Genomic DNA, 238,001 nt, shown 5'->3' with positions numbered 1-238,001 from the left:
TCCCAGAACCACTAAGCCAGAAAAGCTGAGATTTATATGAAAGCTTTCTGATATAGTACAGATTCAGGTTTGTTGAAATCATGCCCCCCTGGGGTAGGATGGGGCCACAATAGGGGATCAAAGTTTTGCATACAAATATATAGGAAAAATCTTCTCAAGAACCATTGGGCCAAAGAAGTTCATATTTACATGAAAGCTTTCTGACATAGTTTAGATTCAAGTTTGCAAAAACCATGGCCTCCAGGGGTAGGTTTGGGGCCATAATAGGGACTACGGTTTTACATGCAAATAGATATGGAAAATCTTCTGATATGGACCAAGGTGACTCAGGTGAGCGATGTGGCCCATGGGCCTCTTGTTTGTTTGTTTTTTTTTTTTTAATTTTTGCCGCGGAACAAAAATTTAATTTAACGAACTTTGAGTCTAAATGATATGAAAGGTGGATACTTGCAAGCTCCGGTCAGCTCAGTATATTCCGTTACGCTACAACTCGCTGCCACAGGTTTTCAGATATGAACCCAATGATAACTACTCGGCTATTTCCGTAACTGGTGATCCGATTGATATGAACCGTGTTGACGGCATTACGTCACAGTTACAAAAGCGCGGTAAATTATAAAGCTGATGTTTAGGGGGGAAAATTATGACATTCACAGCAAAACGTTTGTAAACGGAATCATTCAATTTCATTGTGCACGTAGTGGTTCCTTAATGTCGATATCGTTTTCCTTACATCTTATTAATAGATTATCAAGTCTTAGATTATCATTTTCTGTCAAATTTCTTCAAATAAATATTCATCTCTAACGGTATTAATAACGTACTATATAAATCAATGAAAGAGAAGGTAAGTAAAGCAAGTAGAATTGTAGAGTCAAATTATTTGATTCAGATAAATGTAATTTCGCTAGAATCAGATAAGAAAACGTCCATTCGTATTCATTTTAAAAGAATTTGATGCAGACCTATTCCTTGTCGCTGTGTACACGATGTGGATTTTTAAAATCATAGTTTACGTTTTCATCTTTTGACGTAGCTGGTGCATATTTATGAAGATGGGCGTATAGGACAGTGGCAGATCCAGGAATTTCATAACGGGGGGGGGGGGGGGATGCGCAGTGGAAGGCTGGGGTTGCCTTGAAGCTTTGCACTGATGGGGTGCAGGGGGCGAAGCCCCCGGAAGCTAACGAAATTGTGCCAATAAGAGAGTGGGTTCTTTTTCATTTAGATAATGAACATATAACTAATTGCGTGTTGTAGACAAAAGAATTTAATCAACAACAAAAAAATCAAACGGGGGGGGGGGGGGGGGCTAGCGCTGGATCCGCCTTTGTAGGAGGAGGAGGGGGGGGGGGGTAAAAAAAAACACTCAACATCCCAGATCGAAACAAACTAACATATGGAATTGAGGTGTATCACAACTCACCATGCACCCAATTTAAACGAACAAAAATTGCAGTCACCATTATCTATATTTTAAGACACATCAGCGTTTGTTCGCAGGTTGCAATTGAGACATATAATTAAGTACAGTTCATACATGTAGCTTTGCTTTAACAAAAAGGGGGAAGGGGGGTCGACAAGCAAAAACTGAAGAAGAAAGAAAAAAATCCACACACACTGTTACTCTTCTTGGCATGAAACGACTTAGTTTATTGATTTCATGATATTTTTAAATTACATTGTTCATTATATTATTTTACATGGAAGGCATATTTGTCACAAAAAGTGGAAAAGATGGGCACCCCTCTCCCAAGTTCTATTTGCCGGAAGTATAATTCTCTGTAGTATACGCCATGCTCTGGTGATGTTTGTAATTATATGACTCTGGTCCCCATATAATTTTTTAGATGTATTTTCTTACAGAATTGAACAAATTTAATGATTTCCAGAAAACATCTTTTTTTTAACATATAGAATCTTTCTGAAATTAAGGCCAATTGGAAAAGCAAGTTAACTTCAAGCAACAATTCATTTCTTATTTTATGAAGACCGTTTCTAATTAGACGGTAGGCGACGTTGATAATTAACTTACATTTAGAAATTTGTGCACAGCGATATAAAGAAATTTACGTATATATTTGGTGCATATTTATGAAGATGGGCATATAGGAGGGGGGAGGGGGGTAAAACTTTACTCAACATCCCAGATCGAAACAAACTAACATATGAAATTGAGATGTATTACAACTCACCATGCACCCAGTATTGCAAAATCAATAAACTAAGTTGCCAACAATTCTTGCAGAAATACATTGAATCTTTCAGCACCACACTTTTTCAGTCTACTTGTACTTAATTGACTTCATTACATTTGTATATGGGACAGTTTCACTTCAATGTTTATATAAAAAAATAAAAAGTATCTTATGAATTATATTAATTTGATATGGAATTATTTTTAAGTCCCCTGTAAACTGGCATCCAACACCAAAATACCCCACTGTTTGAACAAATCAAAATTCACACCCTTACAGAGTATGCATAATTTGATATTATATTGTAATCAATTTGTTCTTGGTATTTTCAATGATTCAGCAGGAAATAATTCTGAATCATAACTCTTTTGTAGATAAACACTTGTCTTAGAAAATTTTAAATGAATATACAGTGTATATTACATATGTGTATTGCATATGTATTTTGTGTCCCTCAGTAAAATTCATAAAATTTAATAAAATGAACCTATATATGGCCCCATTATGTCCTCAAAACCATGTTTTAAAACCCTATACAACAATATTCACAGAGTTTTGTCATTTCTGTTCCTGTTGATTTACAGCAGATTTGAATGACCCATTCTATTTTGCATTTATTTCTCCTTGAAAGGGGTCCGAGATCCCCCTTTAAAAATAAAAAATTTGGTGAAAAGCTTACTTTGACCATTTGTCCCTACTACAGGTATAACCAAGAAAGTCAATATTCTATATGTACGGTATGTCATATATATCTATGCATATCCTCTTCATTAAATTTGCCTCCCATGAGGCTTTTTTTCACTTATGTACTGTATGAGAACTACAGGTATCTATCAAACACATCTAAATGACACTTTCAGAAAATTTATCATGTTTTATTAGCAAACACTTCACATGTTTATCATTATTACACTATTGATAGCCTCCCTGTCATACACACATATATATATATAATATGTAACATTGGAAAGGATTTTTTGTCTCTTTCTCAGCTTTCAATCCCTGTATACTTCTTGCACATATTTGAAAACTGGCGAAAAACGACAATTTTTTTTTCATATATCAGGAACTGAAATGAAGAAAATTATTTGTTACATTCAAATGTTGTTTCAGAAATTCAGACAACTCAAAATTCAATAAACATGTATGTTAGATCTGCTATAAAGGCAAATCTAATTTATACATATTTGTAATTATGTGTTTGTAAATTCTTTATATAATTTACTTGTGTTTATTCGACGTCACACGTCTTTACGCGACGTCGAACGTGCATGTCTATTGTGACGTAAAATAACAACTCAGAAAAACAACAATTTGATTTACTAGTTACATAGTTTACACTTGTAGTCGGCAGTGTAATAAGTTAGAGACACTATATTTTGAGAATCGTTTCATTACTACAGAAAATAAAGACATGTAAATATGGAACGCATATCTCTACATTTTAACATCGGACGAGCCGACGGCAACAATTCTCAAAATGTGTCATGAATTCTCAGATGCGTGCAAGTTAAAGGTCAGGCTCCGGGGCCATAAAACTTAGCTAGCTCACTTTTGAGATTTAAAAAAAAATCTCACTTTCTAAACTCAACTTAGACCGTCTCACTTTTGGTGTGCCATAAAGCTAGTTTTAGCTCATTTAGCAATTTCTAACTTGAGACAGAAACCGAGATCATTACCATGGAAACTGAGCAGGAAATTGGTTGAATTATGGGATGTGTTGTTTACATTTTATATTTTGCAATGCCACGCCCACTAAATATTGCGCAATGCATGGAAAATTAAAGAAATATACTGCTGTTGTGTTGTTTTTTTTTTACAACTTTTCTATTGTTACGTCAAATTTGACGTTGTTGACGTCAATTACGTCGTTTCATCTATAAGTCAGCTGCTATTTTATAAAAAACGCTATGGCCGAAAAGGATATCGCTAATCTAATTAGTAAAAGTTCAGAAAGCAGCAACCACGAGCCCTACTGGAGTCAGCTGGAGAAGGAAATTCTTCACGAAGAAGTAACTTCAAGAATTGAAATAATTGAAGGGAAATTCAAAGGCTCCCAGAGTGGGAAATACGAAAAGGAAAACGCGTGGCAAGCGGTGACTGCCACAGTGAATGCGTAAGTACAAGTCTGAATAATTGAAGTACCCCCCCCCCCCCCCCCATTAAAGACAGAAGAAAGAGTTATTAATTTATAATTTAGACCATCAAACACGAACTTGGTTGTCAGTTTTGCATCATTTGTTCCCGACTAATAAATTGAAGTTAGATATTTATTCATATCCAAATGATGAACAATCTAATTAAAATTGCGATAGTAGATGAGCGGATCAAAGGATCTAATTCTAATTAGATTGCATGATGAATTATATAATTTTTTTATGTAGATCTTTATCATACACTTTTTTTTAAACGCTCGTTATCACCGTGAAAAGATTCAGTAATGGAATGAATATATTTTTCTTTTCGTAGCGCATAATACGCAAGTTTTCCTTCCATTTTTTTTTTATGATACCTCTGTCCATGTATGAGTCTCTCGTCAATGAAACGATTAACAAAAACGCAGTCAATCAGAATCGTTGGTATAACCACAGGAGTTTGTACGAATATCTCATGCATGGCTTGGTCAATCAAGTACATTTTATTAACTTTATCGATAAAATTTCAAACTTCTGTGGTACAACGAAAATGAAATGATATGGAAACCATATATAGTTAGATCTACTTGTAATTACAGGTATATTTGCCTGTACCTATGTATTCTTGTGACAGATTATCATGGTTCTTTCTCAAATTATTTCAAACCTTGAATTCAGCTCATGAAACAAACATCCATGTGAATTTTCGTAGGTACTCGATATTAAGTGTTTGAGAAAAGTAACTAGATCTCCTTTCATTCAAAATCAAAGTATGGGGCATATTCTGTTTCTTAATACTTCTGCGCATTCCGTGCGATATGTGTTAGACAAAGAATACTCTCATTTATGTTGTTTTTGAGAAAAATAAATTGACCGATCGCTTAAAAAATCTAGTAGATCTACTCCTGCGTTACTGCAATCTAATTAAAATTAGATTTTTGATCCGCTCATGCAATCGATTGCATGAGCGGATCAAAGATCTAATTTTAATTAGATTGGCGTTACTGAATCTTTTGTCGATGTGCAGAGCGAGTATCAAATACTATTTATAGAATTGTTTCTAGAGGCGGATTCGGTAATATGAAAAGGGGATCCGGGTTTTGGACTCAAGGGGCGCATTGATTTCCAAAACTATGATTCTTAAACAATGTTATCACTTATCCTACCATATTTTTAAAAGAAACCTCAGTACATTCATAGAACTACGTATGGAACTATCAAAACGGGTGTCATGTAATTCCGACTCCCCTTGCATTCAGACCAGGCTATTTGATTACAACAAACATACACAAGAGTCAGAGTGCAAGACCATCATTGTATAACTTCATCTTTGTTTCAAGTTCTGTAATATTTCTATTTTACTTTATATAATCATTAGGAAACACACTCTTGTACTAGCCTTATAGTTATCTGGATATCAGAACTACCCACCCACCCCAACTTATTTTCATTTTCAAATTCACTACTAATTCAAATGCAAATATGGTGAAGTTGGATACTTCCCCTTTCCAATTTCATATTAGTATTACATGGCAACAATTTAAGCCTGAACTTACCAATTGTACACAGTACCCCCCCCCCCTTTTAAAGGGATTTTATTCTCAAGATATCATGTATATAAAGATATTTTATCAAACACTTCTAATTCATATCTATGATCTAAATCTATTCTAAAAGTTTAAGTAAATGTGTCAGTGGAACATTTAATTAGCTTCAAGTTTGATTTATGTAATAAGACTTATGTATACAATATTCACAGGAAAGGGGCATGCAAGAAGAGGACCATTAAACAGGCCAAGAAGCAATGGTCAAATATGAAGCAGCGAGGTAAACATGGATTTATGGCAAATATAAATATTTAATTGTGCATCAGTTCAATTAAGATTTATATAATTACACATGTTTAAATCTCATTTAAGGTGGCTCAAAAATTTATTTCAACACATATGAACAAAACATTTAAATCGCCATCTTGTGACGTACATGTAGTGTCATAAAGAGTATAAGCTTTAGTGTAGTGAGCTACCTTAAATTAAAATATGCCATTTTATTACAGCAAAGAAAATCAACAGTAGCGGAAAATATCCCTCGACAGGTGGAGGTCCAAAGCCCCCATCTCCTTCCCCCATTGATGAGGCCATGCTGGCATTTCTATCTGGAAAGCCATCTTTAGAAGGAGTGGAAGGGGGGATGGAGACAAGTGTAAGCTTGCACATAGGTAAGCAATAATAGTATACAGATTTTGAAATTTACTTGAGAAAGTGTATTTTAGTAAAAAAATAAAAATACAAACAATGTCATATATGAGAGCCTCAAATTTAATTGTCGAAAAGTTTACGAGCAGACAGACAACAAAGCTCACTGGAACTTTCAGGTCAAGTGGGCTAAAAAAATAATATGTCTCCAAACTTGGTTTTAGAGAATTAATGGTAGAATGTCTGCAATAATTGTAGAGGAAACGGGAACTGTAGAGAAGGAAGGACCGTCAATGAATGTAGAGCAGTCAGGACCATCCACTTCCAATGCCTCAGTGTGTTGTCCCCGACCTGTAGAGATGAACACACCCTCTGTAAAAAAAAAAAACAACGCCATTCAAGAGAAATTGACACCATACATCGCGATGTACTTGTAACAGAGAAAAAGAAATTAGAATTTGAGATGGAATTAATGAAATTAAAAATGCAGAAAGTTAGATCAGAAATAGAGCTTCTAGAAATGCGAAAAAATTCCTTTCAATCTTCTTCTTACCTGTCTCTGTCTCATTTTTCAGAAATTTAAATACATGTAGGTAATGTACTAGAACAGGCTTTATTATATTTATCTGGAATCGACGATATGGTGGCATCTAGTTTTGGCCTGTCTGTCTGTCTGTGTTTGGTAAAAAAAACTTCCACCTTGGTCATACATGTACTTAAAGATGTTCCTTATATATTTGCATGTAAAACATTGATCCTAGATTGTGACCCCACCCTATCCCCAGGGGTCATGATTTAAACAAACTTGAATCTGCACTATGTCAGGAAACTGTAATGTAAATTTGAACAGGTGAGCTGAAATGGGAGGGGTGGTATGCACAACATGACAGTTAAATTCCAATTAAAAAAACAACTTGACTGATTAAAAGTATTGTATTCTATATGATATACCTGAATTACTGAACAAAACCATTTCCAAATATATTCTTATCCTCAATATTATTATTACATGTATCATTATAATTATATTTGATTTGATGTAATTCATGATTAGATTTGTGTGTTATTTTGAATATCCTGTCTTGTCTTGTCTTCTGTGTATGTCACACTGCAGATAATTTGTGAGCAATTCTGTGTAGACACATTGAACCTAGGCACTGGATGGTTCATGGTAATAAACGATTACAAAGCAATCAGACAATGGCTTTTAGTTATTATTACTTGTGTAAAAGGCTCTATAAACTGCTTGATCAGTCCTTATTTTAATTAGAATAACTACACATGCACAGTGTAAATAAATAGATGTAAACAATACTATATCTTACAAAATAGTATTCTTTACAGTTTACCTGTGGTAAATACTGAGCTAGTTAAGTGCATAGAGACTACCATTGTGGGACATAATCAACAGTGAACATGGTATTGTTTGATAATGATTAAAATTACCATTGTATGTCATATTCAACAGTGAAAATGACGTTGTTTAACAATGATTAAAATTATTAGTGGTTTGAATAAAATTTAAAATAACTTTGACTAAATGTTATTTTACCTAGAAGTAATTTCTTGCAATGTGGTCCCGTACTGTTTTACCATCAAGAACTCTAACATTTCTCTCAGCGTAGTCTGTGGGATTCTGGGGACAATCATTCCCTCTAAACTGTAGGATATCAACCCTGACAATTCCAATGTTGTGCAACACACAGCAAGCTACAATGGCATTACAGACCCTTTCTGGGGAAAGTCGCAGCTCTGTATGCAAACCAGCAAACCTTCTTTTCAATATGCCAAAGGTTTGCTCAATGAGAACCCTAGTTCTGCAATGTGCACCATTATATCTCTCCTGGTGGACATCTGAGGGATTCAAATATGGCGTCATGAGGTACTTCTTGAGAGCATATCCTGAATCCCCCAACAGTATGCCTTGTATATGCCCTATATCAATAAACAATGCATATTGTCAGAAACACAGCAATAAGACTCCCGCATCTCAGAAGAAGAGTTGCTATTATTATATATACTATAATGCCAAAGTTAAATCTTTAAATGATATGCAGAATGTAAATCGGGCCAAAAAAATATATATATTGGTTTTCACTTTTCCGACCGACCCTACAAATTTCTGCTGACCCTTAGGCCTAACACATTTTTTCCCCATTCTCATAGATTTTGCAAATGCCATCACTACAACAAGAGTATATTTATTGACTTATGAAGTTGTTTATAATGCACTAACAGATTATAAAACACATAAACAGTTTTTGTTTACCATATTATAATTTTTTATTTGATTACTAGGCAATTACTATGTTTTAGGCATAGTAGAATACTAATTAAAATCATTAAAAAATGATTCAACATATAAAAAAAAAATACTTCCCGATCATCAAAAATGTTGAGGTGAAAGTGGAGTGGAAACCAACATTTTTTTTTTGGCCTCGTTAAATATGACCAAGATGACAAAGCATATCAGGTTGTAACTTTCACATTATTCTAACGGGGTCAGATTCCTTGTCATTTGAAATTAAGTACAGAAAAAAATTATTATGATAGATTTCTTTTATAAGAGGTTTTGTTCCTTAGAACAAAATATCAAAGTTTCAAAGGTATTGAACTTCAGGAAACCTTTTACGCATCTGTTTGGTACTACCTTGTTGCAGTAAAAATATCAACATACCATTTTCAAATTCTCTGCATAATAGAGACTCCTTAAACATCCTAGAGTCATGAACTGACCCTGGCCACTTGGCCACAACATTGGTGATATTGAAATTGGGTCCACATACCATCTACAATAATGATTAATTGTGAATGTCAACAATTGTTTTTTATTAAGCAATATATGGCAATTACTTAACATTATACCTGCCTTTTACAACTGCAAATTTACAAGATATGTTTGTGAAACACAAATGCCCCCGATAAGACAGAATTACAGTATGACTGACTGGACAAAAACAATACCCCCCCCCCCCCGATCTTCGATCTCGGGAACATAAAAATATTTGGATTCATGGGAATATCTAGCTGCAGAACTGTAGCTCTCTGTTATGTCAAAATATTTTTTCAGAGAGCTACAGTTCTGCAGCTAGGGAATATCCAGGTCAGTACACAGCGTGAATGATATATACACCAAAAATGAAATTAAAAATTCTGAAACAACACACTCAAAAAAATTCTTGAGTTTGGGTTTGTAAGGGCATGATGTTAAAACCCTGACTGTCATAATGTGAATAAATGTTGTATGAACCTAAAAAAAAAAAAAAAAAAAAAATTCTCGTGTTTCAAATCTTAAAAATATACTGTAAAGACAATTATCTGCACGAAATTAAGTTTTACAGGGATGATCCCTGGTCAAGATACCTGGAGCAGATGAGTAATTGGGTACAAAACAATGTCTAATTTGACTGCATGAAAAAACAAATAACATGGAAATGCGCCTTACGGTTTTAATAAATTAAAACCTTGATCTAATGGTTTGTATAAGCTATTGAATAGAGTATAACTGCATATCAACTGCGACCCCATTGCTTTACATTTTACTACTTTTCAAGTTTATATCCAAAAACATTCTTGTGTGGGGTATGAGTACCTGAATATTAAGTGAATGGAATCCTTTCCTGTTGATGAAATCTCCCTCGTTTTCACTTGGTGCTTTGATCTTGATCTGAGTGCCATCCACGCAGCCAACAACGTTCGGAAACCCTATCAAATACGAAGACTTAAAGGCACATTGTTCATTTCCGATAGTGATATACTTGTACAATATACCTCACCAATTTATTTTCTACTTATTGCTTCGGGAAAAGAGGATGTAAGCAGCCAATACAACGAAGTTTGAATGTAGAAATAGGACTTTGACAAGAAGAATAGCCACAAAAGTGAAGCTTCATAAGCAACACATCCGTCAAGGCTGTTGTATACATGTGCAATGCAAAACAGAGGAAAATCGGATTAAAACTCTTTTTTTTTTAAATTAATCAAATATACTTATCCTCGAGGACATCTACAGCTGTATAGGAACACTGAATTTTCAGGTGCGTGAACTAGATAAACATAGGATAGAAGCTGAATGCATTGTCACGTTGAATCCTCCGTGTACATAGCACACAAACAAAAAGGGAAATAACTCGACCAGGGTAATTCACTCACCCGAGAGAAAAATATCTTGGTCATATTTATTTATTTCCTTATTTACATGTTTATCCACTACAAACTGATATCGTGAAATATTTGTAATACCTTACAATTAGCTTTAAAAACGAAATACAATAACATATATATATATATATATATATATATATATATATCAAACCTTAACATAGCAGTGCAGTAATTAGTCTAACCCTGAAATAGACTGGTTCCCCTACGGAATACTACCCTACTCAAATAATGCAATGCTTACCTGCAATCTCAAAAAAAGTACGTTTGTACGAATCCAAGTTGGCTGGGAAATTGATAAAGCGCGCAGCCATGGATGATAACAAACGGCATATCATCCGAGCAGCTCTCCCTGTCGCTGACTTTGAAATCCCAAGAGACTCTCCGACAATGTTGTAAAACGAGCCAGTGGCGAGAAATCTCAGGGCGGCGAGGACTTGTAGCAAAGGGGGTAGGGAACAATTTCGATGGGTCTGTCTCTGGAAATCATCAAATACTAAGCCAACAATCCACAGAATTGTATCTGGACGAAACCGGAACCGAATGAAAACTTCATCACCTTCCAAACCCTCTAGGGGATTGGATCTATCTTGAAAAATCCGGGGCCGGGGCGCTCTTCTTCTCCTACGGATGATGTTATACCGATTCAATCGGGCAGCTGCGGAAGCCATATTGAAAGTGAGAAAAAAACACGGAGTTGAGACACCTTTCCAGCGATCTAACTTTCTGAGCTCATAAGTGAGATCAAACTAGAAATATGAGATTGAGACTGAGACGAGAATTTTTTATGGCACACCAAACTTGAGACTGAGACCGAAATCTGAGACGGTCTCAGATTTTGGTCTCAAAAGTGAGCTAGCTAAGTTTTATGGCCCCGGAGCCAGATCATAGCATTGGCTAGGGAACTGGAACGTGCACGCAGAGAAATCGAAGACAAGGAGAAGATTATTGAACAACAAGCTGAACTTGAGATTGCGAGATTAGAGGAATCAGTCTGGCAGGAGGCGGTGATAGAAGACGAAGGTGAGACGCAAGAAGTGAGCGAATCAATGACGCACCAAAGAACCGAGGATCGCAGAGATGTGAGGTTTAGGCCGCCGTACGCAACGGAACCGGAAGTCGGAAACTCGATGCGTATGATGAACACGGTGACACAAACGGGTACTCAAGGGAGTTCTCATGACATCCAAGACCAAGGTAACCAAATGAAGGGGCCAGGCGTCAGCTCAACTACTATCGATGTCGCATTCAGTAGATTAGCGTCCGTTCTTCAAGAAGGATTCAACCTTCCGAAACCAGAAATACTTAGCTTCGATGGATCACCCATGAACTACACTAAGTTCATTAAGAACTTTGAAACGAACATTGAAAACAAGATAAATGACAATAGTACTAGGTTAAGTTATTTAATTCAGTACTGCAAAGGTGAGGCTAAATCTTCTATTGAAGATTGCGTTTTATTAGAACCTACAGAAGGTTACAAAAGGGCACGAGAAATATTGTACTCTCGTTATGGTCGATCGCATGTTATTGTTAGATCTTACATAGACAAATTAGTATACGGAGACCAAATTAAGGCATCAGATGTAGAGGAGCTATCTAGGTTAGCTCTTGAAATGCAGAAGTGTGAAATAACTCTTTCTCAGTTAGGATTTAAGTCAGATATAGGCAACTCTGATAATTTGAGACGGATTGTTAAGAGAATACCAATGCATTTGAGAACAAAATGGGTAGATATTGCACACTCGATCACTGAATCTGGTAGAGAGCCACGTTTCTCTGACTTAGTTAAGTTTGTAGATGACAAATCTAGGGTAGCAAATTCAATGTATGGTCTTGATCTCACGCGAGAAATTAAGTCACATGTAAAACCCAATCAATGTTTACAAAAACTTATGTTCATTATTTCATGCATTGTGGTCATCATTCCATGGATTTTCAGAATAGCAATTTTCTATCGGTATGAAGACAGTGAACACGATGATAAGGACGATGCTGCACGTGACCGGAAGTTAACATTGCACTTTGCTTACTTTCCCGGCAGCATGCTGAGTTTCTTAACTCCTGTGCATGGCGTCTTCGTATTCTGCTACGCTATACTGGTAGCAGACAGTGTTTTATTTGGACTTCTAGAATTGATAAGTTCAGAACTGAAACGAAACATTGAAATTGTTCTTCGAAAGTGCTTCCGAGACATGCATGAATCTTCGTATTCGAGATCATTCGGATGGGCTATAAGAACTTTGCTTTATCCATTCAAGGAATATGGCGTTTTCGCCTTTTTCATCGTCGGAATATACTGGCTGTTCGTTTTACCAGTTATCATCATAGGTCTAGCATTTTATTGCGTACCAACACTTAACATCGTGTTGCGATTACTGTGTCATCTGATCATTGTGGTCTTCCCAAATTTCAAATGTGTATCCAGATTGAAAGAGAAAATCAGCGTAGTTGGCCTTCTCAGAAGAGAAACTATTGCTCGCCTGTCTACAAAATCAAGTAGTGGCTTTCGTACTGTACAGTTAGTAACCATTTTATTGAGCATATTGGCTTTGATGTCCTGTGTAATTTTAGTTGTCGAAGTCATTGTTTTCTTCGTTGAGATGATAGTCTATACCTTGATTGGTGTCATTCTCAATGCTTCTCAAACTCTGAAATACATTTCCTTACTTTTCATGTTGTCGTTGTATGCTCGAGACTGTTTTGGTAGCGTTACTCAGAAATATCAAACTTTTAATCAAGCCATTCACAAGGCGCTTCTCGGAAGAGCGAAAGAACAGGTAGACAAGGTGGCATGGCAGACGGAAGATAGACAGCCAAACACTGCCTTCCAGATCAGCGTTGATGACCATAACGACCAGGTTATATTGATGGATTCCTTTCCTCATATGTGTAGTGGCGTCCTGAAATGGAGTGTTCCACGCGTTCTGTTATTTTTAGATAATCGCGACAAACCGTACATTACTCGAACATTCTTTTTCAAATCCGCCTACATTGATCACGTGGGTTGTCCTGGAAGTCTATACAAAAACTTAGTGAGTGCCCTGCGTCAGTTTTTGACAATTATTCTATTTCTTTTGTTTGTTATAATTGTTGTAATGGCCTTTGGAAACGAATACTCAGTTTCTGGTGTTAATCAAATGCTGGCCACACTCGCTGGAGGTTTTCTACCATGGGTTTTCCGCAATGTTCTCTTCAAGCCTCCCGCGTACGTGGAGGTAGACACCTTTAGTCTGAGCTTCCAAAATCTCTTTGATAACGTGATCAAGAATTACAGACAGAACTGGCCGGTAGCTGACATTATTGCAGATTCAAAGCAACCTGAAAGTCAAGATGTAGAAACAATGGTAAATTCTTCTGCTGAAGGATCTTCTCCTTGTGAGGAAACTGGAAGTGTCACCAAGTTAAACGAGGTGCGTGAGAGGAGAAACAACATATTGATTGTGAACATGTCAACCAGGGTAAAATCTGAACGTGACATAACAGACGTTTGATGGCTAAATCTCTCCATTTCAATTGACATTACAAGTATATTATGTTTGATATTGAGGGTCTTTTTATGAAACATCTCAAATGCCCTCATTGAGATATTTTCCGTGTCCTATGGCGATATCGATGAGTTCATAGTTGCTGTATATATGTTGACGTACATAAATTGTCATCCATTATCCCCTTTTCCTTGTCTTCTATATATACTTGTTTATATTCATGTTGTACACATATACACTTGTTTATATTCATGTTGTACACATATACACTTGTTTATATTCATGTTGTACACATATACACTTGTTTATATTCATGTTGTACACATATACACTTGTTTATATTCATGTACACATATACACTTGTTTATATTCATGTTGTACATACACACTTGTTTATATTCATGTTATACACATATACACTTGTTTATATTCATGTTATACACATACATACTTGTTTATATTCATGTTGTACACATATACACTTGTTTATATTCATGTTGTACACATATACACTTGTTTATATTCATGTTGTACACATATACACTTGTTTATATTCATGTTGTACACATATACACTTGTTTATATTCATGTTGTACATACACACTTGTTTATATTCATGTTGTACACATATACACTTGTTTAAATTCATGTTGTACACATATACACTTGTTTATATTCATGTTGTACACATATACACTTGTTTATATTCATGTTGTACACATATACACTTGTTTATATTCATGTTGTACACATATACACTTGTTTATATTCATGTTGTACACATATACACTTGTTTATATTCATGTTGTACACATATACACTTGTTTATATTCATGTTGTACACATATACACTTGTTTATATTCATGTTGTACACATACATACTTGTTTATATTCATGTTGTACACATACACACTTGTTTATATTCATGTTGTACACATATACAATTGTTTATATTCATGTTGTACACATATACACTTGTTTATATTCATGTTGTACACATACACTTGTTTATATTCATGTTGTACATATACACTTGTTTATATTCATGTTGTACACATATACACTTGTTTATATTCATGTTGTACATATACACTTGTTTATATTCATGTTGTACACATATACACTTGTTTATATTCATGTTGTACACATACACTTGTTTATATTCATGTTGTACATATACACTTGTTTATATTCATGTTGTACACATATACACTTGTTTATATTCATGTTGTACATATACACTTGTTTATATTCATGTTGTACACATATACACTTGTTTATATTCATGTTGTACACATATACACTTGTTTATATTCATGTTGTACACATATACACTTGTTTATATTCATGTTGTACACATATACACTTGTTTATATTCATGTTGTACACATATACACTTGTTTATATTCATGTTGTACACATATACACTTGTTTATATTCATGTTGTACACATATACACTTGTTTATATTCATGTTGTACACATACACACTTGTTTATATTCATGTTGTACATACACACTTGTTTATATTCATGTTGTACACATATACACTTGTTTATATTCATGTACACATATACACTTGTTTATATTCATGTTGTACACATATACACTTGTTTATATTCATGTTGTACACATATACACTTGTTTATATTCATGTTGTACACATATACACTTGTTTATATTCATGTTGTACACATACATACTTGTTTATATTCATGTTGTACACATATACACTTGTTTATATTCATGTTGTACATACACACTTGTTTATATTCATGTTGTACACATACATACTTGTTTATATTCATGTTGTACACATATACACTTGTTTATATTCATGTTGTACACATACATACTTGTTTATATTCATGTGGTACACATACACACTTGTTTATATTCATGTTGTACATACACACTTGTTTATATTCATGTTGTACACATATACACTTGTTTATATTCATGTTGTACACATATACACTTGTTTATATTCATGTTGTACACATACACACTTGTTTATATTCATGTTGTACACATATACACTTGTTTATATTCATGTTGTACACATATACACTTGTTTATATTCATGTTGTACACATATACACTTGTTTATATTCATGTTGTACACATATACACTTGTTTATATTCATGTTGTACACATATACACTTGTTTATATTCATGTTGTACACATACACACTTGTTTATATTCATGTTGTACACATATACACTTGTTTATATTCATGTTGTACACATACACACTTGTTTATATTCATGTTGTACACATATACACTTGTTTATATTCATGTTGTACACATACACACTTGTTTATATTCATGTTGTACACATATACACTTGTTTATATTCATGTTGTACACATATACACTTGTTTATATTCATGTTGTACACATATACAATTGTTTATATTCATGTTGTACATACACACTTGTTTATATTCATGTTGTACACATACACACTTGTTTATATTCATGTTGTACACATATACACTTGTTTATATTCATGTTGTACACATACACACTTGTTTATATTCATGTTGTACACATACACACTTGTTTATATTCATGTTGTACACATATACACTTGTTTATATTCATGTTGTACACATATACACTTGTTTATATTGATGTTGTACACATATACACTTGTTTATATTCATGTTGTACACATATACAATTGTTTATATTCATGTTGTACACATATACACTTGTTTATATTCATGTACACATATACACTTGTTTATATTCATGTTGTACACATATACAATTGTTTATATTCATGTTGTACACATATACACTTGTTTATATTCATGTTGTACACATATACACTTGTTTATATTCATGTACACATATACACTTGTTTATATTCATGTTGTACACATACACACTTGTTTATATTCATGTTGTACACATATACACTTGTTTATATTCATGTTGTACACATACACACTTGTTTATATTCATGTACACATATACACTTGTTTATATTCATGTTGTACACATATATACTTGTTTATATTCATGTTGTACACATATATACTTGTTTATATTCATGTTGTACACATATACACTTGTTTATATTCATGTTGTACACATATACACTTGTTTATATTCATGTTGTACACATATACACTTGTTTATATTCATGTTGTACACATACATACTTGTTTATATTCATGTTGTACACATACACACTTGTTTATATTCATGTTGTACACATATACACTTGTTTATATTCATGTTGTACACATATACACTTGTTTATATTCATGTTGTACATACACACTTGTTTATATTCATGTTGTACACATATACACTTGTTTATATTCATGTTGCACACATATACACTTGTTTATATTCATGTTGTACACATACACACTTGTTTATATTCATGTTGTACACATATACACTTGTTTATATTCATGTTGTACATATATACAATTGTTTATATTCATGTTGCACACATATACACTTGTTTATATTCATGTTGTACACATATACACTTGTTTATATTCATGTTGTACACATATACACTTGTTTATATTCATGTTGTACATACACACTTGTTTATATTCATGTTGTACACATATACACTTGTTTATATTCATGTTGTACATATATACAATTGTTTATATTCATGTTGCACACATATACACTTGTTTATATTCATGTTGTACACATATACACTTGTTTATATTCATGTACACATATACACTTGTTTATATTCATGTTGTACACATATACAATTGTTTATATTCATGTTGTACACATACACACTTGTTTATATTCATGTTGTACACATACATACTTGTTTATATTCATGTTGTACACATATACACTTGTTTATATTCATGTTGTACACATATACACTTGTTTATATTCATGTTGTACACATATACACTTGTTTATATTCATGTTGTACACATATACACTTGTTTATATTCTTGTTGTACTAAAAAAGAACTTTAGATTATCTAGTTGGAAATATGGATGAATACGTGTACATATTGGGTGTACAATTGACATGTTTATATCTTGCGGTGTTTGTGTAGTAGCATCTGTATTTGACGCACAAATCCAATGCATTTTATTTGCTCTTCGTGTTGTGTGAGATAGTTGTCGAAATAATGAAACTTTGTCATATACAGTTAATTTATCTCAAGGGGTTAAACTCTGAAAAATTATATTTAATCTGAAATTTTATAAATGTATTCAACAGTTTTATATGAAATAAACACATGTCGAAGTTTCATTGGCGAATGAATATTTAAATATTATATATTAAATGTCACAAAGGTCAACTCCATTGAAATATGAAAGAATGTGAAAGTCTTGCAAATACAAATGTGCATTCAGAGAGAGAGAGAGAGAGAGAGAGAGAGAGAGAGACAGAGACAGAGAAACAGACAGACAGACAGACAGATAGACAGATGCAGGACGTGTGTATTTTGAATTCTTCGTGTTTCTGTTTAGGTGGTAGTTTTCATATACTGGTAACTGCGGTAAAGCAAACAACATGATAATTGTACATATTCGAACAGTGCGTGGCCGGGAAATCTAGCAGAGAGGGAAAAGTATACTAGTGTTTGTGCATGAGATAAATACTAAATTAAGGCAATACCAACCACTTAACTCCATGATTCGGGGCAAACTACTGCATGGGAGGGGGTATTATACAATGTTTGCTTCATATGGTGTTAAATTGCTACATGAATAAAGGATTCATTTGAGCATATAGCATGAATGGAAAAATTGACAATTCTCACATTCTGTTCATTCAGTAATAGTAATAACGAACTGTACCTGTCATACTTTTGACTTTTGGTTGTTGTATTTTTTTTTTTATTTTTTTTTTTAGAAATATCAGTATTTCGTACACGCTTCACGAATGCCATTTCGGAAGATTTTCGTTTCACTAACTTTCATTCTGAAATTGTAACATAATTAAACTAAGAATTGCTACGATAGTAAATGTTCATAATGCTTTATAATTAAAAGTATTCGTACCAAACACAGAGCGAGCGATTCGTGCTGAAAACGTGAGCAGTGTTTGTCTCTCAGAATGTACGCGTTCGATGCAGTGACATGGTGTTCATTGTCTAAAGTATAAATGTGACGTGTCATTTATGTCTGTTTAAAATCGAAATCTTTAGAAATGTTGGTGATTGAAATAGAAGAGAAAAACAAAAGCAGTTCAAAAGATATAAGTCTCCAGTTTTAAAATCTCGGAAGAAATCATGACTCACTTTAAGCAAAGAGGGATAACTTTCGTTCCAATTCTAATAATTTCGTTCCAGTTTGTACGATGTTAATTAGAATCTCAGGTGTCAATCAAGCACAGCAATACCTTATTCTGTAATCAGTTTACCAATGGTTTCATTGATTGAGAGTGTGTGTAATTTCCCTACTACATGTATATACATCAGATGTTTGTTAAACATTTCTGTCTCAAACCATGTATGACATTACCTACATTATATATAATTGGAGCGTCCCAAGAAAACTATGTACTACCTGTATTTAGTTTTAAAATCTATAAAGAATTGCATTCCTATACATTTATTACTATTTACATAGATATTCGTTGTAATGTAAAACTTAAAAATCCGAAATAACAATGACGTTTTCGAGCTACTGTAGGCAAAAACAGTGTGCCAAAAGAGTGGAGTCAAATTCGTCTAAGGATAAGAGCTATGCGTGAGGGAGATAATCCTTAATTTTGAAATGAATTTCTAAATGTTATAACAGCAATTAAATATACATCCGTATGTTCAAGCTAGTAACGAAGTACTTAGCTACTGGGCTGTAGAGACCCTCGGGGACTAACAGTCCACCATCAGAGGCCTCGACCCAGGAGTCATAATGTAAAACTTATACGGTACCAATTTAATGTAATGTAATGACAATAGCCTCACACCACCCAATCTGTGAGAGGAAGCTTGTATGCCTGAGATCAGTGGAAGCCTTTCTCCTACTTAATGAGACACTCCTCCGTATACATGTCCATAACCATCCTGTTCTTTCTACCGGTGTATAACCATGATGAACAAACACCTGTCATTTATCTCTCGTTATATGTAAACATACGACTTTTGGAGGAATGACAATTTTCCTGATCCTTATCATTTCTTATTATCTATACATGTGTACATTTTTATAAACGTACCGAAGTAAGAAATGGCTGGACATTTTCTGTCAGTAAGTGGATTTCTATCATACTTTTCGATATTAGCACGCCTCCATATAGCCAAGTCTTTTGACATCAAATTTGAAAAACTACTTCCTACTTTCAGGTGGTAACCACAACACTGCTCGTATTAGTAAGCTCTGGAGATAGAGAGGTTTCTGCCGATTGTCCTTTGCCGTTACCCTGTGAGTGTAATGGAAATCAACAGATAGTATATTGTAGCAACAAAAACCTATCCTCACTCCCACCCATTCAAAAGTGTGAAGGACAATGGACGTTTTTTCTAGATGGTAATGGGATTGAGACAATATCTGATCATTATTTTTATGGTGTCGCGGTCAATTTTCTTAGTTTAGAAAACAATGCGATTCACTTAATCGGTGAAAATGCTTTCAATGGGAGCGAGGACACATTAAATTATTTTCATCTTGAAAACAACAAACTGTCAGAGTTACCAGTCGCGATTGGAAAGCTTCGGCAATTAACTGCCATTTCTATTCAGGGGAATCCCCTGACTGATTTGTCAGAGAGTGTGGTGAAAAATTTATCCTCTTCCCTTCAGTTGATTAGTTTGGGGTCCAAGTCCATGACAAGATGGCCAAAGAACATGGACCTTCTCCCAAATTTATTTTCAATTGATTTATATGACGTACAATTTCCAGAGCTCCCCGACGATGCATTTTCCTTGTACCACAAGAATCTGACATTTCTTAACTTTTACAATACTGGGTTAACAAAACTACCAACCTCCATCAATGACTGCAGGAAAATTTCTACGATGACATTTCAAAGAAATAAGAAATTGTCAGCTAATGCCATTACGGAATCTGTTACCCATGGTTTCCCCTACCTAACATCGATAACATTCCAGGACAACGGGTTAACAACTCTTCCATCCATCTTTTCAAAATCAAATCACATAGGAAGAATTTCTGTTGATAATGAGCCAATAGAATATCTTCGCGGTGACACCTTTCCGCCCCACTTGAGCAATTATTTGCACTATCTGCCAATCAATGGCACACAACTTACCCACGTGCCTCCAGTTTTGTCAAACTTAGACTCCCTAACAAGCCTAGTCATCACCAGCAGCCAGATTTCTGAGATTCAATACGAGGATTGCAATAAACTGTTTAACATAGGAACACTTTTCCTGAGTTATAACCCGTTGTCTCAGATCTCTGAAAATGCGTTTCTTAACAATAAACAACTTGGTTTCATAGTTTTGGATCACACCAATCTAACGTCAGTTCCAAAAGCACTTCTGAAAGCAGAGTCGCTACAAACTGTGGATATGACGTCATGTCCGGTGGAATGCTCCTGCGCGAATCTTGGCTGGATGAAGTCGTGGAAGTCCATCCCTACATTTTATGGAACATGCATTAATCTGAATGGGACAAGTTTAATGAGCTACATACAGAAAGAAATTCCGCATTGCCCAGATAGCATTTAAATCTCTTTTATCATTTTCTACATAATTCGCAGGGAACTTTGTAATTTCCAATGAATCTATAAAGAATGCGAGACAGAGAATTCTGGTACATGTTTTGAATGCATCCTCATCTACAAACTGTTCTTTTCATTTCATGTACACTTATCAGATTTAGTATGTTATGCATTGTTTAAAATCTTTATCATGATATCGTATATATATATGAAGAAGAGGCAATACTTAGAACTAGATAGCATACCTAAGTGTCTAGTAAGAGGACAGACGAACCTATTTATATATGATTCATTATATATTACCCGATACAAAGTAGATTTAGAGTAGAGCATGCCTAGGTGTCTAGTAAGAGGACAGATGAACCTATTTATATATGAATCATTATATATTACCCGATACAAAGTAGATTTAGAGTAGAGCATGCCTAGGTGTCTAGTAAGAGGACAGACGAACCTATTTATATATGATTCATTATATATTACCCGATACAAAGTAGATTTAGAGTAGAGCATGCCTAGGTGTCTAGTAAGAGGACAGATGAACCTATTTATATATGATTCATTATATATTACCCGATACAAAGTAGATTTAGAGTAGAGCATGCCTAGGTGTCTAGTAAGAGGACAGATGAACCTATTTATATATGAATCATTATATATTACCCGATACAAAGTAGATTTAGAGTAGAGCATGCCTAGGTGTCTAGTAAGAGGACAGATGAACCTATTTATATATGAATCATTATATATTACCCGATACAAAGTAGATTTAGAGTAGAGCATGCCTAGGTGTCTAGTCAGAGGACAGATAAACCTATTTATATATGAATCATTATATATTACCCGATACAAAGTAGATCTAGAGTAGATCATGCCTAGGTGTCTAGTAAGAGGACAGATGAACCTATTTATATATGATTCATTATATATTACCCGATACAGAGTAGATTTAGAGTAGAGCATGCCTAGGTGTCTAGTAAGAGGACAGATGAACCTATTTATATATGATTCATTATATATTACCCGATACAGAGTAGATTTAGAGTAGAGCATGCCTAGGTGTCTAGTAAGAGGACAGATGCATTAATAAATCAGGTTTGAAATTATTTATCTGACAATTCTTTGACTTCTATCGATATTCTGGAGTTTAATCACCTACTTCCAGTCGTACTGAGTTTAGCCTTGTCTGATACACTATGTTTTATATGTAAAACTTATTCGGTACCAATTTTGATGCACCAGATGCGCATTTCGACAAATAATGTCTCTTCAGTGATGCTCAACCGAAATGTTTGAAATCCGAAATAACTATGAAGCTTTAGAGCTAAATATAGCCAAAAACAGCGTGCCAAAAAAGTGGAGACAAATTCGTCCAATATCATGTTTTGAAATAAATATAATATTAAGTAATTACTATAATGATGATATATTTTATTTTAGTTTTTATTATTTTCCTTCTTCTATTTTAGCGAAGTCAAACTATTCATTATAACGACCATATACTTCGTGAGACGTCACTTTAAACAAGACTGTCAAGACTCCTGTAACATCAACGAATTTTTCAATACCTGCGCCGGTATAGAAGTTGATCATACGCCACACATGTTCTTGCATACCAAATCAATTAAGAAACATAAGTACCATATATAAATTTGATAAAGATGGCTGACAGTGTACCTAGCACATTCACATCTGGATTTGAAAGTACATATTTTTAAATATAGATAATTGGTTTATTGGTAAGATGATAATTGCGATAGCTGTATTTTTCAAACCGTACCGACATTTTTGATCAGCTTATGGTTTTTATGCTTTTTACCCCGTATTGGAAAGAGAGAAAACAAACAAGAGAAAACGAAAAATTTAAACATCCCCCCTGTCTCCATTTCTTTTATGAATGGATAAAGGATCTGTAAGTCAGATGTCCCTTTTAATAGGCCTCGGGTCGCTGTTTTCTATCAACATGCATGTTTAAATTTACATCCTTGGTTACTGCTATAGAAGGTTTTCAAGAAGAGGTTACTTCTGTGGTTCAGTAAAGAATTAGAACAAAAAGAAATATTTCTACTCATATTTTTATTCATTATCTCATTTGTGTTTATGTATTTTTGTTTTGGGTTCAGAGAGCCTCTTAAATTTTCTTCTTTATTGGAACAATTGTTTGAAAATGAAATGTTTCACAAATTGTTAATTAGTGGCCCCAGTTTGAAATTATGGTTATGAATTGCTGAAATAAATCAAATGTCATGAGAATAAAAAAAAACCCAGGTTTCTATTGATGACATAAACGTATGTTTTCACCCATCTGATAAACTTTTGCTAATATCACGCATTGCTTTTAAAATATTAGATTTCTGTATTATCTAATATATACATCCATGTTTTTATTTACACATTGAATGTGTTTTATGTTTTATGTTGTATATCCAACGTTATGTCTGTTTTTGCCTTTTTCTAAAATCAATATTTGTTCTGAATGAAAATGATATCCGCCTTTCCTTACCTGAAGTTTATCGGCCCTGATAACATTTCAAAGAATCGACGTGATAGAAAGTAAGCGAAGACGAACATTATACCGAGGTTTAGATAAATTATCAATAATACGTGAAACAATTAGAATCATTTCCTTCTCTGATCCGCGCCCGGTTTTTTTTTTTCTTTTCTTTTTTTTTTTTTTTTCTTTACATGGAAATTATTAGACACTGTGTAATATATAGAAATGCGTTTTAATTACAAATATGACTGTATGATCTAACATTTGTACCATCTAAAATATACAACAGCCGGGTAAAATATACTGTCACATTCACCACCGTGTTAGCCTTTACTTTGACGAGTTACTGTATATATTTCAATATTACAAGCATTGTTTGCTTTTTTATTTCACGATTATGTATTGCTGTTGTGTAATTAAACTTCACGTCATCAGTTATTTTGTAAATAAAGGAAAAATTAAAACTGAGACTGACTCTAGAAATTCGGACCGGAAGCATTTACTGTTAAGTTTTGATTCGCATAAATACCAAAGGTTGGGCCCATATGTTTACTATGGAAACCTCACATTATTATTATTTTTCCTTATATAAAATACCAAAATTATAATCTCTTCCAAAAATAAAAATTTCCACCTATTTGCTGACATTTTTATTATATCGCAGCGATAATAATAATCTGTCCCGATTCTCAGACACCACTGATAGTTTCTAATGTCTAACTTTATTGATAATTTCCGGCATTAATATATAATGTGTTTGTATAATGGGGGCATGAAGACCTATCCTCATTAACAAAAACTCTATATTTTCCCGTATTTGTAATTTTCACATTTTCTATATGTAAAGTTGAAAAGATCACTCTCGAGTTACTGCTTGATATTAACAGTTATAAATGTCAAGGGTTTCATTATGTCAAAATAACACCCATTGACATCACTTCCATTCACAGACCAGCTGATCGACATGTCAATTCAACGAAAGACAACTCGTATACTACCCGTATTTTACTACAAACTTCATTAAAAAAAATTATGAAGATTTCATTTTGTGATTTTATTGTCCCTGAAATAGACACATGTTATATGTTGTTCTATTTCAAAGAGTAAAAGAAAAATTTACATTGAAAGATTATTTGTACATATGTAATTACATGCATGATTAAAAATAGACTGGTCTAAATGAAGTTTTGGACTTGAGGTGTATTAATAATGCAGATTGACATTACAAAAAATGCACCGAATCCTGTTGATATTGAAGTGATTTATTTTAAAAAGTCATATACATAATCTAAAAAAAATTTTAAAATATTAATATTTATAAATAGTTGCTGGAGTATCGTATCATGATACTTACAGTTTTTAAAACCTTCACTTAAAACCCACACTGAAATACTTATATGAGATCGCTACTCCGCAGTCAGTAACCTCAAAAAAATAAAACATCTCGCTGGACAGAAAATAACTCATACTAATGTCAATCTTTTTGATAAAGAAATATCGTTCAATAAATGGAAGGCATTGTAAATATCATGTAAAACGTATTGATTTTTTTTTTCAGATGAAGGATAACTATTTGTGTCCTTATTACGATGAATGTCTACAAGTTATTGATACTTTGTCGGTTTCTATAAAATGTTGTGTCGAACTGTTGATTAGAAGGTTTGTCGATAAACAGTGTCGGTGAATTGTTTGTCTATGAGTTACTAGTATCTGGAACCGCGAAGTATGTCGACAGGGGATGTGTACTCCTCCTAGGCGCCTCATCCCACCTCTGGGGGTCCGTGCTTGTCATACTCTTAATACTGTACATGCATTCTGTATAGGATTTATGAGACTGATGTACGTTATTTTCATTTTTCATAGGTCACAACCGCCACTACACCGCAGCAAACGAGAAGCATCCACTGAACACTAAATCAAAGCGAAGATTATATGGCACATGATGCAGCGTAAAAGTTTACGAAATCATCAATCAGGAGAGAAAACTCTTGTATCGATTTGATACAATCATCACGAATAGAGACGGTTCATATTCAAATAGGCCTAGTATAAATCTTATTGGAAAGTACATGTGCCGTCCTAAACTAAAACAAAATGAACAATAATTGTTTTTACTGAAACATGCAGCCATTCCAAAACAACTATCAAGGTTTCCTGATTTATTTTTTTATAAAACGTCGACTGACCACGATGTTCTGAAAGAAACCCGTGTCCCGTTTCCATTCAACTGATCTGACACAATGGAAGAGTAGATAAAGCTGTCATCATCTGCAGAAAGACCGACCCATCCCCAGGGGTTTTTCAGATGACTCGCCGTCGGACGGTCATTTGTTTCTAGGGAATAGAAGGGTCGATCTGAACTGATCAACGCCCTCACTGCAGCGATCCGCCACGTCTTACAATTCGGCCCCTTGACAGGCTAGTCAACACTCATCATTACCAATGTTTTCTCAATACGCATTATACAATGCACAATGTTTTCAGAATTGGTGAATTTGTTAACTTCTTATACTAGTATTTAATAGGAAGAACATCTAATTCATTTCATCCATCAAATACGTTTATCATCTCGTGCCGATTTATCTCCTTATTAACAAACTTGTTCGACAATAAGGTACATGGAAATTCATGCTAATTTTATCATAGTTATACTTCCTTAAACATTCTGAATGTGTACATGCATTATCAATTGAGTTTAAATGTCTGCTTGACTGATTCGACCGTGAAGGTAAACGGATATGGTGCACAGTGAAGAAAATTTTTAAAAGTCTCAATATTAACGAGTCAAGGATTATATGTAGAACGTTTAAGTGTTCAAACTAAGTGTCGAAATGGAGTTGTTTGTGTTTGTATTTTTAGTCTGTGTAATTTGCCAGCAAACATTGAGTCTTTCCGGGAATTATTCTGAGGATCAGAATATATTCATAACTTCTAATTCTTCATCTTTGAATAAAGAATTCCTGGTGACTTTCTCCAGAAACTGCAGTGTGACGCCAGTGTCTGAAATGCTGAGACACGACATCAAAGAACTTCTAGACGCCGGAACCAAGCTTATCATCTATGAACTGAAGTTTCGAAACCATTCCGGAAAGATTCCAGGACAATCGAAATCTGACATTTACAAACCTTTTCTTTGGGAAAGAAGTACCGGTCGGCATGGCCAAGGACTTTTATTTTTGAAGACGGGTTTCGAAATACTTTCACTTTCGACTCTGAGTTACGGCACTGAAAATATGAAAGTAGAATTACAGGAAGAACCAATAGGATGTTTATTACAAAGGGATATAAAGGAAGTAGAAAAAGGCCTTCGACATATTTTACTAAATGATTTCAAAGAAATCTCACCAGACGGAGCTGGTGGTAGTCTTAGTGACAATGAACATGTCTGCAACATGCACATCAAAAATGTAAACAACAGGGCTGTTTTCTACCACGTGTGTTGTTCTAAAACTCCTAAAGGTAGTATCGTATGTAGAGAACTTGTTAAAGACATGTGGGTCCGTATTTTATTTTACTGCATATATCTTATGAACTTGCTTGTCATCATGTTTTGTCCTTATCTCATACCCAAGGCTTGGTATCAAGACAAGTACAAAACTTTGAAGTACGAATTCAACTGTGATAATCCAATCCAAGTCAAAGTAATGAAGACTTACCTAAATAACCCACCACCCACGACCGAAAATATTGTGAATATTGACGATCTGCCGCTAATGAATGCTTTTATGGAACAGTTGGATGAAATGGATGAAGATACTGTTTATGCACTGACCCTTTCAAAGATATACTTGAACGTTAAGCATGAGCGTTTAATTCCACCAAATGATGTTCCCGTCGGAATTATCAGATCCATTTACGATTCGTTTTTTCGTTGTCAAATCCGCGAAAGGGATTCTTTGAAACCATGTTGCAACCGTAGTGTATTTGAACCTTTCAGAGGAACTTCGTTGGTCATCAAACATTTAAAGTGGTATCATTGTTTACAAAAACTTATGTTAATTGTTTCATGCATTTTGGTCATCATTCCATGGATTTTCAGAATAGCCATTTTCTATCGGTATGAAGACAGTGAACACGATGATAAGGACGATGCTGCACGTGACCGGAAATTGGAAGTGCACTTTGCATATTTTCCCGGAAGTATGACGAGTTTTTTAACACCTGTTCACGGTATGTTCGTATTCTGCTACGCTGTACTGGTTGTAGACGGTGTTTTGTTTGGAGTTCTAGAATTCATTACTTCTGAAATAAAAAGAAATATGGATATAGTTCTTCGAAAGTGCTTCCGAGACATGCATGAATCTTCGTATTCGAGATCGTTCGGATGGGCTATAAGAACTTTGCTTTATCCATTCAAGGAATATGGAGTTTTCGCTTTTTTCATCGTAGGAATATACTGGATGTTCGTTTTACCAGTTATCATCATGGTTCTAGCATTTTATTGTATACCAACACTCAACATCGCGTTGCGACTACTGTGTCATCTGATCATTGTGGTCTTCCCAAATTTTAAATTTGTAACCAGATTGAAAGAGAAAATCGGCGTAGTTGGCCTTCTCAGAAGAGAGACTGTTGCTCGCCTGTCTACAAAATCCAGTGTTGGCTTTCGTGCTGTACAATTTATTGCCATTCTATTGAGCATATTAGCGTTGGTCTCCTGTGTAATTTTAGTTGTCGAAGTCATTGTTTTCTTCGTTGAGATGATAGTCTATACCTTGATTGGTGTCATTCTCAATGCTTCTCAAACTCTGAAATACATTTCTTTACTTTTCATGTTGTCGTTGTATGCTCGAGACTGTTTTGGTAGCGTTACTCAGAAATATCAAACTTTTAATCAAGCCATTCACAAGGCACTTCTCGGAAGAGCGAAAGAACAGGTAGACAAGGTGGCATGGCAGACGGCAGATATACAGCCGAACACTGCCTTCCAGATCAGCGTTGATGACCATGAGGACGAGACTGTGCCGATGGACCCCTTCCCTCACATGTCTAATGGCGTCCTCAAATGGTGTGTCCCACGTGTTCTGTTATTTTTAGATAATCACGACAAACCGTACATTACTCGAACATTCTTTTTCAAATCCGCTTACATTGATCACGTGGGTTGTCCTGGAAGTCTATACAAAAACTTGGTGAGTGCCCTTCGTCAGTTTTTGACAATTATTCTATTTCTTTTGTTTGTTATAATTGTTGTAATGGCCTTTGGAAACGAATACTCAGTTTCTGGTGTTAATCAAATGCTGGCCACACTCGCTGGAGGTTTTCTACCATGGGTTTTCCGCAATGTTCTCTTCAAGCCTCCCGCTGACGTGGAGGTAGACACCTCTAGTCTGAGCTTCCAAAATCTCTTTGATGACGTAATAAAGAATTACAAACAGAACTGGCCGGTAGCTGACATCATTGCAGATTCAAAGCAACCTGAAAGAGATGGTTTAGAAATGAAGGTGATTTCTCATTCCAAGAAGTATTCGCCGTACATGGACCCTGGAAGTGTCACTATGTTAAACGGGGATGTAGTCTGTGAGAGGAGAAACAACATATTGATTGTGAACATGTCAACCAGGGTAAAACGTGAACATGAGATAACAGATGTATGATATCTAGGTCTCAACATGAGATAATAGATGTGTGATAGCTAGATTTCAACATGAGATAATAGAAGTGTGATAGCTAGATTTCAACATGAGATAATAGAGGTGTGATAGCTAGATTTCATCATGAGATAATAGATGTGTGATAGCTAGATTTCATCATGAGATAATAGATGTGTCATAGCTAGTTCTCAACATGAGATAATAGATGTGTGGTAGCTAGATTTCAACATGAGATAATAGATGTGTGATAGCTAGATTTCAACATGAGATAATAGATGTGTGATAGCTAGATTTCAACATGAGATAATAGATGTGTGATAGCTAGATTTCAACATGATATAATAGAGGTGTCATAGCTAGTTCTCAACATGAGATAATAGATGTGTGATAGCTAGATCTCAACTTCTAATTATTTTAAATTTTATTGTTTTTAACATTGCTTAAGGATCTCTACCTGCGATATGTCAAATGCTTTTATGGAACTATTTCAGACAGTTCAATATTATATAAATATTGAATGTAGTTGAGGGTAACATTGGAAATTTTCACCCCAAGAAACGACTGTCAACTGAGGTGAAAATTTCAATGTTACCCTCAACTACACGAGGTGAAAATTTCAATGTTACCCTCAACTACACGCACCATTTGTTTTGTTATGCTGAATGTCATACATTTATGAGATATTCATAACAAATTGAAAGCACAAATATTCAACTGATTTTTTAAAGTCTAGATTGTCGTCAATGTGCAAAAAGAAAAAAACTTCACATGGAATTGAGAAGTTCAAAGTAAACGTGTCTATGATCGTTATAAAGTAAAGGTATGTACCAATATACCTGCAGGGCTGCCGAGTAAAGGTATGTACCAATATACCTGCAAGGCTGCCGAGTATTGTTTGTTTCAAACATCTGCGGCGAACCGTACGTGTAGGTGATACTAGAAACCATTGTCAAGTAATATTTCCCGTCTCTAATCCTATCACCCCAGAGGTATGTTTTTACACTCACGGGAAAACATTGTGTGTGGTTTTTGGTTTTTTTAAAGGTTTTTTTCAAACGTTTCTCGGCCAATCAGATTGGAGTATTTTACATGACGTATGGTATATATATATATATATGTATTCTGTCTCTTACAGCGATCTCAATCAGTTCTTTATTGTTTTCCATGTGTTCCCGTGTCTCACACTTATGTAGATTGTTTTATTTGTAAAATTATATGTAAACTTTATTTCATACATTAAATGTATAAAAATTTATCATATTGTGTGTTGTTCAAATATGAAATATTGGTGAAAATAGATGTTGGGTCATCTATACGAGCCCTCTCATCTGAGAGTAAGCAAATCGGACACTTGGCTTGCGTAATGAATACCTATATTGCAACTAATCAAAACAATGCTATATCTGTAAATGAAATATTAAGACAGGGTGTATATACATAATATTATATCCCTAGTACCATTTGTTTACGGGGGGGGGGGGGTGAAAAAAATTATGTTATCAAAAACAAATTGTTCAATGTTGATCCTAAGTGACTTCGGGGGTCTTGTTTAAGCTTCTGCACAAGTGTTATGCATTTTATTGCAATACGTATTCTTTCCTCAGCCATAAAGCCTCTGGGGATGTTTAAAGCAGACACTTATCACAGCTCTTTGTAGTTTGTTCCAGATGTTTATCGAAAAAGTGAAACGATGTCATACCCAGTTAATCAAAGGGGTATTAGCTGTTCATTTTGTCACCAAAACTTTAATTCAGTGAAAATGCTCCATCTGATACGTTTCAGTAATCACACCAGTATTCAAAATAATTTCAAACACTTTTTACCCTCAAAACAAGCACATACATGTGATTTTGGTGTTTAAATAATTATTGTCTTGTAAGACAATAATTCGTCCTTATATATTCCTTTTCACTTCAAAAGTGGTTATATATAACGTGATTTTATTAGGTTTCTCTTTTTGCCCTACAATATAAATGTTTTTATTTGTTAGTGATATATATTCCTATGCCATTGAGAAATTGGTTGCCATCACTTTCACAGTTAATGCCCCTTTAAGGTTTTGATCTCTCTGCGTTCAGCGTTACAAGAGAAACCACAGTCGTATTATTCAGATCCATTAGTTTTATACGCGAGTAAAATACGTGTACATCATGTAGGTGTCTCACTGGAATTCAGATCCATTAGTTTTATACGTGAGTAAAATACGTGTACATCATGTAGGTGTCTCACTGGAATTCAGATCCATTAGTTTTATACGTGAGTAAAATACGTGTACATCATGTAGGTGTCTCACTGGAATTCAGATCCATTAGTTTTATACGTGAGTAAAATACGTGTACATCATGTAGGTGTCTCACTGGAATTCAAATCCATTAGTTTTAAACATCAGTAAAATACGTGTACATCATTTAGGTGTCTCACTGGAATTCAGATCCATTAGTTTTAAACGTTAGTAAAATACGTGTACATCATGTAAGTGTCTCACTGGGATTCAGATTTATGGTACCTATAGAAATACACAATGTTAAGGTCTTACGAATAGGTAGGTACCTGCAGAGAGATAAAAGTGGAAAGGGGTGAGAAAGAGAAATACATTCAGACTGAGAGGGGGCGGGAGGGGGGAGAAACTGAAAGAAACTACAGTGTAGGAGATGCACTATTTCTGTATATACCTGTCACTCCGGCCTGTTTTAGTTTTGGCGGCTGTATCTATAAGCTGATGATCGTGGTAAGCCACACAATTCCCGTCAGTGTTGTATTGGGTCAGCTTTATAATCTCTTATAGCCAACCATTGCTAGTATGTATTACTAACTTAATTACTAGGCATTAAATCTCATTAGTTTGTTAATGAACTTATAGACCTCTGTAATAAACTGGTTCTCCTCGCACTTATAGGCGTCTTTAGTCTTCGCGCCGTGAAGAAAATATCGTTATTCTCTGGCGATAGAAAACCTTCTTCGTTTACAAAACATATCTATAATTCATGTGAAATGTTATTTTGTTTCTCGAGATGTTTTAAAACTGTCGTACATTTCGTCAGGAAGTGGTGCTTTTTCCATTAGCGAGGAATCCTGTTTTACGCGTTCCCGTCAAAGTTACGACTGTGTGGAACGAAATTCTGCAAGAGAAATCCTAATGTAAAAGACAAAATCATGTTACCGCTTAATAGTCCGCTAAACAAATATTGTGTAACGAGGATTTTATACCTAGGGGGGTTCAACTCAATGAATGCGTTATGAAACTATTCTTGCTGGGGATCTCAGATTGCTTTTAATCCGTTAATAAGTGAAAATTTAAGAGAAGATCGGGGAAACAGCAGCGGACCTTTTCCGTGGTACTAACCAACACTGTTGTTCATTTTCACAATCATCAGTGATTTATGAAATCACATCACATTGGATTGTTTTGTAAACAGGACAATATTTGTTTGTGTCCAGACAGTTTAAGGAGATACCGGATACACTAAGATGGACAGTTACAAACGCCGGCCCCTGGGGCACGACCTGCCCTACATGGCGGCGGTGGAGAGATACTTGACCAGTTTAAACGATGTACTAAGACCAGTACAGGTATTTTTTACGTATAGATCGGGTATATATGATAAAAACTGTATCCTTGTCATGTGTATTTTTTTTTAATTTAAGATTTCATTTCAATATTTACGTCAGTTTAAAAAAAAAAAACTTTTTGCGACAATGAAAAATTCAATCACTTATGCCATATTTTCATTAAATGTGCATAATAATTTTTGACCAAAAACAAAACAACAAACCCAAGCAAGATGAACTAATAATATATTTATAACATTACACCCCCCTCCCATAAGATTAATCTGACATTATACATGTACATATAAACAAATGCATAGAGTTAAACAAATCAATTATTTTTTGTTATTTATTGATATGTATAAAGTAATGCCTTAAAACCCTTGATCCCCTAGCCAATTGCTGCCCTTTAAAAAATCCTGGATCCGCCACTGAAGGAATAATCTTTATAAATCTTATTATCATTTCGTAATGTTGCAAAACTACAGTATCAAGATATAAGATAATCCCGTTACTATGAAGTGATTATCTTCGTTTTATTTTATTTTATTATTATTATTCTTTTTTATTTTTTTAGTTTTGTAATGCTATATACAAAATATGTACGTATGGATGTCACACAAGTCGGGGACAATTGACTTATGTTGTCACTAATGATGATTTGCCACACTATATATATTGCAAATGTACCAAATGTCCCAAACTTTTTGTTAATTTCTTGAACATTTAAACAAAAAAATTAAAATAAATAAATAAAGCTCTTGGCGATGGAAAATCGATACACAGAGTACAACTAGCCTGAGGTCACATTTCGCAAACTAGAAAGACAATTTAATTGTTTCCAAGGGAAAGATTGAAGACGTTTTTTTTTTTCCCATGCTGTTTCAAACACAAAGAAAATTCGAATCTTAGAGTGTAAACAATATGCACTCCCTTTAATGTGTATTTCGTTTTTGTCCTCTTGATAACAGTAAATGGACATATTCGTCACTTCAACAACAAAGTAATTGCTATAAATTGAATTGATAAGTTCTGTGTAACTTCGAAACGGTAGATATTAAACTTGCTATAATATTCTATTTATTCAAAAGTGTTTTAACACTTTTCCTCGGTGTTAAAATATGCATGTACGTAAAGCTTACTTGAAAATAAAATTAGCTTTGAACATCAAAATTTTATAGACCAGAAATTAAAGGATTTAAAAAAAAACCACAACAACACTTTATTTACAGTAAATAAAAGAAACTGTTTATATTTCTTGTCAAAATATGATAATTGTTGTCGAATCATCTTCAATGGAAATAGGGGGCCTATAATAACAAAAACTATATGAAATTACGAATACCTTTGCCCACCCACATTAGACCTACCTTCTCGCCGTCAAACAGTGAGATGGTTTCATAAAAGTTGTCTCTCTTTTCTCAGTTTATTTACCCCCCCCCCCCCCCCCCCCCCCCCCCCCCCCCCCTCTTACAGTGTAAATTTTACCCCTCCCCTTTTTTAGAATTAATTCTAAAATGTATCAACAGATCTACTGTGTTACTTTTTTTTTTAGATGAACTCTTTCTCAATGACTGAGAAAAACAACAGCTATATGTAAGGTGTCAGATCGCGTCGCTGCCTTAGTAGTAAGCATCCTATGTAAGCGCCCAGAGGTTCCGAGTGCCTTCTATGGTTTGTGGGCGGAGCTAAGATGATTTGAACCCGCATTGAAAACAAATCGTGATTTTTACCTGGGAAGGCAAGACGTGTGATCATAAGGGTTATTTATTTTAAAACACCACATGAACAAAACAAGATGTTATTGTAATAGAGACAGCGAGATTTTTATAACAATTTAACGGGACGGATTTTGAAACGAGTAAATTGGATTTTTATTATGATATAATCCCGCCTTCTAAAAGCGAAACTATCAAATCGCATTGATCCCAGGGACGAGTTCGGAGGATTATTTTATTTGCACGTGTAAGATCGGTGAGGGAGCGCTATGGGAGAGGTGCACGGTGGCTGAGAAGTGTACAGGATTTTTAGGAAGGATTTTAAATGTATCAAGATTGATTTATGTGCTTTGTGTATGTTGTGTGGTGATTTTTTGGGGGTGAAAAATGGCTAATGTTGGAGATACTTTGATGACTGATGATGAACGAGCCATTTTGGACCCAGGGGTTATTCCCAAAACTTACAACACGGTAGGACGAGAGAGAGGGTGTAGCAGAAGTATTTACAATGCTTTCAATTAGAAATATCTAGAAATGTCACTAGACTAGAACTACTGACTACTAATGTTACTTTATATGCTCCCTCTGTCATGATTCTGAAATTGGTTTTCGTAACGTTATTACAAACTTTACCAAAAGAAATCAAAATTCTATCTGTATTTCAGAGTCCACCCCTTGCACACCAAGTTTCAGCCGGTAGACCATGTTCCAACTGTCGAGAACTCTGCCCTGGTTTTGAACTTCACTTCTGGAGGTGAGTTGATGAATTTCTTGTTCCACAGGTGCACGAGATGAAATCCCCCCAAATTGTTGCAAGAGTGTCACGGACAGTTAAATTTTATGTGGATTTTTTCTCATTTTGTCAAGATCACAGGTTTCCAGAATGTGTTGAAATTTTCTTTTGAGTTTTGAAGAAAAAAAGGTTTGAGTGTTATCAGTGTGGTTGTTGCTGTTACATTTTTTACACTTGCTTGCCCAGCTTCTGTGAATTAGGTCTAGTATTTTGCCTGCTGCTGGTTGCATTAGCTTTAAGATATGAAGGTAGCATATCCCTAAGTTCTAAGTCTTACCTATCTTCAACCATAATTTGAACATCCGTTAAGCGAAGCAAAAAGGTGGAGCATTTTAAAGCATTTTAGATTACCGCAATTGAAAATTCTGTACAGTGTAATTCACACAAGGGGTTGTGTATAACTCACACAAAAAGGTACCTGTTTAGCAGACCAGTGCCATTCCATTTATATCGTTTTAATTTTTATTGACACAGAAAAAAAAAGTCTGCATTTTGGCAAACATTTCTTGACAAATCATTTAAGACTAACATGATGAAACTGATAAAAAAAAAATATAAGCTGGCCGTTTTCCAAAAGGCACCCGTTAAAATAAATAAAACACAAATTATACCTGTCCCATAACCCCCTGCTGGATGGTAAACCAAGGAACTCTGGTGCAAAGCACACAGAATTTGTCGTTTTTTATAGTAATTCGATATACCGTTGTGGAAACTGAATGTTCTGAAAAATATTAAATTTGAATATTGATTATCTGTTGCACTTTTAAGCATGCACTGACAACTTGTTGTGTGTTTATAAATATGTGTGGATGAGATATTTACCAATATAAGGCCTGATCATTTAAAAGTGTGTAATGTTATTACAGTGATTGTGATGTATCTCCCACAGATAAAATCTAAAACTCGTTAATAAATTATGATTGATCCATCAAACTGGGTAGAATGATGAAAGTGAGGCGGTTAAATTTTATCTGGAGGCCGTGATTAGAGATCATGTACTAATTCTGTAACTCGTTCTACATGTACCCCGTCTGGCAGAGAAAGAGTTGTACAAAATCCCGGTGTAGTATAGGCTTTAGAGAGATGTTATGCAGGTGGGGGGGCGGGGAGGGGTGGGGTACATATAAACAACATTTTGCTCTCACGCAGAGAGGGTGATCGATCACCAAGAAATTATCTTCCAGAATTGATGTGTATTTAATGCAATGATTTTAATTGGATTTTTTTTTCTCTGGTTATGGTTGTTGGTGTTGTATGAAAACGAGAAGTTCTAAATAACATCTGTCACTCTTGGTAATGGATTTTTCTGTAAGATACACAGTAAAAAGTTGACATAGTGATTCATGTCTTAACAGTAACTATTTGGACAAATTTTATATCTACCAAATCATTGACTGTTAGTCAAAGAGAGTCTGATATGAATGAAATATTGGGTTAAATACTTGATAAAATATTGAAATAAAAGGTGACAAAAACCTTTAAATACCCTGCAAATATAGGCAAATTATTTAAGCATATATAAATGTCATATATATGTACATATGCACTCAAAAATGGATATAAATTTCAAATAAATTTATCAATATACATATATTTATAAACTTTTTTTAAATGAATGTATCTCACGAGAAAATTGTCTCTATTTAAAAATAAACCAGTGGGTATTTACTTTCACTTTAACCTGTTAACAAAAATAGAATGTTTGGAGAAAAAAGTTTCGAAGTTCATGCAGTATACTAATGAACAAATGAATGCTGTTTATTTCACAGCATATTGACTGATCATAAGTGTGAGGCAGTGAGTGTGATTTTCCAGTGGGCCTAGTAGCACCCACAAAAAGATTACAGTTTTATCTGTAAGATAATCTGCTAATGTTAAAATAGAGGGATAATTATACACCTTATCCCCCCCACAATCTGTTAGTCCCTCACTTTCTGTTCACAACCCCTGACCTGTGGGTGACAGTCAGTTAGGACACCCACAGGGTACCCTATTGTGTGTCCCTGACTGTAGCAGGTACATTTATCAGGTGGCCATCATAATTCATCAATTGTCCAGATTTAATGTTTTTATTGGTGCTTGATTATGTGAATTGACAGACCTGCTTATGACAGTGTTTAGCTGTTTATATGGGGGCCAATCATGGCTTTATGGTCCTTTGCCTGTGATTTGTCTAAAAGCAAGGTGCAAAGATATTGACAACTGGCATCAGAGGTGACTGTTAAAAGTGTGGCTGTGGAAATGTGGCAACCATAACTGAAGTTGATAAAGGTTTCAGACAGTGTTTTTAGATCGTTATATTATTCAGAAGATTAGCAATAGATTATCTCTTAATTATTATTGATTCCTTTTCTTGAGGCACAAACTTGGATGGGAAGAATGTTCAAGAACAATAGCAACAGTCTCTGCCGGAATGTACCCGGTGAAATGCAGCACAAAGAACAACACATGTCACATTTTCTTCTAAGTGAAAGCTTGTAAAGTGATTGATTCTAAATAAGCATGCATTGCAATCTCTAACTACACTATTAACTAAAGTAAGCAACTTTCACATAAATTCAAGTCAGTCGTTAATTTTTGGAATATTTTTACACATTTGTCAAATGCCGAAAGGGTCTGGATTGCAAGACCCTTTTATCACTTTTCTGTTTACACATCTACAGAGTGGATACAAATTATCTCCCTTTACAATGGAAGTTTATCTAAGTTACACACAAGACAATAAACTGTTGTTCCTTAGTAACATTGTGTGTGTGGGCATTGTAATAGATGTACAGGTGTGCTAAATTTCACAGAATTTCATTCAATAATAAACACAAGAAAAACAGAATTTAAAAAAACCCAGACAGGTATATGGTGCCACTCGCAAACAGAGAAAAATTGTGCAAACACATGGGGGGAAAAAGAGAGAAAATAAGTCAGTGTTTACACATAGGGCTACTGGTGAAACCCACGGACACAAAGGAAGTGGATGCAAATGTACGCGTTTGTTATTTCGATGAGGGAATCTGTTTGCCATTAAAATTCTCTTTCAAACGAGCATTCTCGTTTCAAAAGATTTTGCTCATCTTTGAATTTTGTTTAAAGGAAAAAAAATACCTGTTATGTTCCATACTCTGTTGTCAATTGATGAAAGTTTAAAATGACACCTTGTTACTGGACAAAAATGCAGTTTCGTGTTTGTCTTTCTTAAGTAACGGTTAGGTATTTTATTCGCGTGTGTTATGCAATATTTGTCTCTGGTAATTTAATTCTTTTTTTAAATCAATATTTTGAAACCTTAGAAATAAAATGATTTTCTTACACATCCGTAAGTGTTTTTGGAACTTCCATGTAATGTATTTGACACCAAATTTCGTTTTAGACGTACTTGCTCAAATTTAAAATTACTGCTTCCTCATGGTATTTCACTGCTTTTGTGGCTAAATGACCAACAAATATGCATTCATTATTTGATTTATCAAATATTTTAAGAATTGAATGAGTTGTGAATGCTTTAGAAAACGTACTGTACATTGCAGACAATCCCATTGAGACTAATTCTGTAATCTCGCGGAGATTAACATTTTTTCTCATGAATGATGTAAGAGGCCAGATTTATAAAGTTTTATATCTTAAGAATTTCACACTGAAAGACTCTCATTTCAAGCCTCGGTGGTCAATTTTAAGTCAAGTTACAACATAATTTAGTCTCATTAGGAGATAAAAAGGGTTTCCGATACCAGACCTTTTAAAATCGGAATATCCAATTAAGTTTGCGTGTTGCGATTTTTGCTACATTAGAGATGTATCAGTGGACGACTTTTGAGGCCCGTTTCAGCCCATTGAAAACCTCAAGCCAGCAACACAATGGGAAGAAATAACTGTCTAGAGGTTTTTAACATTATTTCTGAAATTGATTCTGAAATGGCAAACATTTTAAGAATTGAAATGGAGACAGTATTGCTATGAGTTTGTGCCACTCTGCATTACAGTCTCAATGTAATTTGAGATTTTGCTAGATGTAAATTTCAGAAGGAAATTAAATACGCATTATATTTTTCAAGAGGCAGGCCAATTTTTAAAATTTCAATTAAGACTACAATTTCAACAATTAATTTACGTAACTCTGCATAGTATATGCAAGTTGGAGGATAGCTCATTTACAGAGAAAATCTGTGTACCTATAGGCAGACCCCCCAGTGTCCATGATATATACTGTCACATTATGATGTGTATTGCATTTTTACCTGTGATTAACGAGCTTTGCTTGACACCTGTAAAAGTGTTAAAATGACAGGTGTCGTAGACGAGTGATTTGTACAATACATTACATGTGACAACCCAAAGCATGTTTCAGCAAAATATACAGACTAAATGCAATGCTGCCACACAAGTTGATTTTCCTCCAAAATGAAAGTGTCAATGTCTCGTTTGTTTCTTCCCAAGCCAGAAATGTTGAATGTGCACATAGCTTTGTGCCAAACATGTCTTGCAGTGTATCTTTCCTGCCAATCAATTCATTTTCCTACATTACAGAAAAAAATTCATTAAAAAATGCATGGTATAATCGCATCATTTTGGGGGTTACCTGTTCATATTGCAAATCTGGAAGGTTTTTGCATTTGTTTCCCGAATACATGTGCTGGAATAAAAATACGTTTTCTAAAATTTTGAATATATAATTTACTAAATGGTTGGTTGTAGTTGTATAGTTTCAGTCTGATATGCTCAATGATGTGCTCAATGGGGAGGTCACTTAAAAGCCATTCATCACCATCATCATCATCATCACCGGCCACTATTAAATAGACATCTATATTTGATACTAATAAGGATAAGTCTCAGACTGGTAGAACATGATACTAACCCCCCATTATCATATCTCTGTCAATCTGCATGGATGTCTGACTGCTGATGGACTTCAGGAGATAAGGTTAATTTGTACACTTTATTGCTTGCACTTGTTTCTGTTGCGAATATATATCTGCTTCCAGTGGGCACCGGAATTTATTACTACGGAATTTTTACTTCTACAATGATCCAGACAGCTTGAATATGGTATTCATCTTTTGTGGAATTTGAAATTAAACCCATAAAGCATAGTAATAGCCAGGGATATGTTAAAAAATGCCTCATTATGAAATTGTTCAGATTAAAGATTTTGAAATAGAATGTGGTATTTGTATACTTAGAAAAGAATTACGGGAGTTTGTTTGACAGAAATGATGTTCCTGCATGGCTTGAATAACCTTCATACTTCAAAGGATTTTTTTTGGGGGGGTGGGGTGGGGGGTCTTTGTGTGTGTATCACATGGATAATGAAAAAAGTCCAGAGAAAACAAAATTTGTACCACATAATTTTTATATTCTTAAATTTTTGTGTTGAGTAGTTCCCCTTAGTTTTCACTCTCCAAAGGGCCGTAACTTGATCCTCCTCTGGGGATTGTAATTGGCATTATCACCATTCTGCGTCAATTTGCAAGAACGTAAAATCTGTGATTGCTGTTTGGACTGAACAAGTTTAATCTATACGTATAGAGAGCAGTAATGGATGTATAAATTTTTATTTTTTAAATGTAGAATTTTTTAAGAGAGAGAGAGAAGGAAGAGGTTTCTTGCAAATCAACATAAATAATAATTACTGGCATTTAATACAGAATTTGCACTTGTGTTGTGTGTTGTCTTAGTGGAAGATTGTGTCCGCCATTATCTCCTTAGATCTAAGTCATCTGGAGTATGATGGGGGAGCCTTGTGATCACCAGAAGATAGCCTTTAGATCTTTGTGTGCTGGAGAGGATCCATTGTAACTCCATTTATTTCCTCTCAGCTACAGAAGCCATGTGATTTCCCCCCCACCCCTCTCTGTTGTATGACCCAGCAAGGTCAATGCTTCCTTAATGAATTCTCAATAGCATAGTAATAGCCATGGGTATGTTAAAAAATGTCTCTCCTTATGAAATTGTGGAATGAGTTATGAGTTAACAAGTGACCAGCTTGTCTTCTGAGGACAGAGAAATTAGCACATGGGGCAGGACCTGCTGGGTATGAAAACAATTAAGATTTAATGGGGAGCAGCTAGAACTCCTATGGGAGAGTTTTCCCCCCAAAACTTTTTGCACTTGTTGAAGGATTGCATTTGATTTCTGCTTGAATTGTTGCCTGTATGAGATAATCTTGGTGATAACAACAAGATTCTCACACAAACAGAACAATGTTTAAAAATCTTTCAAAATGTTGTAGAATTTTGTCTCCCACATGATGAATCCTGCAGAAGAGATCGAACATATTTCTGAGAGTTTTTTTTTTCTCTCTTGTTATGCCAACAAAGCATGATTTCAGTTCTACAAGCATTAAATTCAGCTGTTGGTAATGGCAGAAACAGAGCATCAAGAGAGGCCTTCTTTGATATGAAATGTTGATCTGAGGAGTTGGGGCTCCTTGTTAGTTTCCTATCCAATGTTGTACGCACCCCTCCCCCCCCCCCCCCCCCCCCCCCCCCCCCACAAATATGATCCATTTTTATAGAAATATGTCTGAAAATACTAAAGTATATATATTTTGTTGGCTCTCAGTAATTTCAGAGGGCTGGGCCACCTCTGGGCTTTGCACTGGACCCACAGGGGGCCTCAAGACCGGCCCTAGACTGTCAGTTGTTTACCCCCCCCCCCCCCCCCCCCCCCCAGGTCAGAAATTTCTGGATTTGCCATTATCCATCACATGAGGATGACAATGGGCGATAATTTGTTAATAAGGATTTTCAATGGAGATGTCCTTATCATTTTATATGAAGTAGGAAGCATTCACTCGTTCACGAAACATTTTGAGGACAAAGAAAATCATTACTGAATAATTCAACATATCAAAACAATTAGGGATTTCTTGAAACACTATCGATTCTAAATTTAATCACATTCATTAAAAAATAAAATCAATGGGTGGTTTTTTTTCAGCTGAGAACGGCTGGCATACATTAAATTTTTGAAACACATTATAGCCTTCTATGAAAGGAATTAGAATGAAGGAATTCTTTAGACAAGTCAACAGGAGCGGTCTATCAGAGACAATGGAAGGAGGGGCAGATAAGCCATGCTCCTTGTTGTCCTCAGAGAATACTTCTTTGTGCCGGTCTTCATGGTCAGTGAACTAAGCACAGCAGTCACTATACTCAGGTGGCTCAAATTGCTGCTCAGAGGCAATGGTTAGCTGCACCCCTCTTCTTTGTGCATAAGATATCAACAATTTAACATGTCAGGCATTTAAGATAAATGGGTTTTTTTTTCTTACCTATCATTGTATCAGAAAAAGTCTGCAAATCAGAATTTCTATATGTATGTACTGCAATATTTTGATTAGGATCATTACAATTCATTCTCATTTCAAGACCAAATCGAAATTTGAGTATATTAATTAAATGCATGGGTAACAGTTTTAAGAATCTCATTTGAACTGAATCTATGCTGATTCAACAGGTATATTTGAGAGAATTCTTTCTGTCTCCCAAGCTTTGTGTGGGTGCCGCAGACAGCGATGAGGTCTGTGGATGAGGTCTGTGGTCGTTGTATGAGAATTCTGTTTGACCTCAGGGTGTGTCCCTGAGTAAAAACTGAAACTTGATAAACTACCAACAAGTTCATTAAGATCTTATCAGACAGGCTACCCTTTTATTTCACCCTGGACAAAGTGTCACTCTGGGTAGATTTCTCTTCAATGTCTTGATGTATTACAGAGAGCATGTTGACACAAGAATGTGTGCTGTATGGCGACCATCAACTCCCAGATGTTTTCGTATCATCCATGCAGTTTGTGGTTCCGATTTATGAGCAATTTTAAAGCTTTATTTTGAGAGAATAACAGATGATCTGAAATGAAGAGTGCTTGTAAATTGCTTTCTGAATCTTTTATCTTTTAATGAACTTGGAGGAATTTTAAATTTGAAATAAATCTGCCTAGAGAAAATTCCCTGAAAAGCAGTTGACTTCGAAATGAAAGTATAAGTATCGAGATTCACAAGTGGTTGTCTATCAACCTGATCAAAGCCGGGGGTTTATCTGGAATGGTGAGATAGATGTGTAAAATTATCCATAATTCCCATGAAAAATTAATTTTTTTTAATGAAAGTGATATTTATTAAACAGGGTATTGATTGCAAGTCGATGGTGGCGTCAGTGAAATTTTCACAGTGATCTTTCTGCATGCAACATTTACTGGAAATGTTATTCTAGTTAATTGCATGGAAAATGGATGCATTCCATCACAACAAAGCAAGTATGCGCTTGGTGCATTAAGCTATTACACTTTTGGGGGTTTTTTTTTACGAGATTTTGCTTAATAAATAATAGATTAAGTACGGGATTCATTAACCAATCAATACACTTTATCACCTTGGGCTTATTATCATACCTGAGTATGTAATATTGAATATTTCTTCATGAATTGTCTGTAAACTCTGAGAATCCATTTGCATGTGTACATGTAGAGAACCTTATAGTGTGAAAATTCTCCACAATGGACATCCTTTTTGTTTGGTCTTGTACCAATCGAACAGGATGAGGTATTATGATTCTTAGTTTTGTCCAGAATTTCCTCTGACACTAAAACATTATAGTATGTACTTGTAATTAGGTTAATTGTCAACATGGATGTGGCATAAATTCGTACCGGAACTTAAAGGGAAAATAGCGTCTATTTTTCTGAACTTTGTGAACTAAGAAAAATCAATTTATTTTCATAATTTGTGAGAACCAGAGGAAGGAAAGCGTTAATGGATTATAAGGGGTAGTGTAGTTTCGGGATATTTACTCTGAGAATTAACAGATATAGTTCTGATATAAGCAGTCACGTCAACATGCATGTAGGGATGAGTAGAACTGATTAACGAAAGGGCTTCTAATGATTCAAGGAATCAAAAATCCCGACCCATAATCCCGACTTTTAACAGGTTTAGGGTGTTCAGACTCTCCTTCACTCAAAATCTCTGTCATTTAGTGAATAGCCCGGCCATATGGCTTATTTGTCCAGTGGATTGATAGAATTAAAAAATGTTCTTCACTTGAATGTAGTTTTTAAAGTTCAAAGAAAATTTATACTAAGGCCATTAAAGTCTATTTTGACTGAATTAGTTTGAATTTGGTTTTTTTAAATGAGCAGCAGTTTAGCAGTTGACTTCAGTGTACCTGGTTTAAAGATTAAGTGTGAGCAGCTCGGTGCCAATAAAGGGATACCCTTGAGGAATTGATAATGTTGTAAATCATCAGCATCCCTGGTGAATTTTCACCTTCCCTTGATCCCAGAATCCCATGTTTCTCACTAATTCTCCCCCCCCCCCCAAAAAAAAAACTTACAGCCTTTTATAACACAGCAACAGGCATCGTATAATTGTCTACCATCCTATGCAATATTCATGTTGGAGATTTCCCCGATACTGTCGGTGTAACATTTGACGATACAGCAAGCATGTCGAGGTGTAAGCTGAAGTGATAGAAAACAGAATCAGATACAAAAATTAATTTAATTTCCTATGACTGATTGCAGCTATCATGAAGTCATTGAATTTGATAAGGCCTGTCCCGGGCCATGTTTTTGGTCTTGCTTATTTTTACATGTGCATGGTGACTGTGGTAATGTTGTACAGAATCAAATACAATCTACAATGTTCCACGGGGTTATCTGCAATATTGCATGGCAGACTGATTCACTGTTAAGAGATCTCCACATTCTGGAGGACCTTTTCCGATTTGATTGAGTGCACTCCTCATGAGAGAAACAAGCTCTTCTGTCAGAGACCGAATTACGGAAAGACATCAGAAATGATTATTCTGACATTGGATGATGGAGGGCTTCATTTCTGATATTTTAAAAAATACTTTTATGCAGAGCTTTTCAAAATCTGACAGCTGCATAAATGCCCTTTGATTCATATGTTACCATGGTAATATATAATATTGTAAAAAAAAAAATTACATTGAATGATATTTCCAGATTTAGCGGGTTGCAGAAGGGATGGCTCTTAAGAGCTTGAGGTCTTTGAAGTTGAGTGCAATCTGTTTATTAGATGAATTTGTTTAACTATCCAATATTCCGAGCTCAATAAACAACTGCTTCTCCTTGTTCATCCATTTTGGCATGTCAGTGCTCTTCAGGCGATTGTGACTGGTGGGAGAACAGACACCTATACAGTACTACCCCCTCCCTATACAGTACTACCCCCCCCCCCTCCCCCCACCCCCCCAATCAGACACCTATACAGTACTACTACCCCCCCCCCTATACAGTACTACCCCGCCCCCCCCCCTATACAGTACTAGCCCCCCACCCCCCCTATACAGTACTACCCACCAACCCCCTATACAGTACTCCCCCCCCCCCCCCCCCCCCCCCCCCCGTCAGCTTTAACTCGTAATAAGGGTGTCCGTTGGCTTTAGCTTCTATGTAGTACAGTCATTGTGTACCGGTAGATGTTGGTTTTCTCTATGTAGTACATTCATTGTGTACCGGTGGATGTTGGTTTTCTCTATGTAGTACATTCATTGTGTACCGGTAGATGTTGGTTTTCTCTGACTTCTGTATGTAGTACATTCATTGTGTACCGGTAGATGTTGGTTTTCTCTGGCTTCTGTATGTAGTACACTCATTGTGTACCGGTGGATGTTGGTTTTCTCTGGCTTCTGTATGTAGTGCACTCATTGTGTACCGGTAGATGTTGGTTTTCTCTGGCTTCTGTATGTAGTACATTCATTGTGTACCGGTAGATGTTGGTTTTCTCTGGCTTCTGTATGTAGTACACTTATTGTGTACAGGTGAGTGTTGGTTTGCTCAGGCTTCAATGTAAAAAGTTTATTATATAGGCAATATATACCAGTATATATAAGTTATGCCTCCATGCACCTCATATTCCTCCATCATAATAAAACAGTTAGATTATGTAAATAGTCTTATTTCTGTATGTATTTGTAAAATAAACAATTGTACACAAAAAGCCTTCCTGTCTCTCTACACTAGGCAAAGGTCACACCCGGAGATCAGTGACACATCTCATTTTCAAACGGGGCAGATGACTGACGATAAACAAACTTCTGTATTTCATCCATCAACCCATTCTTCCACCCTCGTAATGAAATTATCTGTCTTTTTCACTAGGTGTTAGAAAATAACAGCAGTCCTTTTAAAATGTCAATGACACAGAAGTTTTCTCGATTTACAATCCTGATGCCAGATAAGTGCATTTTCATGTTTAGTTGATTTTTAAAGAGCTGCAATGAGAGGGAGTCTGTGTTTACACCGTGTAACAGGAGAAGTCTGTGGTGTCCTGTCCCTGCAACACGGTTCACCCTGGTATCACAATATTACAAATACGTGATTGACTATCAATTGTTGACAGTCTGATGCATGTGGTGTGTTGACATTTTCAGTAAACCATCTGTTGAAATTCCCCTTCCTGATTCTGTTCATCTCGTTCTATACTCTCTTGAAAAACTTCCCATCCCCCCAGAGTACGGGAGTTCATAAAGCTAATTGCCTTTAGTTACCTTCAATATATTATTTTGGGATGACTGTATATTTGTTTTACTGGTCTCTGGCCATCTCATCAAAGGGTTAATATGCCTTGTAACCCGGAAATTTCATTTGATCAACTGAGGTAATGGATTAGGCATGGAGATGGCCAATAGTGTACCAGGAGCTGATGCAGTATTTGTGAATGGATATCTGCTCGTACCTTTACTCAATTTTGCAGTTCAGAACTGTTAATATTAACCCAATATATAGGAATTTTATTCAGTTCTTGTTGATGTAAGTGTTGGACTGATGTATTTCACATAAAAAATAAATCTTACGATTTGATCTCTTTATAGCCTTAAGTTTCATGGAAAGTTAATTTGCAATCTTTGATTGAGATGAGGTAAGAAATCCTATCTGCTAAGATTCCATTAAGTACAAGGCGAGGGGAAGCTGTTTTATAAAAATAAACATAGAATATCATTTTCGGAATATTACGCATTTTATTTACAATCTTGAGAAATAAATCAATTGAACAAAAGACACCAGTGTAAAAAACAAATCCTGAACTAGCGAGCATCTGTCGGATTTTAGTTGCGTAATCTGAGACAAGGGATCATGTGTTTGTGTAAATATAAATCTTCTAATTGGTATCCAGATGCCCTTTGTTCAGGGTTTTTTGTGTAAGCAAAGGGGGCTGTCGGTCTGCTTACAGAATCCGTTGGCGAGTATAACAGGGGGAAAAAATTCAAACAGATATGAAGTCATTACAGGTACAAGATTGAAAATACTCACAGATTTCATATTTTTGGTGGTATCTAGGAAATTATTGTTTTGACATATAACATAGAGAAGAGTTTTGACGTGAATCATGATTTTTCCTACCTTTCAGAGCTGTCAAAGATTGATGATGGATTGCAAATCATTGTGGTCTTGGAATATTTTCCGTTTCAATTAGATTCCAGCGGTTATGATTATTCTCATTTTAAAATAGATAGATACTGGAATAAGATTATGCAGTATAATATTTTTTAGGAACCAGAGATTGGTGTACAAATTAGATATTTTTGTAAGTTATGTCTGGGCCACATAGCTGCAAAGGGAGGGGGTGGGGTGTTGATTGGACAAGGTCAAAGACAATGGAAGGTGGTATTGTCAAGGACACTAACACATTCGTTCAATTTTTTTTTTTTTTTTTTTTTTTTTGGTTTTTTTGTTGTTTTTTTTTTTTGGTTTAAATTTTTACTGATATAAGGGGGAAGGAAACATGTGCAAGCTGGCAGGCTATCATGACCTTTGCATTCCAAGTCCATGTAATATCACCTACTCCACGGGACCGTGATAACTTAGTCTTCTGCAGGTGTGAGAGGTGCAGTAATGGACAGATCTGCAGGGTGTTGAATTTTACCGTGCCAAAATTTATCCCTTGATTTCTCATTACTTCAAGATAAATTGACTTTCCATGTTCCAAAAATTTGTCAGACACACAAAGTAATTGATTTTAATGTAAATATTTCCTGCAAGTGTAATGGCAGTGAATTTTTGTTTAAATTTTTTTGGCTGCAATTTTCTGAAGTTTGCAGATAATTTAATGGGGATAAGAAATAAAATCGTCAGCTCTCTTTATAAAAAGTGTAAAATATTTCAGAGCTTCGTTAGATGTATCTACATGAATAGCAGTTTTATGAAGAAATGAAAAATTTGCCAATGGTTAAAGCTGACAGGTTGTTATCTGAATTTGGATAGGGCTGTCAACACCAGAAGAAGCTAAGTGTTTACTCGACACATTAGTCCTGATAATCCAAAGAAGACACCTTATTCCCCACTTGTAGAAGGAAAGGGGGCAAAAACAATGCCTGTAACTTATGAATATACCACTCCAAATTCTGACTTGTCGAAGCTCAGCCGTTAAATGTACATCAAGTGTTCTTATAGGAGCTTATCCTCCATTCTCTGCATGTAATATGTCCTTGTCTTGTGGTCAATTTGATCAACAAGTTCCTCCTCATTACTTCCTGCTTTATTATATTCCCACTTTATTTGTATCATTAATGTAAACTACACATAAGTTGACACTTTCACATATCAAATTATGTTCATGGTGTGTGTATTTCAGATTTTAACACATATATACCTACAATATTCATTACGGTATACAAACACCATGTTTTTTTCTTTTCTTGCCAGTCTTTATGTTCTGAAAGTGTGTGTATTTCAGATTTTAACACATATATACCTAACAATATTCATTACGGTATACAAACACCGTGTTTTTTTCTTTTCTGACCAGTCTTTATGTTCTGAAATCAGTAGGGGTAGAATCGATTTAAGGACGTGTCCATGTCTTTATGTTCTGAAATCAGTAGGAGTAGAATCGATGTATGTGTCCCTGTCTTGTTCTCCTGGGGTCATATTGTCGTAATAATGTTAGAAAATTGTTTTGTTTATTTTACGTCCCTTTGAGAATTTTTTCCTCGTATTGAAATGTCACTAACTGTAGGTGAAGTACCACAAATTTAGACCTAGCTATGCTTATCACTCGGGACTTCTTTTTTTTTAAAGACCTCTGCGACACTGACTTCTAAATGCCAAGCTTTGGCGAGGAAGCAATCACTTAACCTATGTGTAAGTCTCGGGTTTGACCCGGACATGACATGAGCTAGGCTCGTACTCACGACTTTCCGGTTACGAAGTGAACGCTCTATCACTGAGCTACCGCGACCAATTGAAAGACTTGAAGACATTGGGTGAGGGACGTTGCTATAGAAATTTGTACAGAACTGATTATATTATTGCTAAAATGTATAGAATTTTTTTTTTTTTTAATCCATCCTTTTTTTCTTGCATTTCATATATAAAGTTGGATCTTCATCATTTCTATTGAAATTCGATCTATTCAGACGTACAACAAATTTCAAGAAAAATAAAAACTCCAAAAACTTCCTTATAGATTTTTTGAAAATTAATACTAGTACATATGTGATTGATTTATTGTGAAAACACTCTATGGTAGAGATATTTTTTCATCTAAAATTTTTGTACAATATGCAACTGACTTTTAAGGCACATGGAGGCCGAATTGAAATATTCATTATATTACATAGACAATCATAGAATCATAGCTGACCCACATAAAAATTTATAATTTTTCAATAGAACTGATAAATGTTAATGCTGCATGATTATATATCTGGCAAATACTACACGACACAATGAAACAGAGCATCATTGAAGCTAACATTTCTTACAAAATTATACCACCCCTTCAATTACCACACATACATGAAAGTCAGTAATCAGATACATACAAAAATATTTAGGATTTTTAGAGTCGTTTGCTCAATTACATTAAAAGAAAGAGAAAATTGGGGCATGTCAGAGTTTGGACAATAAAATCGCAGATTGATTTCATTTTGCTACTTGAAACTGACAATGAGTTGGCAAGGATGGAGCTTTTCAGAAGCAGGTCATTGGAACAACATGGTACAATATTTATTATAATATATATATCTCTCACGGAAACTGACAGGAATATATAGCAGGAAACATGAACAAGCAAATTCCGCTATTTCGAGTAAATTTTTAGCTGTGTGAATAAGATCACGTAGTTTTTGTTTCAATTAACATCTTTGGTGTTCTTGAAAGTGTCAAAGTTTTAGAGGTGTATGATAAAATTATGTTGAACTATATCTTATCTTTTTCTAGGGCAATCTTATGAGACTTTATGTATTACGTGTGTTGGCTTTTAGTGCATAAGAAATCTTAATTCCCTTTTAGTTCTGTGGTGTGATATCAATTCAGGAAACCCTGAAGCGGTTACTCACCCGAATGAAACAGAATTGCTTTTTGATGTTTTTTGATACATTGAAGAATGACATATCTCTCTCAGTAGAAATTTCTGAATTTTCAAAATTTTGTTGATTTTCCAAGGATTGATGAGTCACTTTTATTGCCTTGGTAGACAAGAAAAGAACCGTCTCGTGAAAGTGTTTCTAAACTCAGACAGGAAAACGATTCTTCTGCAAGTGCATTAGTTACCCAATAAGTGCTGAAGTTGCAGATGATGATGGCATTTGCATAAATCCTGAACTCAGTAGAAGCTTATTTATTGAATACTTATGACTGAATGTCTGAAATATACAGTAAAAATGGTAATTGAGCCAATTAACAATTAATCTCCACAAAATCATAGAGTTCTTGGTCTTCACTTCTTCAGGACACGAGGGGGGAGCTAATTGACTGAAACCACGGGCGTATATTCACCACTACATTGATAGAGAACTGTGACAGTATGAGAGGTTAAAGGCTGGGTGTTCTCGGTGTTAAGATGTCTATTGCAAAGTAAATGTGCTGGTTGAGAATCTTCAAACACTCGGTACAAAAGTGTACCTATTGAAGACTTGTTGACATACATGTATATCGGTGTACGGATAATCGCCGGATCATGTTGTCTGTTAGTGTACATATTCTATCCACATGTGTGTCATCTATCTAACTTGGGAAATGGCCAGATTTGTAATCCACCTTCTCGTAGAAGTCGGGGTATGATCAGCAGATTTAGTTCTGTATCTTACTAACTATCTAATGAGATATGAGTCGCTATTGCAGGCTTTGTCCTCTTGTGTCACATATAGTCCTTAACTTGGACAGTGTCCAGAGTTTGTCCCCCATTGATGGGTCCAGGTGTTTTACGGTTTTGACAACAAATTCTCGGTGGTCCTTTGTGACAGTGCCACAGTGGTACATATTTTGTGTCAGATGGTACTAAGATACTCTGATTCTGTCTGAGCGATGCAATCCTAAAGTTCGAGATCAACCCTTTAGATATAACTGTGGGTAGCGGTGCTTGGTCATGCATGGTGTACATAACCAGTGACTGTGTGTATTGTCTAGCGTAATAATCAATGTAAGTGTCACACATTAATGGAATGCTTTCACTTTTCATGAGCCACATTTTTTGAAATTAGAACTCATTAGGGGTCATTACACTTGATGTGAGTTGCCTTTCCCTACTAGTGATCTTCCATGGAAATCATCAAGAAACTCCTCGAGCATTGGAGCAGGAGTATTTGGGTATTTATTTTTTTAAAGGGTGGCATTGTTAGGGTAGACAAGATTTGGTGGTATGGAATAATCGTTGATAGATGTATTGATTTTTATCTCATGTCAGAAAAAGGTCACGGCATATTGATCTGGGAAGCGACCAAATAGATATCGTAGATTGATTTTCAAGTGCATAATGACGGGATGTCTTGTATTGTGGCGGAGTGGACAGAATTAGACTTTTAAATCTTGACAGTTCTGTCTGAGCGAAGTTCCCAAAGTCCCTATCTTGTTAAGGATATATACCTAACATTTCTCAATGATGTATAATTTTTCGTGGCATTTCAATGTGTAATTCACTTGCATCCTATAATCTCGTTTCTACAGAAAATCTTGGGGTGTATTAAATTACCATTCTGTTTTAAACCTTAATTGTTCTTGGTCTGCAAATCTGACATATCTTCAATTTCTCTACAGCTTAATTTTGAACTATAGCAAACTAGATTCTTTAACCTTGTATAAAATCGGGTATATGACTGATATATTTCTATCATTAAGGTGAAACTGGTCACAGTTAAACATGGCCACACATTGGGGCATTATCAGTGCTTAATTCTCAAATACTTATAATGTTGTTTAATGCAAAAGATTTTGGGGGAAAGGGTGTGGGCTTCAAATGGAGTGTTAACAAAGGTATGATATCCTATCCACACAAATGTGCATGACAAATTTAATTGCATTATGTTTTTGTTATCATCTGACTCTGTAATAATACCAGAAGCAGCTGAAATATAAGTATATAAATGATTAATACCGTAACTTTTATTTCTACCAGATTATGCAGAAAAAAATGGACAAAGACATTGTATCAAATGAACATAGGGTTATGAGAGATAGACCTTGAGCAGTTCATTCATATTAAAATCTCTATACATCATTTGCATACTGTCAAAATTTTATAGGAGGAATGGCAGTTCTGCCTCAAACTATCTGTGCATCTTTTAATTATAAACCCACCAAGAACAATTTATTAGCTTTCATATTTCCAGCAGAGAAAAGTGAACCTCAGCAATTTTCTATCCCATCCCATTAAACCGCAGAACACCTCCTCTGCCTTTCCTTTTCTTCCACCACTGATTTTCTGAACATTTAAGAAAATCTGTGAATGATTACTGGTGTGTTAAATGAGAGCTTACTGGGCCTCTCCAATGCTCTCACTCTGCATCAGTCGCGCTTCCGTGCATCAGACGTGCTAGAACGACTGCGAGTGAGCAGTGAGAGAGATAGCTTTAGATGCTCCTTCTTCAGTAGGGAGAGAGCTATTTTATGGTGCAGATGTCAGGTGGCAATGGATGGAAGAATGCTTCATCTGAATGTTTACACATATACCTGTCTCTGTCCTTATTCTCAGTCTCATGTCTGCCTCATCACTGACTACAGTCTCCACATTCCACGAGTAATATGTCTACATCATTTCTGTACCCGGACTCCCAACATTCCGGGCCTCAACATTTTGTTTTTGGCTGTGAGTGTCTGTGTGTCTGTCTGAATCATTGTAATTTTCAACTATGGTGAACTGAAAGGTCACGGGCGTATAATGCCACTTGCGTGGGTAAAAATAGAGCGTTGCTCATCATAATTTTACATGAATTTATTTGATCAAATGATTTTGTGAAATTTTGTATTGGCATGTGATTTTCTGACTAACAGTAAATGACTTATGATAATTTCAGTACCGGGACTCTTGCTGTAAACATGGAATGTCCAAATAGTGGATCAGACACAACCCTATAAACAACATGATCATGTAGTTAGCTAAATTTGTATATACTGTCTTTCGATTAATTCAGATGAAATCAACTTGTCTTGTAAACACTGTAATTGAAGCACAATGTTAGGAACAACCTCAGATAAAGTAAAGTCGATAGGGAAAATTGACTTATCTAGGTAGCATGGCTGAAAAAAGACTAGCAATTTAAACCTGTAAAACATTATCTTGTAATGCATTAAGAAATGTGGTCACACGGTGCGGGGCTCAAATGCGACGGCTGTGTTTACTTGTTTACAATTTTCGATATTTTTTATGGGTAGATGAGAGATGTCGATAGTTATCGGCCAGTGAACATTGCCATAAAATGAGGATAGGTCTAAACAATAGGCTGTTTATTCAGTGATTTCACTCCAACTAGGGGGTAGACTGATTAGGGTATGGAAGCAAGGAGTTGTGGTGGATAATTGGCTATAAAATTTTAAACCCAGTGTCAAAAGGTCCCTAAGTGCCCAATCGACTATGTGATATGAAAGGGCTAGAAAGGTATGAGAGGGAAGGCCCAATACACACAATTGTACTTTTTTGATGGGGGGGCCTTGGAGCCGGCTTAAGTTGAGAGTCATTCTGATTTTAGGGATTTAACGGAATGTGAATTTGGAGTGATTTGTACTTTATAGCTGATTCAGCGTAAATTCAAATGAGGAAGACTACCAGGCCATTCATTCTGCTGTGTAGTAGATCACATTACAATGTAGCTGCACAAAAATCAGGGTACACGTGCAGATGAGTGCTGACTGCTCGAATTTCTGTCTCCAAATGCCTTTATTATAATCAACATTGATTTCACTGTGCTTGGTAGTTTTCTTTTAAACTTGGTATAATGGAAGACATTGGAACTTCAGCTGTTGCAGAGATTTCTTTTGTAGTGATTTAATCACATTTCGTGGTTTTTTTTTCATTGATTGAGTCATTAGATGTACAAATCTATCCATCTAAAAACAAGTTTAGCATAATTATTAATAACGTTAGTCAAAGAGTGTGATCTGTGTGTTTCTTTCAGAGTATGGTAATGTGCAGTAATCGAGTTAGCAGTCAATTTTGATGTGTCATGATCGTAACATAGAGAGTGATTTGTGGAATATACCCCACGTTGTCTGTCATTTAAACTTGTTTATGAAATTTTGTTTTTTCTAAATGGGAGGGTGATTTGATTTGATTGAGTACTCCGGCAGATGGACTGTCATCATTAGATTTTATGCTTTAATGGTTTGTAACTGAAAAGATTGAAGAGTAATTAAGTTCAAAAGCATATATTTAAAGATACATATATATAATTATATATATTTAATACATGTAAAAAGTAATAAAACGCTGTGGGTAAATATAGAACAGTTGACACTTCTGAAGATTCAGTAATAGTACCTCACACTATGATGATTCCGGTATTATCAAATGACGTACCTTGTGATGGTATTAATCCTAGTAGGACAGTTCTAGTCGCCATTCATCTGTCAGAATAATTCTGTCCAAACTATGTCCTTATGCTTTGTACCTTTGTAGTGGGTTACTGAAAGGAAGTGCATTAAATCTGAGAATATTCATAATTTGTTCAGAGTAAAAAGATAAAGCAAACAGAAAAATACATTGAAACTTTGCATGTTGCAAACCAGTATCATCAACCAGCTCCAACCCCAAGATTAAATTTGGCTAAAACTGTGTATCATTAGGACTTTGGCTAAAACTGTGTATCATTAGGACGTAGAATATGAAATATTCCTGAGTGAGGTTGAGCCAGTTTTTAATTTTAAGGCTCGTGAATGTGATTAAGAGTGACAGTTGCTCAAGTGGGAGTACATGAAACGAACGCCATGGGCTGAGGGCATTTTTCACATCCACGGCACCTGGAACCCTGTAAACCAAGGCAGGCAGAAGGAATAATATTTATCACACGTGTCTGAGGTGCTTGAAGATTGCTGGAAGATGAGAGACAATTTTGTTTTTATTTTAAAAAAGCAATTTTCTCCAGACTAGCTTAGAAAATACAAAACATATGCTTGTTATATAAATCTGGTTGTTCCTGACAGTGCATTGAATGGACCACCAAGTGTATGGAGGACATTGTTGTTTTATCAGATTTTTAGGGGGGTGTATTTTTAATCTAAACATTGAAATGAGCACATTGAATTGATTAGGCCATGCTATCTAGTTGTATTGTGGGAGAGATGTATGAAGCTGACAGTAAATGCTGAATCCCAGTCTTTCTATGAGAGAGAGCAAACGATATTCATCTTCATTGCTAAATTTCATTAGTAACGAAATGGTTTCCCTGAAACATGCCAATGACATAACATCAGACTGAAAAATGATACCGTGGATTGAATGGGGATGCAGGTATATTAATGGCCAGTCAGGGACTTGTTTGCTGGTTCTCGGTTAAATTGCCACATTGTGATACACCGTAATTTCCTACCAAATTTACTCAGTGCAGGCAAATCAGAAACGAATTAGGGATATTTTATGTACACATGAAATTTTGGGATGCTGATCAAGGGAGGAAAAAAAGCTGCAGCCGGAAATGAGAAAACGGCTCATCCTTAGTTTGCCATCCGAGGCAAGTGGAACCGCGGAAAAAAAGTCAACAGTCGTGGTTTTCAATCCTCGAGATAATGACATACCATCAGCCTATGATGTAAAAACATGCTCAAAATTAAAACCAATTATCTGGTTGCTATGCAACATCTTTCTCTAAAGACTTGCAGATTTAATATGAGATCAAATTTTACAGGAAGTTGTCCTGCTTGGTTTGGAAAGACTATGGGATATTTTTGAGATGATTCGGGTTGTTTAAGCTATCATTAAATTGCATTCTTGTGACTTTTAAGCTTGGATATTCCATATGTTGTTAGGTAATAAATGGAATAATGAATAGAATTAGGATAAATCAGAAATAGTTTGCATTTGCTTAGTGACAGAACTGAAATCTTGACAGTAAAAAGTACAAATTTCCCAAACTTAATTTAAAGCTTAAATTCTGCACTGCATGCTGAACATTCCATTAGTTTAGCTCTGGGAACAGTGCCACATTAAACAATAATTTCCATTATTGCATTACTTCTGAAAATTGCTCACTTAATCAAAATTAATTCCAATGGAACCGTATTTCCGATTCTGAATTTCAGATTTCAGAATCGCTGAAAATGTCCCATTATTTTAACATGAAGCTCATATTAAAGTGTTTAGTGTTTTATGGCTTGATGTTACACAAATGAAGAATGGAATTTTACTATTAGTTTATGAGATCTGAATTATGATGTTTTTATTGATGCGGATGTATTTTCCAGTAGATGAATTACTAAACATATCAGCAGTATATAATCTTAAAATGTAGGATTGTCAAGTTGGCTGATATTTCAAATAAATTCCATTTTATGTGGGGGTGGGGTGGAGATTCTGAAAGTTGAAACATACAGAAGTGTGGATAATTCTGAGGTCCACTATTGCCTGATTTTAATATTGAAACACAGAAGTATGGATAATTCTGAGGTCCACTATTGCCTGATTTTAATTTTTGAAACATACAAAAGTATATGTATAATTCTGAGGTCCACTATTGCCTGATTTTAATATTGAAACACAGAAGTATGGATAATTCTGAGGTCCACTATTGCCTGATTTTAATATTGAAACACAGAGGTCCACTTATAATTGCCTGATTTTAATATTGAAACATACAGATATATGTATAATTCTGAGGTCCACTATTGCCTGATTTTGATAGTGTGTTTGTTTGTGGCTCCTGTTTAATATTCCTCCATCGATCTCGCCCAAGAGCTGTGTTTCACTGAGACCGATTCTTATTTAAATATGATATAAACTAGTCTTTAGGAGTCTTCAGGATACATACAGATTATACCATCTCTGGTGTGACGTACGAGATTCTGATGTTATGTGGTCGTGCAATTATGGTAATGTTTTGCCAGCGTTTGGGCTGTATAATCAAATGATGGGGAGACCATCTCCTGCTAGAAAGAACCTGCTCAATATTCAAAATATGCGATATTAAAACTTGGCAAGACGGATGCTCTGTGGTCATTAAATATATTTTCAGGATGTAATTGGCTGTCTTTTATTCAGAGCTGTATAAAATGAATGTATTTAGCTTAAAGAAAGTATGCCTCGACAGAAAACGGTGAAAATTACAGAATTTAGTTATTAATTTATACGCACCTATTCGTGTTTTTGGCCGCTATTATCAAATATTGAAGTCAGAATTTAGTCCTGATTTTTGTATCATGGATGATTTTTCCATGAGCGAGACTGAAAATCAACTGTTTTGATTAAAAACGAATATTTGAATTTGATAAGAATACCCTAAATAACAGGAAGTTTTATAGATATGGTATGTATAGAGATGGCAGAATGGCCTTAAAGAGGTTCCCACCGTTACTAAATCTGTAATCTGTAGAAAGAGGGTTATACCGCGGTTACTAAATCTGTAATCTGTAGAAAGAGGGTTACCGCGGTTACTAAAATCTGTAATCTGTAGAAAGAGGGTTACCGCGGTTACTAAATCTGTAGAAAGAGGGTTCCCGCCGTTACTAAATCTGTAATCTGTAGAAAAATATGGTAGTAAACATAAAAACATGAGATCATGCATAACAGTCGTTTTCTGCAGAAAATAAACAATTTCTCTGGGGACATCATTCAGACAACAATCATATATTAGTAATCAGAGAGAATAGGCCTAGCATTTGACATTTTGGAACATTATGCTTCCTCAAGGGGACTTCCAACTCAATATTTCCCTCATATGGATGCAACAGATCACGAGAGCTCGTGACTGCATCGAAAAATACCATACTGGCAAGAAATCTCCTGAACTGTGTTACTGAAGTTATACACTACCACATGAAAGGTGATAAAAGCTTTTGCACGAGTGAGAGAAAGGATTTCAGTAGATGTAGATTTTATTCAGTTGTAAAAGATGATATTTCGTGCAAGTGTCAAGATTTGTTGAATTCTGAACTACGAGACGAGAGAGCAGGCAGGCTGTGATTCTTCTGCTCTTAAGTACTCTTCTCTGAATTGCAATGTAATATTCCATCCATTATCAGTGAGATTTGGATAAAAATGTAAGAAAATAAACTTAATGCTATAAAATTGCTTTCTAAAGTTTGCTTTCTCAATTTCCCAAATTACGCTACATACGATAAATTTTCTCGTAAAAATGTCTTTGCATTGCCTTATTTAAGTTTCGATAGGCGGATGAATCACAACTTATATAACGAGAACTTTGCCAAGAAGTCAAGGATGCACCAGGGCAGTCAATGTTGAGGTGTAATGTCATAATTAGGATAAGTTCCCCTGTCTGCCTGCACTATTCCCTCGACTCATTAACACCTGGTCAAGAACAACAGAACCCCATAACATCACTGATTGTTTCGTCTTAAAACATACTTCATTTTTCTACACTACAAGTAGTTACATCTGGTTGTCTGTTAATGTCCGAGTTATTGGTCAGAATGTGTGTTTTTTCACACCTGCCTCTACTTTGGGTTGGTATGAATGAGATGATGGATGTTAATGGGTCACAGGTCAGTGGCTTTGTGGACTGTCTCGTAGTTCTGTTGACATAGTTGGATGTGTATTAGGTGGAGATTCTATTGACATAGTTGGATGTGTATTAGGTGGAGATTGGAGATTTGTATCCGGCTGAGTTAATGTAAGGTTGCCATCAGAGGTTGCTTAGGATTATGTTGTGGAAGTTTGCAATGGACATTTCAGAAGTCTTTATAAGTTTTTTTTACTTTGATGTCAATAAGTGTCCATGAATATCTCATCCTTGGCACAGCAGTAGAAAATGCCAGTGAGAGGCACCAAAAGACCATTGTTGCATTAATAATGATGAAAAACAACTCCTGCATTTTATTTAATTGAACTATTTTTTATATTTTCAGGAAAATCTGTAAGCACTGTAAATGCCCTCCAGAATCCCATGACATGACTAGTCATGGCGACCATGACCGGAGCCTGACACGACTTAATCATGACCCCAAGCGGAATTCAACATCCGATGATGACAGCGGCTGCCCACTGGAGGAGTACGCTTGGGTCCCGCCTGGACTTAAACCAGAGCAGGTAGGTGGACAGAAATCACAAAGTGGCCCATGAGGATTTTCATTGTGACCTTGACCCTTGTACTGGTTTCACTCACACTTTGACCTTGGTTCATTGTGAAGTAGTACAGTCTAAATGTGAAGGAATGGAAGAAATAAGAGCAAAAAATCTACAATTTTCTGCTTGCAATGAATTGCAGGAGCAAATTTTTTATTTATTTATATCTTTTTTATTCACCAAAAGTCATAAATGAATTTCGGTTTCCAACAAAACAGGTTGGTTAGAGTATAAAGAATGAGAGAGGATTACACAAGTAAAAATTTAGGTTAGCTGTGTATGAGACAAGATGCAACAATGACATGCACAGAATGGGAAATACTCTGAGCCTTTGAAATGTTATAAGTAATTAATGGTGTTCCAATTATACCATTCGTTTTGGAATGACAGTTAAGTTCTTTCATTGACCATGGAAAACTGCATTTGCAATCTGTTCTTTTTTGATTGGATTGTATTCAAAGGAATTCAGTGGAGCCGTTTCTGTTGGCAAAGATCGTTAAACAAACTCATTAAAAATTACACGATGTGGTGGGAATTATTGCAACGCAACATGTTTATATGCTGAGAAAGATGAAAAATGCATCATATTTTCAAAATATTGCTGTTGTTGAAATCCTTGCACCTGTTGGTTTATGATGTTGAATGTTTAGTATGTTATCACGGTCTGATCCCTCTTCTGAGACCTCGGGGAGTTATGAAATTTAGAGGGCAGGATTATGATCCATCTTTTGAGGTTCTGTGGTACAGAATTTGTTTTTATATGCAGGTACATGTTCGACGTCTTGTGATGGAGGAGATAGTGTAAATACTAGAACCTATAAGCAATCAAAGATTTCTAGGCTCTCACAAATATGCATGTATCAGTTTTAAAAGCTTGTTTTGATAAATGATTACTGTACAATTTAATGGAAAAATTGGTTTTTGTTTAAAATTTCATTACTGAACGTCTGTATAATATGACTCCACAATATTATGAAGACACCACATCCTGTGCTTGCACCACCACAAAAACATGCTTACACATAATTTGTGGAACAATTGATCCATCATTGGACTGAAATTCTTCATCCGTCCAGGAGTTCATGAACATTAGGCTGGAATGAGAAAAATATACAAGATGAATATAAAGAGTCAAAAAGGAAAACAAACATTGGCTTGTCACCCCATAAAGACCGACAAATGATGCTGATTTATGTTGGAGTATAATGAACTAGGGAGAGTTTGGTGGTGGTTTTATAGGGCAGTAACCCCCATTCATTGTGTTTTATGACTGTGTCAGGCAAGCTTGACCATTTATTTTCCTCTGACATCTGGTAAACTTGTTGCTTATCTGTAGGGCTGCTGTCCCTGAACACTGATTTACATCTTTTTTCTCCTCTTCCACAAAAGTTTGGTTCAATAATTTCACCTCATGTTCAAAATGTTCAAGGGATTCTTATGGTGTGTTTGTTAGTTATTTTATGTTTCCTTAGAGAATTTTTCACTCATATATAGACATCACCACCTGTAGGTGATGTGTCACAAGTTTTGACCTATGCCTGGTCCTCAGGGCCGAAGCAGTGAGCATTTCTTTGGCTGACTTCGGTTCTTACCCGAGTTTGTAGGGTAAATATTCTTACTCCCATGTATAATACTCCAGTCAATCGCAGCCATTGTTCAAAAACTGACCGACATCCAGTATCATTGCCAGACCAACATGTTGCTAACACACAAATAACCCTCATGTTGCTACCACACAAATAACCCTCATGTTGCTACCACACAAATAACCCTCATGTTGCTACCACACAAATAACTCTCATGTTGCTAACACACAAATAACCCTCATGTTGCTAACACAAAAATAACCCTCATGTTGCTACCACACAAATAACCCTCATGTTGCTACCACACAAATAACTCTCATGAAAGGCAGGGTTACTTTGGATATAGAATTCAAATGTCACAATACGTCATATAAGAGTTAAAACTCTCTCTGTTCGATTGCAACTCAGGTAACCCGAGTTCGTACTCTGGTTATTGCCCTTTATCATTCCAACACTCTGACAGTTTCCTGTGACTTTTACTTCTAATGCAGGCAAAACAACTCTCACTTCTTAGATGTGACATAATCTCTGAGGATGAACAAAATTATAACACCTGCCACTATGTTGCAATTTAATGTACAGCAAGACTTTCAGAATATGCCCGGGGGATTAAAACTGATTTATCCCTGAAAATCATACAAGTTTCTCTTTTTTTTCTGCTGATGATTTCCGTAAACAAAAAGGGCATTAAAGACCCCATGGGAGGATCGCAGACTCGATGTTGACTTGGTGAAATACATATTACCAAAGAGAGGCAGAATATAATGATGTGTCGTAAAATATGCTGAAGTGAAAAAGTTTGTCCTTCAAGAGTCAAGGGCATTCATTTTTTTTTTTTTACAAAGAGTGAAGCAGTGCAAGATACTGTATGCATAATATTGTCTAAGTATATTCAATATTTAGTGCAGTCTATATGTCAAAATTGTGCTATAGCAATAAATTTTTTTGTGCTGGATAATGGATGAAAAGAGATTGTCATAATGTAGCACTACTTTAAATTCGCGCTCTTGTTTCACTGTTGAATTTGCTAAAATATAAATTCTACAATAGTAAGAACATGTTAAGTATATTTGTATTTCTCTTGTCGGAACACTCCGGATTCAGTATCAACAGCAATGCATTTCTTTCACATGAAGTTTTTACTTTGCTTTATGAATGTCAATGTTCTGCGTGCAGTTTAATGAGATTTTGAAAATACATGAAATGATAAAATATTTTTCAAAAAGTTTGCTCTGGTTACAACAATTTAAAACATGCTTATTCTTCAAAATTGTTCCACGCTCTCAGCAGCTACATAAACAAAGCCAACAATAGATATTTGGAGTGTGATAATTCTCCATACAGACTATGGAAAGATCAGAGAGAGTGTTCAGATAGAAATCTTGAGAGCTCTGACATAAAACATGGTTAAAACCTTACATGATGATGCCTTCAGATTTAATCATGTGACTTTTTTGTCAAATCGTCAGCTGATATTGCAAACCATGTATAATATGTCTTCAAGCTAACATTTATCAAGCATTATATGCTTTAGATAACAATTTTTATTTTAGTTGGAGAAGTAATCTTGTCAGAATCTGTCTAAATATGTTGTGAAGAAAGGAAGTCTGCAGTTGTACGTTTTCTGGTTCAGTGAGCTCCATTGTAATAAATTTCACTCATTATAGATTAAAGAAGCATTGCGTAATCTTTTCATCACCTTAAACCACAAATTTTGAAATCTACATGAACGTTCAATTTTTCAAGATGTGTAATGTCACTCATTCCCACTTTGAAGGGTAATTTAATTTTAGTTTTTTTTTTTTTTTAAGAATCGGAAATCATCTTTCTTTAGATTCAGCAATCAAAGCTGCGTGAGCTTGTTAAATCCTTTATTCTTTTACAATATCTCAACCAAACGTCTGAAATCTTTGATAAAATAAGTTTTATTGATCAGGTAATTTTGCAAAAGTCAGACGATTAAAGGAAATAAAAAAAATATCTATCAATGAATATCGGACATTTCTCAAAGCGATTGCGATACAAGAATGTTGAACTGTAAAGCATTGAACTTCTAAATTTATACCTGCATTATATATTTCACTTAATTTCTTTTTCAATGCATTAATCTATATAGCTTAGTACTACAACTGGGAGATTGTATTTTGAGAAGAACATTAAGGAGATATATACATTTATTCTCCATTCAGAAACAGGCCAGCAAGCAGTAGCTAAAGTGTTCTTGTCAGGTAAGCTGAAGTTCAGATCCCCTCTGTTTGGCACATAATGGCATATTGTGAATTTATGTATCATCCAGCTGGTTTGATGGTGCTTTATGAGGGACATTTTTTTATGTAACATCTAGGCATGGCCAAAGAATTGCTTACTGCTGCATACTGTGCTCACCTAACAAAGGTCCTGTGTGTTTATAGGAGCCGAGTGGTTGAAATGAAGAAGGTTTTGTTTTCTTTTTGTGATAAAAATAAGATGTTAAATACTGTTTGCATGTAGCGATATATGCTAGAAAAGACTTTGTTGTCTTTGCTTGAAATAGGTAATGCCTCAAAAAGTCCAAACATCGATTGTGATGATGGTGTAGATTTGTAGCGCAGACTGCCCAGTAGGGGCCTTGCTACACTAGATATCGATTGTATAAAGCAGTACTAGTATATATATGTGTATTTGTGTTAATTCTCATAAATGAAGGGGGGGGGGGGGTAGGAGTACATAGGAGTCTTAGTTGGATGAATTAAAAATAATGACGTAAAATACGCTATAATGAACATGCCTCTTATGAGTAATATTGGATATATTCTCACTTCATCTCGGTGTCGATCTGCCCCGTGGTATAATACTGACATTCCCAAACAGTACGGAAAAAACGATTTCAAAGACAGTAAGTAAGTATGTGCTTCTGGAAATTGGAGCGAATATTAGTTTTGTCTCTTTGGCATCTAAGTTTGGATTATTCCTCCCCCATTTCTCAGTATTCAGAGGAATTCTTCCTGACTATCTCCCCTACACTCATTTGTCCCACTGTGTATGGCAGGGTGCTGTGATGTAGTGGGGAGGTGCCTGTACTGTTGGATTGAAGCAAATATCTTATTTTAAAATATCAAATTTACAGGAATGTACTATCCTACAGACCTGAGGGCACCTGTTTTTCCTGCAGTATTGTTTTTATCTTTCTCTGTTATCAGTTTAATGGAGATGATGATCAAACACATTCTTTTTCTATGAGAGAATGCAGTGGTTTCCTTTCTACAGACCTTCTGAGAGAAAACAGGAAGTGAATTGGTCTGTTTTCTTTGATTACATAAAAATGACACCTACTTGACCATTCATAAACAGAGACATGTTAAACTACAGCTCTTGAAGGGGAGCTTATGGACAGAGCTAACCTTAATTTTAACTATATTTTTTTCCTCCAAAGACAGAGTTGGTGAGATTTCTTGATCATTATTTATTGGAATTTTACGTTTTGTATAAAGTGACCTAGACTTGTTCTTGCATAATACAGGGAATGATTTCAAAGTAGAAATCATAGGGCTAATACTTTTAAGATGTTCTCATTAATAAGATTTTTATGATACCCCCCCCCCCCCCTGGGAAAGATTATGAGGCATTATAGTTTTATGTATGACTACAGCAAAAACCTTTAATAAGACCTTACCATTGGCCTTGACTTACTTTTTGTAAGCTTTAACATGCATAGACTTATAGAACTATCAATTGAAGTAAGATTGAACTCTTTGATATGTTCTTTCTATGTATAATTATAGGGCTATGCAATTGAGACACACTATCCGTAACCATAGAGATGTACTATCATGCAATAACCATAGAAACATACTATCAGTATAACTATAGAGACACACTATCAATAACCATAGAGACATACTATCAGTAACTATAGAGATGCACTATCAGTAACCATAGAGACATACTATCAGTAACTATAGAGATGCACTATCAGTAACCATAGAGACACACTATCAGTAACCATAGTGATGTACTCTCAGTAACCATAGAGACACACTATCAATAACCATAGAAATGTACTATCAGTAACCATAGAAATGTACTATCAATAACCAATGGACTGTGCCATCATCAAGTACATTCATATTGTTTTATAACTAGATTTATAGCAAACTTCAGATAAACAGAACACAATGCTGGCACATTTTCCTCATAGTGAAAAAAAAGCACTCAAATTTTCAATGGCAGCCACGAAGTAGTAACATTTTCCAAAGTGTCAATTTTAAAGTACTGAATTGTGATTTTTGATTTGTTTAAGAGTATCATGTTCCTTCAATTTAATTTAACAAAGAGAGCCACATTTCCTTTGATGTCTACAGGGTATTGTGATTTGGGGGATCATTGGATCTCAAGTAGAAAGCTTTGAAATCGGAGATGGATTATCCAAATTGAATTAGTTACAAGTAATTGTATTAATAGAACTGTTTGACTTGCACTGTTACAGTGTAAATAAACCTCTATTCAAGACTGCCCAGGTACCCTAAGGTTGAGATACAATTTAAAAAAAACAAATAGAATTAAATACCCAGGAGATTGCTTTGGTTGTATGTATAGAGAGAGAGAACACCTACGTGTTTGCCATTGGTTATCTCCCTAACTTTATGTTTCTCCCTCCCTTCTCATCAAAAATGTATATTAATCAACTTTTCAAACAAAATGTCTTAACAGCTGATTCCAACATGCTGACACACCTACAAGCGGCCCCCTTAATAACACAAAATTCCTGACACAATGCTTTCAAGACTCTTCACATGATCCACACAGACCAATGTAAAATGAGAATGTTAACACAAGCGAGGAACAATCGAGACTGGGTTGTTCGCCTGCTAAGTTTACATAAGTTTCATGTTCAATATTTATACATCTAGACAGCAATATACGTATTACACATGGTTTTGGACATATGCTTTGTAACTAACCGAAAAACTTGAAATTGACCGAAAACAAGGGCACGTTTTTTGAAAAAGTGCACAGCTTAATACAGAGTTACACAGCTTAGTACAGAGTTACACAGCTTAGTACAGAGTTACATAGCTTAGTATAGAGTTACACAGCTTAGTACAGAGTTACACAGTGCAGTAGAGTTACACATCTTAGTACAGAGTTACACAGTGCAGTACAGAGTTACACAGTGCAGTACAGAGTGACACAGTGCCTCTGAATCAGAATAGATGTGAGATTATAAACATATAGGATGCATGAGAATGGTCTCCTGGGTTAGGTGACTGAGTTTTCAGATGTACAGGTATCTAACTAGAGAGGCATCCACTAAACTGAAATGTAACTTCTCCCTCTGTACGAGATTTGAACGTGTAACTTCTCCCTCTGTACGAGATTTGAACGTGTAACTTCTCCCTCTGCAGGCTCTTGAAGCTTTGCTAACATCAACTAAAAGCTCAAATGAAATTAAAAATGTTGTGAAGTGCTAATTGATAATGGGCTTTTACCATAATCATTTCACAGCTTTTGATATTAAGTGGTCATATTTAATTAAAAACGTAAATAGCAGTCTAAGATTGAGTTGACATTTCTTTCTCATAGCGAGCGTAATTTTAAAATCAATGCTTTTTCTTTACACAAGATTAATAGTATTACTTGCATTGAATCAGACACTTGTAAATAATTATTTTATTGAAATCAATTAAAGTTTTTGCCTGGGAACCAAAAGTTCCACAAATATTTTGAATGCAATATTTCACGACAATCATTTCTCATCTTGTCAGTTACTCGATAAGAATTATTGGCCAAGCGTCAGTTGCTAATTGGAGAAATCAAAGTCCAATATAGAGATAATCTTTCTTTCCTTGGTTTAAAAATAATTTTTCAGGCCCGAAAAAAAAATCAATAAATTGATTAAACTTTATAAAATTATTTGAGAGACTACTCATAATTTCTGTATTAAAGAAAATATATTGAAAATCTCTATTCCTATAATTTCCCTAGAGTAGAATATTACTAAAAATATTCTGATGAAAAGGTTCACTTTTTATCCTTTAATAATGAACAGGGGATTAATTACTGGGGGGAAAAATGAAATATTGGAGTAATTTCCCCTATATAATATTGCATGTCTAACTACAACCATATTCATAAGATATGTCCATGTTTTGTTCATGGTGTGTGTCTCACGTAAACTCAACATTATGTAAGAGCCAGTTCATGTATGAAAAGCATGCAATATCCGAACAAACCATGAATCATTTTTAGTCCTCTCCTTTCCTCCACTTCAGGGATCAAATTAAGATTTTAATCCATTATAGAGATTTAAGATATTTGGTTAATTAAAATTCAGGAATTGTGATAAAAGCAATTGTCTGTTCAAGTTCACGAAGTGATCAGATATTACAGGCCTTGTTTAAAATGCCAATCGTCATTGATAGAGCTAAATTTACGACTTTAAAGAGAAGTATACGCAGCCTTCTAAAAGGCGAAATAAATCACGTGGTGCAAAAACATTAAACGGGGTAATAAAATTCCATAGTAGAGCATGGAGCAATTTTTATTACACTCTGAAGCAAAAGTTCAATGTGGTAGAAAAATCACAGAGATGATTTATATAAGCAGGGCCTGAAAATGGTATGAGCAATATGGAATGCTGTCAGATATTGTAATCTCAAAGTATCGGAAAGTTTTGTTTTTTTTTGTCCATTGGGAAGCAGGAGGGGTGATTTCATTTAATGTTCGCTCAGAATGCTGCTGCTTGCTGATGCCGATATTTTGATGGTTGTGTCCGATACAGGGCTTTCTAAATCGTAGATTGCTTGTTAAACATGGTAGATCCTGGTTTTCGTATTTCAATGTTTTCTTTGTGGTTTCAGGAGATAACACTTAATGTTGCTCTTCTGAATTAATGAGTTGATGAACTGCGAGATTACAAATTTGAATACTTTGAATCAGATTCTGTACATCATTTTATCTATTCATCATTATTACTTATGAACACATATATCACCATCTACAATCCGATTTAATCAATCCTGACAGATATTCTTAAATGATCATAAATAAATGATGTAGGATCTTGTGCCTTCTTTAATTGTCATTTTATCAGATTAATTTAAGAGTATAATTATCATGAGGATGATCTGATAAGGGAAATTTTACCAGGATAACCTGGGAAGAATCTGGGGTTTACAACAAAATGATTGTTAAATTCAACACAAATGAAAGTTCTTTTCTTCAAATGAAAGTTGATCTTTTTGAAGGAGAGAAAGTTTGCGGAACTGACTGATAGAGATGTGAATGATTTTTCACACAATGACTGTCATCTGCGGAATGTAAATTACAACTGCAGACAAACAATTCGACAAACATTACCGCATGTCGTAACTTTTTTGTGGAAGGAAATTTCGCAGAAGCTGTACTACTGTCAGAGAGGAACAAACATTTGGTTTGTGTATTAGGAGTGAGCATCTTGTGTGCTCTTTCCAGCATCCACTAATTACCCTTTGATTAAAGCTCTACTGAAACATTGACTAGGGGGTGTAAATTGCCAGAAATTTTGCATCAAAGCTACCAATTGTGTCTGTCAATCAATCATGGAGGCATTTTTTTTTTATTTGGTGAAATTTGTTTTCAAGTTTTTTCTCTACAGTTAAAACAACTAGGCTTTAATGGTAGAATATATAGGGTAGCATCTTTATGGGAATAAAAAACCCTGACTGAGATGACTATCACTATAGCCTTCCACAGATACTAAAGCTATGAACGCACGACTGTGAATACAAACCTCAATGAATCACAGTGCCATTTCTTCCTGATGTTGTGAATTTGTAAATGTTTCTACCATTAATTCTTATCTTCAAGGAAAGTTGAAAGAATTTTTTATTTTTTGCAAGACTCATAAAAGGTTTCTGGAATTCACCTACAAATGGTGACCTGAACTTGCTGGTGAAGTTTTTAGGTTTCATTATTTGCCTGTAGATATTCTCTATAGTCTCGCAGTCTGTAAACTATAGTATATATTCTCTATAGTCTCGCAGTCTGTAAACTATAGTATATATTCTCTATAGTCTCGCAGTCTGTAAACTATAGTATATATTCTCTATAGTCTCGCAGTCTGTAAACTATAGTATATATTCTCTATAGTCTCGCAGTCTGTAAACTATAGTATATATTCTCAATTGCTCTTTGTGGTTACAAATGAATTAGAAAGCATTGGATTCTTATTACTCAAGTTCCCCCTTTTGTGTCTTAACAGTCTCGTGCCTAACTGATAATTATTAATTTTTCCGCTGCGAATGTTTGTCGCGAATTATCGGCTGTTAGATAGTAGGTTTAGGTCCAGAAAGAAAAGGTTACATTGTTGTCTTTTGGGGGGATTGAGAGGAAATTGGCTGCAAAATATTTAGATTTTAAACGGCTTCTTATTATAAGCTCATATTTCATCTCCACTGCACAATTACAAAGTGTTGACACACGAGCAACAGATTGTACTGTGTACTTAATCATGTTAATAGTGGAGAGTTCATAGTCAAAGAAGTCTCTTAATAAAGACACCACCTCAATGAAAATGAATTGACCATGAAAACAAAGCTGTTTCTTGGTGTTTGGGAGTAATTTAAAACCACAAGGGACATTTTTGAAAAGATGAATGTGGGAGTGGATTAGTCATGTGTCAGGCCCCTTCTGCTTCTGTGCAGGGGTTTTCTTTTGATATTACACATGCCTTATTTTAGATATCAGTTTACATATTCTTTAAATTTGTCTATTTCCCCACTCTGTCTGTATTCACTATGAGTATAATACTAGTACAATACCAGATCAATGGTGTGGGCTTTTTGTTAAATTAATGGTAGAATTTTTATTTGATTATTCATAAACTATCAGTATTTTTACTTTGTTGTGATTCTAAAAGGTAAAAAATCTACCACAGGTACACAAGTATATAGATATTAAAACCTTCCACCACAGACTGTGTACACAAGTATATAGATATTAAAACCTTCCAACACAAGTCCTTGAGTCCTCGTGTAATACCTCGTTTTGAATACAAAACTCTCCTCCACAGGTCCACCAATACTTCTCCTGCCTTCCTGAGGACAAGGTTCCCTTCCTGAATAGTGTTGGTGAAAAATACAGAGTCCGCCAGCTTCTGCAGCAGTTACCTCCCCATGACAATGAGGTCCGTTACTGTAACACCCTCTCCGAGGACGAGAAGCGGGAACTACGGATGTTCAGTGTCCAGAGGAAACGTGAAGCCCTGGGGAGGGGCAGCGTCAGACCACTCCCCCTTACCATGCAGGGGGTCATCTGCTGCAAGGTAAGGCACTTTTCAGTGGGCTTGTTGTTCAGCTGCATAACAAGAGGAATAACTCTTGCAAGTTCAACACTGTACTGCAAAATGAAGTCAGTATGGAAAAATTAATAAAATTAATGCTGTGTAATTATAAATGTTCAAACAAAAATGAGTTTTAAGCAAAATTATTTGTTCAGTATATTCATGAATTTTTTGGACACAACATACTTTTTCTTTGACAGTGTCAACAGATGATATCGGGCGGTTCCATGGCGGTGTTTGCCTCCAGGGCTGGACACGACAAAATCTGGCACCCGGCGTGTTTCACCTGCACCACCTGCGACGAACTCCTGGTCGACCTCATATACTTCTTCAAAGACGAGTTCTTGTACTGTGGGAGGCACCATGCTGAACTTATAAAGCCTCGCTGTGGGGCCTGTGATGAGGTGTGTTTGAATGTACTTAACTAGTATAATTCCCTGTAAGGAGGTCCCAGAATTTCTTGGGACTAGTGAATGAATTTTTTGTGTCAGTGTAATTGGTGATGTGTATTGGGACTTGTACCACGGGGTACCTTATATTCAATTCAATTATACTACAATTCAGATTAAATGAAATATCTGATGGATTTATGTGAAATCACAATAAGGGAATTTAAAGGGTATTGATAAGGGTGAACAAATGATTTGTGTCAGGATTGAAACCTTCATGAATTAAAATCAAATTTTGCTTTTTAAATGGCAGATTTTTTAATTTGACAAACATGTCCTAGATTGAAGTAAAATATCATTCTATAATAATGCAATAAATGAAGTTTGGATTTGAAGGTTATGTAAAGTGGGTGGTTTTTTTTTCTTTGGTAGATAATTTTTGCTGATGAGTGCACTGAGGCTGAGGGGAGGAGCTGGCACATGAAACATTTCTGTTGTTTTGAGTGTGATCGACAGCTTGGAGGCCAGCGGTACATAATGAAGGAAGGTCGACCGTACTGCTGTGTGTGTTTCGAGAGAATGTACGCAGAGTATTGCGACACTTGTGGTGAACACATCGGTGTGGATCAAGGGCAAATGACCCACGAAGGTCAACACTGGCATGCGACTGAACGCTGCTTTAAGTGTCACACGTGTCAAAAATCGTTACTAGGACAACCATTTCTACCCAAGCACGGAGTGATTTACTGTTCTGCAGCCTGTAGTCGGGCTGCTTCCATGCAGACGCAAACTCCCAGGCGACCTGAGGATTATGTGCATGATATAAATAGCATGCGATTGGGATCCCCAGTCAGCCATGCATTACAGGAGCAAGGAACCATGGGAATGCAGGAAGCTTTACGACAGCAATATTCTCTGTCCGACAGTCTGCCGTCGTCGGACCGTGACCAAGGATATGCCACCAGTAGCAACAGTGAAGTGTACGCACCCGGAATGTACGACACTGTTAGGTCCCAGAAGTCTCAAGGTCAGAGCAGTGGAAATTACGAACTGAATGTAGATGGTCTTATTGATGCTCTGCCTGTTCCACACGAAGCCAAACTCAAAAAGAGGCTGTCACAATTCTCCATGCCGGATCTCTCGACGGATCCTCCGTCTAGTCCCACGGAAGAAAGTGTCAAAATGAACTCTCAAAGCAAGAGTCGGTCTGGATCGGAAAAAAATCTGAACACTCGTTATCATGAATATGAGGAGTTACCATGTATGTATGATGTGCCAAACAGAGGTATGAAACAAACAAACAGCTCGCAGCAATCCAACGAGTATCGTTCTATCAGACCTATAGATCGCATGATAGGAAGTGGAAATCCGGAGTCTGCCAGATCTTTCCCAGAACTACGATACAATTCTATAAATACTTCTCCGCAAAATGTGCCACCGCCACAACAAAATGGACAGTTAAATGCTTTACCCCAAAATGTGAACAGTGGTTTACCTCCATTACCAGACAGTGCGAGGATGAACCCCGTAACTAGACCTCCGACGGGAAGAGTGCCTCTTCAAGTATCCGACTATCCCAGGAGCCAAAGTTTCGAAGGTCGACCTTCAGAAAGGGCACACAATCGACGTCACGGAAGACGGAGAAGTGACCGGATATCCAGGCGTGACCCAGGTCAAGGTCATTGGTCCGATTCGAACAATTATCGTGATGACGATTATTGTAGCACTTGTTCTAGCTCTAGTGATTCCGATGATAGTTATTACTATGACGATAGAAATCAGGGCCTTGGAGCAAGGATATCGTACGTGGATGATATGAGTCTCTCGCTCGGAGCTAATAGTGCAATGCGTCAGCGAATGACAGGGCGACATAGAGTGAAACAGAAGCAGTGCGTTATATCCTGATTATAATGGTGTGTGTCACTGACCAATCAATGCCATTCATTTGTTGTGTCGCAAATGCCTGACAAAACTTATAATCGCCTCAGTGTGAATTAATGGAAAACTAGAGACAATCATTGTTAACTTTCATTAAATCGTTTAAAATCAGTGTTCAAGTAATACATGTGCACTCTATATATATATATATGCTGGGTACCAGTTGTTTTATCATTGTTGAGAACCAGTCTAGTGCTGTGCTGTTATATTCCATGTTGTGTTACATACCTAACTTCAGTGTTGATCATACTGTGTAGTTTGTACGTGCGAGCATCAAGCCAGCAAAGAATGGTTCATACTCAATATTTATTTCAATCTACAAGAGGTCAAAGGTTGTGATTGGTCATGTGGTTTAATGACCTGTGGTTATTTATTTATTCTCCTTGTGACTTACTCAGTTTCGCAGGACTAATATTTAAAAGTGATTTTTAGTTTACGGGTGTAAATGGCTGGCACCTTAAATACACTGATAATTATACCACAATATTTTTGAGATTTTATTTGACGAGATCTGTTTGGAAAATAAAGACTTGCATTGCAAAAGGTCGAGATCTGCCACATATTTAGCATTTAAATTGTACGAAGATGTTCTCAGAGTGAAACAGACCACTTTTTATGATTTTTCCATTTTATATTACTCTAACAGCATTTATGATTTTATTTTAATTTCCGAGAAGCAACACACCATTTTGTCTTATTGATATGTGATATTCAGTTGAAATATGGCAGCCATTTTAAATCTGTGTTCTGTTTTAATTTGACCTGGTGACACATTTTAAAAGTTATTTCAAACTGGAAATATGTTAAGTGAAAGTTGAAAAAAAAAACCTGTATGCCTGAAAAATCATATTTTGGTAAAACATCAGAATTTTCGGTTTTTTGTTGATCGTATGACAAACTGTGCTAGCAGCAACAAGAGACTGTTTTGATTGTACACTCTTTAATATAGAGTTGATTGTTGGAACAGTTTATGTAATAAACAGGTTTACTTGTATTCTTACCAATCTGTGTCACCACGTGTCAACTCATGCAATGCTTTGTGCCTTTTATATGTTTGTTCAAGTTTATTTACTATCGTTTTGTACATACATCAGGACAGAGATCGCAAATAAACACCTAGTAAACATCGCGTTCATTTGGAGTGTTTATTTCCTCGAGTTCTGTTGGTAAATTTGTTATTAAGGGGTGTGTATTTTCCGATACGATACGATACGATACTTTCTGATGCGATATCCGATATATTGGATTTTCTGAAGTAAAATATTAAAATAAAAAATAAAAATGAAGTGGTTTAATATCTTTTATTTCATAACAAAACAAACAATGACAATTATAGTCTAAGGAAACTCCAATGTAAAAGCGGGGAATAAAGTATGAAGAATCTCCGATGTGTTACAATGTAAAAGCGGGTATTAAAGTCTGAGGGAATCTCTGATGTCACAATGTAAAAGCGGGTATTAAAGTCTGAGGAATCTCTAATGTCACAATGTAAAAGCGGGTATTAAAGTCTGAGGGAATCTCTGATGTCACAATGTAAAAGCGGGTATTAAAGTCTGAGGAATCTCTGATGTCACAATGTAAAAGCGGGTATTAAAGTCTGAGGAATCTCTGATGTCACAATGTAAAAGCGGGTATTAAAGTCTGAGGAATCTCTGATGTCACAATGTAAAAGCGGGTATTAAAGTCTGAGGAATCTCTGATGTCACAATGTAAAAGCGGGTATTAAAGTCTGAGGAATCTCTGATGTCACAATGTAAAAGCGGGTGTTAAAGTCTGAGGAATCTCTGATGTCACAATGTAAAAGCGGGGGTTAAAGTCTGAGGAATCTCTGATGTCACAATGTAAAAGCGGGGGTTAAAGTCTGAGGAATCGCGTTCCTGTTAGAAGCCATTTTTAAATTATGAACTTCAATCCCGACTATTAAAAGGGCCATTTTTAAACCCGACATTATATCGTATCGTATCGTCGAAACACCGTATCGTATATTGCTGGACAGACGTATACCGATACGTTTCGATATATTGATTCACCCCTAGATTAAAGTACAAATGTAAAACGAAGTCTGACGAAACAAAAACTTGTATATATGGTGTGTAAAGAAAAGAAGAAAACGGAAAAGAATTTCATTTTCAAAAAATTAGACGCTTGTTGATGATATCACAGAACAGCCCATTGTTTTTCTTTGATCAGGTAACCCTTTATCAAAGTTCCTTCTCAAGTAAGGACACTCCGTGATTATTGTCTCCGAGAGGCTATTCGAACACTTCTCTGAAAGTGAGGAACTGTTACCGGAACTGTCACGGTCGATCAATTGGGAGTCACGTGGCATACTGAGTAATCTCTCCAATCTAGAAATGGGGCGTGGATTCACGTTTTCTAGTGTGTAGTAAAATTGTTCCTCTTCTTTGGGTTTATACGCATCCACTCTCTCGTTGGCGATGGATGTTTCAGAATTCTGCAATAGAAATTGTCCCTACCATTATTATACCGGAAAAGGAACTTACAGTGAAAAGATTGCTAAACGTCTAGCAAGTTTTATCTCAGTGCAACATTTTAATAGTTACACGTAAATACGAACTTGTGAGGGGCCAATGTTCTGTGACCATACTTCCCTGTGGTCAAGACGAAGGTCAGGGAGTTCTGGACACGTTGAACGTCGGTGACTTCTGAATGCTGACCATCTAGGATCCTGACCTGTGTCCTGGTGTCTCGTATAATCACTTCCACGTGAGTCTAGTCTTGATTCTGAATGTGGAGTATACTCGTGTCTTGGTGAATATAAAACCTGACTGGGATATCCTCCCACAGGATACCGAATTAAACTGTAGGGAGACTCATCATCGTACGAGTCATATCTGTATTTTGTTGGTGGCTTCCTTGAAATTTGTTCAGTCGATACGGGACTCTGAGGAGAACAATCGGTTTCATCTGGTTTTAACATGTAATCTGCCAAACCAAGTTGCCCGAGGCAGCTACTCCGAGATGTAGCAGGAATTAGGTCACGAGGTGCAGAGTACATGGATTGAAGCTTCACGTGATCTCCTACATCAGCGTCTCCAACGTTACAGGGATTCGAGTTCAGGGGTCGGAAGGTCATGTGACTGCTTGTAATGGCTGTTTGTCTTCTTCTCATGAGGACAGGAGAATCGGAGGGAATAGGTTCCTGTTCTCGTAAAGAATAAGTTTTTCTCTGAAATATAAAGGAATGAATTAGAGAATGTCAGTGGTTCTTTGAATGGAATTATATAATACCGGCACCTATCTACCCGTAAATTTGTTTCAACGATATTTACACAAGGAAATTACTCAAATTAATAGTAATTTCTCGTGATTTTAAATTGCTGTTGAACAAAGGATTGTTTCCTTTTACAATTGAAGTAAAGATATTTCTACCTTATCATTGTTCTTGGTTTCGTTGTTGTCTTGGTAACCGAGGCGGAGTTGCTTTGCAGCCTTCTTGACCCACCTTGCTCTAGATTATAAAGAATTTAAAAAAAGATCCAAATCTAAGGCTACACATGATCATATGGAAAACAGCATTTTGTGTCAGAGAATCGATTCCATACGGTAGGCGGGGGTTTATTTGGACCACTGACAAGACAGATACCTCACGCGACAAATGAGAATAAACAACCCCACCCACCCCACCCCGCCCACCTTTTCCGTGTCACATTTACCCACTTCATGATTTCAACGCCAAGACCTCGGTATCAGTCCTAGGGTGGATAGGGGGGAAAAGAGCCATGTTTGTGGCAAATATATGCACCATGTAGACCAGCCGGTAATTTTGTTTTGATAGTAATGGTCAATACATTGTACCCACAGGCACTCGACGTTTTAAATATCTATAATAAAAAAAATTGTCTTCCTGTAAACATTATGTTTACAGGAAGACAATTTTTTTTTTATTATAGATATTTAAAACGTCGAGTGCCTGTGATTGTACCATACCACCCCTGATAACAATTATTAGGGTGGTGTAGTACAGACCCTTGCTATTATCATCACAGGCAAAATTATCAGTTCCTGTGTATATATGTTTGTTTGATACATGGAAATTACATATTAGAAAAAAAAAAAACAACATGAAACTGGAGAGGTTCAAGTTTGAGGCGGAAATTGCAATGATGGAATGGTGAGGTTTTTGTGACGTCACTCGTGTCGCGCATGTCTGTACATAAATTGGCTTGCAAGGTATTTACTGTAACATGGGCATCTCATTTAAATTTAGAATGTGAAGGATCATTGTAGGTACCTTAACATGCATGTATGTGATATAAGTAAACTTAACAATCAACTACATATATAATCTACTATACAATGTAGGTAGTTAGTGTTGCAGTTGTACTTAATACTTGCCTGAATCTCCAAAGGAGGACACACACCAAGAACAACAGCAAAAACCCGACAAATAGCCCAGCAAAGAACAGAGAGACCATGCGATCACCTACAAACAGCAAAATTAATCTTTTGACACTGCTGTCGTTTGATATATTTTCAAACTTATTAAGTCAACTTTGATCGGTGTTTCAGATAAAATACATTTGTATACTGAGAGCAATGCCTCCGCACGAGAACTAAAACTCCACGACTTAAAAACCAGTTTGATGAAACAATACACGATATTGTGAAGTTTGAGAAAACAAGACAAACGAATCGCGAAAGTTTTTTCAATATTTCAAAATACGTCAACTATATTCTGCATGGCGAAAAAAAAAAAGGATTATAGTCGCCGTTCTCTGTAGTTTTTCAACGTGAGTCTATCAACACTTTCATTTAAAGCAGGATGGATTCGGGCAAACACCTGCTTTAATGTGCCATTATAAAACCAGTATATTCTATTCACGTATGCTTTCCCAGAATTCGTTAACTGTAGATCACTGCCTCTGTACCCGCTGTGTGTACTTAAATACCAAAACTGTTAAATCTTATATGGTAGCTGCAAATCAGTAGCTTTCTGGGGAAGCATTTGGACAGACCAGATATCTCAATATTTCCCCCAGAGAGCTACAGGTCTGCCGCTATTTATATGGAGGTCGTCAAATGCCATTATAACATCAGGTCTTTGCCTACACTGTACAATAGAATAGATATTAGATTTATTTGCCAATCGTGGTCCCACTGGGGGCATAGCATAGATACAAAAAATGAGCGTGATTTGTAAACACACATGAGGACGAGAAAAGTCACATCAATAAAATCAATATTCAAAACATTTTTTTTTAAAAACCAACAAACTACCACATAGTCTATATTGTAAGTGAGGCAAAGTACATCGAAGGAAAACGGTGAAATTCAGACTTACCGCAGGACGTGTCCATTCTAATTACTAACTGTGTATGTTTCCTTGTGTTAAGGAAAAGAAGGGAAGGGCAAATTCCCTCACGTGGGCGGAATTCAAACTTTAAAACAAAAAGCATTCAAGGAAGCTGGTGTACACGCCTGTAATGTTCATGTTTCGTAATCAAAGTGCGATATATTTGTCAGTATATTTTTCCGTAATGAAGACGATATGTCCTCAATCAAGAAAGGTATAAAAGATTATAATACCCATGATTTTCAATGTACACTATCAAACTTCCGTGAAGAAGCATGTGGGACACAAAATCCACACGATGGTCAATATTGGCAGCCACACCTCTCTTTCTTTCTATTGTTTGCATTAAAGAATTTAATCGTAGATCGCAGTGGACTATTTCGCTATAGTAGAGTAGGAATGTTTTAATTACACTTTCTTGTTAATGATATCTCTAATTGTATACTTAAGTGTCCTCTAAGTCTACTTACATAGTATTTAAAGATATCTTTAATGAATTGGATATGTTCTCCCTAAGGCTGTTATAGAACACAAACAGAGAGAGAGAGAGAGAGAGGGGGGGGGGGGTAAAACGTGTAAAGTGAGGACAAATGTCAACCACTGGACAAAAGTTGTGACGACAGAATTGCACTATATGGACCAAAACAAAAACAAACAGTCCTCACAATTACGCCCCTCATAAATATGACCTACAGAATGTGAAAGATGTACAGTAGATACAAAATATTAGCTTCGTGAGGAGAAGTGGTGTGAGGACATGTCCTTACCAATATTCTCTCTCATTTGTCAAACTCAAACTTTTTTCATAATTCGAAAGAGAGTATTAGATCAACTTTTATAAGTAACCCTATAGCTATACCTAACATAGTACTTTTTTGCCTTTAGAATAATATATGTGTGAATTGTCTTCTACACATTGTGAGGACGTCCTCATTTAGTAGGTTTGGTCGGCTAGAGAGAGAGAGAGAGAGAGAGAGAGAGAGAGAGAGAGAGAGAGAGAGAGAGAGAGAGAGAGAGAGAGAGATTTTCACCATTTAGCATTGTGGGCACCATGCACGATAACAAAATTCTGCCCTTGCAGTATACAGTTACGTCCCCTTTGACGTGACCCACAGAATGGGAAAAGGTTATACATAAGTAATGTGGAGACGTGCTCCTACTGATGTTCTCTCTCAAAATATATTTTCCAAAATTCGAAAAAGAGGATTCGATAGACTTTAATAGGTGTTCCCATGAATACTTTTATAATATCACGTATGATGCATTTTTACATTCTTTGTTAGATAGTTCGAGGACGGTTTCACTGGTTAGTGAAGGAGAGATATATAGAGACCAATGATTCTGATCGCCGGTTAGTGAGCGAGAGATATATAGAGACCAATGATTCTGCTCTCCCCAGTTGATTTATTGCGAAATAATGATTTCCTGGCATTACAAAGTTCTCCCTTTTCTTCTTTTTTCAATGAAGACTTGTACCACGTGATTATGATATCATATTCATCGTTGGCGGTTATTCCTTAATATGTCCACAATGTTATCGGGACCTCTTCATTTGATAAAGACAACAAGATAAATTAATGCATTATATTGTATATCTAACAGTGGCGGCTTTAATAGGAAATTTCTGAACGGAGAGAGAGAGAGAGAGAGAGAGAGAGAGAGGTGGGAAATAGCTGGGTGTCTTGGAACTGTGTTGAGACTCCCAGTGGGTCCAGAGTGAAACTCTGGTAAGAGCCCAAGGGGCAAAACCCCCTGAAAATACTGATGACGAGCAAATTTAAGTATTTTTGAACCTATTTCTATATTTTTTAAAAAAGGGACCATGTTTGTGAGGGGCGGCCCGGCGCTGGATCTACATTGTCCAAAAAAGGACCCGTTAGCTTCCGTGTGTTACGATCATCAACAGCTTTAATCAAACACTTTAAACGATTCAACATTTTGGGGTACTTTTCAACTTTTTTTCATTCAGAGAAGAATCATAAGATATATTAATACTGCTGCTACACAGAGCATGGTTGTGGTATACAATAAAAAAAGAAATCTGCTGCTTTAATTACATACTGTATTATACGGAACTTCCGCTTTGGACAAATACGCGACTTCCGCTTTATTCATGGAATTTCTTTAGACTTGTGGAGTGTAAATCACTGAATTTGCCCTCGTCCTAAACGCTTTCAACAATGTTTGCAAAACACCGTCTAAATAAATTTTGCAATGATTTCATCTGAGTGTTGTAATGTTGGCATTTTTTTATTTAAACTTCAAAGTATACATCGATCTTACTGTGTAAGTAAATTTTCCCAATAGTATTGTTAACTATACTTGATATTGCTTACATATAATTGTCCTCTTCTTGAGAAGTCACTTTTCAGATTGCGAGACAACACCAGTGAACATGATACATTGCGGTGCCATATTGCTGTGGATCTTACGGGGTGAGTACGATTGTGCAAACAGCCGCAGTGGCGGATCTAAACGGGGATTGCGGAGGTTGTAACCCTCCACCCCACCCCCATCCCTTTAGTTGAATATTTTCTTAAAATGGTCAATTTAGCCATTTGTGTGGGTTTCTTTTTCTTATTCACCACTCTCCCTCTTTCTTTAGTGATAAAGGTACAAACTTGCATGGTCGCAAACCCCCTTTTGAAAATTTTCTGGATCCGCCACTGAGCCGCTTATTTACATATCATACTAATACTAGCACTCTTCATTTCTCTAGGACTCCAGGAAGTTCCCAAGCACATTTGTTTGTCACTTTGAACCATTAGAATATATTTATGTATACATGTAGGCCTATATGCACATCCCGTAACTGTAGTGTTTATTAAGTTAGAGTGGGTGTAAGTACTCTTAACACTCATTTCAAGTTTATCTAAAATAGACAAGTAACAGAAAGAATTTAATCGTCTCTCTATCTAGAAGTGGCTTATTTCTCCATTTAGATGTCAAGGAATTTAGATAAACAGCGATACAAATTCAGTAAATGGTATTGATTTTAACCATTTTCTCGGGATATATATAAGCACTTTGATTTACTAACAATTCAAACAGAAACACAGTGTATAAGAATGATCTCTTTCGTTTAAAAAAAAAGGGGGGGGGGTGCTAGTCCTCTGAAGGAGAAAGATTGCCTAATAGTGTGAGGAAGGATATTGAAATTGATATTTCTCGAAATACTAATCGAACGTATTTACATTTTCATATGATTTTCTGAAAATATACAATGGATACAAAATTATATACTTGTAATCACTTAAGTAGGGACTGTTGTACGCTGATTAGAAAAGTCACACGTATAATATTTTTCTTCCCAGGGTATCTTTCTTCCTTAATTTGAGTTTCATAGAATATCCCTTTATCAAGTTTTGATAGAATGAACATAATCTAGAAAATACACGAGTAGGCGAGATTAATTTTAACGCTGATTAAAAGAAATCATTAATATTAATAGTTAATGACTTGTTTTCTAGAATAAACTGCATAGCACGATCCAAGGGCGTGTCGTTATGGGCGGATCCCACTATGGGTGGATCCCTCTATGGGTGGATACCTCTATGGGCGGATCCCTCTATGGGTGGATCCCTCTATGGGCGGATCCCTCTATGGGCGGTTCACTCCATGGGCGGATCCCCCTATGAGCAGAACCCTTTATGGGCGGATCCCTCTATGGGCGGATCCTTCTATGGGCAGATCACTCTATGGGCGGATCCCTCTAAACACACTTCGTATGGTCTCATTCCATTCTCAGCCTGTTTCCGTTCTCGGACAATTCCTCTCACATAAATCTGGATCATAACGTGGTTAATTGGAGATTAGAAAACACAAAGGTCATTTCGTCAGGACTTTGTTAGAAATGACTGTCAAGGTCACAGAATTGAGAGGAAGAGTCATCACAAGGTCATGCTTCAAAGAAAGGTTGAGTGCTTTGCACAAAAACTGCATACATGTAACCATACAGTATGTCATAATCCTGGATCAAGGTTATTTGACCAAGGTCGAGGTCAATGGTAAAGGAAATGAGTAACATTTCAAAGGGTTATAATTTTGTAATAAAAATAACTTTAAAATTTTATATACTTTACACAAAGCTTACAATTGGTCAGATCTTATGTCATGACCCTGAACTAAGTAAAAATCATTCTGATTCTGCGCACAAGTACTCCGATGTATATAAATGTTGGAGTTCCTCATTAACAATATTTACGTAGCCATTAGAGATCAGGTCTTATCTTTAGAGATCATGTCTTCCAACAATCTGCTGAAATTCCAATGGGCACAAATTGTAAACCTTTACTAACTGACCTGTTTGTTTGTTTTTTATCTATAAAAATATTTCATTCATATGTCGATTCGATATATCAAGTGAACTCGAAATAAAGGACACAAGATCTTTCCAAATCCACTTCATGTATTTAGACATCTTACTGAACATGGACATTAGCGACAAACTATCTACTCAACTTTACGACAAACGTGATGACGTCAGCTTCTCCATCATTAACCTTCCAAACTTAATTAGCAATATTCCATTATCAACTGCGTGTGGTATTTATGTCTCTCAGCTGATTCGATACGCGAGAGCTCCTTCGTCAAACGCTCGGCATTTAGATGCAAGAATCACGCATATCATAGGTCTGTCGGATATGACCTAGTTGGGGCAGGCATTGGCACATTAAAGAACCCTTACTGCTACAGCCCCGAGCACTTATCATAGGTCTAAATACAGCCCCGAGCACTTATCATAGGTCTAAATACAGCCCGAGCACTTACCATAGGTCTAAATACAGCCCCGAGCACTTATCATAGGTCTAAATATAGCCCCGAGCACTTATCATAGGTCTAAATACAGCCCCGAGCACTTATCATAGGTCTAAATACAGCCCCGAGCACTTATCATAGGTCTAAATGGTTTGTCCCCGTCTTGCACACATTTACATATATACCCGTTTACTTCGTTAGGTGCAATGAAAGGTGAACAGTGATCAGTCTCATAACTCCTATAAAGGTGAAGATAACGAACAGTGATCAATCTTGTAACTCCTATAAAGGTGAATATAACGAACAGTGATCAATCTCATAACTCCTATAAAGGTGATGATAACGAACAGTGACCAATCTCATAACTCCTATAAAGGTGAAGATAACGAACAGTGATCAATCTAATAACTCCTATAAAGGTGAAGATAACGAACAGTGATCAATCTCATAGCTCCTATAAAGGTGATGATAACGAACAGTGACCAATCTCATAACTCCTATAAAGGTGAAGATAACGAACAGTGATCAATCTCATAACTCCTATAAAGGTGAAGATAACGAACAGTGATCAATCTCATAACTCCTATAAGCAATACAAAATAGAGAGTTGGACAAACACGGACCCCTGGACACACCAGAGGTGGGATCAGGTGCCTAGGAGGAGTAAGCACCCCCTGTCGACCGGTCACATGAGCCCTATATCTTGATCAGGTAAACGGAGTTATACGTAGTCAAAATCAGTGTGCCATGAACGGTCTAACAATCGGTATGAAACACACCAGACAGCATTTTCATGACCCTCTGATAGGTTGTAATGGCAGACCAGATCGAAAAATTTCAAACAGCAAACGTTTAAATTGCGGAAGCAATAATTAATGCTCTATTCATTATAGCTGATTGTAGTGTGGCAAATACCATGACAACATGTAAACTTAATATTTACTGCCAACCGGTCAATTCACGATCTATAACCTAACAACAGCACGTGCAAACACATACAACTGTCTGTAACATGACAAAAGCACATGTATACACATGTAACGGTTTGTTTTTGCAATTTTCCAGCAACAGCAGCGACAAAATGGCGAAACTGTGAAGAATGGCGATTGCACGGATATACGAAGAGCGCTTCTTTCAACGTGGACCCGAGCAGAGACGGGAACGTGTTATCCGTGTACTGTGACATGACGTCCATTCCCGCGCAGACGGTATTCAATCATGACGTCATTGCGAGGACTCACTTGGGACACTCCATCAACGGCTGTAAGACTAAAGTTTTGAATATGATGTATAGACGGCTGTAAGATTAAAGTTTTCAATATGATGTATAGACGGCTGTAAGACTAAAGTTTTCAATATGATGTATAGACGGCTGTAAGACTAAAGTTTTCAATATGATGTATAGACGGCTGTAAGACTAAAGTTTTCAATATGATGTATAGACGGCTGTAAGACTAAAGTTTTCAATATGATGTATAGACGGCTGTAAGACTAAAGTTTTCAATATGATGTATAGACGGCTGTAAGACTAAAGTTTTCAATATGATGTATAGACGGCTGTAAGATTAAAGTTTTCAATATGATGTATAGACGGCTGTAAGACTAAAGTTTTCAATATGATGTATAGACGGCTGTAAGACTAAAGTTTTCAATATGATGTATAGACGGTATAACTCAAATATCAAATGGCCACGTAATACATATCATACTTTTACATATCATACTTTTACATATTATACTTTCACATATTATACTTTTACATATTATACTTTTACATATTATACTTTTACATATCATACTTTTACATATCATACTTTTACATATCATACTTTTACATATTATACTTTTACATATCATACTTTTACATATCATACTTTTACATATCATACTTTTACATATCATACTTTTACATATTATACTTTTACATATCATACTTTTACATATCATACTTTTACATATTATACTTTTACATATTATACTTTTACATATCATACTTTTACATATTATACTTTTACATATTATACTTTTACATATCATACTTTTACATATCATACTTTTACATATTATACTTTTACATATTATACTTTTACTTATCATACTTTTACTTATTATACTTTTACATAATTGGCGTCGGGGTTGGATTCTTAACAATTATCGTTACGTCACCAGTAGACCACGATTTTGATTGGATAACTTCAAGTTGGTTCTAAATATTTCATTAAATTTCATTATGCACCTTTATTTATTTATTTTTTTTAATTTTATTCCTTTGCCTTCTATTGCAGGGTACGGTATAGTGATTCCGACGTATGGCGTCACAATGAATGACGTAGAACGGGTAATGACCTTGACATCAAGCTGTCAACAGTACATAAAATATGAATGCAATACTTCCAAACTGATTCTACAACGTAAGTGTATTTGTGACGGAAAAAATCAGAGGGCAATATTTTATGAAGTAACTTTTTCATTCCTATCCTAGTTTTTTTCTTGCGCAAAATGAGTCAAAAAGTAACAAATTCTGTAGATCGTGCTCATAATAATGAATTTTATTTGGTTTAAAATTTCATAGCAACGTATTCAAAATGGGAATCACGTGACTCCGTAATGCAATACTACTGGGGAGATGCTGATATGCAATCTAGCTATTGTGCGTGTGGCCTGTCAAGTACGTGTGCAAATCCCTCTAAAAACTGCAACTGTATGGCAGAAGACGCGACCCTACGAGAAGATAGCGGGTACCTGACGGACTCCAGCGCCCTCCCAGTGACGAGGGTGGTCATTAGAATGTCCAAGAAAGCATCGGAGGGATATTTAACAATAGGACCGCTGATTTGTGCAGACGGTAATTTTTCTAAAAGACAAGAAAGTGTTATAGATGTGTATAATACATGTAATTTTTAATGGAAATCTTGGTGAAAAATCACAGAGGGGGGGGGGGGGGGGATCACTATACACATTTATAATGAACACGCCCGCGGGACTCCAACTCATGATCGACAGATCTGCAGCTTTAATTCACTACATAACCAAACCAGGTAGACCCCCCCCCCCCAAAAAAAATCTAGAAGATTTATAGAGGAATTTGTCTTACTAAGAGATGTATAGTTACTATGATTCTATACATATTACATACAGGTCTGCTCGCGAGTAAAACGAAAGCGGCTCTACAGCACCACAAAGTGTGAACAATTTTACACTGGAGCACTCGTCCGTGAAACACGCTTCTCGACAGTTCCTTCAGCGACAACGAGAAAGAATATATAATGTAAGAATGTCAGGTTTTATGGTAGTACAGAAGTACCATACATGTACGTCACGATAAGCGGCAACGAATTATTCTACCGTGGGTAACCGTGTCCAAACATTCGAAAAATCTTCATATCTAGATTGACACAGACCATTAGAAAGAATGAATTAGCTCAGTTAAAACATAGTTTGCATTGGTATTGTCGGTAAACGTGACCACACTGGAGCATTGCCGCGCAGTAAATAGTATAAGGAATAGACCAACCGGTGTGACCACGATACGTTTACTACAGCGAATACATGGAGTATAGACGCCATATCGTTTACATTTTGTTTTAAATTACACGATGTCCGTCTGTATGCGACTTAAACTTTCATCTTTGCTTGTCGGTGACGTCTACGTTCCAAAGTACTAAGAATTTAGTATAATTATACAGAGTGGTCTTGAAATACCTTTTGTTGTATTCTGAAGCAATCATATAATGAAATTAATGCGATGATATCAACAGTTTCAAATGAGTTCATACAGTCACAAAACCTAGCACAGATTGTCCTGATATCGTTCAATATTAATCTCGGCTGAGTATTTGGACTGACACCTTCACCGAATCTAAGAGCAGTCCTTCATAATTCATGTCTGGAAATTTACTTTCAGCTTCGGCCGGTTCTAGCATTTATGTGCACTTGGGTGACACTGCTGTTCGCTTCAAATAAATGATTTGACTGTTAAACTAACTCTATCACTATTATTTTGCATTGCTTACCCTGTAGGTATGAAAATCCCTTAATGATAACAATCACTAAATTGTCCGTTCAAATGAAGACTTCCATGGCATATTTTATCTCCTGAAATTGAAGAGTTCCTATAGTCTGTTTAATAAAATTACTGATTCATAGCATCTCCAAATACCTACTTGTACATCACTAATTTAAAAAACAAACAAACTATAGAAACTCTTCAATTTCGGGAGATAAAATATTGGGCCATGGAAGGCTTCATTTGAACGGAAAATTTTGTGATAGTTAATTTTATTCAATTTATACATTCAGACGGTAATACATACAGAGTTGGTTTAATAGTCAACTAATTTATTTGAAACGAACAGCAGTGTCACGTAAGTACACATCAATTGCTACCACCCGAAGCTGAAAGTGAATCTCCAGACGTGAATCGGTGGCGTAGCTTCCTATGAAGCACGGAAGCATGTGCTCCCACATTGTTACGGTAAAAAAATTAAATAATCACTTAATTTGACTATAGTTCAATTACTACAAAATATAATAATAAGAAAATATGGCATAAAAGTTAGTGTTGTATTATGTTTATCAATCTACTTAAAAGCAAAGGCACATGGGGTAAGGCCGGACATCGTATCCCACCCCCTTCATTTAAAAAAAATTATTTATCAATTAGATTAACTGCAATTTTTTTGGAGACGTTATTTACTCTAGTTATAACAACTAATGTGTTTTTGAACTCTGTCAAAGCTTTATTTAAAACTACTAAAATTCGATTGTATCTTCTTTCATTTTAGATACATCGAATTTTAGTCGTTTTAATTAAGCTTTCACGGAATTCAAAAACACAATTATTTAGTTGTTATAAAAAGAGTACAAAACGTCTCAAAATCAAAAACAAATTGCAGTAAAACTAATGGACAATCGGTTATTGTTTTTTTTAAATTGATGGAAGTTACGATGTCCATACCCCATGTGTTTTGGAGACTTTGAAAATACATGTACCTTTCTCAATTGTCTAAAATGCACCAACTTCCGGGGGCTTCGCCCACTGGGTCCCCATTGGGGACCTTAGGGCGGCCCCCAAACCCCCTGCCCTTTCTGCTTCCATATTTATCTTCCCCAAGCTACGCCGCTGGGAATTTATGAAGGACTGCTCAGAGATTCGGTGAAGGCGTCAGCCAAACCGAATCTCAACCGAGATTAGTTCAATATATACTTATTTACTTGGTTGATGATTAATGAAGACAAACCAGTAATTGTCAAATTGAGTGAATATTTAGTGCAAACTTTCAGAAAAAGAATTGATGCTTTAAAACTGCAAAAATCATTATAGTTTATTATTCATATATTGGTATAATACTGATACTGTCCATTTACTTGTATATATACATGATTAGCAATTCATATATGTATGTACTTGTTTCCCCAACATGCTGCATCCACATGCAGTTTGCAGTCTATGTAACCTGTAGTTAATGTAAACTTTCTTTCTTTTTTGAATTTCCTTCTTTATAAAATGTCTTACTGTTATGCCCTCTGGGCCCAAAATTGGAATAAACTTATCTTATCTCTACTGATGCAGCTTCTGATCGGCTAATATCATAGACACGTTACATATATCTGTTAATATTTATTTGAATTTTGCTCCGGTACGGTCCACCCCCTTATATTTCCCACTTAGAGATCCTTTTCATTGTTTTAAACCATCAAGATTTAAAACCCTGTGCAGTTATTGCTATAGAGACTAAGATAGTCCGAAATATCTGACGTTTTCCTGGCTTTTTTAATGATTTTGATATTTACTGTGCCAGGATATCCTGACACAGTGGATATCAAAATCATTTAAAAAGCCAGGAAAACGTCGGATATTTCGGACTAATATTGCTACAGTGAGGAACTAATCTATATATTGTGTGTAATTACAGTTGATCCCAGAAGTTTCATAGAAAAACCTGGCGGAATTACAACTGCCATCATCTGTTCAATTCTCTTCCTCCTATTTGTTTTCATGATCACGTATGCCTGTTACAAACGCCGTCCCTGTAGAAAATGCGGGAAGTGTTACAGACAGCGCTCCAAGACGTACGTACCAAAGTCTGTTTCAGAATTAGTTCCTGAATTATTTTAATGTACATGTATACGTTACGTAATAATGCTTTATCAAATTGTCTTTTAAGCATACTTGAAAAACTTCCTCCACAAGAAAGTCCAGCGGTATCAACAAACATTACCGAGACGGAGCAGACGTCCTCATCAATGGCGGAGATACCGCGAGGCCCGCTTCATGCAATAATGCCGCCGAGCTGGAACGTACACAATTTCCCAATTCAGGATTATAAACCTGGGGAATTGGCCACACTTCTTGGAGCTCAGAACGAGGCTGAGTTAGAACGCCTACGAATGCAGCTGAACACAAGACCTCATCACCCGTCACCAATGTACGACAACCACGGAAGCGACAAGAAAGAAATCGTGGAACCCCTGAAAGTGACGTCAGAAGATACGTCACAGACCAATATAAGTTCTGACCACAACGTAAACTTTGACGGTGTGTTGTTGGTCAGATCACTTATAAAGCGAGAACAAGCGGAGAGACTGAGAAATGCCAATCATCCGCAACCACAGCTGCAGCCCGACGCAGTGGTCCATGACAGCAACACAACCAGCACCAGGAAGAACCAGCTGCAACCCGACGCAGTGGTCCATGACAGCAGCACAACCAGCACCAGGAAGAAACAGAGCGCAGTAAGCATTAGCAACCTTGAAGAATCCAGCATCAAAGAAAATACAATCAAACCAGACAAACAAACGGAGAGTACCGAGGACAGACACGATGTTGATCTCTCTCATTTCTCACAATCACACCACTTAAACCATACAAATATTCAGATGGTCAAAGATATTATTGAACAAGAAAAAATTGAAAGGGGGAGTTTTTTAAGCACATATGATCAGAACCAATCAAAAATGGATATCAGTTCTACAGTTGACCCAAGGTCAAAAGCAGTTGACCAATCAAACATTACTCAGCGGTCACTTGATGCTCAAGAAACTGAATATAATGCCGACTGGGACTAATAGTCGTGAAAAGTCCAAATAATCCGAAACTATGCATGCACATATAAACCACGACATGGTTTTCCTCAGAGGTACATATTCATATCTAGTGACCAGTCATTCAAAAACTTACTTTGTTAAACACCACTCTGATTCCATGCACAAGTACTCTGAAGTTGAAATAAAAAATATGCTAAAGTTCCTCATTGACAATATCTTCGTGGTCTTTGGTGATCAGGTCTTCCAACAGTCTGATGGAATTCCCATGGGGAAGAATTGTGCTCCTTTGTTAGCTGACCTGTTTCTATATTCATATGAAGCAGAATTTATTCAAAAACTTCTACGTGAGAAGAAAAAATTTCTCGCTGTGGCCTTCAATTTGACATTTCGATGACGTTTTGTTTATTAACAATAATACAGGGGTTTCAACAGTCTCGATTGAAGTCAGCATTTCGCAAATTCTATGGTCGTTATAACGATCTAGTTCGTCAATACAACCTATCGTAGGGTCAAATGCTGTCTGACGTGTTTTATATACCGATTGTTAAGCCGTTCTTGGCACACTGATTTTGACTGCGGATAACTCCATTTACCTGAACAGAATATAAGGCTCAAGGCGGGTGTGACCGGTCGACACTCGACAGGGGATGCTTACTCCTTCTAGGCACCCGATCCCACCTTTGATGTGTCCAGGGGTCCGTGATTGCCCAACTATCTATTTTGTATTGCTTGTAGGAGTTCTGAGATTGATCACTATTCGTTATCTTCACCTTCCACACATGTATTTTCTTAATGTCCACAAGGTTTATTTTCGAAAGCTAAAACTTATAACCATACACTGGGGGGGGGGGGGGGGGGGGCAATGTCTTATATGTAGTCGTCCATTACCTCCAGTTGATTTCGAGAACTGACGGTACCTGACAATGGTGGGGGCACGGGGGGCGAAACCCCCAAAAGGTCCTGGGTTTTCCAATGAAATCACTTATTTTTGCGCATAAAAACAGAGTTTCTTGTCAATTTCCAAAGTAAGAAGAATTCACAAAATTATTTTCTGAAGTGTTTATTATGCCAACCTTGTGTACGGTGACTGACTTTACATTCGATCTACGAATTGTTTAATTGTTTTCGACTGGTATACTAGTATATGGTAAATGTTACTGATAACAAAGAATATCCCAATCCGTCTACTACAAGTACATATACAATGTACATTAAATCGATATTCAACATGATATGTTTTGAAATTAAAAAAGGACTTTAAATTTCATTGAATGGGCATCATGATACTGTAACCCGGCACTATATAATAAAGTTATTTTAGGCACAGATATTTTAACGACATTTCTGTCTCGCAAATGATGTGCACGCAGTTGCGTATAGGCAGCTACGCGCCTGGTTACAACAGGTGAGTTAAGGTTAATGTAGGGTTTATTTTTAAAAGCCAAGAAATACACACCCTACATGTACATCCACACCCCACATGTACATCCACACCCCACATGTACACCCACACCCCACATGTACACCCACACCCCACATGTACACCCACACCCCACATGTACACCCACACCCCACATGTACACCCACACCCCACATGTACACCCACACCCCACATGTACATCCACACCCCACATGTACATCCACACCCCTACATGTACACACACACCCTACATGTACATCCACACCCCACATGTACACCCACACCCCACATGTACACCCACACCCCTACATGTACACCCACACCCCACATGTACATCCACACCCCACATGTACATCCACACCCCTACATGTACACCCACACCCTACATGTACACCCACACCCCACATGTACACCCACACCCTACATGTACACACACACCCTACATGTACACCCACACCCTACATGTACACCCACACCCTACATGTACACCCACACCCCACATGTACATCCACACCCTACATGTACACACACACCCTACATGTACACCCACACCCTACATGTACACCCACACCCCTACATGTACACCCACACCCTACATGTACACCCACACCCCACATGTACATCCACACCCTACATGTACACACACACCCTACATGTACACACACACCCTACATGTACACCCACACCCTACATGTACACCCACACCCTACATGTACACCCACACCCTACATGTACACCCACACCCTACATGTACACCCACACCCTACATGTACACACACACCCTACATGTACACACACACCCTACATGTACACCCACACCCCTACATGTACACCCACACCCTACATGTACACCCACACCCTACATGTACACCCACACCCTACATGTACACCCACACCCTACATGTACACCCACACCCCTACATGTACACCCACACCCTACATGTACACCCACACCCTACATGTACACCCACACCCTACATGTACATCCACACCCTACATGTACACACACACCCTACATGTACACCCACACCCTACATGTACACCCACACCCTACATGTACACCCACACCCCACATGTACATCCACACCCTACATGTACACCCACACCCTACATGTACACACACACCCTACATGTACACCCACACCCTACATGTACACCCACACCCTACATGTACACACACACCCTACATGTACACCCACACCCTACATGTACACCCACACCCTACATGTACACCCACACCCTACATGTACACCCACACCCTACATGTACACCCACACCCTACATGTACACCCACACCCTACATGTACACCCACACCCTACATGTACACCCACACCCTACATGTACACCCACACCCCACATGTACACCCACACTCCACATGTACACCCACACTCCACATGTACATCCACACCCTACATGTACACCCGCGTGGATGTCATCGTCGGAAACCCACAGTGTGTCGCGCTTCTTTTACCGATTGATTGATTGATTGATGTTTTCCGCCACACTCAACAACTTTGCAGTTATCTGGTGGCGCCTAGTTTTTATTGGTGGAAGAGAAAACCCAGATACAATGTACCTGGGAAGAGACCACCAACCTTCCGAAAGTAAACTGGGAAACTTTCACACTTACCGGCGCAAGCGGGATTCGAATCCGCGCCGACAGAGGTGAGAGACCGTGTGATTTTGAACGTAATGCTCTAACCACTCGACCACGGAGGCGAGGGTTTCACCGAAGTGCGACCGACCGTGGCTTTCCAACGATGCGTGGATGTAGATTATAACTGTCCACTTCTCTACAGAGAATATGATAAGCCAGTGACTCGCTGTATCCAACAGCGTATACCAGTCTTTACTGTATCTAACAGCGTATACCAGTCTTTATCTGCGTAATCCATTATTTTCGCTTTGATCGCGAACATTTTCGATTCGTGAAAAATAAAGTAGCGTAAATTTCATATCAATGTTGGTTTTTAAAATCGATAAATCTGTCTTTAATACCTTATAAGAAGTTAATTATGAGATGGCGGCAATAACTAAAATTTGAAATTAGCAATTTTCATTTTTAATCAAGATCCATTTTCATTTCAATAAACCTTATATCCCTTCCCGTATAAAAAAAGAATTCTACATCGATGTTTAATGTAAAGACTCAAATACCATACAATGTAGCCCATCTTGAAAAATCGCTAAATTTCTTGGAAATTAGGGCATTATTTTGATACAATTATTACAGCATTGGAGCCAGTCTACATTGTTTGTTTGATATTCGTAGGATTGGTTAACTATATATCGTTAACCGATTGGTGACTGTATTATCTGCCATAATACTATCCATCTCATTGCGATCCAGCCTCACCCTCCAACACCTCCCAAATGCACCAACATAGTGAAGTTGAAGTGTGTTGTAGTAACATACATATGCTCCGTATGGGTTGTCCCATGGTTTAAAAATAAATAAATATAAATAAATAAGGACCATCGTGTACCAACACGTCTGATGACTGCGGTACTGTCTTTTGATGGCCGGACACATACATGTGGTCGTATGTCATAAATCATAATGAAATAAAGAAGTAACTTATATTTATCAAAACTAAATAAAAAATAAAAAATTAATAAAATGAATTATATTTTTTATTTATATAATAATTTTAATAATAATTTCTATTTAATTTATTCAATAAATTAAAATTTAAAAAAATATAATAAGTAAATTAAAATTAAATAATTATAAATTATATTTTTTATTTATATAATAATTTTTATTTAATTTATTCAATAAGTAAATTAAAATTAAAAAAAATATAATAAGTAACTATAAAATTAAATATTTAAAATATTTTTTTATTTATTTGGATTCTAATAGAAGGTAATAATTAGTAATCGCACTTCGTCTTTCATCCAAATAAATCAATGAATGAGCCAGTCTACATTGACCTGTGTTCCCTGAATGAGCCAGTCTACATTGTTAACTGTTGTCCTGTGTCCCCCGAATGAAGAAAACCATAACTTTCCATGCATAACTCAAGATACCGACTTATCATTTAGTTTCAAGAACCATAACTCTAATATAATCATACATGCTTTAGTTTTGTCCCCCCATGGAATTTTTTAGCGTGATGCATTGAAAAGACAACATATTCAAGTGCCATTTTTCTTCTCTGTCTTCTCAAAACATTTATTTTCACTGAAAACCTGTGCATTGTAATATTTTTATCAGATTACGTTGGTTTCTGTTGAGAAAATAAGGCAATGAACACTCCATTTACCTTGTAGTTATGTACTGACACTCCACTGTATTCTCACCATTAAACTACAGTAAAAGCACCGTGTTTTATTTAGTTGCAAGCACTGTGTTTTATTTATTCTGCATTAAATGAGAGCTTTTGTCCCTCATCCCTGTGGTCTTTCTGTTACAGAACCGGTCAAAACCAGTTTTGAGCAGGTTAAGCCAGCTGCTGCTGCAATTTTACAGATAAAGTGGTGATTTTCAAAATATCAAAGCATTCTATTTCTACATGTAAATTAAATCAACATTTTTGCCATCTATTGTGTTTATAACACAAAAAGGTGTTCAGACCAATTAAATACTGCAAGTAAATTAAAAATTATCCATTCAACTCTTCATATGAATGTACATAGAAACTATATGCTATTTGACACTTTATAAACGAATAAAATAATACATTAAAAATTATCCAGTCACCCCTTCCTGTGATGTACAGATGTAAAGTAAGACAACAATGAAGTATCAGGCACTGGTTTTATTATTCATTCATAACAAGCCACAGCATGTGACTCTCAGTAACGTGTATTCTGTTACACTTCACATACAACATACAACCACACAATCATTTCAGATCTATAAAGTTTATAAATACAGGCACCGTAAGATCACCTTCCTCTTAGTATCACAGTAAATGAAAAAGAAATCACACATCTGGATATGCACCAAAATAAATGTACTGCCTTTTACACACTTTGAATCTGCATATAACAAAAGTATACCATACTAATAATAGGTCCAGTAAAATGTAACATCTAGCACTACATTATATCTACAGCACTCTTGTATTCTGACAAAAAGGTCTGGATGAACAAGTTTCAGATTACAAACAACATTCATTGACCACAGGGAGAGGATGCAATCACAAAGTTTTTGTTTTACGTTGTTTGGAAGATTTCCATGAATTATCTCCCTTACTTTTATGCACACCAGAGTTACTCCTCGTAAATGTGTGACTAGTATCATTTGGCCAGAATGTCATTATAAAAAAAGAATTTGACTGTTACATTAAGAAAGAAAGTTTCTAATTATACTGAACCACAATGGAAATTAAAATTAACTAATTGTATTTTCAACAATGTTAAATATGTCACAGTTTAGTTGATTGTAATCAGTGGGCTCTGCGAAATTTAAAGTTCTAAATCATAGACTGGTTAACACATGTACTGCTTCCATGTAAGAAATGAAAATGCACCAACACCTACAAGACATTCGTTCAGCATAGAGTTCTAACTCAGTTTGAGATCCTTGGCCAGCATGGTTGCCGTGGTGTTGTGCATCTCACTTCGGTGTTTTGTGAAGTTCTCTATGGCAATCGGTCTGGATTCCTCCCAGCTGTACAGGTCCCTATGGAAACAAGAATTGTTTTCAAATAAAATGACCCTACACTGTTTGTGTGTACAACTAGAGAGTTCCACCCAAGTTATGGAGATAGGTAGAAGTTTCGCGGTAAGAGTGAATCAACCAGCACAGACAAACAAACAGATATCATTCAGAGAGAGCCTCATGAAGCTTCGAAGCCATTTTGCAGAGACTACTCAAATAGTACTTGGAATCTTTAGATAACTGGCACTAAAACTTATAAATTCAGATGCCTTTATCCACTTTTGTGATCTTATTAATCACTACATCATCTCTCAACATCATAACAAAATCCCAGGTCCGAGATCAACATTAGAGTGTGATATTGTTTATATCATATACCTAAAACACAACAAGTTGATAAACATCTTTTAAAAAATTGGGAGTGGGGGGTGGGGGTGGGGGGGGGGGGGGGTGGGGTGGGGGGGTGGGGGTTGTTGACCCAAACATAAATACATGTACATGGTATACTGTACTTGTAAATGGCAACGATATTAGACCATTTCATTCTTTCAGTGAATTTACTTTAATGGTTATGTTTCCAGTACTATTGACATTGTGAAACACGCTAAAGTCTGGGTTTTGTAGCTTTATTCCATTGCTGGTCACGATAATTGGATGATTAATTATGGACATCCCCTCCTGTGGTCTAGAATCTGGACGTCTCAATTAACTGAACTGCTTGGCTGAGAAACTCGTCACATCTATCGCTGTGTTGTTCATGTACATGTATAGCTCCTGGGGGTTTGCTAATTAATACTAAGATTGGAAATAAGTGAATTATTTTTATTTATTTTTTCGGATTTACCAAACTCGTCCGTTTTCATTATTTCATATAATTTGTAAGAGTTGTGGAACTTTGTTTATGTGGCGTCATCGTATGAACTGGAATGTTTACAGATAGGATGCTGCTATTTCTTTGCTCTATAGGGAATGTTACTTTATACTGAGGTAATTTTTTTAATACCGTTTCCCATCTGTTTAGGATCTATAAGTCGTTGAAAAACGTCGGAAGATATTGGTTCTGCTTTTCTTGTTTTATTGCCAACTTCTCGGGATTTTAGATTTCAGAAATTGTTTTAAGGCAGTTTTCAACATCAAAATTGCCGTAAATTAACATTTTGATCTCCATTAAGACCGGGAATTTCTAATAATGCTTCGGTATCACCCTCCATAATCCTCCTACTGTTTTCTGTCGCCTAGAACGTTGATCGTTTTTAAATGAAGTTAAATGTGTTATTGTTCTAAATAAACAATTGTTACTTGGGTTACCCCCCTTTGCTTAGATACTCGCTACAATTTAGCGCTATTTTTGAAAACGTTTTTATTTAATTTTTCTGCTTAAATTAAATTTTGTCGTGGAAGAAAGTATTTTATTTGAAAACAAGATGTGTTTGTGAAACACAAATGCCCCCGATAATGGCCAATTCCGAAGATCGCCAAGGTCACAAGGGCAAATATCTTGGTACCAGTAGAAAGATCTTGTCAAAAGAAATGCTCATGTACAATATGAAAGCCCTAATATTTACCATTTACAAGTTATGACCAATGTAAAAAAAAAATTAAAAGTAGGTCAAATGTCAAGGTCAAAAGGTTTAATGCCAATGGAAAGGTCTTGTCACAAGGAATACTTATGTGAAATATCAAAGCTCTATCTCTTACTGTTCAAAAGTTATTAGCAAGGTTAAAGTTTCAGACAGAATGACAGATTTACAGAATGACAGACAGGACAAAAACAATATGCCCCCTGATCTTCGATCTTGGGGGCATAAAAATTGTGTCTAACATCATTTTTTCATGTAGTTATGTTAGATTTCAAAAGATTAAAGAAGAAATAGCCATTTGAAATTTGAGGGCGAGACAGCCCCTTGACAACGGGCCGAGACAGGGATATCTCGGACCTTAGGGCGAGACAGCCCTACCTACTTGCAGCTGTCTCACCCTAGCCAAGATAGGTGTATCAGGGCTGATATACTACTAGGTATATGATATTAATCATTACAACATCTCTCTCTCCACTTACCGATACAGAGGTCTGACAAATTTCATTCTTCCCTGCTCGTTGACAAACGCCAACACCCGAGGAATGGCGTCCTTCCACTGAGCTTTAATGCTCAGTCTCAGCCACCTGCAGAAGTTCACATTAGGTTATTCTAGAGATCAACTTGGATAATTTTGTTAGATCACTTTTGTTATGCAAAAGTTTCTTGGAAACAATTTTTATCTTCTTTCAATTAAAGAATCAGTCATCTAGAAGTAGTACACAAAAGAACTAGAAAAAAAGGCCACTGAAATGGTCAATTTTAAAAAAAATCTTTAGGATTCATTTTTTATTCAATTTTCATGATTTAAAGCTTTATACTATTTAACTTTATTTTCTTTACATAACCTTTAAATAACACTGCATCTAACTATAGCAAAGAGTCCAACTTATTTGGAGATAAAAAACAATAAAATTTGGTATATTGTTTCTTATACATTGTACATTCAAAGTTTATGAGCAAAAATAACTTGAGCATTTGTGTCAGTTGTCACAAGGTAAAATGAACCTAACAGAAAATTGTATTCATTAGGTTCAGATTCATATAAACAAGAACAGAAAAGGTTTTCAAACAAACATTTTAGAATAGGATCATTTTATATTTAAAAAAGTCGAAGTTCTGTTACTTTTCTCCACCTCTGTTGTTTGTTGTGAAGTTTTGGTTTTCAATTTGATGAAAAAAATAAAACATTAAAATACTGTGGAATCATTAGAATTCGTGGTGGCTCAATTTTCGTGGAATTCGTGGGTACCCCTCACCCACGAATTTACATCCTCAACGAATAAAGAATCATAATTACATTCCAGAGTTATCTTTCTTACAAATACATAAATCCATGAAATTACGTCCCCACGAACCCGTAAAAATTCAGCAATCCAAGAAAATTGGCCCCCACGAATTTAAATGATTCTACTATAATTGTTTCTTGAAATCGCCTGTTTAACATGAAATCGCCTGTTTAGCATGAAATCACCCGTTTAGCATGAAATCGCCCGTTTAGCATGAAATCGTCCGTTTAGCATGAAATCGCACGTTTAACATGAAATCGCCCGTTTTACATGAAATCGCCCGTTTAACATGAAATCGCCCGTTTAACATGAAATATGCCTACAAACCTGAACCTGACTTCAGAATTCCGGACAGCATTCAATTTATACAGCTCCTCCATCTTCTGTATCTTGGTATTAGATAGTGGTGGCTGTCAAAATAATTCAATATGGTACCAAACATCTCTCTCAAATTTCATTCCAATCCAATTTAACCTACTGTAGATTCCTACATTTGTAAATATGTATACACGAGGAATTCATTTTTACATAATTTCATGAGAATCATCATTCGCAAAATAAAAAATACTTTTATTTTCAAATTTCTAATATTCTTAAGAAATGAACAGCTAGCGATTCACAGAGAATTTGCCTCAAATCCAAATCCATTCATATTGACCATGAACAGCTCAAAAGTGCTGTTCATTTCTTATATTTATATTCATTTACTAAATCACCATTTGTTTACATTGCTTATTTTCTTGCATAAAACAAACTCTTAAGATCCACCAATGTCACAGTCGTATTGTGACGTACGTAAAAACATAGACATGACGTCACACTTCGTCTTACCCTGCCTTTTATCAACATTGCACGGTGCACTGTATTTTGGAGCTAGGAGACCACAAGATTGGGATGATAATCCACTTAAGTTCACAATCTTAATCTGAGGTGTGACTTTGCGAAATCTTTGTAACACATGTTGTATTTTTTCTAATTATTACGCTCTCTCAGTCGCATGTTTTCATCTAGTTCATAATTTATTCATAGTCAATATGAACGGATTGTGTCGTGTGCTGATATTGGTTGGTTCACAGGAAAATGCAATTTGCAATATAAATATACGTGAATTCTCTTGATCAACAGACTACTCGTGAATTCATGTTGTCGCGTTTGACGTATACGAATCGTTTCACGATATTAAGAACTCGCGTAAAATAAGGAAGCTACAGTATGAGGAGCTGTGTTCACAAATATCTTCATACACGTAAAGTTGTAAGAAGTCGTTCACAATGACACCGCGTACTGTACATCTCTGTCTCATTCCAATCTCATTTAAACAACCTGCAAATCCAAACGACTACGTGCATTTCTATAGTGCAGAAAAATTCAGACAATCCAAAAAATTGTTTTACCCACAAACATATCCTCTACTTTAAACAACCTGCATATCAAAATGGCTACATGCATTTCTATATGTAGAAAAATTGAGATAATCCAAAAAAAATTGTTTTACCCACAAACACATCCTCCAAAGCAAACAAGGCGCCTTGAACAACTACACTTAGTACTGTGTGAGAGAAACTGTGTTTACAAACACTGTAACCAATGGACACACACTGACACTAACAGAGGGATTTGACTAAAACAAAAATGTCCCCCCCCCCCCCCCCCCCCCCAGGTGGTAAGACCTATCTACAGCAGTATGATTCTGGGGTCCATGAACCTTCTAACAAAAGACATTGCAGAGGAAAATATTTGATGAATGCAACATATCTACATAAACATTTTTTTCTATATCCGGACACTATACAAGAACAAAACACTCAACGTGCAGAATTCAACAAATTCTTAAATTCTGCTTTTAACACATGCACCATCTTTACAAGCCAAGAGTTACAATGACAAGTGATGACGAGAAGCAGACCCAAACTCCCGGCTAGCTAAGCTACACAGGTCTGTTTCCTAGTGACCCGAACTCCCGGCTAGCTAAGCTACACAGGTCTGTTTCCTAGTGACCCGAACTCCCGGCTAGCTAAGCTACACAGGTCTGTTTCCTAGTGATGAGAAGAAGCAGACCCGAACTCCTGGCTAGCTAAGCTACACAGGTCTGTTTCCCAGTGTGTCTTACCTGTTCCAGCAGCTGAGCCAGAAATTCCCGGACCTGGACAGAGGAAAATGATTTCAGGTCACTGGGGTTAAACTGCTCCAGCTCTTTCTCGCCAGCAGAAGACCACTTCTGGCAAAGCTCTCTACACGGGACTGCCAAACTGTCATCATATCTGTAACAAACTGTGTATAAGTCTCGTGGAATAAAAACTCTCTACACAGGACTGCCAAACTGTCATCATATCTGTAACAAACTGCGAATAAGTCTCATGGAATAAAATTAGCATGTCAAAAAATAGAAGCTCGAAAAATGATCTCAATTTAGAAGAAATGAGTGACATCTCTTCTTGGTGTAGATGCTTCCTATTTTATCATGATATTGACACTATTACTATCTCCTTATTATTGGCATCACAGTTTACATTCACTGTCACGTGATACAGAACTAACATGGGTATGACGGGAGGCATTCCCTGATCATAAAACCATTTATCCCATTCCACACCGTCCAACACTTCTCTCTGAAAAAATAATAATTAATTTTCAATTTACCTCCCTTTCTGTGAAATGAGACTTTTAGAATTTAAAGTCAAATGTATAAAACAAAATAACTTTTCTATAATCCCTGACATGCCTTATCTGTACCTAAATTCACCATGTCAGTAACTCTCAATGTCAGTAACTCTCGATGTCAGTAAGTCTCTATGTCAGTAACCATCAACTCACCATGTCAGTAATCCTCAACTCACTGTGTCAGTAACCCTCGACTCACCGTGTCAGTAAACCTCAACTCACCATGTCAGTAAACCTCAACTCACCATGTCAGTAACCCTCAACTCACTGTGTCAGTATTCATCAACTCACTGTCAGTAATCCTCAACTCACCATGTCAGTAATCCTCAACTCACCATGTCAGTAATCCTCAACTCACCATGTAAGTAATCCTCAACTCACCATGTCAGTAACCCTCAACTCACTATGTCAGTAATCCTCAACTCACTGTGTCAGTAACCCTCAACTCACTGTGTCAGTAATCCTCAACTCACCATGTCAGTAATCCTCAACTCATTATGTCAGTAAACCTCAACTCATCATGTCAGTAACCCTCAACTCACTATAACAGTAATCCTCAACTCATCATGTCAGTAACCCTCAACTCACCATGTCAGTAACCCTCAACTCGCCATGCCAGTAATCCTCAACTCACTGTGTCAGTAATCCTCAACTCACTGTGTCAGTAACCCTAAACTCATCATGTCAGTAACTCTCAACTCATCATGTCAGTAACCCTCAACTCATCATGTCAGTAATCCTCAACTCATCATGTCAGTAACCCTCAACTCACCATGTCAGTAACCCTCAACTCACTATGTTAGTAACCTTCAACTCATCATGTCAGTAATCCTCAACTCATCATGTCAGTAACCCTCAACTCACCATGTCAGTAACCCCTCAACTCACTGTGTCAGTAACCCTCAACTCACTGTGTCAGTAACCCTCAACTCACCGTGTCAGTAATCCTCAATTCACCATGTCAGTAACCCTCAACTCACCATGTCAGTAATTCTCAACTCACCATGTCAGTAATCCTCAACTCACTGTGTCAGTAATCCTCAACTCATCATGTCAGTAATCCTCAATTCACCATGTCAGTAACCCTCAACTCACCATGTCAGTAATTCTCAACTCACCATGTCAGTAATCCTCAACTCATCATGTCAGTAATTCTCAACTCACCGTGTCAGTAAACCTCAACTCACTATGTCAGTAATCCTCAACTCACTGTGTCAGTAACCCTCAACTCACTGTGTCAGTAACCCTCAACTCACTGTGTCAGTAACCCTCAACTCATCATGTCAGTAACCCTCAACTCACTATGTCAGTAACCCTCAACTCACTATGTCAGTAACCCTCAACTCACTGTGTCAGTAACTCTCAACTCACTGTGTCAGTAATCCTCAACTCACTGTGTCAGTAACCCTCAACTCACCATGTCAGTAATCCTCAACTCACCAAGTAAGTAATCCTCAACTCACCATGTCAGTAACCCTCAACTCACTATGTCAGTAATCCTCAACTCACTGTGTCAGTAACCCTCAACTCACTGTGTCAGTAATCCTCAACTCACCATGTCAGTAATCCTCAACTCACTGTGTCAGTAATCCTCAACTCACTGTGTCAGTAACCCTCAACTCACTGTGTCAGTAACCCTCAACTCACTGTGTCAGTAACTCTCAATTCACCGTGTCAGTAACCCTCAACTCACCGTGTCAGTAACCCTCAACTCACTATGTCAGTAATCCTCAACTCATCATGTCAGTAACCCTCAACTCACTATGTTAGTAATCATAAATTCATCATGTCAGTAACCCTCAACTCATCATGTCAGTAACTCTCAATTCACCATGTCAGTAATTCTCAACTCACTGTGTCAGTAATTCTCAACTCACTGTGTCAGTAATCCTCAACTCACTATGTCAGTAATCCTCAACTCACCATGTCAGTAACCCTCAACTCATCATGTCAGTAACCCTCAACTCATCATGTCAATTAAACTCGAATTACCTTGTTAATGATCCTCAAATAACCTTGTCCGTGACCGTCGACATACCTTGTCAGTGACCGCCGACATACCTCGTCAGTGACCGCCAACATACCTTGTCAGTGACCCCTCAACATACCTTGTGAGTGTCACTTAACATATCTTGTCAGTGTAACTCGATAAACCTTGTCTGTAATTGTGCAATAGCGTAGTGCCCCTAAAAATACTGTATCAGACAGCCTTCACATACCTTGTCAGTGTCACTTAACATAATACTGTATCAGACTGCCTTCACATACCTTGTCAGTGTCACTTAACATAATACTGTATCAGACAGCCTTCACATACCTTGTCAGTGTCACTTAACATAATACTGTATCAGACTGCCTTCACATACCTTGTCAGTGTCACTTAACATAATACTGCATCAGACAGCCTTCACATACCTTGTCAGTGTCACTTAACATAATACTGCATCAGACAGCCTTCACATACCTTGTCAGTGTCACTTAACATAATACTGTATCAGACTGCCTTCACATACTTTGTCAGTGTCACTTAACAAAATACTGTATCAGACAGCCTTCACATACCTTGTCAGTGTCACTTAACATAATACTATATCAGACTGCTTTCACATACCTTGTCAGTGAAGTAGGAATACAAAAAGTCTTTCCACTGGTCCGAGTCAATGGACTGTTGTTTGAACTTTTCTATGTAGGCTTTCAGGAACTTTTCAAACACAGCTGACATATGAAAAAGATAAAGATAGGAATGCTGATCATCACTGCAGTAAAGTTCCACTTTTTCTGCACAGACATCTTTTAAGCAGATCAATACCGCGGACAAACCATGGACCCAGAAAAATAAGGTTTCTACAAGAAAATCTAATCATCCATGTCAAATTTTGGTGATGTAGGATATACAGGTATGGCAGACTCAGTCTGAGAATCAGTGATAGTGTTACAGATACTAGTCAGATATAAACCAGGACTGTCTGAGAATCAGTGATAGTGTTACTGATACTAGTCAGATATAAACCAGGACTGTCTGAGAATCAGTGATAGTGTTACTGATACTAGTCAGATATAAACCAGGACTGTCTGAGAATCAGTGATAGTGTTACTGATACTAGCCAGATAAACCAGGACTGTCTGAGAATCAGTGATAGTGTTACTGATACTAGTCAGATATAAACCAGGACTGTCTGAGAATCAGTGATAGTGTTACTGATACTAGTCAGATATAAACCAGGACTGTCTGAGAATCAGTGATAGTGTTACTGATACTAGTCAGATATAAACCAGGACTGTCTGAGAATCAGTGATAGTGTTACAGATACTAGTCAGATATAAACCAGGACTGTCTGAGAATCAGTGATAGTGTTACTGATACTAGTCAGATATAAACCAGGACTGTCTGAGAATCAGTGATAGTGTTACTGATACTAGTCAGATATAAACCAGGACTGTCTGAGAATCAGTGATAGTGTTACTGATACTAGTCAGATATAAACCAGGACTGTCTGAGAATCAGTGATAGTGTTACTGATACTAGTCAGATATAAACCAGGACTGTCTGAGAATCAGTGATAGTGTTACTGATACTAGCCAGATATAAACCAGGACTTGCTAAGTTAACTTTAACTGACAGTAAACTTGCCATTAGCTTCAATATTTATTTAGTGTTAACTTGAAGTTAACTGTCAGTTAAACTTAACTTTGTGCAACTGGTCCTTTGTCCTTTTGTGTTGAGTCTGTAATTTGTTTGATGTTTACCCGTCATAAATTTTTTTTTAAAAGTAAAGAAATGTTTACTTAAACATTAGATTTGTGCATCATTGTTCTTTGACGTCGCAGTGTTGTCAGTATTTGTTTAACATAGGAGCGTGTCCATCATATACATGCATCTGTTGCAATAAAATTCATGACTTCTAGTCAGACACAGTGAAATTCATAACAGAAATCTCCTACAGACATGGACTGTTGATAAGCGTTGAATGATTATTTTTTCGAATCTACAGTTAACAAAAAAATAAATAACAGCATACTTTATCCTAAGATGCTGCTTATTTTTTTAAAGTTACAAATTTATTGCCAAAAACATCATTTTGTGTAAAGGCAATCTTGTGAATAAACATGAAAATGGAGTTCTCACAAAAAGTGACCTCGAGTAAGTCGAATCTCGAGGTGTTCACACTAAAACGTGACAGAGTAAGTCGAATCTTGAGGTGTTCACACTAAAACATGACAGAGTAAGTCGAATCTTGAGGTGTTCACACTAAAGCGTGACAGTGTAAGTCAAATCTCGAGGTGTTCACAGTAAAACGTGACAGAGTAAGTCAAATCTCGAGGTGTTCACACTAAAATGGGACAGTGTAAGTCCAACCCTGAGATGTTCACACAGTATGGTTTTCCATCACTGAATTCTCAGCCAGACTCTTGTGTTCAATGTTCAAGTTTTTACTTAGGTGTTCAAACTATACAATATTAGTTAAATGAGTAAAATGGAAAAGTAAAACGAAAAATTGCATCATGTCAAAATGTGACTGCACCTTAAAGCTTAAAATGTCATTGACACTGAATACATATCCTGGCAATAGTATGTTCAGTTTATTCAACTTTCACTGTGCTTCCTCAGAAATAAAAATTTGTGATAACAATTCCCCTACTTCCGTATCTTCAGCTTAAATTCACACTACAATTTACTTTGAGCTGCTTTACATGAATTACCTGAGCCCCCAGCAGAGTTTTACATGCATTACCTGAGCCCCCAGCAGAGTTTTACATGCATTACCTGAGCCCCCCAGCAGAGTTTTACATGAATTATCATTGACACTGAATACATATCCTGGCAATAGTATGTTCAGTTTATTCAACTTTCACTGTGCTTCCTCAGAAATAAAAATTTGTGATAACAATTCCCCTACTTCCGTATCTTCAGCTTAAATTCACACTACAATTTACTTTGAGCTGCTTTACATGAATTACCTGAGCCCCCAGCAGAGTTTTACATGCATTACCTGAGCCCCCAGCAGAGTTTTACATGCATTACCTGAGCCCCCCAGCAGAGTTTTACATGAATTATCTGAGCCCCCCCCCCCCCCCCCGAGTTTTACATGAATTACCTGAGCCCCCCAGCAGAGTTTTACATGAATTACCTGAGCCCCCCAGCAGAGTTTTACATGCATTACCTGAGCCCCCCAGCAGAGTTTTACATGAATTACCTGAGCCCCCCAGCAGAGTTCTACATGCATTACCTGAGCCCCCCAGCAGAGTCTCCAGATAGAACAAAAGAGTGAAGCCCTTCTCATACGGAACAATGGAGAAGGCATCGTCTGGATCCACTCCCTTGAGGTCCGGAATCAGCCGTGTGTAGGGTCCATTCTTCAGAACAACCTCCTGATGTAAAATCAAGTTTTGTTTTAACATCAATAAATACTCTAATATTTCAGTGTGCAATAATAACAAGAGGACCACAGGCCTTATCAATCACCTGAGCCCGAGAGCTACGAAACCTATCATTTTCCTGCTCTGCATACTGTATCTAAGCTAATATTCAGCTGCAGTATAAACGAGACCTTCCTGCCCTACACGACTATGCATTTAGTTTCTCTTACGACGTGCAATTGAACAGAAGATTTTTTAAAATTGGTCAAGGTTTGGTAGTTTTTGTCCCGCCCCAAAGGCCCTGAGGGTGCAGGGGTCCTGAAATTTACAATTTAAGTCCCCTTGTCCTAAATATGCTTCTTACCAAATTTGAAAAGAATTGGAATGGTAGTTATCAAGAAAAATATAAAAATGTTCCCCTGTTAAAGAATGCCGACAGCCACAGACCACCTGCAATACAGAATTACTGATAAAGGCTGTTACTCAATGAGCAACACGGTGGTTGTAAATATTGAAAGTTGCAGACAATATTAGATAAAAACACTATAGACTATCACGCTTCAAATTTCAATCTGTATCCATGGTTCTGTGCAAAACAAATACGTTCAGTGCTTGTCTTATCCCGATTTAAATGTTCTAGTTTAAAGCTTCATTTATATTCCAATTCATTTATATTTGATAACGAATTACTTTTCTTTCTGAAAATGAAATTGTCATATAAAGATGAATGATGAAAATGAAATTATCGTATAAATATAATGAAAATTTCGTTGCACATATTACAATTTCTTCTTTCAGTTCCTTTGCCCCTCCAAGTGCCATGAACTGAGATAGTGCTTCATCGTTATGCAATCTCCCTGTAATTTTTCTCTCCGCGAACATTGTGTGACCTTCATTTAACCTGAAAAGGTCAAAGGTCATCAACAAAACCGTGTTAATGCATGTCAGATACTTCACAGGATGAATGAAGGTCACTTCTGATTTTGTGAATTTGAAAATGATGATAGTATAATAGAGAATCGATGCTCAGGAAAAATTTAGACACTGAATATTTTAATTCATTTTTGAATTTTGTATAATTTATAGAGAATGACTTGATGTTTGGTGTTATCATACATCAATGCTCTTTCGAATGCATCAAAATCTAAACACTGCAGAATGTAAGTTCCCTGACATAATGTAGAGTATTTACAATATTCTCTTTCATATCTTTAGATCCTCCCATTGCCATAAACTGACGTAGAGCCTCATCATCGTGTAAGCGCCCCGTAATCCTTCTTTCTACATATACAGTGTGACCTTCATTTAACCTACAAAGGTCAAAGTACGTAATTATCATTCACAAATCAACCAATTATGGCACATGACACTGGTTTCTGGAGCGCAAGACACGGGAAAACTGAAAGGAGAGCTTAAATGGTGCAAAACGAAAAGTTCCCAAAGTTTAGTACGAAAGTTTGAAGAATTTTGTTTCTTTCAGAATAGATTTGATGCGTAAGGAAATTCTTTTAATTTGTCTCCTACATTCCCATTAGATACACATATTGAGGATTTCCTGATGAGAAGGTGTCCCTCATTATATTTACAATTAGCTCTCCCCAGGGCCATGAAGTGAGACAGACTGAGATATACATGTATTTACAATCGTTTCGTTGAGGTCTTTAGCTCTCCCCAGGGCCATGAAGTGAGACAGAGACTGACCGCTGTGTAGTCTCCCCGTAATCTTCCTCTCCACAAACACAGTGTGACCTTCATTCAGCCTACAAAGGTCAAAGACTATATACACACAGATATATAACTGACAATAACAATGATGTTGCTATCCTTTGGAGTCAAGTACAGTAAAACACATTTACAGTGAACCTTCAGGACCAACGAAAAACAGTTCATTGTAACCAAACTTCATTATACAGTAAAACATGGTTATATCAGACCTCCAGGGCCAACCAAAAAAAGTTTGTTATACCCAATAAGACTTATATTAATTTTCTCTCATAGGGGAATACAGATCACTTCATAGTAAGTGACAATTATAAGTGTGTTTTACAGTAATTCTAAGTTGATGACATTGATTTATATCAATGTTTGAAATCTAAAACATCCAGCTCTCAAGGATGGGAAATATTCAGCAGATGAACTACATGGAAGTTTGAAAACTGTAGCTCAAACATTTTCAGAAAATATACAATAAAGGCAAATCATTGACACTGGATACAGAAAAGATTATTAATTCTCACGAATGGAATTGCTCAGCAATGCAGTGAAATATGTACAAAATATGTCAGACATGACATGCTCATACACCAGGAGTAGGCACACCTGACAATAAGTCAATACCTCAGATCTAATCTGATAATAAGTACCGAGTTAATACCCAAGAAAGATATCTAATCAATCTAAAAAGATGAACTCGAAAACCATCCTCCCAAGTCCTGCTGCAAACTCATGTAAAACGTCTGTCTGACATTATCACCAGTGTCAAACTTCTGTCTGACATTATCACCAGTGTCAAACTTCTGTCTGACATTATGGTTAGGCAGAGACAATGGACAGGATGGACCGAAACTGGACAGAATGGACCAATACACAGGATGAGATGGACAGAAACAAAGACACAAGACATGAGGGAGAAACAGTTTTTACTGCAGGACTCCTCTTCAAACCTGGGCTCTAACTGTCATCTAAAATATTCCCCATCGTTTGTTTTTCTTTTTATTATTTCATGTAAAATAATTCTAGTACAGCTGTCCTGTTCTGCCACTCTTGTCTTTTCTTACCAGAAGTGCTCCCAGTTTTTGTTGGTAACGAGATTGCCCGTCCAGCTGTGAGATATCTCATGGGCCACCACATCAGCCAATGACTTGTCTCCTGCCTGTATTAATAAACAACAAAGTCTGCACAAACACAGATTTTCAAATCAAGCATAAACCTCTCATGCAAGAAGTGAATTTCGTAGTTACACAGTTGTAACATTTTGATGGTTGATGGAACCACTGCAGTACATACCAGTAGAGTAGGGGTCACAAAGGTCAAACAGGGATTCTCCATTCCTCCGTATGGAAAGGAAGGTGGAAGAACAAGGAGGTCATACTGACCCCAGATGTAGGGCCCCATTAAATCCTCCGCAATCTTTATCATATTCTCTGTCTGCTCAATAAAAAAAAAACAGTATAAAATGTAGGGCCCCATTAAATCCTCCACAATCTTTATCATAGTCTCTGTCTGCTCAATAAAAAAAGTCAGCATATTAAGATTATATTCTCAGCACATGAGCAGGTGTATGCATACATATGAAACAGCTGGTAAATCATTTCCGAAAACAAACTAGATCCTAGATCGACAGCAAAGCTATTCCGACTTAAAAATCGACTTTTAAATTAAATCAGCCTTCAGCAAATTCTAAATTCTAAATTTGTATCTTTACATTTGGCACTAAACGGGATGTCCATTATGAATTACTTTATGTATAGAAAAGTTGTCTTTCTGTTCAAAGTTTTATACAATCAAATGGCAAAATACCTAAACGTGTTTCAATATACAATAGATGTCAGTTGTCGCCAAGTCAGGTCAAATGATTATACATGTATGTCAGACTTAATCTACTCACCAACAGCAAAAACAGAAAATTGTAAACGTTTATATAGCTACTCATCCGCATTCAGTTGGAACAAACTGTCTCAAAATGTTCGAAACTCTGGTTCGGCTGGCATTTTTAAAGCTATTTGTTGGAAGGAATATTTTTATAAAAGCGGCTTCCCTCTTTTTAGTGCGGGTCATCAATATTGTTCCAAATTCTTTATCAATAGCGCGACAAATTTTCGAATGTAGCTGCAATGTGATACTGTGTGTGTATATATATGTCTTGTGCTATGCTTTTTTTTTCTTTTATATCCTGCATTAATTTAAACAATAAAATGCCTTTCTTTGTTGTTTCATCGGGTGATGAAGGTAGCAAGCATTGCAGAAAAAATTCATAACCTGCGTTCTATATAATTTTTAAAAATATAAAGATTTAAGTTCTAAAATACTGTATCATTTGGTTGACCCATTGGTTACATTAAATGGAACAGCCAATGCACCATTTTACCTTGATGATGCTCCATATTTGGTAATGATTACACAAACAGGTGCAATAAAAAAACCGGACCGAACTAGTTTGCAACAAATATGCATTTATTGTCTATGATGAAAGCAATGTCAACTTCAATAGAAATATAAGAGAAAAGATTCAGTGAATGTCAATACATTCACACTACATAACATTTATCAATTTTGTCTTACCTCTGAAAATTCATAAGCTGCCTCCTCCAACATTTCCTTCTCTGTCCAAACTCTTGATCTTGGTCCAATAGTTCTTTAAAAAAAAAACGCCAAAATTTCAATGGTCAATAGATTTTTGTACTTTATTTTTAGTTCTTGTGACAATATTTCTAATCTGCTGTATAATAATCAGGAAGCCACTTTATAAATCTTGTTTTTAATACACGAAAATATAATACACTCAACAAACTAGTGAAAAATACAGCTAAAACTGCACTGCATTCTCACGATAATCAGGAGTTGTTCCCCTTAAAATGCTTTTGGACCGACATGAGACAAAAAGCTTGCCCTACATACTGACTTAACATTATATGCTATCAACAAATTTCTATTTTGTTCCAATTCATCAGTAACTGAATCCTAATGCATGTTTTGTCTAAATAAATAATCATCAACACAAAAATCTCTTAAAATTGCAAGGAAAAAAAACGAATTTTAAAGTTCTACATTAACTAGGAAGGAAAATAATCGATTTCTAAAGTATCTAAAGAGTAAATTACCTTCCTCAAATCTTAAGATATATACAACCAAATTATAGAAAGATAGAAATATGTATCCTTGCATCAAACATCAAAATATACATGATTGAACGATAATAATAATAATAGCCTTTATTTATCCAGGATAACACAAATTAGCATATAGTTAGTTTCCATTGTGGTCCTGGGATGGCTAGCTTTCTGATTTGATGAGATCCAACAAACCAGAAAAAAAAATAAAATGTTACGTTCACTTCCACGAGCCTTCAAGGTAAATATAAAATTTTATTTTTCCAATATTGGACCAAAAATAAATTTGGAATTTTCAAATTGATATGACTGGTGACTGAAAACTTGCATCTCTCATCATTCGACTAGGTCTGGTAAGATCTAGATGCCGGTTTTGATGTCTAAAAATTATTCAATCATATAGTACACAAAAATCATGTCTCCCATCATTTTCGATTAGGTCTTGCACTCTAGAAGCAAACAAGGATGGTGGGCCCGGTTTCGATTCATAGGCTTTAATAGTCCGTTTCAGTGTTTTGATTTATTTAATCATATAATAAAACAATTATTGACATTTTCCAGTGTTTTGATTTATTTAATCATATAATAAAACAATTATTGACATTTTCTTCTCAATCGATACAATGCTTTAGCTACCCTCAAATGACAATATTCATCTCGCCCTCCGGGACCAATGAATAAAGAACTTCTTCAGCAGCTAGAGCATTGTATTGACCTCAAATATGTCAAGAATTGTGCATAATTATTTGAAGTATGTACATGCATGCAGCACTCCTGGACTCTTTAGTGTTGCCAGATCTTAATTGCTGGCATAAACATTAAATCTATAGATTAGATATAAATAATCTAATATAAACTTTCTGATCTAGTGCCCAAGTTTTTGAAATGTTGAATCCCTAACATTGCATCACCATACACGTACTTTGATTCTAGATCTCCTCCTACAATGGCTATGAGATATGTGGGGATGGGAACTTTCTGCTCAAATTGGTGAACCAGTTTACTGTTGTCTGATGGGTGTGCCTGTGGGTTCAACCTTACTGCACTCATCAGAATGGTGATTTCTCTCGGAGCTGTCACCTGTATAAACATTTAAATTCATTTGATAATGTTAAATGTTAGGCAAATGTGCAACATTTCACCATCAATCATGAAGTCTGCAGCTACTATAGTTTCATAACTTTTAGTTGAATATCCACTTTTCTTTTCATGGTTGTTCAAGACTTCAAATTCAAATACAATTTTTACTCACAATGGAGAAACACAGACTATCAATATCCAGACCATGAAATTTTATGTCAACAAAGCTGTTTTTTCAACAATCCATAAAATCTGATGCCCACAAAACTTGATGAAACCACAGTTGTATTTACAAGAAATATCTTTGCTATACATGTAGTACCTCTTACTAATCAGACATTTCATTGGAGTTTGACTCTAATTTTAAGTAATGTACATACACATAAGTAACATTTTTAGAAAGGATTTAATTTTGGCATTAATGGTGTCGAGATTGCTAAAACTAAATATCGCTAACATTCCATATCGGAGGTAATAAATCTCTCTCTCTCTCTTGGAATTATAAAGTCGCTAAAACTAGCTATCGCCAAATATATTTACTCATAATTTATGGGAAAATCACTAATTTATGTTTCGCTAAAATTACCACTTAATACAGTATATATTTACCTGTGTACACTTTAACAGTATATATTTACCTTGGTGTCCACTTATACAGTATATATTTACCTTGGTGTCCACTTATACAGTATATATTTACCTTGGTGTCCACTTATACAGTATATATTTACCTGTGTACGCTTATACAGTATATATTTACCTGTGTACACTTAAACAGTATATATTTACCTTGGTGTCCACTTATACAGTATATATTTACCTTGGTGTCCACTTATACAGTATATATTTACCTTGGTGTACACTTATACAGTATATATTTACCTGTGTACGCTTATACAGTATATATTTACATGTGTACACTTATACAGTATATATTTACCTGTGTACACTTATACAGTATATATTTACCTTGGTGTCCACTTATACAGTATATATTTACCTTGGTGTCCACTTATACAGTATATATTTACCTTGGTGTCCACTTATACAGTATATATTTACCTGTGTACGCTTATACAGTATATATTTACCTGTGTACACTTAAACAGTATATATTTACCTTGGTGTCCACTTATACAGTATATATTTACCTTGGTGTCCACTTATACAGTATATATTTACCTTGGTGTACACTTATACAGTATATATTTACCTGTGTACGCTTATACAGTATATATTTACATGTGTACACTTATACAGTATATATTTACCTGTGTACACTTATACAGTATATATTTACCTGTGTACACTTATATAGTATATATTTACCTTGGTGTCCACTTATACAGTATATATTTACCTTGATGTAACCTTATACAGTATATATTTACCTGTGTACGCTTATACAGTATATATTTACCTGTGTACACTTATACAGTATATATTTACCTTGGTGTACACTTATACAGTATATATTTACCTGTGTACACTTATATAGTATATATTTACCTTGGTGTCCACTTATACAGTATATATTTACCTGTGTACACTTATACAGTATATATTTACATGTGTACACTTATACAGTATATATTTACCTTGGTGTACACTTATACAGTATATATTTACCTGTGTACACTTATACAGTATATATTTACCTTGGTGTACACTTATACAGTATATATTTACCTTGGTGTACACTTATATAGTATATATTTACCTGTGTACACTTATATAGTATATATTTACCTGTGTACGCTTATACAGTATATATTTACCTGTGTACACTTATACAGTATATATTTACCTGTGTACACTTATATAGTATATATTTACCTGTGTACACTTATTACAGTATATATTTACCTGTGTACGCTTATACAGTATATATTTACCTGTGTACACTTATTACAGTATATATTTACCTGTGTACACTTATACAGTATATATTTACCTTGGTGTCCACTTAAACAGTATATATTTACTTTGGTGTACACTTATACAGTATATATTTACCTTGGTGTACACTTATACAGTATATATTTACCTTGGTGTACACTTATACAGTATATCTTTACCTGTGTACACTTATACAGTATATATTTACCTTGGTGTACACTTATACAGTATATATTTACCTGTGTCCACTTAAACAGTATATATTTACCTTGGTGTACACTTATACAGTATATATTTACCTGTGTCCACTTAAACAGTATATATTTACCTTGGTGTACACTTATACAGTATATATTTACCTTGGCTGTGTAGGGGACCTTAACGCCGGGTGTGTCTTGACATGGAACCATACTTCTGGCGTGGATTGCCTACACGATAATGAGATAAAAGTGAAAGTAAAATGAATTAAAAACTAGTGACATTGTATGATCCCATATGTTGTGCCAAACATATTATATTTGGCACCAAAAACTTTGAATTAATCATAGAAAACATGCTTAGTTTCAGATCTTGTCCAATCTGAAATGTGAAAACAAGCATGTTCAAATCAGGCAGATTTGGCTCTATATACAAAAACACTCTGTACACAGCCTCATCTCAATACCCAGAAATCATCACAAAACACTCTGTACACAGCTCCATCTCAATACCCAGAAATCATCACAAAACACTCTGTACACAGCTCCATCTCAATATCCAGAAATCATCACAAAACACTCTGTACACAGCTCCATCTCAATACCCAGAAATCATCACAAAACACTCTGTACACAGCCTCATCTCAATACCCAGAAATCATCACAAAACACTCTGTACACAGCCTCATCTCAATACCCAGAAATCATCACAAAACACTCTGTACACAGCCTCATCTCAATACCCAGAAATCATCACAAAACACTCTGTACACAGCCTCATCTCAATACCCAGAAATCATCACAAAACACTCTGTACACAGCCTCATCTCAATACCCAGAAATCATCACAAAACACTCTGTACACAGCCTCATCTCAATACCCAGAAATCATCACAAAACACTCTGTACACAGCTCCATCTCAATACCCAGAAATCATCACAAAACACTCTGTACACAGCCTCATCTCAATACCCAGAAATCATCACAAAACACTCTGTACACAGCTTCTTCTCAATACCCAGAAATCATCACAAAACACTCTGTACACAGCCTCATCTCAATACCCAGAAATCATCACAAAACACTCTGTACACAGCTTCATCTCAATACCCAGAAATCATCACAAAACACTCTGTACACAGCTTCTTCTCAATACCCAGAAATCATCACCCAATTTGTAGACAAATGCATTTGACCTTCATTTGACCTTTTTCCACTGACAGACCAGCAGATCTTAAACAGAACGAAGCTGTCAAGAAGTCCATCTGAATAAGATAAATTTTGTAGTGGACAATACACCAGTTTCAAAATAAGAGTAGTACTATATGTGTAGGCGGTGCATTTAGTAGTACTATAAATGCCTTTAGTGGGACAGAGTGGACTTTTATTGTCAGTGAGGAAGACAATAAAATGCATTAAAAGCAGCTTCCGTTTAAATTTGTAATTTATGTAGTAAACACAAAACACTATCAAAAGAAATCTTTTATTTCAGCGATGCCATAAAAATGTCATACTTGCTGGTAATACTGTAGATATCAATGAAATCACACGATACAATAAGAATTTTGTGTATTCAATTACTCTCTGAATACTTATCACTTACTTAGTTTGTGCATCAATCGAATTCGGGTGATAAACTGTACACGAGAAACTTACTGAGAACATTGATGGATATCTGTACCACTCCCGCATGTATACAAATTGTTTTGTGCCTTACTGTGTACAAGAGCTCTACTCAGATGCATCTTGAAACTTCCATATAATATTGATGCTTATGAATACAAATACAAAACAAAAAACTCACAAGGATTTCAAGCCCATCAAAAAAAGTTGTTTTTTGTTGTTGTTGTTGTTTTTTTTAAATATCAAGAAACTGATTATCTTAGATACAATTTCGTGTGGTTTATAACTTTGGAGATGTGTGGGTTTTTTTTTTTAAACACATGAAATCAGAATGAAATACATTATACCTGACACTGACTAAAGAGATATGGGTGTCGTTTTCCTGCAGTCTGTTCAGGTCTCAGCCATTGTAAAGCTGAACACTGTGGGGATGTCTCGTAATGTACTCGAATCTTGTTGCTGAAATCCATGTATCATGTTACAAGAACAATGATTTAGTAAAATTCTCCTGTTCAGTGTGTTACCAAATTCTAAAGCGATAAAATTTTACACTGTAAAACAATCAATACTATAATGAATTTTTAAAGTTTCTAGTTTTAATATCATGCACGATGAATACAGATTTTCATTCATTCTCACTTACTACTGCAAGTTATCTGTCAATCTTGATGCATTTGTTTTCAACATTGACAGAATTCAGCAGATATATTTAATTCCATGGCGTCTTAATTCTGTGGATTATCATGTTTGGTTTACAGGACCTGGTATGAAATATCCGCAGAGTTCCATTAATGAAATTAGCTTACATATTTTAAGTCCACTGGTATGAAATTATGCGGATTTTATGTGACCACAGATTTAGCGGAAATAAAAATAAAAACTGCGCATCAAAAACATACATAAAATTTACAGTACATGTACAAATGGTCAATAATATATATATAAGTGGTCAATAAATATGCATGTGTGGTCAATACATATATATCAAATGCAGTTAACATAAAGGTATGTTTGGTCAATAAACATGTACATGTATGTACAGTCAATATACATAAACATGTATGTGTGGTTATATGCAATGTAAACCCTGCTATTTGCGCTCGTGTTTCCTAAAATCTCAACCAAAAACGCCAGCACAATTAGATTATTTTGTCTCTTTATTTGGAGATGAAATATACTCAGGGATTTTGAATTTAAAGCCTTTTCCTACCTTTTAGACGCTAAAACAGGGAGCTGAACTTCTAACTTGGATCCAAAACTTTCAGTATTTTCCCCCAATGTAAATTTCAGTTCCTGGCTATTGTCAGCATCCAAGATTTTTTGGATAGCTATGTCTCTTGTGTCCAATATCTACATATATCACAAAAGTTAACTGTATAGGTAGTATATATATCACAAAAGTTAACTGTATAGGTAGTATATATATCACAAAAGTTAACTGTATAGGTAGTATATATATCACAAAAGTTAACTGTATAGGTAGTATATATATCACAAAAGTTAACTGTATAGGTAGTATATATATCACAAAAGTTAACTGTATATGTAGTTCAAATTGCAATCACTTGCATGACAGCCATCTGGAAAATGTTTATTCTTTCATTGTGCTGTAACAAGTTGCTTATGGATTATAATCTATCATGAACATTTTTTTTTCCATTTTTCAAATTTTACCTACCAAATTTGGCACTCCATCTTTCACCCTCTGCACCGAGAGATCCACATAGCCTAACAGCTTTCTGGATGAGAAATCTACCTCCAGGTTCAGATGGATCTCAGTTACTTTACACTCATCTGGCCGAGAAAATGAGCAGGGGTCGTCTTGGCTTAGAGCTGCCATGTTCTCTCTATAAAACAAATACCTCTATATAACAAAAAATGATTACTAACTCCAAAATAACTATTTTAAAAGTGACTCTTTGTTAGTCTATTGTACTGGTTAGCAATGCAAAGAAAAGTATGACAAGCAGGTTAAACAAAACCAATGTTGTCATAAAATGTGGACCACATTCTTGAATGAATCATTTGGTTACCAGTGTGTAGTGATAGTCTGTACATACAGTACTAACTGTAAATAAATATGCTGCGGTATCTAGTAAAACATGAATGGATAAATAAGACAAGGAAAAGAATGAGTAAACAAGATGTACTGTGAGCAATGCTCACTAAGAATACCCCCCGCTTACCCCAATCTCCCAAAGGGTGTTGTTAATAGGTATAAATTACCTCTTTCCTGAGTGTAAAAATATGGTATGCATTTGTAGAAGAAAATGGAAGATATAGTCCAAACACAAATCCATGGCATAAACCTATAATTTTGACCTTGAGATCAAAGGTCAAGGTCATAAAGAGGTCATGAATGTACATGTCTCATGGTGATACACCCATGTCTTATGGTATGACTATGTCAAAACCCTATAATCAATTTTGACCTTGAGGTCAAAGTTCAAGGTCATATACAGGTCATGAAGGTACTCGACACATCGTCTCATGGTGATACACTCATGTGTCAAATATGATATGCCTATGTCAAAGAACAAAGAAGTCATGGCCCATACATGAATCCATTGTAAAAACCTTTAATTTTGACCTTGAGGTCAAGGTCATATGGAGGTCATGAAGGTACATGACACATCGTCTCCTGGTGATACACTCATGTGTCAAATATGGTATGCCTATGTCAAAGAACAAAGAAGTTATGGCCCGGACACGAATCCATTGTAAAAAACCTTTAATTTTGACCTTGAGGTCAAGGGTCAAGGTCATATAGAGGTCATGAAGGTACTTGACACATCGTCTCATGGTGATCTACCTGTGTGCCAAATATGGTATGCCTAAGTCAAAGAACAAAGAAGTTATGGCCCGGACACGAATCTGCACAGACAGACAGACAGACGGACAGAGTGATTCCTATATACCCCCCAGAACTTCGTTCGGGGGGTATAATAAGAATTGAGGAGAGTTCTTGTAGACATATCTAAGAGGAATATTGTTCTGAATGATGTGATGAACACATTAAAAGTTTGACTAGAAAAAGCTAGAGGCAAACAAAGAATACAAAACTTATCAAACTTCTTTGTGAAGACATAAGTCCAGCTGTACTAGCACCATTGTCATCTCTATGCTTACATTATGGTGTGAAACTTGGAGCAAGAAAAAGAGTGACAATTAATTTGAATCCACTCATTGCAAACTATTTAGGTAGATCTTGAATGTGTCCAAGAAGATCACAAATGAAGAGTTCCATCAAAGGACAAATATGGAAAAAAAGAGATACACTTAGAGAGGAGATGATAGATGACATGACAAGTGAAGGAGACACACCATAATTATAGTCATGTCATTGCAAACTTCAGCACCTGAACATTCTACAAAATCATTTTAGTTCACATATTGTCTCATGCACAAACCTACTTTCGTGTTCCAAACATATTTTAAAACATTCTTTGTGTATATATATATATATATATATATATATATATATATATATATATATATATATATCAGTTGCATTAGCATATGATAATGCATAATAATTATAGTCATGTCACTGCTAACTTCAGTGAGCACCTGAACATTCTACAAAATCTTTTTAGTTCACATATTGTCTTATAATGTAAACCTACTTTCGTTTTCCAAACATATTTAAAAACATTCTTTGTAATATATATCGGTTGCATTAGCATATGATAATGCATTTCATATGTCTAGGAATGCATATCAATGAATTACCAGATATATATCCAAAACCAATTTAACCAAATCAATGCTTAATTCAACGTATCAATGCCGCTACCACAACAAGCATACCAACAGGAAGTCGATTCCATGCGGTGTTTTTGAATTTCCGCTGCGCGAAATATCACGTGACAGTTCGCTATACTTGGATTTTATGTTGTTACTGGTAGTAGTACACGCGAGAAAGGAGTTTATTAGCGTGAAGGTAGGTATCCGTGTATTTCTAGGCAGTAATCTCCAGATTTTGTACAAGTGGATTTTTTAATTGATATATTATATATTGTTTTTTGAAAACTTCAAGACGTTTTTTTTTCCTTCAAATAATAAAAATGTTTATATCTTCCATGGTAACTGTAAATCTATATGCTAAAAGTTAGGTAGAAGATGCTATTTTTGACCTTTCTTTTATTTTGTGTCTTTCGCAAATAGCATGTACACTTGTAGTGATATTTATTTAAAATTTAATGTTTACCATGGTTTGTTTGTTTTACACGACCTGGTGTGCATTTCTAGATTTTGAAAATCTATGTTTTTGTGGCAGTTTTTGCGAAATGTACAACTAGAAAGCTGCCCCGGATCATTAATTATAAAAGCAGCAGATTCAAAATTTATGATTCTAAGTGATTCATTAAATTAAAGAGTTCGAGAGCTCACTACTTAAATTCTAATTATGGAGAGTAAATGTGTTTTACATTATATATACCTAACTATCTATTTTGTATTGTATTGGGATTTATGAGATTGATCACTGTTCCTTATCTTCACCTTTCATGTATATTAATTCATATCTATGTACATATATTTACATGTTATGTTATGATTTTAAAAATAACATTTCTAAAAGTAAATAATGTTGTCAGATAGAAAAAGCAATTCCTTTCGGGTTGTTTTCGTATTGAATTTCTGCCTGCCAGGGACAAACTAAAATAAAAATAAAAAAACACTCACTGTACATTTATTTAAGTTTGTACAAGTTGACCAACCTGTGTCTTGTTTCTTTTTTTCTTTTTTTAAATCAAAAGAATTAACTGTAAATAAATGTTTATTCGGTATATATAGATACATACAAACACACACACATAAATACGAAGGATAATCCGTGAAAGATCGAAAGCTTATTTCCAATGGGGTCCTTTGATGCACAGATGTTTTCGCTAGGGGGTCATTTATATTGTATTTAAATCAGCTAAAGATTCTGGAGATTCTAACATATGTAACATCATAAATTTAGGGATTGAGTAAAGATAGATTATACATAATATGGTTTAGTTATTGAACTTATATTGCATGTTGAATATTGGCACGAGTTGGCTGTCAAAATGCACAAGCTTGCCTGTTAAGGTACAATCGAGAAACAGGTTAGCACTCATTATCAAGAACCAGGTTAATTATAACTCTTACAAGTAAAGAATGTAAGGAATATTCAGCATTATAGAAATTTATCATCATACATTGTGGAAAGCTGTATATGATTGATTAAATAACAGCCATGTTTTCTTTAGTGCTCATACATGTGTTTTATGTTTCCCGTCGCAACAGAAAGCCCAGGTTTTGCTGATTGTTTTGACAAAGGAAAAAAAAAAAAACCACCTTTATGATATTCATTGGCTTGTCTCAGTTCCTTTAATTCCATAATCTGAAAAAGTCAAAAAAATTTGAGAGTGCTTGTGCGATTGATTTAAGCCATTGTTTTGAAATGCATTCAGACTCTGCCCGTGATATTGGTTCTGGTTACCACAAGTTGGCATTTAATTGATCCCTCTTCAACTGCTTTTATTTTTCAGGTGCTCACCATGTAGGTGAGGAGCAGAGGGAGATTACCATTATCCAATTGGATTAACAAGTGAAAAAATATATATACCCGAGTTCAATATTAAGATGTGCTCTTATTTTAACCTTTAATGGTATATTTTTTCTTGGAGTTATGTATTTCTTTAAACCACTATTAAAAGGAGTTAGCTTATGCCTCTAAGATGTGAAAGAACAATATCAAACCAGATTTTTCTAATCGGGATTACATTATGACCCCACAGTGTTTTAAAGCTGGAAACGGCTAAGTGGGCTATGCGTTTTCACTGTCGGTGTTTGTTGTAAATGACAGCTTTCCCTTGGCTTGATTGTGGTTTCTGACATAGTGGAATATGGGAAACAAGTGTGGTCATAAAGAGGCCGACCCGGATTCGGCATGGAAACAGCAGAACAAGGAAATTGCAACAAACCCAATGTACAAGTTTGTCGATTTCGCCGGTGGAGGGAAGTTGATTGAGGCGTATAAAACGGGGGGTGAGGCAGCAGTTAGAAAGATTGCAAAAACTGAGATTCTGCCGTACTTGTACAATGATGGAAATGGTGCTATGATATCCAAGTTGGATTACATAAAATGGCAATGCAGAATGCAAGCAAAGTTTACGGTAATAACTGCATATATTCTACATTTTATAATATATATATATATTATTATATATTTATATATCATGATGCAAGTAATCTTAAACACTTTACTCATATGTCATATTTGAAATACACATACTCACTGACTTGCCCATTACGAAAGTTTCGAGATGCTTCTAAGTTATAACCCTTTAAAGAATTCTTGTACATAGTAAGTCACAAAACAAAATATGTTTACACGCAGAGTGGGATAAATCACAGGCAATTATATTGCTTGGGTTCGAATTTACGAATAAAGAGTACTGTTCTATTAATTAGTAAATTCGAAGCTACGCAATATAATTGCGTGTGGGATGAGTGAGTGAATGTACACAGTATAGGTAGATCATCGCCTAGAATCGACTGAGTATAATGTGTACGTATTCAGGGAGTAAATAAACAAATGTACACAGTATAGGTAGATCATCGCCTAGAATCGACTGAGTATAATGTGTACGTATTCAGGGAGTAAATAAACAAATGTACACAGTATAGGTAGATCATCGCCTAGAATCGACTGGGTATAATGTGTACGTATTCAGGGAGTAAATAAACAAATGTACACAGTATAGGTAGATCATCGCCTAGAATCGACTGAGTATAATGTGTACGTATTCAGGGAGTAAATAAACAAATGTACACAGTATAGGTAGATCATCGCCTAGAATCGACTGAGTATAATGTGTACGTATTCAGGGAGTAAATAAACAAATGTACACAGTATAGGTAGATTCATCGCCTAGAATCGACTGGGTATAATGTGTACGTATTCAGGGAGTAAATAAACAAATGTACACAGTATAGGTAGATTCATCGCCTAGAATCGACTGGGTATAATGTGTACGTATTCAGGGAGTAAATAAACAAATGAAATTTTTATCATATCATACATTATTTCGTTGCTCGCGTACATACTATATACACAATACATATTTGAAGGATATTATTACTTGCAAATACAACGTTGGTTTCTATGTTGTCATTTTATTAATTTTTTTTCTTTTGGATATAGTATTTTGTATTTCCTACATTTACGTCTCTAATCAGGAGAGCTCTGCTTTTCATATTTTTTATCTTCCTCACTGACTGTAGGTTCACTCTGTCCCACAATAGCCATTCAGGGTAACACGAAATGCACCTTCTACACAGAAGAGCTCTTATTTCAAAAACTTGTGTATTCATTTCAGTTTTATTCAAATTCACTTAATGGAATAGAGGCCATTTATGGAAGTTGGAAATGCATTTCAACCCCTACGGTTTTCTTCGCCTTTCCTTTATCGTATTGTGTTGTCATTTTACATCTGATAAAAATATAGCTGCAGGACAGTAGCTCTTTGGGAAAAAAATTAGGATGGACTTAAAAAATTCCCAGAGAGCTTGACAGTCTACCAGCTATATAAAAAAAAATAGTGAGGAAACTTAACGTTATGGTAGAGTGATTGTTGCTTTAGTCAGTGTTAATTAAGCTTTTGTTTCAGAATTAGGAACTTTAACTGCCGTTATAATTGCCTGTTAATTGCAATCATTACATTCCTCTATTTACATTTATGCAATGTTTCAGTGTAACCGGAACTGATCTTTGTGATCAACCCTTAAAAGAGTTGGAGTCACTCTGGCTCAAGAATCATTTAATGTCCCATGATTGCAAACATTGCCCTTATACAATTACATGTATATGTTTTTTTTAAATACATAAAACTTCTAGCACAGTTACTCGTTATGGACATGGTGTCTGTAAATTGGGCTTTGTTTAATGGAGCATAGATCTATAATTAACTAAGTATTTACGTCATCAGTTGGAACTGGTGTTTGAGTGCTGGAATTACAAATGTCCTAGTGTCAATAAAAGCAGGACAAAATGAGTGAAGGGTTTGCGAAAGTGGCAGTATGTGACGCAACCAGCCATTATGTTAGAAAAATGATGCTAATGTGCTTTTAATAAAGTTCTGCCAGAGGAGCTGTAATGAAATCAAATTGCTTTTGAATTAAGTGTCCTTGAGTTTGTTTGAAAAGATCTGACTTTTTTGGTGCTTTTGCTAGAATTAATTCTTTGTGGCTGATTACTAAGTTTATCATGAATGTTAAAGGACCTGTTCAGAAATTGCATTGATTTCATATTGATTTTTCTATTATACCCCAGTGGCCTGATGGCAGTCGAAAAAATTTCCTTTGATTTTGCTGTTTGGAATCCATTTTTTAAAGTGTGTTTAAAACGTAGATAGGTCAGATTATTGTTGACTTCAGTTAAAAATATTATTTATCCCACCTCCCCATGATCAGGAGTAGAGGGATACTGTTCTCCATCTGTCTCTGTGTGTTGAATGCCAGGGACCGTTCTGTCTCGTCAAGTCATAGTTTTCGGATTATTCAAGGTGGAACTCTTCCTCTGTGGTCAAAGTGAGGACAGGCCCGTCTCTCCCCCCAAAGTTAGATCGAATATCAGACCCATTTCCAATGACAAAAATGTCACCCATTTTCCCAATTTTATGAGCAAAATTTTCCAATATGCATTTAAGAATTGACACATACAGATTTTCGCTATATAACCATCACACACAGGTTTTTGCTCTAAGCTTCTATCAATACACAGTATCGCACTGTTAAGCTAAATCATTTTAAATTCAGAAAATTACAGGTGGGACATAATTATTTTACCAGCAGTCGACATCTTGTGTATGGCTGTCATTGATAAATGATGAAAAATGCATGCATCTGTGTGCAGTATATAGACAGAAATGTGTGTATTTTTCATGAAGCGATTGTCCGACATTTTATGGAAGAGTGTCCCCCATTACTAGAGGTACAGTCATACCATTGGATGCCTCGTGGTGGTTGCATGGTGGACTGTTAATTTGGTGAAAACTCTCCATGAACTGCTTTGCATGGCCAGAAATGAATTATCTGTAATAGGAAGGGAGAACATGCAATGGACCAGACTGGAATTCGAACCCGGGCCCCCTGAATCTCTAGTCAGGTGCTTTACCAACTGAGCTAACTGGCCACCGGTGATCGAACCCGGCTGACCACTACTTATCAATGGGTTGAAACTAACATTATTTACTGAAAAAAATCTTGTGACACAATAAGTAGCACTATAATGACAGTTTGATAAGCTCTGACATGGTGATTTGCACTTAAAACTGCAATTTTCAAAGTTTTCTTTAATGATGGACTTCATATTCCAGAAACATTTTTCCGTTTTGAAATTCCCAGTGTCTGGACAATCAAAGAGGCTGCATGCAAATGAATATTGCAACATCTCTTGTACATAAACACTGTACTGCATCATATATTTCATTTAATTGATATCCTGAGTTGTTACATTTAAGATAGGTTATACAACTCCATCAACATTCCACCCTCTAACTCTCACCAGTAGCAGCCATTTTCTCACTCACTGTTGCTTGCTTCAAGGTGATATCAAATTTTCATCAATCCCAATGTAAAATTTCTTTATGAATATGATATCACACACCACATCTGACTTGTCCAACTCATCTCAATTTTCACGTTGATTTCTATGAGGATTGTAGCATTGATCATTACCGTCTTCTATATCAATTTTGGAATTATGATAATTTTTCCATCTTCAAAGTTTTTAGCGTTTAACAGGAGGAGCACAAAATCTAAGATGTTGTGTAATTACCTCCCCCTACCCTCGATGTCGCTCATTAATTACCTCCCCCTACCCTCGATGTCGCTCATTAATTACCTCCCCCTACCCTCGATGTCGCTCATTAATTACCTCCCCCTACCCTCGATGTCGCTCATTAATTACCTCCCCCTACCCTCGATATCGCTCATTAATTACCTCCCCCTACCCTCGATGTCGCTCATTAATGTTGTTTAATTACCTAGCCCCTACCCTCGATGTCGCTCATTAAAGTTGTGTAATTACCTCGCCCCTACCCTCGATGTCGCTCATTAATTACCTCCCCCATACCCTCGATGTCGCTCGTTAATCTTGACCAACGGTAACTGCTACTGTGTGGTACTAGTGCATTCTTCTACATCCTTTCTGTTTTGGACAGTGTCCGATCTCTGAAAGGACATTTTTAATTTCAACCACCAAATGGAGTTATAATAATAAATCAGAATGAATGATAATATGAAATTGTTTATTTTTTTAGAAAGTGTTTTAATATACGTACATTATTATCAGGCTGATTATAAATGGATTGAATTTTATATGTATATTTGACATTTAATAGAAATGTAAACTATCGGCTGGAATTGTTCTGCTATAGTATATTTACACGTCGGTGACATCAGTGTTTTGGGGCTTGGTGTGTACACCCTGTGCACTCGACTGCCCCGATTCCTCTGTCACCAGCGAGGACCTGGTCTGTTAAACCCTCCAGGGGAAATCGTGTTGACACACCAACTCCTTCACGATAAAACTGTTTACTCTCAAATCATTCAGATGAAATTTGTTTGAAAATAATGGGTTTAACACAGATTAGCCATGTTTGGATAGATTTGAAGGGAGAAGAAAAAAAACTATCAAGAAAATTTGTTCCCTCTCTTTAAAGAGAAAATTTTTCCCCTTTGTTGATTTGGAGTCTGGTGATTGTTATAATCTGTGATGAAAGTCTTGAAAGAATAGTCTTAATAAAATAAACAGCATATGTAATCACTTATAAATACAGACATGACAAATGAGCTGAAGGCTCGCCCTTGGAACATATTGAAGGGTCAAGAAGTAGTTTTGGAATCGTTCCACTGTTCTTTGTGAAAGCATAGAATCTGTCAGCTGGTTCACTGATGATAATGGCATATCGGTGAAATGTCACACTAGTGCGTTAGTCTGCTGCAAATGGTAAATTTAACAATATACAACACATAGCTGATCAAGGGTATATGTAAAATTAATTCTTGAAATAAAAGTCTCGTGGGGATCAGGGTTAGAATAGGTCCTCGGTAGTCAGTACCGCTTGCTTGTCGTTTAAAGAGGCGAATAAATGGGGCGATCCTTCGGATGAAACCATTTTTTTTTTTAAAAACAGAGGCCCTGTGTCTTAGCAGGTGTGGCACGATAAAGATCTCTCCCTGCTCAAAGGCCATAAGCACCGAGCATAGGCCTAAATTTTGCAGCCCTTCACTGGCAGTGGTGACGTCTCCATATGAGGGAAATATTCTCGAGAGGGACGTTAAACAATATATAGTCAATCAATCGTGAAATAAAACTAGGGGTCATCAGAAGGGGTGAAAAATAATATCTCTTATATAATTGAAAATGTAACAGGAATTTGTGATATTTGTCTCTTTCTCTCTCTCTTTCTCTCTCTCAATCTCTCACTCACTTTCTCTCTCTCTCTCACTTTCTCACTTTCTCTCTCTCTCTCTCACTTTCTCTCTCTATCTCTCTCTCACTTTCTCTCTCTCTCTCTCTCTCTCTCTCTCTCTCTCTCTCTCTCTCTCTCTCTCATTGATGCTGTATAATCAGAGTGTTTCACTTAGTTGATCAAATCATGGAAAAGCTTAAAAAAACATTAACCCACTTCTTATTATTTATAACCAAAAGAAATGGTCTCTGGTTTTATTAGGCTGTGAAGATCAATTTCTATGACAACAAATCAATTTATCATTAGGAACCTGATATCAATATTTATTAACAATAACTGATTAAGAACTTCTTGGATGGAAATAATTTATGCATTCATGAAGTGTGTCCGAGGTCGAATACATGGTCATAATTGATACCATGTACGTTAGTCAGCTTTGATTTGAATGATATCAAGTAATAAGAAATCATAGGATATATATTCATAGTAGCTACTTAGGAAAATAGTTTTATAGATTTAAGGGTCTACTTTTTGTCTGTGTTTGAAATGGTGGTTGGTTGCTAAATATCAATGGCAGATGAATCGGATCAAATTCAATTACATAATCGTTATGATTACATTATAGTATTTGATAATGACTTGTGAGAATACTGACAAGCAAACCCCCTGTAAGTCATTGTGTGGGCCCTGAGGTCCCCCTGTAAGTCATTGTGTGGGTCCTGAGGTCCCCCTGTAAGTCATTGTGTGGGTCCTGAGGTCCCCCTGTAAGTCATTGTGTGGGTCCTGAGGTCCCCCTGTAAGTCATTGTGTGGGCCCTGAGGTCCCCCTGTAAGTCATTGTGTGGGCCCTGAGGTCCATTCTGAAAATATATGATATAAGCGAGGTTAAAATTGGATGCCATGGAGGAAATCAGCTTACATATGCACAAGTGTACGTTTTCACTGGAGCCAGTCGGAACATTGCTGGACCTTTTTCATCAAGTCGTGAAAAACAGTACTCCCCACATATCACAATTTCTCAAGTATTTTTGGCAAGCTCGGAAAAACCATGTGACGGAAAGGTGTGAGAAAGTGTGATAACCTCGACTTGACGGAAGAGGCGGGGTTATGTTCCGATTGCGCCAGACCTAATGGGATAGTTTGTGACTGTACACATGAGTTATGTTCCGATTGCGCCAGACCTAATGGGATAGTTTGTGACTGTACACATGAGTTATGTTCCAATAGCGCCAGACCTAATGTGATAGTTTAAATGTGACTGTACACATGAGTTATGTTCCGATTGCGCCAGACCTAATGGAATAGTTTGTGACTGTACACGTGAGTTATGTTCCAATTGCACCAGACCTAATGGGATAGTTTGTGACTGTACACATGAGTTATGTTCCGATTGCGCCAGACCTAATGGGATAGTTTGTGACTGTACACATGAGTTATGTTCCAATAGCGCCAGACCTAATGTGATAGTTTAAATGTGACTGTACACATGAGTTATGTTCCGATTGCGCCAGACCTAATGGAATAGTTTGTGACTGTACACGTGAGTTATGTTCCGATTGCGCCAGACCTAATGGAATAGTTTGTGACTGTACACATGAGTTATGTTCCGATTGCGCCAGACCTAATGGAATAGTTTGTGACTGTACACATGAGTTATGTTCCGATTGCGCCAGACCTAATGGGATAGCTTGTGACTGTACACATGGGGGAGACAAAATGTTTGTCAGAATTAGCAATGTTTCATAAAAATTTATTCATTTGTAAAATAGAACTTTACATGACATCATATTGAATTCACCTTTGAGTCAGCAATGCTTAACAAAGAAATATAATATTTATACAATGTTGATTATATTACACATGCTTTTTGCAGGGTTCGACTGTGTGGGAAACACGAACAGATGAACAATTATTAAGTGACTTCAAGGAGGATTATTTCAACAAAGTGCTCCCTCATGAAGTATGCTGGGATATCAACAAAAGGGGTGGGGTGGGGGAAAGTCCGTTCCATCTACTGTATCTACTGGACTCGCCTACACATTATGCTGTGGGGGAAATTCTGTTAGAACTGTACCCAAAACTCAGCCTTGACGTTTACGAAGGAGAGGAATATTTTGGTGTGTATATATACAAATATATAAATCATAGCGTCAAAGATGTTTTAATTAGAAGTTAGGTTCGATTAAAAAAAATTAATGAACCGACTAGATTGTTTGTATAAAAGAGAGAGAGAAAATTTCCAGGCTGGTATTGATATCTCCAACTTTTTTTAATTAATAATTTATTTTGGAAGCAAATTGATGATATTTCGTTTATCGCTTGATGGGTAATTCGTCAGTATATCATTTTATTCTGGGCGCTGATACGACATTATTTAAGACACACAAAGCATGATAAGTATTGATTGTCCCACCCTGACTCACTATCCTAAAGCATAAAACACTTTTTTTTTAACTTCAGCCCGAATGAACAGTTCATACTGTGACTGTGGTAAGGAACCAATGAGATTATTTCCTAGGAAACTGTAAAAATTAACTGTCTGGAAATACCTTAATGGCAGATAGGGGCTCGCAGTGGCTGAACCGGTTTGCATGAGAAAAGAAAAACTTGATTTTCTTAGTTTATGGCAAAATGATTGGAGTAATTGTCGATTTGTACAAGCAGAAGTATTCTTGGGAAACTTTGGGATAATTCATAGCCAGGGATGACTTAGCAGTTTTGTGTAATGCTGCTTAATGGTCATGTTTTCTTACAATTAGGATAGATTTATAATAGCAACATAAAATACTTCTCTTTTCTATTTTCGATGAAGATTTATGATTATGAGCACAGAGTAGGCAGTTTTCAACGAATGTAAGATTTCCAGGTTAGTGATCATGAGCTGGAACAGTTATTAAATGAGGCTGAAATTAAGGTTTATTTGTTTGTTTTTGTGTTGCGTCCCTTCCAGAATTCTTCCCTCTTATTGAACCATCAGCAGCTGTAGGTAGAAGTTTTTAAGATTGTGAACACTAGAAATTAATTACATCATAATATTAAAAAGAAAACCCATTAGATTTTTCTGCTTTAGGAAAGAATCAAAATCTTAAAACATATTTGTAAAGTGATGGATTTCAATGTAGGTTGAAAATAATTAGTTTTACTTTCCCCCCATTTTTTTTCTCTCCATTTTCAGAGTACACAAAAGAACATTCTGATCACAATTTTTTTTAGGTTATATTAACACATACTAAACATAAAGAGTTCTTTTTTCATTGTTTATCCGGTATTTAGGTTATATTAACACATACAGCACACGACACAAGTTTTATGCGTGTTCCATGCAACGCGGTGGAACAAATTTACCCCAAACACGGTGGACCTTTAAAATTGTCGGCACCTTTGAAATCCTATTTTTCCGCGCGAGCTAGACATTGAAGTCCACGGAGGATCTCCGTGGATGCCACCGCGCATCTCCGTGGATGTCGCCTGTACCTCCGTCGATGCCACCGTGTACCTCCGTGTGATAAAACAAAGAAATAATTTCCGAAATGATTCACCCAAAAAACCTTTTTGCTTGGCTAGCTTGCATGCCCCCACCCCATTACTTATTTAGAAATTAGCTATAAATCATTCAATTCTTGTAATTGTTGTTTAATGATACGTTGGTGTTTTCGATACATATCCGTATGTAGACTTCCCTGCAGACGTTCACACCTTTTTATGAAACGCCCAAATTCTCGACATCCTGTATATAAACGCCTGTGTTATTCCTACCACTCGTCGGTACATTGTTTCACAGCACGTGCAGCACAATTTCACCAAATAAAAGAAGGGTCATGAACAACGACAATCACATGCCAGTAATTTCAATTTGATAAACAGCAGTTCAAAGAAATGTGTACCATAAGCAATGGTTTATTTTTACGTAAATTTTTCATTGTAATTAGGAATAGGTGATTAAGGTCAGCTATATACATGTATATGTTTACATTGGATATGAATTTCATTATGTACTCAACTGTGAAGCAATGTGAGCAAAGAATCAAATTTTTATCACCTAAACAAATAAATATTAAAAATATCTTTACTTTTAAACAAACCTTTAGAAAACTCCGTACTTTCATTAAGAAAATAATAAAATAAAATGTGCTCCCCTACCTAGAATACCCATACTTCACATTAATAATAAAACAGTTTTTTTAGGGTTTTTTTTTCTAACTTGATAAATACTTTATTACACGCATGTATTATTTACTAAATGTATATATAACAGCTTTTTGTCTTATATTTTTGTATACCATTGCATAATGGTGATGAGATTCAATAAATTGAATTGAGTACATGTAGTCTTGAAATATCACAAAGTAAAGAGTTGACAACGATTGAAATAAAAATGCAGACGTTTTCTCGTTTATTCAGTAACTCAATAACTTGCGCGTTCTTCTGAATGACAGTTGTAAAACAAACGTACTAGGTTTTGGTCAGTTATTACATAATACGGGGGTAAAATTCATCTAATCTCCGCTATCAATGGGTTTTGAGTCAACTGTGCCTTCGTGGACAAATAATCTCGGCTTGCGAAGATGGAAAAAAAAGCCTAGATAGTCCGCTTGCATTAACATGTATTATGAAGGTGCAATCGAAGAATTATCCAGTAAATCCAATGATGTTACAGTATTTATAGCATGTATTTATTTCATTTTTGACTGAGAGAGAGATAGACAGCTAAGCACGTAACATCGTTTTAGAAGAGGAGGTGGGGGGGGGACTCATTCATTAGTCCTAACCCGGACCAGCCAAAAAATTTAACATTGAAAGAAAACAAAATGGGAAATAAAAAAAATATCAGAATGAAAGGGGATGGATAATTAATCAGAAAGAAATTGTACTTTCAAGATTTATACTGAACGTATTAAACTTCCCGTATCTGCATACATTCATGAATATTATAATCAATGATTACCAATGCTCTCTCTCTCTCATTATCTAATGCATCTAAAGATTAAATTAAAGATTTTAATAATCGATAGTGTATATGAACAAAAGCAAATAATCGTTAAGTCATTTCTGTTTATATACATGTATATTAGTTTTTTTTTTTTCATGAACTAGTTGCATTTGACACCGAGGATTTACATCCTTAAATATTGATTACAAGCACGTAGAATCAGAGAGGGTGTACTTTGAAAACTTGAAAGGTTTTCGTAATCGGACAATTTAAGCACCATTTTTGTTGTTATATTATTGCTTATCAAGAAATTTACACAACTTAACCGGCAACATACCCCTCCTGATACATTGAAAAATATAAGTAATGTTAGCACGGGGCTCTATAAAGTCCAATCTGCAGTTTGGTCATACTTCGTCATTCAATAACTTATTCAAAATAAAAAAAAATGTTTGTCGGGTTAGTGGTACTATGATGTATGACTATAACAATGACCTGTGTATAACTTATACATTCCTTGCAAATTCGAAGGGGTTTTCGCCTCAGTAGAACAATGGGGGTCAGCTAATCCGTGTATTTGAAATCAACAGAAGTGCTTAGCTTCTTGCGGAAAGTGTGAAATATATTGGGTCGGCGCAAGATACCCGTGATCTTAGACTAGAACTGATATCGCGCCGACCCAATATATTTCACACTTTTCATGAGAAGTCAAAACCCAAACTAGTTAACCGTAATTTAGTTATACTGTGACAAGACCCTAGGAATTTGCATGGTATATACTTATTATACAAAAATCATTGCATTATCCAGACACTCCCGATGAACATTTTTTTTTTAATGAAAACCTCTATCAAAGTACATCGAACATAAGTCTCGGTCAAATGTAATTAACTCGGGATTTTAAAAATAAATCATTCGATGGTTTGTATTTTTGCTTCTATTAATTACGTAATAAATTAATTCCAATTTGTTAATCATCGACAATGCTCTAATTTCTATATTGGATCAAGTTATATTTGTCAAGATGCATATCAACACAATATGATGGAGGTAATTATGTTAAACAGCGCATTTGTCAGAGAGAGAGAGAGAGAGAGAGAGCACATCTGTAATTATTAAACATCCCTATCACATGTTGTACATGTATGTTTTTCATGTACTGAATATACTAATTCGCATTCAAAACAGGAATTGCCTGCAAGTACGCATTATTTAAACATAGAATTTAAGAATATTTTAATGAAGAAAGAAGATAAAAGAAAAAAATTCAAAACCAGGTTTTCTTAAAAACATAATATATAGTGTTTGGTATCGTTGGAATCGGTTCAATATGCTGAAAAACAATATAAGTATCAGGGGGGAAATTATTGACATTTTTTCTTTTTCTTAAAATTCCACCCTTATCTTGATTATTTGGCCTGCGGCACATTTTCACATCTCCCGCAAGGCCAGAACAAAGCTCTTAGCAGCTGTGTGTATTCGCAAATAACACACACCGTGGAACACGGAGGACACGGTGTATCTCCGTGGATTTTCCACCGTGGTCTTTCCACGGTGGGGTGTATAAAACTCGTGTCGTGTACTGTACTAAACATAAGGAGTTCTTTTTTAATTGTTTATCCAGTATTTAGGTTATATTAACACATACTAACATAAGGGGTTCTTTTTTCATTGTTTATCCGGTATTTAGGTTATATTAACACATACTAACATAAGGAGTTCTTTTTTCATTGTTTATCTGGTATTTAGGTTATATCAACACATACTAACATAAGGAGTTCTTTTTTCATTGTTTATCCAGTATTTAGGTTATATTAACACATACTAACATAAGGAGTTCTTTTTTCATTGTTTATCCGGTATTTAGGTTATATTAACACATACTAACATAAGGAGTTCTTTTTTCATTGTTTAACCCGTTTTTGAGGTTATTTTTCACACGGTGACAGAGACATCAATGTCACCAGCTTTAGTTGACGTTCCGCTCATTTTGACGTATACTTGGCGCTCAGGGTCGTAGCTGTGAGAGGGTCATTTATTGTGTCTGCTGTGACATGGAACCTCCATCTCAGGGTCATAGCTGTGAAAGGGTAATTTATTGTACCAATGCTTGCTGTGACACGGGACCTCCATTTTTAGAGACCATACGAGACCAGTATCAATCCTAGTCTAGGTCTCGCAAACCGTTTGACTTCCCACTCGTAGAGCACTACATTGACAAACGTGTCGGTGACCTAGACTAGCTAGGATCAATCCCAGTGCCCTAACCACAAGGCATCTGCAAAATTGTAGGGAAGAGGATATAATGATTTAGAGTTGCGGAAACTTAGCAATTTTTATTTTTGGTCCCGTTAAGATGTGGATTGATACTGTTGACAATTCACAAGATCAACCTTTATTTATATATATATATATATATATATCAATTATACTCCTAAATTGTATAAAAAATGAAATGGGGCACTAAACTTCAAGCTGTTTCCAGGAGTGCAGAATAGAGCTTGACCCAAATGAGATATTAATTTATTAGCTATAATTAATAATTAAGTCATGAGGTTTAGAACTCAGCAGCCACAGATGATCTGATGGTTGAGTTTCGTCTGCGAACAATAGAACAATACATCCAATCAATCCATAATATTATCCTCATCATTAATGGAGCAAAATATTAGCTGGAACAGTGAATTGAAAAAAAAAGACGTCAAACAAAATCAATGTTAGGTTTAGGTGCCATATGAGACTGGCCCGTAGTTAGATATGGCAGTTCATTGCTGTGTTCATTCCAAGTCATTGTTTACAGAGCAGATTCCTCCCTGTCGCTTCAGAAAATGTTAGGAGTCTACAGTGTTGAGTAGGGATTCATGCCAAATTTGCTAAATCATGATAATTAATAAGAGGATTCGGACCGAGTAGTTATTTAAACTTGCAATCAAACAGATGGAAATTCAAGACCAGGTCATATGTTGGAGGATAAATTAACCGTCAATAATGTGCACATCAACCAATGTCTGTAAGAAATCTGTACATGCAGTTTCAATGTCATTAATTTTCTTAATAAAAGCACTGGCCCTTGAACACCTTGGGTGCCCGGGTAGTGGAGTGATTAACACACTCGCTTCTTACGGCATGCAGTGACTTGAAGTAGATGTTCGGGATCGGCAGTGGTTGTATGTGGGAGGTATTATACTCGGACCCGTGGGTTTCCTCCGGGGTACTCACGCTTGATCCTCTCGAATCAATGACCACTTAATGCCAATGAGTTGTAGAACTTGAATGTAATTCGGTCATTGAAAATAGATAAAGTTTAAACTGCACATAAAACCCTATAGAATACAATATAAAATTAATGTTATATAATGGAGTAAAGGTGTCAATTGCACAAATGACCGTATGCTTCCATAGTTACCGGGCATGATACAAACATTGAACCTAGACCTTTACTCCTAAAATGTATTAGAGGCAAAGGTCATTTTTACAAAGGTCAAGTTCAGTATTGTCATGCAAGGTCATTGTCATAACTTTTTCAAATTTTAAGCAAACTTCAGGTCTTTTTGAGAGTCAGTCTATCGCTGGTACAGATCTAAACACTTTCTGAGTATAGCAGTGTATAAGTACTTTCTGAGTATAGCAGTGTATAAGTACTTTCTGAGTATAGCATTATATCTAAGTACTTTCTGAGTAGAGCAGTGTATCTAAGTACTTTCTGAGTAGAGAAGTGTATCTAAGTACTTTTTGAGTAGAGCAGTGTATCTAAGTACTTTCTGAGTAGAGCAGTGTATCTAAGTACTTTCTGAGTATAGCAGTGTATCTAAGTACTTTCTGAGTATAGCAGTGTATCTAAGTACTTTCTGAGTATAGCAGTGTATAAGTACTTTCTGAGTATAGCAGTGTATAAGTACTTTCTGAGTATAGCAGTATATCTAAGTACTTTCTGAGTAGAGCAGTGTATCTAAGTACTTTCTGAGTAGAGAAGTGTATCTAAGTACTTTTTGAGTAGAGAAGTGTATCTAAGTACTTTCTGAGTATAGCAGTGTATCTAAGTACTTTCTGAGTAGAGCAGTGTATCTAAGTACTTTCTGAGTATAGCAGTGTATCTAAGTACTTTCTGAGTATAGCAGTGTATCTAAGTACTTTCTGAGTATAGCAGTGTATAAGTACTTTCTGAGTAGAGCAGTGTATCTAAGTACTTTCTGAGTATAGCAGTGTATCTAAGTACTTTCTGAGTATAGCAGTGTATCTAAGTACTTTCTGAGCAGTATAGTGTACTGCTGACCTTGGCTTTCCCCAGAGGAAAATTGCATGCATAGATCCAGAAAATTTTTCAGAGGGGTTGTTGTTGTTGGGGGAGGGGGGGGGGGTTCACCCAAACACCCCATTTCTAGATCCGATGTATGAGTGCATGGTCCAATATTACGATATCTTACTCCTGAGACATAATTATAATAGTTACAAATGAATGTTTTTATCAAATAATAGCAGAATAGTTACATTAATAAAGGTTTTATCAAATATCGACAGATTAGTTACAAATCAATATTTTATCAAATATTTGGTAGAGTTCTGACTCCTGGTTCCCCCCCCCCCCCCCCCCCCCCCCCCCTCCCCGCTCAAACACACACCCACACCAGAAACCTCTTTAGAACTACACTCTACATAACATTTTACTTTAAATTGATATGTTATCATATTACAAGAACTAGTGTATGTGTTGAAAAGGAAGGATTTTAAACATTTGTCTCGGTATGTTTATTGGTCCAGATGTGTAATTGAGCAGTCAACATGTTTATACTGAATAGACTTTTATGTATTGTTGATGATATCAGACTGGGAGACCTAAGATCATTTTTCTTATTTGTCAGGCCGATGGAAATCAAGAGTTTTAAATCAAAAAATCAATTTGAATGGCTGACAGAATGATTACTGGTGCAAAATGAATCTATTTCACAGAGAGAAAAATGTGAAGTTCGCATTTAAAGAACAGCAAATTGAATGAATTTTTTGCAATGATTTATGTAACAACAGAATATTTCAAATTGTCAGTGTACTCAGTGTAGTATGTTTAGAAAGTCACTTAAATACATTTTTCTTAATTGCAATGAAACTAAGTGGTATTAATATTTGATATTCAATCTATCATAGAAATGGAAAAAAAAAAAAGAAGAAATTGATATTTCCAGCATAACTCATCACATTTATATATGATTCAAAATGTTCAAAATTTAATGTTGTAGTAAATGCATACAATGACCTCACAAGAACATGAAACTCAAGTGAAACTTAGATTTTGAATAATTATTTTTATGCCATGATGTAGTTGAATTGATGTTGAAAAGGAAGTATGAAGTGGAGATGTGGTTGTATTTAGTTTTGGGTCTTTCTCTTTGTTTATCCACTTAAACTTAACCTCTTGGCCACACCTTTTGAAGGGTTGTAGTGCTTGGGCTTTCATATTTCACATATCGATGTGTATTCCTTTTGACAAGACCTTTATTTTGATACCAGAAGGACTTTGCTGCCATACAGGGGCATCAGTGTTTCGCAAACTTAACTTGACGTTTTAAACATTTAATTCTTAGTCGTCACAACAGTAATATTTATCAGGAATTTGTGCTGATTTTTCTTTATAATTGAACATCTGAAATATTACACATTTTATTGTCTATAGAATCAGGGTTTTTTTTCTTCCTCTGAAGATTTAAGTTTAGGTGCTTGCTTTTTCTTTTAATTAAAATCATAAAGAATAAGTAAATGAATAAGGAAAAAATGTATAATTATATTTGAAAGATACATACCTGTGTATGTATTACAGTGGAGCCTCGTTAATCCGGACGCTTTGGTTCCCAGCAAAATCGTCCAGATAAATGAAGCGTCCGGATAATTGAATCGCATATTTTCTAACTTTGCATATTAAGTAGCCAATATGTGCCTACTTTATTGATGCATAGTGAATTAAACACATTCTATCATTGGATTTAACCATTTGCATTAGTAAATAAATTATGATAATGTTAACATTTACATGTATTTCAAAGCACTAAAATTTAATGTACGTGTTCAGTGTATTTGCCTGTGCTTACATTGTACATACATATGACCCTAATAAAATATACAAAACTGTGTACTGTATGCACTAAAACAAATAATGAAGCACTTTATGTAACTATAAGTAATTAAATCATTAGTAACTAACATAATCATTTACATTTCAAACATTTCATCACACTTTTACTTCTTAAAGAGGCCGGTAATTTCCATCTGTCACGATTCACGGGTTCGGCGGTCGTTAAAACAATCTTCATCGTCCAAAGTTGATATTAGAATTTCGTGATTATCATGTCAGTTGACAACATTCTTTAACCAAAATTCAATCTGCCAGACTTTATATTTCTTATTCTATAATTATCCAAGACAATATCAGGAGAACAAAATCATTTAAGCTCGTAATATCAAGACCTACTACTGCTTTGATCTAGTCACGCGCACCTATTATTTTCATGATGCGATAATAACGGAACAAAACTCGGGTGAAATTAACATTACAGGTACATACAGAATTTAATTGTCATTTTCCTTAAAATGGTAATTTTCTCACTTCTACGCAGAGTTTAAAATTTCGAAAGCAATAAAGCTAGACTACAACATCGTAAGAAGAATCAATTGTACACAGGTACATTCTACATGCGCGACATTCTAAACGTTAAAAAATCATACTATATATACATGTGCATGAACATACATGTATATTTCACGCCAATCAACAGAATAAAATCCAGAATCTAGAAGTATAATCTACACTCTTTAGATTTGAATAAGCCGATATGAATTTACGAATCAGTTAACAACTGATACGTGTAGTAGTTAAAAAAATTATCATTACGGCATGATGTTTAATTTATTAATACTATTAGGGTATTGATCAAGACTATAAAATAATATGCTACAGATTTATGTACAAAATTCAACACTACACGCAATAAAGATCTTATGTGCGAAAATTGGCAATACAATGTCTCGATCGGCACGTGCTATCTAACAGACTTATCATCACACACCACCTAATTGGAGGGAGGTGTTGACAGGGTACAGGTAATCGCTTCAATTAGACAGTTTGGCTTGTTTTCTTTATAATTTACACCTTGCTAAAATTGTCCGACACAGACCTTCCCTACACAAAATTACCGTCCAGATTAACGGTACAATTTTCAATGCATTATAACGTTTTGTAGTAAAAAGTGACCGTCCGGATCCGGAACGCGAATTTCCGGATTAATGATGCAAAATAATGTATAAAAATTCCGTTCCCTAGAAAAATCGTCCGGAAGGTGAAGCATCCGGATTAATGGCGTCCGGATTACCGAGGCTCCACTGTATATGCATGTCAGGGGTCTTTGTGGAAAGGAAATTGGTGCAAAAATGGCAATAAAGTGCATTTTTCATTAAAAAAAAATTAAATCTGGCAAAATGAAACATTTTTATATCATGTACGTAAAGATACCAGAATTTTTAAAAAGAAATTATGGTCATGTATATATATACAGTACATACAATGTCGTATATCAGAATGATTCGAGTATTGTACTCCCGTATATATTCAGTATTTACAATGTCGTATATCAGAATGATTCGAGTATTGTACTCCCGTATATATTCAGTATATACAATGTCGTATATCAGAATGATTCGGGTATTGTACTCCCGTATATATTCAGTATATACAATGTCGTATATCAGAATGATTCGGGTATTGTACTCCTGTATATATTCAGTATATACAATGTCGTATATCGGAATGATTCGAGTATTGTACACCTGTATATATTCAGTATATACAATGTCGTATATCGGAATGATTCGAGTATTGTACACCTGTATATATTCAGTATATACAATGTCGTATATCAGAATGATTCGGGTATTGTACACCTGTATATATTCAGTATATACAATGTCGTATATCAGAATGATTCGGGTATTGTACACCTGTATATATTCAGTATATACAATGTCGTATATCAGAATGATTCGGGTATTGTACTCCTGTATATATTCAGTATATACAATGTCGTATATCAGAATGATTCGGGTATTGTAGTCTTCATCAATTAAAAGTAATCTTTTCTTCCAAGTAATGTAGGGCCCTATCAAACTGTTGGTTACTAAATGTATAGTGATTGTAGTCCTGCATAGAGAATTGATTTATCTATTCAGTTTGAATTTAAGTATATAATTGACAGATTCTTAATGATTTGTTGCAAAGAAAGACATGAAATTTTCATCTCTTTGTTTTTCAGGGGAAAGTGCTCTTCATATAGCAATAGTGTTTGGTAGTCTTGATGCTGTAAAACTTCTCATCGCCAAAGGTGCTCTAGTGGACCAGCGGTGTACGGGGCGGTTCTTCCTGCCTGAGGACCAGAAGAAGGGCTATACTAAAACCACAGACTATAGAGGTTGGTAATTGATATTTCTATGGCTAGGGTTAAGACACCGTGTCTAGACCACGTCTTTGTGGCCACCATTTTGACTTCTGGCTCGGATTTCTCAAAAAAAATGGCATCATCATGTTATTCGCTCCACAGAGCGAATTAGCATGTACTCTATGTACTTAATATAGCATTTATTCTGTAAATGTGAATGAATGATTTTTGCTTTTATAAACGGAATAAATAGCATGATTATAAAAAATCAATAGTTAACACATTTTTAAATAAACAGAACATGTCGAACTAATTCGCACCGGAGCGAATAACATGATTATGCCGAAAAAATCTCAAACTTCAGTTTGAGTTTTCTTTAATTTGAGCAGGCAAATTTTGAGTAAAAATCTTAGACTTAAGTCCAAGTTTCGACTTAAGTTTCTTTCGAAAATCCAGGCCTGGATAGGTATAAGGTAAGAAAAATGGATGTTTTTTATGCTTGAGGCAAAAAATGTCAAATACTCCGGCCGTGAAATTCAACTAAGAAATCACACTTTACAAAAATTTTATTTATACTAAAATTTAAAAAAAATCTTTGAGAGAGGTAGAGCAAGACAAAGATTATAGGGTCCGTAGTAGGGGGGGCCAAGGGGAGGGGGGCACTTTTTACTTGTATGTTAATCTGACAGGGCAAACCATTAATTCTTATGAAATCATACCTGTAAATAACTGTATTATATATAGCTTTGTTCAAATCCTGACCATTTAATCCACTTCTAGATAGTTTGAGGGTCGTGTTATTTGAATTTGCGTATCATTGCATTTCTTACACAGAGATATGCTAATTTCTTTGTTATATAAATGTCAATATTCAATTCAAATCCCAGGTGTAATGATCTTTTTCCTCTTGAATAATTACATTCCAAAACTGGTCATTATTCTCCCAGGAAGCTTTTGACAATTTCATTGATAGGGCAATTTAAAATATGAAAAATTCATTGATATGAAAGCTAAAAGGGCTTGGATGCATTGTAGGTGCTGTTGACTTGAAAAATATTTCATAGCTATGTACAATAAAATTTATTTACATGTATGTTCTAATTTCAAGGTGTCTATATATATTAAATTATTGGGTTTTAAAGAAGACAAGTTTGGGGTTTTTTTGTTTTGTTTTTGTTTTTTTAAGCTCGCCCACCTTTACTCCCGGATGTAAAAGGAAACCAAAGAAACAAAACAAATTTTTATATTCCCCAATAGATGAAGTAGATGAAAATATACTTAGAAATATTCCCAGCTGATGTTATGTTCATGTAAGCATACATAGTACTTTTTAAAATGATTTTTTATGACCCTCGTGATGTTGCCATGCATACAAATTCCAAAACTATTAATGGTCCCTTGTGGCTCCCTCAGATATATTGCCGCAGTGTTGATTTAAAAAAAAACAAACAATGGTTGCATTGGGAGTCGGAACACCTATTTTGTTTTTCAGCTTCATGTATCATTTAGCGTGCTTACAATAACATGATAAGATTTTCTGGTTGCTTAAAGAGTGAAATTATTAGTGTGTAAACTAAACTCTGCATAATGAAATGAAAATTGACATCGATATGTATACATGCATCGTCTCTCTGTAAAAACAATTCTAGGAATGACATGTTGTCTTTCTTTTTAAAATTGGATATTGAATAATTGAATATTGTATTAATTTAGTACTTCGATTTTTAAGTACAAGTTATTGTGCAGTGGCAGATATAAATACTTGCTATGACTACGACAGTGTGTTTTTCTTCACCTAATGCAGGTATTACTAATTACTGGTTAAATGACAAGTTGAATGAATTATTAAAGAATGTTATTTTAGAATGAAGTCGGCCTATATTGACTACTGTTCACAAAATAATACAGCGTATTAATAAATTGAGTTTCTAGGAGGCTTATTCTAAATGTCAGAAAATCATTACTATTAAAAACTGATGACAGTAATCATATTGATAGCGATTTATCATTCTGATGAGGAATTTTTTTTTTTTCTGTGTGATAATATTAGACAGCTGTTTTAATGACTTTAATTTGGCTGTTGTATGTTACACCCTTGTAACAACATGAGCCCCAAGCAATGAACACAAGGCTCGGTATCTTCTGACTAGCGACAGTCGAAAACCCCGTCATAATGCCCATTAATTCTTTTCTAACAATTCTAAGCCACCCGCCCATGGCTTTGATAATTTCACTGTTCGATTAAGTCAATAGCCAACCCAGAAGATACTTCTGATGTGATATCCCTGTATGCTCTCCGCATCCCAAAATATCAATCGTGTTCTTTTTTTATCGTAATGCAGGATGGCGTCCTGACTTACTGTTCAGAATGTAGGACTTCAAAGTTTGTAGCGATTTAGCGTCAGCATCCTGACGTGGTTTGACTGACTGGGATTCTGATTATTGTGTGCTTGCTATCTAAATATTATAGAATTAAAGCTACACTTGTAATATATTCTTACATGTAGAAAATGAATTAGACTGATATCATACAGAGCACTTGCTATTACTAATCTGTATACTATAATTATATATACATTCTGTGGAGCTTTAGAATGAAAGTTAATTTTATTAAAAGTAACTGTATTATAACTTTTAATTAATTAATGCAGTTATAGTTAAACTATAAGTATTTGGTTGAGAGGGTGTTAGGTATGTAGAAATTAATGTTTACTTTATATCATAACCATCAGATATTCTGATCTTGTGGTAACGTTCCGGACGATGTACGGGTGACCCAGGTCTCTGCATCACCTTCTCTCTCCTGTTCCATCCTGACTTTTATGTGTATAATCTTAATATTATAGTTTACAAAGCATGAGGTCAAAATAGTCTTAACCGACATTGACTCCGAGGATTCATGATATAATAAACAGTATACATTTAATCCTTACCAATAGTTCAAAATTCTAAGGAGCAATAATGAAACTCAAGGGAGAATTGGTGGAGATATTGGAGAATTTTTTTTTCTTAAAGTCGTGTCCTGGTGGATTTCTAATTTACTTAGGTTGAGGGTCCTGGTGGATTTCTAATTTACTTAGGTTGAGGGTCCTGGTGGATTTCTAATTTACTCGGGTTGAGGGGTCCTGGTGGATTTCTAATTTACTCGGGTTGAGGGGTCCTGGTGGATTTCTAATTTACTCGGGTTGAGGGTCCTGGTGGATTTCTAATTTACTCGGGTTGAGGGGTCCTGGTGGATTTTCTAATTTACTCGGTTGAGGGGTCCTGGTGGATTTCTAATTTACTCGGGTTGAGGGGTTCTGGTGGATTTCTAATTTACTCGGGTTGAGGGTCCTGGTGGATTTCTAATTTACTCGGGTTGAGGGGTCCTGGTGGATTTCTAATTTACTCGGGTTGAGGGTCCTGGTGGATTTCTAATTTACTCGGGTTGAGGGGTCCTGGTGGATTTCTAATTTACTCGGGTGAGGGTCCTGGTGGATTTCTAATTTACTCGGTTGAGGGTCCCTATATCACTGTGTCATCACAATATACCCAAAAGCTAAAACGTTACTGTCGATTAAACGTAACATTATGATTTAGTAAGTTATGACATCATCGTTAGTAAAACAATGACAGCCACTGCTGTATACTGCAAATATTGGCCCCTGTTTTATTTTCGTCTCTTTCGCTCTCATTGTCACAGAGCAAATTGAAGAGTAGGCGAAACTGTTTTCTCTGAGACTCGAATCTCTCTTTTAACACAACTATGTCTGGGTGAATTAAAAAAACGGGGCGAAACTGTCTGCAAGTGTAGAAAGTCGAAAATAACACGAACGAAAATAACCCTGTATATAGTATCATGACGTGGACTCTGTGACATAAGAATGATATCAATCACATGATGTCATGTCTATTCCGTACAGGTTGCGTATAGAAAGAAACAGCTATTCCATCGCTTGAAATCTCATTAGCTGCAGTTTGCACACAATTATAAATGTGTCAGGAAATTATTTATTATGTCAAGATTTTTTACTCACAAAAATAGGAAACTTGCCCTTTTAAATGATCTTCTCCGAAGTTTCCAATTGAATACATTAATACCTCTCAAATATACACACTGTACTTAATATGCATGTTCGTAATAAGATGCATTACCACATTTAACCAGAAAATCCCAGACTTCATTATGCATTTGGGAAAAAGTCAGTGCCTTGCCTTGTAAAAATAAGTTTTTCTGATTCAAACAATTGTCTAATAGCATTTAGAAGGCTTCATATTTGAACAAAATGATATTGCTTGAAAATCCTTTAAGTCTGAATCTAGTTGATACAGTGTTCTTCAGACTACTTACAATGGAGAATAAATATCATGGCTGAAAATGTATATGACCTACAGATGTATATATATAGCCAGATATCTAGATCTTTCCAGTGGTGTGTTATTCTGGTGGGAAAGGGGGTGGGGTGCAGCATTTCAGCTTAAGGAGGTACTCTATATCATCAATAATGGCTGACTTCCTTCTTAAACATGGATAAAAAATATAAATATCAGCAATATTTGTCTATTCATTTCAAAGATTATTGCCTAGCTGAGTAGCTCAGTAGGTTAGCATGTCGATTGGTGAACTGTAGGTTGCGGGTTCGAGTCCAGCAGGGGTTTTAAATTTTTTGCAGATTGCTTTCTATTAAAACTGCATGTTTTTACTAAATAAAGTAAATTTGAAAGTTTTTAATTTCAAAATATTGATGTACATATCCTTCACTTGTCATCCATGTAAAATTTCTCTGGTGTAGCATACCTCCTTAAGCACTGTCTTGTTAACATCTGAGTAGTACTCGGGGTATAAACCTGTAGATTTTGCAAAACATTTTCCTCCAAAGAATGAATGCTGATCGTGAGTCGAATCTACAGATACGTATCGTTTTCAAGGCAGCAAATGTTACAATTTTAGATATTTTTTCAGCGCAATGTAATTTTTCCTCTCATAACAGCAGATTTGGAGGGGGAAGTTGAAATGTATTTGTTTTCATCACCCATCGATTCCAGTCCAACATAAATCTATGCCAGTGTTCACTCTGTGTTGTTTGAAAAGACCTGTCCATACCCAGGCTCATTCCCTGTTCACACCGATCAATAGGCAATGTTTTACTTTAAAATATATGTAAAGTACTTTAATATGGATTTTTCACGATTAGCTATCTGACAAACACTGAAGATGGCGAGTTATTCTGGTATAGTAACCGCTCAGCTTAATTAAGCGAGCAAAGTGAAAAGGCTGGCTGTGCTATATTATTTAGCATGACATGCAGTGAGATATATATATTTACATATGCAGTGGTAAATCTTGGGGGGGGGGGGGGGGGGGGGGCAGATTATGGGATTGGAATCCCACCCCATCTTAGTCTAGAAAAAATTTACCAGTGAAGGTTGTTTTGTGCGATTTTAAGACTGCCAGCGGTGCACGCCCATTCCTCTATTGGGAGTGGAAAGGCACCGAGGTTTGTAATCCCCCTTAGCAACCTGGTCTGTCCCAGTTTGTTATGTATAAAATGGTCCTCCTTTAATTTATTGCCTACTTTTGTCTGTGAAAAATCATGATTTAGTCAAGGTTATCAGCTGGGGTTCGAAATTTCTCAATCCAGACGACTCCAGGACTTAACGATTCTGGATTCGGACTCGGCAATTATAAACAAAAACAGTGCAAGTCCCAGGAACCTGCTTATACGCGAGTGATTAACAAAACAAAAGCATCAACTCTAAAGTATTAGTAGAGTGTAGTTGTCTATAATGACTTCTGAGGGGTTTAATTGTTACACAAACAAAAACGACAACATTCAGACTGATCGTGAACATTTCTCACTTGAACTTGCTGAAATTGAATTTGAACTGCTTGGATATATACAAATTTGAAGGCTATTATATCAAACATTTTCTCAAATGAGAAAATTCTGTCTTGCAGAATATTATTGCCATGACATTTATACAATTGTCTGGTGTACTGGTGTAGAGCGCATCTGATAATATATGTCTCTAATTCGATGTATTCTGCTTCCAGGCTATGCCTATTACGGAGAATACCCCATACATTTTGCGGCAGCCACAGGTAACCAGGAAATATACGACTACCTCATAGACCACGGAGCTGATCCTAATGCCCAGGATACATTCGGGAACACGGCTGTTCATATGGTGGTCATTTGCAATCAAGTGGTAAGAGAAAAGCGAGTCTGAATAAAGGCGTTTCTACGGGAGTATGTCATTGCTATTCCACAAGAAACTGTACAATTATGTGTCTGAAAAAAATTTACAAATCGAAAAAAGTAAATATTTTTTTTAAAGAAAAAAAGTTCGGTTTTGAAAATACATGAGGGTATGAATTGTGATGCTTCACGCCAGCATACTTTATGAAGCATGAAAACGCTTCCTGGATGAAGCATTGCATTTCATCCCCTAATTTGTTTTCAAATATAAAGATTTTATGTTTACAGTTTACTTTCATTTCTGTCAGAATTCTCAGCTGTTAAAATAGATGTACTATATTTATCTAGATTCATGTGCGCATTGTTCACAACAGCAACGCATTCATGAGGAAATAGTTATCATTACAATTTGTAAAGATCTCAAAGGCGAAAACAGGAAATGTGAAATATTTCTCTTTATTTACAATGCATGCATGCCATTAAATGGTGATTTAAAATATGCTTTATTTTTCTTCACAAATTTTTTTCTTATCTCAAATTGTATTAAATGATCATCTCCATTCTTCAAAGTGTTGAAATATCAGTACAAATAACTCGCAGGCATTAAACTTGTGGCCAACTCCCCAACCCCCCCAAATATGGCTGTTAGTTTGGTGACTGGGTGTGAATTTCATCATGTCCACCCCATACAATAGATTCTGTTACTAATGCCTGCAGTACTGTATTATATTTTTGGCCTAGATTAGACCTAGAAAGATTTCCAAAACTAATAGCCATTTCTTTTCTTTTTTGTATTTTTAAGTAGAAAACTTTAAAGATTTGTTGGGGTTTTTTCCCCCTCTTTTCTAACTAGTAATAACTTGATTTGGTACTTTTTACATTTTTGACCTCTCCCCCCTCCCAGTTAGAATATTTAACTTGCCTAATCCAGCTGGCAAAATGATAGGTAACAAATAGTTTAAGCTAAAATTCAGGAGGCAGTATCGAAAATTAATCCATGATATTAACCAAGCTTTGCTTTTAATTTTAATTTCATGCCTTTCATGTCAAAGGATTTTTATAATAAGTGAAAAGGGCAACCTCGGGTTTGCAACAATATTTTGATTGCGCCAAAGAAAGTCTCTCTTTCATGAGAATTGCACCATAATTTGGTTAATTCATATAGGGAATATTGTATCCTGCTAACTTTCATGCATTTTAACAAACATGTTGCTCTGCTTGAATAAGATAAAGGTTTTGAACCACTCACTCAAGCTGTATGTCTACAATTACAGAACTAATGAATATTTGACACATTCCTGTCACTAGCAGTGATAGGGCCAGGCATTTAAGCACCTTGAAAATGTTGGAAAATTTATTTTCATTTATGCATTACGTATGAGATCTATGCTGTCCCATTAGCGTAACTGTTTCAAAGGTTTTTTTCTTTTTAAATTACCATATCAATTCTGAGGTCAAGTGAATTGTCTAAAACACCCGCACAGCCATATTTGAACTGGAGTGTTTTCTTTAAATATGCCGAGTTTGCAGTCTTCATTAGCATGTTTACGTTTAAGCTTAATCCTATATATATTTACCTTGGTTTGAAATTAAAGGGGAAAAAATGACCACAGACTCTAGTGCCTAAAAGTGACCATACCCATTTTAAGCAATGTGTTAGTCTGAATGCTAATTACGTATTTCAATAATCAAAATACGTCGGATCCCTAGAGCCAGAGACAGCATACAGTAATGAGGGTTGTCGCTTTCGTTTTTAATATATATAATTTTTTTTATGCAAACAAAGTCTATTTACGTTGTTTCTGGGACCCCTGCATACCGTTCGGTATCCACCATATCGACCACGCTATCCAAGATGGCCACCCCTAAATAAAGTGTATCCTTCATTCTCACTGTGTGTTCGTGATCTGTTTTAATTCTTTAAATTTTTTATGTTTTAGTGATGGGTATCTACATTATAAGTCTGTTCTCCTTCCCTCTGTTACACAAGGCTAGGTTGTCGTACTGCTCTAAAGGAAATCAGAAATGGCCGATTTTGGCCACAATAATGCATGGTTTACGTGCATTTTATTATTTACAAAGGTCTTATGAAATGCACTATCTTTTTTTTTTTTAAGATTTTTAAGGAGACATACTAAATTGTCAGAATGGCTAACTTCCTTTATAAAACATAAATAAAAATATGAATATTAGCGATATTTGTCTATTCCTTTTTGATTTAATTGCCTAGCTGAGTAGCTCAGTAGGTAGTAAACTGACTGCTAACAAATTTATATATCGCTGGTTCAAGTCCAGCAGGGGTTTTTAAAAAAAATTCTGATTGCTTTCTACTAAAACCGCTTTTTTTTTTTTTGACTATATAAAGTAAATTTGACAGTTTTCAATTTCAAAACATTGTACATATTCTCCACTTTTTCTCCATATCAAATTTCACTGGTGTAGTACACCTCCTTAATATAGTTCAGAATGATTAAAATAATCTTCTTATGAATACTTACAAAGCAGGATTACTTAAGAACGCTTTAAGTGAACTTGACCTGGTCAAAAGCACTTCATTTGTGTTGATCGCTTTGATCTCTATAAGTAATGTCCCGAGTTTTTATTTCTGATTGACATTTACTTAGATTTATAAAATTTAAATTTTCGATGTTTTTGTTTTTGATATCTTGTAATGGTAGCCATTTCTACATGAAATATAGTACAACTTTTAACAGCTGAGTATTCTGACAGAAATGAAAGTAAAATGTAAATATAAGAAATAAGTTTCATTTTGAAAATGCATGAGTGTATGAACTGCCGTGCTTCACGCCGGCGTACTTTTCACGGTGTGCTAAGTTTAAACGTGCTTCATGAAGTACCCCAGCATGAAACATCACAGTTCATACCCTCATGTATTTTCAAAAATGAAATTTATTTTTTAATATTTACATTATTCACTGAATTTTTTCTCTTATATTTCTTTTGATACTGGCATTGCTTTCATCTACGAAAATGAATGCATGTTTGTTGCAAACTAGTTTGATCCGGTTTTTTAGTACCACCTGTCTGTATAACCATTACCAAATATGGAGCATTGTCAAAGTCAAAGGGTGCATTGGCCATTCCGTTTAACGTAGCAAGTGGGTCAACCATATGATATTTTAGTACTTAAATCTAGTTTATATTTTAAAACAATGCATTAAAACAATAAAATGTCTTTCTTTGTTGTTTCATCAGGCGAGGAGGGTAGCAATCATTGCAGAAAAATTTATCTAACCCCCTTACACAAATTATGAATTTTTTCTGCAATGCTAGCTACCTTCATCACCCGATGAAACAACAAAGAAAGACATTTTGTTGTTTTATCGCAATTCACCTTTGAATTAGAACGCTTTGGCCGATATAGTATTGCGTTGTGTGACGACACAATTGAATCTGTTTGTAATACAATTGCGAAATGCAACAGAAACTCTCATTGGTCCATATGTATAAGTCCGCCCAAATTCCCTTATACGGGAGTATCAGCATTTGAAAACATGACGGCCAGATGCTAGATGGAAAAAAAACTTCAAAGGAAGAAAGAGAAAAAGTTGTATTCTTATGTTGTTGTCTCATAAATGTAATATAAAAAAATTCCTAACATATTTTCCTACTATACTTGTGTCCAAACTTACCTTCAAATATTTATTAAAGCCCCATACGACCCAAAGACTCGATCACAGCTTTTGATGATTTCGTTCGTAGACGTAGCCATGTTAGGTAGCCAGTCAATTCGAATCCCGGTTCATTTCCATATTGGCACAATAGCGTCTAGATGTGTACTAATACCCCACAAATATTTTAGCTAAATTGTTTAAATAATATACCACCCCAATCCTATTAAATGATAATTATTCAAATAGCTAAACTCACGGCGTGCGGCTTTCATTAGTCATGAGCGGCCGCGCCGGCCGGTCTCCATCTAATGTCCTTATGTAGCATATTCGTTCATCTACAGCTTATTTACCTTTACAAAAACTGGTACAAAAATGTTTTAATTTCTATTAATTATTCGTGTTGATAATAAATGAAGAGCGAATACATAACTTACAACCGATTTTATGAATAGATACCAATAACAAGAGTTCGAATTGACCGGCTACCTAACATGGCTACGTCAACAAACGAAATCATTTGAAGCTGCGAGTTTTCGGGTGGTGTGTGGCTTTAATGAATATTTGAAGGTATGTTTGGACGCAAGTATATAGTAGGAAAATATGTTAAGATTTTTTTTATATTGAGTTTATGAGACAGCAACACAAGAATACACCGATTTCAGGCCTCAACCGTCCGCAGCTTTTTGTGACCCGTAAATCGAAGGTTTTTATAAGAGGTGGATCTTTTCAGAGAGCTGTATGTACAGTTCTCCAGCTACACTGTATCCGCTCGAGAAAGTGGGCAGGCTGTAATCGGCCAATGAAAACTCTTGCTGTATTACATCCAACATGTCATTCAAATTGTTCAATCGTCTCATTCAATTGTGTCGTCACACAACGCAATACTATATCGGGTAAAGCGTTCTAATTCAAAGGTGAATTGCGATAATGCTAGCTACCTCCATCACCCGATGAAACAACAAAGAAAGACATTTTGTTGTTTTATTGATTGCTCTTGTAGTCCGTTGTCATTCTCTCAGAGGAAGACTAGGCTCTGAAAGTAGTTCATGGACTATAGTACTGACGTTTTAACGATGGTGTGGATACAGTGTTTGTTTAGCAGCAGTGATTTTTACATTACATGAACTCGGTTATTATGATGTTTGATTGAAGCAAATTTACAATGTATGCCATCTGAAAATATTGCTGTAAATATGACATATATTTTAAGAAAATTCACTTCTTATTACTCACACAGTTTTATACTGTTGTGCAGATGATTTTGACCAAGGCGACTAAAAATGTTTCTTCTTTTCATAGGAGATGTATAAATACATAGTGAGACACCACAAGCGTCCTGCCAAAACGGACATCAAAAACAAAGTGAACTTGACCCCACTGACCCTGGCTAGCAAGCTGGGCAGACACACAATCTTCAAGGAGATGCTGGAGCTAGGCAGTCTGGTAAGGTGTTCTTAGTGGCATTAGGCAGTCTGGTAAAGTGTTCTTAGTGGCATTAGGCAGTCTGGTAAGGTGTTCTCAGTGACATTTTCGTGTTTCGTTATTTGTTAGTCCACATAAGTCAAGTCTTATAATACTGTAACAGCAGATAATCATTTTGGAATACAATGTACTCCTGGCTTAGTACTAGAGATTTAGTACACCAGAACTATCTCTCTCAGAGTACCTCTCCTGGCTTAACTAGAGATTTAGTACACCAGAACCTTCTCTCTCTCACAGTACCTCTCCTGTCTTAGTACTGGAGATTTAGTACACCAGAACCTTCTCTCTCTCTCTCTCTCAGTACCTCTCCTGGCTTAACTAGAGATTTAGTACACCAGAACCTTCTCTCTCTCTCTCTCACAGTACCTCTCCTGGCTTAGTACTAGAGATTTAGTACACCAGAACCTTCTCTCTCACAGTACCTCTCCTGGCTTAGTACTAGAGATTTAGTACACCAGAACCTTCTCTCTCTCACAGTACCTCTCCTGGCTTAGTACTAGAGATTTAGTACACCAGAACCTTCTCTCTCTCACAGTACCACTCCTGGCTTAGTACTAGAGATTTAGTACACCAGAACCTTCTCTCTCACAGTACATCTCCTGGCTTAGTACTAGAGATTTAGTACACCAGAACCTTCTCTCTCTCACAGTACCACTCCTGGCTTAGTACTAGAGATTTAGTACACCAGAACCTTCTCTCTCACAGTACATCTCCTGCCTTAGTACTAGAGATTTAGTACACCAGAACCTTCTCTCTCACAGTACATCTCCTGCCTTAGTACTAGAGATTTAGTACACCAGAACCTTCTCTCTCTCACAGTACCTCTCCTGGCTTAGTACTAGAGATTTAGTACACCAGAACCTTCTCTCTCACAGTACATCTCCTGGCTTAGTACTAGAGATTTAGTACACCAGAACCTTCTCTCTCTCACAGTACCTCTCCTGGCTTAGTACTAGAGATTTAGTACACCAGAACCTTCTCTCTCTCACAGTACATATCTCATGTTGACTCTGGGTTTTATGTACAAGTGATGTCGTACACCCTAGCTATTAACCTATTAGTCAAGCTTTAATATCTCTTAATGACAAAGGTCAAGTAATAATACTTTACATTTGACCTTGAGTCACCTGAAGGACAGACAGATCTGGAACAGGACCCGTAACTCCGCGTACATGGTTATTGGACCAGTGTGTTAGAATGCTCATGTTTATCAGCTGTTATCGAAGCCTCGGATTTCATTTCACTTTTTTATTGCAAAATGTGAAAATGGGGCAAAATTGATCTAGTTGTATAATGCACCTAAGACTGACTGGAGTTCAATCCAATGAAATCTATATATACATGTGTAGACAAATTTGACACCAAAATCAGAATTCTGTGATGAAATATTATTTTAAAAAAATTGAAGTCTGTATGAAGTTTGGTGTATTTCGAATATACTCCACTTTAGTCTAGTCCTAGGGTAGGGGATAATCTTCCTTTGGGACTTCCGGTCTTGTTTTGATAGTTAAAAAAGCAAAACAAATTGTTTTCAATGAAGTGAATCCCGTGAGGATCCAGGTTAGAATAGGTCCTCAGTACCCCTTGCTTGTCGTAAGGGGCAACTAAATGGGGTGGTCCTTCGGATGAGACTGCATAAACCGAGGTCCCGTGTCACAGTAGGTGTGGTACGATAAAGATCCCTCCCTGCTCAATGGCCATAAGCGCCGAGCATAGGCCGAAATTTTGCAGCCCTCCACGGCAATAGTGACGTCTCCATATGAGTAAAATATTCTCAAGAGGGACGTTAAACAATATTCAATCAATCAATGAAGTGAATGTATTGAATGGAGAAAGGAAAGTAATAAAGACTTACGACACATTACTTCCAGTAGGTATTAAGTAACTCTGTCTTGATCTTATATCTGTAACTAGGAACAATGTGTGCCCTATTAAATAAATATAAGTCTGTGTCTTTTCAAATGTGAATTGTCTTTCACATATCAGATATCTTATATGCCATATTAAAGCATCAATTCAGATTCTCTAGTAAAGAATTAAGTGAAAAAAGCCATGATGAAAGGCCTCTTGAAATCTTCTGCGAGTCTTGAGAGCGCAACAATCAAGCACACCGATTCTCTGTAAAGCCTGTCCTACTTACTGCTTTGATACCATCGTTTATCTGTGTGGAACTGGCTGCTGAGATTGGTAAATTAAATTGACAGTTATAAAATAGATAATGGCAATCAATTGATCAGATTCGTGATTTAATGCTTTCTTTTGTGTTCACGCTGGGTGGACGATTGATTTTGGAGGCTTTGCCACTTGAATGTGTTACGTAAAATTGTCACGAGTATCCCAAACTGTTTAGTATTGACAGAGGGTTTTCATGTATAATTGAAAATATTTTTGAAATTGTTTGTTGTGAACAATTGAAGCATAATAATTATTTCAATTTACCCACAGTTACTTCAAAATCATCATCATGTTTTATGGCTGTTACGCCGCAAAAATTAAAATATTTACTATTACGTAATTTTTGCGCTGTTTATTGAGTTCATGGATAAAAAATGGGGATGATAGAGTTACTGAATGTGTATATATTTCAGTGTATTGAAACTAATTGTATTGTACTAATCGATGCACTATTTGGCGTAATCGTCATTTAGGGCGTCTATATACGATAATGAAGAAATAGAGAATTTCATGTTTTTTAGCTCAGTTGTGAATATTAAGCACTCTTGTTTCAAAGCCGAACTGTAGAGTAGAAGACTTAGTCAACAGGCACCCTCTCTCTGTGTCACTTGTCAGGGTAGATAAGACACTTGGTTTCCAAGTGAAAGTCGTGTAGGCTATTATCTATGGGGGTATCTCCTAACTGAAATGTAACCCTCGACCCCTCAGCGCCTTTGAAGTTGGAGATTTATTGTATCCGAGTACTGGTCTGTTATTCTATTTATGTCAATATATTTTCTCGTTGTTGACACTAGTGTTTTGAGGGGACCTGTCATTCATTTGTTATGGCTTATACTGGCCCTCTTGTCCTCAGAAACAACTTCCATGTTTTCTTTTGTGAAGAGCTGTCTGTCTGTAGGTGTTTTATGCTTGGCGGAGATAATGGGGTGTAAATTCTAAGTAAACATTCTTGAGAAGAACCGTTATGCAGCTGATAGTCATTTAAACTCATTTTCATATCATGAAAAGGACTATGTTGCGATGATCAGTTTTAAAAAAAAAATTGAGATTGAAAGCCTTGGAGTTAACCCGAAACATCAGGGCCAAAGAATTGAATTGTAAAGAGATTTCCTAACTCCAAAGCAATTACCCATGGCCTAATGTCCCGGTTTTCATTCCTTTAAATGGTGAAGGCATTGAAAGGGTTGATTAGATTATTGGACTTTAAAAGTGCACAGGTTTTTGACAATCTGGTGGTGATGATTTTATGTAGACCATTACAAAGATTCAATAAATGAAGCGTTGGTGAAAGAAGACGGAAGCCAAGTATTAGGAACAAACAAAGAACAGAAGCATGGTCGTCAATTGATTTAGGATGGGTCTTTTTGTGGTCTAATGGCAGTACTTAGCCATTTTATCCCAGTACCAAGATTTTCAATGAACTGAATATATCTTACTCTTCTGTTAATATTGCTTTTCCGGTTTGGAGCAGGTGACTGCATGCATGCACTAGTCATTCTGTCTGTTGATTGGATAAATGCAGGTCCATATTTTAGAACTATATTTCTTACTGTATGACACATGCTATAATATGGGAAAAAAGAGAGTTAGAGGTGAAAGGGGGGGGGGGGGTCACTGGAACATTCTGATATTATTTACTGTAGAATATCACTTAATTTTAAGTATTATGGGTTGATGTAGGTTTTTATGATAAAGTAATGAATTGAAAATCGGCAGCCAATGTTACTTAAATGTGGTCAATCATAGAACTATAAATGTTCTGAAAGTGTACCAGTGAGCTAATGTCCTGGTCTGTTGTGTTGTAGGCAGCACGTGTTGATTTTGTCAATGGCAGGCACACACTCAACACAGGAAAATGAACCTTTCAATGGTGTATAACTCAAAGGCAACCAAATAAAATTGCCTGTCATGTTTGTCGTGAAATGACTTTTCAAAGCGGGAGAGCTCTTTAATTTTCTTGTTGTAATGGACACAGGCTTGATTATAGCTAAATTGTCCTTTGAGTAAACTTGAAGATTGTAAATTGACAATGTTTAATCAGTCTCATCAGGGTTGATCAGCACGGTAACCATAAATGGACAATATCTGAACAATCGATTGATATAGGATATCTTATCAATCCCAAGGAATTATGGGAGATTTGAAGTGGAACTCGAGGACAACATATAGAGTAACTACTGACCTCTAGATGACCTTGATAAATTACTCCTAGTCCATAGTTTGACCAAGACTTGTATGTTTTCTTCGTAACTACGAAAAGCCAGAATTTAATCTTGACCAATCCTTGTATGTCTTCTTTGTAACTATGAAAAGCCAAAATCTTCTCTGAGAGGTTATAATTTACAACCGTTGTTCACGTAAAATACTATGACTTTATAGTCAAGAGAAAATTAGTAACTGAATTTTGAACAACTTCTCCAGTTATATTTCTGTCTTACTGTTAGATTATTTGTCATTTTCCTATGGTTGTTAGATTTTTCTAACTCCTATATTCATCTAGACTTATTCAGTCCTACCTGAGGATTGAAATCACCTTCAATAGTTTGTATGAGATTGAAGTCTTGTCCACCAACAATTGGAAAATTTGAAACTCTGTGTACTTCTATTTAAAGATTGATTGATTGATTCTTATCTAACGTCCCTCTCAAGACTTTTTCACTTATATGCATGGAGACGTCACCATTGCTGGTAAAAGGCTGCAAAATTTAGGCCTTTGCTCGGCGATTACGGCCTTTGAGCAGGGAGGGATCTTTATCGTGCCACACCTGGTGTGACACGGGACCTCGGTTTTTGTGGTCTCACCCTAAGGACCGCCAATTTAGTCGCCTCTTACGACAAACAATGAGTACTGAGGAGCCATTCTAGTAGACTGCTGTAGATTAGGATTGAAGAAGGTTGTTTGGTACATTGCTAAATTTGCATTTTATCTGTCAAAGACAAATTCAGGAGTGGAATTCGATTCATATTCTGGTTTTGCACAGAACTTGCTCATTCCCAAATCTTGATTTAAGGGAAGAAAAACGCCTGGTGTAATGATTTAACCCCTGATTACTACAATGCTTCATTATCAGGGTGTCTGATGCGGTACCAGTCACACAGAATTAATGTCAGGTGTTGGCTGGCGGTAACAGTCATTTCTCACCACTGTCTGAGGAACTCTCCATTACCTGGCAGGCTGGTATGCACGGAGTTCTCCCCCTTTGATAAATTGTGGTTGATAATGAAACAATTTGAAATAAATGACCTAGGGTATTGAGTTAATGTCATGATTTCGAAGCATTTGAGGTTGATGATTCAATTAATCTATCACCTGAGGTAGTAGAAGTGCTTGTTAATTATTACTATAAATTGATTTCATTCAGTTCTGTCAGTTTTCAGTTTAAATTGGTTTCTGTTCAGTGTCTGTTATCTGTGTCCTCAGTCACAATACACCTGATATTTCTTGCGTTAAGTTTAATTTTTTTTTTTTGCCCCGTTTTGTTCAAGCCAGAACACATATATGAAATTTATCATCTTCCAACTATGAAATTATTAATGATCGGTGGGCGGAGCTTTTTCTGGTAAGTTCAGGACTCGGGATTTGTACTTTAATTCAGTGCTCAAAGGTACATTAGATCAGGGACGCTTCACAGTAAACAGAATCAATGAACGTGAAAGATATACCCACACGTCCTAATTAACTGTATACATCATTTGCCGCAGTATTTAATTTGTAAATACACAACTAGGAAACTTAATGATTTTTTGGTGACCTTTTAATTAAATGCTCCCGTTTTAGGAAAAGAAACTTTATTATTACCTTTTGAAAATTTAGTCTGTGATGTGTATACATTCCATTTGGAATGAAATAGACAACTAGTGATTTTATGACCTTGCATTATAATCAATGAGAGAGTTTGGTGGTCTTAGATTGCCGTAATTGAATTCTGCAGACTGATCCTTGCAATGTCAATATGAAGGTATTTGTGAGGTGGAAATTATTCCTGAGATGTTTAAATTTAATTTCTTGTGTAAATGGAACCGCCATGACGACAAAGCGCCCAACACAGGCACTAGTAAATAAACCTTTCTGTAACCTGGACACAGTCAGGACTGGCACATTGAAGGCTGACGATGGCGTCAAATTATTGTACAGAGGTGTATTAACAACTCGTTTGTAAACCTGTAATTTGAAATCATCTAAGTTTCATTTGTATATTACTTCCTCTCATTTCCTTATCAGTTTTTATGTGAGGTTTAAATGATATTCAAAAATATAATGACTAGACAAGAAACAGAAATATAATGACTAGACAAGAAGCAGAAATATAATGACTAGACAAGAAGCAGAAATATAATGACTAGACAAGAAACAGAAATATAATGACTAGACAAGAAGCAGAGATAAACAGGAAAATTACAATTTTCGGCTTTTAAAATTCTTGGACAAAGTTCAGAACGGATGTGACATGCTGCATGTCTGTTCAAGCCAGTGGTGGAAGTGTCTAGTGCTTGTTGATTTTCATGAATTTCAAAGTTAAATAAATTGTTTGATACATGATTTCCAAAAAAAAAAAAAAAAGAGACTACTCTGTTTTTTCCATCCTGTCAGCAAACAAAATTTGTACTTTGTTGATCCCAAAAATGACATAACATATTACTGGAGCTGTTGTATTTCAATGACATTACTTTACAAGGATATACAGTGGTATATCAAATCATATTCACTCATTACACAAATCTCAATGACTTTACAAGGACATACTGTAACAATAGTATAAGATAAGATAAGATAAGTTTATTCCAATTTTGGGCCCAGAGGGCATAACAGTAAGACATTTTATAAAGAAGGATATTCAGAAAAGAAAGAAAGTTTACAACATTAACTACAGGTTACATAGACTGCAAACTGCGTGTGGATGCAGCATGTTGTGGAAACAAGTACATACATATATGAATTGCTAATCATGTATAGATACAAGTAGATGGACAGTATCAGTAGTATACCAATATATGAATAATAAACTATAATGATTTTTGCAGTTTTAAAGCATCACTTCTTTTTCTGAAAGTTTGCACTAAATATTCACTCAATTTGACAATTACTGGTTTGTCTTCATTAATCATCAACCAAGTAAATTTGTCCTTATTTGTTAGATAGATAAAATTTTTGTTGAGCTTGTAATAGTATATTACATTGTATTGAATTACAGAACTATTGTATTACAGTTGTATATTATATTATCTATTACATTACAAAAATGTTGTAATACAGCTGTATATTACATTGTCTGACTGTTGTATTGCAGTGGTATATTACATTGTGTGACTGTTGTATTACAGTGGTATATTACATTGTCTGACTGTTGTATTACAGTGGTATATTACATTGTCTGACTGTTGTATTACAGTGGTATATTACATTGTGTGACTGTTGTATTACAGTGGTATATTACATTGTCTGACTGTTGTATTACAGTGGTATATTACATTGTGTGACTGTTGTATTACAGTGGTATATTACATTGTGTGACTGTTGTATTACAGTGGTATATTACATTGTCTGACTGTTGTAATACAGTGGTATATTACATTACTCTCTAACAGGATTTGTTGTATTACACTAGTCGTATATCACAATTTTCATTGTTTTCAAACATTACAGGAACTGTTGTATTACAGTCATATATATATATATATATATATATATATATATCGTATTGTTTCGTTCGTTTCAGGAACTGTGGCGTTACAGTAACATAACTTGTTCCTTGTATCCACTGCTGGCTCTGGACTCAATAGGACCCAATGGAGACACAAGTATAGTTCTTTTTGAGATCGATTGGTAACATTTGATCAGAGCAATTTGAAGATATTTAAACTTTCATTTGCATGTATCTCCTGATATGTTTTCAGAATAATGTCAATTTAATGAGTTGCATATTAAAAATTGTGATGAAAATAATTAACAGAATTGATAATTGTTACATGATGATTATATAGTCATAGATAGCCACATAACGATTTATCTTAGAAAGAAAACATAATTAACAAAATATCTAAAAGTAAAATAAAACAAAAACCAGCAGCAATTATGATGTATTTTTTGTCTGTCCTTGTAGATTGGAATTCAGCCTTAATGATCATCATTAATGGAGAGAATGATGACCATTTAGAGATGTTAGAAGGCGGAGTCATGAGACAGCTTCTAGATGAGAAGTGGAAGGCCTTTGCCAGGGTTAGTACAAAATCCACCCCCACCCCCACCAACAGGTCCTTACCATCCCCTCACAACAGAAAGTGAAGTTAGGGATCTGTTGAAATGAATGAATTCAGGTCCATAGGTATAGAGGGGCCAGAAATTTGGAAAGTTTTAAAACTGAAATTGCTAATTTTCTTGTGTTTTTCCCAAAAGTAAAGGCTATCCAAAAATGATGGGGGACATACACATCATGCACACAAAATTTGGAGGTCCTGTGTCGCGACAGGCATTGGCGCGTTACTGCTACGGCCCTGAATGCAAAGCAAAGGTCTGAATATGTGATAGTTCACCTACAACTGGTGACTTACCTAAAAAAAAAACAAATGCATTCAGTGATTCCTTCAGTAGACACATATATCCCCCATTGTTTACTTTCACATCTAGTTGCTTGAATTATCTTTGATAATTTTTTGTAATTCATGAAGAATTTAGAAACAGAAGAAACCTAGCATCCCTCATGAAAATATTTTGCTGAAAATTTGCTGAAACAAATCTGAAACGTTGCTTACTGAAATTTTTCTTGCTGAATCAATGCTGAACATGTTTCAGCATACATGCTGAAACACCTTGAGCATTGCTGAAACATTTCTTAATTACTGAAACGTTGCTTACTGAAATTTTTCTTGCTGTATTACCTTGATGTCGAAAATGTTTTGTTGAATGGCATTTTCCGAGTACAAGGTGTTGCATGATATTTCTCTAAAACTCAGGGTGCAGGTAAATCAATGAATTACAAAGTATTCAAGAAAAAGGGGGGGGAGGGGTCTTCATCTTCAGGGAGATAGTATTGAGGAGTTTTACTGTACTAATTTGTGTTTTATATGAAGATAATTCTTAGCTTTCACATTGTAATTGTATGGTTCTCTCTCTTTTTTTTTTACAGAAGCGGTTTTTTGTTCGATTAATTCTGGCGTTTTTGCAGTTGATTTTAATTAGTGTAGCTGTGTATTTGCGACCCAAATCAAACCTTCTTGCCGTCAATGATTATAAAGACATAGTAAGTATTTTTTTATACAAAAATATCGATTAAATCTTACAGAATTAATCGATTAAATCTTACAGAATTAACGAATAAATCTTACCGAATTAACGAATATTGATTAAATCTTATGGAATTAATTGATTAAATCTTACGGAATTAATTGATTAAATCTTACGGAAATATTGATTAAATCTTACGGAATTAATTGATTAAATCTTACGGAAATATTGATTAAATCTTACAGAATTAATTGATTAAATCTTACGGAATTAATCGATTAAATCTTACGGAATTATTATTGATTAAATCTTATGGAATTAATTTTGTATGCAACTTAAAAACTTTATGCTCTTTGTGGCATCATGAAATATTAAGGTTATCGTTGACTGTCCGAATATGATTGCTAAGACTGTTATTTGATGATGTTCCATATTTTGTTTTCAGATTCGAATTGTGTGTGAGATTTTGACATGTATAGGATGCTCCATAACGTTAGTGGCAGATATTTTTGAAATCAGCACTCAGGGAATATTTAGTTTCTTAAAAAATTGTGTAAGTAGACGCAGAGTGAATCAAACACAGGATAAACTCGGAAAGTTTTCAATGCACGAAACTTCTGTAACAGATTTGTTACCATATTATTATTTTTTGCATCATTGGGATGAACTTGACGATTCATATCGCATAGTGAAATATACATCATTGATATATCTTAAAGTGTTTGTGTATTGTTGGAAGCTTACATTAAAATAAGATGTATGCTTCACGAAACTGAATATTGTTTTCATTCCTTTTGTAGAAGAATGCGCCAGCACAGACGCTGTTTATGATATCGTGTGTTCTGTTCATTGCCTGTATACCGTTCCGGTTCCTGGAGTTGAAGCAGGTGGAGGACGTTCTGATGATATTAGCAGTGCCCTGTGCCTGGTTATTTCTTCTCTTCTTTGCCAGGTAAGTGGGGGGGGGGGATGTAGGAACAATTTCTTGAGATAAAAAATGCGGAATGAGATCTTTTTCTGAATTTATGGCCGCATTGATTGAAATGCGATTATCTCATTCAATGATGCTCTAGCTTCGCTTCACAGCAATTAAACAAATGACGACCGATAATGCTAAAGATCGCTTTTACTGATGGAATTTATTGTGTGTGTGATGTGCTAATCGGGTTTTGGGAAGAAATAAAAAAAAAATTAAAATGATGTCATTTATGATGTTATTTTATTGTCTTTGGGTGTTAAATGAATTTATATAGACTAACAATTCAGAGGTGTGTCTTTTACATAAACTACCCATCAGTGCAACAGGCTGAAGATTTGAAAATTTAGATGTGAAACTGCTCACTGCCCTAACTCTGCTCATGGTAGGAAATCTGAAACAAACTTGTATGTATGATGGTTCTTGTAAATATTGATATGGAAAGGAGGGTACATATCCTACAATGAAATAGTAGGGAAGCACTTTTATGTTAAGTTTGTGGGTAAAATGTCCAGAGTTAACACATCGATAAATTCTTCAAAAAGAATGTTTGATTCTTATAATTCCAATTTGTTCCCTGTATTATCAATTTCAAAAATTTGAATAGTTTCCCCGCGCTATGTTATTTGTTTTCAGGCGCGTATAGCTGGGGCAGTCATGTCACGTTGTGCTTAAGAACCCTTGTAATGTTCACATCAACCGTGACTTTTTTTTAACCTTTGACCTGATTTCAGAGGTCACCCAGACACGGGACCGATGGTTGTGATGATGTACGTTATGATACTCAATGATATGGTGCAGTTCGGATACATCTTTCTGATATTTTTGACCACATTTTCTTTAGGTATACGTTTGTATCGGAGTGAAACGGTGTGGATTTCTGTACTAATCGAAATAATCTATGACTGTTTATCATGCACACTTGTGCTGTGTGTACATTAACAAGATCTTTTATAAAATTGTTTTAAAATTCTACCACTTTAAGAAGTTCAGTCTTCACTCACTAAACTCTTACACAGTTGGAGCTCATTATCTCGTTAATCCTGGACTAGTAATTACTTGTACTCAAGAAAGATCTTCAGTTAACTTGGAATACAGAGTGGGATTAATTGATTCCATGGCACTTACGATACTTAATACTTAAATTAAAATTATCTGTTCAAAGTCAAAGTTAGATATTTTGAAAAAAAGTCTATCGATTCCAGCACAGGTTATGTTGTGCCGTTGATCGGCGGTCTGAGAATCGGGAACAGTTGCTGTTTGAAGTTGATCGGCGGTCTGAGAATCGGGAACAGTTGCTGTTTGAAGTCAGTTGTTACCAGGATGCCCTTTTGAAAAAATTTCCTCATTACAAAATAATATTCAGTACACGTTTAGTACTTGTCAATATTTACTCAGCATCTTTAAACTTTTGTTTGGAAATAATGATATTGAAATCAGTTCAGCCCTTCACAGACAGTATTGATTTTCAGATCAATGTGAGTGATCAGTTAGTGGTTCTGGCCATTAGGCATTGCTCTCACTTCTAAGAGAGGCTGATGTCCTGTTTAACGGTTAAATTTCCAAATAGAAACCAGACCGTTGTTAGGTTGACCCTTTCATTAGCAGTACGAGACGGCAGGCTTCCAACCCACCCACCCCCTTTAGTGTAGCAACCGGGGACGTTGTAATCATAACAGAATGACTATCTCACTTGTTTACAGAAATTAGATTACAATTGAATTATTATACTAATGAATGACGTAATTAAATATTAATTACGTGTATAATGAATGGTATCAAACTGTACCAGTAATTGAGAATTACCAGATATTTCATTCTATGGTTATTTACATGATACCATTATGTTAGAAGACTGAGACCTCTATCCAGGATGTGGGGGAGGGGGAAGTGCGTGATGTCACCACTATACAAGGCAGTGGCTCGATGTTTAAAGTGCCAGCTAGTTGTAGTTATTTAACAATTGTCCTTTTTTTTTTATGTGCCGAGAAAACAACAGAACTTCCGATGAAATTTTACAACCTCTCCCTTGATCTAATTAGATCATTTCAGTACTGTGATTTTTTTAAAAAGATGTTTGTCACTGTTTACATTCATGGTTTTTTGCTCAAATAAAAGAATTGGGTGGGAAACTGTTCTGTTGTTAATCAAAACAATGCAATTGATGGCTCAGTTTAGCAGAATCTGTGGTGTACGAGCAGTACTATTAATTATACCCCCCGCAACAAGTTGTGGGGGGGTATACTGGAATCAGGTTGTCCGTCTGTCTGTCCGTCCGTCCGTCTGTAGACGCAATGGTTTCCGGACTTTAAAGCATTATCCTTTCCACCTACCGTCACCATATCATATATATGGACTACCCATGGGATGAAGATGTTCCTTATCGATTTTGGGGTCAAAAGGTCAAAGGTCACGCGCACTGGACATGGAAGTAGCAATATGGTTTCCAGGCTCTAAAGCGTTATCCTTTCCACCTACAGTCACCATATCATACATATGGACTACCCATGGGATGAAGATGTTCCCTATCGATTTTGGGTTCAAAAGGTCAAAGGTCAAGCGCACTGGACATGGAAGTAGCAATATGGTTTCTGGGCTCTAAAGCGTTATCCTTTCCACCTACAGTCACCATATCATACATATGGACTACCCATGGGATGAAGATGTTCCCTATTGATTTTGGGGTCAAAAGGTCAAAGGTCACATGCACTGGACATGGAAGTAGCAATATGGTTTCCGGGCACTAAAGCGTTATCCTTTCCACCTACAGTCACCATATCATACATATGGACTACCCATGGGATGAAGATGTTCCCTATCGATTTTGGGTTCAAAAGGTCAAAGGTCACGTGCACTGGACATGGAAGTAGCAATATGGTTTCCAGGCTCTAAAGCGTTATCCTTTCCACCTACAGTCACCATATCATACATATGGACTACCCATGGGATGAAGATGTTTCCTATCGGTTTTGGGGTCAAAAGGTCAAAGGTCACGCGCACTGGACATCGAAGTAGCAATATGGTTCGGTTTGTCATGCCATTTGTTTTTTACACTCAGAAAAGAGGTAGTTTATACCTATTACCAACACCCTTTGGGAGATTGGGGTAAGCGGGGGGTATTCTTAGTGAGCATTGCTCACAGTACCTCTTGTTCCTCATCAGTGTGACTGTTGGTACAGGGTACGGGGGCCAAGATAAACACCGATGCTGGCGTATAGCAAGACTGATGTTGTCTCAACTCATAGAAACAATGAAATCGGGGAAAATGTCAAATAATTTGATCTGTCTTTCCACTTACTGATACACGACTGAATGTGATTGTCTTGCACGATGATTTTAACTGTGTGACCTTGCACTTTGACCTTTGTTCTTTCAGGACCTTTACACTAACAGGGCCTTTTGTCACCATGATCTACAAAATGTTGCTTGGTGACCTCCTAAGATTTGGCATTATATATGTAATTTTCCTCATAGGATTCACACAAGGTTTGTAGCACTGAGTCTTCCTGGTAAAACGGTAAATAACAGACTAACGATGCAACTCCTTCATCATGGCAAAGACTTCTTTCATTTCTACACATATTCATTTCATCTACTGAGAGAATATAAAATTATATAGGGTTATTGAACTTATATTGGTGAATATTGGCACGAGTTAGCTGTGAAAATGCACAAGCTTGCGAGTGCATTTTTACAGCCAACGAGTGCCGATATTCACCAATATAAGTTCAATAACCCTTTTATTATATAGCTAAAGTATTTGGTTGTTAAATTATATACCTTTTTACTCAAAATACTCCAAAATAGACGAGAATTCATCAATATTGGCAGTGTGCAATATCAACATGCATTTCTTAACTGTTCAATATTTAACCCGTCATTAATACATGAGGCAAACTGATTTTGTGAATGGGGACATCATAATTTAAGTACAGTAAAACATTTTGCTTAAGTAAATATCAAATGCCGGCTCTGTCAGATTCGGAGGATCGTCGTCTGCCATTTTGGCGTGTTCACGTTGTGACGGTAATGTAAATATTGAACACTCATACTTGGAATGTTTCGGGCGCATACATATTTACGCAATGCAAAGTTAGCGTTCAATAAATTCTCAGGATATTGAACGCTAACATTCTCTAGATTTTACGCAGATTTTATAAAAGACTATTTATTAGCTATATAATAATTTATTGAATTATGCTCCATCATACATTTGATATACTGAAAATAGTAACAAAAGAAAATAGCAACAAAAGAAAATAGCAACAACAAAAAATTAGATTTTTTTTTCGCCAACTGAAAGTAGACAAAAATTCTTGTACCTCCAATAAATTTTTTGTGTATAGATGTATAAAGTTATATTAATCTGGAGAATCAATATAATATTCTACAATTTTTAGGATGCAATATTTCGGCCAATCAGAGTGCAGATAATTCATGTACTAGAGAGAAAGTCGTTTTATTTGGAAATTGTGCAATCTGAAAAGTTATATATACTGTGTAAATATTTCTGCACCGAAACTTTTAATTTTGTCATAAAATGATACTCTGTATTGCAGAATTAGTTGTCTAATCCAAAACATTTTTCTGGTACTATTGGTAACCAGATTAAAGAAGTTTAACTTTATTAGGCTCATGTATGTACAGTGGAACCCCGTTATTACGTTCCCCCTGTAATACGTTAGTCCGCATATTACGTTGGAATTTCAAAGCACAAAACCATTTCTTAACAAACCTATATAAAATAGACCTCGTTATTACGTTGCCCTAAGATGCCGGGACTCGGTATTACGTTGTAAAAATTCCGACAAAAACGTAATAAACTCCTAATTATTCAATAATGATTCTCAAAATAATAAGCCATTCACACCTTGACTGTCTGAGGCAGTCACCACGTAAATTTCCTGGTCTGTTTGGGGATTAGAGACGCTTGACTGATCACGCTTCGATAGATCTAGCGACATCAATACAGGTGAATACCTCGTATCGAAGCCAGTGATAAACAATTAAATAATGTTTATTTAGACATTGTACTCTATGAAATTTACTTCATTTTTCATATTTTGATAATCGAAGAAATAATTTCTCAACCACCTGAGTGTTCAGTATAGTGTGATTACCTTCGCTATTAAAACTCTATTTACGGACAGCTTTGGTACCGAACATGAAAGACAAGATTTATCGTAGCATTGTTAAAACCGCTTGGGTAACTGCTTGGACATAGGTGACGAAAGGTGGTTAATTAAAAAATTGTCCGTTGTTTGGACATGTTCATAAATCTCGTCCATACATACACCAATCAAACTGTCCTGTGTTATCGGCCGATTCGCGCACGGCATTTACCTCAGTGAATATTCTAAAATCCCTTGATGCGCACGTGATTTTAGTGCCATCATTTAGCGTTATAAATGAAATCTTCGTGCATCATTATATTTTTTTTTTATGTGGATTGCGCTTAAATTGTTCTCCGTGTTTATCGTTGGTGAGAAAAGTGTGTAAGTGTTGGGTATCGTGTGCGTTTTGTGTCTATAGTTTTGTTGTTTTGGGGTGGGATTTTTTTTTATTGTGTTGTGTATTGTGTAATTAGAGAACTTAATAAAACGATGTTTTGTTATTTTTTAATACGAATGTTGAATACGAACCGGAACGAGTTATTGATAGAAATTTACATGAACGCATTGTTTTAAAGTTGAACAAAATGGCGGTCCAAACGAATGCAGAAAAAACAACGTTTATCAAAACATCCTTATGTATCCTACACCAGAAATAAAGAAAAGGGATAAGAACATGAAGAATTACGGACATTAAAGATAAAATGTAAATAAAACAAAGTATAATAATCTTTTAAACAAAGAAACAGTAAAGATATATTCACACACCCCTTCACGGAGTACCAACGGACGATATACAATTTCCAAATGATATTTTTAACGGATTTCACTGGGAACGTTTATTACGTTGCCCCTGGTATTACGTTATTTTATCGTGACAAAATGGAAAACGTAATAACGGGGTTCCACTGTACCACTATTTCTATAAATGTGCATCTTTTAGTAATGATCTCTGGCCTGTATTTTCATTTCTATAAATGTGCGTCTTTTAGTAACGATCTTTGAGTAACAATCTCTGGCCTGTATTTTTTTAGTAACCATCTTTTAGTAATGATCTTTTAGTAACGATCTTTTAGTAACGATCCATGTCCTGTATTTTTTTTGCAGCCTTTTACTTCCTGTTCCAAGGAAACACCAGCACTCAAAGTCAGGGATTTGACGACATCGGCGACACAGTGTTGACCCTCTTCCAAATGACCTTGGGTGAATTTAAGGTATTTTGACCTTGGGTGAATTTAAGGTATTTTGGGGTATAAAAGCAAAACATTTTCAACTTTGAGAATTTCACGCTATATTAATCAATCCATCAACATTTTACTTAATGTCTTCACAATACAATATTTAATTAAACCATTGTGTAATTTAATAGTAACATTCTGTAAAATCACATTGCTTTGAACATAAATACTCACATTTTCAATGTATGTAAGACAAGCACTCTATAACAACCCTGGTTCTATAGTGAGGAAGCTGTAGACACTACAGTGTGTAAGAGATGACCAAAGTCAAGGGGTGACTCAGTTTCAAAATGTCCACACCTATATTTGTGATGAATACGTACCATAAAGATGATCTGTGTAGTCGCCATATGATCATTGAAGGGACGTTACAGGACTCTGTCTCTGTATCATAAGGATGAAGTGTCACTCGAGGTTTAACATTGCTGTTGGTATATCATCCCATACACATGGACTGGTACCCGTGTCACTCCTCCACCTATCCCCTCCATCAACCTCAAAATCCAAGTGTATACACAACCAATCAAAACTCTAAAAATGCATGTATTCAGTTTAAATTTCCTCCTTGTCAAAACCACTGGATCCATGCATTGTATATCGAAAATTTTCCCAAACTTTCCCCATCCTTGTTTGTTCCCCCCACCCCACCCCCATTGGATCCTTACCCCATTTATATCCTGAGATCATCCCTATCAGTCCCCTCAAGCATGACCAGGGAGTATTATCATGGCCCGTGATGCATGACACCTATTCACTTGACCACGTCAATGTCTGCTGTTTATCAGTTGTTTTTGTTCCATGCATGCATAGTTTAGCCGTGGAGGAACCACGTCTCAGGTACACGGAATTTCGTCCAGAAATTCATTTTTTTTTTTTTCATCGTTATCTATGAATATTGTAGCTGTGATTTAATGGAGATGTTTTGGGACTTTGTTTATGTTCACTAAACTCCCACCTGATCTCACTTGCACCCAGTCTGTTGCACATTAATATTGTCTTTATGTTAGTAATTGCACATCTGTTTGTCGACTTTAACCCAGTTATTGTTTTGTATTTACGAACTGTTCCCCTATCCATCTTTATCTTAGCTGATAGAAAGTTTTGGGTCACTCTGAAATATAGTAGGAACTATGAAAAGAACATTTAGGATCTAGACTACGATCTGATTTTGTTTTTCTGTGCACCGTGTTTCAGATTAGTCGGCACGTTAGTGATCTTGATATTTTTAGCGATGCAGGATTTTTTGTGAGATATTTCACATCATTCTCATGAGTCTGTCTGGTGTAGTAAGTAAGCATCGTTTTTAGCTCAGTTTATTATGATGTGTGAACACCATTATTTTCTGTGTGTAGTGTTTTCATACTGTATTAACAATTAATTAACTGATACATGTATATGTTTTACTAATTGTTCAATTCAATTCTTTTATTTCTCTGTGCCAACTTTCTCATCAGAGTAACATTTGTGTAACATGTGTCTTTTTAGCTCACCTGAGCCAAAGGCTGAAGTGAACTTTTCTGATCAAAATTTGTCTGTCGAGGGCGGCATAAACTTTTCACATTTTCATCTTCTCTAGAACCACTGGGCCAATTTCAACCAAACTTGGCACACAACATCCTTTGGTAAAGGGCTTTCACATGTGTACAAATGAAGGACCATGCCCCCTTCAAAAGGGAGATAATCACAAAATTGCAAAAATAGGGTGGGGTCATTTAAAAATCTTCCTCTCAAGAACCACAGGGCCAGAAGAGCTGATATTTACATGAAAGCTTCCTGACATAGTGCAAATTCAAGTTTGTTAGAATTATATGTCCTGGGGGTAGGATAGGATCACAAAAGGGGATCAAAGTTTTACATACTGATATAGAAAAAAATCTTTTAAAATCTTCCTCACAAGATCCATTGGGCCAAAGAAGTTTACATTTGCATGAAAGCTTCCTGATATAGTGCAGATTTTAAGTCAGTAAAGATCATGGCCCCCAGGGGTAGGATGCGGCCACAAGGGGGATCAGAGTTTTTCTTGCAAATATAGAGGGAAAATGTTTAAAACTTTTCTCAAGAACCACTGGGGTAGGAAAGTACAAATTTACATGAAAGCTTTTTGACATAGTGCAGATTCACGTTTTTAAAAATCATGGCCCCCGGTGGTAGGATGAGGCCACAAAAGGAGATCAAAGTTTTACATACAAATATAAAGGAAAAATCATTAAAAATCTTCGTCTGAAGAATCACTGCCAGGGCCAGAAAAGTTTACATTTACATGAAAGCTTCCTGACTTAGTGCAGATTCAAGTGTGTTAAAATCATGGCCCCCACGGGTAGGATGGGGTCACAATAGGGGACGAAAGTTTTACATATATATTAATATATAGAGAAAAATCTTATCAAGAATCATTGGCCCAAAGAAGTTTACATATACATGAAAGGTTCTTGACATAGTGCAGATTCAAGTTTGTAAAAATCATGGCCCCCGGGGGTAGGTGGGGCCACAATAGGGGATCAAAGTATTACATACAAATATATAGGAAGAATCTTCTCAGGAACCACTAAGCCAGAACAGCTGAGATTTACATGAAAGCTTCTTGACATAGTGCAGATTCAAGTTTGTTAAAACCATGGCCCCTGGGGGTAGATTTGGGCCACTAGGGACCACAATTTTACATGCAAATATATATGGAAAATATTTAGATATGGGCCAAGGTGACTCGGGTGAGCGATGTGGCTCATGGGCCTCTTATCTGAATGCCATTGTAAAATTACTGTAAGCTTTGCCGGCCCTGAAGTTGGAGGGAGTATATTTGTACACCTTGACATGATATTAGATTGGACTGCAACAGCAGGATGTGGTTTTGTGAAAATATATTGTTGGAAGCTAATCTTAAGAATTTTGACGTAATTATTTATGAATTGCCTGTTATTTAGTGAATCCATGATTAGGTTTATGAGATGTTTAAAATTCAACATGTAAAATATGACTTGTTTCTCTTTTAGGGGTTTTAGAACACTATATGTTGATGTTTATTTCCTATCTATTTATGTTCACAGTACCAGGATTTCAATTACACTAAATATTCCGGGTTGACAAAGATTGTGTTCGCCATCTTTATGATGCTGGTCCCCATCTTACTGCTGAACATGTTGATTGCCATGATGGGAAATACGTACCAAATGGTCATTGCCAAATCAGAGAAGGAATGGAGAAAGCAGGTAGGTGTTGGAGGGGTAACCACAGCTTCCGTTTCATGGAATATTCCAATACGACAGGGGAGGGGGTGGTGGTAACTACAGTACACTTTTGTTTCATGGAATATTCCAGTGTGATGGGGGTGGGGGGGGGGGGGGGGGGGGGGGGGTATTTGGTGATAGCACATCTAAGAGTACTTTGTATTGTGGAATTAGTTCAATTTGACTTGGCTTAATTTTATGGATTTTCAAGATTTTTTTGAAGCTTTGTTTGGATGTAATTTCATGGATGTGTTCTGCACTTAGAAAAATAATGTAAATTGCGTATTTTGTGAAATATTTATATGTATGACTTAGGTGTAGGAGTGCTCTCAAAATCCATGACATTGAGCTCTCACGAAATACGATTACACAGTAGATGATAATCAGAGATTTTCACAATGCAATAATTATTTTTGGAATGGGATGTGATAACTCAAAGTATTTTTCAACTAATTGATGATAAAGACATCGCATTCATTATTTAAGATGATTAAGTTTGGAGAATGACACCTATACATTGTGAATGTCAAAGGTCAAGGTCACAGTGATGATGTGACCTAAACACAGGACCCTATATAAATGCCAGTTGTCTAATCTGCTTTATTAAACAAAAATTTAAAATCAGCTTAATACAATTTATTCTAAGAATTATTTTTCCTGACAGTGGGCCAAAATAGTCGTGGTCTTGGAGAGAGGTTTCTCAAGAAGTCAGTTGCTGGATCTCCAGAAGATGTACGCCATTAAAATGATGGGGCCCCCGAAGGAGAACCTGGCTGACATTGAGGAAGAGGTGGAGGAACAGCGAGGCCTGATGGTCATTAAAACGTCCAGCAAGACGAAGGCCAAGCAACGGAAGGGTGCCATTTCCAACTGGAAGGTACGATACTGATCCCTATACATACTCCATATACACAGGAGGTGTCGCATAGACTAAGTGTGGATTTGTAATCTCATCATGCATAACCTTTCATACGTTAAAAAGAACTAAAATTCTAAATCAAATGCCTTCATATTCTCATTTTATATCCTAGATTCTGCTACTTTTCCTGTATTTGGTGCTACATGTAATATCAAATATTTACTGCCATACTTCACAGTGAAAGACAAATTAGAGATTAGGTCCATGGAGATTAGATAGGTTTCTCAGTCTAATCTGTTAAGATATGTGTGATGTGAAGACTAGGTGTACAGGCATTATCCCTCATTTTGTCCTTCTTTGTACATTCCTCTAATCCACTATGTTATGATTTTAGTCAATCTATGCTTACCAACGTCGGCTTAAATGGTAAAGGTTTGTGCTGTAACTAGATATGGATGAATTTGAACATGGGCATGCAGTTACGTGTGTGTTAGAAATTTTTGTGAAGTTAAGGATTGAGATGATGAAAGCAGTATCTCCAGTTAATCAATATTTGAAATGAATTTCACTCAGATTTATTAAGTATATCAATTTCTTTAACGAATGAATGATGTATTTTCTTGAACATACACAAATGCTAGATTTGAAATGGGAAAAATTCACTGTTCTGTTTAAGAGAAATGAGGGTTCAATTCACCCATGTTCTAGCTAGTTTACGTGGAACTTCGTAAACATTTTTTAATAATTTTCACGTTAAGAACTTTCAGTGAGCATGCTGGTATTGGTATTCACAATCACTATATAGATGTAGTTCTGACCTCCGGGAATGTTATAACGGCAACACCCAGTCTGAAACTGACAACACGTGAACACTTCCAAACACAGTCCATTATTCGTTATATGGATTCTGGGATTCAGGATATATGAACCCACATTCCATGTCATAGTTTATAGTCTTCTGAGCCATTAAGTAAGGGAAAATATATACTTTGACAGGGAATATGCGAGTCCATATACCCCACCCAGAATCCATATAATGAATACGTCCCACTGCAGAGCGATGAATTTTTTAAAAAAAAAGTTTATTTTATGAAGCATTTAAGTATATAGATCTACAGAAGCCATTTTGTGTCCCGTCCATTCTTGGCAGGGTACATGGCCTCGTGGTCCTAGCTTGTCGTCCAATCGAATGCCTAGATTTTTCACTGCAGTAGGACATGCACAGTATAAGTCAACACATCCTTGGTTTATTGTAGTTCCCATGGAGACCAATATGGTATGCAGGTTAAGATATGGTTGATTTTGTTACTGAGAAAATCCCACTGGTCAATAAGAGTCTCTCTCTAAATCACAATTACGCATATGAAATTTAACGAATTCTAATAAATTTTACTGGAAGATCCAGGATATTTTACATGATGGTAAAATGATCAGATCAACAATAAGAAAGGTTTATTTGCTGTTTAGTTAGCGTGTATGATATGATAAATGCATGTGAACTGGTTGACCACCAGTATTATAGATGATGGGTGTCCAGAAACAGGGCATGTTGCGTTGATTTCACCATGGTTTACGTCAATGAAAGCATCAAACAATTTCAATGCTTAATTAGGTAAAACAAAGAATTGACAGAAAAAAGAATTTTAGATTGTTGTAAGGAGCAGAAATCTTCATTGAATCCCTCATACTTTGTTGTAGATATTTAATACGCCTGGAATTCTTTGAGTTTACAGATTTGTGATTTAAATGTAGACTGAGTTATGAGACATTACAGACAGTTTAGTAAGTCCTCTTCATCTGTTTTTCAGTTATTTGGAAAAGAAATCATCAAACAGTTAAAGAAACACAAAAACAAAGGAAAGAAAGAACCGTTCAAGCTGGGTAAGATTAAACGCAAGAGGAAACTGTCCTTCAATGAGTCGGATTACTCCAGCGACGAAGATGATAAGGCGAAGATGTTCTCAATGACGCTGGCACAGTTGGCATGGGAACGCGACATTGACCTTACGAAGGGTAAAACTTTTGTGTCAGACCCCAGTATGATTGAGAAACTGTCCCCTTTTATTGGAAAGGAGGAGCCAGGCAAGACTGTAATTGAGAATCATCATCATAGCCCGGCTGTTATTAGCCGTGACTCGCCCGCGCCCAACCACAATATCCCTAATGGGGTCAAACACAGAGCACCGGGTGAGAGAACAGTGAAAAAGCCAGCTGGAACTCCTAAATCCAGCCCCAAATCTGCTACCACCAAACAATTCAGTTACAACAGAGTGTCTCCTCTAGCATTAACTAAACAGGCTTCCCCGACGGACGAGTCCGGTAGTGACTTGGAGGTATCCAAACCCAGTGGTAGTGATAGTGTGTTGAAAGGGATGTCAGTGACCGATATATCACTACATGGAACAGACTCCTCGAAGAGCAGTCATCGTAGGATGTTTCTGGAGGAATCTAAACCCTCGAAGGAAGTCAAAAAATTACACTGGGAAGAAGTGCCAAATGTTGCCAGTAAACCAGATTATGCAAGTTCTAAAACAAGCAGTGTTAAGTCGGAGAGTGGAAGGTCAGAGACTACGAAGTCCAAGTCCGACTCCGAGTACGTACCTAGTGTTTATTCGAAATCGGAGGACGGCTACACAAGTCAAGGAAGTGTGGAGTCCTCATCAAGAGCTTCAAAGGTATCTCGAGGAGCAGAATCTGCATCCTCCAGAACCTCAAGACATTCCTCAAGATCCACGACAACTGTGGACGAGTCAACCGTGTCAAAGTCCCCGAAAGTAGGAGCAGACTGTTCTCTACAAGAGATTGACTCTGAAACCGAGGACACATCAAGAATATCAAAAGTCAGTACTTCCCAGCGAGAAACCGAACATGAAACTAGTGAATCGTCAGCCAAGCCACCCAAACCGTCAAGGACTCCTGTAGAGGAAAACCAGCCAAAGAAACATAAACACAAGCGAAAAAAGAGCAAAAAAAGTCGACACGGTAGTCGAACTTCTTCTTCAGCTTCACTGCTGCATTCGTCAGAGCAGGAGGACCATGAAAGTCAAGTCTGAAGAAATGATCAAAAAGTGTCAACGTGAGGCATAATTTACAGCATGAACATGTACAAAAATTCTCTCTGTTTTACTGTGAACAGAACTGGAGAATTTAGCAAAATAGTCATGCATGAAAGAGTAAGATTGGTAAGAAATATGACAGATATACTGAGTAAGATTGGTAAGAAATATGACAGATATACTGTACTGACTGTGTCTGTACCTTTTGTTGTTGTTGTTAAATTCTATTTTCTGCAATAGCTCTACTAATGTTCGAGACTGTATATCGTTGTTCATTGTGCAGTAAGAAAAAATGTGTATTGGTGCATACATATTTAAAACCAAGAATCATTGCATTGAATGGTTAGTTTTGCCTGTTACTACTATGATTAATTATGATTAATATACTCCAAACAGCAGTTATTGCAGTACTCATAATTCACAACTACCCTCTGATGGAAAATGGTGTCCAAATTATGTTATATCTGATTCAATTGATATTGTTTCTTTCAAACATTAATGATGCTTCATATTAGCAAAATTTTCACTGTGGACAAGTTTCCACTGATTGTGGTTTAACTGTACCTAGCAATGATTACAACACAGTACTATCTGCTGCATGACTGTAGGTTAGCAATGATTACAACACAGTACTATCTGCTGCATGACTGTAGGTTATTGGGTGGAATTAAGAACTGTGGTCTTGTAGTTATTATTTCAGTAGCTTTTGGCTGGACCAGAGAGAGAAGGGGGGGGGGGGGGGCTCTTGAGAATGAACATCCAATTGCAGGCAAATCTTTCAGTTTGCTTCCGAAGAGATTGTAATGTGTAAAATTCTATGCATCATCAGTTTTCACTTGTTGTGGTTTTGAGTTGATGGATTTTTAACATATGATGTGTTTGTTACGATTCCATCATTTTGGTTTGCTCCATCATTTTTTTTTTTTATTTATTATTTTTCTTTTTACATTTTCATGTGTGTTTTTAAATACAAGACTGGAATTTTGTGTACGATTTTGCCATGAGTTTTGAATAGGGTATACACAAAGGGTACAATTTTTGTGCACTGCAGAAGTGCTTTTATTTTTTTACAGTACAAAGAAAAATCAAGAATCATTACTTTTTTTAAATAATCAACCTTTTTTAAAAATAATCAACCTTTTTTTAAATAATCAGCATTTTTTTTTTAATAATCAACCTTCAACACTGAATCGTATTTGTGTCATTACATGTTTTGCTTTTTTTTTGTTGTTGTAATTTTTGAGTTGTAAATTTTTGCTGTCCAGGTTGGTTTCTGTAGAGATTTATTTTATATTTGGGTTTCATATAGTGGGAGAAATGAAATTAACCGAGCCAAAAAAATGTAGATACTAATGACAAAGTGACTCACTGAGAAATTCTTTTTTTTTCTATTAAGTGAACAGAAGAAAAATGATAAAGTAGTGCTTGCAGGCTCCAGGACCCTGTTTTACAGAAGAACTTACGACTAAGGCTAAAAATGTTACATAGTTCTAAAAACTTGTCAACTGTATTAATTTTGTGAGATTATATATATAGTCATATAAAATTACATATCTAAATTCTTCTTATTTACATTAAAATCACCATTTAATCAATTAAAGAATGAAATAAATTGCAAAAGAAGATTTTGATCTTAGTCGTAAGTGCTTTTGTAAAACGGGGCCCATGACCATAAAGTGGATATTGACTGAGTCAAATTTTCCATTGATAAATTATAATTCATGAATATTAATAATGCAATACAATTCAATTTTAAATGTAAATCAAATGTGAGTAAAGTGTCTCTGTTAAATCAACAAACCAAGGATACAATTTCAGACTTGAATTTATTCTCAGTTTATGAACACAAAAGTCTGGTTCGTGAATAGTTTAACAAGCTTATTTGAATATATTTGTCCGATGTGCTTTAATTAAACACTCCACATTGATGACTAAATGTTTTAATTATGTAGAATTAAAGAAATCTAAAACAATTTTCAGTGGTCACTGCTATATATCTGAATTCTAGTTTTTAAACTAATTATCAATTTTTATTTTCTATTCATTTCTCCTTTAGTTGACATTTTACAAGTTTGTGTCAAATACTTGTCAGTTATGTGTATACCAGATGGGTGTATTTGTTTTTATCTAAACTGTTAAATGATGTTTTGATTGATAATCCATGACATTAATTGTTTAAATGTTGATATTATTTGACTAATGCTTGTATTTTATAACGTATGTTAGCTCTAGTGCCAAACTTTGACGTCCCGTGGTGGTATATGTTTATGTATGTGTATATCTATAGGAATTCAAGTTCTAATTTTATTGAAAGATACATGCACTTTACACCTTTCTTTTATTATCATCAAAATGTTTTAAGTTATGAAAAACTCTCGGTACAGGGTTAGAGAATGAGATCAAAACTGTACTAGTGCAGCGATACTCACATATTTAACTTTCCGTCCAGTAGAAATAATATGTGCAATACTAATACAGATTGGTATGTGTCATCTGTTGAAAGAAATATGCAGATATGTAATATATATACCAGTAAAAGTAATATGGACTTGTATATTTATTTTGATAATGAAGATTTCATTCTTTGTTGTTTTATTACTTACTGTGATGAAAGAAGCATTCCTTTCGAATTTTTTAATCCTAATGTATAGTGCTATTGTGATTTGAATTATCCCCCCTTTATTTGATGTTCGTGTGTGCTTGCCGGCTAATATTGTGATGATTCAACCCTTTGAATTATCTAAAGACAGATATTTGTTATGAGTGTGTCATTTAAACAATGGAATAGAATAGTGTTCTGAATTATTGGTCAGACTTCTAAATGGTCTTTCAGTAGGTTAATGTTGACAGGAGATTGGGCGGAGACAGTGGACGGAGACTGGACATTCTGACATATTTGTTTTAAAAAGGACAATATGTGATGACAGCTTTTCTGGGGCCCCATACATTTCAAAATTTCAAAGCTTTAAAGGGAGACTGAATTTTGTTTTATTTCATAAAAGAGATAATGTACAATGCAGTTTCACGCAGTCTTGGATATTTACTGTCGCAATCTCAGATATTTACTGTCATTTGGTGTACATCACATCAAGAGAGATCAATTTCTTAATATCATTCAAATTTAGATAAAATGCTATTCTATGTGGGTGGGTTTTTTTTTTCAAGAAACATTAAGTTCAGCTTCAAACAAGCAAAAGTTTACTCACAAAAGAGTACTGAAAAGATTAAAAAAAAAAAAGTGATATAAATATGAAGTTTTTTCAAGCCTGGGCTAAATGCTGCTTCACATGAGAACTGGAAATAGCAAATTTAAGTTATAGAAATCCACACACACACACAAACTTACCAAGAGATTTTTATGAAATTGATAACTTTGTGTATATCTACGATTGATTAACATTGTGAAGTAACCCTGTGATATCGTTCAGTTTTCCTTTTGTGTGTGTGTGTGCGTGCACTGACCTGAAGAGCGGCCCGCTTACTGTCCACTTTATTCTGATTGGTTGCTTTTTGAAAATAGAGATACAAATTATAGTATATGATGTGACAGTATGTTTTTTTTATATTTTCTGAAATACAACATTTTTTGGGAAACATTGCCCTGATAACTCTCAGAGAACTTAGTGCTGTTTGATTTTGTTTGACCTTTGCCTGACCATAGATTCTGTTTTCACAAGAGGAGTAAATCAAAGTGGTTGAGTATGAAATTGTTTTGAGAGAGGAGAGAAATGATGAAAAAGAAAAAAAAACAAGAAGCAAACAAAAAAAAAGAACAATTCTGATTAGCAGCCGTGTTATGAGGTACATTGTTATGAATATTTACATAGTCCCATTGAGAAGCCAAAGAATGTCGCTCCCTGTAGTCCCGAGTCATGTGATACTTAATAGTGCTGTATATGCTACACAGAACTGTATATAATTGTTATTGTTTAATGTGTCTAGGATCTTCCATTGTAAATCACTGTACCAGAGGCTTCGCTGAATATTGGAGAGGAATTTTGTTAGGAAATATAGAATTTTGTTAGGAAATATATCTGTTCTGATGTAAATAAAAATTTCATTTTATAAATAAAATTTCAACAAAACCACATCTGACTTTTTTTTTTCTCTCTTTATAATGGATGATATATTACACCATGAAGCAGAGCATCTCGAACACTGGTGTTGAAACCTCTGTAAGTAATTGTGGATAGACAGCTGCAGAGTACCACCAGCATGTGAGGGGAAGGGGAGGGGGTGGGGAAGAAGGCCATGTAGCTGCAGAAATGTGTCAATTTCCTGCCTATCTCATCCCTCTTTCAAATTTGTCGGGGAGGGGGGCTGCTAGACTTGAGTAAGAAACTTTAAAGTTACTGAAAAATGAAATGTTACTACTACAAACCACATTCGACATTCTTTTTTTCCCTTTGTAATGAATGAAATTCAGCAGAGCATCTCTAATACTGGTATTCAAACCTCTACAAGTAATTGTGGATAGACAGAGTCGGATAGGAAACAATGTGTCCCATGTGATGGGGGGGGGGGGGGGTCAACTGCTGCAGAAATTTTGATGATCTATCCCACTTTTGTTAGGGGAGGGGGGGGGGGGTGGCAGCTAGACTGGTGTAATAAACTTCAAAGTTACTGAAAAATGACATGTTGCTCTTGCCATTGGGTCAGATGCCGTCTGGCGTGTTTGATACCGATTGTTGGGCCGTTCTTTGCATGCTGATTTTGACTACTTATTGCTCCGTTTACTTGATCAGGATATAGGGCTCACGGCGGATGTGACTGCTCAACAGGGGATGCTTAGTCCTCCTAGGCACCTGATCCCACCTCTGGTATGTCCTGGGGTCGGTGTTTGCCCAACTCTTTATCTTATATTCCTTATAGATCACTATTTGTTATCTCTGCATTTTCTAATACATGTTTACAATCTGTTGTCATTTGAGCATCAAAGTTACTGTTTCTGTAACATGGCTTCAGTCTCGGTGTAATAACAATATACTGTGATATAGAAATGTGAATAACAATGTCCCCTCTATTGTGTGGTCAGGTGTGTAGGTCTGGACAGCAAGAAATATACATTTTTCAGCTGAATGTGCGACTGTCGGCCATATTTTTCAAGCCCTCCGTATTTCACTATTTTATGGACCTTAGTTTGTATTGTGTATTGCTGTTCCTCTTCTGATGCTTTTTCCCACCTCACTGTCGGTGACACAATTAGCCGCGGTACTCTGGCTTCTTATGATGTGACTAATTGTCTGTGCTACTGTTCACGTCCATATTTGGATCTCGGTTCCACTCTGACTTCCAGCACTATCATCTAGATCTGGGTCTGACTTCTCATCTAGATCTGGATCTGACTAATCCAGATATTGAGCTGAGTCTCACTCTGGCTACCACTCTTAAATCCTAATTGTCTCCAAATTTTAGGTGCAGTTGGACATCCATCATCAAAGAAAAATCCTGCTATTCACCTCATTCATTCACTGCAGCAGTTGGACTGTCGTACTCTAACACAGGTAATCAAGGTTGGTTAGTCCATTTTACACTTGTCTGACAATTCACCTGTTGCTTCCAAAAACCGGTCATTTAAGAGCTGCAGCTATCACCCGCGTCAAGGTGAAGATAACGAACAGTGATCAATCTCATAACTCCTATAAAGGTGAAGATAACGAACAGCGATCAATCTCATAACTCCTATAAAGGTGAAGATAACGAACAGTGATCAATCTCATAACTCCTATAAGCAACTCCTATAAAGGTGAAGATAACAAACAGTGAATAATCTCATAACTCCTACAAGCAATACGAAATAGATAGTTGGGCAAACACGGACCCCTGGACACACCAGAGGTGGGATCAGGTGTCTAGGAGGTGTAACATCCCCTGTCGACCGGTCACACCCACCGCCGTGATCCCTATATGTCTTGGTCAACTAAACGAAGCTATCCGTAATCAAAATTAGTGTGCCAAGACAGGGCCGTAAATTAACCTTCAATTTGGAGGAGGCAGGAAATTAGGCGGGGGTCTGGGGGCCGCCCAGGCCCCCAGACGCTGAGCACATTTTGTGCACACTGAACACGTTTCGTGCAAAATCCTTGATTCTAGGGCCTTCTAAGATGTTACTTGACTAACTCATTCTAAAAGAAAGATTTGGAATGCTTTTTAAGGGAGGTATCATGTTCTTAGTTATTGGAAACAACATAAATTCTAATGAACTTTAAGTTTTAATTTTTTTTGGCTCAAAAGTTGGAGGAGGCAGCTGCCTCCTCCGCCTCCATGTAATTTACGGCCCTGGTTTTGAGGTCTCTTATGACAAGCAAGGGGTACTGAATACCTATTCTAAACCAGACCCCCATGAGAGAGAGAGAGAGAGAGAGAGAGAGAGAGAGAGAGAGAGAGAGAGAAGTCCCCACACTAACTTGTCCTCACTAATATAATACCTTGTACATGTACATGAACCTGTCCCCCTCCCTCCCTCTCTCTCTCTCTCTCTCTCTCTCTCTCTCTCTGACTACAAGGTGAAATAGACTAGAACTAGACTGCCTGTTACATGCGTCTTATTCCTGTTAATCCTAGTGTGCTCAAGATAACTTGTTACAAATATATTGTTCCGTCTCTGACCACAGGCACCTGAAGTGTGGGTAGTGGTATAGATCTTATGTACATACCCTCTCTACCCAATAAAAGAATAAATAAATATAAATACAATAATTTATCCAAAATACATGCATGTAATTTCCCCGCCGATTATGGCGCGTAAAAAGATGCAATGTTATACAAATCTTGATTTATGTTCGATAATCTTGATATATATAATATGCGAAAAATCTTGATGTATATTCGATAATCTGGAGATTTATATGTGAAAATTTTGATGTATATTTGACAATCTTAATATCTATATGCGAATTAAAAAATTTTTTTTATTTTTTTTATTTCTATGCGATAAATCTCGAGTTATATTCCACAATCTTGTTCATATGCAAATAGTTTGATGTACATTCGATAATCTTGATATCTATATATGTGAACATTTTTATTTATATTTGATAAATCTTGATTTATATTCGATAATCCTGATATTTGTGTTCAATGAATTTTGATTTATATTTGACAATATTGTTCAATTTATTGAATATAGATATAACAAGATCATCGAATATAAATCAAGATTTGTATAATATTGTGTACAAGGTTTCACACGTCATGGCCGACCAGCTGAATACATGACATGATATGTTAGTTCCAGAACAAGAAGTAGCGATAGTGGCATTTTATATTGAACAAAAGTTCGAACTGAATATTATAAACGGTCTTTTAAGGTATCCTCCACAACTTTATGGAATCAGTTGCCCAAGTCTGTCAGAAGCTGTGGTTCTATTACATGTTTTAAATCAGCATATTTGCAGCATTATTTCTCAAATAATTGATATATAGATATGATGTATATGTTTATTTTCCCCCCAGTGATATCGTGTGTATATTTTATGTATATATCTTATATTATGTTATCTATTTTTCTATTCTCTCATTTATCTGTCTGTGAATATGTTTTATACAGGACCACAATGTAAACTAGTCATTTGTACTAATTGTGCTATCCTGTCTAACTAAAAAAATTATTATTATTATTATTATGATCACACCAGTGATCATCGCAAAAGCTCACACAAAGTAGAAACTAACTATGCAGAACGATGGTCGACCGAGAAATAACATATTTTGGATAAATTATTGCATGGTTCTATATTTATGTTTTCATGGGTTAGGGGTGGTGGTGGTATATATATGCTATCCACACTTTGAACAGGTGCCTGTGTCTCGGACCTCTTATTTAAGACTCATCATAAAGTATGCCAAATACATTGCGTCATATATATTCTTTATATAGATCCTAACTGTGGGTTAAAGCTGCAGGCACCCGAAATATGGACACTAGTCCCCCCCCCTTTCTGATTTATTTTTCCTTTTTGCGATAATTTCTCCAAAATGTGTGAATTCCCTGTCTATCCAATTCCAATTTCGATTATATACTGGTAGAAGGTCCATCTCTGAAACTTAAAAAAAAAAGAGCATGAAACGATTACATAAAGGCATTACACACATTTCGGAGAATATTGTCGCCGCAAAAGAAAAATTCAGAAGGGAAGGGAGGGGGTTACTACCCAAGAAGTAGCGGAGGTCAAAATGAGTGGATATTATACATGATTGGTGGAAATCAGGACGAAATAATTTTCATTTGATAGTAAAAATATATAAGGGATTGAAATAAATAATGGGCTGAGGAAGTATTGCAGGTAATTTGTGGCACAGGAAATTATAGGTGTTATTTTTTAAAGAAGTGGTATTTAAGTTTGGAACTGCAGTTGGTTGTAAAGGAGCCAACATTTGAGGGGACCTTATATATTTTTTGTGGATTTTAGGCAGTGCTTGGAATGAACTTTCAAATGAGGCAAATTATAAGAGGCAAATTATAAGATTTGTCTGAAATCACTGCAGTGAAACAGCAGGTTTGTATTGAGTTCTATGAGAAAATAATTGGTACTCTCTTTAGCCTTCAAGTGCTTAAAAGTTGAGAGCCCCCCCCCCCCCCCCCCCTCGAAATCTGTATTTAACCATTTTATTATAATTAATTTATACCCGTAGAAGGCCAATATATAAAGCTTACAAAAAGCTTGAAACGATTACATAAATCGAAAATGGGATGAGATAGACAGAGAATTAATTTCAGAGAAATTATTGCCACCCAAAAATATTATCATAAAAGGGGGGGGGGGGAGGTGTTAGTAATATCCATACTTCAGGTGCCTGTGATAGAAAGGGCATCAGTATGGTGGACATGATAACAAACTACAGTTCAAATAGCAACAGAATGGTTTTTTTTATATGGTGTACCCGAGAGAGAGAGAGAGAGAGAGAGAGAGAGAGAGAGAGAGAGAGAGCTTCCCAGGTCACTAGAATTATTAATGGTACGAACTACTTTAAAAATAAAGTACGAAAATAACGCCAAAGGTACGTAGCTAGCTTTACCTTGTATCAGCATGGTGGATTGCGGGAAATGGGGAAATTCTAAATATTCGTTAATGTTTAGTGTTTTCTTCTTTGGAATCTTTAAGTCAATCAATTAAGACGTACTAACATTGTTATTGAGCGTTTGTTTTTTACAAGTCGGGTTCGTGAGACATTCATCATTCCATTTGAGTGTTACAGGTTAGTTTTGGTGGTGTTGTGTTTGTTTTTGTTTTGATTTTTGAAAAAGAAGCTTTTCTTCTGACTTGATCGGGTTCTTTATAGATCATGGTATGTCAGAGCACATGACAGTGGCAGCTTAAATGCCCAATATTATTTTCAAAACGGATGAATTCCTTGCGATCCTAAGATTAAAAAGAAAAAGGTTTCAAATGAATGTTTTGAAGAAAACATTTTGTATGAAATACATATTGAAATTTTTTAATGGTCTGGTACTTTTAGCCACTGTCTGTACATGTATGTAGTTCCATGTAATGTTCTACGATCTGCTGGCAGCCTGTCCACCAAAGACCTGAACGCCACAGCTAATGTTGCCGTCGGAGCATCGGGTTTACCTGGCTGCATTCAACACTGTTGTGTATTAATAGTTATATGTAGGGCTAACCTAGATGTTTTTTCATTCAGCATAACATAGCCATGGTGATCTTGAACGTAACCCTGGTGGTAACCTGTTTTGTTGGTCTCTTGTAATGAAACATTCCGTATTTACATGGTCAGTCTTTCTTTAGATTTTCTACCCCTGTAGGGTCTCCCCGACTCTCCCAGTTCAGTTATGTTAGTTAATTGTTACTGAGACTTGGAAATTTCTTGAATGTGATGATTTCTGCATGCATCTTTGTGACACATATTAAGTTTAGTAGACCATTTCATCTCTTACATTGTATTCAATGTAATTTCTCAAAAATCACAGTTATATGTTGTTGTTTTGACCTGTCGCTTTACAATTGATGTTTGAATTGTCTGGATGTTATGTTGTATTGTAGAGGTTTACTCTTGACTAAAGCTACTAAGATTCTTATAGTTTCAAATTTAGCTGTTGATAGATAAACATGCTAGTCTACAACCCCAATTTGTCTACATCTTTTGAGGCTGAAGTTCATGGCTGTTTCTGTGGAGCATTAGAATCTGCAGATAGTTGAGTTTTCCCATGACATTTTTTAAATTCTACTTTTGAATTGATAAGTCATTCAAAACTCTGCAATGATATTAGAATCAAGGGTGTGATTTTTCCTCTTTTCAGAGGAAATCCTCTGGTAGACTCAATTTTCAAAAAAAAAAAAAAAAAGAAACACTATGGGCTTGATCTAAAGTGACAGAAATTTATATTTTCCCAGGTAGGGTGAACTTTTTTCTCTCCCTTTTTGACCAGATTTCCTCTGATTTCGGAGGAATTCAGTCACATCCCTGTAGAACTGAAATGGATGTCTCCTCATGGGCAGGATTTTGAATTGAATTTTCATATTTCTGTGTTACATGTGGTGATGTTTGTATGTGCTGTAACTGTGAAATATCAGAACATATGTATCAAATAAACATCCATGACAATGCCCCTTTTTGTAAGATTTTTCACGAAGAAGTTTATAAACTTGACAGTTGGAGCATTAGATGATAAAACAAGATACGTGTATTTTGATTTCAGACATCATGGCAGCACTAGACTCCTCAACAGAATTGAACAGTTTGCTGGAAGAGTGGACAAGAGAGCACAACAACAATGCCTTCAATGTGGTCAGCTCACTTCACAGGTAATGTATTCAATGTGGTCAGCTCACTTCACAGGTAATGCATTCAATGTGGTCAGCTCACTTCACAGGTAATGCCTTCAATGTGGTCAGCTCACTTCACAGGTAATGTCTTCAATGTGGTCAGCTCACTTCACAGGTAATGTCTTCAATGTGGTCAGCTCACTTCACAGGTAATACCATCAATGTGGTCAGCTGACCTCACAGGTAATGCCTTCAATGTGGTCAGCTGACTTCACAGGTAATGCCTTCAATGTGGTCAGCTCACTTCACAAGTAATTCCTTCAATGTGGTCAGCTCACACAAAAATCAACCCCCTGTCTTAAGTGACAAGCACCAATAATGTAATATTAGCAGAGTTTGATATGTATTGTTTTGACCAACTTCAAAGGATTTCCAGGAAAGTGCCTCTAGTATTTGGGGTACAACAAATATCATTTTAATTGGCCAGGTCAGTACGGGGTTTGCACAAAGTAACTAACCTGCCAGAGTGTGTTAGTATATGGATTTTCTAGTATTTTAACTTGCTGGATTACGACAGTGAGATAGGTTATAAATCTGGGAAATTTCTACACAAATCAAGAATATGGCATGTATGTGATGAAAAGAACATGGTAGAAAATATGAATTCACATGCCATATTTAAAAAAAATAAAAAAGACTTGAGTGCGACTTTGTAAATGATATTTTGATAGGTTGATCAAGCGCAGCCCAGTGATGTACATAAAAATAGATTATTTGATAACTGTTATATTGTAGAATGGCGGAAATCTTGGAGCGGGAGACAGAGGAGTACTATAAAATGGACCCTGACCCTTTCGATGACCGCCACCCAGCTCACACCATGCCAGTGTGTGCCCTTGGCCATCTCATGAGAACGCTGTCCAAGAATGACGACTTCATGAACACGGTACTCGTGATTCTCTCATTTGATTCTTGGTTTTGTCAATTTGTGGAAAAGGAAAAATTTGTGTACTGTATAAAGTTCTGAATCTTGTAAATGTGTTTGTACATCTGATTTTGTATTTGACCCATGGGAGATCATTTGACATTTAGACAACTAAGTTGTGTATTAAATTCTCATCCGAATTAGCAAAGAAATTTCGAGGGCGGTTTATGAGTTTTATTTTCAATTTCCTCTTTGTATTCGCCTACTGTATATGCTGTGTTAAACTTTTGCCATTGTATACCAAGAATTTTATGCATCATGAATCTCTGTAAATACATATGAAATTGTGTCAGATTTATGCAAATTGAGTTTTCTCCATATTTTTGGAAAGCTAGTAAAAATATAATTACCTTGAATGTAACTGAAAAGAAAAAGTTCTAAAATGATTAACAGTTTCTCCTCTTGTTGATAATCATGCCATGTTTGGTTGGTTATTAACAAAGACTTCTGGGGCTTCATCAAATCTTACCTTACCTGGACCTCATACTCTGATTTACAATCCTTTAATGTCGGTGTCCCTGTTTTAATAGTGCCATTGATTTTTAGCTCACCTGAGCTGAAAGCTTAAGTGAGCTTTTCTGATCACCTGTATTCCGGCGTCCGTCCGTCTGTAAACTTTTCACATTTTCAACTTCTTCTCAACAACCACTGGGCCAATTTCAACCAAAGTTGGCACAAAACATCTTTAGGTAAAGGGAATTCTAAATTGTTAAAATAAAGGGCCAGGCCACCTTCCAAGGGGAGATAATCAAGAAAAGGTAAAAATAGGGTAGGGTCATTAAAAAATCTTCTTCTCAAGAACCACTTGACCAGAAAAGATGAAATTTATAGATAAGCTTTATTAGGTAGTGCAGATTCTAAATTGTTAAAATCATGGCCCCCGGGGGTCGGATGGGGCCACAATAGGGGATCAAAGTTTTACATACAAATATATAGGGAAAATCTTTAAAAATCTTCTTCTCAAGAACCACTAAGCCAGAAAAGCTGAGATTTATATGAAAGCTTCCTTATATAATGCAGATTTCAAATTGTTAAAATCATGGCCCCCTGGGGTAGGATGGGGCCACAATAGGGGATCAAAATTTTACATACAAATGAATAGGAAAAATCTTTAAAAATCTTCTTCTCAAGAACCACTGAGCCAGAAAAGCTGAGATTTATATGAAAGCTTCCTTATATAATGCAAATTCTAAATTGTTAAAATCATGGCCCCCGGGGGTCGGATGGGGCCACAATAGGGGATCAAAGTTTTACATACAAATATATAGGGAAAATCTTTAAAAATCTTCTTCTCAAGAACCACTGAGCCAGAAAAGCTGAGATTTATATGAAAGCTTCCTTATATAATGCATATTCTAAATTGTTAAGATCATGGCCCCCGGGGGTCGGATGGGGCCACAATAGGGGATCAAAGTTTTACATACAAATATATAGGGAAAATCTTTAAAAATCTTCTCAAGAACCACTGAGCCAGAAAAGCTGAGATTTATATGAAATCTTCCTTATATAATGCAGATTCTAAATTGTTAAAATCATGGCCCCGGGGGTCGGATGGGGGCACAATAGGGGATCAAAGTTTTACATACAAATATATAGGGAAAATCTTTAAAAATCTTCTTCTCAAGAACCACTGAGCCAGAAAAGCTGAGATTTATATGAAAGCTTCCTTATATAATGCAGATTCTAAATTGTTAAAATCATGGCCCCGGGGGTCGGATGGGGCCACAATAGGGGATCAAAGTTTTACATACAAATATATAGGAAAAATCTTTAAAAATCTTCTTCTCAAGAACTACTGAGCCAGAAAAGCTGAGATTTATATGAAAGCTTCCTGATATAGTACAGATTCTAAATTGTTAAAATCATGGCCCCCGGGGATCGGATGGGGCCACAATAGGGGATCAAAGTTGTTTTTTTTTGTTCGTTTTTTTTTTTGTTGTTGTTGATATAGTGCAGATTCAAGTTTGTTAAAATCATGGACCCCGGGGATTGGATGGGGCCTCAAGGGGGGCATCAAAGTTTTACATACAAATTTATAGGAAAAATCTTTTAAAATCTTCTTCTCAAGAACCGCTGAGCCAGAAAAGCTGAGATTTATATGAAAGCATCCTGATATAGTGCAGATTATAAATTGTTAAGATCATGGCCCCCGGGGGTCAGATGGGGCCACAATAGGGAGTCAAAGTTTTACATACAAATATATAGGAAAAATCTTTAAGAATCTTCTTCCCAGAACCACTAAGCCAGAAAAGCTGAGATTTATATGAAAGCTTTCTTATATAGTGCAGATTCAGGTTTGTTAAAATCATGGCCCCCTGGGGTAGGATGGGGCCACAATAGGGGATCAAAGTTTTACATACAAATATATAGGGAAAATCTTTAAAAATCTTCTTCTCAAGAACCATTGGTCCAAAGAAGTTCACATTTACATGAAAGCTTTCTGACATAGTGTAGATTCAAGTTTGCAAAAACCATGGCCTCCAGGGGTAGGTTTGGGGCCATAATAGGGACTACGGTTTTACATTCAAATAGATATGGAAAATCTTCTGATATGGACCAAGGTGACTCAGGTGAGCGATGTGGCCCATGGGCCTCTTGTTCTACATTTCTTGCAAGGGTCCTGTGGCTTTCGAATTGGGAAAAATTGTCGACATTTCAGTCAAATTGGGAAAAATCAATTTTATCGTAAATAAGTTTAAAATCATATCAAACATTATATTGTCTTTATTTTACACATCTAGTTTTCTTTATCCTTTCAAAATGTTCAACTATTCTATCCAAATCATTCCCATAACTCTTTGTTAAGTCTTATGTATATAATTCGCATCGAATGTTTTATTTTTTTCAAATGCCTTTTCCTTTCATAATTTTATTATTGGGAAAAATGCAAGCTAATTTGGGGAAAAAATGGCAATTTTTAGGAGGGGAAACGGCCGAAATTCAGACCCAAAATGGTCATTAAAAAATCACTGAGTGCCCACATCAATCTTTGTTGACTGTTACGTCATTCCATACATTCAAAGTAGCAAGGTTCTCTTGAGCATTTGAAGACTAAAAGGAAATCTACAGTGAAATTCCTTTCTTATGTATCCTTATTCAGATTAGCTTTTCATTTTATTCGACTGAGATATAGTTGGGCTGTACATTCTTAAAAGGGTTGGTGGTGTTGAGATCTTGCATTTAAGTTTTCATGTCCTATTTCATTATATGTTATAATCTGTCATCACGATTTCAGTTGACGAGTAATTACCTGATGAGTAGTAATTGAGACCTGACAGAGCTACACGTTTATTACATATTATAATCTTAAGTGATGATTTCAGTTGACGAGTAATTACCTGATGAGCAGTAATCGAGACCTGACTGAGCTGCATGTTGCTGCATCTCGTTTGTTGCTGGATGTCATGCCTGCACTAGAGACAGCCATAGTTTTCCAAGACACTGTAAGATTTTGAAATATGCAGCTTCTATCTAAAATCACTGTCTATAAAACTGTAAAGTTTCCTTTCATTGTAATTTTGAAATGCATTGATTTTGAATATCCAGCTGCATTATTAATTTTCTTGTCAATGGATAAATGTAGAGTTAAAAAATTTGTAACTCAGTAGGTTTACAATAGAAGTGAAATTTTTAGCTAGACACAAATTTAGCAATATTTCCTTAAAAATTGGTATATGCATATTTAGCAAAACTTTATAATTCCAGGAAAGATAACTAGTACCTCTAAAATGGAATAAATTGTTAGCGATATTCAATTTTAGCGATATCTCCACTCTCTCAAATAATACCAAAATTCAATCCTTGTTAAGAATTCTGCGTATAAGGTATTCCATTCAATCCTTGTTAAGAATTCTGCATATAAGGTATTCCATTCAACCCTTGTTAAGAATTCTGCGTATGAGGTATTCCATTCAATCCTTGTTAAGAATTCTGCGTATAAGGTATTCCATTCAACCCTTGTTAAGAATTCTGCGTATGAGGTATTCCATTCAATCCTTGTTAAGAATTCTGCGTATAAGGTATTCCATTCAATCCTTGTTAAGAATTCTGCGTATGAGGTATTCCATTCAATCCTTGTTAAGAATTCTGCGTATAAGGTATTCCATTCAATCCTTGTTAAGAATTCTGCGTATGAGGTATTCCATTCAATCTTTATAAGAACCTTTTGTACCTATGAATGTTCGTTCTGAATTCAATACGTACATGTTATATGGTTGATTTTCATGGGAACAGGATGGTTTAGAGAGACGACTTCTACACTGGGCGGAGTCGTGTGATGACCCACTGAGGTCGTATGCCACAGGTCTTCTGGCAAGGGCCATGGAACTACAAGAAATTGCAGACAAATTCAAAGAATCGAACTCAACTCTCGTAAGTACAGACCTGTAGGTTTGTGGTGGTGTGTTTCAGTTGAGTGTTTGGTTTTAACATTTAGGATGGGTTTTCTTTTCCATTTCATCTGAGTTGAAAGCTTATGATCAAAGTTCTTCTGTCATCTGTGTGTTGTCTGAACTTTTTAATTTTTGACTTCCTTCTCCAAACCCACTAGACAAATTTCAACCAAACTTGACACACAAAAAAAATGGTGGGCAATTTTTATTTCTATATATGAATGGTCATCCTTCAGACAGATAAAGATAATTCAGAAATAAGATGGAGTTTTCTCTCAAAAATCACTGAAGCAGAAAAACCAAACTCTTCTTACTTCGCACGTCATTTTCTCCGTGCCATGAGGCGTAACGTTTGGAGTCTCTTTCACCTTTCCCGTTTTTCCTTTACTACAACCCTGGCCTTCCTCCAGCTGGTCCTAACTTTGGTTTACCCATATCTGGTGCTAACCCTGGTTTACCAAATCTGGTGCTAACCCTGGTTTACTAATATCTGGTGCTAACCCTGGTTTACCACTATCTGGTGCTAACCCTGGTTTACCACTATCTGGTACTAATCCTAGTTTTCCTCCATCTGGTGCTAACCTTGGTTTACCCACATCTGGTGCTAACCTTGCTTTCCCTCCATCTGGTCCGTCCTCCCAAAATATAGGTTTTTCTTCTAAATTTACGACAGGGCAAACTTGATATGCCAACATAGTCCTGTAATGATGATTCCAGTTTATTGAAATCTTCCATAAGAAGAAGCCACATGATGTGTAACACAGTCCAGACCACCTCAGTAGCCTCCGGAGTATCTCTGTCTTGTGTCACTGTGTTTATTTCCACTGAACATTATTTTCTATGGTTCTAATAATGACTCTCCATCTTACATGACAATCAACAATCCCCTGTGTGGTTGCATATGACAGTTCAGACTGTATAAATCAAGGAAAAGGAATGCAATTTCTCAGGCGTGTCATGTAGCCCAAGAGTGTCTTGTCTGAAAAGTTTGAAATGCACAAAATAATTCACAAGTGTGATATTTTTCAGGTTCCTCTTATGTTGAACCGGTTACACAATCTGAAACGTGAATATGAAAAAGAAAACGAGGAAAACACCAGTCAGGATTATGATAGGAGACATTTTAGGATATTTGCTGCGGAGTCAGAAATGTCTCCCGAAAAGAGAGTTGCGTCAGAGGGTTCTCGAAACGATGGGGCGCAAAAATATCTGGAATCAAGTAACAGTTCTCCAATGCAAGACACAAAGTGGGACAAGTCGGATGTACAGGAGCAACGGAAACAAAGCCCCAGAGCTACACTCAGTCATTATCAGCAGAGTCATGGATCTAAAGAAGGAGGACATACGAGGAGTGATTCTGTCCGAGATAATTACATAAGTAAGGTTTCGCAATCATTGTGTTGTCACAGAATTTAAAATGACAAAATGTGTTCTCAGATAGAAAAAGGAATACATCAAAAGACATGATGTTAATGTCTGTTATTCGATACCTGGAGTTTTATGATAAAATATGGTAGAAAGACAATTTAAAAAATATTTAAAAGAGAATTTAAGAATTTCGAAATTATTTTTCCTCCTAGGTGAACTCAACCATAGCAACAGTGCCTGGTCCAAACCAAAAATGAGAGGTAATCACTATTATAACATCTTAATCTAAAACGAGATGTAATCACTATGACATCTCAACCTAAAACGAGATGTAATCACTGTTGTAACATCTCAACCTAAAACGAGATGTAATCACTATTATAACATCTCAACCTAAAACAAGAGATAAATCACTGTTATAACATCTCAATCTAAAACGAGAGATAAATCACTGTTATAACTTCTCAACCTAAAACGAGATGTAATCACTATTATAACATCTCAACCTAAAACGAGATGTAATCACTATAACATCTCAATCTAAAACGAGATGTAATATACATTTATTGCATGATAGTGAGGGAGATATGAAGATTTATTCACCCAAGAAAAATCATATTCCCCGAGGGCAACGCCCGAGGGGAATATGATTTTTCTTGGGTGAATAAATCTTCATATCTCCCGATCATTCATGCAATAAATTGTTTATTATACCGAAACAAAGCAAGACTACAAAAATGTATTTGAAATTGGAGTCCGCTCATCTATATGGCTGAGATCGCCCTAACGGTAAAACCGCGCCGTCAACGTATTACGGTAGAAGATACAAACAACGAAATACAGTGAAATGATAACCAGTTTTTGTATTTCCATTTTCCTTGAATGTAGATTAACTTCCTTGGGTTTTCTGTATCAACTAAAACCATGCATTCAACTGTGTATGAGAGACCCGCATATTTTGTGCCTACAAACTATGACAGTAGAATGACTCGGACGTATTGTGACGTCACAATACACTTCATCTACCTTGACGTTAAATTTATGGAAAATGCACGAGGCTGTCCAAGGGGTAAATATGATAGGGAGATATGATGTTTGAGAGGGAGATATGAAGTTTTATCACCCCTGGCACGTGACTGTCTAGACCAATCAGATTACGCGTTGCATAAAATTCTCATACTGAGGTATAATAATCACTATTATAGCATCTCAACCTAAAACGAGATGTAATCACTATTATAACATCTCAATCTGAAACAAGATGTAATCACTATTATAACATCTCAATCTGAAACAAGATGTAATCACTGTTATAACATCTCGACCTAAAGCGATTGAATGCTTGATTGAATATTGTTTTACGTCCCTCTCGAGAATATTTCACTCATATGGAGACGTCACCACTGCCGGTGATGTGCTGCAAAGTTTAGGCCTACGCTCGGTGCTTATGGCCATTGAGCAGGAAGGGATCTTTATCGTGCCACACCTGCTGTGACAGGAGACCTAGGTTTTTGTGGTCTCATCCAAAGGACCACTCCATTTAGTCGCCTCTTACGATAAGCAATGGGGTACTGAGGACCTATTTTAACCCATGGGATGCCTAAAAGAAGATGTAATCATTATTATAACACCTTAACCTAAAACAAGATGTAATCACTATTATAACATTTCACAATTTTGACATTGTAAAATTATGAGGTGAGGGAATTTTGACATTATAAATTTATGAGGTGAGGGAATTTTAAATTTGTAAAGTTATGAGGTGAGGGAATTTTGACTTTGTAATGTTATGAGGTGAGGGAATTTTGACATTGTAAAATTATGAGGTAAATTTTGACATTGTAAAGTTATGAGGTAAATTTTGACATTGTAAAGTTATGAGGTGAGGGAATTTTGATATTGTAAAATTATGAGGTGAGGGAATTTTGATATTGTAAAATTATGAGGTGAGGGAATTTTGATATTGTAAAGTTATGAGGTGAGGGAATTTTGACATTGTAAAATTGTGAGGTGAGGGAATTTTGAATTTGTAAAGTTATGAGGTGAGGGAATTTTGATATTGTAAAGTTATGAGGTGAGGGAATTTTGACATTGTAAAATTATGAGGTGAGGGAATTTTGATATTGTAAAGTTATGAGGTGAATTTTGACATTGTAAAGTGATCTTGATTTGCCTACACCTTTTCACACCGGTGTAGTCTGTTTACACCTATAATCAAGTGCAGTTTGGTGTAGTGTAGCATGTATTTAGCGTGGATGTTCAGCAGTTGAGATCCTCATCGGAGAGTTAACGATTTCAATACAAATAAAGTACAAAATAAATAATTACTAGAATTTTTAAAGATGTATTTTTGTGTGCTTTTTTAAATATCTACATACATCTGAAAAATATCAAGTCATACTCCAAAATATTTGTTGATTTTTTGGCACCAAACAAAACTTGTTTTTGATGATTGTACGAAATATCAATCGTTTTCGTTTATTCTTTAAAATACATTTTAACCTCTTGTAAATTGTTACATACAATACTGTAACACTGGAATCATCCTCTTAAATACTCCACAGATAACAGAATATGGAGACAAAAATCTGCAAATTTTCTATCTCACTATTATCCAGCCATATTCATGTCCTGTACAGGGTGTAGAAGGTGTACACCTTTGCACTTGATTATGGAAAGGTGTACACTTTGTGGTTGATGTAGACAATTCGAGCAGGTCATAGCTGTAAGAGAGCAGTTAGGTACAGTGAAACCTAATTAATCCAACAAAACTCGGGGAGACAAATTTGTATCAGATTAGACAGGATTTCAGAGTACTGTGTAAGTGGGGCGTTTGGAATGTAGATTACAGCATGTTGAATTAATACAGTGATGCGCATTACTGTATTTGGAAGGAAATAGATGACTGTATTCTATGTGATAGGGAATATAGAAAAATGTCAGGAATTACAATTACATCATCATATATTTCATTTCAGGGGAATACGGCAATGTGTCTGATGGCTTGGCCACTTTCAAATCCAAAACAAAAGGTAATCTCTGCTGTAGTACAAAGTATACAAATTTATCTAGATGTCCTCTTATGCTGAATGCTCAACTTTGTGAAATCTCTGAAATATTCTTGAATTCAAAGTGTGGGTCATTTTGCAAGGGTGTACTGTTACCCTTAATTAGTGGACGACTCATCGTACTCGCACTGTGTATGTCAGTTTGACTAGATAAGAACATTGGGATGATTGTGTGTAAGATTGTGATTTTTATTTTGTTTAGATCTTATCGTCACTCCTATGAGTGAGAGCCATTTTTAATTTCTTTATGCTCGTTATTATTACCTTGCTTATTGACACCAAGTTAAAATTATTTCACCGTAAACATCTGATCAGCAAAGTAAATTAACTTTTTAGATTATCATATTGGAGTAATTTGATAAGATTATCGTATTGGAGTAAATTGATAAGATTATCGTATTGGAGTAATTTGATAAGATTATCGTATTGGAGTAAATTGATAAGATTATCGTATTGGAGTAAATTGATAAGATTATCGTATTGGAGTAATTTGATATTTGCTGTAAGTAGCAAGAAGTGTGAATGTCTTGATTTTAATTTATTCATAACTGATTTAATATTCATATAGAATTTTATAAAACTTGCAGAACATAGCCCTCATGATTTTACATTCTTGTACATGGACATCAAAGGCAATTTCAGCAGATTAGATACCTACATAATATACAAAATTGACAGTGTATCATGTTCCAGTAAATGTTGATAGAAAAATATTCAAAGAATTACTAGCATTTTAAAGAGCCTCATTCCTTTTAATGAATTAATTGACGATTTCAGGTGAGTGCAGCAACAGCGCTAGTAGCTGGGCGGAGATGAAGGTTAATGTGATCGGGACGTACAGCTTACAACCGCTCAGCTTGGCCATGAAACAGAGGATGATTCTGCAATATCTGACACCAATGGCAGAATATCAAGAGGTACAGTCTGTTACTGATGAGAAGTACTAAATATCGGAGGTACAGTGTGTTACTGATTAGAAGTACTAAATATCGGAGATACAGTGTGTTACTGATTAGAAGTACTAAATATCGGAGATACAGTGTGTTACTGATTAGAAGTACTAAATATCGGAGATACAGTGTGTTACTGATTAGAAGTACTAAATATCGGAGATACAGTGTGTTACTGATTAGAAGTACTGAATATCGGAGATACAGTGTGTTACTGATTAGAAGTACTAAATATCGGAGATACAGTGTGTTACTGATTAGAAGTACTAAATATCGGAGGTACAGTGTGTTACTGATTAGAAGTACTAAATATCGGAGATACAGTGTGTTACTGATTAGAAGTACTAAATATCGGAGATACAGTGTGTTACTGATTAGAAGTACTAAATAACGGAGATACAGTGTGTTACTGATTAGAAGTACTAAATATCGGAGATACAGTGTGTTACTGATTAGAAGTACTAAATATCGGAGGTACAGTGTGTTACTGATTAGAAGTACTAAATATCGGAGATACAGTGTGTTGATGATTAGAAGTACTAAATAACGGAGGTACAGTGTGTTACTGATTAGAAGTACTAAATATCGGAGATACAGTGTGTTACTGATTAGAAGTACTAAATATCAGAGATACAGTGTGTTACTGATGAGAAGTACTAAATATCGGAGATACAGTGTGTTACTGATTAGAAGTACTAAATATCGGAGGTACAGTGTGTTACTGATTAGAAGTACTAAATATCGGAGGTACAGTGTGTTACTGATTAGAAGTACTAAATATGATGTGTAAATTTTCACTCACATGTCCTTCTTTCTATTCACATTTTCTGTCTCTGTCATTTTTTCTTCACTGTACATGACTCTTCATTATGTATTCAACAAATTCTTTTAAAACATTTCAATGACTAACAAATCGATGATTTTCTCTAAACTGCTAAATTCATATTAGATGAACACTTATCAAGGAGTCAAAAACACTTTCATGGATTTGGAAGATGGATTTTCAAAATCTTGATAATTTATGTGAATGCTTTTGAGTGCAGAGTGTAATAGTCTTTAGAATAGAAGCTTAGGTCTCATTTCCTGAGTATTTGAACTCTACATTGACCCTGTGTACATTATTTGGGTATGTAAAACTGTAAGGATCCTGTGAAAACAGTCGCTGTAGTGAAATAAATTATTCTGTGAATTTCAGCAAATCAGTGCAGCTTTTGAACATAATGCGTTGGATCTGGTGTTCTTTTACATGGACCTCGAAAAAAATAAAGATGTACGCCTGGCATTTGAAGCATTAAAGGTAAGGGAAGTGATAGTGAATTTGTACACATGGCACTGAATACATCATAAGCAGTATGGCTGTATATTTACCTTAACTCTCATCATGTTTTTCCTGTATCTAAATGCAAAAAAAATACATTTTACGATGTACCATAGAACTTTTAAATGTGTTTTACTGTGTGTAACAAACTAATGTAAACCAACTTGTATTTGTGTGTTAGAAATTTTCACAACGTTCATGAGAAATTCGTCGTCGCAAATATTTCTTGTTGCAAACCAGTCATTTAATTTCTCTCTTATTTGTTTAAGATAATCTCATTCATAAAGATTAGGTGTTGTGTATCTTACTGGTAAAGTGCGAAATAAAATTGTCATGTAATAAAGTTTGTTTACAGAATGTTGAAACCGTAATTGAATACGATGTCAGAAGTTTCTATTTTACATGATATTTGTGTTTCAGTACACTGCCAATCTCCTGTGTCACAAGAAGTTTGCCATCGAATTCCTGACCATGCACGGTGTTCAGAGAGCCCTGCAGGTGCCCCGCCCCTCTGTCGCAGCCTGTGGGGTGGCTCTCTGTTTCTACTACCTCTCTTACTTTGAGGATGCTATGGAAAGGGTAAGTCGTAGAATCTAAACATCTCCTCTCAATGAATACTCCAGCATAGAATCTAAACATCCCCTCTCAATGAATACTCCAGCATAGAATCTAAACATCCCCTCTCAATGAATACTCCAGCATAGAATCTAAACATCCCCTCTCAATGAATACTCCAGCATAGAATCTAAACATCCCCTCTCAATGAATACTCCAGCATAGAATCTAAACATCCCCTCTCAATGAATACTCCAGCATAGAATCTAAACATCCCCTCTCAATGAATACTCCAGCATAGAATCTAAACATCTCCTCTCAATGAATACTCCAGCATAGAATCTAAACATCCCCTCTCAATGAATACTCCAGCATAGAATCTAAACATCCCCTCTCAATGAATACTCCAGCATAGAATCTAAACATCTCCTCTCAATGAATACTCCAGCATAGAATCTAAACATCCCCTCTCAATGAATACTCCAGCATAGAATCTAAACATCCCCTCTCAATGAATACTCCAGCATAGAATCTAAACATCTCCTCTCAATGAATACTCCAGCATAGAATCTAAACATCCCCTCTCAATGAATACTCCAGCATAGAATCTAAACATCTCCTCTCAATGAATACTCCAGCAAACTCGGAGGGATTTCCTGTAATTTTTATTTCAAACTTTTAGGGATTTCCTGTTGTCAGTTCAAAACTACTTTAGAGAGACCCTTAGAGGGACTGATTCATGATTTCCCCCCAAATTTTGTTTTTCACTTTAAATGATCAAAATCTACAGTATATGTTAAAAAAGGTTTCACCCCAAAAAAATTAAGGTTATATATTATGACAGAAGCTCATGATAGAGAGTATTATTGTTTTGAACACAAAGATTGCAGTGTGTTGTAGTATACAAATTTTCAAAGATTTGAAATGAATAGCTTATTCTATATATATATCACATTTCAAGTATACATTAGGTAATATGTGTCATTTAAAAGTTAAATTGTGACTGTTCAAATTAAGATGCTTTATATTAAAAATTTCACTGGTTTGTTTGTAAACATAAAAATACTCAAGTCTTTGTTTACATAACACAGAATTACGGCTAAAAATTGCTTTTATCCTTGCATTCTGAAGGTCTGGATTTCGGTTGTCAACATTAAATAAGTTATATTTTTAATTTTTTAACATAAAAAATGAAAAACGTTTGTTTTTTCTTCAAAATACGTGAACCAGTCCCTTTACCAGCATTGTAACTTATACTGTTTGTATTTTGTATGGTGACAATCTGAGGATTTAGTTTGGTTTATTTATAGGTTTGCCAGTTGCCGGAGGATACACTTTCAGTTTTAATCAGGTAAGTGTCTGTTAGTCTATAAGTTTAGGATATATACCTGTACAGTACAAGTAGGTGTATACTACATCAGGTATCTGTTAGTCTATAAGTTTATTTACCTGTACAGTACAGGTAGGTGTATACTACATCAGGTGTCTGTTAGTCTATAAGTTTAGGATATATACCTGTACAGTACAGGTAGGTTTATACTACATCAGGTGTCTGTTAGTCTATAAGTTTAGGATATATACCTGTACAGTACAGGTAGGTGTATACTACATCAGGTGTCTGTTAGTCTATAAGTTTAGGATACATACCTGTACAGTACAGGTAGGTGTATTCTACATCAGGTGTCTGTTAGTCTATAAGTTTATTTACCTGTACAGTACAGGTAGGTTTATACTACATCAGGTGTCTGTTAGTCTATAAGTTTAGGATATATACCTGTACAGTACAGGTAGGTTTATACTACATCAGGTGTCTGTTAGTCTATAAGTTTAGGATATATACCTGTACAGTACAAGTAGGTGTATACTACATCAGGTGTCTGTTAGTCTGTAAGTTTAGGATATATACCTGTACAGTACAGGTAGGTGTATTCTACATCAGGTGTCTGTTAGTCTATAAGTTTATTTACCTGTACAGTACAGGTAGGTGTATACTACATCAGGTGTCTGTTAGTCTATAAGTTTAGGATATATACCTGTACAGTACAGGTAGGTTTATACTACATCAGGTGTCTGTTAGTCTATAAGTTTAGGATATATACCTGTACAGTACAGGTAGGTGTATACTACATCAGGTGTCTGTTAGTCTATAAGTTTAGGATATATACCTGTACAGTACAGGTAGGTGTATACTACATCAGGTGTCTGTTAGTCTATAAGTTCAGGATATATACCTGTACAGTACAGGTAGGTTTATACTACATCAGGTGTCTGTTAGTCTATCAGTTTAGGATATATACCTGTACAGTACAGGTAGGTGTATTCTACATCAGGTGTCTGTTAGTCTATAAGTTCAGGATATATACCTGTACAGTACAGGTAGGTTTATACTACATCAGGTGTCTGTTAGTCTATAAGTTTATTTACCTGTACAGTACAGGTAGGTGTATACTACATCAGGTGTCTGTTAGTCTATAAGTTTAGGATATATACCTGTACAGTACAGGTAGGTTTATACTACATCAGGTGTCTGTTAGTCTATAAGTTTAGGATATATACCTGTACAGGTAGGTTTATACTACATCAAGACCTACACATTTACTACTTTCCATGTTAGAAATTGTTGCAGAGAATTAACCTTTTACTGTTTTTTGTATCACATTTCTATTTTTTTAAAAATGATTTGGGTTCTCAGAAATGATGTTCACTCCTGAAGATGATCCTTTCGGTTCTTGTAGTAGTATAAATTATTGTACTGTACTTCTAGAATGAATTTGCAAAAACTTCAAGACCATAGTTTTATAAAAAAAAAATTCTTTTATTTTGTTGATAAAGAAAAGTTAATATGCATAATACGCTGAAAATACCAGATGTTGACGGCATTGTTTGTTGTACTTTTGACAGCTACTCTCTCTGGCTTATGGAGTGTTCACACGATTCTAGTAGATGTCACGCAGCAATGTTTTTTGGACAGTCCTTTCCCTACAGGGTGATCCTGAACTTGTTCGATCAGAAGGATGGACTCAGAACACTGTTTAATGTAGTGAGTATGCAGCTGGATTTACATGTAGTGGGAAAGTGGGCCAACTTTAACCTGTTTAAATTGCCTGAATCATTGACAAACGTCAAACGTAACGGAATTTACGACTGACACAAAGCCTCCATAAACAGTGTACAATGAAACTTGAAAAACGAGAATGTCTGAAAAATAAATTTGGGATTTTATTAACAAAATAAAAGAAGGAAGATGGTAGTGACTACCATGCACTTTTTATGATGCTGAGGTCAAAGATAAAGGCAATTTGTTTTTCGTCCATGTGTTTGTGCACAAACTTTACTTTCAAATAAGATCATAGAGACTTTGAACAGTTCTTGATGAATTAACAGGACAAGTTCAAATTTATTTCACAGATTAAAAAGAAGACTAGGAGCCATTGTTAGGGGGGCAGATTTTTAAAACATGCATGGACATCTTGTTGTTTTGTACCTGAATGAATGTTTGTGAATTAATTTCTTTGACTAGATCAGCACGCTGCAGATCCTGGATATAGATGATGAACGGGAGGTGAACGATGAACTGATCAGCATGATGAGGCAGCTCATTCGGCATGTCGCACATGCGCTCAAGAAATATTTTGAGGCTCACTTATCTCACAAAGTGGACGAGATCAAGAGATCTCACACCCACAGTGACGACGACGGCTCACCTGTCCACGAGACTCCGGCTTACAAGGTGGGTTTCCATAGTTACAGATACTGGGCTTTCTGGAAGTCAGACTACAGTGTAAAGATTCCGTGGAACGTTAAAAAACTAACTGATACACTATAAAATAGTCCTAGGAAACTGTTTATAAGATTGACAGGAGTGTGGAATTACACACATGTCCTGCATACAATTCCTGTGGCCCATTTCACAATCATTCTTATGCTTAAGATGAAAGTTTTTGAATACTAATTCTTTTTTATAATTCTTCACTTACATATTTCTGAATGAGCAACACCAAGTGTATACATTGGCAATAAAACTTGATTCTTATTCAGGGTAAAGTTGCACTCAGTTTAGACAAAATTTTTATTTTACTAGGAATTTTTTTTGATGAAAATGGCCAGTGTTTTGTACCAACTTTTTTGTATCTCTCTTTGATAGGCTCTAACGTTGACACCTGTAATAGTGCAGGAGAATATAGAAATCATGATGGAGTTGATGCCGGCACGGGTGAACTGGGCCCCAGAGGTCACTTTCCACAAACTGGGCGGGATTAAGCTGCTCTGTCAACTTATTGCACTGGCACCCGGCTGGAATGGCTTCACGGGAAAGTATGGAGCATGACTTGTCATCAATCATAAATGTGTAGAAAGCTTAGTATGGAGCATGACTTGTCGTCAATCATAAATGTGTAGAAAGCTTAGTATGGAGCATGACTTGTCATCAATCATAAATGTGTAGAAAGCTTAGTATGGAGCATGACTTGTCGTCAATCATAAATGTGTAGAAAGCTTAGTATGGAGCATGACTTGTCATCAATCATAAATGTGTAGAAAGCTTGGTGTGGAGCATGACTTGTCGTCAATCATAAATGTGTAGAAAGCTTAGTATGGAGCATGACTTGTCGTCAATCATAAATGTGTAGAAAGCTTAGTATGGAGCATGACTTGTCGTCAATCATAAATGTGTAGAAAGCTTAGTATGGAGCATGACTTGTCGTCAATCATAAATGTGTAGAAATCTTAGTGTCAAGCTATCCTATTTGTATAAATTTTGACTTTGAAAATGGAAGGGAAAAATATGGAAACACTATTTAATATGATTCAGTAACTTGAGGTACATGTATGTTTCAACTTTGTATTTAGTCCCCATGCACCGAATCTGAAGGGGACGACGAGTTTGGATTGTTTTTCTGTTCGTCTATTATAACTAAGTTTTCTGGACTTTTTTCTATCATGCTTTGATTTAGGGATCAAGTTTAAAATTTCTTTAAAGTGGACCGATTTTTATGAGAATTATGTGACTTTATTTTGGATGCTTTTCTCTGCAATGGTCCAACTTTGAAAACTAAAACATGATATACATTTTGTATGGTCATCTAGTGAGTAGATACGCATTGAGTTTCACTTTCGTCACAGTTGAATGATTCTATCATAGATTGTAAGACTTAGTAATCGGTTGACTGAATTCTTATAGTCTGTCGCGATCTCTGTAATTTTCTTATTGTTTGAGATCTACATAACTTACTGGGAAAATATTGAATATAAGCATACCACCAATTTATAACTGAATATCTCGGATTTACCACGTCAATTTTTAAGAGATCCAAATTATAATTTTACCTAGTATCAAAAAATAAAATTTGTTGACAAGTTTTCAGTTAAAATTTTTTTAAAGGTGCAAAAGGCGATATCATTGAAATTTCAAGATCAGACAGTCTTATCACTATGTATAGACTTACTGTATTAATAAAAAATTTCCCCATTTTGTTTTCAAAATCAATTTTTTCATCATACATAAACTGTTGATGCCAAGATTATTCACGCTGAATATTATGCAAACAACTTAATTTAGGACGGGTAGGAGACACATATTGCTGTGCAATACTTACAGAATGCCTGTGTCCTGTGTGTGTTTGTTTCATTCAATGTTTTTATGAAATATACATGTAGTAGTGCAGATTGTGAGTGAAGGTGGTGTATGAGTAAGTTGCCTCTTCTTTCTGGATACTGAATTTGATGAACTTGATTTTTCAGAGCTGAGACAATAAAGAATGCTCTGGATGTCCTGAACGTATTGGTAGCCACCCCCAAATCTCAGATGGCGCTGTTAGAGTCCGTCCCACTGTACGATAACCATTCTACGCCGGCCATTAGGTATCGTAATGCAATATTACTGTATATGACCATTCTACACCGGCCATTAGGTATCATAATACAATATTACTGTATATGACCATTCTACGCCGGCCATTAGGTATTGTAATACAATATTACTGTATATGACCATTCTACGCCGGCCATTAGGTATCGTAATACAATATTACTGTATATGACCATTCTATGCCAGCCATTAGGTATTGTAATACAATATTACTGTATATGACCATTCTACACCAGCCATTAGGTATTGTAATACAATATTACTGTATATGACCATTCTACACCGGCCATTAGGTATTGTAATACAATATTACTGTATATGACCATTCTACACCGGCCATTAGGTATTGTAATACAGTATTACTGTATATGACCATTCTACACCGGCCATTAGGTATTGTAATACAATATTACTGTATATGACCATTCTACACCAGCCATTAGGTATTGTAATACAATATTACTGTATATGACCATTCTACGCCGGCCATTAGGTATTGTAATACAATATTACTGTATATGACCATTCTATGCCAGCCATTAGGTATTGTAATACAATATTACTGTATATGACCATTCTACACCGGCCATTAGGTATTGTAATACAGTATTACTGTATATGACCATTCTACACTGGCCATTAGGTATTGTAATACAATATTACTGTATATGACCATTCTACACCGGCCATTAGGTATTGTAATACAATATTACTGTATATGACCATTCTACGCCGGCCATTAGGTATTGTAATACAATATTACTGTATATGACCATTCTACACTGGCCATTAGGTATTGTAATACAATATTACTGTATATGACCATTCTACACCGGCCATTAGGTATTGTAATACAATATTACTGTATATGACCATTCTGCACTGGCCATTAGGTATCGTAATGCAATACAAACAGAAATAGATATTGTGTGTGGTTGATGGGAAACATTTTGCCCAGTACTGTAAATCCGTTGAGATTTTTTTTTTAGATTGAAATGGATTGGCACTTTTTTAAAATTTCATGTACATGTATTGTTAAGGCCAATTCAACTTAATTAGTAGATTATCATCCAGGGTCACCAAAAAGTATGGGGCGGGTGGGAGGATTTTATTTTTTTATTTTTTAAAGTGTAAATACTGGAGTCGGACATTAAAATTTTCTGGCAATTGCAAGTTTCGCAAAATAAAAAAAATTTGGGGCGGGCCGATTTTTGAGGGGCAGGCGGGGATGATAATCTATCAATTAAGTTGAATTGGCCTAATATGTGGTAGTATATTTTGTGGTGCTCGTGTGTGCAGAGCAATGTTGGTTAATGTAGTACCCGAGTAAGATTCTGCCAGGATAAGGTTGTGACTTATTTATGTTTTTATAAATAGTGTGCTGATAGGTCTAGCAGATGGAGAAATTCCGGATCCAGAGGTCCAGAAGTCTGCGCTGAACGTCATCATTAACTGTGTGTGTGGCCCCATAGAAAGGGTATGGAGACAATTCTAATTTAGAGAGAGTTCTTACACCAAAGTATGGTCCGAATTATTGCTAACTTTGCATAGAGATTGAAGAAAGTTTCTGATTCTTAGTGAAAAATAATTCATAAAAGCTAAAAAGATTTTAAATGACCTTGACCTTTCAGCTGGGAGGATTTAGCAGGTATGTAGGGGCTGGATCAAAGAAGAGGATGAACCTGAAGGTCGGAGAGGACACCCTCAGTAAGATGTGGAACGGAGTCCGGGTCAACAATGGAATCATGGTGAGTTCCGGTCGAAACATGTTTTAAAGTGAATGTGTAATAGACGGAACGAATAGGTTTGACAGATACCAAACATTATCATGTTCAACAAACTGTTTTAGGTGTTGCTGAACCTGTTGACCATCAAAACACCAATCACTGATGCAGACTGTATCCGGGCACTGGCTTGCAAGGTAAATAACCATTATAGGTGACTCTTTTTTATAAAGTACAAAATGCAGCTCTGGGTGAAAATTACCTACCAACACGAAGTAAGCCAATCACAAGATGTGACTGTATGTGTGTTGTGGATTTTCTTCGTGTATGTGATTATTTGATGGGGTGAAATCTCCATTCAATTTTTATTCTAGAAAACAAAATCCCTAATGCAATACTTGGATGGACCTAGACGTACGTGTACGTGTACTAAAGTAGATGAAAGTGAACTGGTTATTTAACGAGGACGCTGATTTTGAGAATTTTTTCTTTTCAGGCTTTGCTTGGTTTATCACGGTCAGAGACGGTCCGACAGATAGTCAGTAAACTTCCTCTGTTCAACAACGGTCAGATACAGAGTAAGTCATGGGTAGAAATGCCATCACTCCTCAACGTTTAAAGTTTTAGATTCAGAAATTGTGTCTAATATACGTATAAAGAAAATACATGCGCTTTTGAAGAAGCAGATTTTGGTCATTTCACTGCCAGGTTTAGTGATAGCATCCGTAAGGTAGTGATAACATCCGTACAGTAGCAATAACATCCGTACAGTAGCGATAACATCCGTAAGGTAGCGATAACATCCGTACAGTAGCGATAACATCCGTACAGTAGCAATAACATCCGTAAGGTAGCAATAACATCCGTAAGGTAGTGATAACATCCGTAAGGTAGTGATAACATCCGTAAGGTAGCAATAACATCCGTAAGGTAGCAATAACATCCGTAAGGTAGCGATAGCATCCGTAACATCCGTACAGTAGCGATAACATCCATAAGGTAGAGATAACATCCGTACAGTAGCGATAACATCCGTACAGTAGCAATAACATCCGTAAGGTAGTGATAACATCCGTAAGGTAGCAATAACATCCGTAAGGTAGCGATAACATCCGTAAGGTAGCGATAACATCCGTAAGGTAGTGATAACATCCGTAAGGTAGCGATAACATCCGTAAGGTAGCAATAACATCCGTAAGGTTGGGTTTTGAAGTTGTGTTGTCTCTATGGTTACCACCGTAGAAGCAGTGTTTTCCGAACTTCAATGAGATGTGAGTGTAACAAAGGGTTGTGTTAAAAAAGAGAGGGGGGAAGCGGGAGGGGGGCAGAAGGAAGAATGATAAAGAAATGCTGCCTGTGGTCATAGCTACTTTGTGTTTTGTATGGAGATGTGCAGTTGTCAAAAGTTGTCGCTTCGATATGATGTGCCTCCATCGTAAATGTATACAGATTACATTGAAATTCGTGTGAGGGGGTGTTCTTTGTTTTTCAGTCCTGATGAAGGAACCAGTTTTGTTTGAGTGGGCGTTGTTTGTTTTTCAGTCCTGATGAAGGAACCAGTTTTGTTTGAGTGGGCGTTGTTTGTTTTTCAGTCCTGATGAAGGAACCAGTTTTGTATGAGGGGGTGTTGTTTGTTTTTCAGTCCTGATGAAGGAACCAGTTTTGTTTGAGTGGGTGTTCTTTGTTTTTCAGTCCTGATGAAGGAACCAGTTTTGTATGAGTGGGTGTTCTTTGTTTTTCAGTCCTGATGAAGGAACCAGTTTTACAAGATAAGCAACAAGAGCACGTGAAGTTCTGTAAATATGCTAATGAGTTGCTGGAGAGAGTGGTCGGCAAGAAATCCAATGCAAATCTGGACGCATCCCTAGAGGCTATCAGAAGGGTAAGCTCTTCCACTGTTGTATCATGTGGATCAGAGATGCGTGTATTGTAGAGATGAGTGTATTGTAGAGATGCGTGTATTGTAGAGATGAGTGTATCGTAGAGACGAGTGTATCGTAGAGACGAGTGTATCGTAGAGACGAGTGTATCGTAGAGACGAGTGTATTGTAGAGATGAGTGTATCGTAGAGACGAGTGTATCGTAGAGATGAGTGTATCTAGAGATGAGTGTATCGTAGAGATGAGTGTATTGTAGAGATGCAGCCACAGGTTCATCATAGCATGGTTAAACTTTAATGAATATCTATACAATGTAGAATATCTATACAGTGTAGAATATCTATACAGTGTAGAATATCTATACAATGTAGAATATCTATACAGTGTAGAATATCTATACAATGTAGAAGATGCTTAAAAGATAAGGACTACAATATAGAATTTTCTGTGTGTGAGTATTTACTGTAAATTCAGAGAGTGGCTGTTAAATATAGAATTTTCTGTGGGTGAGTATTGACTGTAAATTCAGAGAGTGGCTGTTAAATATAGAATTTTCTGTGGGTGAGTATTGACTGTAAATTCAGAGAGTGGCTGTTAAATATAGAATTTTCTGTGGGTGAGTATTGACTGTAAATTCAGAGAGTGGCTGTTAAATATAGAATTTTCTGTGGGTGAGTATTAACTGTAAATTCAGAGAGTGGCTGTTAAATATAGAATTTTCTGTGGGTGAGTATTTACTGTAAATTCAGAGAGTGGCTGTTAAATATAGAATTTTCTGTGTGTGAGTATTTACTGTAAATTCAGAGAGTGGCTGTTATATATAGAATTTTCTGTGGGTGAGTATTTACTGTAAATTCAGAGAGTGGCTGTTAAATATAGAATTTTCTGTGGGTGAGTATTTACTGTAAATTCAGAGAGTGGCTGTTAAATATAGAATTTTCTGTGGGTGAGTATTGACTGTAAATTCAGAGAGTGGCTGTTAAATATAGAATTTTCTGTGGGTGAGTATTTACTGTAAATTCAGAGAGTGGCTGTTAAATATAGAATTTTCTGTGTGTGAGTATTTACTGTAATGTCAGAGAGTGGCTGTTATATATAGAATTTTCTGTGGGTGAGTATTTACTGTAAATTCAGAGAGTGGCTGTTAAATATAGAATTTTCTGTGGGTGAGTATTTACTGTAAATTCAGAGAGTGGCTGTTAAATATAGAATTTTCTGTGGGTGAGTATTTACTGTAAATTCAGAGAGTGGCTGTTAAATATAGAATTTTCTGTGGGTGAGTATTTACTGTAATCTCAGAGAGTGGCTGTTAAATATAGAATTTTCTGTGGGTGAGTATTTACTGTAATCTCAGAGAGTGGCTGTTAAATATAGAATTTTCTGTGTGTGAGTATTAACTGTAAATTCAGAGAGTGGCTGTTATATATAGAATTTTCTGTGTGTGAGTATTTACTGTAAATTCAGAGAGTGGCTGTTAAATATAGAATTTTCTGTGTGTGAGTATTTACTGTAATTTCAGAGAGTGGCTGTTATATATAGAATTTTCTGTGGGTGAGTATTTACTGTAAATTCAGAGAGTGGCTGTTATATATAGAATTTTCTGTGTGTGAGTATTTACTGTAAATTCAGAGAGTGGCTGTTAAATATAGAATTTTCTGTGTGTGAGTATTAACTGTAAATTCAGAGAGTGGCTGTTAAATAGAGAATTTTCTGTGTGTGAGTATTTACTGTAATCTCAGAGAGTGGCTGTTAAATATAGAATTTTCTGTGGGTGAGTATTTACTGTAATCTCAGAGAGTGGCTGTTAAATATAGAATTTTCTGTGGGTGAGTATTTGCTGTAATTTCAGAGAGTGGCTGTAAAAAGTATTTAAATATGAAAATTTCAGGCTGACATTGTTGCCCAATCAAGAATAACATTCCAAGAAAAGGAACTACTTCAACTGATACACGGTCACCTCCAGTCTAAAGGTAACTTGTACACCTCCAGTCTAAAGGTAACTTGTACACCTCCAGTCTAAAGGTAACTTGTACACCTCCAGTCTAAAGGTAACTTGTACACCTCCAGTCTAAAGGTTAGTTAACTTACACACAATCATGCCATATTTTAGTCTATAAATATGCCACTGACTGTCTATAGAAATTGATAAGTCCAAAGGTCACCAGACCATCAGATTTATGCAATATGGAAAAAAAACTCAGCCATGGAAAATTCTAAGTGAGTTCTATCCATTAACAGAGCATCACTGTAGTCGGGAGTAGATAAATATACATGTAGCTGTAACAAAGTTCTCACTGTAGTCGGGGGTAGATAAATATATTAAATATACATGTAGCTGTAACAAAGTTCTCACTGTAGTCGGGGGTAGATAAATATAAATATACATATAGCTGTAACAAAGTTCTCAGATATATATGTACATGTATACCCCGGTAAGTATTTGGATGACAGATGTTGGATAACACAGAAGTTGGATAATTGATGTTGGATAACAGAAGTTGGATAATTGTTGTTGGATAACACAGAAGTTGGATAATTGATGTTGGATAACACAGAAGTTGGATAATTGTTGTTGGATAACAAGTTGGATAATTGTTGTTGGATAACACAGAAGTTGGATAATTGTTGTTGGATAACACAGTTGGATAATTGTTGTTGGATAACACAGAAGTTGGATAATTGTTGTTGGATAACACAGTTGGATAACACAGAAGTTGGATAATTGTTGTTGGATAACACAGTTGGATAATTGTTGTTGGATAACACAGTTGGATAATTGTTGTTGGATATTTCAGGATTGACAGAGGCAGCAGCAGCACTACAGAGAGAAGCCAATCTACCTCGATGTGCCACGCCCCCCAATGTTCTGCCAGCACAGCCATGTGTTTTTGCATCACCTCACTTAGCCTCACCTACATGTAGAATTGTAGGTTTAAATGTAAATCATTATAAATCCTAGAATCGTAGGTTTAAATGTAAATTATTATAAATCCTAGAATCGTAGGTTTAAATCAAAATCATTATACTTGCTGTATGAGGTAAAGGGCTCTCAATATGGAAAGCTGTGAACATGCTTTTCCTCAATTCCAGTTTTAAAAGATTTGATTGAATTTATGGATCGATTGTTAGATGAACTTTGTCATTATCAATGTTCAGAGCTGTTTGATCTTGTCTTCTACCTCTGTTTATTATAAATGCATTTAAACATCTTTAAGTATTCTCAATAAGAGATCTAATACTATTGGAAAATAAGTAGTTCTCACAATTTTTTTTTTTAAATTTCCGATTCATGAATTTTGAAATAATTTATGATTTTGTAGTCCCGACAGGTTAATCATCCATCAGCCTCCTACAGTACCATCCCATCAGACATTCCATCCACAAGCATCCACAGTCAAGCTGTCAGTCGGAAGGATAGTCCTACAAACTCAGGTCCCGCCCCCAGCACTCCTGGACCAATCAGATTTCATCTTGGTCGACAACTCTCACAGGCATCACCTAGTCTTCCTCAGGCCAAAGTAAGTTTCAGATCTGACAGACGGTGGTGATAGATTGAGAAATATTTATCCCTGAGAAACTTTAATATTCTGTTGCCTTCAAAGCAAAGTGACACTTTAGATTTGCTTTGTCCATCTGTCCGTCCGTCTGTCTTTCACACCTTAGGACTTTGTAACAATAAGAAGTAAAACTTTGATATGTAACTGTTATAATAATATGTTTATTCACCAACTAGTAATTAATAACAACAATTCTTTGTGTGAGGGTCAGCTGATGTACTGTATCTATGGATCTGTCTGTGCAGCTGTCTGTCTGCAGGTGACGCTTATCACGGGGATCGCCTTTGTCATCAGGGCTTAGTGTTAAATCTAAAGCAAACTAGCATGGTGTCGCGCCATGCCCTTTTTGGCTGGCGCCATGCCCTTTTTGATTGCACCATGCCCTTTTTTCTCTATAAATTTTAAAAAAATATTTGTTAAGGTAGAGATTGATAGGTTGATGCTAAAAAAATTAACCATTGAATTTTTTTAATTTCGATATATGTTCATGATGAAGCTTTGATATAAAACATATTAAAAAATCAATGTTGGTAATCGACCTTGTTTTTGAGAAATATGGCAATTTTAATAGCACCTTCTTTAGTCTTTGCAAAGCGTAAAAAGTGAAGAAAAATAAGTAGAGAGCAATATACAAATAGAGCTATAACATTTTTATTGTAAAAAGGATCATAACTTGTCATATATGGTTCCAAACAACCTTTCACATAATTGTATATTACACATCAATTTCAAGTTCAGCAATCATTGTTAACATGCAACAACATTACTTCAACAAAGCTACATTGGCCTATCACCTTAAAATAGTGCACAATATTTGCACACAGGGTCATACTTTTGCTTTAGCTGCAAAAAAATTACCCATCAAATTTCTTATTTTATTTCATTAAGTGGTTAGTCTATTAGTAAGTTAAATATAAGAAAAAAATTATACACCATAATGGGGTTCAATATGGAACTAGCAAAAAATTCCTAACCCCACCCCCTTTTTACAAACTACACATTTTCGTAAGAAAAAGGATTATTAAAAGATGTTGTAAACAATCCATCAAAAAAAGCTAGCTGAAATTCGAAGATTCTTTGTAATACCTTTTTTAAATTAATAAATATAATACAGAAAGTATGTATTTCAAATTTTAGCTTATACTCTGTTGTAGTTCTCGTTGTTGACCTTTGTGCACTTACACTCAGAATATAAATTTATCATACGTCATCACATTTGATGATTAATATTAGAGTTTTCCCACATAAAAATCCCCACAAAAAATAGAAATACAATTTATATTTGTTAAAACAAATGTCTCCATTACATCCCAACCCCTTTAATATACTGCATGGTATGGAAGAGAAAGAATGAGCAGGAACATAGACATCATGAATTGCACTCAGCGCATTGAGAAGAAGGATTTAGCCAGCAGAGATAAACTACTGACTTTTTAATAACTTAAAATGTTTGAGCATTCGATCCCAAATTACCTCTGAGAATTGAACATGACAGTAAGAAGGTTTCTATAAGCTATTTCAGGGGCGGATCGGGAACTGGACATTTATTTCTTCGAGAGTGGAGGAAATTATTGCTTCTTTTATCGTATACATTTTTCTTAACAACATACCACGATTTACCTATTATACCTATTTGAAGAAATTGATATGATTATAGAGCATAGTGCACCAAATATGTTTAAATAACAACTTTATATTCAATATCAATAGAAAGATTTCAACCCAAGCGACCCATGGATTGATTGATTGTATCTTGTTTAACGTCTCTCTCTCGAGCATTTTTCACTCATATGGAGACGTCACCAAGACCGGTGAAGGGCTTCAAATTTAGGTCTTTGCTCAGCGCTTACGGCCATTGAGCAGTGAGGGTTCTTTAGCGTGCCACACCTACTGTGACACTGGGGATCCGTTTTTAAGGTCATATCCGAGGACCCGTGACATTCACACCTGATACCGAGTGTTTGGCAATGGAACTTCCATTACCTGTTTTAACGGCTTAGGTCTGTCGCGGCCAGGATTCGAACCCCGGCCTTCTGCATGCGGGGCGAATGCTCTAACCTCTAGACCACCACCGTGGCTCGACCCATGGATCTCGAGGCCCATATCACCTATCTTGCTCTCACAAATATATATGTGTCTTCATAAGTTTATGAGTCCTACTTGTAGTCTCACACTGAAACAAAAACTCGCTATTGGATAACTCAGAATGCATGCATACTGCATTATCTATTTCTAATTTCTCCCAGTTCACGGTATATATGCACTGAATGTGTTGGGGGGGGGGGGGGGGGGGGGGGGGTAGAAAATGAGAAATTCAAACACATTGATTAAAAGTTCTAAAATTGGTATTTTATTTTCATTTAGAAATGTTTACCGATTTTGATATATCAAAAACTTAGAATAATCAACAATGACACTTCATCTACATTTATGCAATATTATTGTCTTTAAGAAAGACATATAATAGTATACATGAGTACATGTACTTGTTTTCAATTAAATTCACACTTTAGTATGTTGCACAATATATCTGGGCTCACAAATACATTATTGATTCTATCCAAATCCCACATTGTGCAGAAGTTCTTGAATTTTCTCTGTAACCTGTAAAGTTGTGGGGTCCAGGGGATATGACATCATCAATGTAAATGAAGTACCTGTTAAAATATATTCTGTATATTCAAATATTGAAGAAAAAAAAGATGAATATGATTATTTAATATACTAAGAATTGTCTTTACAAATGTCTGGTGTTAAAATAAAAAAATTTATCTTAGAAAATACTGTACCTTTCTTGCTGATTTTCAAGGCAAATTGCTGTTGAAGTTGTTGACTCGAAGCCCATTTCAACTTGCACTGGTCCTTAGGATGACACTTAGAGAAAAAAATCATCATAATTAATATTTGCACAGTCAGTATTAATCATTAATTATACTGTGTCAGACAATGTCAATTTTAAAATTGTGGGTCTCAATGCATCTTCAGTGAACTTTAAAATACTGATATATTGAAAATTACATTTATTATGTTAATTTTTAAAATCTTGTCTGAAATCAGTATTACATATGTAACACTATGTTAAATGTGTGCAGTGCAGCAATGTGAACTCTTGCAGTAGTAGTACATCTGAATGATTGTTATTTACTTTATATTGTTATAGCTAACTTCTATTTAAACTATACATGCCCCATACACCCCCACCCCCCCATCCCCCCTTAATAAGGTGAATAAACATCATGATTATCATATTGCAATATGAGATGACAGATATGTTTTCATACGATAAACTGCCAGTTCATTCTAATAATATCAAAACAAGTCAACTCTAGATTTATCAGACATGTCTCCTTTACCAAGTGTGGGTCAAGAGAAGGACATACATATCTTATGTTCATACAATACATACATTTGCCTATGAGAGGGCTTGTGATTTTACAAAATATTAATATTTTAAATTGTAGACTTGCATGCTTGTGTGAAACATGAAACCCCAGATTTGAAATATCTCTTAGGTCAATGAAATTTCAAGATATTATAAGTACTATCATGTATACCAAATAGAAATTTAGTGCACCCCCCCCCCCCCCCCCCCCCCCAAAAAAAAACTTGGGAGAGACCTATTTTTTTTAAATGTGACATATACATGACATTCATTTACAATTACATGAGCATATAGGAGTTATATTTTGGGCACATATGGAATATATAAATGCAAAGAAAATGAAACATCTCCAAGTTGTGTGTTTATAGATGTTATTATAAAATCGCGTTGTGAAATAGCAGAGGAAAAGTGGGTTGAATACAAATTTAATTTGCCATATTTTTTCACTTACCAAACGAAATTATAACCTCGTTGTCCACGTTGAATGCATCCATCGAATCCCTCTTCTCAGAAGAAACTGTTTAAACTCTCAATGACTACATAAACAGTATTGAAATTCGGAGTCGGACATCACGATCACGCTACATCAACAACTTTGTAAAATTGTTTACGTAACGCAGCTATGCATGGTCGTGAGGTAAAAAGTGCCATTCTGCACGGACGAAACATTTGGTCCACTATTATTACATTGACGTATTCCTAATCTAAACTATGGTCTATCTTTCGTCGAGACGACCCCCTCAATCATCGAGTCAGTCACAGCAACAACTTGTACTTTCGGAACCCCTTTCTATTTTTCAACTACTCTATGACGGTGTACGGAATTCCGGAAAATAAATTCAAGTGAATATACACGATTTTTACTGATCACGTGGTTGCTATCCGTCTCTACCTTAATATAAACAATAATGATATTCATTTCACAAGGGTGATTGAAAAGTTTAAAATCAAGGCAGCAGGTATTAACTTTTAAAAAGGCTAAATGATTATTCTATTACTATCATAGTATGATACGATGAAAGTGCCCTGAAATTGTCTTGCCACGATGAAAACTGCCCTTTTGAACATATGACATGTGTGCCCTCTCTAGATCCTAGATTTAACACTTGGGCTGTTTTTTTATTATAATCTTTGATTTCCTTAGTTTTGATATTGACACTTGGAGGCATATTTATTCTTCTTCTTTTTTTCATCTATAAATATCTTCAATATTCATTATCAAGTGGGTTTTTTACTTAAAAGTGAGTGAAATCCTGTCATTAATGTGAGAGAATGGTGTTTTAGAATCTGAAAAGACTGATATTTTTAGATGATAATACTTGGGTATATCATATCATATTATAGGCTGCGAAAAGTAAATTCAGCTCAGAAAAAGACTGCGGTCTCCCTAGTCCAGCATGGAGAACGAAAGGTCACCTAAAAGGTCAAGGTGATTATGACATGACCTTGGACAAGATTGTGACGGAATACCTGCGTAAACAACACGCTCTCTGTCGGAATCCTGTCACCACCTGTCCTCCAATGTCGCTGTTCAAGTAAGCTTCGAAATTAATTCACAGTTATTTAATTTCATATGTAAAATGCAATTTGATTGGTTCATTTGATTTTTATCAACATTTTTTTATATTTCATAAACTGAGTTGATGTTAGGTTGACGTTGTACATGTGATATAGGAAAAACAATGCATCGAAAAATCCATCTTATGTACTGTATTCTTTCAATATTACCCACTGATACTCGAGAATAAACAATGATAAATGTCAAAAAAAAATTTTACATTTGGAATAAGGATTAATTTGATTTGTAAATGAATAGGGAATTCATAACTAACATTCTGTGTTACAGAATAATGTACTTGTCGGTAGTTACATGTCATTGTTTAACTCTACAGCCCCCACAGATGTCCCGAGGTCCGAGGAAAGCGAATGGCGCCCATCAATGCCACGTCTAGGATTTACAAACGAATGGTAAGGTGTAGCACATCAAAGAAGGAGAAATAAACTAAACCAGCAAACATCCAATGTTTAAAATCAAATGCTGTAATTATGTAATATAGTACATTAGTTGAAATTTTACGGAATTGTGATTGATTATTGCAGCACGAAGTGTACCCGTTATATTTATATTTATGTTACAGCTGGGGCCCAAGGTGGGGGGAATTGGAGGAGCCAGTGTGGACAGGAAGTTCATCTACAGGCGGTAAGAAATATTAAAGGGGACCAAGCAATTTGGGGAAAAGAGGGGGCGATAATTATTGACAATTTGTAATTGGTTAAAAAAAGATTGAGGATAATTATTGGCAATTTGCCATGGACTGGAAAAAGATTGGAGAATGATTTTTGGCAATGTGCTGAATGGAGAATGATTTTTTGCAATTTGCTGAAGAATGATTGGATAATAATTTTTGGCATTTTGCGGTGGGTGATCTAATGTTACAAATGATGTCCTTTTTGACCACAGGTTCAAACCTTGCCACACGTACAGAAATCCCGACGAGGGAGGAATGCAATGCTGCTCATTTTCAGTGAGTGATAACTAAATCTTTTTAAAGAGTAAACGAGTTTTATGCTTTGACTCATCATTGACGGTGTATGTGTGTTTTTTCTCTCTTGTATTGACAGCGAGACGAGCAGTACCTGATGTACGGGACGTTCTGGGGAGACATCAAACTGATTAGTTTACAGTCGGGTGAGGTAAGTGTCGCTCATCTGCTATTTATTTGGGGGTGGTGGGGGATTTAGAATAGTTACGTTGTCATGTAATAAGCACTTAAAATTTCCCTCATGTGTATAGTTATAAATAATATATTTAATATATATTATATTCAATTACCGCATATTTTTCCTCCAAGCGTAATGTTGGATGTGGAAAAATGCTTACTTAACCCACAGCGTAAATAACCACTTTTCAAGGTTTTGTTTGATTTGCATTTGAAATGAGAAACGAATTGAAATCTTGTTGAGAAAACAAATTATGAAGACATGTGAGTGTTATCAAGATAAAGTCTTATTAATTAAATTAGATAGCTGGTGTTAATTACAGTCAGCATAACCAAGTATTTCAATTTGAATAATTCGGCAAAATTTGATGCAGGAAACAGCCAGTTATAACTTCAATCAGATGTCCATAGAAGACTTTCAACAAGCAAGAGTAAGTTATTTTTACAACAGTATTAACATGATAATTCTACCATTTCTTTTAAATTAGATTTTAGACAGAAAATACCTTTATGTATGGGTGTTATTTCTATGATGTCAATATATTTTACCACAAAACTGCAATACAGAACAAATAATATACTGGATATGTGGTGGCATAGCAGCCAACCTCTAGCCACAGTTAATCAGAAAGTGGGGGATTAGATGGCTAGGAATGGGTGATGTGGGATTCTATGTGTTGTGCTTGGGGTCTCAATTTTTGTGGGTACCATAATCCAACAATTCTTAAAGCACAAAGAAATACACAATTTACATGATGTTACAATATACAGAAAACGCTTCTCAAACTGTAAAAGTTTGATAGTCCTCAATGAATAGTTCCACAGTAGAATGAAATTTCTGTGGGGGTAATTACGGAAAAAAAGCCCGCTAGAAATCGACATTCATGTATGACTGGGAAATTTGTTGTCTGCGGTGTGTTTAGGCTTACATGTTGTCAGTGATACTCCTCGCTGTGTATGGGCTGGGTACTCTCTTTTTATGCCACTCTCTGAAGAACGACATATTACTTATAGTTTGCACTTGTCAGTATATCTGGGGGTTGTTTGATAGGCGAGGTGTTTTTTGACTAGAGAAGCATTTAGTGGATAGTCTCAACACTCCATAGTTAGGTTCGTTTAGTGGATAGTCTCAACACTCCGTAGTTAGGTTGGTTTAGTGGATAGTCTCGACACTCCATAGTTAGGTTGGTTTAGTGGATAGTCTCGACACTCCATAGTTAGGTCCGTTTAGTAGATAGTCACGACACTCCGTAGTTAGGTTCGTTTAGTGGATAGTCACACACTCCATAGATAGGTTCGTTTATGAAATGTCTTCTGTTTTATATGGCTTTTACTGCTCTCTTTTAACAGGATTCAGATTTACTGTTGGTCAGTTGTGCGGAAAATGGGTCAGGCGTTTGGACGTATGGCGATACAGTGGTCAGCAAGTATGTATTACCACACTAATGTGCTGCATAATTACAAATGACTTCTGGAAAACTGTTCAGCCCGTAGAACTAGCAAAATTAACTGGAAATTATTTGCAAAGTTTTGATTTGTGATGTTTTGTATTGAATAGAATCTGTTCTCTTAATCAATTTGTGATTTTTTGTATTGAATAGACACAGTTTTGAGGACAGCCACATAGAATTCAGTAACCAGGTTCAGGATCGAATCATCGGAACGAAAGATGAGACAGCAAATGTAAGTCAGCAGTGACCTACTTAGAGATCGGGGCAAGTTAGACCGTATTAAAACAATATCTATCATTACAGTGACCTACTTAGAGATCGGGGCAAGTTAGACTGGATTAGAACAATATCTATCATTACAGTGACCTACTTAGAGATCGGGGCGAGTTAGATTAGATAAAAACAATTATAACTGTCATTATTACAGTGACTTACTTAGAGATCGGGGCGAGTCAGACTGGATATAAACAACATCTATTATAATTAGTTTTGTTACAGTGGCCACTGTTTACAATGAAATCAGATACAGTGAAATGTTGAACATAGCCAAACGATTTAGAGGGCCTGATTTATTTTTCCTTTGATTAAAATGATGGCTGTAATGAAATCGGTTAAAATGATGGCTGTAATGAAATCGGTTAAAATGATGGCAGTAATGAAATCGGTTAAAATGATGGCTGTAATGAAATCGGTTAGGACAAATTTCCACTTACATATACAACAAAATATAAAGCCTCACTTGTTTTGAAGACCATCAGATATAATGATATGCATTATCTCCATGGTTGGTTGCACACGTCGTCCTCCTACAGGTATGCTCTAGGTAACAGCGTCCAAGCTATCCAAACTACACATACTGAATCCAAGCTACACATACTGAACACAAGCTACACATACTGATGAACACAAGCTACACGTACTGAACACAAGCTACACATACTGAATCCAAGCTACACATTGAATCCAAGCTACACATACTGAATCCAAGCTACACATACTGAATCGGGGAGAGCTGTGTAACTGAACTCCGGTGGTTATCACTGTAATGTATGCAAGCTTTTCCTTTACCATGATTTTATTGTGTTGTAGATTTACGACGTCTTAACGGGCAAGAAAATTCTCAAACTATTCGATGCCAACAGAGCTAACAATTACATGCTGAATCGAGCGACCTTTAACCCCACAGATGAACTCATTCTGAATGACGGAGTTTTGTGGGACGTTCGGAGTGGAAAATCCATCCATAAGTTCGACAAATTTAACCCGAACATCAGCGGGGTGTTTCATCCAATGGGATTAGAGATCATTATCAATTCAGAAGTGGTATCCTTTACTATGAAATTTCAAGCTTGAAAGCGATACAGATGTATGTTGTAGGTACTGAACACTGTATGGGACTGATCGAAGATTTGTATTTTACATGTGTCTGTCTCCACCTACAGTTTTCAGTGTATTTGTAAAGTCTGGTAAAACCCACCTTTGGTTGTTAGGATAAATCTATCAATCTGTTAAGTTATAGTAATTGTACTCAGATTGTGAGAAAATTTACAAATTAGTGACAATGTATTAATGTAAAGATGAATATAGTATACAGTCACGTAGATCATGCCCTCACTTCTCTGACAATGAATATAACTCAACATAATCATCATATTGTGAAATTTCTGCCTCATATTGCCATTAAATTCTGCCTCATATCACCATCAGGTTCTAATATTTCTGCTGTCACGTAGAAAATTAAACCAAAATTGCTAGCAATTCTATCTGTTACTTTTGAGGACCTGCAATGAAATTAGCATGAAGTGCAAGACGGAATTATTATATATTTAAATTTAATCTGAATTGTTAGAAAGCTTTATGTAGAGTTGTAAATCGTTGACTTATACAATGTTGATAGGTTTGGTGCTTGTGTTGAATTCTATCGTTGACTTGTACAATGTTGATAGGCTTGGTGCTTGTGTTGAATTCTATCGTTGACTTATACAATGTTGATAGGCTTGGTGCTTGTGTTGAATCCTATCGTTGACTTATACAATGTTGATAGGCTTGGTGCTTGTGTTGAATCCTATCGTTGACTTATACAATGTTGATAGGCTTGGTGCTTGTGTGGAATTCTATCGTTGACTTATACAATGTTGATAGACTTGGTGCTTGTGTTGAATTCTTTCGTTGACTTATACAATGTTGATAGGCTTGGTGCTTGTGTTGAATCCTATCGTTGACACCCGGTGCTGTACAGTGAACAGTGTATTGCTCCTTAACTGACGACCAGTGGGACATACGGTCTCACCATCTACTCCACACCGTCCCCGCTCTGGACCAGTGCCAACTACGCTTCAACAACCGCGGGGACGTCATATATGGTGAGCATTTTAGAAATTTGAATTGTAGTGACCATATTAGAAGTGACCTATTTATATGTCCTTATTTGATGGATCTGACATGTATACACTGTCTTGTGTCTCTCTCTTCCTTGTTTTTTGTCCTGCCATTTTTCTTCACACCTTTTTCTCAGCAATGGTAGCTGGAGTATTCTTGGTTTTGTTGTTCAGCTGTCTCTTGGTGTACTATATTGTGTGACTCTTTGCAGATTGCAATCTAATTAGAATTAGATGTTAGATCCGCTCGTCGCGTACTCCCAGTTACATGTATGTATGTGAGTACGCGAGCGGATCTAGCGTCTAATTTTAATTAGATTGTGCAGATTGCAGATTTATCATTGATATAAATTCATTAGCCCAGTACTCAAGTAATGATTTGTTGTACGAATTTAAAATCCCCATCATAGTTTCTCAGCATCATTTACATATTATGACTATTTGGCGTTTGGCTTGAGGTTTCATTTTTAGTGACTTGTGCAGCGCAGCTTATGTTTGCATTCTATGCTTCTTATTTAAACACGGAGCTGTTTTGTTGCCTGCAAAGTATAGTAAAATTTAGGGATTATTTTAACCATGGAGCTGTTTTGTTGTCTGTGAAGTATAGCAACATTTAGGGATTATTTTAACCATGTAGCTGTTTTGTTGCCTGTGAAGTATAGCAACATTTAGGGATTATTTTGTCCGTCGTTAGTCTTACTGTCCAAAACATCTTGGTGAGACCATATCAACTAGGCCCATTTTTAAAAAAAAATTTAACCTTGAATTTCCATATGAACTTGACCTTGCATTTTTGTGCTTTGTGAAGAGGTTTTCTCTGAGCAGTTTGTTGTCAGTGAAAGCATGACAACTATGCCCAAATTGTAGTTTGAATACACACACCCCCCTCCCTTGGATAGATAAGCCCCACTGGAGTTCATGTATTAATCCTGATAGGGGAGCTCTAGTCACTTAGTTTTCTTTCGGCATTGTTGTTTTTAGTTATACTATGATTGAGATGTGTATTTCACTTTTATCTGTCGCTGAGATACTAATTTTTTTTTTTTATGTAGCGATCTACAAGAGGAATGAAGAGGAGATGGAGGATTTGAAGGGAAGAAGTCCCTACAGCCACACCTTCAGAACGTTCGATGCCACGGACTACACCTCTATCAGTAAGTCCCCGTGTCCTGTTCACGATTATATCTGTAGAATGTTCGATGCCACGGACGACAGCTCTATCAGTAAGTCCCCGTGTCCTGTTCATGATTATATCTGTAGAACGTTCGATGCCACGGATGACAGCTCTATCAGTAAGTCCCCGTGTCCTGTTCACGATTATATCTGTAGAATGTTCGATGCCACGGACTACACCTCTATCAGTAAGTCCCCGTGTCCTGTTCATGATTATATCTTAAACTTTTAATGCACACCTTTAGAACATTCGATGCCACGGCCTACAGCTCTATCAGTAAGTCCCCGTGTCCTGTTCATGATTATATCTGTAGAATGTTCGATGCCACGGACGACAGCTCAATCAGTAAGTCCCTGTGTCCTGTTCACGATTATATCTGTAGAATGTTCGATGCCACGGACTACAGCTCTATCAGTAAGTCCCCGTGTCCTGTTCATGATTATATCTGTAGAATGTTCGATGCCACGGACGACAGCTCAATCAGTAAGTCCCCATTTCCTGTTCACGATTATATCTGTAGAACGTTCGATGCCACGGACGACAGCTCTATCAGTAAGTCCCCGTGTCCTGTTCACGATTAATGAATTGTTTACAATTTTCTTTCACGACTCTGTTACAGTATGTTAAGAATCCTAAAGGAATTTTGTTGATAGCATATTATTCACAAGAAATATTTATGTTTCACTAGATGAGCTGCATTGAAACTGACTTTTATTCTTACTTTGACCTTCAATGTATTTTTTTTAGAAGATTTTTTTATTTTGTATATCATTTGGGTAGGGTTAATCTTCAGGGTTTTTTTTTTTGGTGGGGGGGGGGGTAGTATTACAATGAATTTATTACATTAGAAATGAAGAATTTGTACATGTGGAGAATTATATAGTGAAAAACAGTATTTGCCACATTTTGTATCTCATGCTTATTCAGGGACAGTGTTGCTTTGAAATAGCCAGTTTCATTTTCTCACATTAAATGCAGATAAATGAGCACTTGCATAGTACTAGCCACATGCTGTCAATTTTTATTGCATCTCTGAAGTCTGTGTTTGTTGTTGTAGCTACAATTGATGTGAAGTCGGAGAGCATATCAGACTTGTGTACAGACAAATCCGATTTTTATCTGGCTGTGGTAGAGGTATGTCCCCTTAGTTCAGACTTGTGAAGCGATCAACGCGAGCAGATCAAAGGATCTGATTTTAATCAGATTGATGTAAACATATCTTGTTAAACAAAAGATGAAAACATTGATATACACGAAGATGAAGAGTTGATATTGGTTCTAAACTGTAAGATATACTGATAGTGTTTGAATTTTTTAGAACCTGAAAACTGATCTGGGCACGGAGGAAAACGTGTGTAAGCTGTACGAAATCGGACGACTACGAGATGAAGATGATCGGGTTAGTTACTTCATTAAAAACAATGCTTTGGAAATCTTCTCTGTACTAATAGGTTACAAGTATTGATATTACCGTTATGATAGATTAAAAAAAATGCCTGAAAGTGGAGTTTAGGCAGTGTTAGGGATAATGATCAAGGATGATCTGGCCATCCGTCTGTCTGCTACATTTTTGTTTTTGGATGATATCTCAAAAATGTTTTTTTAGCCTGAGGAAGATGAAGATGAACTGGATATGGATGACGTAGATGATGATGACGATGATATTTTGACTGATTTTAACAACTCAAATGACGAAGGTAATGATTCTGATTCAGTGATTTGTTTAATTACTTGTGATTGCTGTCTGACTGATATGACAATGCTCTACCACATCGTCATGGCCGCTTGCACATGACCTACATGTAAAATGACCCCAATTAGTTCACTGGACTTTCTACCTTGTAACTAGAAAATTTTGCATTTGACAGTCATCAAAGTTCATCGTCTGGTTGATTATGATGAGGAAATGACCTGGTTGATTTTCAGGGCTAAAGGTCATACAAATGTAGGTCATTGGGCTCTATTCCGTGCGACTAGAGAGCCCTTGACATAACAGCTGTCATACAAATATAGGTCATTGGGCTTTACACCGTGTAACTAGAGAGCCCTTAACATGGCAGCTGTCATACAAATGTAGTCATTGGGCTTTACACCGTGTAACTAGAGAGCCCTTAACATGGCAGCTGTCATACAAATGTAGGTCATTGGGCTTTACACCGTGTAACTAGAGAGCCCTTAACATGGCAGCCATCGTAACTTCTCTGGCAGGTTGTTTATTGTTGTTCAATAAAAGAGGAGCCCTAATAATTTCATCAAAAGATGAAAAATCACATTGCTTTCTACTGGTCAAAAAGTCACCATGTTTTTTTTAATATGGATTTCAATATGGGGGAAGGGGGGCATATAAGTTTTATTAAAATTTGTTGTTTTTATGTAGCAAATAATGGTACTTAAAATACACAGATATGGCATGTGTATTCCTGGTGACAGTATATTACATTACAAACACCCCCCACCCCACCCACACCCCCCACTCACACACACCCACCCCCCACTCACAAACATTGCTCAAAGGCCTGCAGAAGGGGAATAATGATTTCGTGAATTTTATTCGTTGTAATGTGATGACTCTGATATCATTATGCTCACTAATCTTTTGTACTGGATTACCTCTTTCTGATGTTGCATCAGATTTGTTCTCAGATGGTGATGAAGATGACGGTAATGATAGTGAAGAAGAAGATGATGATGATGATGACAATGTCGCGTTCTCCTTCAGTGATATGAGTGAAGAAGATGACGGGGACGATGTTGATGATGATGCATTGTATGAACTTTTATGATGATACGATAAACTTATGTAAGGGATCTCAGTACACGATGCACAGGAAGACATGATTCAAATTATCCAAAACTGTTGTAAGCCTAAGAGACGGATTCTGCAAATTTTTTAGAGGTGTTGAGACATGATATTTTGCATGCAACTTTTTTTTTATCCAATAGAATATATGCATTTTCCTGTCACACAGAAAAAAATTCTTTGGGTCACTGTTTTTTCTTTTGTGTCAAGGTCAGTTCAGGGTTACAATTTCTTCATGCCAGAGGGCGCTTAGAGCTCCTGTAGAATGACCATTAGCTGCATTAACTAGTTGTTTATTAAAATTCATGTCGTGGTTTGCAATGTAAACTGTATAGTAACAAATTTCTGTCTTATTTAGTACAGCCAACAAAAACTTGCAGATTTAATCAAGTCCTAGATGGACTGAATTTCGTCTGATATTTTATTAAAAAAAATAAATTTGCATATTAATCACTATTCTTTCATTTTTCTAGTGCATCAAAACTCTGGCTTTTTCCTTTGATAGCACTTGTTTAATAAGGTTCATGATGACATGAAATGGAGTAGGGATATCAGATAGTTAAAGAGAAAGTAAATAATTTAATAAGGTTCATGGTGACATGAAATGGAGTAGGGATATCAGATAGTTAAAGAGAAAGTAAATAATTTAATAAGGTTCATGATGACATGAAATGGAGTAGGGATATCAGATAGTTAAAGAGAAAGTAAATAATTTTTGCAATTTTTGTCTTAAATAAAGAATTACAGTATGGCATATGAAATGGATCCTGGTATGTTAGCTCATGAAAAGGACTAGGGATGATAAGGTCTCTATTTTGCCCATCAAACCAGCATCCTTGCTTTTTGTTTCAAAAGTGTGTCTTGTGCAAGAATTCTGGTGTCACTCAGTGGTTATGCTCAGTTTGTAAAAATAAGAATTATGACATCACAGATATGATGTTTGAAATTTTAAGTATTATGGGGGTGGGGCAGAATGCCAGTTATCACTCATGGTCCTTTTTAATATTCTGTTATTTTGTCTGTTTGACAGTTTTGAAAATCTTGCTTTGGATTTGCTCTTCTAGAGACGAGTCGTAACTTTAGATTTTTTTTATGAGAGGAAATAAAGTGATATTTTACTACACTGCTGAGTCTGCAGAAAGTATAGTCCCTTATAATTCAAGCCCCTCAACCCCCTTTTTAAGATGTGGCTACATGATCCACATATTTTAAAACTGACGATTACAACAATACAAATATTTCATTGGCACAATTACAATAATTGTGAAAGGCAAAGTTAGAAATACATCACTTATATGTTTCCCAGCCAAACACAGTAGCAGGCAATATGTTGTATAGTAAAGTTGGTAAAACTTTATTCTTATGTGTAAAGCAGATATTAAGAAAGTTTGCAGTTATTCTTGATATTTTATGAGAATGTACATATATATATATATGATGCATATCATGTATTTTTGTTTGAATTATGATAAGAATCAATCCTTGAGCATAGTGAATATTCAGTTCTGTGTTTGATATGCTGATGTTTATTTATTTTAGGATATTTAAAATGCCTAGTTAATGTTGTGCTCTAATGTTAAAGTGAAACCTGGCTAATCTGGCACCTATCTAAACCGTTATGATGGGAATTCGGATTTTATCATTCTCTATAATGTGTTATCCAATACGCTGTCATTCCAACACAAAACCTGTATCCCTGGAGAAGTCAGATGAGGCAGGTTTGACTGTACCGTGATTTCATACATTATGTATGAGTGTACACAGTATATGGTGCTGATGAGGGGAGAGGTCAGGAGCTCAGTTCTGGTTTTATCATATATATTTTTTGTGTTTGTGGAACCTTGATATGACCGATATTATGAAAGAATTAACACTCTTATCAGGCATTTCTGTCAGGAATATTCATACATAAGCTCAAGGTCATCCTGAAATTCTTCAATATTAGCCTATTATTTGAAAGCGATTGACAGCTAATTATGAAAACAGGTGCTATGGTTATTAGTTGCTCGCAGTGTAATTCGAGGAGAGATACTAAAACACTATGCTTCATGCTTGTATGTACAAGTGTTTAATGTTCATCGTTTTGTCTGGCGGTGAAGGGTTCTCTGCGGTGGGGATCTCCCCAGTGAGGGATTCTCCGCGGTGGGGATCTCCCCAGTGAGGGATTCTCCGCGGTGGGGGGTCTCCCCAGTGAGGGATTCTCCGCGGTGGGGGCTCTCCCCAGTGAGGGATTCTCAGCGGTGGGGGCTCTCCCCAGTGAGGGATTCTCCGCGGTGGGGGCTCTCCCCAGTGAGGGATTCTCCGTGGTGGGGGCTCTCCCCAGTGAGGGATTCTCCGCGGTGGGGGCTCTCCCCAGTGAGGAATTCTCTGCGGTGGAGTCTCTCCCCAGTGAGGGATTCTCCGCGGTGGGGGCTCTCCCCAGTGAGGGATTCTCCGCGGTGGGGGTTTCTCAGCCGGACGTACTGTTGGTTTGACTGGCAGATAATTATATTAATTAATCTTTGATCGTTTTGTTGTGGTGTTTGTCTCAGTGTTATTATTTAAGAATTGTGAATCGTCAAATGGCACATTTTTGTAAGTCATTGAAAAGAAATTTTATTTTAAATATGCTTGATTGGTTGACTTTTTTTTTAAATAACGGCTCTCAATGAAGGGGAAGAGAAGATGGTTGATCTACGTATGTCTGAATATGTAACAGGGATGTCTGTATTGCCGGTATAATTTGAATTTCTATAGAATCATACCATGGGAACACCATCGATTTCTGAACTAGAATTGGATCTACTTGTATGTAACATGAGCAGTAGATGAGCTTGGGCTCTCTATTTCGGATAGAATCTATTAAAGGGAGGCAACTTGAAATATTGATCAAATATTACAAATTAGAACAGTTTTCAGCCTGTTCTAATTTTCACACCAATTTTGGGCGAAATTGGACCTCTGTGATACCCAGTTTTTGATAAATTTGCAAAGATAATCGAGCGGAAACTTTCAGCAGTATTTCCTGAAGGAAGAAAAAAAAGGGAACAACCCTTTTGTTTTGTGTGTTATTCAGATATTAAAGCATATTATCTCTGGGCAATATTCCTTCAGTTGACAGATGTAACGACTCGCGTGTTTGTGTTGTTCAACTTACGTGAACTACTTATATTTAGGTCCATGTATTGGTACACAAACCCAGGTGTGGACGTGAACTTATAGTGAGTAGCTATTATTTTCTGTTTCATTATCCAACTCGCACACAGACAGGTAGAAGGCTATGGTTGCAGTAGACGTCACAGATATGGTCAGCTTGACCAGTTACCGATATGTCGTTTATATCATATGATACCAAAATTAACAAAAACTTTAAGTAATTGAAGCTTTCTTTTAATTATTTTAAGATATCATCAATTCATTTGATGCGCGCAACCATTAAATTATAAAGGTCTCTTCAAATATTCAATGATATATGCAATTCTGAGTTATTGCGCGATTGATTTAATTGGTGATAACATTATACTTAATCTGCTGAGTTGATAATCGCTATAATTGAATTGTTGCCCTCTTTATATGAGTTTGGTGATATCAACAATTGAATTAATGTGCGCTACAATTCAATTGAAGAGAGCAATAATTTAATTATTGCGCACATCAAATTCAGTTATTGCGCGCATCAATTCAGTTATCGCTCTCTTCATTTGAATTAATGATATCATTAATTTGATGCACGCAATAATTATTTTAGAGAGAGCAACTATTTAATTGGAGATATCTTCAGTTCAACATATCCACAATAGAATTAATGATCTTTTGAATTAAAATGTTTCTCTCTTTAAAAGAATTGATGCGCGCATCGATTCCTTATGCAAAATCGTTTTAGATAAAGATAACAATTAAAGAGATCGTCAAAATCGTTTATACCGAGCTCAACATTTTTGCTACGTAACACTACTCTCATCACATTATTGCGCTCATCAATTGAATTGATGAGATCGATAATTGAATTTATGCACGCATTAAATAAATTATTGCGCGCAACGATTGAATTGATGATCTATTCAAATAGCTAGGTTATTTTGACACGCCATAATCTTATAATTAAAATCTTGCGATTTTTGGCAACCGGAGTCAATCTACTTACAAATAGGATTCTGTCATTAGACGTGTGAGGTGATTTGAGGGTCTATTCTTCATCAATAAAGCCGGGTGGTCCACAGTTGTTAAAATTTTCTTAAATTAAATTAAATTCTCTTTCTCTTAAAATTAGACGAAACATAACAAATTCGAAACGACACTTTGGTGCAGACCCTAAGCAATTTCTACCCAGGGACATTTTTAAGATGCGAAATATTGTATCGCATTTCTTTTAGAAAATTGTTCCTTTAAAAAAATTGCCGAAGTGGGCAGTGTAGCTCTGTTACGTGATGAATATCACTTATTGACAGAGAGATCATGATGACTTGTCAAATAAATGTCACTATTGACAGTGGCGTGTCAGCGGCTGTAGAACGGTAGACAGTTCCCCCAATAATCTGTCTTCAACATTTATAATTTTACAAGTACGGCAGTAATTAATCCCAAATCTATGAAATGATGCAATATCTTGGAGGATCATATATCTGTTAGATTGATGTAAGAAACTTCTATACCGTAGTGAGATTTGTTGGAAAATATTTCATGATGTAATTTTAAAGCAAACGTGAAGGCGATCACCAGCCCCCAGATGTGAATGCTAGGGAAGGGTCTGAAGACAACAGGAACAGACATTAATCAATCTGTTAACAGGATTTTGTATTGTGCCTGGGACATACCTTTGTGAATTATATAATCGACAAGCACGCTCGGATCAAAACGGAGGGTTTTCTTTCTTTGCTTAGACATTGAATTGATTTATATAACTTTTAAATATGGATTAATCCTCTATATTAAAAAACTAGGTTTGTTAGTTAAGTGGAAACCCCGTCCCCGCACGTAACATATAGATATCTGATATCGCTGAACAGGATGGTTATGTGGACTGTGAAATGTAATTTAAAACCTCGATACCACTCGATTCAAGTAATATAGCTCATTTTTTAAAAAGTAGGGGGAAAAGTCTAACTCGTTACAATCAGTTCGTATCTCGTCATATCGAGTTAGTTATCTCTTTTTCAGTGTTTATAACGAGTTCGTATAGTTTCATGAAAAGGACCTCATCTTTCTAAAAACTCAACATAACGATTAGAAATTTTTCAAATCACCAAAGATGATGTCATAGAATCATTCATTATATTGGATGTAGGCTAGAACCCCCCCCCCCCCCCACCCCCACCCCGGAGTGGTGTGATTATATGAGAAAATATCTAGCTTATAGAAGATAATTATACGATGACTTGTCATATAAGACTTAGACGTCGTTTCGATGAGGAGAAAATGTTCAATTAAATAGGTGACGATGTGGGTTTTTTTTTTAAATTCAACAAAAAGACTTAGTTGTCAGGAAGTGATTTAATTATTATGTACAGTTTTTTATAATTAGTCGAATTGCAAAAATGGCTTGTCATATTATAGTTAAAGTGCTATTTGAGCGGAAAATTAGCAAGGCTAGATGCATATTCGAACCAATAAATGATATAATCATTCGTGAACATATACCAGGTAGTAGTAGTAGAAGGTACTAAATGTACTTCATTTTCAGACACATTGCATCGTTTTTAGGGGGGGGGGGGGGGGCAGCAGGAGGAGAAGTCGGAAGTTGGCTTGTCTAAAATTCTTGACACACATTAAAAATAAGTTATTCTATCTTCAAAATCTAGATTCGTGGGAAGGGGAGAAATCCGGGGTCTTGATAAGTTAAACTGCCTCAGTGTCCCCACATTTTGATTTGGTTTGAGGGCGCAGTCATCCTTCGCTACAAAGTTTCAATTCATAACTTTCAAGCTTACAGTCTTCTCATTCATTACTACTATGAAAACAAAAATAGCTGGGGATGACAGTCATCCAACATATCTTTATTAATGTCTTAAAAACGTACCGGTACTATAATTAACCATTTATACGTTAGAAACGTACCGGTACTATAATTAACCATTTATACGTAGAAACGTACCGGTACTATAATTAACCATTTATACGTTAGAAACGTACCGGTACTATAATTAACCATTTATACGTTAGAAACGTACCGGTACTATAATTAACCATTTATACGTTAGAAACGTACCGGTACTATAATTAACCATTTATACGTAGAAACGTACCGGTACTATAATTAACCATTTATACGTTAGAAACGTACCGGTACTATAATTAACCATTTATACGTAGAAACGTACCGGTACTATAATTAACCATTTATTCAAAACGCCAGACCTTTTAATCTCCAACTTTACGATTGATAAATTGTGACATGATAAGTTGAATTTTTTTTTAATTATACAAAGACATTTCATGAATAAAGAATGACATCCGTAGATTTTGTGGTCATAGCATAACTTCAATCCAAATGATATTCTTTCGATATGATACCATATCTTGCAAAGTTTTCATATTCTACAGAAAGTAATAAGACACCAGTCTATAAATCATGGGTGTCTGTATGTCTGTCCTGTGTGTGTGTCTGTCTGTCTGTCTGTGTGTGTCCGTCTGTCTGTGTGTGTGTGTCTGTCTGTGTGTGTCCGTCTGTCTGTCTGTGTGTCTGTCTGTCTGTGTGTGTCTGTCTGTCAGTCAGTTCATCTGTCTGTCCGTCATCACTTTCTTTGTGAATCGATATATTGAACAGATTTTAGCAAAAAAGCTTTTATGTTCTATAAAAATGTAGTCGATCGTTAAAGGCAGACACCTATAGATTTTCTTCATAGGGTCAAAGGTCAAGGTTACAAACTTTCTCATTAAGTTGCTACACTTAAAGCTTTCATATATTTTACAAGGGAAATTGATCCTGTAGTTGAAAATGGAAATGCTGATTTAGAAAAAGAACATAATCACTTATCTCCTTCATTACAAACACGAATTCTGCGTCATTAGCACAGGTGCATGTAATACACAAACTTAAGTTCTTATCGGAGCTCTTCTTAAATGCGTCAGTTTTTTAATTAAGGGAATGGAAAATTATCTGACTATAGTCAAAATCTAGAAAGTCATCCCTGAGAATATACAGATACTAATGTACGTAAAACAAAATCACGTTAAGGTGACTCCATACTCGCAGTTTTATCTGACACAAGTTTGAAAAAGTGTATTTCCATTCATTAGAATAAAACTAACAAATTATCAAATAAAATACATAGGTCATCACACTTTTTAAGATGTGAGACGTACATAAATAGAATCATATATCACCGTCAGAAAATTGCAATTTTCCTTAAACAGCGTTATCAAAATTTCATAATAACTGGTTATGTCAATATAGTAGCATTCATAACAATTTCATGAAACTATATCTTCACAAAAATCCCTAACCCTGTATAATATAAGTAAATAAAACCACGTTGATACAATGTATAATGTAAATACTTAAACCAGTAGTAAAATCCTTTTTGGAAAGACTGTACCGACAATCTAAAATACAGAGGAGAAAACGTAAAAATACCACCACCACCCCACCCCACCCCTCCAAAAAAAAACAACTGTGACAGAAATGTGGTGTTAATGGCTGTACGAACATTCACCTCGGCGATCTAATGACATCATTCATAAATCTATTGTCAGATTCAGAGTGCATAGGAGTATTTGTCAACAACGGGATTTTTAATTATCTATTGATCCGTCACGGAACATTTAGTAACATTTAATAAATAACTTCTTTGATGTGAAATCCTCGTCGTTTCGTTCTACATGCTGCAATAATATTTATTTCCCCCCTTTAATAGATCCATTTAAAGCATTCATGAAAAATCGATTTTGAGAGATAGATATGTACATACTTGATATATATATAAATATACATAATATATGGTGGTCGTTATTTCCATCACAACTTCCCACAATTGCATTTAATTCATATTGGAAAACATTGAATATATTGAACGACTATTTCAATCTGGACACGAATCATTCTGGACGTAGGTAAACACTTTTAAAAGAAGGACCACATTTGAAAAAATAGGTCAATTCGCCAGAGAGACCAATCAATTAACTGTATTGAAAAGTACTGATCACGAAATGGCTAAGTTTAAATGACCCGATCGCATTATCCAAAAGTCTTCTCCTTCATGTAACGATATCCATTATACTTACAATACATACTGTACAGTAAACTTGTACTTCTGCAATGTAAGGCAGGAATTTAAATGTGACGTAACGCTGAAAGGAGTATTGGGTTTAAAGACCCGATCAGTGCCTCGAGATTTTGAAATATGGACCTACTGATCGAATGTTGTTCAATATTGGGAATTATATTATTAAATTCAGGTGAGTATTGTTTTCCGGTGATAGAGTACTTTTAATTATTGATGAGGATCATGTCTGGTGAATGTTTGATATTGAGAAATGTTTAAAGAAATGTGAAAAATACATTTTTCGTGATAAATAACAGACAACATACTTCTTATAAATTAAAACTAAATTGAAACGATGACCAACATAAATAACCCTATCAAATTACGGAAAAATCGATTGTTGACTTGATTAATGAGCGAAAATTTGAGAGCCTGCTATATCAATTGGCAAGAACCCATCGGATCATTGCATAGGATCATGAATAAATACACGCCGCTTATACCTACATACAAAACATATAGCGACACACACGTTGTAAACCAAACCGTTTACTTTCAGGTTAAGTAGTTTGTTTTTAAATGTCCAGGTTTTTAGTGAACGGTATAGAAAAAAGTAGACCAATATTAACCTGTTTTAATTGTCTTTGAAATTTATGACACAAAGTGACAAATGTGTAATTTAAGAAACCGTAAGTTTAACACATTGTGGCACGAATCGACAGAGGACACTCTAGTGACGCGGATTGTAGACCTGTGTATAGTCGAGGGGACGGGTCCAGAAAATTGTTAAAGGTGGGGTTTGGATCAGAAAGGGTATTGTCTGCTCAGAGGGGGTTACAGCGCCTGGAATAACTCAAATTGACCTATTTTGACGAGAGGGGGGACACTACTGTACTACTGCAAATCACCCCCTCTCTCCCTCTAAGTATTCTACTGCAAATCAACCCCTCCCTCTAAGTATTCTACTGCAAATCAACCCCCTCCCTCTAAGTATTCTACTGCAAATCACCCCCTCTCTCCCTCTAAATATTCTACTGCAAATCACCCCCTCTCTCCCTCTAAATATTCTACTGCAAATCACCCCCTCTCTCCCTCTAAGTATTCTACTGCAAATCACCCCCTCTCTCCCTCTAAATATTCTACTGCAAATCACCCCCTCTCTCCCTCTAAATATTCTACTGCAAATCACCCCCTCTCTCCCTCTAAGTATTCTACTGCAAATCACCCCCTCTCTCCCTCTAAATATTCTACTGCAAATCACCCCCTCTCTCCCTCTAAGTATTCTACTGCAAATCACCCCCTCTCTCCCTCTAAATATTCTACTGCAAATCACCCCCTCTCTCCCTCTAAGTATTCCACTGCAAATCAACCCCCTCCCTCTAAGTATTCTACTGCAAATCACCCCCTCTCCTTCTACGTATTCTACTGCAAATCACCCCCCCCCCCCCTTCCCTCTAAGCATTCTACTGCAAATCACCCCCCTCCCTCTAAGTATTCTACTGCAAATCCCCCCCACTCTCCCTCTAAGTATTCTACTGCAAATCACCCCCTCTCCTTCTAAGTATTCTACTGCAAATCACCCCCCCCCCCTCTCTCTAAGTATTCTACTGCAAATCACTCCCCCCTCCCTCTAAGTATTCTACTGCAAATTCCCCCTCCCTCTAAGTATTCTACTGCAAATCACCCCCTCTCTCCCTCTAAGTATTCTACTGCAAATCACCCCTTCTCTCCCTCTAAGTATTCTACTTCAACTCTCCCCTCCCACTCTCCCTCTAAGTATTCTATTGCAAATCTCCCCTCCCACTCTCCCTCTAAGTATTCTACTACAAATCAACCCCCCTCCCTCTAAGTATTCTACTGCAAATCACCCTCCCTCTAAGTATTCTACTTCAAATCTCCCCTCCCACTCTCCCTCTAAGTATTCTACTGCAAATCAACCCCCCTCCCTCTAAGTATTCTACTGCAAATCCCCCTCCCTCTAAGTATTCTACTTCAAATCTCCCCTCCCACTCTCCCTCTAAGTATTCTACTGCAAATCCCCCTCCCTCTAAGTATTCTACTTCAAATCTCCCCTCCCACTCTCCCTCTAAATATTCTACTGCAAATCACCCCCTCTCTCCCTCTAAGTATTCTACTGCAAATCACCCCCTCTCTCCCTCTAAGTATTCCACTGCAAATCAACCCCCTCCCTCTAAGTATTCTACTGCAAATCACCCCCTCTCCTTCTACGTATTCTACTGCAAATCACCCCCCCCCTTC

At 36.0% G+C, this 238,001-nt stretch overlaps 13 protein-coding genes and 2 long non-coding RNA genes across 23 annotated transcripts in view; 9 read left to right on the top strand and 6 right to left on the bottom strand.

Moving 5' to 3' along the window:
* The first annotated feature begins 5,723 nt into the window (after positions 1–5,723).
* LOC125678268 (uncharacterized) lies at positions 5,724–8,074 on the top strand. The gene is made up of 3 exons (XM_056142900.1): positions 5,724–6,160; positions 6,390–6,555; positions 6,787–8,074. Exons 1-3 carry the CDS (start codon positions 6,148–6,150, stop codon positions 7,109–7,111), a joined length of 504 nt encoding a protein of 167 aa, XP_055998875.1. The 5' UTR covers positions 5,724–6,147; the 3' UTR covers positions 7,112–8,074.
* LOC125654050 (putative nuclease HARBI1) lies at positions 6,636–11,542 on the bottom strand. The gene is made up of 5 exons (XM_056143078.1): positions 10,934–11,542; positions 10,121–10,233; positions 9,206–9,317; positions 8,081–8,463; positions 6,636–6,900 (listed from the first exon to the last, which is right to left on the bottom strand). The coding sequence occupies exons 1-4, from the start codon at positions 11,358–11,360 to the stop codon at positions 8,081–8,083; spliced, it is 1,035 nt and encodes a 344-aa protein (XP_055999053.1). The 5' UTR covers positions 11,361–11,542; the 3' UTR covers positions 6,636–6,900.
* Positions 11,525–14,767, top strand: LOC130047683 (uncharacterized). Its single transcript, XM_056143067.1, has one exon. The coding sequence runs from the start codon at positions 11,739–11,741 to the stop codon at positions 14,181–14,183; it is 2,445 nt and encodes an 814-aa protein (XP_055999042.1). The 5' UTR covers positions 11,525–11,738; the 3' UTR covers positions 14,184–14,767.
* A 5,541-nt stretch (positions 14,768–20,308) lies between these two features.
* LOC125656991 (leucine-rich repeat-containing G-protein coupled receptor 5A-like) lies at positions 20,309–21,909 on the top strand. Its single transcript, XM_048887621.2, has 2 exons — positions 20,309–20,387; positions 20,483–21,909. Exons 1-2 carry the CDS (start codon positions 20,367–20,369, stop codon positions 21,827–21,829), a joined length of 1,368 nt encoding a protein of 455 aa, XP_048743578.2. The 5' UTR covers positions 20,309–20,366; the 3' UTR covers positions 21,830–21,909.
* A 4,288-nt stretch (positions 21,910–26,197) lies between these two features.
* LOC125656979 (uncharacterized) lies at positions 26,198–31,168 on the top strand. Its single transcript, XM_056143065.1, has one exon. It carries the CDS (start codon positions 27,148–27,150, stop codon positions 29,911–29,913), a length of 2,766 nt encoding a protein of 921 aa, XP_055999040.1. The 5' UTR covers positions 26,198–27,147; the 3' UTR covers positions 29,914–31,168.
* Positions 31,169–35,114: 3,946 nt separating this feature from the next.
* Positions 35,115–74,775, top strand: LOC125656982 (prickle planar cell polarity protein 3-B-like). 2 transcript variants are annotated; one of them, XM_048887609.2, is made up of 6 exons: positions 35,115–35,648; positions 35,843–35,931; positions 60,218–60,398; positions 71,052–71,303; positions 71,522–71,725; positions 72,143–74,775. In XM_048887609.2, the coding sequence occupies exons 1-6, from the start codon at positions 35,565–35,567 to the stop codon at positions 73,613–73,615; spliced, it is 2,283 nt and encodes a 760-aa protein (XP_048743566.2). In that variant the 5' UTR covers positions 35,115–35,564; the 3' UTR covers positions 73,616–74,775. The 2 variants fall into 2 exon arrangements, with proteins under 2 accessions (XP_048743566.2, XP_055999039.1); XM_056143064.1 differs by lacking the exons at positions 35,115–35,648; positions 35,843–35,931 and adding an exon at positions 54,685–54,803.
* On the bottom strand, positions 50,519–71,209 carry LOC125657019 (uncharacterized). Its single transcript, XR_007363160.2, has 3 exons — positions 71,021–71,209; positions 61,455–61,528; positions 50,519–55,827 (listed from the first exon to the last, which is right to left on the bottom strand). It is a non-coding gene; the product is annotated as an uncharacterized LOC125657019 (long non-coding RNA).
* A 159-nt stretch (positions 74,776–74,934) lies between the features above and the next one.
* LOC125656994 (uncharacterized) lies at positions 74,935–79,142 on the bottom strand. The gene is made up of 5 exons (XM_048887623.2): positions 78,954–79,142; positions 78,008–78,095; positions 77,042–77,120; positions 76,227–76,838; positions 74,935–76,103 (listed from the first exon to the last, which is right to left on the bottom strand). The coding sequence occupies exons 1-5, from the start codon at positions 79,066–79,068 to the stop codon at positions 75,786–75,788; spliced, it is 1,212 nt and encodes a 403-aa protein (XP_048743580.2). The 5' UTR covers positions 79,069–79,142; the 3' UTR covers positions 74,935–75,785.
* Positions 77,714–91,090, top strand: LOC125656986 (uncharacterized). The gene is made up of 6 exons (XM_048887618.2): positions 77,714–81,400; positions 84,789–84,986; positions 86,009–86,134; positions 86,296–86,568; positions 89,639–89,795; positions 89,891–91,090. Exons 1-6 carry the CDS (start codon positions 81,361–81,363, stop codon positions 90,789–90,791), a joined length of 1,695 nt encoding a protein of 564 aa, XP_048743575.1. The 5' UTR covers positions 77,714–81,360; the 3' UTR covers positions 90,792–91,090.
* A 4,851-nt stretch (positions 91,091–95,941) lies between these two features.
* LOC125656983 (leukotriene A-4 hydrolase-like) lies at positions 95,942–121,179 on the bottom strand. Of its 5 annotated transcripts, none has more exons than XM_048887611.2 (17): positions 121,051–121,179; positions 118,997–119,165; positions 118,529–118,668; positions 117,666–117,777; positions 115,857–115,925; positions 113,441–113,598; positions 111,971–112,043; positions 110,696–110,836; positions 110,467–110,561; positions 108,473–108,590; positions 107,560–107,701; positions 104,943–105,046; positions 102,209–102,279; positions 101,781–101,931; positions 99,998–100,080; positions 98,864–98,968; positions 95,942–96,825 (listed from the first exon to the last, which is right to left on the bottom strand). In XM_048887611.2, exons 2-17 carry the CDS (start codon positions 119,156–119,158, stop codon positions 96,708–96,710), a joined length of 1,842 nt encoding a protein of 613 aa, XP_048743568.2. In that variant the 5' UTR covers positions 119,159–119,165; positions 121,051–121,179; the 3' UTR covers positions 95,942–96,707. The 5 variants fall into 5 exon arrangements, 4 of the variants coding, with proteins under 4 accessions (XP_048743568.2, XP_048743569.2, XP_048743567.2 ...); XM_048887612.2 differs by lacking the exon at positions 108,473–108,590 and adding an exon at positions 108,882–108,999 and having other exon boundaries at positions 121,051–121,178; XM_048887610.2 differs by lacking the exon at positions 108,473–108,590 and adding an exon at positions 109,332–109,449 and having other exon boundaries at positions 121,051–121,168.
* On the top strand, positions 121,168–181,359 carry LOC125654944 (uncharacterized). The gene is made up of 16 exons (XM_048885058.2): positions 121,168–121,261; positions 122,841–123,467; positions 130,644–130,887; positions 141,992–142,147; positions 148,149–148,303; positions 153,228–153,371; positions 161,303–161,384; positions 161,687–161,802; positions 162,710–162,823; positions 163,253–163,360; positions 163,608–163,759; positions 167,160–167,269; positions 170,002–170,108; positions 173,177–173,338; positions 174,021–174,233; positions 176,024–181,359. The coding sequence occupies exons 2-16, from the start codon at positions 123,198–123,200 to the stop codon at positions 177,266–177,268; spliced, it is 3,378 nt and encodes a 1,125-aa protein (XP_048741015.2). The 5' UTR covers positions 121,168–121,261; positions 122,841–123,197; the 3' UTR covers positions 177,269–181,359.
* A 4,916-nt stretch (positions 181,360–186,275) lies between these two features.
* On the top strand, positions 186,276–230,171 carry LOC125654320 (DDB1- and CUL4-associated factor 1-like). Of its 4 annotated transcripts, none has more exons than XM_056143062.1 (39): positions 186,276–186,469; positions 187,929–188,034; positions 188,791–188,941; positions 192,304–192,423; positions 193,214–193,351; positions 194,401–194,749; positions 194,952–194,999; positions 197,718–197,771; positions 198,585–198,724; positions 199,953–200,054; positions 200,496–200,654; positions 201,941–201,981; positions 203,532–203,670; positions 204,151–204,360; positions 204,775–204,944; positions 206,370–206,489; positions 207,874–207,973; positions 208,128–208,244; positions 208,346–208,417; positions 208,717–208,798; positions 209,963–210,102; positions 211,989–212,070; positions 212,896–213,026; positions 213,421–213,618; positions 218,384–218,574; positions 218,932–219,007; positions 219,178–219,239; positions 219,501–219,564; positions 219,662–219,733; positions 220,134–220,190; positions 221,110–221,186; positions 221,361–221,442; positions 222,300–222,533; positions 223,483–223,573; positions 224,641–224,742; positions 225,820–225,896; positions 226,081–226,161; positions 226,369–226,459; positions 227,406–230,171. In XM_056143062.1, exons 2-39 carry the CDS (start codon positions 187,934–187,936, stop codon positions 227,543–227,545), a joined length of 4,461 nt encoding a protein of 1,486 aa, XP_055999037.1. In that variant the 5' UTR covers positions 186,276–186,469; positions 187,929–187,933; the 3' UTR covers positions 227,546–230,171. The 4 variants fall into 4 exon arrangements, with proteins under 4 accessions (XP_055999037.1, XP_055999035.1, XP_055999036.1 ...); XM_056143060.1 differs by having other exon boundaries at positions 227,394–230,171; XM_056143061.1 differs by having other exon boundaries at positions 186,285–186,469; positions 212,896–213,038.
* On the bottom strand, positions 215,984–217,937 carry LOC130047682 (uncharacterized). Its single transcript, XR_008796512.1, has 3 exons — positions 217,491–217,937; positions 216,447–216,531; positions 215,984–216,314 (listed from the first exon to the last, which is right to left on the bottom strand). It is a non-coding gene; the product is annotated as an uncharacterized LOC130047682 (long non-coding RNA).
* Positions 229,609–230,789, bottom strand: LOC125656790 (uncharacterized). Its single transcript, XM_048887373.2, has 2 exons — positions 230,699–230,789; positions 229,609–230,036 (listed from the first exon to the last, which is right to left on the bottom strand). Exons 1-2 carry the CDS (start codon positions 230,787–230,789, stop codon positions 229,609–229,611), a joined length of 519 nt encoding a protein of 172 aa, XP_048743330.2.
* A 4,939-nt stretch (positions 230,790–235,728) lies between these two features.
* The window catches only part of LOC125656220 (uncharacterized), a 13,448-nt gene continuing 11,175 nt past the window's right edge, over positions 235,729–238,001 (top strand). The window contains exon 1 of the mRNA XM_048886828.2: positions 235,729–235,935. Coding sequence (XP_048742785.1) covers positions 235,881–235,935 — 55 coding nt within the window. The 5' untranslated portion in view covers positions 235,729–235,880. The remainder of the gene's footprint in view (positions 235,936–238,001) is intronic.

Source organism: Ostrea edulis, chromosome 7 (assembly GCF_947568905.1).
Source record: "Ostrea edulis chromosome 7, xbOstEdul1.1, whole genome shotgun sequence".
In the NCBI taxonomy this organism is placed as follows: Eukaryota; Metazoa; Mollusca; class Bivalvia; order Ostreida; family Ostreidae; genus Ostrea; species Ostrea edulis.
The sequence above is the reverse complement of the archived record's forward strand: the minus strand, read 5'-3'. Positions and strand labels throughout refer to the sequence as shown.

Bases quoted from the DNA above. Each gene is read 5' to 3' on its own strand.
- LOC125678268 (XM_056142900.1), top strand. The intron at 6,556-6,786 runs GCAATAATAGTA...CAATAATTGTAG, and splicing joins GTAAGCTTGCACATAGGTAA to AGGAAACGGGAACTGTAGAG.
- LOC125654050 (XM_056143078.1), bottom strand. From the start codon at position 11,360: ATGGCTTCCGCAGCTGCCCGATTGAATCGGTATAACATCATCCGTAGG. The intron at 10,234-10,933 runs GTAAGCATTGCA...CGTATTTGATAG, and splicing joins TACTTTTTTTGAGATTGCAG to GGTTTCCGAACGTTGTTGGC. The intron at 8,464-9,205 runs GTATGTTGATAT...TTATTGATATAG, and splicing joins ATGCAGAGAATTTGAAAATG to GGCATATACAAGGCATACTG.
- LOC130047683 (XM_056143067.1), top strand. From the start codon at position 11,739: ATGACGCACCAAAGAACCGAGGATCGCAGAGATGTGAGGTTTAGGCCG.
- LOC125656991 (XM_048887621.2), top strand. From the start codon at position 20,367: ATGGCTGGACATTTTCTGTCA. The intron at 20,388-20,482 runs GTAAGTGGATTT...TCCTACTTTCAG, and splicing joins TGGCTGGACATTTTCTGTCA to GTGGTAACCACAACACTGCT.
- LOC125656979 (XM_056143065.1), top strand. From the start codon at position 27,148: ATGGAGTTGTTTGTGTTTGTATTTTTAGTCTGTGTAATTTGCCAGCAA.
- LOC125656982 (XM_048887609.2), top strand. From the start codon at position 35,565: ATGGCTAATGTTGGAGATACTTTGATGACTGATGATGAACGAGCCATT. The intron at 71,304-71,521 runs GTAAGGCACTTT...TTTCTTTGACAG, and splicing joins AGGGGGTCATCTGCTGCAAG to TGTCAACAGATGATATCGGG. The intron at 71,726-72,142 runs GTGTGTTTGAAT...TTTCTTTGGTAG, and splicing joins GCTGTGGGGCCTGTGATGAG to ATAATTTTTGCTGATGAGTG.
- LOC125656994 (XM_048887623.2), bottom strand. From the start codon at position 79,068: ATGCTTTTTGTTTTAAAGTTTGAATTCCGCCCACGTGAGGGAATTTGC. The intron at 78,096-78,953 runs GTAAGTCTGAAT...TGCTGTTTGTAG, and splicing joins TAGAATGGACACGTCCTGCG to GTGATCGCATGGTCTCTCTG. The intron at 76,839-77,041 runs GTAGAAATATCT...TTTATATTTCAG, and splicing joins AAACCAAGAACAATGATAAG to AGAAAAACTTATTCTTTACG.
- LOC125656986 (XM_048887618.2), top strand. From the start codon at position 81,361: ATGATACATTGCGGTGCCATATTGCTGTGGATCTTACGGG. The intron at 84,987-86,008 runs GTAAGACTAAAG...CTTCTATTGCAG, and splicing joins GGGACACTCCATCAACGGCT to GGTACGGTATAGTGATTCCG. The intron at 89,796-89,890 runs GTACGTACCAAA...TTGTCTTTTAAG, and splicing joins TACAGACAGCGCTCCAAGAC to CATACTTGAAAAACTTCCTC.
- LOC125656983 (XM_048887611.2), bottom strand. From the start codon at position 119,158: ATGGCAGCTCTAAGCCAAGACGACCCCTGCTCATTTTCTCGGCCAGAT. The intron at 115,926-117,665 runs GTATAATGTATT...ATTATCGTGTAG, and splicing joins ATCTCTTTAGTCAGTGTCAG to GCAATCCACGCCAGAAGTAT. The intron at 96,826-98,863 runs GTAAGTGGAGAG...TTGTTTCCATAG, and splicing joins TTTGTCAGACCTCTGTATCG to GGACCTGTACAGCTGGGAGG.
- LOC125654944 (XM_048885058.2), top strand. From the start codon at position 123,198: ATGGGAAACAAGTGTGGTCATAAAGAGGCCGACCCGGATTCGGCATGG. The intron at 163,760-167,159 runs GTAAGTGGGGGG...TTGTTCTTTCAG, and splicing joins TTTCTTCTCTTCTTTGCCAG to GACCTTTACACTAACAGGGC. The intron at 173,339-174,020 runs GTAGGTGTTGGA...TTTTCCTGACAG, and splicing joins AGAAGGAATGGAGAAAGCAG to TGGGCCAAAATAGTCGTGGT.
- LOC125654320 (XM_056143059.1), top strand. From the start codon at position 187,934: ATGGCAGCACTAGACTCCTCAACAGAATTGAACAGTTTGCTGGAAGAG. The intron at 219,008-219,177 runs GTAAGGTGTAGC...TTTATGTTACAG, and splicing joins CTAGGATTTACAAACGAATG to CTGGGGCCCAAGGTGGGGGG. The intron at 219,240-219,500 runs GTAAGAAATATT...TTTTGACCACAG, and splicing joins AGGAAGTTCATCTACAGGCG to GTTCAAACCTTGCCACACGT.
- LOC125656790 (XM_048887373.2), bottom strand. From the start codon at position 230,789: ATGAAACAGAAAATAATAGCTACTCACTATAAGTTCACGTCCACACCT. The intron at 230,037-230,698 runs GTAAGTTGAACA...ATTATCTGCCAG, and splicing joins CCTAAATATAAGTAGTTCAC to TCAAACCAACAGTACGTCCG.